Source organism: Peromyscus eremicus, chromosome 19 (genome assembly GCF_949786415.1).
Source record: "Peromyscus eremicus chromosome 19, PerEre_H2_v1, whole genome shotgun sequence".
Lineage (NCBI taxonomy): Eukaryota > Metazoa > Chordata > Mammalia > Rodentia > Cricetidae > Peromyscus > Peromyscus eremicus.
In genome coordinates, this window is record NC_081435.1 from 31,081,323 (window position 1) to 31,369,680 (window position 288,358).

General features: G+C 42.4%; 4 protein-coding genes across 8 annotated transcripts in view; 2 read left to right on the forward strand and 2 right to left on the reverse strand.

The window, feature by feature from the left end:
- Plac8l1 (PLAC8 like 1) overlaps nt 1-11,747 on the reverse strand; it is a 14,615-nt gene extending 2,868 nt beyond the window's left edge. The window contains exons 1-2 of the mRNA XM_059246766.1: nt 11,629-11,747; nt 6,415-6,551 (exon numbers count right to left, since the gene is read on the reverse strand). Of these exons, the coding sequence (XP_059102749.1) occupies nt 6,415-6,551; nt 11,629-11,747 (256 nt within the window). The remainder of the gene's footprint in view (nt 1-6,414; nt 6,552-11,628) is intronic.
- A 7,170-nt stretch (nt 11,748-18,917) lies between these two features.
- Nucleotides 18,918-77,576, reverse strand: Lars1 (leucyl-tRNA synthetase 1). 2 transcript variants are annotated; one of them, XM_059245887.1, is made up of 32 exons: nt 77,354-77,576; nt 74,186-74,310; nt 70,844-70,931; nt 70,214-70,294; nt 65,129-65,266; nt 62,008-62,169; nt 60,995-61,107; nt 59,853-59,916; nt 59,607-59,674; nt 59,144-59,369; nt 56,973-57,060; nt 56,816-56,892; nt 55,374-55,427; nt 54,466-54,606; nt 51,145-51,222; nt 48,442-48,527; nt 48,291-48,356; nt 48,118-48,200; nt 47,176-47,314; nt 46,532-46,744; nt 45,422-45,479; nt 43,738-43,801; nt 39,224-39,407; nt 37,606-37,696; nt 36,306-36,446; nt 35,209-35,349; nt 34,439-34,549; nt 32,614-32,724; nt 30,239-30,343; nt 28,879-28,974; nt 27,089-27,221; nt 18,918-19,285 (listed from the first exon to the last, which is right to left on the reverse strand). In XM_059245887.1, the coding sequence occupies exons 1-32, from the start codon at nt 77,357-77,359 to the stop codon at nt 19,080-19,082; spliced, it is 3,537 nt and encodes a 1,178-aa protein (XP_059101870.1). In that variant the 5' UTR covers nt 77,360-77,576; the 3' UTR covers nt 18,918-19,079. The 2 variants fall into 2 exon arrangements, with proteins under 2 accessions (XP_059101870.1, XP_059101871.1); XM_059245888.1 differs by lacking the exon at nt 77,354-77,576 and adding an exon at nt 77,110-77,267.
- Nucleotides 77,577-90,304: 12,728 nt separating this feature from the next.
- Rbm27 (RNA binding motif protein 27) lies at nt 90,305-158,428 on the forward strand. 4 transcript variants are annotated; one of them, XM_059246003.1, is made up of 21 exons: nt 90,305-90,552; nt 104,623-104,741; nt 109,818-109,942; nt 116,465-116,556; nt 117,204-117,397; nt 117,988-118,248; nt 119,450-119,743; nt 123,559-123,693; nt 131,318-131,482; nt 135,235-135,384; nt 137,326-137,470; nt 137,954-138,107; nt 139,167-139,463; nt 141,798-141,938; nt 144,256-144,375; nt 146,122-146,196; nt 146,324-146,488; nt 149,552-149,656; nt 149,763-149,951; nt 156,353-156,463; nt 157,977-158,428. In XM_059246003.1, the coding sequence occupies exons 1-21, from the start codon at nt 90,494-90,496 to the stop codon at nt 158,058-158,060; spliced, it is 3,180 nt and encodes a 1,059-aa protein (XP_059101986.1). In that variant the 5' UTR covers nt 90,305-90,493; the 3' UTR covers nt 158,061-158,428. The 4 variants fall into 4 exon arrangements, with proteins under 4 accessions (XP_059101986.1, XP_059101987.1, XP_059101988.1 ...); XM_059246004.1 differs by lacking the exon at nt 131,318-131,482; XM_059246005.1 differs by lacking the exon at nt 119,450-119,743.
- Nucleotides 158,429-211,839: 53,411 nt separating this feature from the next.
- Pou4f3 (POU class 4 homeobox 3) lies at nt 211,840-213,169 on the forward strand. Its single transcript, XM_059246007.1, has 2 exons — nt 211,840-211,959; nt 212,273-213,169. The coding sequence occupies exons 1-2, from the start codon at nt 211,840-211,842 to the stop codon at nt 213,167-213,169; spliced, it is 1,017 nt and encodes a 338-aa protein (XP_059101990.1).
- Nucleotides 213,170-288,358: the final 75,189 nt, after the last annotated feature.

A 288,358-nucleotide genomic window follows, 5' to 3' on the forward strand; every position in this document is an offset into this window, starting at 1 on the left:
AGATGTTAGAGGCCACAGAGCCTTTTGGGAATATAATGGCTGTTATCAACTTGCTCCAGAAGGGAAAAGAAAAAAAAAAAAAAAAACGCATATGGGCAGGCAAATTGTGCATTCCTTTTCATGGAGTTCATAGAGTCATTGAAAACTATTAACGGGCCACAAGTTAAGAGCTCCTGGCATGCAGTTAAGATGTTACACCACCTGAAACTGCAAAAAGATGACAACCCTGATGACTTCAAATAATCAGGACTATGAGCCAACAAAAAACGTCATGATAACCAGTCTTTGGAAACATTCTGTCTTATTTAGGGTTGTCATTGCTGTGATGAAACACCATGACCAAAGCAACTTTGGGAGGAAAGAGTTTATTTGGCTTATGTTTCTAAATTTTCTTCCCTGAGGGAAGTCAGAACAGGTACTCAAATAGGGCAGGAACCTGGAGGCAGGAGCTGATGCAGAGGCCATGGTGGGGTGCTTCTTACTGGCTTGCTCCTCGTGGTTTGCTCAGTCTGATTTCTTATAGAACCCAGGACCACCAGCACAGGGATAGAACCATCCACAATGGGCTGGGCCCTCCCACATCAATCACTGATAAGGCCCTACAGGCTTGCCTACAGCCCAATCATATGGAGGCATTTTCTTAATTGAGGTTTCCACCTCTCAAATGATGTTAGCCTCATGTCAAATTAACATAAAAATATAGAGCATACATGCTAAACATTTTAATCAAGGGGAATTTTATACATGAAAATGCACAAAACTTAAATTTCCACTTTGGGTGACATTATAATTGCATTCACCTATATAATAGGAAATCCCACCCTTACCACCCCTACTTCTAGGAGAAACGCAGCCATGACTTCTATCCCTATAAGTAAATTTTGCCCTCTCTCAGCTCAAGAGAATCACATTTACTTTTATAACTGTTTTGTTTTTGTGCAACATCATGACGTTTTTTTAGGTTTACTCATGTTGTTATATGAATCTGTAGTTTTTACTGTTAAACAAGTAGCATTTCATTGTATGAATATTCTATAATCTGTTTGTTCTCCAACTAATCAACATTTTATTGCTCCATTTTTTGATATCAATACCACTATGCATACTCCTATGTAAGACTTTATTTGGACATACCTCCAATTCTGTGGGTGGATATATGCCTTAATTTTATTTGAGTAGTTTCCTGAGAGTGGAACTGCTAGGTCATATGTTTAATCCTACAAATATAGAGAAATAGTTCTCCAAAGAATTTGTACGATTCTGTACCCCCTCTGGCAACATTCAAGACTTCCAATGGATTGACATCATTGCTAGCATTTGCTATTGTCAGAATTTTAATTTTAGCCATGGTAGCATGTGTGAAGTGTTAGTCACCACAGCTTCCAGTGCCCCAGATACAAAGGTATGGTAGGTACCATGTAGCTCAAAGTATAGCCTTAAGTAATTTTGAAACATTTTAACCTGAATTAAAAAAAAAATTCTGACTGGGGATATGGCTCCATGGTAGTGTACTTGCCTAGAATGCACAAGGATCAGTCCCCAGCACTAAAAAATAATTCCCAAGCAGAACAGGAGATTCTACCCAGCATTGACAACTAGTATGAACAATTAGGAAAACAGCAAAAGGTCTAGCAAATTTGGAGCAAGCACAGAGGGCTCCCAGCACCTGCAACCTTGAATTAGGGCAATTTGAAATCAATGGCACGTTCTGTGAAGATTATGAAATACTGTAAATTCCCATAAATAAAGCAATTAATAAAAATTTGCCTAATTATAAGGCTGGCAAATGAAGCACCAGATCAATTCTGTTCACACGTCTCTGAGCTGTACCACACCCTGTAAAGAAGTTGGTTGTGCCTCAGCATTTCCACACCATGCTAGGACCCACATGCCGGGTTTTTTGTTTGTTGGTTGGTCGGTTGATTTTTAATCTTTCTGTCAGATAACCATGCTATGTAAGTGTGCTTTTTAGATACTTGTCTTACTTTTCTACTGAGGTGACAAAACACCAGGATTGCAGCAAATTCTAAAAGGAAGCATTTAATTAGGGGCTCATGGTTCCATGGGGTTAGAGTCCATGCCCATCATGGTGGGGAGCATGACGATAGGCAGGCAGACATGGCGCTAGAGCAGCAGCTGGGAGCTTACATCAGATCCATGGCAAGAGGCAGAGAAAGAGCTAACTGCAAATGATGTGGACTTTTGAAACCTCAAAGCCCATCCCTTAAAAAAAAAAAAAAGTGACACCTCCTCCTACAAGGCTATACCTCCTAATCCTTCCCAAACAGTTCCACCATCTGGGGGCCAAGCATTGAAACATATGAGCTTATGGGGAGCATTCTCATTCAAACCACAATACTCAAATTCAACCACCTTGAACTACAAGTCAGCTGTGGTTTTTTAAAAAAATGTATGAAGCTCAAACTTTTATTTCACAATAGCTAATGTTTATAAAGAGTTCACTATGTGCCAAGCAAGCTCTTGCTGAAAACATTTTGCACATGTTAGTTCCTTTAATCTTTGAAATAATCATATAAACTAGGCAATTTTTCTTTTGTTTTTCTGTGTATTGCTGGCTATCCTGGAACTCGCTCTGTAGACCAGGCTGGCCTCAAACTCAAGAGTTCCACCTGCCTCTGCCTCCTGAGTGCTGGGATTAAAGGTATGTGCCACCACTGCCTGGCACTTTTAAGATCTACATGATAGCCTGCCCCATAACCACAGTACTTGTGGTACTGAGACAGTAGGATCATGAGTTCAAGGACAGCCTGGGATACACAGGAAATTCTAGAAGAGCCTGTGCTTACTAAGACCCTATCTCAGAAACCCAATCAATGCCTAAAATCGGTCCTCTTACTAGCCCCATTTTATAATGATTTCACATACTCTCCATAACTAAGTAATTGTCCCTAAGTTTTTTAATATTATTAGTGAAGGGCAGAGACCAGATTTGAACTCCAGGAGACTAATCCCAAGATCGTAGTACTATACATATGTCCATATGTTCTCATGTTTTACATTTCTTTCCTATCATAATGCAAAAGGGTTTGTGTATTCCAGGACAGTATGCCCATTATATTTATCCCTATGGGATGGTCTGAACTCATGTGAATGTTTTCAGAAGGACCCTCTGAGTCAAGTGTCACTGCTCTGCATGGGGAGGAGTGTGGTTGGAGATGAGAACACTCAGACTAGACCCCAAGAAGGAATGCACAAGAGTAGAAGGATGGGATGCTTTTTCTGAAGGGGGAGGCTTTGCAGTGGTATCAGAGGCCAGGGTAAGCATCTAGTATATGGGAGGCACTCTTATAAATCCATAGATAAAAGAAAACAGAAGAGAAAAAAATGGCACAGGGCATGAGTGGGTAGCTGCTGAAAAGGAAATAACAATGGCCAACAATAATGTCATTAGAAAGGCATATTAATACTATCAGAAGCCACTTGCTACTCATAAGAATGCCTCGTTTTTAATGTATGTTTGGGGACATAAAGTAACAATACATGGATGTGGAAATTGGCCTAACCACATTAGATGAAAACTTTGCTCAATCTATTAAGACTTAAACTACTCTAGGAATGAATAATTTCACTTTTCAGCGCCTAGAGTAGTGCTTATGTAATTGCACAAAAAGACAGCTGCAAGGAGAGTCACTGTAGCACGGTCTAGATGACAAAATCTAACAATGTAAATGTATGTCAGTGGGCTAAAGAACAAACAGAGCACGAGCAGGTGACCACTAAGAACGTGGTAAGAGGACTGGAGAGGTGGTTCAGTGGTTACCAACGCTTGCTGTGCAACCATGGGGACCTGAGTTTGGATCCCAGCACCCACGTGACAAGCCAGCCTACATACCTGAGATGCCAGGACTGCGGAAGACAGAGACAAGAGGAGTGGCGGGGCTTGGAGGCTGCCTTCCTAGCTCTAGGTTCAACGAGAGGCCCAGTCTCCAAGGAGCATAAAATGGAGTCTAATAGAGAAGGATATCAGATGTCCTCCTCTGGCCTCTGCCCGTGCACACTGGTACCCACACCTGCATACACCACACACACACACACACACACACACACACACACACACTTTTTTAAAAGAATGATAAAAGATCAGTTAAGTACCAATATAGCTAAGTTTCTAAGACTAATTTGAATTTAAACAAATCAAATTGCATAAGGGGTACCGTTTAATACCATTTACACTTTGCTTCAAGAGTTACAAAGCAGTAACATACATTGCTAATGGATACACAGGTAAATACAGAGAAAATACCTGGAAGGAAATCTTCCCAACTGATTTTTGTTATTGCTCTTGTTTACAACCCCAAATTGGTATTTACAAAGAGACAAGGATCCTTTTTCTGTAACATCTCATTTTTTATAAGGTGAATGTGCCAACAGCATATTAGTCATGTATTTTCTTCTTTTACAGAGCTCAAGGTCAAGAGGGATTTGTGGCACACATTCAGCCTTTTCCTTTACTTCCATAGCCTACCTAAACCCAGGTCTATTCTCTACCCTTGTGTGTGGAATGCCATTCTTCCAACTCACAGGCAAGTCAAGACAAAGACAAGAAGCCACGATGTGGAGGCCCAGAGAGCAGAAGTAGGCAAGGCGGGTGGAAACTTGAGCACAGCACATTTCAGATCAGTTATTGCAAGGGAGCCGAGCCTTCCAATAATAAGATACTCTAGAGAGGAACAAAGCTCATGCATGCATTGCCAGTGGGAGTGTAAACAAATTTACCTTCCAGAAGGAAAGCCACTCAGCAATGCCTACTGGAATTTAAAGGGGCATGTTCAGTTTGGTCAGCAAGTTTACTCATTAGCAATTACCCAAGACAGATATCCTCACACTATGCAAAAATGGCATCTGAACAAGCATAGTTACACAGCATTAGTTTGAATAAACCACATAAAGGCCCACCAATAGGAGTTTCTGCATAAATAAACTGTGGTACAAAGGGATTCATAAAGCAATTTAAGAAATTAGCACCAGATGTGCTTATGTGGTGTGATCACCTAAATGTGTGTGACATTAAAACCAAGGTGTCTAGCAATGTGCATTTATAATTCTTCCATTTATGTAAATTATGCACACATATAAGTAAGGGATCTGGGGAGCAGGCGTGGGGGAGTGGGGAGCACCAAAACATCCACACCTATAGATACTGTTCTGTCCTTTGGTTGTCTTTTTATATTTTTCTTTTTTATGATCATTAAATGGTGTTTTTAAATTTTAAAGTATATTTTCTTTTAAAATCTTTCCATAGCCACCTAAGTATGTGGACTCTACCTGGACTCTTAATGTAGGAGTAGCTGCCTCCAGGGAGAACAGGGTAGACAGAAAGCAGGACACATACTTGCTTCTCACGGGTTCTTGGATGGTGACACACAGCAGTTGAGATAAACAGAGGCTCAGTGTGCCTTTGCTCTAAGCCAGAGGTCAGTCCTGAAACTAGAACTTGACAACTGAACCAGAGTCAGAAAAGACCTCAGTCAACAAAGGGGGTTTCCTTTCAGATCGTTCTTGTTACAAGAGTAATGCATAATCTTCATGGAGATATTGAAGGGCTAATAAAAAAATGAAATGCATATTGTTAGCCTGCCATCTGGAGACATCTGCTGTAAATAATAGTATTTGTATCCTTCTATATTTTTCTAACTGCTTTCACTTCCTCCAGATGGAACTTGATGAACACAGTTTTGCACTCACTCGGCTTCTTAAAACCAAAACCATATGCAAGCCAGGTGTGGTACCATGCATCTTTAGTTCTAGCACTCAGGAGACAGAGGCAGGTGGATCTCTAAGAGTTCCAGACCAGCCAGGGAAGCACAGCGAGACCCTGTCTCAAAAAATAAATTAATGAATAAAAACAAAACTGTATACAAAAGATCTTTTTACTCATTAAATGTTACTCTACTACATGACTTTTCATAGCTGCATAATAATTCAGTGGATGGATACAATATATATGCTGTTCCAAGCTTTGCTACAGTAACCAATGCTTCAGTGTTAATGTTTATGGTAAATGTTGCACATAATGTATTTCCTCAGACTAAGCTCCTACTAAGAAATGTAGTTATCAGGTAAACAGCTACTGTAAACCTTGCTATTCTCTACCAGCTCACATTGTCCCATCTAGTGGACAAGGGAGGCTATATGTATCTTTGTCAACAATGGATTGTATCATTTAAATTTTAAAAAATCTTTGAAAATAGCAATTGTCCTATGAATGGGTCTACATTGTTGAAAAGCATGATTTTTCCCCCCCAACTCTGGAGTAGGCTTGAGACACCAGACTAGTCCAGTTCAACTGAAATCATTTACTTTCTGACCTTGTGCTGGGGTAGCTTTTCCACTTACTGATACCTCACGGGAGAAAATGGTAAGGAGGAGCGTGAGTGAAAAGGAAACCCGTACAGATTTTCCTATCTCTGCAGGCACTGAAGAGGCCGGTGCTCCAGTCTCCACCAGTCTGAACAATAGCTGTGACCGTGGTCCTGCCACTGGCTCCGCGGATAGGTTGCTTCACCACCGCACGAGCTGGTACTTGGCTCCTGGAGAGTCGAGGATGATGATTAACTTGTTAACAAAGATGCTGAAGAATGATAACCATCGATCAAGACAGAACAATAAAGAAGAGATCAGAGACCCATGGTGCCAAGAGACTGATTCATAATCCAGGCTGACTCCATCAGCCCCCTCTTGCAGCATGCCTTCTCTGACTTTTTAATTTTTTTTGGCCCATTAAGGACCAATCTATCACTCAAGTTCAATGTCCAATCTATCACCTCAATGTTTGCCAGGGTTTCATAATAGCTAAATTCACAAACTTGAAACAAAGAGACATCGGGTCAGATGCCAGCATGTCCCTCCCTGGTGACATGGCCTCAGCTAAGTGGTTTAAGCTCCCTACTTCCTGTCCGTTCAGACGGGAACACTATCTCATGGGGCTTATTGTACCAGCTGAAAGACATATAATTAATTTACTGTCTCCAGAGGGTGCACCACAGGTGAAGTAAGCTATAACCCAAGAGCGGTGAGCATCTGTTAAAGAACGATGGGAAACTGAGAGAGCAGCTAGAGCTGGGACTCAGCTACTGGAGTTGACATCTGGATGGCCCTGATGCAGAATACCCCGCAACTTTAACTTGGAGTTGATTTTCCCTGAAGAGAATGGATACTTCCACTTTCTGCAATTCTAGGTTAGGAAACAAATGCTCAAGGGACTGGGATGCCACAGTGAAATGAGGGGAAAAAACTCCCTTCTCTTTCTGAGGTGGAAAGCCTGGCCTCAATTTCAGTCATGGAAATGGCAACCGTCGTTTCTGTCGATGAAGGTAAGCTGCTTCAAGGTTCATGGGAAAGTTGGGTCAACTTGGAGTCAGTGGGGCCTAGAATGAGTCTGAGCCTGCACCATGTTGTCATTACCTTGTTGTATGACTCTCCTACGGCAAGCTTCATGAAACATTTGTACCTGATCTCTGATGTGCTATGGAAAATTAAGGAAGGGACCTGCCTCACATTCGCAATAAAATAAACACCATTTCCCCAGGAACCACTGTTGCTGTCACCAAGTTCTAGATGCCCTAGAAGTCAAAGTAAAACATGGCTGACCAATCATAAGATTGTATTGCCCTGGGGGTAAACAGCTGGGGAGCCCTCCAGACCTGTTTTGGAGCAATAAAATCAATGAGATGTTATGGTATATGTCTTTTCTATTACACCAATAGTTCATGCTCTTGTTGTTGTTGTGTTGAAGGTCCCCAGCTGGTGGTGTGATTTGGAGAGGTTCTGGAAACTTTAGGTGGTAAGGCCTATTTGGAAGAAGTACTTCATTGGGATCATACCTTTGAAGGTTTTGCCTTGTGAAGGGGGCTGGTCATGCCTTTGAAGGTAGCCTTTAAAGGGGCCAGAGAGGAGCCCCTTCCTCCTTCCCTGCTTCCTGTCTATCCTACACTATCTTCCTTCATATGTTCCCACCACCATGATGAACTCAACATGGGCCCATAGTCCATGGGGCTGAGGAATATGGGTTGAAATCTCTGAAATCATAAGCCAAAATACATAATTCTTTCTTTCAGTTGTTTAGATCATGCATTCTGTCACAGTGACAAGAAAGCTAATAGCTTGCCCAAGCACTAACAAACAGGACAACTTGTTGAAACAAGTTCCAAAGCCTTGCCCCAGACCAACTGCACAGGTCTCTAAAGAAGTCCAGCAGTTCCTACCATAACAGGTTTCCAGGGAATTCTTAAGCAAGCATTCTGCTACCACCTGACACCTGGTGGATTTGGAGGCCACTGGTGACTGCAATAGCTTCCAAGTCTTCACCAGCTAGGCGGCGTCTCTGCAACAGGACAGCAAGGAAAACACAACAGGAGGTAGGCAAGAAGGGAGGATGCTTGAAACACACCTAGTCCAAAGACCCAGTGAGTCATCAAGATCCTAAACAAAGAGCTGGGAATGCTACACAAGAGCTCAGAAGGGAGGCTTGGCTGGAGTCTCTGGGCGCCAGAGCACCCCTCGTCCTTTTATCTGTTAGGCATTACAGATAATACTTAGGATCTAATTACCAATTTAAGATCTTATGTGCTCTTAAGACTTGGAAAAACATGTAAAACAAAATTAATGCTAAATCAAACACTGAAAGTTAACATTATGTCCATTTCACACTCATGAATTCTGTTGTTGTTTGGTGTGTTTTTGTTGTTCCATTTTGAGACAGATTGATGTAGTCCTGGCTGGCTTGGAACTCATAGAGATGAACTTGCCTCTCCCTACTGAGTCCTGGGCTAAAGGTTATGTCACCACACTCAGTCCAACTCACAAGTACTTTATTGTATTTGAAAATACGTTTAAGGTTTTCCTGTTTCTCAAGAGGCATGGTTGCTGAAAAGCAGCAGCCAGTGGCTAATCACTACTTATAACCAGATAATTTCAAAATACGATTGTAAAATACCCTTTCATTTTCCACTCAGATGTATGTAAAGAAAAAGAATTATGGCACATGTACGTGTTGAAGCTTGTTCTGAAGTTAGTTAGGGATTATTTCTGTGGACTGACACATGTTCCCTGAAATCATATTGAGTCCCCAGCCCCCAGTGTGGCTGTATATGGAGATGACTCGTAGGAAGTAAAGTTCAGTGAGTGGGTCAGAGGGATAGAATCCTGAGTTAATGGGACTGATGAAGAGACACCAAGCAAGTACCCCTTGAGCCAGGAGAGGCCTCACAGAACCCAACAGTATTCCCCCAATCTTAGACTCCAACCTCCAGAACTCAGGGAATTAGTTGTTACTAACTCCACCTGGCCTAGGGTCTTCTGTCATAGCCATGTATGAACATTTGAAACTGGTCCTGAAGAATCTGCTTTCATACTGGTCCTATTTCATCCCCTTCCATGTGAGCTCCTTATTGCCAGGAAGCATATACCGTTGTTCCTCTTTGCATGCCCAGCATCCAGCACACTACCCTGAAACTGAGTGAGTACCCGATAAATATTTGCTGATTGGATCAAATAGATTCACTGTCTCTTCTATTGTCCTCAAGTCTTTCTCAAATCCAGCTCCTCTGGGCTAAATTACGCAACTTGAACTGCGTTTCAATTCTGTAGTAGAGGACATAACTCTCGGGTGTGAACTGATGAAATAAAAGCAGAGGGTAGCCTAAGAGCTTTCTGCATCTCTAAACAATCCAAGGCATTTCCTTCACAGCATGATGCCTACCAGTGAGGGCTTCCATCATTATGCTAAGAGCTTCAATCATCTTTGATTTTAGTGAAGGGATTTCTGAGGGCTGAGCACCTGGAAAGATTTTTCCTCCCTGAAATGAACCATTTACAGCTTGCAGCCCTAGACAAGAATTTTCTGCTTCTATCTTAAAATTATGTGCATAACACCTTTTATCACAGCAAGGAAGCCAGTCTTCTGTCTACTCCAAATCAAATAACTGAGAAGCTAACTTTTACTTGTTGGAAACAATTGTGTGTGTGTGTGTGTGTGTGTGTGTATGTGTGTGTGTGTATGTGTGTTTGCTTAATTTTGAACTCAATAAGAACTCTGTTCTAATAGTCTGACTCTTCGGTGATTTTTTTTTTATTAAAATGTTTAGATTTATAGATGCAAAGATGTTTCAGTTCAAGCTTATTGTTCATCTGTCATGATTAAAATAACAATGCCAGCCCTTCCCTTGGCACTTTTTATGTGCCAGGCATTTAGTAGTCCCATTAAAAACAGAAAGATGACGAGGTGTGACATAGCACACCTGTAATCCCAGTACCTGGGAAAACAAGGCAGGAGAATTTGAGACCAGTGAGGCCTGCAGAGCAAAACCCTATCAAAACAGAATGAGAATTAGAGAGAGAGAGAGAGAGAGAGAGAGAGAGAGGTGGGGGGGATGGCCTATCTTAATCTGGGGCTGCTATAGATGAGATGAAGTAGTTACTGTAACTTCTTGGCAGCTTGTCTATATATGACCCCCAAAGGATGCTTATGCCACCATGAAGAATAGGAACAAGCTTGGACATGATGGATACAGCGGATGCCACAGAACTATGCCAAATCAGAGACTCTGACCATTCACAAGCAGAAAGAGCAGATTTATCCACACTGAATTTCAAATCCAGCTCAGCTACATTCTATTCTTCAAGCTTAAGAAAGACCCCATCACTGCCCTCAGCTCTGGTCTCATCTTCCTCCTCCAACTGCGTTTTCAGTACTCTAGCTCTTGGCTGCCATGAGCCTTCAACAATATCATGTACTTGGTGCATGGTAGGCATGCAATTGATGGCAGCTGGTGTTAACATGACTTCAGCATCCACTGTGTGACATGGGCATTCTTCACTTTTCTGAGGAACAAAGAAGGCAGAGACATCTGGTTCAGTTTTTTTTTTAAGCCAATATATGTGCTACCCAAATACCTTGAAATGCAGTCAGGATGACCAACCATCTCAATTTTCCAGGAGAGAGGAAAGAGAACTAGGATCGAGAACTTTTGGTGCTAAAATCGAGATGGTCCTGAGAAAACCAAGGGAGATGCTCATCAAAAGCAGAGGGAAGCTTTAGTGGGAAACGGGGATGACAGCAGCCGAAGTCTCATCGGATTCTCCTACCTAGGAATGCTTCAGATTGGTACAATACACCCTCCCTCTTTCTGGCTTCACTCTCCTAAGAAGCCAGGCACCCTCCTCACCAAATGTTGACTGTTCTCACTTTGAATGCATCAGTCTGGGCAGTTTCTGTTAATTCTTTAATCAAACAGGCAGTGCTAAGAATTTATTGTACCTTCCACTCAGGCCTCTTTGTTTACTTCAAATTCTTAATCGAAGTCAAATCTTTGATATGTTTATGTCAAAGGCATGGAAATCATAGGCAGTCACCAGAAATAAAGTTTCACTTGGCCAGGATAGGACAATTTAAACTAAGAATGAAGAGATTTCCTTTAACTCAAGCGGTCCTTCTTTCACGAGCCAAGCACAGCTGCCCCCTTCCCAAGTACACGTGGGGCTAGGTACCTCCCACCCTCCCCACAAGCCACTGTTCATGCCTGGGCCCCTTTCACAAGGAGACTGGCTGGCTGGCTGGGTATTCCAACTAACAGCAAAACCTGGGAGAAAAGTCACCTGACTTCCTACCTCAAGTCGGAGATGAAATGCTCATCTTCAGACGACATGAGTGAGAAGAGTGACATGTGTGTCCTGAGCAAGGAAGTGTCCTCGTGGCCCCTGGAGAGGGGATGCCCGAGCCAGCTCATCCTGAGAAGTGTCTTCCTGTCCTTTCCCTTGGACGATAAGAAGACTGGTTCTCAGCTTGGGGTCAAACCAAAGTGAAGCGTGCCTTTAAAAGAATGTTGCCTTGATATTCTGGAACCTGAGGTCATAGCAGTCTGACAGAGAGACACTGTATCTTTTTAAAGATGAGCACATGTCTAACAAAGGGAAAGGGCCTCTACCTTTTTCTTTTTCTTTTTTTTTTTTTTTTGGTTTTTCGAGACAGGGTTTCTCTGGTTAGCTTTGCGCCTTTCCTGGAACTCACTTGGTAGCCCAGGCTGGCCTCGAACTCACAGAGATCCGCCTGGCTCTGCCTCCCGAGTGCTGGGATTAAAGGCGTGCGCCACCACGGCCCGGCCTTTTTCTAATCTGAAGGGAGACTAACGGAGATACAATGTAAATACAAAATTTAAAAAAAGGGACTTATCTTCGATAGGAAAATCCTTTGCTTTAAAAGATACCTTTACTAAGTATTTACCTAGTTAAGTGCTATTAAGCACCATGTTGTCACAGAAGCTGCAGTTTTCTACCCTACTAGGCAGCAAGGTGGCTTTATCATCAGGACCAGTGGTCCAATCCTGAAAGATCAAACAATTCCATAATATACTCAAAAGCAGGGACAAAAAGGTCTTCCAGCCTGGAGATTACTTACCAAAAAAAACAAAACAAAACAAAAAAAAGTCTTCAAAGGATCAGAAAACCATTAAGAAAAATGATTGCAGACAGACTATCGCCAATGTATAGAAGTATTGAACCATTATTTCTAATTATCAAAGGGGGAAAAACACATATCATACATGCCTGGAAAAAGCCAAATGTATTAAAAATGTGTCTTTACAATTGAAAGTTCTGAGTGTTGTTAGGAAAAAAGGGAGGTCACCTGCAGTGAAAGCTCCAGAAGTAGTGACTGTGCAGGAAGATATCTCTCAAACAGAACATCCTGGAAGTTGTCATAAAGTACCATTAACAAGGGGAATTCTGGAATTTGTCAAGTCAAATTTGTCAAACTGAGATAATTTATCTTCAAATGGTGCAATGAAAGTCATGTTTAGTCTGAATTTCAACAAACTTCTAGACATGTTGCTAATAGAAATACATTCTGAGCCATTTTAAACTCTGTTAGCCAAGTGAAACAAAAGTAAAAAGAAACAAGTAAACTTAAACTTAATAAATATGAGATAACACCATTTTAGCATTCAATTTTTTTTTTAATTTTATGTGTGGGTGCTGTGTCTGCATGAATGTCTGCACATTGTGAACATGCCTGGTGTCCACAAGGCCAGAAGAGGCCCCTGGGATCAGAATCACAGACAGCTGTGACCTACCATGTGGGTGCTGAGAACAGAACCAGGTTCTCTAGAAGAGCAGCCAGTGCTCTTAACCACTGAGCAACCATTCCAGCCCCTTTAATCCATATTTTAAAAATTATGATTGAAATATCTTACATTCATTTTACATACAAAGACTCTAAGATCTGAAATGTAAACTTCAGTTACAGCACATCGGGAAATGGCCCCAGCTACATTTCAAGTGCTCTGAAGACTCGTGTGGCTAGTGGCAGAGCCCTGAACACACAACTCTGAATTTACCATCACAAGAATGATGAGAGGAACAAATTACTACCTCCTCTTGAAAACTGAAAAAGCAAAAAAAAAAAAAAATCAAAAAGCAGTATTGATAAATTTTTTTCACCCATAGGCCTCTCCACCAACTCAGCAATCCAAATCAGAACGAATCAGACCGAATTAGAAAAAGCCCAGGTTTAATGGGTAAAGCATTCCCAGGTGATTCTCCGCGCCCCCCCCCCCCCCCCCCCCCCCCCCCCAGAGAGGAGACAGGGACAAGAGACTGGAAAGCCAAGTGTCTGTTTTCTGGGATGCAGCTTATATACCCTGTGGGAATGGTCTTGAGCCTCTCTGGGGGAGGAGCTGTGTTTGGCGGGTTTTGAAGGGGCGAGTTAGGGGAAAGGGATGGGGGAGGGGAGTTGAGGCAGATCTTCCACCAGAACAAGTATTTATTACATTCTTTAAGACCTTTAAATGTCGTCTTCTACCCTGGCTTTTGTGTGTGTTTTTCACTTGCAACTAGTTATTCTCTGTGTATAGTCTATCAGTGAACAACTGGAAACTTAATTATAATACTCCAGGTTTGGGGATATTCTTCTAACGCAATGGTTCTCAACCTTTGGGTCATAACCCCTTTGGGGATTGAATGACCTTTTCACAGGAGTTGCATATCAGATATTTACATTACAATTCATAACAGTAGCAAAATTACAGTTATGAAATACAAACAAAAATAATTTTATGGTTGGGGGGGTCACCATAACATGAGGATCTGTATTAAAGGGTCACAGCATTAGGAAGGTTGAGAACCACTGTTCTAACGTAAATGTGAAGTTACATCCAAGACACTAAGAAAAACAGTGAACAAGTGATTAGTGCTAAACCTACACACTTTTTTTAATTTTATAATTAATTTAATTTTACATATCAGCCATGGATTCCCCTTGTCCTCCCTCCTCCTACCCCCCAGCCTTCCCCCCGACCCACACATTCTTAAGAGTGTTAAAGGAAGCCGGGCGGTGGTGGCGCACGCCTTTAATCCCAGCACTCGGGAGGCAGAGCCAGGCGGATCTCTGTGAGTTCGAGGCCGGCCTGGTCTCCCAAGCGAGTTCCAGGAAAGGCGCAAAGCTGCACAGAGAAACCCTGTCTCGAAAAACCAAAAAAAAAAAAAAAAGAGTGTTAAAGGAATGTATTTTCAAGACATATATCGAAATATTAACAAATTAAGCCAGGCATGGTGCTGCACACCTTTAATCCTAGCACTTGGATCTCTGAGTTTGAGGCACCTGGATCTCTGAGTTCAAGGCCAGCCTGAACTACAGAATTCCAGGCCAGCCAGGACTACAGAGAGAAACTCTGTCTTGAAAAACCAAAAAATAATAAAATAAAAATATATAATTTGTTTCAGAAATGTATAGTGACACTCCACTATTAAGTTAAAATACCCAAATTTACCCTGGAATCCAAGAGCTCCTTTAAGAAGATCCCATTTAATTATCTGTTTCCAACTTCCTTCTCATTCCTATTCATAAACATCCTATTCTGAGCATCATCCTCCCAAGCAAGCATGGGTCTACCATAGTTCTTCTCTACAAGTTTCAAGAGCTGGGGGTGAGGCCCTGCGCCTTCAGCTGCCCCTTCAATCCCGTCCTCTACACCACAGCTCATCTGTGAAGTCTTCCTCCCTGCAAGGCATGTAACATCTCCCGCTCTGACCCAACAGTCTGATAACACAGGGGGCAGACCACATTCTGTTCTCCGGAACCAGTCCTGTCTACCTGCCGAGAGTGTGGAAGTGAACACAGAACAGGCGGCGAGTGCTCCAATTCAACCCTCCATGAGTTTGTGGGATTCTGAACACCCACTTCCACCTCCAGACCTGTCTCGTGGGGTCTCCTTGCTGCTCACTGCTTCCAACGGTACCTCCATGCCCCTCTAAGAGCCTTTCTATTTGCTGTTCCCAGGCATGTGCTAACAAAAGTGCATCTGCCCTGGGACCTATAAGCTAGCTCACGTCTACAAATTCATTCTGAATATTCACATTTCCCAAACCATTAGCCACATATTCATAAGGTTCTTCACCAGGTTCTTTTCAGACTTATTACTTTCACATGTATGTGTGTGCCTGTGCCGGTCTCTGTGCACGATGTACAGAGAGGAGCCTGAGTCCAGAAGAGGGTGTCAGATCCCCTGGATATTAGCCATCATGTGGGTGCCAAGATCCAAACCTCAGTCCTCTGCAAGCGCGGGCAAGTGTGGGTAGTTGTTGAAAAATGCACCCCTCCAGCCTTTCCTATACATTCTTTTTTTAATTAATTAAAAATTTTCATTTATTTTACATCCCGATTGCAGTTTCCCCTCCTGCCTCTCCTCCCATCCCCTCCCCCCCATACATTTCTTAACAAAGTCTATAGAATATTACTTGAAAAGAACGTAAGTGTTCCTATGTAAGAGATAACTAGGCAAGGAACCTTCACAGCAGCCTTATGCAGTGGGGTGGAAGAAAGAAGGGCAGGTTCGGGCAGGGGAAGAGAAGTGTGCAAAAGAATTCTCATACAAATTCAGGTTATGCTGTTAACCTTAAAAGTCAAAGTATAAAATAATTTTATATATAATTCTATAGAAAGATATTTATATATCACTCTATAGGAAAAATATTTCCTGGCTAGGGAGATGGCTCAGAGGTTAAGAGCACTGCTGCTCTTCCAGAGTCCTGAGTTCAATTCCAGCAACCACATGGTGGCTCACAACCATCTGTAATGAGATACGGTGCCCTCTTCTGGTATGTAGGCATACAGGCAGACAGAACACTGTGTACATAATAAATAAGTCTTTAAAATATATATATTTCCTCCTACTATATTATAAAAAAAATAATATAAATATAAATAAATTAATTGCCTGCTTTGGAAAGAAACAGAGAAAACATAACCAAGAAATTAAATAATAATAGTTTAGCTATTAAGTGGAAACGTGGTATAAGAATTTTGTGAATGGATATAGTTTTGACTATCAAACCCTACATTTTACTTATTAAAAAAGAAAAAGAAGCAGGCTAGAGAGATAGCTCAGCAGTAAGAACACTTGGTTTTCTTGCAGAGGATCTAAGTTCAATTTCTAGAGCTGGCTCCCAGTGGCCTTTAACTCCCTGCTCCAGGGAATGAAGCCTTCTGGCCTTCACAAGGCACTGCACTCACACTCACGTGCATAAACCCACACTCAACACACACACATACACTTAACTAAAAATAGAACAAAATCTTTTTTAGTTTTTAAAGAAAATCATGAAGCTGGACAGAAAATAACAAATGGTCTGATTAAAACCACATATAGAGCTGGGCATGATGGTGTCCATCTTAATCCCAGCATTTAGGAGGCAGAGGCAGGCAGATCTCTGTGAGTTTGAGGCCAGCCCTGGTCTACAGAGTGAATTCCAGGACAGCCAGGTCTACACAGAGAAATCCTGTCTCAAAACAAAACAAAACAACAACAAAAAAAAAGCATATAAAAAATAATTGGACCAGGTGTGGTGGTGCACACTTTTAATCCCAGCAATGGAAAAGGCAGAGGCAAGTGGATCCGAGCTCCAGGCCAGCCTGGGATACATAGAGAGACCCTGTCTCAAAAAATCCAAACAATAGTTCAAGAAACAAAGATAAAAAAGGATTCAAAAATATACTTGAATATAGCGCTGACTATAGCCAAGAAAGATGTTCTAAAGACATAAAGAAAGAAAAAGAACTAAAGAGTAAAAATCAGTAACTTGGGAGTTCTTCATCAATAATTGTGTTGAACTGATAGCTCTGAAGCAGACAAACCTGAAGGGAAACAGTTGCCATGGTTCCCCTCACACAGAACAAAATAAAAGGTGGCCCCCAAGGACCAACACAAAGGACACAAAGCCTACACCCTCCTATGCAGCACTCATTCACTAGCAGCATCTGGCCAAGGCTTCCTATCTGCCGGACACTGTACATGTAGTTTGCCCAGATCAGCCCAACCAGCTGACAGTAAGGTGGCAAGGCTTACCATCACTTTCATTTTAACTGGAGCTGAGGACTTGCTGAGATACCCAACGTGCAAATGGAAGTGGAATCTAGCCTAGCTAGGTGACTTCAAAGCCACACTGCTGCCACAATACGTGATCTTCACTGGATTCCCCAGCAACAGTCACCTGACCTCAGCCTTCAGGTTCCTTGGGACTGTCCAAAACTGGCCTTTCCCCATACTGATCCCTTCAAAAATGGAAATACTTTTCTCCTCTGCTTGTCAATACCTTACATCTTTTCATTATATGAAGACAGATGAACACATGTAATACTTTTTAATAAAATGAAAAGTTTATAAGTAGTATGACCTTTTAAAGCTAGCTAGGACTAAACTTTGCTAACTCCTTCTATCTAGGAGAAAAAAAAAATACTAAAACTACTAGAGATGAAATAAGTTACAAGCTATTGATAGTGTCCCTGAACCTGGACAGTGACACACACAAGGCAGAACTAGGGGCTAGAGAGGTAACTCCGTGGGTGAGAGCGCTTACTAGCAAGTATAAGGAATGGAATTCAAATTCCCATACAAACATTTAAAAAACCTGGGCATCTGGCCAGCAAGATGACACGGCAGGAGGCCTGAGTTCAATCCCTGAAGCCCATGTGAAGGTGGAAAGAGAATAACAATATACAAAGTTGTCCCCTACTCTCCAAGTTCCCACTGTGGTATAAATACCACCACCACCACCCCACATACCACACATATACACACAATAATTAACAGTAAATTAAAAAGCAAAAATATTTGCTTGGGCTCCATAACTGCCAGTGTAGCTTAGGTTCAGTGGTGGACTATGTATCATGGGAATAAAGCAGAGAATGACAATGCAGAACACCCAATGTCTTCTTCTGTGTGGCACATGAGCATGAGCATAGAGTTCTGCACACATACATGCACATCTACTATACACATGCTCACACCACACTCATAAAAGTAATGGAATGAGCTCACTCACTATTGTCTTTTTCTTTCTTTTCTTTCTCTTCTTTCCTTCCTTCTCTCTCTCTCTCTCTCTCTCTCTCTCTCTCTCTCTCTCTCTCTCTCTCTCTCTCTGTTTCAAGACAGGGTTTCTCCATGTACCCCTGGCTGTCCTGGAACTCACTCTGTAGACCGGGCTGTCCTCGACCTCAGAGATCCACCTGCCTCTTCCTCCCGAGTGCTGGCATTAAAGGCATGCACCATCACTGCCCAGCGTCTAAGCAGTTTAGCTAACTCCTTAAGTGGATATATGATATTATATAGAGCTGTGATGCTCCTTAACCTGCATAAACAGTAAAACTACACTTCATAAAAGGGACACACCGACAACAGGGCACAGTGGGACATGCTTCTAACCCCAGCATTCAGGAGACTGAGTCAAGAGGATCATGAGCTCCAGGGCCAGCCTGGGCTACAGTGAGACCCTGTCTGAAACACGGAAAACAGACCAAAAAGGAAACAGCCTTTGTGTAAAGATTAAAAACTCCTAGGAAACAGAAATTACTTGTTAAAAATAAATAAATAATGTGGCACAAACCATTTCTCTTGGAGGCCCAAAGGTGAAAAAAAATGCAAGTTTATTTAGAAATCAAAGGTGAACTGGTATAACTATGATTACATACAGAATCCAGCAGTTAGAAATGAAGTCTATGTAGATCTAGCTTGAGATTCTCAGGGCAGAAGTACCTTAGAAACCATATTAAATCTCCAATTTGCATGAGCTCAGTGAACCAGATAGACCATTGTGTCGCCAATATCTGTGCGTAGCCCGTTCTCAGTGAGGTGAACTTTCTTGCTCACTAGGTCCACATGGAAAACAGCATTTTCGGAAATGAGTGTCTTCTCACTGTGCTCTCTCCCGAGGACTGGAGTTCGTCGAGGCCCCAGCAGAGGATCATCAAACCTCATCAGTTTCACTTTGGAAAGATCTATAGCAGAAGAGATCACCAACATGAGCATCTGCATACAGTCGTTGATTGACACAATCCAGTTGTAATAGATAACACAAGCACTGTCATCAGATTCTCAGGAGCCAAGCTAGCATCTAGTAAACTCATCCCCTTCCAGCTTTACACCTGATTCCAAATAGTCAGAGAATCTGTGTAACACACCCGGAATGTAACATATCCAGAACACCAAACTAAGGGGGGGGGGGGGGGAATAGTGTTCTTTTTTTTTTTTTTTTAAGTGCCAGCCTATGGTTTAAATCATCTTTACATGCTTCAACAAACCTTTGGTGCTCTTGAATGCACTCAGCTGGTGAAAGGACCTTTTTTGAGCTATTTCTGGAGAATTCACTGTGAGAAACAGTACTACCTATTTCTTCTTTTGCTTAAGAGATAAGAAGTGCTTGCAGCACAAGCTGGTGAGAATCAAGAAGAGAAGGAGGAGCAGAGGGAGGCACAACTTTGAGATGAGCTCCAATCTGACCTGCATCTGGTCTACTATTGTGCAAGCTAGTGAAACGGCTCCTGACCAAAAACAAACAAAAACCAAAACAGCAACCCAAAACCAAACAAGTACCTGCCCTATGAATAAATTTATGATTCAACAATCTGGTCAAAAAATGTTTATTTAACCAATTCTGAGCCTTCTCAACATCAAACAATTTTGTCACAAATGCTTGCTCTAGGTCTATGCCGTTCTGAGCATAGTGTGGCCAGTTATGCTTCACCTGCCCCTCCCCCAAAGACATTTCCCACATTACTTCCAAGCTTTTCTAAAACAGATCACTGGGTGGTCTGTGAGCTACATTCCCTCATGGTGTCTCAAGAGGACAAAGCTGAGCTTTGTAAGGGATAAGAGATCAAAGAAGACATTAATGCAGCTGGCAGCCATACCCAGAGTACAAGTCTTGCAGGCATTCTCTTCTCTCTGGGAAACAAAGACTGAAAGGCTGCAAGTTTAGAGAAGAGCTCTCAGGGCTTACAGAGCAATTACCTGCATCGGCCCTAAAAGCCAACCCTGCCTGGGAGTGTTCAGAGTCTCTGCAGAAACCAACAAAGCACAAGCCCTGAAACCTAACACAGGAGCGAGGCAGCGAGTCTCCCCAAGCTGCATCTTATTTGGGCGAACACAATTCACTGTAACAGCTACTGCAATTTCACCTGTACATCGGCGGCGGCGGCGGTACCAAGTATTTTGCTATAGAAGCAGTAACAAGCTCTGCCAGCAGATTTTATACATTCACTGCAGCTCGCTCTCTAACAGTCTTCCCTCGTCATTTCAACCAATTCTAATTCGAACTATTTCAAAGAAACCTTAACACTCAATCAGCCTTCTAAGTGACAAAACACATTTGCTTTGATGTTTTGCCATGTAGTTCATTACTGCCAATAAATTCATAGGGCTTTCGTAGTGGCCTTCCTATCTATTCTTATCCTAGATCTCTGTCATCACCGAAAATGTTGAAATTTAAGTCTGCAACCACACAAGATTTAAGGCACTTAGAGAAAAGATAAAAGCGATTGAAAGCCCCTGGGGACTGATAACATGAAATGGAGCCTCTCACCTCCAAGTTATTAGCTCATATGTGGCATAGGTGTCAGTGATTTAAAGTCACTATCATCAAGAGTTGCTCAGTGGCCTTTGTGGAGTGAAATGATGGTTTGAGTCCAGTTCCTCCTGGCCCTAGATCATAACCACCCTCAATACAATTGGCGGACAGACTATGAAGTGTGTTATTGAATTGAACTGTTTTTCTATCTTACATACTCAATATGCTCGGCCCCCATACATATCAAAGCAACCCGAAGGCCTACGGAAAGTATCAAGGTTAGATCTCTTCTGTGGATTCTCACGCAAATACCAATTTCAAACTTCGCTAATGCATCTAACCATTTTCCAAACTTAAAACACTGTATGATATTATTCACAGCTTGTATGGGTAGAGAGAGAAAAACTATACCAGAGGCTCCATGAGGAAAGACAACAAATAGAAAGCAATGCCAGCACAATTCTGAGGAACCCAGGCAGTGTTCTGAGGACCTTTAAATGGAAGTTGATTTGACATCTTAAAAAAACCAAATTGCCAGGCAGTGGTGGTGCACACCTTTAATCCCAGCACTCAGGAAGCAGAGGCAGATGAATCTGAATTTAAGGGTAGCCTGCTCTACAGAGCGAGTTCCAGGATGGTCAGAGCTATACAGAGAAACCCTGTCTGGAAACCACCCTCCCACACACACACACACAAATAAATAAAATTTATTTATTTATTTTATGAGTGTGTGTGCACACATGCCATAGCATGCATGTGTAATTCAGAGGACAATTAAGTTTCTCTTCTTCCACAACATCATGTGATGTGGTGGCCCACAGATGCCTCCTAGTGAGACCTTACTCAAGGTCAAAGAATCTGAGCTTGCTTTACCCAGCAGGGCTGCATAATAGGATGATTTGGCCAAGAGCGTGATTACCAGGCGTTTTGAAGGGTCTACACTTGGCTCTAATTGTGCTTTGATCTTGAAAGGGGGAAGTCTTTTGCCTCTCCCCTTGGCATTCTATAAAAAACTCATAAGAATAAAGGATGGAGTGACTGGGTATTGACCCAGGACCCTCCTGAAGCTATCCTGTGTCGCTGTCTTTCTCCTCATTGCTATCTTTCTATCTAAAAGTTCCTCATTCTTCTCTCCTCTACCCAAGAACCCTTAGAAAGGTGGAAGCAGATTGGAGATGGACTCCAGCAGACTCCCACAGTGGGGACCAAGGTCATCAGCTTGGCAACAAGTGCCTTAGCTCACTGAGGCATCTCACTGTCCCCGATTTAACACTTCACAATACAATTTTCTTTTTCTTTTTTTTTTTTTTTTAAGATTTATTTATTATGTATACAGTGTTCTGTTTGCACATATCCCTGCAAGCCAGAAGAGGGCACCAGATCTCATTACAGATGGTTGTGAGCCACCATGTGGTTGCTGAGAATTGAACTCAGGACCTTTGGAAGAGCAAGCAGTGCTCTTAACCTCTGAGCCATCTCTCCAGCCCCCAATACAATTTTCAATGCAGAAACACATCCTCTAGTATACCACAACCTCATAATAAGGTCCCCACAAATATCTGTTTTCTTTAAAAGCCACTCTAATGTCTTTCAGGGCTACAAGTTCTTCCTACTACAAAATCTGCTTAAGACCGAACAAAAGCAATATAAATATGAAGAGGCTTCTTAGATATTCATACTTTCAAATTTTCAAGTCCTGCTTATTTGCTCTAAAGGCATATCTACCATTCTATGCTATTTCACTAAGGAAACATAATAAATGCCTATATGGGCTAGAAAGATGGCTCAGTGGTTAAGAAACTTGCTGCTCTTGCAGAAGACCCAGGTTCAGTTCCTATCACCCAGTTACAGGTGACTCACAACCACCTGTAACTCCAGTTACAGGAGATCTGACACCTCTTTCTGGCCTCCATGGATGCCAGCACTCACATGGTGCACATACATACACTCAGGCATATACATATACACATAAAATAAAAAACAAATCTTTAAGAACATCCATGAATCTGGAAAACAGTGTGTGTGTGTGTGTGTGTGTGTGTGTGTGTGTGTGTGTGTGTGTTTGTGTGTGTGTGCATGTATGTGGGTGCACTCACATGTGCATGCAAAAGCCAGAGGTCAATGCTGGTGTCTTCCTCTGTCACTCTCCACCTTATTATTTATTAAGAACCTGGGGCTTGCTGTTTCAGCTGCATTGGCTGGCTATCTGAACTCCACCTGTCTCCACACATCCCTCAGCTTTGGGGTTACAGACACATGCCACTGCACCTGGCTGGTTTTGTTTTGTTTTGAATACAGGTGCTGGGGACCCAAACTCAGGCCTCCCATCTGCATAGCAAGCACTCTACAGACTGAGCTAGCTCCCCATACCAACCCACGGGAGACATTTTGCTTACGGAAAAAGCTTAACAAGAAAGAAAAAACTACTACTGGGTAAAATGGCGCATGCCTGTAGCTCCAGCTACTCAGGAGGCCAGGCAGGAAAACTGCTTAAGTTAGGTCAGGGCTGGATAACAGAGTGAGGAATCACGTCTTCTAAAGAAAAAAAAAAAAAAAAGCTTACTAATAAAATGTATCTAATCTTTAAAATAAAGTATAGATACATAGATCCTACTTCTGTGAAATAACTAGAATAGGCAGGAAGGTGAACAGCGGTCACAGGGACTAGAAGGGAACAGGAAGAGGCAACAGTTACTAGACACAGGGCTTCGGTTGGGAATATGAAAAATTCTGTACAACATGAATGCACTCAATGACCTGAAAATGACTCCAACAGCCAAGCATGGGGGCCACACTTAAAATCCTAACCCTCTTATATTTGGTTGTGAGCCTAGCCTGTAACGGCTGAGCTATCCCTCCAGCCCGCCTTTAATCCCAGCACTCGGGAGGCAAAGCCAGGTGGATCTCTGTGAGTTCGAGGCCAGCCTGGGCTACAGAGTGATTTCCAGGAAAGGCACAAAGCTACACAGAGAAACCCTGTCTCGAAAAACCAAAAAAAAAATCCTAACCCTCAACAGGTTTGGAAGCCCAAGGCCAGATGAGCTACATAGTGACAGCCTCAAACAAAAACAAAAACAAAAGTACATTTTATGTTTATAACTTACTATAATTACAAACCTTTTTTTGTTTGTTTGTTTTTCGAGACATGGTTTCTCTGTGTAGTTTTGGTGCCTGTCCTGGATCTCGCTCTGTAGCCTATTCTGGCCTCGAACTCACAGAGATCTGCCTGGCTCTGCCTCCCGTGTGCTGGGATTAAAGGTGTGTGCCACTACCACCCAGCTACAACAAACCATTTTCATAAAATAAAATCCCTTACTAGTACACTGTGGCTAACTATACGTGTGGTGAAACACAGTGGGCGCTCTCTTCCTCCTAACACACTTCCCTTGCTCTCACAAGGCCCAACTAGACAGCATTTTCTCCATAATCACCATAGCTGGAGAGCTCACCTCCTCTGTGGCCTGGACTCAATCTTCACTTTTCTTACGGATTCAGTAGTTTCTCCCTCAATTACAGACAAGAGTTTCAATAGCCTAAGTTCCCACCCTTTCACTCCATACAGCTCCTAATCAACAGTGCTCTAAGGAATCCTCAAACCCAGGATCAACAATTGTTCTTACACACACCACAAGGCAGACTCTCAGCAGACATCCAAAGCGCAGGAAACAACCAACCAGAGCAGAAACAAAAACATATGTGAAAGTGAACTCAAGTCTTCTATTTTAATGGGATATGACCACTCAATACAGTTCCCTAAGTCAGGTTACTGTTGGGATTTATAAATACTGTTAACAAATTTTTATGCTGGGCTGGTTAGATGGCACCGTGGGTAAAACTCTTGCTGCCCAACCTGACCACCTGAGCTTGATCCTAAGAATCCATGTAAAAGTGGAAGAAATGCCCTGCCTAATCACAGTAACTGTAAAGAAATTTTTTATACTGATTGAAAGTAGGCTAGTTCTTCTTTTCTGAGACAGGCTCTCACTGTATATCCCAGGTTGGTTTCCAGATTGGCCTCAAACTTTTGATCATCCTACTTCAGCTTCCCAAATGCTGGGGATATAGGTATGTAACACCAAACCCAAACTAACCCATTTTGATTACTATCAAAAAGAAAAGAGAGCCAGCAAGATGGCTCAGCAGGTACAGGTGTTTGCACAAGCCTGATGACTGATGTCTGACAAGCTGGCCTCTGACCTACATGTATGTGCATATACACACATACATAATAAGTAAAAGTCATAAAAAATGAGATATAACTCAATGGGAGACCCCGTGCCTAGCATGTACAAGAACCTGGACTCAAAACCTGGCACTGCAAAGAAACGAGGGGCTGCAGATGGCTCAGAGGTTAAGAACATGGGCTGTTCTTCCAGAGGTCCTGAGTTCAATTCCCAGCAACCACATGGTGGCTGACAACCATCTGTAATGAGATCTGATACCCTCTTCTGGTGTGCAGGCAGAAACACTGTATATACAATAAATAAATCAAAAAAAAAAAAAAAAAGAAAGAAAAAGAAATGAATACATAAAATTAAGTGAGAAAAAGACCAATCCTGGGGGCACACACCTGTAATTCCAGCAGTTAGGAGGCAGAGGCAGAATTGTCACAAGTTCAAAGCCAGCCTGGTCTACATAGCAAGTTTCAAGTCACCTAGGGCTTCATGGAAAGAGCCTGTCTGAAAACACACATACACAGTGAGGGAGAAGAGATGGGAAGAGAGGGAGAGATAGATATCATCTAAAAGACGGACATTGACATTAGTCAGTCTTTACAATCCTGAAGAAAAGTACTAGAGACACACTAACCTGCCTCTCATGTTCACCCCAGGACCTGGCTGGAGTGATGGTTACTCTTCACTAACTTGACTGCACTAAGAATCAAGGAAGCACAGATCTGGATATGTAAGGGCGTTTCCACAGAGGTTTACCTGAGGAGAGACCTACTGCGAATGTGGGTGGCCCCAGCCCATGGACTCGGGTCCAGACTGACTCAGAAGGAGGAAAGAGAGCACAGCTGAGCATCAGTGCTCTCCCACCTGCTTCCTGACAGCAAACGTACTGTGGCCAGCGCTTCAAGACCCTGCGGCAACAGCCGAGGGCTAGTCTCACTGCCAGGCCTCTGCCACCATGCACTACACCCTCAAACTGGGAGTTAGAATCAATCTTTCCTCTCTTAGGTTGCTTCTTGTCAGGTGCTTTTTCATAGCAATAAGAAAACTAAAACACTTGGTACTGAAAGGGGAAGCCACAGCACTCAGGAGGCAGAAGCAGGCACATCTCTGAGTTTCAGGAAATCTGGTCTACATAGCAAGTTTCAGGCCAACCAGGGCTGTGTATATAGTAAGACCTACAGGGGAAGGGAGGGGGTGTTTATATTGAATTTAAATCACAGAACATGGGGCTGGAGAAATGGCTCAGAGGTTAAGAGCACTGGCTGCTCTTCCAGAGGTCCTGAGTTCAATTCCCAGCAACCACATGGTGGCTCACAACCATCTGTAAGAGATCTGGTGCCCTCTTCTGTCATGCAGGCATACATGCAAGCAGAACACTGAATACACAATAAATAAATAAACCTTAAAAAAAAAAAAGTATAAATCACAGAACATGTACTCTAGTCTAGATCAGAAATTGAGATTATTTATGTATTTTGCCTGGAAAAACACTGTTTAAAAGGAAAAAATAGAAACTTTGGAGTCCAACAGTTTGAATTCTAAGCTTGTGATTTCCCAGCTGAAAAAACTTTGCAAGTTACTTTGTGAACTTCCACTTCACTATCGATACAAGGGGAATAACAGTAATACTTACATTGTAATTGTAAAAAGATTAAAAAGCTAATGCATGGAAGACAATCAAAAACTCATTCTATTTTTCCTCTTTCCCTAGGAAGAGACCCAGCTGGATAACTTAGTCTAGAATACTAAGGGTATATGTTTCTAATTTTGAATTACCTCTAAGAAACATAAATCACTTATTGTAATTCTAGAACCACATAGGATACTGGAAAAATATCCAATCCAGAGCACTCATGACATTGAAAGAAAAGAGAACTGGCTTGGCACTTAAACGGCACAAAGTTACCAAACTACCTAACCCCAAACAAGACCAAAAGGATCTAGGTCCCCAGTGTGGGGCCCAATTCTCTTCCCACAGCTGCGTAATACCGTCCCTTCTACTTACAACTCATAAATACACGAGCCTCTGCTAAGTGGGAGTTTCAAGGAAACTACTTTACCTTTGATTCCTCGGTCCATTTTCATTAAGCGTCTGATTATGGACTCACAGCTGTCTCCTTGCCTGACATCGATTTTGGTTGAGAAGTGGCCATTGGATGGCTGGGGATTTACTAGGAAAATTGACACACCAGGCTAGGAGAGTAAAAATATAAGTTATGACACATCAAACTTGAACACTGCCAAAAATAAGGGCAATCTCTACTGTATTTTTTTTTTCTTTTTCTTCTTCCTCTTTTTTTTGTTTTTGTTTTCCAAGACAGGGTTTCTCTGTGTATCACTGGCTGTCCTGGAACTTTCTCTGTAGACCAGGCTGGCTTCGAACTCACAGAGATCCACCTACCTCTGCCTCCTGAGTGCTGGGATTAAAGGCGTGTACCACCATGCCCAGCCCCTCTACTACATTTTCAATACCCACTAAAGACATTTCTAATTTTGCAAAAAATCATGAGCAAGACACATGAAAGAAAAACTGTAAGTTCATGTTTACACCTAGATGTCTTGGTAAAACGGATTACAACTGTATGTATCAATGCTGGTGACAGACTATAACAACAACAGCATTTTCTCTTCTCACTACTACTATCATTTGTTCAACTTCTCTACTACAGGTCAGGCACAGGAAGAAGCACTTTATAGACATGACTTCCATATCCACACAGGGAATATTAAAGCTGTATAAAACACAGGGTTTCATTTATTCACTTCTGCGGCCCAAATAAGTGCACTTCTGCAAGCCACACCATGAGACAATGAAAGTATTATAAAATTCAGGTGTGATAAACTCAGGTCTCCATGAATATGATTACCTTACTCTTTCAAAATAGACCAGTTTTCAATTAAACATGGTCCAAATAACAACATGTCTAAGTCCTCTATTAGGATATTCTATGGAGTCATAATTGTAGTCCAAATCTGAATGGATTCTTGGAGACTAAATAGAATCTGTAAGACCTTTATACTTCTACCAATAATGACCAAAAAATAAGAAGGAGGAGGCAATTCCAGTATTAATTAAGATGATGAGGGGGCTGGAGAGATGGCTCAGTGGTTAAGAGCACTGGCTGCTCTTCCAGAGGTCCTGAGTTCAATTCCCAGCAACCACATGGTGGCTCACAACCATCTGATGCCCTCTTCTGACCTGCAAGCATATATGTAGGCAGAACACTGTACATATAATAAATAAATCTTTAAAAAAAAAAAAAAAAAGATGATGAGCTTGCCTGGTTAATACCAAAAAGCAAAAAGTCTTGCATAACAACAGATAGTCAGAATAAGACATTTGAAAGTTTTGTCACGGTTTAAAAGTCTCACCCACAGCTAGCTTGTTTTTGTTTTTTGGGGTTTTTTTGTTTTTCAGTAAAAACCAGGTTCAAAGCTGGGTGGTGGCAACACATGTCTTTAATCCTAGTGCTCAGGAGGCAGAGGGAGGTGGATCTCTGTGAGTTCGAGGCTAGCCTGGTCTAAAGAGTGAGTTCAAGGACAGCCAGGGCTACACAGAGAAACCCTGCCTCGAAAAACCAAAAATAAATAGTTAGATAGATAGATAGATAGATAGATAGATAGATAGATAGATAGATAAATGGTCCGGAGCCTCTTACTTTGGTTTTTAAAACTAAAAATAATAAATAACACTACCATAAGGCATAACCAGTACTGCACAAGCCAGAGCAACAGAACACCTAAGTGCAGCCCATTTCAACCTTCCTATTCAATTCCTTCCACCTACGAAGGATGATGTTGCTCTTGTCTAGGCCTGGAGCAATGATTCAACACGGCTTCTTCAACTTACTTCTGTTCTGAAAACATTAAGCGGCTTCCCAGGACAACATTCTTCCCTGACTTTATCTTCAGCTTCAGAGGCAAACTTGACTTCTATATGTTCTAGCTAAATAGATAGGGAAACAAAAGTCATTAGCAGCACTTAATATGGCTGAAATCAATCACCACCTCATCTCATTAAGAGCAAACTGGTTTCTCCACTTAATATGAAATGATCTGTACAATTTTATTGTTTTCCTTACAAACATGAAGTGAAATGTACAATGTTATCAACATTCACTCATCTTAGCTGTTTCATGGCGTTGCTCTTTACAGTTGTGTGTGTCACTTTCTATATCAGAATCTGTCATCTACCCGCCACATAAGAAAAGGAAAAGCAGCATGAAAGCCTTCCACCTAAACAACAGAAGCTCCAAAGTTTATCATTTGAGAAGTTACATAAGCAGAATAGTTCAGTAACGTAACACACTGCAGATTCCTGAATCTGACTCAGGTGTGTACCTACTGTCCACGTGAAAAGACTAAAAGGAGTTCCTGACTGACAAAAATGTATACATGAGCATTTAGAGATACACATAAAACATATGTCTGCTAATCTTTGACTTCGTGATCAACAGGCCTAGCAGGCACTAGGCTCTGGGCTCAAACACCAGCGACAAATGCACAGTGACAATGAGTTCTCGTGGAGAACTCTCCTTCAGCTGTGTTCAGGAAACAGTTAGCAGTCGCTCTAAACCCACAAGGTTTTCAGTGTCTTCATTATCATTAGAGCCACATTCTGAGTCTTCTAACAGTATTCTACAGCAAATTAGTTTTCCTTTTGCCTCAGCTAAGGGAAAGCATTTTCAGATTCTGTGTAAGTTGTGCTGAAAATGGACTAGGACCACAGATTATAATTAAGTCAATTCTGTAACTCTGAGGTCTGAAATTGAGACAATTAAAGCCTTCCTATTATGCCACATTCCAAAAGGCATCTAAATACAAAAAAGTGTTGCTCTGGTTTGGGGCTATGGGTTTTGTGTGTGTGTGTGTGTGTGTGTGTGTGTGTGTGTGTGTGTGTGTGTGTGTGTCACATGTGCTTCGGATTCTCCTGATTGCTTTAAAGACAATCTAGGGAGAACCCTTAGCCATATATAGCCCATGTTTTACATATAAGATAACTGATAAATGAATAAGGTGACAGATCATTTTCTTTCTGCAATTTTTATATCCACTCATTTGCTTTCATCTGAAAAAAGTTTACTAATTATTTAGTAAAAGTTCTAAAGACTGAAAATGAAGTTTATGGAAAGTATCCTCACAGGCTGTAGAGCTGGACTGGTTTTATAGGAACCCACAGTAATTAGCTATGCAATCCGCGGCCCTCTTACCTCAAGAGAATTTGTTAGGTAGACTATGTTCTCCATAAGTACTGCCAGCTCATCAAATTCCAATTGTAAATCCAAGACTCGAGGCCCTTTCTTCTCCATATTTTCCTAACAGCCAAATGGTTTTGAAAAACAAAATAATGTTAAAAATATGTTTAAAAGAATCTATTTTTCCTAAGTAATCAATCATTCTCTCAACTGATAAAACTTTTACATTTCAGCATGTAAAGGAAAAGCCTTTGACTCATGGGTTTCCCTTATCTTGCTTGTTAATGAAATTACTTGCTCAGAATAATTGCCATTTAAAATAAGATGAGATTTAAGGAAGAACTGAAAACACTGGAAGGCTTGGGTTTTTCAGGCATTGAAAATAAATGTGGTTTTAAAACTGTGTGTTTAGATGACTTACTGTACAAATGGATTTATGAAAAAAAACTCTTCAGCTAATATTTTTTTAATTTTCCAAGATAACAAATAGTAAAAGTCCCAAAGATATTCCTGCAAAGCTTAAACAAAAACTGACACTATCATACTATATTAGTATTCAAATAATCTTGTGATATTCAAAAAACAATTTCTCATTCTTAATTTTCCTCAACATTAAATATCTGCTACTCCAAACATAATCTCAGTGGTCCTTCTCATTAGGTACACCTACAGCTGTGTAACACAATGCGTTACACTCCTGGGAAAGTGGCCCCGCTTTGTTCCCACTGTGCACAGGCTACCATCTGCAGCTGACTGGCACCTTTCTATAGGGAGCATCAGCTACTGATCCGGGTGTACTGCGGGTGCTCCTCACCCGTCCTTCTCCCGTGGTGACACGGCACGAAGGCCATCAGGCAGGGGCCAATGCTGCTCTTGGCCTCCCAACCTTCAGAGCCACAAGCCAAAGAAACTCCCGTGTTTATACAAACTATCGTCCAGCCTTGGCTAGGGATGCCACATGGTAGGACGCTTGCCTAACATGTGCAGAGCACTACATTTAATTGCCAACAATTCCACAAAAAGAGAAAGAAAAAAATTATCCAGTCTGTGGTACTCTGTTATAGCAGCAGAAAATGGACTAACATATCACCTAATTTCTGTTTCCTTTCCCATAAAGTACTAGAAAGGCAGTTTCTTTAGAAACAGGCTCTCATGTAACCCAGATTGTTTTTCAACTTAATATGTAGCTGAGGAGTGCCTGAAATTCTTATCCCCCTGACTCCACCTCCCAAGTACTGGAATTATAGGTGTGTACCACCACATCTGGTTTAGTGTGGTGCTAGGGATCAAACCCTGAGCTTTGGATACAGTAAGCATGCTCTCTACCACATGAGCCACATACCCAGCCCAAGAAAGCTATTCTCTTATTCTCAGATTCATCGATCATTTTCAACATTTGCAAAACCACTGATTTTTTTGCTTGGCACATCAAGAATACTATTTAAGAATATATTACTGCTGGGCATGGTGACACACATCTTTAATCCCAGCATACAGGTGGCAGAGGCAGAGGCAGGAGGAGCTTTTAATTTGAGGCCAGCCTGGTCTACAGAGCAAGTTCTAGGACAGCAAGGACTACACAGAGAAATCCTGTCTCAGACAAAAAAAAAAAAAAAAAAAAAAACAGGCAGGAGATCTCTGTGAGCTTGAGGCCAGTCTCATCTACATAGAGTTTCAGGCTAGCCAGGACTACATAGTGAGTCCCTGTACCAAAAAATTCATTAATTAAAAAATAAGCAGCCAGGCGCTGGTGGTGCATGCTTTTAATCCTAGCACTTGGGAGGCAGAGGCAGGTGGATCTCTCTGAGTTCGAGACCAGCCTGGTCTACAGAGCGAGATCCAGAACAGGCACCAAAACTATACAGAGAAACCCTGTCTTGAAAAACCAAAAAAAGAAAAGAAAAATTTGATACTGAGATCCTGAAGAACTCAATTCTTTCATAACAAAGAACTTACCAGCCCAAAACATCAACAGCCACTGTTCTATCCACGAATCTAACCACGGTCACTGTAATGCATGCTGCTCAGTTACCCACAGAAATGTGGAAATGTCATTCCAGTTAAAGGATCCACTAACAATACCCTAACATGAGCCAAAGAACGTACTTTCTTCCTCAAAATTGGAAAGGAAGAAAGGCAGAAAGGCAGAGCATGGGAATAAGTCAGTGCAGCAACTCTAAGCCTAATTTTCTTCTGGAATACATATTTTCATATATTCAGCAATTGTGCAAGTAAATTCAAAATCTGACTGTTCATGTCTTACAAGCACTGACTGAAAAGTGCTATTTTAGCATGTCAGGGGGGCAGATTGTGAAGGCTTTTTCTCTTTCCTTCCTCTATCCTAGCTTTTCTTAAGTGGTCATAGCTGTCCAAGGTCCATACTCACTCACCTTAATCATGGCAACAAATGGCATAACTTTCTTCATATATTTCTTCAATTCTGGCAAATTGCCTAGTTCACAAGCAATGACTTTGTTATCAGGCAATTTTCCACCGTTGGCCTAAAAATGGAAGCAGGAGAGGAGTGTAAAGAGAAATATTTAAAAGATGATACGAGACCACAGGTATGCCTGCAGGAACTGTGCAAGATAGAGAGGGTAGCTGCTGGAGAGGGTGTTCAGCCTAGCATCATGAAGTGCAAGTTCAGTGGCTGATGCAGAAAGATCCCTTTCTGAATAGAAGAGGCCTGCTTGTCAGTCCAAATGAGAAACACAAGTGCGGTGCACTGAATATCTGCCTTTCTTAATAAAGGCAGCCCCTCCTGGTAAAAGATTGACGCAGTCTTATAAAGGTCTTCTCCTCAAGTTCAAAGATCTTATCATTTCATTGGTCATGTTAAAAAGAAAAGCAATACATTGCTTATATAAAACTTATATATGACTGCTTTAGGAAGATTTTTTTCCCCCATAATTGTGTGAGTGAGAGTATATGCATGTGTGTGTGTCTGTGTGTGAGTCTGTGTGTGTGTCTGTGTAGCAGGTGCCCACAGAGGTGAGAAGTATCAAATCCCCATGGAGCTAGAGTTGCAGGCAGTTGTGATTTGCCTGATATAGGTGCTGAGAACCAAACTCAGGTCCTCGGCAAGAGCCATCTCTCTAGCCCTGAAATATGATTGCTTTTGAATAGTCTCCTGGGGGTGGGGGGGCGGGTAGGGAGAGAATCCCCTAGTTTCTGATGCTAAAAATAGTGTCATTTCTATCTACTCAAAACAAAACAAAAAAGACAGTTATCACATATCACCAATGGACAGGCATGTAATGGTACACAGACATAAACACATGCAGGTAACATGTACTCAAAATAATATACATATACATACTATAATCATACAGATAAAAAATTTTAAAAAAAAAGAAAAGTTAGGTGTAGCATGAATCTTAAAGAGTTCTTATTAATAAAACAAACCCGGAGCCAAGTATTGGGGTTAAATTCTGGAAGGTCAGAGAACCAGAACAAGCCACAGTTACCTCACCTCACTGGACCCTCAGCTGGTCTTGTTTCCTCAGACTGGATGCTTCTGTGTCCTCATCCCAATGGCTCTCAGCTGAACTGCTGCTTGAAAGCCTGAAGCTAAAATGCTTAACCAGGCCAAATGCTTAACCAGGCCAAATGCTTCTAGTTCCTGGTCCTCACGCCTTATATATCTTTCTGCCTTCTACCATCACTCCCTGAGATTAAAGGCTCACTCCCTAGGATTAAAGGCATGTGTCACCATGCCTGGCTCTTTCTAATGTGGCCTTGAACTCACAGGGATCCAGAGGGATTTCTGTCTCTGGAATGCTAGGATTAAAAGCGTGAGTGCCACCATTTTCTAGCCTCTGTATCTAGTGGCTGTCTATTCTCTGACCCCAGATAAATTTATTAGGGTACACAATATTTTAGGGAACACAATACTACCACAGTTAGGGTCAAGAGTATTGGCACACCTTTAATCTCAATACTCAGGAGGTAGGGGCAGGCAGACCTCTATAAGAGATTGGCTGACCAGGATTAGCCATATGTTGGAGGACTGAGGAAGTCAGATAGAGAGGGACAGGAAGAGAGAAGGGAGGGTGGAGGGGGATTTCTGGGGTTTTTGGATGGGGAGGGTTGGATGTGGAGAGCAGGGTCAGCCAAACACTGATTCCATCCTTGATTCAGGGTGGCTTTCTTGGCACAGCCAATTGACAGTGAGAACAATCCTACCACAACAGTTCTGAGGGGAATCAACATCACCTCAAAGTGGCTTCGCAGGACTGACAGGGTGACGTGCTGCCAGAGAGGGTAGTTCTTTGCCACATAGATGGTGCAGTGAGAGGGCCTCTGTGGTGGTTGCTTGTCAGTCTTCTGCACAGGAGAAGAAAAGAAACACATGGGTCCTGTGCAAACCAAAGATGGGAACACACAGCACCTAGACTACCAACCACCCTTAACAGCTGGAACATACATACTTCAGACATTTAACAGTTAGAACATACATGCTTCAGACTGCTAACAGTTAGCACATACATGCTTCAGACCTTCAACAGTTAGAACATACATGCTCCAGATCCTTAACAGAACATACATGCTTCAGACCCTTAGCAGTTAGAACATATACACTTCAGACCTTTAACTGTTAAAACATACATTCTCCAGACCTTTAACAGTTAGAACATACATGCTCCAGACCTTTAACAGAACATACATGCTTCAGACCTTCAACAGTTAGAACATATATGCTTCAGAGTTGTATCCACAGTACACACAGGACTACCCATTTTAATCACTTAGTTTTCACTAGTTTGTTATGACCACATATCATAAATAATGATCTTTTTAAAAACTGGGCTAAAGAGATGGCTCAGTGGTTAGGCGCACTGGCTGTTCTTCCAGAGGATCTGTCTGTAACTCCAGTTCCAGGAGGTCCAGACATACATGCAGGCAAAAATACCAATGCACATACCATAACATAAATAAATAATTAATTTTAAAAAACAAAAAAAACGTTTGAAAGATAACTTTACCTTCCCTTTAGCAGGCATCATATAATTCTTGAGACGTAATCTAAGGTCATGCGCTACTTCCATGAGATACTGTGAGGAACGGATCAAAGATTCATCCACAGGACCTGCCACAGGCCATGAGGCATTCATAATTGAATCAGGCTTTAAAAAAAAAAACAAAACCACGACTGAGTGAGATTAAGCACTTGCTTTCCAGGCCTTGCTTACAGTTTCACACCACGGCTACCATCTGTAATCATGTGCCCCAAGTTCAAACCTGACTGCACATAGCACACTTCTCCAGTCCCTGATCTAATGTTCCCTAGAACTCAAGCTGTGAAGTCTGACTCTACATTCTTAATTAGCATCCATTTGTACAAGCATATTAATACCCACACACATATGCTCACTTTCAAAGAAAATTATGTAATGCTAATTTGCCTAAATTTAATCATTATTATATAAATTATGCATGCTCTCGGTTTTTATCCTATTAATACATCCAATATTAAAAGTATAGCTATTCAGCATATAGCTCACTAGCACAGTTCCACATGTGCTCATAGACTGGAAAACACAAACACCTGGCTAAGGAGGCTGGAAAGGAACGTGAACCAGGCCAATCTACTGATCTGCAAGCCAAGGAGAGATAATTGAATTTATCTTCATATTATGAATGTGACATAGCATCCTGACATGCAGCCCTATATATGCCACGAGTTTTATATAAAACAAGAACATTTATGTAAATATACTCTTATATCTTTGTTCATAAGTACCTCATTCTGTTAATTATAGCTCTCTAAAATATTGCCACCTTTTTAACCACTGGAAGAACCATATTACACATGCATTCAAATGTACATCTGAACATACGCAAATACAGATGGGAATTAAATAGTAGACAACGTGCACATGATCACATTTCTAACACATACATATGTGTATGTACAAATGCACACATATGATCTGTCTTGTATGGCTCTTTCAATTTGATGATGATGAATCTAGTATTATTCCTGAACTTCTCATGAGTAACAGCATTATCACAACACTTATTTACTAAGGCCAAACCACACTACCCACAATATTTAAAACCCAATGATGTATGTACCTACCTTTCCCAGCAGTGTCCAGATGTGCTCACACAAATGTGGACAGAAGGGAGCAAGAAGGATTGTCTGAACTTCAATAAACCGGAACACAAGCTCTCTGTGCATCCCTTCTGTGGCCAGTTCACGGTATTTATCTTTCGAAGCCTATATAAAATTCCAAAATTATCATTTTCCTCATCGTCTTTAAAATAAAGATGAAATGTTCAGTTTCTTGGTTTTAATGCATTAAGTCTTTTAAAAATTCCGTAAGTTATTATAAAGGTTTCACTTTATTTTTAAAACTCTACAGTATAAAAACAATCTTTTGTCCAGAGAATATTATATCTTCATATTAATGATTCTCAAGAAAGAATGTAGCTGAGTAGCAAGAGTGTATGCCTAGCACATGCAAGGCCCTGGGTTTAAAACAAGCCAGAAAAGTGTTTCAATTTTCTTGACTGCAAGAAAAATAAAGAACAAAAACAAGTCTCAGAATTTTGTCTGTTTGTCTACCTGGTTTGAGGTTTCTGAGACAGGGTTTTTACTATGTATCCTACGCTTGCCCTACCTCTATTTTTATGACAACACTCTTTGATCCAGGCTAACCTCAACTCACAGCAATCCTCCTGCCTTAGTCTGCCAAGTACTGGGATTACAAGCCTGAGACCATGATGGTCAGCTTTTTTTTTTTTTTTTAAGGCATTTTAAGGCATGTTTATGTCGGTGAGGCATAAAGCTAGATCTCTGCACTGTTTTCTAAGGTCAGGCTTTGAGCAGCACCCAGAGCAACACTAACATAAAGGGCTATGAATGCACGATGTCCATGCTCAGCACTTGGCCTTATTTAACCACATCTGAAAACCAAGTTACATAAACCCCAATGTAACATTTACAAAACTGATTGAGTAAAGCTACATGTGGCCCTTGAAATGCTAAACTTGGAAAAATACTGACACCTTGTGGAAAAACTCAGAAAGCATTTGCTTTCATGTTTATGGCAATTAATTATACTTTTGCCTTCATATTTATCAATTTAAAATGCTTTTGTGCAGCAGGACACAGTGGTACATGCCTATGTGGAGGCAGGAGGACCTCTTCTTAACGCTCATGGGTAAAATAAGAGCAGAATTTACTAAGTAGATATCACAGACACAATGTCAAAGAAAACTACTTTAAAATCACAATTTATCAGAAAACTCAGAAACTCACTGAAAAGATTTTCAGTCTATACTTTGGACATGCAATTATTTCATAGCAAGAAGAAAAAGGAGGAAATACACCATATTAATGCTGACATGTTTTAGATACCAAAATAATAGCATACCTGAAACTCAAAAAAACCTGTTTTCAAAGCTTCTTTAAACATCATTTTTTCATAGTTTTGATCTGTTTTTATAATTCCTGCATTCATTTCACTATTGAATAGGGAAAGAAAATCTATTCAGTTTAAAGGCAACTATATATTTTATGTATTTTAAAGTATTATTGTATACTTATATTTATGTTTTATATATTTATATGACATAGAATTGTACTTATGTATTTTATATATATATAAATATATACATAACTAATACATAGATCAATAACCAGCAAAATGAGTATGACACCAAAAACATTACAAACTGCTCAATACAAGGGCCAGGAGGATGGCTCAGTGAGTGAAGGGCTGCCATACAAGCTTGAGGGCTGAGCTCAGATGCTCAGGGCTCAACTAAAGCCAGATGATGTAGTGCCTGTCTGTAATAACAGCGCGCCAAGGTGAGATGGGAGGCTGAGACAGGGGAATGCCATGAGGCCCCCAGGCAAGCTAGCCCGGTGTACACAAGGACCAATGCCTGAGGTTGTTTACACACACACACACTCTTAAATTTTTTGGTCTTAAAAAAAATTGCCCAATATAAAAACTGCCTTGTCCCCCTTAAAACTGTACAGTTTATTTGTCTACCCACTTGTATGCAATGTTGGCTTTCACTATCCAGGGCTCCTATTTATAGTAACAGACTTAACAGTGTTTTTGTTGTTGATTGTTAAGTTTCTTGGTGGAGCTGGGCATGGTGGCCTGTGATCCAGGTACTTGGAAGGTTGAGGCAGGACGATATTAAGCTCCAGGCCAGCCCTAGGTAGTGTGAGACCCTGTCTCCCCAAATACTTCCTCATTGAAATCATTGTTAATGATCCTTAACACACTATGAAAATCACCTAACTAAGGCAGCAGCCAGGATTTACAGATGTTAATAGATACCAGCTATGGGGAAACACATCTCTCACCATCCCAGGTTTAATTTGACCTGAGCTGGCCCTGATCTCTTTCATGTCTTCACTCTCACCTACATACACTGTACTTCAAATACCATACCCTTCCCAGGGATTATTCTGTGTTTTCTCCCCTCCCTTCAAGACTACTGTCTATTTTTCCAAGAAGCCCAGCATTCCCACATCTCCCCGAGTCCTCCTTACTCCTGCTACCGACTTCCCAGGTAGGAGGCACTTTGTCCTTTCAGCAAGTCTGTGTCGTCTCACTCATCTCTCCCAACAAGGCCAACAAGCGTCTTGAATTTTTTTAAAGGTCCTCCTCCTTTCTCTTAACCTGTTTACCTATCACCATTTTATGCTACTGTCATTGGAAACCGTGAGAGAAAGATTATATAGAGGTTTTGGAGGTACAGACAAATTCACATCCCAAGTTTCCTATTACTACATCAAGGCATGTAACAAAATAACAAAATAACTGCTAAGCCTCAGTTTCTTCACCTGCAAAGCTGAGCCAGCTACACTGTTAGCGCACGAGGTGGCTTTGAGGCTAGAGTCAGATAGAAGTGTCTGGCACAGAGAGGCCTCGACAAACAGCAGTTACTGCTATCATTAACTTCTTTTAGAAAAGGAGGAGAAAACCAGGAGCACTCGGCCACTCCCACGGCAGAGCGTTGGCCCAGGGTTACCTGGCAAACACACGATCATTGAACGAGCTGGCAGGTCCACTTCTGAGGCTGTCGCAGTTGGCGAGCATTTCTTTGACCCACTCTACCCATGTGTACAAACGGAGGATACCTGCGTCTGCCATGGCTTCCACAAAATTGGCATCTTCAACAGTGTCACCAGCGTCAGCCAGAGCCAGGCGCATTCCTGAAAGGAAATAAAATCGGTCACTTAAAAACATGGTTACTGACTGGGGGTAGTGGCTCACACCTTTAGTCCCAGCACTCAGGAGGCAGAGGCAGGAGAATCTCTGAGTTTGAGGTCAGTCTGGTCTACAGAGAGAGTTCCAGGACATCCAGGGCTACACAGAGAAACCCCGTCTTGAAAAACCAAATTATATATATGATTATACATGATTACTAAAGGCCAGGCATGGTGGCAAACACCTGTAACCCCAGCACTTGGGAGCTAGAAGCAGAAGTTCAAGGTCATCCTTGGCCACATAGAAATTTGAAGCCAGCCCAAGCTATATGAGATATTGTCTCAAAAAGGACAAAACAAAGCACACACTCACATTCTAGGAAAAAATTATGCATCCATTTGGGTACACTGCAATCCTTACATATAAATTAAGAAATAATAAATGTTATATATGACTGTCCTAGATCAACAGCAAAAATAAGACCCTCAACTATTTACAATACTTTTTGTATCCTTTGTATCATATTTGTCTTCTTTTATACATCTGTATCAGTTAGCACACACTTAGGACAAGGTGTTTCTTCCCCAGGCATGTTGAGATGATAATGGTACTGAGGCATGGTTCTTGTTATACATAGTGAGACAAGCAATTAAGGCTGAGCCTTAGGATTAGGAGTGTCTGTGAAAGGAATCCCAGGTCAGCAGTCTTCATTTATGTGGTATGGGGTGGCATGCCTGCTTGATGAGTGGGGTCTATCACATGAATATGAAGATGCCCTGGAAACAGTTAAAGGTTTAGAGGAAATTTTACAGTCCTTGAGATTAGTGCACATGAGTCGAGATTGTCAAAGGAGCAGCTGAGCCTGCCTGGCCTCTGCTGTGTGTGTAGTTAGAAATGCATCTGAGTCCAAGATGGCAGTCAAACAGGAAGTTGTTTGTATAAAGAAACAATTACAACAGGAAAGGGAGATGTGGCTAGCACCTCTGTGTTAGCCTCTGATTTGGCAAGTAAATTAGACAAATGAGAAAGAAGATGAGATGGAGGTGCTGGCTTGCCGATTTTTTTTTTTTTTTTTTTTTTTTTTTTTTTTTAGATTTTATTTATTTATTTTGTATACAGGGTTTCTGCCTGTATGTATGCCTGCAGGCCAGAAGAGGGCACCAGATCTCATTATAGATGGTTGTGAGGCACCATGTGGTTGCTGGGAATTGAACTCAGGACCTCTGGAAGAGCAGCCAGTGCTCTTAACCTCTGAGCCATCTCTCCAGCTGGCCTTGCTGATTCTTAAGGCTTAGGTGCCAGAAGAAAAAGCAAGTACAAGTCAGATCTATGCTCAAAAGCCCTTCCTTGGATCCAAGAACTTGGAACCCATGGGAAGATTCAGAGAGTGAGGAGGAAGGGGAGAACATGGTAAAAGAGATAAAAGATACCCCTCAAGTCCAACCTTTAATAGAAAAAGCAATAATTCAGTATGCAGGTGGGGGCATTAACAATAGTCCAATGCAAAAAAATTAGTGTGATCAGGAAATATTCAGCATTTGAACTGTGGAACTGGGGAAGATTTTTAAAACAAGCAATGAAAGAGCCTGTCTCATGCTGTATTAGACCTTGCTTATATTTGACTTTACTATCTTCTTGCCATGAGCCTATGGGGTCACTGACACTTGCTGAGAACAGGTGACAACAGACTTTCAGAGTACTTCACCAAGGTTATCTTTTAGCTCCACTATTTGTTATGGAATGGTGGCTCGGGACGTTGCCTTGTCCTGCTCATCCTCTGAAAAGGTTTTGTTATATAGATGACACAATGATAACCTCTAGGGTTTTACAGATTTGGAAAGGCATTAGAAAGACAACCAGGCATAATGGTACTTCTAACTACTTTGCAACCGTACTGAGGCTGGGTTAATTAAAACAAAACAAAACAAAAAATTCCCAAAGGTATCCTACATGGGTGAAAAAGGACACTCCCAAGGGCCAGAAGGTTACTGAATGAAAATTCCAGTACTGAGAGTGGGATACTTTCCTGTGAGTTATTGGCCAGGAAAGCCCCTCAGGTCCCACAAATCATAAAAGCTATCGCTATTTCTGTTGGTTGTATGCCAGGACTAGACTGTAAGATGTTATTGCCAAAGACACTACACGTACATCCTTTGACTGTGGGACATGGAGAAATTAGCCAGGACCGAACTAGAAACTCCCACCCTGCTGGCTGGCTATGATACCTTCAGAGGGCGCTATGTAGGCTGCTGGTGAAGAACTGTCACCAACATTCTTGTTTGGCTATGGACCCACGTGTGCTCAAATATCAATATGCCAGGCAAGATGTGCCTGCTTGTACAATCGTGGCTCAGCTATCATGGATAAGGCCAACAGCCTTCCAATTGAATTTAAGATCTGCTCTAAAAGAGGAATTCACATCTGGTACTGTAAGCCAGGACAAAACCTGTGGCTTGGAAGATCAGAAGCCCCAATGGGGAAGCAACTTCTATAGTTTTACTTGATAGGTGTCATACGCCTGTCAAACTGCCTTCTAAACATGTGCATTAACACCCATAGATCACTGTTATCAGCCTCAACTCATAACCACTGGTGAAGCTTTTGAAAACAAGTGACTGCTACTGTGACGTGTGGCCTATTTCTTAACCATAGGTGGACCGACAACTGTAGTCACCTCCTTCAAGGCTCAGGGATCATTGCAAAAGGGGGCAGAAAGGATGTAAGAACTGGATGAGGCTGTGGAGTATTGTGTAACAGTTTTTTGTGAGATAGAAACATTCTATCCTAGAGAAGCTCTTTACACAGGAAAGCGAACAACTCAAAATACCTTCAAGAAGTCCCTGAAACTAACCAGATTCCACTAGGCCCCTCCCTGCCAGAGAAAACAATAAAAGCTGAGAGTCCAATCAGACAAACTGAAGCTGAGTTGTAAAGAAGATTCTCATAGGAGAAAAGTTGCAAAGATGACTCTGAGACCAGATCAGCTACCTAGATGAGGTTTAGACCAACTGACGCACTTGGAAAGGACATTCTCCAACCTGCTGAGTTGTGCAGGCTGTGTACTGTGCTCCAGGTTCCCAGCTTTGTAAGCTGCCACATATGCTGGGGTGGGCTTTGGTGATAGAGCTGTCTTTGAGTCATTTCTGCTCCTGTAAGTAACACCAATAAAACTCATTGGGTCACCAGAATCTAGTTTCCATATTTTGGAATATGGAAGGTATTCACATCTTGGTCTGTTATGGAATCCCTATCTAGAGTGAGCAGATGTGTGTATGCTGAATCCCCCCAGAAAAAGTTTGGTCACACAGCAGGCTACATTGAGGGACCTTGTCCCAAACAAACAAATATTCTAGGCCAGGGAAGATCCCCCCACGCCACCCCCATTGGTCATCTAATGCCAAGTAGTCAACCCTGAAATCAAATACATAAAGTAACATCACACAGACTAAGCAGGGTATATCTATATATTAAGAAATATGGCCAGGCAGTAGTAGTACACACCTTTAATACCAGCACTTGGGAGTCAGAGGCAGGTGGATCTCTGTGAGTTCAAGGACAGCTTGGTCTACAGAGTGAGTTCCAGGACAGCCAGGGCTGTTACACAGAGAAACCCTGACTTGAAAAACAAAAGAAATATGTATGTAACAACAACTAAAGAAAAGAAAGGTCATGAGTGTGAGACAAAGTAGGGGTGGAGGTGTACAAAGGAAGGGTCAGAGGGAGGAGTGGAAAGGGAAAATGATGTAACTGTATTTTAATTTTAAAAAATAAAAACATTACAAAAAAACTGTAGAGCTGTCAAGATGTTTCCATAGTCTAAATGCTTGTCATGCCTGATGACCCCAAAATCCCCAGAACACACATAAAAAAGCCAAATGTGGTGGCACACATCTGTAATCCAGAATCACTACAGTGAGACGAGAGATGGAAATAGGAGAATCACCCTGAGTTTGTTGGCCAGCTAGTCTGAGCACACAGAGAAACAAGAGACCCTGCCTCAAAGCAAGGGTCTAAATCAGCTCTAAAAAGCTGTCATCTGTTCGTTGGAGACAATGTTGTGGGAAAACAAAGCTGTCATCTGACCTACAGATATGCACGACAGTACGAGCATGCTCACACTCACACATGCATCATACACAGATGTACAAAAAATAAACATCTTTATAAACATTGAGTTTTTTTAATAGATTATATCAGCAATACTCCTGTTTTAACTTATATACTGTGCTGCTTATCCACAAAGAAAACATGGTATTTAAATTTCTGTTAAAAGCAAAAGAACCTATCTTCTGCAGCCCTATCTGCGTAACAGCAAGGATAAAAACATGCACTCACCATCAGCTGAAAATTTGTCAACAGCTTGGCTCAAAGTGAGGAAATTGCCCGTAGATTTTGACATCTGAAGAAGAAAGCAGTGATCAGACATTAATAAGGATATACATAAATAAGCAGGGCAGTGGTGGTGCACGCCTTTAATCCCAGCTCTCAGGAGGCAGGGGCAGATGGATCTCTATGAGTTTGTGGTCAGCCCGGTCTACAGAGTGAGTTCCTAGACAACTGGGTCTACACAGAGAAGCCCTGCCTTGAAAAAAAGAATATACACAAATAAGACAATCCAAATCCAGTTAATCAGACAGGTGGTGAGGAGTCAAAGAGCCAAAGCATCTGAATGAGGACAGGGAGGTGACATGACCGAGAGGCAAGCATTCAAGCTGAGGCCATCAAGGATCTGGGTGGGTTCCCAGTCATCAACACTTAGGACAGGGCCTCCCTGTGACCTCCTTAAGGCTGGGTCACAGAACTGACTTGACTGTACTAGGGGACACTGGCTGCTTACACAGGGGAGAGCCTTGCTGGCCCGGAGTCATTAGAAACAGAATAGGTTCCCTCACGAGGATAGAGTGAGGCTTTCATGACCTTCAGCAGCACTTAGAGAGCAGCATTCACAGCAGACTAAGAAAACATGTATTTCAATAGGGTCTAACCATGTAGCCCTTGCAGGCAGAGCGCATAGAGAGCGCTAAGATGAAAGGTGGGCACCACTATAGCCACCCAAGGAGAAGAACTTCTAACATTCACCTTTCGCTTCTGGGTACTGACTCTATCTGACACCGTACACTGTAATTTATACCATCTGCTGTTTGTTCAAATCTGTATCTAGCGCAAAGCTACACAGAGAAACCCTGTCTCAAAAAACCAAAAAAAAAAAAAAAAAAAAAATCTGTATCTATTTCCATTGTAACATTTCTAAAGATTTGTTTTCATTTGTATTTATTTATGTATATGTGAGGATATGAATGTGTGTGAGCATGCACATGCCCAGAGTCCAGAAGAGAGCATGAGCTCCTTGGAGCTGTAGTGACATGGGTACTAGGAGCTTCGAGGTCTGAGCAGTCCTCCAGTTCCTACTGTAACACTCAGAACAGCAGCCCTGCCTGCCATTACTATTCTATTGGTTACACTAACATTGATTGGTTAGCCAATAAACCTAACTTATTAATTTGGAAGTAAATGCAGTCACTTTTGAAGGGTTTGTGTGTATGTGTGGTTTCTGTTGAGCAGGCATTAGAGGGACAAGTAGGGAGACTGCATAACTGACTTAGTGAGATAAATCCTACACAGCCAACAGAAGGAACAATATTCCTAAGGGTGCTGGGAGAGCAGTGTACGCAGGAACAGCATTACATGATATATAAAAACCCCTAAAGCTCCCAATTCTCTTGTTCCTCAAGAGCAGTAAGTCACAGTATCAAACAAGGAGCAACAGGCATTCTCTGCACTAGGTAAGAAGCAGCTGATGGGTCACAATGCTAAGATCTCTATGCTTCCTGTCCTCCCTCCTTTTCTTCAATGCTCTCCTCCAGTGAGTGCCAATATCATAACAAACCTGTTCTGCTTACTCAAAAGATGAAATCGGAGTTTATGCTATTAGTCCTAAAGCATTGATAACTTCTCTTAACTCTAATTCATATCACTGTTTACTTTTGTCCTCAGCTGGAAGCCTTGCCCAGAGCCTCACCTTCTCTGAGTTGAGCAGCAGGTGTCCATTTGCTCGCACAGCCACAGGCCACTTGTCACTTCACAGGCACACGTTGCAAGACAGAGAACAAAAAGTAAAACAGGATTACAGTTCCCCATGATACCCTGAGGTGAATGTTAACAATGAGCAGACCGTTGAGACAAGGCCAAGGCACTGCAATTGTGGGTGGCTTCTGCTTTGACGTTCTAGGGCTCAAAAACAGGGCTTGGCTCATCTCACAAAGTGCTCCCTGTGCCGTGCTCCTATTGTCAACAGGAAGTAACTAAAATGAACCAAAGGACTAGGCAGGGCGGTGGTGGTGCATGCCTTTAATCCCAGCACTCGGTAAGCAGAGCCAGGCAGATCTCTGTGAGTTCGAGGCCAGCCTGGGTTACAGAGTGAGATCCAGGACAGGCACCAAAACTACACAGAGAAACCCTGTCTCGAAAAACAAACAAACAAAAAAGAACCAAAGGACTAGCTCTGTGAGTTATGAAGACAAAAACAGAGCAACTGTTTTGAAACCATAGGCAAGGCTCAGGTATAAACACAGGAAGATCTTGAAAATATGCTAAGAGACAGAAGAGCACATATACTGTGGTTACCTTTGCATGAATACAAATATATAGCTAATTCCCAGAATATGCATAAACATTTGTTCCAAAAGAAACCAGAAAACAGGCAGGTGATGGTGGCGCACACCTTTGATCCCAGCATTTGGGAGGCAGAGGCAGGAGGATCTCTGTGAGTTCAGGCCAGCCTGGTCTACAGAGTGAGTTCCAGGACAGCCAAGGCTATAGCAGAGTAGAGTAAGTACAAAGGTGGGTGAAAGGGCATGAGCAGCCTTTTATCTTTATACACTGCGTTATGAACTCTCCAACTTGTCTTAAAACTGCTGCATTCCTGCACCAAATAGATCACTATCCCTTGATAACCTGAAATAAAAAACACTCTGTGGGCTGTCAGTCCAGAAAGAAGTACACATTCAACTGAAGGCATACTGTGACAAATCCAGCTAAACCCTCCACAGTCATTCCTTAAGATACTTGAAGTCTTAAGGCACCTTACTGACCATCAAAAAACACACTCCACCCAGACTTGAGCATTCACCTTTGTTCCGGCCACATGGCCACATGGTTGTAAATGTAATACGAAAGATGATTTGGAATCAAATCTTTGCCAGAGGCTCGAAGGTCCACTGGATACCAGAACTCAAACTCCTGCTTCAGCTGATCCAGTTTTTCCTTTGGAATTTGAGTCTTAGGAAATGGAGCATCTTTGAAGAACACATAATCCCAAACTTCCTTAGTCATCTGCTGGGGTCTGCATTGAAATAAAGCAAACAAATGAACGATTATTTTGAAAGAATCAGAATTTTCACCTACTCATGAATTGAAATTTTAATTAGTTACAGTATCAAACAGGGACAAACCACTCCCCTGTGAATCGAGAAGGCATGATCGCACAGGAGAGGCTACTTAACGTCTTTCTCAGTTGCACAGTACAAAAGCGAAACATAACAAAATACTGCTAACTCCCCCCCAAAAAAGACAGGATCGCATCATGTAGCCCTGGCTGTCCACTATGTACACCAAGCTGGCCTCCTGAGTGCTGGGATTAAAAGCAAATGCCTCTTGCTAGCCAAACTGAGAAAAATAAATATGAAAGAATCAACTTCTAAATATGTAAATCAAAATGTCACCACATATGCAACTGACCATGTGCATAGTTCTTTTCCTTAACTATGTACCAACCTGATGCCCAGTGGAGACTCTGCCTGCCCTTGCAGGTCATTGCCCTGCAACAGGTGTGCTACTGTGTAAAATGCCATGTAAATAGTGGAATCTGACAGCGACTCAATCAACCACTGCTCATCCCAAGGCAGACGAGTGCCTGCAACACAGAAAGGAGAGAACAATGTTGGATGAAACGAAGAGATGCCCACCGGGAGGAGGCCCATCTTCAATGCTACTATCTAGGAAGTTCTGCTGCTGCCGCTGTTCCAAGTGTGGGTTATTGCTATTCTGTTTTGTTTGTGGTGGTTGGAATTGTGCCCGGGGCCTACACATAGTAGGTCAGCACTCTACTACTGTGCTACATCCCCAACCCTAAGAAGCAATAATTCTACTTTAATAATTTGTAAAGATAAAACAGATAGAAAATCAAAAATGGGTGAACCTCTGGAGTCCTTTAATAAAAATGCCATCGGGCTAGAGAGAGGGTTCTGTAAGTAAGAACTTACCTGCCCACACATAAAAACCAGAATTTGGATCCCAGCACCACGTAAAATCCTGAATCCCTTGGCCCTGGCACTATGGGGAAACCACTGGGGCTTGCTGCCTGCGAGTCTAGCTCCAGAAAGTGACAGAACGAGATACTAGACATACTCCACCGGCCTCTACCCAGGCATACACGTTCTGCTCACAAATGTGCCTATGCCATATACATACACCATACTCACACACACAAGGTAAGTACATACAACAAGCAGATCATACTATCAAAGGCATGCAGGTTGGAGAGGACACACCTAGCATTAGGTAGATTACAGAGAGCCACATCCTAGTTTTTCTCATCCTCTAACCAAATCCTGCACTTCCAAGGTAGCAACACCAGAAGAGAGGGGGAGGGAAGGTGAAAAGTTCATTCTCTATCTAACAAAACCATCCGAACCCAAGTGCGGGAAGTCTGCTGACCTAAACCGTACGTTCTTGAGCAAGCATGTTCTTGCAGCCAGTCTAAGGAAGCCTCAAAATTCTTCCTGCTCTCCTCGCAGTACCTAAGAAGAACAAAGGCCAAAGTGTGTCTTTTCTTTGATCAGCCTCCACATTTCTCACTCCCACGCCCCTCTCACTTTCTCTCATCTTACGTTTCCATGTTCTTCAAACACTGAAATGTCTCTTTCTTCCAGCTCTCATCTCCATAGTCCAAGTACCTGGGAGTGAACAAATGAAACTTTTCTTACAGTCAGAAATGACCACAGTGACTGACGGAATCTTCTTGTCATAAGAGGGACTAACCACTGGTCACACAGGGCCACGACACATTCATCTGCAGACCTCGACATCACTTGTTTTTCTGGTTCCATGTAGATAAGTGCATCCCCCTAAATGAAGGTAAATAAAGACATGACAGATATTACATCCAATTCACCCCTTATTCTTCAGGGACAGAAGCCTTCCCCTCCCCAGGCTTGACAAGGTCTGCTTTTCTGTGCAATGCCTGCTTCTGAAACACTTCAACAAGTGGACCACTTTATAGGCTGCTCATCACTTCAGCACTTTCTAATCTTATGATTTGATAGGTGGGGCTTCTTATAACGCTTCTTATTTTTGTTATAAAAATACGAGGAAAAGCTCCTTCCTTTCTCTCTCTCTCCCTCCCTCTCTTTCCACAAGGCTGCACGCACCTTCGCTTTCTCTCTTTCCCTCTTTCTCTCTCTCTCCCTCCTTCTCTCTCTTCCCTCTTCCCTCCCCTTTAATAAAAAAACTTTCCATGTGGGAAAAAAAATAAAGAAAAATTTAAAAACTAAATACATTAACACCACTGTTTTTAAGAGAAAAATATATAGATTAAACATGAAAAATCTTATAAGATTTAGAGTCATAAAAAATTCAGTTTCAAATAGAAAACTGAACACAATTTACTTACTTTTGTTTTTTTGAGGCAAGTTTTCTTTTAGCCCAGGCTAGCCTCAAACCTGCTATGTTTCAGAGGATGATCTTGAACTTCTGATTCTCCTGCCTCTACCTATCAAGTACTGAGATAGGTATACACCACCATGTAGGCTCAAATCTTATTTTATTCTTTAACTAGATATAAATATCTCTTAGTATATTGTAGAGCCAAACTCTTTAAGATAGGAATTTTTTTTTTCTTTTGATTTTTTGAAACAGGGTTTGTGTAGCACTGGCTGTTCTGAAACTAGTTCTGTAGACCAGGCTGGTCTCAAACTCAGAGAGATCCACCTGCCTCTGCCTCCCAAGTGCTGAGATTAAAGGCATGCGCCACTACCATCTGGCAAGCTAGGATAATTTTTAAAATTAAAATTCAATATTATCATTCAAAAAAATGACTCACTGCTCTGTACTTACAATGCAGTTCTTCAATCTAAATTAAAAAGCTATGCTTTTAAATATTTTTATTTCATATTCATATTTTTTGGTTTATAAACAGTGGATCAGAAATAAACATTTAACTCCATCTAAAAATTCCAATTTCAACTGACAATAAAAAGATGGAGAGATGGACTGACTCTACAAAGATAAGCAGAGACAGAAACATAGAGGTATGACAGATGAAGATCAATATTAAAATAAGCAACACAGTTGAAAGCTGTCCTCTCCAAAGAGAAATTAAAAAGAATGTGAAAGGACAGAGTAAATGGCTGCTTTCTGTTGTTATTGCGTGCGTGTGTGCACATATGTGTATGTTTGTGTGCATGTAGAATTCAGATATCATTCTTTAGGTGCCATCTATCTTTCCTTTTTCCTTTTGAGACAGGGTCTCTCACTGGCCCGTGCTGTGGGATGGTCTGTATGTCAAGTGTGTTGCTGATTGGTCAGTAAATAAATCACTGATTGGCCAGTGGCTAGGCAGGAAGTATAGGCGGGACAAGGAGGAGAATAAAGCTGGGAAGTGGAAGGCTGAGTCAGAGAGACACTGTCAGCCGCCACGATGAGAAACAGCATGTGAAGATGCCGGTAAGCCACGAGCCACGTGGCAAGGTATAGATTTATAGAAATGGATTAATTTAAGCTATAAGAACAGTTAGCAAGAAGCCTGCCACGGCCATACAGTTTGAAAGCAATGTAAGTCTCTGTGTTTACTTGGTCGGGTCTGAGTGGTTGTGGGACTGGCAGGTGATAGAGATTTTTCCTGACTGTGGGCCAGGCAGGAAAACTCTAGCCACAGGCCTGGAATTCACTAAGCAGGCTAGTGAGAGAACCCCAAGAGTGTGCCTGTTTCCACCTCCCCATTGCTGTACATTGGTATGCACCACCATGCAAGTCTTTCCCAGCCTGTTTCTTTTTGGAGCCAGCATCTAGGCGAATGGCACACTCACGTTTCTCAAGCCTCTGCCTCCTGGTTACGGACATGAATCAACACACTCATCTTTGCTTTTGAAGTCAGCAAACATAGAGACCACTGTCTATACCGTGGGTCAGTATGATTGTCAAAATCAAAACTTTAAAAAGTAGCTAAGCAAAGTTCTATCAAAGGAGGAAGAAGGAAGTGAAGGAAAAAATACAGAGGTAAAAAGCAAAGCAGCACAGAAAAAGGATGCAACCACTGTATGAGGCCACGGTCAGAGACCTCGCCAGAGTCCTCTGGTTGTGCTCAGCACATCAGCTTTGGTTTTGTTTGGGTTTGACTTCTTGTTGTTGTTGTTGTGGGGGAGAGGGTGTGCTTAAGACACGGTCTGCATAGCCCAGGCTAGCCATGAAGTTGAGATCTCCCTGCTTCTACCTCCTAAATGCTGAGATGACAGGCACACACCCACACGTGGCACATGTCAGCCTTAGGGCACAACCTCATCCCTATTACAGGACATGTGAGTTAAATGAACTGCAAACAGGCCTAGTTCCTGCCATAAAACTATGCTATCTTTTTTATACAGTGTTAGGTTCCACTATAAAACTCACTGCTAATAATACTCGTAGGTCTATTAATTAGTTAAGTGCTCCTCTCAAACAGCCCCCAGAGGACAGGCTACCACATACAGAGTCAATCATGTTTTTCTGAATAGTCTTCTTTACGTTTTGGATCTTCTGTCCTTTAAATCCATCCACCAACATTACCTACAAGGATGAGAGAGGAAACATATAGAACAATTAAAATTTGCTTCAAGATTCCCTAGCTAAATATACTTAACAGACCAAACCAAAAACACTTTTAGAGTAACAGTTATCCCATTTATAACTTTTTTAATACAGCTGACACAACTGATATTCATATACTTATTTCTGTAAGTGTAACTGGGTCTAGTACAATTGTCTTTCTGTAGCTGTAGCTAATGTCTAGAAAGATACACTCACTTCCATGCTCAAGCTTCCACATGGAGATGAATCATTTATACCAGTGGTTCTCAACCTGTGGGTTGTGACCCCACAAGGGTCACATATCCGATATTTACATTACAATCCATAACAGTAGCAAAATTACAGTTATGAAGTAGCAACTAAATAATTTTATGGTTGGAGTTCACCATAACACGAACTATATTAAAAGGTCGCAGCTTTGGGAAGGCTAAGAAACACTGTTCTATACTATAATCATTCCTGGTGGTTTTAGAGGTAACCAAGTATATTCCACTCAGGCGTCTCTTTCCAACCCTGCCCATTACAGGGCCTATATCCTGCTATAGGCCTAATGTCCTCCAACTTCTTACTTAGTGGGCAAAGAATTAACTCACCCTTTGTTCCCACAGATGAGGCCACAGGCCTTATAAAGCTGGCTTGGGTAAAAAGGTCAAGTTTTTTTGTATGTCTGACTCTGCGCCATTAACAAGTAGTTCCCATTTTAGGTGGAAAAACACACACCGCTTTTGCTCTTCAAGTTTCTAACATATTGATGCTTCATTCTCTATAACTATGAAGTTAGAGTCATGATCATCACTGTGCAGGACCAGATCATGGAGCAAAGCTGTCAACTCTGAATCCCCATTCTGCCACAAGCTACCTGGCTGGGCTTGAGTAAAACACGTAGCCTCTTTGTGCTTCAATTTCCTTACCTGTTAGTGGAGATGATACTGCCCACTTTGAAGCATGATTTTTTGAATTAAGTTAGTTAATACTGGATCTGGACAGATGGCTCAGCAGGTAAGAGCACTTGTTGCTCTTACAGAGGATCTGGGTTCAGTTCCCAGAACCCACATGGTGGCTCACAGGCATCTGTAACTCCAGTTTCCAGAGATCTGGTCTCCACAGGCACCAGGAGCATATGTGGTGCACATACATGTATACATACAGGCATAACACACACACATATAATAAATAAATATATAAGTAAAATTATTTTTCCTTTTAAGTTAATATATTGAAGTATTGGCTCTTATTATCATTCAAAATACTGTCATGGTTTGACAAAGAATGACCCCCACAGGCTCATATACTTGAATGCTTCAGCATAACTTGAAAAGGACTAGGAAGTGTGGCCTTGTTGGAGGAAATGTGTCACCGGTGGGCTTTGAGGTTTCAATAGCCCAAGCCAAGCCCAATGTCTCTCAGCCAGCAGATCAGGATGTAGGTCTCAGCTACTTCTCCAACACCATGTCTCCCTGCATGCCGCCATGCTCCCCACCATGATGATAACGGACTAAACCTCTGAAACTGTAAGCAAGCCTCATTTAAATCCTTTCTTTTATAAGAGTTGTCTTGGCATTAGGATCAAGGTCCATCCCTGGTGCATCAACTGGCATTTTGGAGCCCACTACCTATGTCAGGGGGAGGAGCTTGGACTTGCCTCTACTAAATGTATGAGGTTCTGCTGACTCCCCATGGTAAGGAGGCCTTACCTTTTTGTAAGAGGGAATGGAGGATGGGTTCAGTGGGGGGGGCGGGGACTGGAGGGGCAGGAGGAGGGAAGAGGGGGATCTGTGATTGATATATAAAATGAATTAAAAAAAATTTCTTAATTAAAAACAAAAAAGAGTTGCCTTGGTCATAGTGTTTCTTCACAGCAATAGAACAGTAACTAAGACAATACACAATTCACTTTAAAAAAAAAGAAAGAGATTAAACTAGGTTTTGTTTATCTAGGAAAGGGGAAATGCAAAATTAAAAGAACACTCTCAATGGTGTCCTTAAAACCATTCACTTCGCCGGGCGGTGGTGGCGCACGCCTTTAATCCCAGCTCTCGGGAGGCAGAGCTAGGTGGATCTCTGTGAGTTTGAGGCCAGCCTGGTCTACAGAGCGAGATACAGCAAAGGCGCAAAGCTACACAGAGAAACCCTGTCTCGGGAAAAAAAAAAACAAAAAAACAAAACATTCACTTCAACCTTAAGTGACTGGGTTTTCTCTTCCTCTAGGTCAGCCTTCCCATGAAAATCTAAGGCATATTAGCACAGGCAGAACTGAGAGAGGAAGCTCAGAACAGCTTTGTTGTTCTCACTTGACACTTAGTAGGCATCAACAAGTAAATTAATAGACTGAATAAAATGGCTTAAGCAGGCTGGAGAGATGGCTCAGCAGTTAAGAGCACTGGCTGTTCTTCCAGAGGTCCTGAGTTCAATTCCCAGCAACCACGTGGTGGCTCACAATCATCTGAAATGAGATCTGGTGCCCTCTTATGGCCTGCAGGCATACATGCAAGCAAAACACTGTATACATAATAAATGAAAAAATGAAACAGCTTAAGCAAAAAATGAACTCTATTATGAAAAGCAAAAAGAGAAAGCATTCTTGCCGGGCGGTGGTGGCACATGCCTTTAATCCCAGCACTTGGAAGGCAGAGCCAGGCATCCATCATCTCTGTGAGTTCGAGGCCAGCCTGGTCTACAAAGGCTACACAGAGAAACCCTGTCTCAAAAAAAAACCAAAAAAAAAAAAAAAGCATTCTTTTTCTAAAATTTTGAAGATGTATTTATTTACTTTATGTGCAGTACCAGCATGCCTTTTGGATCCCCTGGGGTTACACTGGGGTTACAGTCGGTTGTGGGCTACCACGTGGGTGCTGGGAATCAAACCCCTGTTCTCTGTAAAAGCAGTAAGTGCACTTAACTGCCAAGCCATCTCCCCAGCCCTGGAAAAGAAATTCTTGATGCAGCCAACCTTTAAAGGTGTATTGTATAACAAGAACTAATTTTAAATATCTCAAGAAATTCTAAAAGATTCCTAGAGCACACCAAAAAAAATAGATAATTCTAGAAATGTTTCTAGAAATGACATGATAAAAATTGGAAATTTAGAATAAAACGTATTTCTCTTTTTCAAATCAAAAACTACGTTGAACTTTTCTTTTTCTTATTTTTTTAAGTTAAAATTATTAACAGGAACACCAGAGCATAAAGCTACAAATAAAAACAATAAAAATTATGACTTACACCATCATAAAATCCTCTTAAATACAATTTCTCCTTTGCTTCTGCAAGTTTTTCACGGTCATTCTGGCTCTGAATTTTCAGCTCATCACAAAGGGTCACAGCAGGCAGAGTTCCAATCCCTGGGATTTCAAGGACCGGCACCTGCAGAGAACAGTAACACCAGAAATGGATTCACACTGAAAGGCAGACACAAATCAGCCATGTGGACGGACATGGTCCCTTTGCCCGGTAAAGCCACCTTGGCTCTTACTACCACCAGGCAGGGACATACACTCAGTGCTCACAGACCACCAACCTGAAGATGGGAATGTGTGCACTCCCTTACCACAGGAACACCACATGCCACCCCGGCTCTCACCCCCGACACACAGGTCACTGAATAACTAAGGCTGCAAGAAGCAAAGCAATGTCAACTATTGTTATGGATGGTTTCAAGTTTATGTCAAACTTTTGGAGTCTTTTCCCCCAGTGCTAAGGAGCACACCCAGGGCACTGAGCATGCCCACACTCACTCTCCTACACTCTTCATGAGAGTCATTTGCTAGTACTGTTCTGACTTTTCTTCTGCAGGTACTACGTGAAAACAAGGAACATTAAGCAGCACTGTAAGGCTACAAAATAAATATTCCTGAGTTAAGTATGGTACGATGTTGACAAGTTAGTCTAAAACCAAAGAGGATTAAAGGCTGTTCCCAGACTGCAGGTGCCAGGTGGAAAGAAAATGCATATTGTTAATTTTTCTTTTGCTGTTATTTACAACAGTAAATTATCAAATGAAAGTAAGAAAATTATTCCCTCTCTTATTTTTAAGCTCTACCAATTATTTATTTTTGTTATAAGAAAAACATGTAAGTGTCTTTTCGCCTCTGATAAAGATGTGTGAAGCCTGTGAACATTCACATACTCACCGGCTCAAACGGCAGGACCATGTCATCTCTAATTCCATATTTTGCTCGGAATGCCTATGGAAAATTCATAAGCTAACATTAATGCTCAATTTTGTTACTGATACAATCAGTGAGAAAGCAAACTAATTTTTTTTTTTCCTGAGGCAAGGCTTTACTACAGTAGCCTATGCTGGCCTTACCCTTCCTGCCTCAGCCTCCCTCTCCCCTGGCTTCAAACTTTTATTCCATTATTTGTTCTCTTCATACAGAACATTTTTAACATTATCAAATATTTCAATAAGGGATCTGTGATCTTTTAAAACTCAACAGTTTACTTTAATGTGAGTGTCCTTCAGGTATGTCCAATATTTTGCCGTTTTAACAAAATTTGTCATCTATACAGTTCCCAATTAAGAACTATGCAACCAACTTACAAACAAAACCTTGTGTTTTAAAGAAGTTTATGATTTTTCATTGAGCCTCATCCATAGCTATCCTGTGACACATGGAACACACAGGCCACAGGTTGAAAATGTCTGTAGGAACTGCAGTCAAATGCAACAATACACACAGACATCTAGATGTCACCCCAGTTAAGGGTAACATTCTCACCTGTAATGAAATACGAATATAAAAAGTCTTCCTGGTCGGGCGGTGGTGGCGCACGCCTTTAATCCCAGTGCTCGGGAGGCAGAGCCAGGCGGATCTCTGTGAGTTCGAGGCCAGCCTGGGCTACCAAGTGAGTTCCAGGAGAGGCACAAAGCTACACAGAGAAACCCTGTCTCGAAAAACGAAAAAAAAAAAAAAAAAAAAAAGTTTTCCTGGGGCTGGGAGAATGATTCAGTGGGTGAGAGGACTGTCTACACAGCCTGAGGACCGGAGTTCAAATCCCCAGCACCTATGTGAGAAGCCAGGCATACTAAAACCCCAGCACTGCACCAAGTAGAGACAGGAGGATCCCTGGGACTTGTGGCTACCAACCTAGCTCTAAGTCCCATGAGAGACTGTCACAAGAGTGAGGAGGAGAGTGGTAAAGCAGGACACCAAATGTGCTGCTCCATCCTGTGTGGCGGTGCACATACTTAACACACACACAATCTTCTCAAATGTGTCATAGAATTGTATTTAAAATTCCAACCACAGAAACATACAAATACTGAAAACCAGGTTAGAGAGAATAAATAGTTCAGAGACAAACATGTATGCCCTCAGCTTTGTCTCACAGCTGCTCAACAGTATCTACTAACATTATGCTGAATTTAAAACAAGGATATGGGCTAGTAGTGGTAGCACATGGCTTTAAATCCCAGCAGAGGCAGGTGGATCTCTGTGAGTTCAAGGCCAACCTGGTCTACAAAGTGAGTTCCAAGACAGCCAGGGCTACACAGAGAGACCCTGTCTTGGGAAAAAAATAAATAAATAAATAAGAAAGAATAAAACAAGGACATGAAACAGATACTTGCTTGCTTTTTCTTCAAGTCTCTGAGCGCTGCAAGATCATCCGGGGAATCGGAAGGAACGCTCGTGACCACACCAGTACCTTATAGAAGAAAGAATAAAATAATTAACTAATACAACCAGAATGTGGTTAGCAAAGCATTCTAATAGCAAAGTCTGTACCTTTATCCTCCTTAATGGTGAGCATAGGAAGAACGTAGACCACCTTATAGCATGTCAGGGGTGCAGAAAGTGAAGCCCCAAGGATCTCCTGTAAAACAGGAGCAAAAAGGTGAAGAAACACATGTAGCTGCAGTGACAAAAAGTTAAAATAAATATTTAAATTTTAAGGTCAAGAGGCTACTATTGAAAACTATACAGGAATAAACTCCTGAGAGCGATATCTGCACAAGGCAGTTGCTGCAGTTAATGACATGGTGTTACACAGTGGAAAATCACAATGATTTGAAACGGTCTCACATCAGAAATGGGAAATCTGAGGTACTGCTTGTTAATTAGCTTTACTTAGCCATTCTACCATGAATACGTATTTCAAAACATCATGTTGCTCACCATAAATGTGCACAATTTCTCCACCAAGTACACAAAATAAAGTATATAAAAAGTAGCTGGGTGGTGATGGCACACACCTTTAATCCCAGCACTCGGGAGGCAGAGAGCCAGGCGGATCTCTGTGAGTTCAAGATCAGCCTGGTCTACAGAGTGAGATCCAGGACAGGTACCAAAGCTACAGAGAGAAACCCTGTCTCAAAAAAAAAAAAAAAAAAAAAAAAAAACCTGCTTCTAGAATAAAAGACAAACCATTCAGATCATTCAGATTTCTATTAATTATTATAGAGCCAAACAGTAAAAGCTTGTGCAGTTATAACCAAAAAAAGGAAGCTATTTTGGTAGTTACTGCCAAGACACAGTAAGGTAAAACAGAAAGCAAGATACAGCACAATATCCATATGCATTTGCCTACAACTTATGTGTTGTTAAACCATGAAAATATTTTTGGAAGAACACACAGGACACAGACACATTTAACTACTTCTGGAAAGGAAAATGTATCAACATGGATGTCTGCTTCCCCTGTGGTACTGGGGACTAACATCAGGGCCTCACAACACCAGCAAGCTCTCTACTAATTACATCCCTGCCCTAAAGAGCTATCATTTTTATTTTTCTGTGTCTTTTGACTTTCGAATCTTATAAAAGTTCACAAGACATTAGGTGAGCATAGTGGCTATAATCCCAGACTTAGAAGGCTGAAAAGCAGAACTGCCACAAGTTCAAGGCCAGGATAGGCTACAGAGTAAGACATCTTAGAAAAACAAAATGGCTAGAGCTGTAACTCACTTGGTACAGTGCTTGCCCAGCATGTACGAAGCCCTGGGTTCAGTCCCCAACATCATATGTGTCATGACACATGCCTGTAACCCAACACTCAGAAGGCAGAAGCAGGAAGATCAGAAGTTTAAGGTCATCCTTGGCTATGTAACAACCTTAAGGCTAGCCTGGGCTACGTAAGACCCAATCTCAAAAAAAAAAAATTACAACATAAATAATAAATAAAAATTCAACTGAAAGGCAGACAGTAGTCTATCATATTTTTCTTTTACAGCTTATTTATCAAGAAACCAAAGATATTATTTACTAACTGGTAGAAAAGCAGCTCTTATTCCAATCTCAGGAACAAAGGCAATGTTTTCAAAAACACGATTCTCAAAGAGCTATTAACCCAAGGAAGAACTGTGTATTTTTTCAATCAAGTACTTGCTGAGTTGAATCAAAACTTAAAAACACTATTGTAGGGATAATGCAGTGACTACCCCATAGTAAATGAAAACAGGCAACCAGATTGCTTGGGATTGGCTGGACACACAGGACGACATACAGAATGATTCCATTAGGTCAAGTTCAAGAATAGCAATTACTGGGCTGGAGAGATGGCTCGGTGGTTAAAAGAACTAGCTGTTCTTCCAGAGATGCTGAGTTCATTTCCCAGCAACCACATGGTGGCTCACAACCACCTGTAATGAGATCTAATGCCCTCTTTTGGCAAGCAGGCATAACACTCTATACGTAATAAATAAATCTAAAAAAAAAAAAAACCCAGCAATTATCATAGATATGTCAGGGCAGAGGCCCCTTTGAAGGGGTGCGGATTCGGCATGGCAGAGCCTTCAGGAGAACCCTGACAGTTCTGTGCCTTGCAAAACACAGATGCCCTGCATACATTATCCCGTGTGCACTCTAATTGCAAAGTTTTTTGATGCTTTTCCAAGCTCTACTGCTAATACTTTCCTCTAATTTTACAATGAAAATCCAGAGTGTGCTCCCCAACTTACCTCCCCCATTAATTCCTTCACAACAGGTACCACTCCATTGTGCTTGGTGAAGCCTTGGTACGACATATTCCTGGCCGCTCTCTGGGTGCAGATGAATATATCACTATTTGCTGTCTCAAACCCAATGTACTTCATATCAGGCCGAACCCAACAGTTTGTCTGTCCAAACATAGTCTCAGGTCTAAGGGTAGCAGCTACTAGGAAGAGATTTTTCCCTTTCAGGCCACTAAGAAGAAAAAGCACATGTTTATATTAAAAATGTGGCTTCCCTCATAATTACCTGATTGTTCAGAAATGATAAATCAAGCCAGGCATAGTGGCAACTTCAATCTCAGTACCCAGAAGGCAAGTGCAAGAGCACTAGGCTGCAAAGCAAAACCCTGTCTCCAAGAAAAGAAGAAAAAAAAAAGGAAAGAGAAAAAGGAAAAAAGGATAATGAAACAGTAATTTTTAGTAAACCTACCTTAATTTTGATGGGTATGGTTCAAGCACCTTCAGTTTAACTAGGGTATATTCCTGAGGTCCAACACCCTAGACAAATAAACAAGGGGAAAAACATGGATTCACTCTGCTAACCTATGCAGGAATCTGCTTCAAATTTCTGACATGGATTCTTGCACATAGGAATAATTCTTCCTTCCAATGAAGAGAGTGCCATTGGTCATAATAAAGAGTATTACAGTGACTACTCAGTGTTCCAAATACTCACCTCTCCAGTTTGTCTGTCATGATCCATGCAAGGTTGTCCATCTTTTGGAGAATAGATGGTGTACCTAGAGGGGAAAAAAAAAGGGCGATAAGCAGCAAATATTGTTATATTATTCAAGTTACATCATAATGTATCAGCAAGTATCACTAATATATTACAAGTGTGAGTTGTGACAAACATCCTCAACCAAGCCAGTGTCTAAATTACTCATGCTTTGATGAGTAGTTCTGAAAATGTAGTTATTAATATCTCCACCTCCATGAAAGAGAGCACTACTGAAAACTATGGATTAGCCTTAGCTTTGCAGTAATGAAACCTAAGAGTATAAGATAAATTCACAGAGCCAGGCAGTGGTGGAGCATGCCTTCATCCCAGCACTCAGGATGCACAGGCAGGGAGAGCTCTGTGAGTTCAAGACCAGCCTGATCTACAGAGCAAATTCTAGGACAGCCAGGGCTACACAAGAAACCGTGTCTCAAAAAAAAAAAAAAAAAAAACAGGCGGTGGTGGCGCACGCCTTTAATCCCAGCACACGGGAGGCAGAGCCAGGTGGATCTCTGTGAGTTCGAGGCCAGCCTGGGCTACCAAGTGAGTTCCAGGAAAGGTGCAAAGCTACACAGAGAAACCCTGTCTCAAAAAAAAAAAAAAAAAAAAAAAAAAAGATAAATTCACATATGAAGTGTAAGTTGTTTTTACTTGATCTACATAATCAAGAAAGAAACTTAGCAACTTATAGAAGTATAAGCTAAAACACAAATAATTTTGTTAGTGGTTTGCTAGGAATATTGAACAGAATCATCCCATTCTCTCTGGTTCTAGTTGCCAAAAACACAAAACAGCTCAGAGAAGTCAAGACGCTGAGCAGCAAGGAACTGGGAATGCAGCTCCGTGACAACACATTTGTCAAGCAGGTGCAAGCCCAGAGTTCAACACAAAAATGAAAATAGACACAGGCAAGATTAAAGGAAAACAAGAGCTACAACAGAACGAGATGAGAGTGATGAAAAAAGGAAAAAGAGACAGGCAGATGAATGGGTGGATGGACAGATAAGAGAGAATAAGAAAAGACAGGATACAGGTACTGAACTGCAATGCAAGAATCACAATTTTTAGTTTACTATACTGAACAAAAACAAACTCACCGCTTCCCAAATTTTATTTTGTTTCTTTCTCTTAATGTTAAAAACTGCCACCTGACAAAAGAATCATAGTAAGGATTCACATCCGTGGTGATGAATGAACGCCGCCAGTCTACCTATAGAAAGAAAAGGAAAAGATAATTTTTATAGATAAGGATTCCAATGAGTCAACTATTTACCTTTCTACTATTTATTCCAACTTAAAATTAGATCAACTATTAAAGAAAAAATCTCTAGTTCCACACTTTAGATACATATAAATCATTAAAATAATTTGTTTAATTAATAGGTTTAAATTTGTTTAATTAATAGGTTTTAAAATAGACACACTTGCTGAGCAGTAATGGTACACGCCTTTAATCCCAGCACTCAGGAGGCAGAGGCAGGTGGGTCTCTGAATTTGAGTCCAGACTAGTCTACAGAGCGAGTTCCAGGACAGCCAGGGCTACCCAGAAAAACTGTTAAAACAAAAAAACAAAAAAAATACACACTTACATATTAGCTAACATATAAGATTTACAAGAAATTTAAAAGAAATACTTAAGTAATACAGTCAACATACTCGAGTTAAAGACACTTTGGTGTCTTCATATTCTTTAAATAAAACCCCTTTCTTACCAACTGTTAATAAATGTATTCTGATAAGACAAATATTGAAGTTTTCTTCCTCACATTGAGTCCCACTTGTTGCCAGTCGAGTAACATCCAAATTTTTGGTGACATTCAGCCAGAATATACTGCTGTAAATTTAAAAGTTGTTCCCTATATTTTTATTTTATTTTTGTTTTTTTGTTTTTTTTGTTTTTCAAGACAGGGTTTCTCTGTGTAGCTTTACGCCTTTCCTGGAACTCGCTTTGGAGACCAGGCTGGCCTCGAACTCACAGAGATCCGCATGGCTCTGCCTCCTGAGTGCTGGGATTAAAGGTGTGCGCCACCACCACCCGGCCCCTATATTTTTAAAGGATATAAAAATAAATGGCTATCACTTGTCGTTAACACTGACGGCGATGGCATACCTTCAAACCTATTTTCTTCAGATCCTGAACAGCCAGTGGTGGGAAATAATCAAGCCAATGTTCCGCTTCTGAGAACTTCACTATGTCCTCATCAGAAAGCCCAAGGGATTTCATAATGTCCCACTGGTACTTGGAAGATCCTGTTTTGGCAGCAGCTTTACTCTGAAAACAATTAAACACAAACTCCATTAAAGCACAGCCAAAAACTGTTCAGAATCCCAGGACCACAGTAACTAATTCAGTAATCCCACTCGGTAATTCTGTTTCTTTTGGAAACAGGGTCTCACAATGTAGTCCTAACTGGCCTGAAACTCACTATGTAGACAGGCTCTCTCACAAGGGATCTGTGCTCTGCCTCACAGCAACACTGCTGATACACTGCAAGGCCACAGAAGGCAGGGATATTGTTTTGTCAGGATGTCCCCCAGGAAACAGACACTAGGGACAATAAAATGAAGGACCACTAAGGAGCATCATCATGACGGTCTTAGCATTAAAACTCTTTCCTTTCTTCTAATAGCACACATGCCCTTCTTAGGTCAAAATAAAAACTGAAGGACAGTCTATTGAATGGTTTAAATTTTGGCCCCCACTGTAACCATAGGAATCTTAATTCCCCATGTAATAGCGTTAAGAGGTAGAATCTTAATGAGGTTCTGCCCTCAAGACTGGAGTACTGCTGCATCACAGAAGACAAACCCAGGACCTCCTGAACATGTTACTTCCTCTCTCCCTGTCTGTCTCTCTCTTTCCTGTCCTACTACTATTTCTTTGCCCTTCCTTGACAGATAACTAGCACGAAATGCCTCATCAGGTACTGAACTCTCAACATAAGCCTTCCCAGCCTCAAGAACAGTGGGCCAAAAAATTTCCAGTCAGTATAAATCACCCAATCCGTGGTATTATCACTGCAACACAAAAATAGACATGACTTTTTTGACAGTCAATAAATTCTATATCTGAATAACACTCCACGTCAAAAATCATAGAAGACAACAGTGTAGTGTGGATTCTAGATTGAGTCTTTTTCTTTTAAATTTATTCACTTTTACTTTATGTATATTTTGCCTGCATGTATTTATACATAACATGTGTAGGCCTGGTGTCCTCGGAAGTCAGAAGAAGGCATTAGATCCCCTCAAACTCTGAGTTGTAGACGGCTGTGAACTACCACATGTGTGGGTGTTGGGAATCATACCTGGATCCTCTGTAAGAGCAACAAGTACTCTTAACTGCTGAGCCACCTCTCCAGCCCCTGCACCCCCCACTCCCCAACTGGATCTTAAAACAGAGAAAAGCCATTAGGAGAAAGATGGGGGATATCTTTCTGTACACTGTGAATATGTGTTGCTCTGATTTGGTTGATAAAGAAAGCCATTTGGCCTATAGCAAGTCAGGTTATAGCTAGGCGGGAAATTGAAGAGAGAGAGAGGAAGAAGAAGGCAGAGGGAGAGAGACATCAGCCACCGAAGGAACAACATGCCAGCAGACCGGTAAGATTAATAGAAATGGGTTAATTTAAGATATAAGAGCTAGCTAGCGTTGGGGATTTAGCTCAGCAGTAAAGCGCTTGCCTAGCAAGCACAAGGCCCTGGGTTCGGTCCTCAGCTAAAAAAAAAGAAAAATAAAAAAATAATAAAAAAAAAAGAGCTAGCTAGCAAGAAGCTTGAGCCATAGGCCATGGCCATGCAATGTGTAATTGAGATAAGCCTCTGTGTGTTTACTTGGGTCTGAGAAGTTGCAGGACCAGGCGGGGCACAGGAATTTTATAAGTGGCTGTGGGACCTTGGTGCCGGGAGAGACAAGGAAAACTTCAAACTACAGAGAGGTAAAACTTCAAATACAAGGACAGCAAGAGGACTTACTATGGGTCCTATCCTAGATCCTACAGGATGGCAGGAAGAACTTATTCCAGAGCTGTCCTCTGACCTCCATAAGCATGCACCCACTAGTAAGCTTGCCCCCACACACCTCCATAAGCATGCGCCCACTGGTAAGCTTGCCCCTATCCCCCTCCTACATACAATTTCTAATTCAAATAAGGAGACTAGAGAGAAAGCTCAGCAATTAGGAGAGCACACTGCTGTTGCAGAGGACACATATTAGGTTCCCAGCAACCATATCAGGCTGCTCACAACTGCCTGTAACTCCAGTTCCAGGGGATCCAACACCTTTTAGACTCTGTAATTACCTGCACATGACAAACCCATACAAAGACACACACATACACACATAACTAAACATAGAATCTTTTAAAAAGTGAAGTCTTCTTTTAAAAAACTTCAGATGAACTCTATAATTTAGTACACAGCACTGAACTAATGTTAGCTGCTGAGGTAGGAGAACTGTATCACAGTTACAGAAGAGTAACATTAGGGGAGGTAGGCAAAGGCTATGCTGGAATGCTGTACTATCTTGAAACTCCTTTAAATTTAGAATATATCAAAAGTGAAAAAATAACAAGAAAGCCAGACAATATTTTGATTTGATGTATTTTTTTTTATTTTTATGTATATGGGTATTTTGCCTGTATATATGTCTGTGTACCATATGCATGCAGGTACTCAAAGGGGCAAGAAGAGGGCAGCAGATACCCTGGGTCTGGAGTTAGTCAGTAATGAACCTCGATGTAGGTACTGGGAATGGACATGGGTTAACAGTGCTGTTAACTGCTGATCCATCTCTCCAGCTGATCTGATGTATTTTTCATCTTTGTGGGTGTATATATGATGTATGTTTATGTGTGCACGCTCATCAGTAACTATGCTGCACATGTGGAGGTCAGGACAACCTCTGGTAGCATTTCTTGACTTCCAGCTTGTTTGAGACAGAGTCTCTGTTGTTCGACACTGTGGCTCCAGACTAGCTAGCCAACAAGCTTCTAGGGATTTTTCTGTCTCTACCTCCCATCTCATTAATGGAGGGCTGGGATTTAGAGATGTTGTGCTTACCCAGAAAGCTCTTTACCCACTGACCCATCTAAGCAGCCTTGATTTGATAGTTTCTTAAAATTGCCAAGTACCTTTCATGTGCCAGGCACCTGCCAGTGTTGGGTAGGTACAAATAAACCAGAGAGGAGAAAACTTTAGCCAAGAAACTGAAACATAAATAACCACCAGACCTTTTTTCCTTTGGCTTTATCCTTCATTATTATATCTCCAGTCTTAACACTGCTTTCTTCCTCTTCCTCTTCTTCCTCTGGAAACTCAGGAGGGCAGCCATACAGCTCTATTTCTCTTTTCAGCTTGTCAGCACACGCCTACAGCACAACAGGAGAGAGAGCCAAGTTCAGAACTCAAGGAAATAAAGCTGTTTCCAAGGCCAACTAAAATTGACTGCAACGTCTCTACATACATATTCTATACGTGTCACAATAGAAAACCCAAAAGATGCAAATCACACACCTCAAAATCCTATGATATAGTTTGTATTTTACTCAATATCTACAGTACTCAATGTAGCATCCTGATACACTAAACAGCAGAAATGAAAAGATTCATAAAACACAGTATGTCATTTTGGGTAACAATACTAAAGGTTTCTCATTTTGAAGATTATCTTTGTAGTGGAAGGTAAATTCTTACCCTGTTAGTAATCAGCACTTCTGCTAAGCAGACAGGACAAATACTAAATTAGAAAACAGCCGGGCTTTAATCCCAGCACTCGGGAGGCAGAGGCAGGTGGATCTTTGTGAGTTCGAGGCCAGCCTGGGCTACAGAGTGAGATTCAGGAAAGGCGCAAAGCTACACAGAGAGACACTGACATTAAGTGATTTATCCAAGACTATAAGCTACCGAACTGGGCTTTCCACCACAGCTCTTCCCAGCTATACCATGAGTTAAAACATCGAAGAGTTTTAGTTAATAAGTAAGATACAAATAAAGGTACTACTGACACATACAGCTGTTCTGGGGGGTTGAGGCAGGGGGATTACAAGTTCATGATCATCCTGGGCAATATAACAAGACTATCTCAAAGTAAAAATTAAATAAAAATATGGATATAATTCAGGTTTGAGGGACTATTTACATAATAAAGCAAAGCCCTGCCTCAAAGTCCAGTACTGAAAGGGGAGAAAATCCCACCATTTGGTTTGAAGATGTGACCCAGAGTTACAGCACTTGGCTACCTTGTATAAGACCATGAGTTCAATTTCCAACACCACATACACAACACAAAAAAGTCATAATTTTGCAACCACAAATACAGTAATTAAAATAAGCCAGGATTATGATAAGATGTTAAAACCACTAGGCTACTGAATTATAAGCCATTCAGAGGTTCTTAATATAGTCCCCACAGGCTACTTTTTAATTACTAAAGAAGACACCTTAGAATGAGGAACTCTGTCATGTATTAACTTAATGTTACTAAAATGGAACAGGCTGCCATCGTATGCTTTCTGATGTGACACAATGGGAAGTTTATGCCTCATCAATATAGTATTCTTTTCAAAGTATCTAAATCCAAACATTAATTAACATCATGACAAACAACTAAAAGGTCTAAAGGGAACTACATGTGAAGCACAACCCCTAGAAGAAAATGTAAAAATGCAACCAAGAAAGACATCTTGAGACGACCAAGGAACTACAGAGAAGATACAGGTGATAATATCGCATCAACACTCAATCAAGAGGAGAAAATGTGACTACAGTGGTACACAGAATGCCCCTGCTCTCCAGAGATGCACGCTACAAGACAGATGCATGCTACAGAGGAAAGAAAGATGCATGCCACAAAAGAGATGAAGACTACAAGAGAAAGAGACTTACTACAAAGGAGATACACACTATAAAGGAGATGCACTATAGAGAGAGGGGTGTGCACTAAAATCTTCAGGTAGATAGCATAACATCTGCAACTCACTTTCAAAAAGTACACAGAATAACTACAGAAAGGCATGGGTGCCTAGGTGTGAGCTGACAGAGCTAAAGCAAAGGCAACAGACTGCAAGTAGAACATACTAAACATTCCCAGTACCACCCTTTCACCTCTTCTGCAAGTCTGACAGCTGCCAAAACAACAGGCTGCAAAAGACAAGTTCCTGGGCTGGGGTGCAGCTTAGGCATCACAGTGCTCACCTCACCCACATAAAGTCCTGATTCTAGCCCCACACCATACACACCAGGCATGATAGCACAGCCTATATTTTCAGGACTTATGGGGTGGAGGCAGGTCATCCTTGGCTACAGAGCAAGTTCAAGGACAGCCTAGGCTACGTGAGACTTTGTCTTAACAACAACAACAACAAAAATCCTAATTCTATTACTTTTAAAATCTTTTCGGGGCTGGAGAGATGGTTCAGAGGTTAAGAGCACTGACTGCCCTTCCAGAGGTCCTGAGTTCAATTCCCAGCAACCACATGGTGGCTCTCAACCACCTACAATGAGATCTGATGCCCTCTTCTGGCTATTATCCATAACAAATAAATATTTTTAAAAAAAAAACCAGCCGGGCGGTGGTGGCGCACGCCTTTAATCCCAGCACTCGGGAGGCAGAGCCAGGCGGATCTCTGTGAGTTCGAGGCCAGCCTGGACTACCAAGTGAGTTCCAGGAAAGGCGCAAAGCTACACAGAGAAACCCTGTCTCGAAAAACCAAAAAAAAAAAAAAAAACCAAAAAAAAAAAAAACCTCTTAGAATTGAAGATCGATACTGAAGGAAGGAGGTTAATAAAAATGTCATAAATTGTGTTCAAACTAAAGGTAGATGCTGGAGAACTTAACTCTTAAAAAAAAAATCTTTTCAGCAGAGCGATGGTGGCAAATACCTTTAACCTCAGCACTCAGGAGGCAAAGGCAGGTGGAGCTCTGTGAGTTCAGGCCAGCCTAAGGAAAAAAAAATTTCAATTCTTGTTTTCTGATCTATTTTTCATTGAGAATTACTTCTAAAATAAGCTTTTATTTTGTTTTGTTTTTGAGGGAGGGTCTCACTATGTAGATCTGGCTTGCCTAGAACTCTCTATGTAGACCAGTAGACCAGGCTAGCTGCAAACTCAGAGATCTGCTGGCCTCTGCCTCCTAAGTGCTGGGATTGTATTGCTTTTTTGAGATGTGGTCTCACTATGTAGACTTGGTTTGCCTGGAACTCACTATATAGATCGGGCTAGCCTCAAACTCATAGATATCCACCTGCATCTACCACCCAAGTACTGAGATTAAAGTTGTGCATACCATGCATCAGCAAATGAACTTGTAAAAATGATCAAAATATGACATGCATTACTGTATGTCATTCTGTGTGTACAAATAGATATACATTGCTGTACATTTTACTTGTTAGAAATAATTACCCAATTCCAACAGATATGAATATATAAATTATTCAAAACACATTAAAAATGACATAGAAATCACTTGTGCATCAATGTGTGCTTTGTGTTTTTTCTTTTCCCTGAAACAGTCTCATAGTGTAGTTCAGATTAGCCTCAAACCCTCAATCCTCCTGCCTCAGCCTCCGAAGAACTGAGACTATTGCCCTGCCACACCTGGCTAATGTATACTTTTACTTAAGCCCTTCTTCCAATAAATTTGCATGTGCCCATGTATGTGCATACATGTGGAAGTCAGAGGACAGCCTCAGATGTCAGTCCCGGCCTTCCAGCTGGAGAGAGGTCTCTTGTTCACTGCTCCATATGCCTGCCAGGCTAGCTGACCCTGAGCTTCCGGCAACCCTTCTGCTTCCCAAATCCTGGTAGGGGCACACTAAGATTACACATTTGCATGCACTGCTATGTCTGGCTTTCAGGTGGATTCGGGGGCTCTGAATTCAGATCATCAGGCTTACTTGGTGTGATGGTATGAATAAAAATGGCCCGCAAAGGCTCATAGGGAATGGCACTATTAGGAGGTATGACCTTGTTGGAGTAGGTACGCCCATGTTGGAGGAAATGTGTCACTGTGGAAGCAGGTTTTAAGGTCTTACAAGCTCAAGTCTGGCCAGTGTGGCACAGTTTCTTTCTGCTGCCTACAGATCCAGATGTAGAACTCTTAGTTACCTCTCTAGCACCATGTCTGCCTACGTGCCACCATGCTTCCCACCATGATGATGATGGACTAAACCCCTGAACTGTAAGACAGCCCCAATTAAATGTTTTCCTTTGTAAGAGTTGCCATGGTCATGGTGTTCCTCACAGCAATGGAAATCCTAAGACACTTGGCAAGTGCTTTACCCATTAAGCTATCTCTCCAACCCTTCAAACATTTTTAAATTAGCCAGGCAGCAGTGGCGCACTCCTTTAATCCCAGCATTCAGGAGGCAGAACCAGGCGGATCTCTGTGAGTTCGAGGCCAGCCTGGTCTACAGAGTGAGATCCAGGACAGGTACCAAAACTACACAGAGAAACCTTGTCTCGAAAAACCAAAAAGAAAAAAAAAATTAAATTAATTTTCACTATAACAAATTTAACTCATTTCATAGAACACTTTAACATAATATGGTATAAGTTAAATCCAATTCCAAGATCATAAATCAGGTATTGTTGGGTAATATTATTTTAAAGTGTGTTACCTTTGCCTATGTTGCATTTCTTTAACTCTATGAAGCTGTGTTACTGTGCCTGTCCAAAACACCTGATGGTCTAATAAAGAACTGAATGGCCAATGGCAAAGCAGGAGAAAGGATAGGCAGGGCCGGCAGGCAGAGAGTATTTATAGGAGAAAACTGAGAGAAAGGATCTAGTAGCCAGAGAAGGAGGAGGACTCCAGGGGCCAGCCAGCCTCTCATCTACACAGCAAGCCACAGAGTAAGAGTAAGATTTACAGAAGTAAGAGAATGGGAAAAGCCCAGAGGCAAAAGGCAGACAGGATAAGTTAAGAAAAGCTGGCTAGAAACTAAGCCAAGCTAAGACCAGGCATTCATAAGTAAGAATAAGCCTCTGTGTGTGATTTATTTGGGAGCTGCCCCAAGCCAAGAAACAACAACAAGGTATAATTGTTTACTCTAAGCTTAAGAGTACAAACCAAGGGCTGGAGAGATGGCTCAGAGGTTTAAAAGCACTGGCTGCTCTTCCAGAGGTCCTGAGTTCAATTCCCAGCAACCACATGGTAGCTCACAACCATCTATAATAATGGGATCTGATGCCTTTTTCTAGCATGCAGACATACATGCAGATAGAGTACTCATACCTTAAAAAAATACATAAATAAATTTTTAAAAAATTAAGAAAAAGAAAAGAGTGGAAGCCAATCCTCTAAGCAATCTTACCTTAATAGGCATACCGGTACAGTGTAACCCAAAGGGAAACAGACAACTTTTTCCTTTTAATCTCTGGTATCCAACTGCAAACTACAGGGAGAGAATCAAATTTAAATCATAAATATAAATTGCAGATGTACACAAAACGCTAACTTTTGACGGCACTAATTTCCCTCTTCCTAGCTTTGGAACAGACACTTTATCACTGCAAAATTCTTCTCCACTGTCTTTTCTTGTTGGTTTTCACCAACCCAGAAATTTTGAACATACACATGTCCAGAACCCTGAACAAATATGCACATGGCATGGAAACAAAAGTATAAAAATTAAACTATAGCCAGGCGTTGGTGGCGCACGCCTTTAATCCCCGCACTCGGGAGGCAGAGCCAGGCGGATCTCTGTGAGTTTGAGGCCAGCCTGGACTACCAAGTGAGTCCCAGGAAAGGCGCAAAGCTACACAGAGAAACCCTGTCTCGAAAAACCAAAAAAAAAAAAAAAATTAAACTATAAAAATTATCCTTTAAAAGAAAGAATTTGAATTCCCTTAACAGGAAATGAATTTTACACATGCAATTTTATACAAACTGGTATTTACTATAGACCCTCCCTATCCCACCTTAGTAAACACAAGAGCATTACCTCACACTTGGATAAGGAAAACGTGTGTCCCAAATGAAGGCGTCCATTCATGTATGGATATGGGAAGGTGACAAAGTATTTGTCCTTGCTGCAAAATAATCATGTGAAAAAGAAAGTGCGGAAAAGAAGATGTTAAATTTCTTTCACAATAAATGATAGGACAGAAAGGATGCCTGGTCATGCAAGTACTGTTCAAAGTCTAGTTTTTTAAGGAGCTGGAGAGATGACTCAGTGTTAAGAGCACTTGCTGCTAGAATAAGAGGACCCACATGACAGCTCACAATCAATCTGCAACTGTTCTGGGGGCTCAAATGTCTTCTTCTGAACTGTGCAGGCACAGCACTCGTTAGTATACTTACATGCAGGCAAAACAACTCATACACATAATACAAAAATAAAATCTTTTTAAAAACAAAATAAAGTCTAGCTATTTAAAAGGTAGCAAGTTTGGGCTGGACTTGCCTTTAATCTACCACTCAGGAGCTAAAATCAGGTAGATCACACAGCCCGTGCAGTGGAGCACTTTATTGAAAGCTGCTTCATTTCTCAGACGATCTTCCATTTTCATAAGAAGTATTTGTAACATGTATTTATATCACACAGCATAAATGGCATATTTGTAAGTGTTCATTTTTCAGCTAGGATGGAAGGCAGAGGAGGCAGGGGGATCTCTGTGAATTCAAGGTCACTCTGGTCTACATAGTGAGTTCAAGGCCAGCCAGGGCTACATAGTGAGACCCTGTCTCAATAAATAAAACATTCATTTTATTATGCCATGTAACATAACTGAGCACTTACAAATGCACCCTCCAAGTTATAACTCAGTCAAGCCAACCATGTGTGCTCTCTACTCCCGACAAGGGAAAACCAGTAACTTCCACTTGGCTTTGGTCATTCTCTTCCTTTTCCATAGTTTACAAATAGTGTAGCTCACTTGTGAATTTTATTAAAGCACAGTATATTTCACAAAGACTTTTGCAATTTGACCTTCACAACATTAATAAACTTCTTCAACAAATTACATATCTCATACTGGTCATTCTTTTACTGAGCCAAGCATTATTGTGGTTCATTTTTTATTAAATTTATTTAATGTGGACTAAAATTCTAAAACCAAACTACAGAAGCAACAAACTGTAGTTTAAGGTACAACAATAGATACTGTATGCCAGCAATTTCTCTTTCAATTTAAATATATCATACTACATACATTCCACTAGAGTATAGCTAAGTAGTAAGCTAAGACGATAGAATTTTAGAATTAGTAAGCCCTATAAACAGCCTACAGTCACACCTTAAGTTCATCTGCTCTTAAAAACCAAGCTGGTCTTGCCTGGTTAATACTTGGAAGGGCAGAGCCAGGAGTAGTCCTACATGCCTTTAATCCTAGCCCTTGGAAGGTGAAGGCAGGGTGAGTTAGAAGCCAGCCTGGTCTACATAATGAGTTCTAGGACAGCCACAGCTACATAATAGAGAGACCCTTTAAAAAAATTAAAAAACTTAGAAGGACAGAGTTTTAAAAGACTCACATCCTGTGAATTCTTATCAACTTTGAGAAGTTTGCTTAGCCTCTCAGTATGTTTCACCATCTATAAAATGTAGCTTAAAAAAGAAAGAAAGAAAGAAGGAAGGAAGGAAGGAAGGAAGGAAGAAAGAAAGAAAGAAAGAAAGAAAGAAAGAAAGAAAGAAAGAAAGAAAGAAAATTTGTTTACCAGGTTGGGGATAGCTTAGTTAGTTCATTGCCTGCCCAGAATAAACAAAGTGCTGAGTCTGAGCCCCAACACCACATAGATCAAGCATGGTAGCACATGCCTATAACCCTAGCACTTAGGAGGTAGAGGCAGAGGATCAATTCCAATCATTCTCTGCTACATGGCAAGTTTGAGGCTAGCTTGGGATAGTATGAAACCTTGTCTCAAAAAGCAAAAACAAGCATTCAATTTAAAGGTTATTAAGAAGCTAAGCAAGGGATTGGAGATGCTCAGTGGTTAAGAACATCTGCTGCTCTTCCATCAAACCAGAGTTTAGTTCACACACCTACAGAGCAGCTCACAACTGTCTGTAATTCCAGTTCTAAGGGGCCTGACACCCTCTTTGGAGCTTTGTATGCACCAGGTGCCCACAAGATGCACAGACACACATGCAGGCAAAACACCCATTAAAACACCATTTAAAAATAATAATAATAATAATAATAATAATAATAATAATAATAATAATAAAGAAACATAATAAAAATTCTTACAATTCAATGAGAATATGGTATGATTCCTAGCACAGAGTAAGTTCACAGTTAGCCACCACCACACACATTTTTTCTTTTGTTTTTGTGTAGGCCAGGCTAGCCTGGAACTCAAGGATCTGCCTGTCTCTGCCTCCCAAGTGCTAGGATTAAAAGTGTGCACCACCGTGCCCTACTTGAACAAGGTCAACATATCCAAACTAAGGGTTTCACATTAATTTAACATTTTTGGTTTTTTGAGACAGGGTTTCTCTGTGTAGTCCTGGCTGTCCTGGAATTCACTGTAGATCAAGTTGGCCTCAAACTCGGGGATTCACCTGCCCTGGCCTCCTGAGTGCTAGGATTAGAGGCATGGCCACTGTGTCCAGCTACTGCAGCATTCTTTTTGAGGACAATTACTTTGCTTTTGTTTTTCCTCCAATAATCACTGTCTACAATTTGCCTCAAAATTATTATCTTAGGGGCTGGAGAGATGGCTCAGCTGTTAAAGGCTAGGCTCACAACCAAAAATATAAGAGTTCGGTTCCCAGCCCCCACAGCTGTCTCTCCAGCCACCAAAAAAAAAAAAAAAAGGAAAAAAAATATTATCTTAGTATCAAAGCAATACAGTATTTATGAAATAAGATCAACAAAAACAGTACACTTCAAATTTGTATTCTATATTGGAGTAATATCAGTAAGAATTTCCCAAAGAAATAACTTTCCTTTTTATTAGTCAGTAAATACAAAACTTCAAAATACTCTCCCTTATCAAAATGTGAAAAAAATTAGTTTTAAAGATCTGTCTGGCTGGAAAGACAGCTCAGAGACAAAGGGTCAAGGTCAATCCTCAGGACCCATGCGGTAGCCGTCAATTGATTCCTGTAAGTTGTCCTCTGAGTTCCACAGACGTATCATGACAAACTTGCAAATACACACAAATTTAAAAAAAAAAAAAAAATTTTTTTTTTAAAATCTTAATATGAACAAAATCTAACCATAGGAAGCGTCTGACTTGAATACATGGTGGAACTCAGCTCCTTCAGTCCACTGCGTATTACACACACTTTCTCACATTCCTCTTCCTGGGGCAGTTGAACGTGAGGATCTCACCAACTCACCTGGTCCGTTTCTGCTTCTCCAAATGAGATGCATTGAGTTCAAACACTTTCTCGGCTTCCCATTTCTGCTGGACTTCTTTCTCAATCTTCTTCAAGAAGTCGACTTTGGCTGTTCCTTTTCTTTCCTGTTAAATACAAAAGGACACAGAATGGCTTGCTTTAAAAAAATAAGAGCCAGGGACACTACTGCATGCCATAATCCCAGCATCTTCGAGGTGGAAGTTAAGAGGATCAAGACTCACGTTCACCCTCAGCCACAAAGCAAGTTTGAGGCCAGCCTGGGCTACATGAGACCCTGAGTGAAAAACCAAGAGGAAAAAGAAAAAGTCAGGCTCAGAAAGAACTGAGCTGTTCACTGACAGATCAAATTCCTCATGCCTACCTCAAAATATAAATGAACAAGATTAAAAGTTAGTTATTGAACCCAACAGTAATGCCACAGGCCTTTAATCCGAGCACTCAGGAGGCAGAAGCAGGAAGATCTCTGTGAGTTCCAGGACAGTCAGGGCTACACAGAAAAACCCTATCTCAAAAACCCAAAATCATAATCATATACCTGAACTCACAACAACAAACCAGAGGGAAGGACTCAGACTGCTGTCACTATAAAGGAGCTATATTTGAGGAAATAGATATTTCACCCGATCACAACATATGCATGCATTGAAACATATGGTAGGTACCTCATTAATACATATAATTTCTATGAATCAAGTAAAAAAATGTTTTTTTGTAAAAAAAAAAAAAGTTTTAATTGAAGAAAACAAAAAAAAAAAAAAGAAAGAAAGGCAAGAAATAGCATGAAATTGATTCAAATCGTGTTTAGAATCTCCAAACACTTCCGTATCCTCAACCCCCAGAACATATCATATTGCCCAAGATCCTTGGATTGCTTGAATCACCCAGGCCTCTGCCTGATGACTTAACTCACATCGTTTGACAGGGTCTGACCTAGAGGATGCTCACTGAATGGTTGTCGAATACATAAATTGATGAAGAAAGTTCTGCTCATATAGAAAAAGAAAACTAGGCTTATTAGCTATCTACTTCAAATCAATATATAAAATTTTTGAAATATCTTTTTTAAAAATGATACAAACCGGGTATGGTGGCACATACTTGTAATCCCAGCACTCATCAGGAGGCTGAGGCAGGATGATCACCTTGAGTTTGAGGCCTGCCTTAGCTACATGGCATGTTCCAGGACAGCCAGGGTTACAAAGAGAGAGATTATCTCAGACAGATAGACAGACAGACAGACAGACAGAGCATAGATGTAGGTAGATGACAGAACAGTAGAAACAGAGAGTATAGATAGATGACGGGTAGATAGACACAGACAGAGTGACAGATAGATAAAATTAGACACTACAATGTAACACCCTCAACGTACTGCTCCTATTTAATTGGACCACATGAATACTTACAAAAGTGAAGGCAATCCGACACAAAACCATAAATTTGCTTTAAAAGCTAGTATTTTTTTATGTTATTTTTGGTAACTGGCTTGTGCAATTCTTGAGCACAAATTTTGTAGATGATAGAGTCATGTCACAGTATCAGAAGATTGGAAATGCCTGAGACGCTCATTTACTCCAATTTCCACTTTCCCTTGTTTTTTTGCTTATACCCTGGCTCCACCACTACCTAAATACAGCACCAGAAACACAACAGTTATATACTGGTTTTCAGTCTAACAGTTCAGTACCCTCTTGAGGCTCCAGTCTATTTTCGGCACAACAGTCTTTTGTAAACTGCAAGGTGTACTATGAATCAAAGTATACTACTTTTTACTTACAGATATTTAACCTTGCACGATCAGAAACACACGCATCAACAGAATATAACAGAGAAATTAGTTCCTGCCTCTTTTCTTGAGGTTTTTTTCCTAGCTGGCTCTCTCTCTAACACTACTTTTCCCATAACGATGGATATGAATAGCCATGGAGATAATTACTTCAAAAGATATTACTATAACTATAAACAGTCCTTTCAAGGTGGGTATGCAACGTAATGGTAGGCCACTGGCCTAGCACGTGCCAGGCACTGGGCTCAATTTCAAGTAACACTTCCAAAAAAAGGAGGAGGAGGAAAGAAAAACCATGATCTTCTTAAGAGTACAGATGAGTTACTTTTAAGCCAGGCACAATATTGACTGCTGAAATCCAACCCCCTTTAATGAAAGAGGCAGGAAGACTCAGAGTTAAAGCTACCCAGTGAGTTTCAGGGCCACCTGGGTTACATAAGACTAAGTTAAAAAAAATAATAATTTCTAGCTCCAAAAATTCTTCAACCCTAGAGGGACCTTCTACTGATAATGGATTGATTCCCCTTTTCACCAGTGCTTAGCCTGCCAGCCCACACTGCCTCTCTGTGTCCACCTGTGCAATCGCTTCTGGATCCAGTTACTCTTCCGTCACCATGCCTACCTGGAAATATCCTTGCCAGTCATCTCTGCTCCTCCACCTCGGTAGGTGAACGTGGCAGGAGGAAAAACCGCCTGTTCTCAGAAGCCTCAAGGAATACCTCTAATTTCTGAAAGTCAGACGCTCCCTCCTGCTAAGCTATTGAGTCCGTCCCCCTCCCCAGTACTGGCGATTGAATTCAGGACCTTGATCATGCTAGGTAAGAACTCTTATCACTGAGCTATCTCGCCAGCCCTTTTCACTTTTCACTTTGAGACAGCCTTGCTAAGTTATTCGGGTTGGCTTTGAACTCATTCTATAGCCCACGCAAGCCTTTAATTTTCAATCCTCCTGTCTCGGTCTCCAAAGTAGCTGAGATTACTAGACTGTGCCACCGGGTCCAGCTGCTTAATTTTAAATTAAGGTATATATAAAAATCAGTGCCCTCGGAGACCTTAAACACATTCACAGTGAGGTGCCCGATGTTGGTTGTTGAAACGTTTACATACTCTTTTCTACCTCTATTTTTATTTGAAGCACGATGAAATTCCGTATTCGGAATTCAAGTAGTCCGTGTCAAGTGAAGACTAGCGAGAAAAGCAAATGATTCTCCAGGAAATCCGTGCCTCAAGCGAGGGAAAGGCGGCTTTCAGAAAAGGAGTTTTCCCTTCCCGGCGACAGGCAGCATGTGGAGAGTCCAGAATACCCAAACAGCCGGGTTCCAGGGCCCGAACCTGGGGACGCTCTTCCCGCCCAAACTCACCGCCATGGTGCCGCCCAAATGACTCAAGATGCAGCACAGTGGTCCCGGTGATACCCTCGGAGAAGTGGCTCCAACTTTTCCCTCCCACTCGGGGAAGCCTAGCCTCCCAGGACTCTAGAGCACACACTTCACACTTGCTGAGGCAATCTCACAGCTCGGAGACTACAACCAGGGGCATCTCGCGGAAAGCAGGGAGTTGTAGTTCCCACACCGTGAGTACTGAGAGCCAACTGGCATCTGTGAACTACAATTCCCAGAAGACAACGATACCGGAAGTTAGTCGTAGCCATAGGCCCACTCCCAGGTGACACCGGCAGTGATGTCACCCGCACGTTTGAACTACAAGATCCGTGATGCAGTTCAAGACGATGGACAGCCGCAAGTGAGTACTAAAGGAGGTGGAGTTAGGAACGTGAACCTTCTCACCCCGTGGAGCTGTCTGTCAGGATGCCAGGATGCGGAATTGATTGCTATTCAGTGAGTGAGGTGCTAATTATGGCTTGCCACTATACACAGGTATATATTACTACCAGTGGCATTCAACAGCTCAGCATGCAGACATTTAAATGCATTTATCAAACAATCTGCACCTTTAGGAGAGAGATCAAAAACCCACCTGTTTGCTGAAGCTTGGCTCAGACCACGCCCAAGCCACATTTCAAGTACTCATCCGTCTATGGCTACCAAATTGGTTGGTGCATATATGCTAAAATATTTCCATCGGCACAAAAGTATTCTATTGAACAGAGCTGATAATAGATGGCTTTTACTCTCTAGTGCGCAGATTTGTTCATGCATTTATCCATTAATCCAGTAAACACTAAGCGTCTGCAGAGCTCTTTAAGAGAGGCGAACAACTCAAACATGTGCTACCAACAGTACTAAAGAATTTTTTTTCACAAGTAGTTGGAGGTAAAATTTAATGATGGTGTAATACATGCCTGGAGTATGATATGAGCACAATAAAAAAAAATTGTTGGATGAAAGAAAGAAGGAACCTTAGGCTATAAAGAAGAAAGCTCCGGCTTTCCCAAATAAGGGCTGCACACACAAATACACTCCCTCGCTTCCCACACCTTCTTCTTGTAACTAGTAACAATTAGAAATCACTTTTTTTTGGTTGTTATTTGTTGTCTTGTTTTGTTTTGTTTTCAAGACAGGGTCTTACTATATAGCCCCAGCTGTCCTGGAACTCACTCTGTAGACCAGTTTGACCTCGAACTCACAGAGATCCACCAGCCTCTGCCCCCCAGTGCTGTGATTAAAGGCATGCACCACCACTGCCAGGCTAGAAATCTGTTCTTAACACTCCACATCTGGGTTAAATGTCTCTTATATATTCCCTGAAGTGCTTCGTTCTTTCTCTCCCTTAAAAAAAAAAAGAAAGAAAGAAAGGAAGGAAGGAAGGAAGGAAGGAAGGAAGGAAGGAAGGAAGGAAGAAAGAAAGAAAGAAAGAAAGAAAGAAAGAAAGAAAGAAAGAACATCTAACTAAATTTAATTGCCTGTTTATAGCCAGACTTCAAGCTTCGTGATATTAGGACTATGCCTAGCAGTATCTGGCACATGGTAGGTGCTTTATAATATTTTTGAATGAGTGAGAGAATCTCATACTCCACAGCTTTTATAGCTGGTTGTACTTTCCTGTTACAATTGTGACCTGACCTGACCTGTACCGTTTGTCATCACAAACCACACTGGCAATTGAAATCTTTCATGTAGCAAATACTTACTAAGCACTTTGCGTGAACCTGGCATAGAACAAGAATCGGGCAGAGAACAAAACAGACATAGTTGCTGTCTTGTGGGGAGTATCGTTTAATGAGCATGAGACATTAAAGCAAAACGTAAACAAATGATTCCGTGAATACAAACTATGTAAAACCACCTTCGTGCCTCCAAATTTATTATTTCCTATTTAAATGACTAAAATCTATCTTTCTAAAGAGGACTAGGGTTAAGTGCTTGCTTAGCATGTGCACGGTCCAGGTTTGATCCCTAGCTCCACAAAAGAGAGCAACAGCCATTGGGATTCCACTCATTCAGCAACATTCATCTAACATCCTTTAATGTACATGACACGCTCGTGCTGGAGAGACACTTAAACAAGATAGAGTTGTGTCTTTCATGGAGAGTAGAGACTAAAAGAGAAAGGCAGACATCAAACCAGCAGGAGCAATGAGAGCCCACTCAGAGGCTTTAAGAAGGGAAGGACTGTGGTCCTATTTATGTGTTACAAAGATCATTCTGAAGAAGAATGGAAAAAGAGTAATAGTGAAAACAGGAAGCTACTACTGTTGTCCAGAAGTGATGGTGTCTTTGACTATGGAAGCATCAGTTAAGAAGGAGAAAGAAATTAAGAAAATAGTTTGGAGAGTGGAGGAAGCCCTGAGTGAATGAAGTCCTGAAGCGAATGTGTGTTGTTGACATGGGCATGGTCACATTGAGGACTTCAAAGCCTCAGCCCCACAGAAAATGTCAAAGCCTCCCTCCCCCAAGTGTGAGGCTTAAAAACATTGTTAGGATCCTGTACATGCACTGCTTGGGGTCTTGCGTTTTATGTCATCAGGGGGCACTGGCGACTACATGGTCATGCAATCTGCACCTTAAAAAGCTGGACACGGACCCCCACCCTCTCTCTCTCCGTGCTTCCTGCTCTCTGCTCTGCTCCCACCATCTCTCCCTCCCCCCAGGCCTGGCTCTCCTCCCTCCTATCCCCTCCTTCCTTCTAATAAAGCTCTTTGTAACTCTGGTAGTCATGGCCATGACTTTTCCGCTAGTAACCAGCTCTGCCACCAGCGCTGTTTACCTATCAGACATGACAAAGCTTTCCTGTGATCCATGTGCTTAAGACATCCATCATAACTTTCTCCCCTAGACATTTACAGTCTGAAGACTGCTTCCCTGCAGAGACTGTACCTACCAAGATTAGCTAAATCTGCCTCCATGTTTAGCTGTGCATAATAAGCCTGCCTCCTTGTTTATCTATATATAATAAACATGCTGAGCTACCAGGATGCTTCAGAGGAGCCCAGTCCACCCAATCCTGGCTTTTATATATATATATGTGTGTGTCTATGTGTTTATCTTTTCTTCATTCCCTGGCTACCCTCGGTCTAGCCAAGTCCTTGGGAACAAAGTAAAGACTCGCAATAAAAGAATTAGAGAGATGGCACAATGATTAAGAGCACTTCCTACTCTTTTATTTATTTATTTTTGGTTTTGTTTGTTCATTTATTTTTTGGGACAGGGTTCCTCTGTGTAACCCTGGCTGTCCTGGAACTCGTTCTGTAAACCAGGCTGGCCTCGAACTCATAGAGCTCCTCCTGCCTCTACCTCCTGAGTACTGGGATTAAAGGCATGTGCCACCACCACCTGACTTTATTTTTTTATTTTTTTAAAACAGGATTTCACTATGTAGTCCTGGCTCTCCTGGAGCTCAGTATATAGATCAGGCTGGCCTCAGACTCAGAGACCATCCTGCTTCTGTGCTGGAATAAAGGTGTCCCCCACAACCATGAGACTTTGGGGACACAGTTTGAAGAAAGAGCATTTGCTATGCTTGCAGAGCGCCAGGAGCCAGTTCCCAGCACTTACATGATTGCTCACAACTACCTGTAACTCCAGTTCCAGGGAATCTAACACCCTCTTCTGGTCCCCGAGGGCACCAGGCATGCACATGGTACACAGACATATATACAGACAAACACTTATACATATCAAATTTTTAAAAATTAAAGAAAATTGAAATGTTAGTGAGTAGTACTATGACTTTTTGATTGGGAAGTATTGATTAGACCGTGTGGCCTACCCTTTATCAGTAAATGTAATTAGGAAGGTAGCACTGTGGGTAAGAGCTCCAGCTATAATTCCAACAGATCAATGTCATCATTTCCCGAGTGATCTCAGGGAATTCAACGAACTACTCTTTAAAGATAATAATGGCATGTACCTCATCAGATTGCTATGAAGATGAAAGGGGGGATGTGTGTATGGACCCTGTTTCTGTATGCACGTGTGTCTATAAACATTTTTAAATGTTAGCTATGTATGGCATTAGGAAAATTAGTCTAAAGACATTAGCCCGATTTAATGGGGAAAAGCTTTACCTGTGCTCCTAAGAATCTCTCCCCCAGCTTAATTGAGCTTATGATCTCATAATTGTGTGGCATGCCTTTTCCGAGTGCCAAATCATATAATGCTCAGACCTCAAAACTCAGAATAGATCTCAGTTTCTCTCTGTTTTTCCTACCTAAACTTGCCCCATCGCTTAGGTCATTCAATTTAGTACATTTTCTAAAGTAGGATTCATAAGGCTATAATTAATTTTGACTTGTCTTTGAGTCCTTCCGTGTTATTTTTTTTATGCCTATTTACCTAACTTCTCTAGATTGTGAGGAAAAGATTGTAGGCATTATTTTTTTTTTTCGAGACAGGGTTTCTCTGTGTAGCTTTGCACCTTTCCTGGAACTCACTTTGTAGACCAGGCTGGCCTCGAGTGCTGGGATTAAAGGCGTGCGCCACCGCCGCCTGTCAAGACAGCTTTAATTTTTAATTGGTGTTCTTCTCTTAGATTCATGTTCTACCTTTACCTTTACACTTCTCCAATTTTTTTTTTTTTTTTACACTGGCTTCACTAGGCAACCCAGGCCGGCCTCCAGATCACCTCGCAGCCAAGGCTTGCCAAGAAGGCATGATTCTACAGCATCCAACTCCCAGGGGCTGGGATCACAGGTGTGAATCATCACACAAAACTGAACATTTTTTTCCCCCATGATCCAAGCTATAACAAGAAAAATAAAGAGAAGGAAGAATAATCCTTTTAGGACATACAAGCTTAGCTGATGACAACATTGTTCTGTTTGCAACTCCCAACACAGTTCATGAGTCAGCTGAGGTTGGGGGTGTGTACAGTGGTTACTTTTATGGGCTTTGGAATCAGGTGCCAAGGTCTGAATTGAGGTTTGTCTATCTCTGTGGCTTTAGGCAAGCTCCTTCAACCTAGGACCTCTGAGTACTCAATATAAAATGTAGATAATGATCAGACTTACTTCCTCAGGTTGCTGAGAGAATATGAGCTCGTGCCATATACAGGGGAAATATTTACCAGTGTCTGGGACATAGTTAAATGCTCAAGAAATATGGAGGAAGCAAGCAAGCAAGAACAATAAATACTACGGAAAGCAGTGTCATCACTTACAGGAAGCTCTAGACCTGATCACCACAATCTGGGGACAGTCATTAAGTTAATGGAGACTGTGTCTTATTTTAGACAAATGCAACTGAATTAGGGAAATTATCATTCCCAGGTACAAAATGTTTGAAAATCTTGTCTGCATTTCTTTTAAAGCAGTGATATCTGTAACTCCTAGGAACTAGACACCACCAGTCACTTATGCAATGATTCCAGACTCGGCATCCGCAAGGTGAGGCTGCCATCTTAAACATTCCATAGAGCACAGAGAGCTATGTCATGGGCTTATAAGGGCAATGTGACACCTGAGTCACTAAACACTGCTTTTGAGCCAGATGTGGTGGTCCAGCAGGCCTGTCATCTAGTAGGAAAGGCAGGGGCAGGAAATGGAGAGTTCCAGGCCAGTCTCAGCTACAATGCCAAGACTCAGTGTTAAAACAAAGAAAAATCAGTGCCTGGTGACATAGGTTTATAATCTCAACTACTCAGAAAGCCGAGGAAGGAGAATCGCAAATCCAAGGCCTGCCTGGGCTACACATCAAGTTCAGAACAGTCTAGGCAACGTCGTAAGAACTTGACTTAAAATTTAAAGTTTTGAAATGGTGTCAGATGTATTTCATGAGCGGTGAGTCCCTAGTTCTATCTCCAAGACAGGGAAGAAAGAAAAAAAAAAGCCAAAAAACCCCAAACCTCTCGCCACCTAACAAATTACCCTAAACCCTAGTGGTAACAAACCATTCATTATCTCCCAGAGTTCCTGTGGGTCGGGAATTTGTACACCTTGCTAGTTTGAGTGCCTTCATGAGTACACAGTCAGGTGGTGATGAGAAACACAGTTGGAGCAGGAGAGCAGTGGGTTTGTTGTTTGGTTTATTTTTTAGACAGAGTCTTGGTATATAGCTCAGGCTAGCCCAGCACTTTCATTTCTTCTCCCTCAACTTTCAGAGTGCCAGGAACAGGCATTTGCCACCATGCCCCTACCTTACAAGCCATTCTTTAAACCTATTTTTCCCCATTCCAAGCCAGTTTCTCAGGCCAAACACTTTGGTGCCAATCTTGACTCATATATGTCTTTTATACCCAAATTAATCTGTCATCGAAACAAATTGACTTTATTTTCAAAGTACATCCAAAGTCCAACTGCTCACCATTCACCTAGTCTAAACTTCCATTCTCTCCTCTTGCTGGTTTCCCTACCCCAACTTTTGCCCACCTCTCTAGTCTGACAGACATGAAGCAGTCACAGTGACCCCATTTTTAAAAAAGATTTTATCCATGTATTTTGATTGTGATATGTGTGTATATAAGAGTCTTGACTGGCTGAGCCATCTGGATAGCCCAGGATTCCTTTTCAGTTTGGTTGGTTTTTCATTTGTTTGTTAAGATTAAATAATGTTTATTTATTTGTATGTGTGTGTAAGTCTGTGTGCATGTATGCTTCATGTGTGTGTGTGTGTGTGTGTGTGTGTGTGTGTGTGTGTGTGTGAGTGTGTGTGCCCATGGATGCCAGAAGAGGCAGTCTAGTTCCCTGAGCTGGTGTTATAAGCAGTAGTGAGCTGCTCAATGTAGGTGCTGGGAACAGGATCTGAATCTTCTGAAAGAGGGTGTCACATCCCCTGGAGCTGGAGTTATAAGCAATTGTGAACCATCTAATATAGGTGCTGGGAACACAACCTGGGTTCTCTGGAAGAGCAGCAAGCACTCTTAACTACTGAGTCATCTCTCAGATCCATCTTGCCATCCTTATCTACCACTTCAGTCAAGGTAAAAAAAAGGTTGCACTACCAAATGGTTGCACCTCCCATTTAATCTCCACTTTTAAAATCATGTTATTTTCAAATATGAATAGAAACAGAAAGTATATAAATTTTGGAGACAGGATTTCTCTGTGTAACAGGCCTGGCTGTCCTGGAACTATTTTATAGACCAGGCTGGCCTCAAACTCACAGAGATCTGCTTGCCTCTGCCTCCCAAGTGCTGGGATTAAAGGCATGCACCACCACTACCTGGTGACAGTTTTAGTTTTAAAGAGGTGTCTATCTGCTTTTCAGAAAGGCGTTGCCATATTACATCTCCATCAGCAAGGTATGAATGGTCCAATTCTTCTCTGTACCTACTATATCATTCAGTATTATACATTCACATACACAAACATAAATATATATGTATATATATTCTAAAATGTATATATTTTTTAAAATTTTGAACCCCTTAAAACAGAGTTCTCTCAGGGAAACATATCTGTTTTCAGAATAAAGACACTATTCAAGTTGACTCATTATTTGTCTACCAAATCACCTTGCGTTTACACAAGTAAGATTTCAGCCACCCTTATTAAAATGACTTTTTTTTCTGAGTCACATGAGTTGATCCAGGTGACCCAGACTCAGAACAAACTGAAACTTTAATTTTTTTTTAATGAATTGCATATATGAGTTCTGCATTTATATCGTTTCTCCTCCCCTTTCCTTTTTCAACACCCTTCCCATGATGCTTCCCCTCTCTCAAATTCATGGCCACTTTTTATTGTTGTGGTTTTGTTGTTTTTGAGACAGGGTTTTTCTGTGTGGCCTTGGCTGTCCTGGAACTCTCTTTGTAGACCAGGCTGGCCTCTGCCTCCCAAGTGCTGGGATTAAAGGCATGTGCCACCACACCCGGCTCCAATCTTACTGTCTTTACCCAAGAATAGTAGCTAATGGATGGTAGTGTGCTCAATACACAGAATATACAATGTTGAATGAATTTTGAAGTAACCACATAGCTCGGATTATAATGTTTGTTATCAAGATAATTTCATGACAGTTAAAGGTATGAGCTCTGGAGTAAAAGGGGCATAGTTGAGGATGGATCCTTGTGTTCATTATTTTGTAGACTTTCTGGGTTTCAGTTTTCTTGCCTGTGACAAATGCCTATGTATTTAGGGGTGTTTAGGGGTAGTGCGAGAATGAGAGATTATAACAGTGTACTGAAACAGTGTACTTATCACAGGGTGGGTACAGAGTATGGGACTTGCTTCTAGAAGTTCCTATTTGTCACTGTCTCTTCTTCTCTGGTACTGGGGATTGAACCCAGGGCCTTATATATGGGTAACTGTTCTACTGAGCTATGCTGCCCACCTACAAATGTAAGAATGGATATAACTTCAAATTTTCCTTTGTCTCTGGCATGTGGAAAGCAGCACTAATTATGTATCTGCATGTTGAATTAACATACGTATATACTGCAGTCAAGGTAGCCTAGTAACTGCATGCCTGGAGTAAATGCACTATCCATTCATGAATTGCAGGTGAGTCAGTTCTTTATACACAATGCATGCTAGCAAATAAAATCAATGGAAAAATTCTGGCTCATAGCTCCTGAATATATCTAAACCATCTGGCAAATTCAGTGAGCCAAACAAGGAGGTGGAATTGAATACATTGGTTGGACAGACTTACTCTTGTGAAAGCAACTGTTCTTTTTTTAAACAAAAAATAAAAAACATAGAAAAAAAACAATGCAAAACACCCCCTTAAAACCCCATTTATTTATTTACTTATTTGTGTGTGTGTGTGTGTGTGTGTGTGTGTGTGTGTGTGTGTACATGAGCATGCTCCATCGTGTGCAGTGGAGGTCAGAAGAGTCTTGTAGGAGCTGTTTCTCTCCATGTGGATCCCAGGGATTGAACTCAGGTTGTCAGGCTTGGCAGCAAGCACCTTTACCTGCTGATTGAACTCAGGTTGTCAGGCTTGGCAGCAAGCACCTTTACCTGCTGATTGAACTCAGGTTGTCAGGCTTGGCAGCAAGCACCTTTACCTGCTGATTGAACTCAGGTTGTCAGGCTTGGCAGCAAGCACCTTTACCTGCTGATTGAACTCAGGTTGTCAGGCTTGGCAGCAAGCACCTTTACCTGCTGAGCTGCCTCACCAGACCAAACCAACTCTGTTATACATGGTACTTATCCAAGAGACGGTTTGCTATGTTCAAGAAGTGGTCTTAGTGTTTATAAATCTTCACGCACACACATACACACACACACACACACACACACACACACACACACACACACACCAGGTATATATACATGTATCAAATGCCTAAATTAACCAAAGTGATTATGATAACACTGAAGTAGAGAAAAGGAGAAAAGTTAGGCAGAGGCAGGCGGATCTCCTTGAGTTTGAGGCCAGCCTGATCTACAAAGAGAGTTCCAGGACAGCCAGGGCTACAAAGAGAAACCCTGTCTCAAAAAACCAAATAAACAAAGAAATAAATAAAAATTAAGGGCTTGAAGTTTTAAAAAAAAGAAATTAGGTTGTAAATTTGGTCAATAAATACATTAAACATTTTGTTGTTGTTGTTGTTGTTGTTTTCAAAACAGGGTTTCCCCGTGCATCTCTGGCTGTCCTAGAATTCACTCTGTAGACCAGGCTGGCCTCTAACTCACAGAGATCCTCCTGCCTCTGCCATCCAAGTGCTGGGATTAAAGGCATGTATCACCACGCCCAGCTTTTGTGTTTGGTTTTTAGAAAAAGACTGATTCATTTTTATTTTATGTGCATGTGTGCATGCCTGAAACTCTGTATGTGCACCAGAAAACGATGTCACGTCCACTGGAACTGGAGTTGCAGGCAGCTGTGAGCCACCAGCATGGGTGCTAGGAGCGCCCCTTGGTCCTGTGGAAGAGCGGCGAGCACTCTTCCACTCTTAACTGCTGTATACGCTTATGGTTTTTGTGTGGTTGCTTTTTTGCTTTTTTTTTTTTCTTATTTTGAGACAGAATCTCTCTATGAAGTTCTGATTACCCTGGAACTCCCTACATAGACTGGGCTGGCTTCAAATGACAGAGATACACCTGCTTCTGCTTTCCAAGTGCTGGGGTTAAAAGTACGTGTCACTACACATAGTTTGTTGTTTGGTTTTGAGACAGGGTGTTATTATGTAGCCCAACATGGAACTGACCTGAGACTCATCACTATTCCATCTCTGCCTCTAAGTGGTGGGGTTACAAACATGACCTTGGGGTTACAGACATACCTTGCTTATACGGTCAAGACATACAGTTAGAATTAGGCCTGATCAAGTCACTCTTTAAATATTATTTATTTGCTTATTTCTTTTCTTTCTTTCTTTTTTTTTTTTTTTTTGAGGCAAGGTTTCAGGCAGCCCACCCTGGTCACCAATTCACTAGGTAGCTGACACTGGCCTTGAACTGCCAATCCTTCCTCCTCTACCCCACAAGCGTGTGAGAGTGTAAGCGTGAGTGACAACTGCATTAGGATTTGTTCTCTAAAGCTTGTATCATTTTTGGAGGGTAACACTGTCATTGCTGAAGTGAAAGAAAAACATGAGGAAGCATTAAAGGGAGAGAAGGGAAGAGGGAAGAGGGGGCAGTGGGTTTGAGAGGGCTCTGGGCTGCCATCAGAACTTCTGGGGGCTGCTTCTGCACCACGTATAGAGCTGTGAGAAACCAGCTCATCTCTCTGGGCCTTCCCTCTCCTTGGTAAATAGGCCTCCCATTTTGTTTCTCCTTATAAGGGGTATGCAAATGAAGGCCAGGAAGCCAAACACGCCAGCACCTGACTTCTGCACCTGTGCGATTACAGTGCCATTGACATTTTTAAGTGATTGAAAAAAAATGAAAAGAATAATATTTTATGAAATGGAATCAGCCTAGATGTCCATGAACAGGCGAACGGATAATGAAAATGGGCTCCATACTCACGATGGGATTTTATTCAGCTGTAAAGACAAATAAAATTATGAAATTTGCAGGAAAATGGATGGGTCTGTGCATTATTATATTAAGTGAGGTAACCGAGTTCTGAAGGATAAATATTGCATGTTTTCTCTCATTTTCAGAGCCTAGCTTTTAATATTTACATACATGGGCGTGAGTGAGGTCCCAACACCAGAAAGGGGGTCATAAAATGGAGGAAAGCCACACTGAGGAAAGGGTGAGGGTAAACGAACACTTGTGAAACTCGTGTGACATGAGAGACTTACTAGGGGTAGAAGAGTAAAGGGACAGGCTGGGGGGGATGGGGTAGAAGAGAGAAGGTGGAGTAACAAAAACAAACTGAAAATGAAATAATGATAATAACATTGGGTGCATTTTTTTTTTTTCCAGAGGCTGGAGAATAGAGATGAGTCTCAGGCCAGTTCCAAGACCCTGTCTCAAAAGCCAAGAGAATAATACTTTATGATACAAAAACTTGGAATTTGACAGTTGTATTCATTAAGAATTTCAGGCTTCTGGAACACAGCCACGATCACTTGTTTACGTATCATCTATGGCCAGATTCATGCCAAGTCATTTCATGTTGAGTAGTTGCCACATTGACCTCAAAGTTCACATAACCAGAAATGTTTAGCATCATCTGGCTCCCTTTATAGAGAGCAAGCTAGTTCCCTATAGAGGTACCTGTTCTATGTATGGTATATTTAGTACAACTGCTTATTTTGTGTTGATCCACCTCTTTTATGTGAGATATGTGCTCATTAGGTATTTTACAAAATGTTATTATACTACATAACTCCACAAACTGTTCAGTTATCTAGAAGAGGGATTTCCCCTCCAATGGACTCTAATGCTTTAGTGTAAGTACATAACAGGGTCTCCTTATTTGTTACTGAATCAACCTTTCAACACCAGGGACAAGCCACTAATTTAGGAACACCAACAGGAATTTCTCATCTAATAAAAACTCAGTAACCTATTCTTGGCAATTTCCAACTCTCCTTTGCCATTATTTATTTATTTGTTGGTTTGTTTTTTGAGACAGCCCCGCTTTGCTGTTATTTTTAAAATGATGTTTGCCGATCAAAATTCTCCCCGAAAAAAAAAAAAAATCGAGAGAGAGAGAGAGAGAGAGAGAGAGAGAGAGAGAGAGAGAGAGAGAGAGAGAGAGAGAAATTGAGAGAGATTTTTAGCGCCGGGTGTGGTAGTGCACGCTTTAATCCCAGTACTCAGAAGGCAGAGGTAGGTATCTGAGTTAGAGGCCAGTCTGGTCTACAGAGAGTTCCAGGACAGTCAGGGATATACAGAGAAACCCTGTCTCAAAACAAACACACACACACACACACACACACACACACACACACACACACACACAGAGGAGAGGTAGAGAGAGAGAGAGAGAGAGAGAGAGAGAGGGAGGGAGGGAGGGAGGGAGGGAGGGAGGGAGAGAGATTGATTCTGTGTAATTGAAGCTTAGCAGCAGTAAAAAAAAAAAAAAAAAACAACCAAAAAAACAACAACAACAACAACAAAAAAAAAAACAAAAACAGAAACGTGAGCGCCGATCATCAAAATGAGTGTGTAATGAAGAAAAAAAAAAATAGCAAGATCTTGCTTCTTTGCAATGTGTCCAACGTGAACGCATTGCACGTTGTGTTGCAGATTTACTACAGCTGAGTCATTTCGGGACACCGGAGTGAGTTTCCAGGGAAAAAACGAGCGGAAGGAACCAGGAAGAGGGGCTCTCCGGGTTCCCCCAGGCACTCCTAGCCGTAGACACCGGTATTCCGGGCGTGGGTGGCGGCGTGGTGAAAAGAGGCGCCGCGGACCCTTTAAGAGGCACAGCACCTTCTCCAAGATACCATCTTGCACCGGGAGTTCACTGAACTCTCCACCTACCTTGCTAGGTCCCTCCGCCCTCACTGGATACGGCCGGCAGGCGGGGCGGGCGAGCCTTACGATTGGCCCATCGCGCGCGGCCCTCTCTCGCCTATTGGTGAGCGCGCCCGTCACTCCACGTTATCTCCCGCCCCCTCGGAGCCTCCGGGCTAGGTTGAGTGGGGCTCTTGGGTTAGTTCCTGTTAGGCCCCGGCCCAGGGAGTAGGTGAAGTCTCTAAGATGCCCGGTGGGTCAGGGCACCCGGAGCTGTGAGGGAACGTGAGGCGGCGGCGAGCGGAGACCCGCGGCGGGCCTTAGGAGGAGCGGCGGCCGAGCCCGCCTTCCCTGCACCATGCTCATAGAGGATGTGGATGCCCTCAAGTCCTGGCTGGCCAAGTTACTGGAGCCGATGTGAGTGCGCCGGGCCGCGCCGGGCCCGCGGCATGGGCGTTGGGGACCCGCGGGGGCGTGGGGGAGGGGAGGCGGGAGCCCGGGCCGCCCGCCTCGTACTCGTCCAAGGTGGTGTGAGGTGTGTGTGTGTGGGGGGAAAGGGGCCGGGCACGGGCGCCGGGGCTTCCCGAGTACACTGGGAGCCGGCCCGGGCTGCAGGCCGGCGGGAGACTGAAGGACGCCGACCTGGGAGCCGGGGCGGGCGGCGCGGCTGTCGAGGGATTTTTAAATGGTGAAAGCTGAGGTATGGGACGGCGGAGCGGGCTGGAGGACTTTGCAAACAGTGTCCAGGAGCCCGGTGTCGAGGGCCTTCTCGGAAGAGAGGGGCCGAGAAAGGAGAGCGGGGGTCCTGGAGCTTAGTTGTAACTATGGGTGAGCTCCAAGGGGATGAGGATATTGAAGGGTTTGAAAGATGGAGTGCTGAAGTGCATATGGGCGCATGGAAGGGTTTTGATAAATTATCGGGGAGCTCATGAGTATGAGAGCAAGGATACTCAGGGATTTTAAGGTGTTCTTGAGGAGTTGGTGGTAGAATTGATTGTTTTTAGATACCATAAGATGTTGGGGGAAGAGTCGAGATTTGTATGTTTTATTGAGGCTTAAAAGAACTAGTGTATAAGTATGGATGATGAGGTTGAAGCGGGTATAGTTGCAGCATCTTTTTTTTTTTTTTAATTAAAGATACAGGTATTGGACGAATAAACGGGGCACAAGAATAAGGACCTTGTAAACATTGTTGGAAGATGATAGGGCAACTGTAATTGGGGCGTAGGGCGACTGTTGAGGGGCAAGGAGAATGAGAGACCTGCCCTCTTAAGGTGTTTTGAGTAGTGTCAGTTGTGGAAATCTCATTGAGAGGCTTGACAGGGACAGCAGAGGCGTCAACTTCTTGTTTTAAGAAAGTAGAGTGTCTGGAGATACTCGGGTGTAGCTAGTCTCTGGCACAGCCTTGTGGGGAGGAAAGGATGGAAGGCAGGAGAGACGGAGTCTAGCTGACTCTTTGAAGAGAGCATGGGAAACGGAATGGGAGGGAAAGAAGCATTTCCTGCGCTCTCGCTCTCTGTCTCTCTCTGTCTCTGTCTCTCTCTGTCGCTCTGTCTCTCTCTTTGTCTCTGTCTCTATTTCTGTCTCTGTTTATTTGCTTTCTAATTACTCCCCCTCCCCGGATAGTTGGAGGAGAAAGGCCGGCCCTTGATTCATGAAATCAGATTACTCTAGTTAAAAAAGAAAAGAAAAGAAAAAGGTGTTTTTCAGGGGATGGAAATGGGAAGTAGTCCCAGAGGTGTGGAGGTATGATAAAGTTGAGGCTGTTGGGGAGACATTGTCATGCTTGCTTTCCTGTTCATCTATTATCTCCCCCCCCCCATACTTGGTTAACTAACTTTTTGTTTTTGTTTTGCTACTTTGTTTTTGGACGGGTGGGGGATGGGAAGGTACCTCAGGAGGAGGGTCATCTGCGGAGGCAGGATGGTCAAGGAGGCTGTCTGAAGTGATACTTGGATTCTGAGAGTGAATGAGTAGAGCATAGGTATAAATGAATGAATGAGTAAATAAGCGTGCAGTAAGGACTTCTCAGGTTTAGATGAATGGTAGTCCAGTTAGAATGAAAATGACTTCTGGGCATACTTGAAAGTTTGGTAGGTAGAAGAATATTTACATCCTTTTTCTACGTTGGAAAGTTTTAGAGCTCTAAGATGGAAATGATTGTGATGTGCAATTTGGAAATAAGATAGAACAAGGTAAATTTACCATACGTGAGGAGAACTAAAAACAGGGGAAAAGTCTGTATGTTTTTAAAAATCATTTGTATTTTTCTTAACACTGGAAAGAGTCTGTGCTGAACACCTGCTGTCCTGTTGTCTTTTCTTGCATTGTAGAATATTGAACCCAGGGCCAGACCAGTGCTTTACTGAATTACAGTCCCAGCCATCCCCTTTTTTTTCCTCTTCAATTTTCCCTGGTATAAGCTCTCATCCTGTTGGTTAGTAGAGCTCTTTACTATCTTTTAAAATTTAATCTTTCAAAAGTATTAAATGTATGTTCTGTGTATTGGGTAGATAGTAACAACTTTTAGCATTATAATTCCTTTTATTTAGTTTTTTTGAAGCACCTTAAATTGTTTTACTAGATAGTGAAGGTACTAGCTAGTACTTTTCTTTCTTTTTATTTTTTCATTTTTTATTATTTTTTATTTTTCAGGACAGGGTTTCTCTGCATAGCCCTGGCTGTCCTGGAACTCACTCTGTAGACCAGGCTGGTCTCCAATTTACAGAGGTCTGCCTGCCTCTGCCTACTGAGTGCTGGGATTAAAGGCCTGCACTACCACTCACCAGCTCTTTTCTTTTCTCTTAAGGTAAAATCTAGTGTAGGAATGTCATCTTTCTTACTAATAATGTTTTTGTTGGGGTGATTTTTTTTTTTCCTGGACTGACAATTTTAATTATCCTGTAATCTTGAATGAAAATTACATTTTAAAATGAATGTTTGAGAGATGGCTCAGTGGTTAAGAGTATTTGCTAGGCCGGGTGGTAGTGGAGCACATGCCTTTAATCCCAGCACTCTGGAGGCAGAGCCAGGTGGATCTCTGTGAGTTCAAGACCAACCTAGTCTACAGAGAGAGCTCCAGGACAGGCACCAAAACTACACAGAGAAACCCTGTCTCGAAAAACAAAACACACAAACAAAAAAAGAGTATTTGCTGCTCTTCCAAAGGACCTGAGTTTGGTTTCTAGAACTCATGTAAAGTAGTCCAGTCTGTAACTCGGGCTCCAGGGGATTTAACATCTTTGGCATCTGGGGGCACCTGCACTCACATGTACATACCAAAATGCAGACATACACCTACAAATAGTTAAGAACAGAATAAGAATAAATCTTCAAAAAAGTAAATGAATACTTGAAAGCTAGGCATGGCATTGTACACTTGCAGTCCAGCACTCTGGAGGCTGAAGCAAGAGGACTGCCATGATTCCTAGGCCAGCCTGGAATAGCCTAGCTAGCACTATGTAATGAAGACCTTGTATCAAAAGAAGAAAAACAACCAAACAAACAAGATTGCTTGATTTTAGTGTTAAAACTTGTGTTGATTTTCAAGTCAAATTGAAACACACAGTATTCTTTGTTTTTGTTTTGAGACAGTATTTTCCCATGTAGCTTGTAGCTCAGGCTGGCCTGATAGTGCTTTTGTAGCCTACACTGCCCTCAAACTTCTGACAATCCACTTGCCTTGGCCTCCTAAGTGCTGGGATTAAAGTTACTCATTGAAGATTAGAAAAGAAAAAGACTTAAGCTGGTGTTATATGCTAAGCCATATAGCATATACTTCCTAATGTATGCTAAACCCTGAGTTTGGTCTCCAGCATACAAACATAAGCTAAGTAAGAAAAAAGACTTAACATCACTAATTAGACTAATAATGTGTCTTTCCTATGAAAGTTTAATTTTTAACTTATAGTATTGGTTTTAGAAAGAGATGTTGATAAAAAGCAGTAAGTGCAAATGTCATATAGATCTTCATTCCTGGTACACTGTCATGGCAGATTACTTTTTGTTTAGATATTCTAAAAACATAGTAAGTATATGCTAATGTGGGTTGTGTTTGTAAATTTATTTATTTCATATTCTAGATTCAAGAACACTTTTCATGGCAGATTGACATGTTATTACAACATAGCATTTCAGAGCAGTTCTCAGGCTTTGAGATAATGTAGTTGCAGTGGTTAGGTTGGAATCAAGCTATGGCTGAGCACATGAGTTCTATTGTACTTTTTTTAAAAGGTTTTATTTTTATTTTATTGTATGGGTGTTTTGCCTCCATGCGTATCTGTGCACTTTGTGCTTATGCCCATATATGCCAGAGAGGTATTAGGTCTCCTAGAATTGGAGATAGAGATGGTTGTGAGCCATTTAGGGTCCGGTAGAAGAGCAGCCAGTGTTCTTAACCGGTGAGCCATCTTTCCAGCCCTGGAAGGAATTTAACCCTTTACTTCCCTTAGCTTTCTGGGAAAGACCATTACCACCGTTTTTGATGGCAGTACACTAAAAGGGGAGGAAACTAGGTAAAGAATTAAAGACAGACTAGACCAACAAATCTCGGATCCTTATGTTTCTTAAAAAGAATCATAGACATCCTTGTCAGAGATATCATATAGGCATTATGTATAAATTATGATGTTTTGGCATCATTTTATCAGAAATCACTATTCATTTTAAGAAATTAATTTGTGTGTGTGTGTGTGTGTGTGTGTGTGTGTGTGTGTGTTTCTACATGTGGAATTCAGAGGACAACTTGTAGGAGTCCATTCTCTCCTACCATGTGGATTCCAAGGATCCAGTTCAGGTTATCATGTCTGTTGGTGGGTGTCTTTATCTGCTGACCTATCTCTCTGGGGCCAAGACAAGCATTTTTATTTAACAGACCTGCATTTCTACCAAAATAAATAAGATTTAACTTTTTTTCTTTTACAATACTAAGATTTGAACTCGGGACCTAGTGCATTCACGGCAAGTACTCTACCACTGAGCTCTCTGAAGGGAAATTTTAAACATTTGTTACTTCTTGTTTGGCTTATTGTAAAAGTTTGTCTTAGTATGTTTCCCTCCTTCCCTCCCCCCCTTGTTGCTGTGTTTTTTTTTTTTTTTTTTGGACAGATCTTCCTATATAGCACATATTGGCCTGGATTTCACTGGTGTCCAGAGTGGCCTTCAATTCACTCACAATCCTGCCGAATTCTAAGTGTTTTGGTTACAGGTTGTGTGCCATTGGTGTGTGTTTTTAAAAGACTGGTGAGGTTTGTAAACTTCTTAGACAGTTGCTTCTGTCTGTGTATTATAGTGGAACACTGTGTGAATCAGGGCAGTGAATTTCTACTTCTATATCTGTCTGATTCAGTTTGATATTGCAGAAATTATCTTTCTCCTCTTAAATATTAACGTTTTACCTACCTTACAAATATAGTGTGGTAATAATGCAGACTCTCAGAAGTGTTCTTCATGCATTAGGTACCATACATTTTATTTTATTTTATTTTTTGAAATAGGAAGATACACTAAGCTTTGTAGATATTTTGCTTATTAATGTTGGGTACCGCTACCATCTTTAACAAATGTTCATTTGTCTTGTGTATAACACAGCCAGTGACTCATTGCCATCCTATAAGTAAGAATAGGGGTTACAGGGCTGGAGAGATGGCTCAGAGGTTAAGAGCACTGGCTGCTCTTCTAGAGATCATGAGTTCAATTCCCAGCAACCACATGGTGGCTCACAACCATCTATAATGAGATCTGGTGCCCTTTCTATATGCATTCAGGCATATATGCAGGCAGAACACTGTATACCTAATAAATAAATCGTAAAGAAAAAAAAGAGTAGGAGTTGCTAGTGAAAGTCATGGACTTGGCATGTAGTTTCTGTGAGTTCTGACCATTTCAGAATCTTTCAAACTATAATAGGAAATACGTTATTTTGGAGTACGATAGAAAGGACAGCAAAAGCTTCAAGAGTAGGATTGTTTTATTGGTTCAATAGTCATGGCAGGTATGGTTCACATCCTGGAGTAGGCTGGCAATTCTTAGGACATTAAACTCTGGCTAGTTATCATTATAGTTGCTCAAATGGGAGGAAACATGAGCTATTGGTCACTAGGCCTGATCTTCTGGTAAATAAACTAGTAGGGTGTAATGAGTATTTGGGACTCTATTTTTTTTTTTTTTCTTTGTTTATTGAGACAGGGTTTCTCTGTGTAGCTTTGGTGCCTGTCCTGGATCTCGCTCTGTAGACCAGGCTGGCCTCGAACTCACAGAGATCCTCCTGGCTCTGCCTCCTGAGTGCTGGGATTAAAGGCATGCGCCACCAACGCCCAGCTTTGGGACTCTATTCTTAAGATGGAGAAATATTCCGAATTTTCTAAAGTGCACTAGTGGCTTGGCAGAATCCTTGTACCTAAAGCACGGCATGAGACTTGTTTAAGGTGACATTCACAGGCTTATAGGACAGGGGTTATTTTGCCAGATGACTTGTTGACGTATTTTGGTGTACTAAGTTAAGAGCATACTTGTTCTTATGTTCTTGTTTTGCTTCCTAAATATGTCTGACTTCATTCTTGCTTGCCTAATAGCTATAGACTAGAAGCCAGAGTTGCTTTTATAGCCCTGCATTTCCTATCACTGTGCTCTCTCATTCTCTTACAGTGTTTTTGCTTTTGTAGTTAATCCATGTCTTTTTGTACCATATGTGATTTTGTTCTGTAATTTTTTTCATAGTCATCTCCTAGTCATGTGAATTGAAGAACAAGGCCTGTTTTACTAAAAGTAATCCAAGTCATCAAACAAGAGACTTGGCACTAAGCCAAGTGGTGGTGGCGGCACATGCCTTTAATACCAGCATTTGGTAGGCAGAGGCAAGTGGGTCTCTAAATTCCAGGCCAGTCTGGTCAACAGAGCGAGGTCCAGGACAGCCGGGGCTACACAGAGAAAACCTGTCTTGAAAAATCAAAAAAAGAAAGACTTGGTACTTAATTTCAGTAAATGTTGAAATGAATAAACAGCCTCATGTGTATATTTTGATTGCTAGACAATTAGAAAATTAAGCTCAGACTGGGAGTGCAGCTTAGTGATAGAGTAATGCAGAGGGCCTTGGGTTTGAGTCGCAGCATAAAAAAGATTTGTTTTTTGCTAATTTAACTTTGTGTATATATTTAACTGGTAGTAGCTGTTCTAGGATCCACAGTTCAGATATCAAAGTGGCATTTGGAGCTGACAGATGGATGTGTATGTCATGCATATCATCCAAAGCAAAACTAAAAACAAACCGGGAGGTATCTCTTCCATATATATTTTAATTAAGAGTATTAATTAACCCCTAATTAAGAGTAAGATTGGGGGGAAAAGAGTAAAATGAAGCCACATGTGGAGGCACATGCCTTTAACCCCACCATTTGGGAGGCACAGGCAGGGGGATCTCTTGTGAGTTCCAGGACAGCCAGAGTTACATAGTGAAACCTGTCTCAAAAACAAACAAACAAAACAAAACAACAACAGCAACAAAAAAAACAACCAACAAAGAATAAGATGAGCTAGGTGTTGTGCACTCCTTTAATCCCAGCACTTGGGAGTTTGAAGTCAGCATGTTCTACATGCTAGCGATGGCCATGTAGTGAAACATCTCAAAGAGTGGGGTGGGTAAGAGGAAAGTGCTGCAGTCTTGATGTTAATGTCACCCAATATTCATGTGTTGAAACTTAATCCCCAACATGAGGGTATTAAGAGGTGAAGCCTTTATTATGCACTATAGAAAATAAAATTATCAGTGTTTATTTTCAGTTTCTCCTTTATGTAGGAACTTTGTATAAGAACCCACTGTGAAATTTTCTAGCTTGATTTGTAGTTGATATTATGTCAGAAAAGCATTTTCATATTTGTGTGTTACTTATATAGCCAGCACTGTGCATGCCTAATATTTCCTATATCGTGGTTTCCCTATTATTATTATTTGGTTAGAAGTAATGCTATCTTTCTATAATAAACATATATATATATATATTTTTTTTAGTGTCTGAGTGTTTTCAGTGTTAACCTTTGTTTCTTCTGTCTAGTTTTTAGTAAATATGGATATTGGTGGCTGTTAATACACATTAGGAGTAGGAGACCTTTACCCTATGATTTGTTAGCACACTTATTAGTGGCCTTATCTCTGAAACAGATCATACTAAGAAGTTAAAATCAGGCTCAAGTTAAGAAAAATGTAGATTTTGCTTGAAGTGGAAGGAGGTCTAGTAGACTCTGTCTTCTTCCTGAAGCAGAAGACTGTAATGGCTTTTTAGTGGTATCAAAGGTAGGCCCTTGACTTTTCATCTGGGATTAGTATATGTCTGAAATCGGAAGCTGGCGTGTTAGCTGTGCAGATAGTAACGTCTGCAAATGGGGAATTTATCAAAAGAGAAAAAATTAAAAGTTGAGGGCTTTGTACATGTTTGTAGGTCAGTATTTCTGTTAGCTTTTCCTAATAAAAATTCTGATTTTTCTCTTTCTCTCTTTCCTTTTCTTTTTTGATACTGGGGATTGAACTTCGGTCATCACACATGCTAGGCAAGCACTCCATCACTGAGCTGTATCTCCATTTTTTTAGTTTTACTTTGAGATAAGGTTTTGCTAAATTGCCTAGGCTGTTAGTTCACTGTATTCCAGAAAGGCCTTAAAATTATAATCCTCTGCCTCAGCTTCTCAAGTAGGTGGGACTTCAGGTCTGCTGTGTAAATGATCTTGTTTTTTAAGATGACTTAAAGATCATTAAACCGTATTATACAGGATGTGAGTTTTAATGAGTCCTTGTATTGGTAACACACTGTTTTATTTCTTTTGTTATTATTTCAACTAAAGGTAACTACTGGTTGAGGCTTATAACACATTAATTTATCTTGCAGATATATGTTAGAAAAGTATATGTGATGTGAAATACATTTTACTTGCATGGAGTTACAGCCTAGTTTTACTTCCAAAGGAGGTAAACATTTTTAAATTTTATTTTATTTGTGTATGTGTGCCTGTGCATGTATGTGTGCATTCTATGTGTATGTGTGTTGTTTGTATGGACATTGTACTCAGCTCCTCAGACTTGGCAGCAAAGGCCGTTAACCCACTGAGCTATCTCACTAGCCCTTCTCTTGAGTGTAGTGCAATTTTAGTGTTAGTTTTTTATTTTATTTTATTTTATTTTATTTTATTTTATTTTTTCAAAGATTTACTTATTTATTTATTATGTATACAGTGCTCTGCCTGCATGCCAGAAGAGGGCGCCAGATCTCATTACAGATGGTTGTGAGCCACCATGTGGTTGCTGGGAATTGAACTCAGGACCCCTGGAAGAACAGCTAGATGCTGAGCCATCTCTCCAGCCCTATTTTTATTTTTAATCTGTCTGCCTGCCTGCCTATCTATCTGTCTGTCTGTCTATCTATCTATCTATCTATCTATCTGGTTTGTTGTTTTTAGACTTTAATCTGCCTGTCTGTCTGCCTGCCTGTCTGTCTGCCTGCCTGCCCACCTATCTCCTATCTATCTATCTATCTATCTATCTATCTATCTATCTATCTATCTATCTATCTATCTATTATCTATCTGCTTATCTGGTTTGTTGTTTTTAGACAAGGTCTTACTATGTAACCCTGGCTGGCCTGGAACTCACTATGTAGGCCAGTCTGACTTCTAACTCAGAGATCTACCTCTCAGCCCCTCTTACCCACTTCCACTCCTCCTCTGCCTCTCCTCACTTCCTCTCCTCCTCTGCCTCTCCTCACTTCCTCTCCTCCTCTGCCTCCTCCATTTCACTTTCCTCTGCCTCTCCACCTCTCCTCCCTCCTCTTTTTCTTCTCCTCTCTCTGCCTCTCCACCTCCCCCCACTTCCTCTGCCGCTTCACCTCCTCTTTCTCTGCTTCTCTCCTTCTCCTCTGCTTCTCCATCTTTCTGCTTCTCCATCTTTCTGCCTCTGGAATGCTGGCTGTTTTGTTTTTTGAAACAGTGTTTCCTATAGCTGAACTGAACTTGACCTTTGATATTGTATACTGATCTGCCTCCACCTCGTGAGCGCTGGAGCATGGGCCACCTTTCCCAGTCCGATGGAATAATTGAAGATAGATGTTAGGAACTTTTATAACCTTTTTAACAGAAACCCATTTTTGCTGGGAAATTTATGTGTCTAGTGTAGCTATGGACATAATAATTTTAAATTTTCTTTCTAAACTATGCTGTATCAGTCAGTACTCAAGCAGAATCTTTGAGCTTGGTTCCGTAAAAGTAGCTGAAGGCTTTGTGTACTGTTGTTGCATACTACTCCTGGGTACAGGAAGGGAAAAATCATTTTGATAGGACAAGGATGGTTTTGTATATCAAGGGTCTTAGGCTGTTTCTGTGATAGTTCTGGAAATCCTGTTGAGCTACTATTAGTGTAAGTATCAGTACCATGCTACTGTGTAATAATTGTGAACTTTTAAAGATTATGTAGTAGGAGCTGGTGTGTAGAAAGGATAAGTAAAACTTCAGAAAGGTCTAAACAGTTTCAGCACAAGACTCCCAGATGTCTTTGTTTCATCTTTCACTTAGTGTGACTTGGTGTTTCAGACTGATGGTTTCCTTGATAGCCCACTTCATTGGCACATATTGGGAGATGACAGATTTAAATGCTCTTATTTCTATGGATGTAACATGCATTTGTGTTCAGTGTAAAATTTTACCAGGTAGTAGCAGTCATTCATTTATTTCCATTAAACAAATGCTTAAACTGTGATCACCTTTCCTACAGTCTTTTTACTCTTTTATCTTAACTATTCATCTTTTAACATTATTACACCAAAGTGTGTTTCATTAGATTTAGAAGGGGTATTGTGGTACATGCCTAAGAGCCTAGCACTAAAGTGGGTGCAGCAGGAAGGAGCACAGCCACAAGTGTGAGGCCAGCGTGGGCTACATTGAGATCCAGGCTAGTGTGCGCTGCATATTGATAACTTGTTTCAGTACCCTAAAATGTGTTTCATCAAAAACAGCTCAAGTCTGTATTTGTCTTTTAGTCCGAATACTCAATTATGTAAAAGGTACCTGGGTTTGTGTAACTCAGTAACTAGATATTTTGCCTGTGTCTAACTAGAAGCTTCATTTTTTTTTTTTTTTGGATTTGTTTGTTTTGTTTTTTGAGCAGGGTCTCTAAATAGCTCTGGCTGTCCTAGAACCCCTGTGTAGACCAGGCTGGTGCTGAACTCACAGACATCCACCTGCCTCTGGATTAAAGGTGTAAACCACACTGGGCTTCATATTCTAACTTCGGAATTATGCTTGTCAGGTCATGAGACTAAAGATTTTGATAACAGCAAAAAAAAAAAAAAATAACGTTGCCATTTGTTGCCACATTTATTCAAATATTTTATGTGTATGAGTGTTTTGCCTGTACATATATATGTGTATCTTGTGTTACCTAAGGAGACTTGAATAGGAGTTGAATACTCTGGAACTATAGTTGCAGGTGGGTGTTGGGAATCAAACCCAGGTCCTCTCTGCAAGACCTTAGCCACTTAACCATTTCTCTGGTCCCTTATTTATTTTTCTGTATCCTTTTTTATCTATGTTAGAGACTATCCTTATCCGGGGCTGGTAAGATGGCTTAGCAGGTAAAGGTGCTTGCCACCAAGCCTCTTGACCTGAGTTAAGTTCCTAGAGCCCACGTGTTGGAGGGAGAGAACCAGTTCCCACAGGCTGTTCTCTGATCCCCACCGGTGTGCATGTACATGTACACACACACACACACACACACACACACACACACACACACGTAAATGCTTAAACAAGAAGAGTATACTGTCTGGTTTTATGTCATCTTGACACAAACTGGAGTCATCAGAGAGGAAGGAGCCTCAGTTGAGGAAATGCTTCCATGAGATCCAGCCTGCCTCTGTGACAGCTCCTACCTCCAGGATCCTGCCCTGTTTGAGTTCCTACCCTGACTTCCTTCAATAATGAACAGCAATATGGAAGTGTAAGCCAAATAAACCCTTTGCTCCCCAACTTGCTTTTTGGTCATGGTGTTTCATTGCAGCAATAGAAACCCTAACAAAGATCTGAGTTTTCTTTCTTTCCTTCTTTTTTTAAAGGATTTATTTATTATGTATAGTGTTCTGCCTGCATGTATGCCTGAATGCCAGAAGAGGGCATCAGATCTCGTTACAGATGGTTGTGAGCCACCATGTGGTTGCTGGGAATTGAACTCATGACCTCTAGAAGAGCAGCCAGTGCTCTTAACTTCTGAGCCATCTCTCTAGCTCCCTTCCTTCCTTTCTTTTGTTTTTTGAGATACAGTTTCTCTCTGAAGCCCTGGCTCTCCTGGAACTAGCTCTGTAGACCAGGCTGGCCTTGAACTCAGGTCCACCTGCCTTTGCTTCCCAAGTGCTGGGATTAAAGCCGTGTACCACCACTGCTCAGCTGACTTTCTTTTTAAATTGTGTATTATTGTAGTATGCAAATAATAATACATATTCATTCCTAGCACACTTTGACCATTCCTTCAGATTTTGTAAATTAGCTCTGTGTTTTATAAAATTGACAATGAATATATTTTTTCTTTTTTAGAATTAGGTGCATAGTCTGTCTTTGTCTCTAGTATTAGGTGCATGGTCTCTTTCTGAGCATGTGTATGTGGAAGCCAGAGGTCAACATCAGGTGTTCTTCTTATATCTCTCTCTACCTCCATCTCTTACTGAAACTTGCTGATTGGTTACATTGGTTAACCATCAAGCTCTGGGGATCTAACTGTCTCTGCCCCACTAATGCTAGGATTACAAACACACGACCATAACTCTTTTTGTTTGTGCTAGGGATCCGAAGTCAGTCCTCATGCCTGTCCTCCAGGTGTATAGGCTTTAGAGAATCCCCCTCCTTAAGACAGTATTGGCGCTGGGCGTTGGTGGCGCACACCTTTAATCCCAGCACTTGGGAGGCAGAGCCAGGTGGATCTCTGTGAGTTCGAGGCCGGCCTGGGCTACCAAGTGAGTTCCAGGAAAGGCGCAAAGCTTCACAGAGAAACCCTGTCTCGAAAAACCAAAAAAAAAAAAAAAAAAAAAAAAAAAAGACAGTATTGGCAAGGAAGGAAAGTTTTGCTCTTTTACTAATGTGTAGGTTTTTGTTTAGGCTTATTTGTTTTAAGATAGTTTCCTTGACCAGTGTGTCCCTAAACTCAGTGCCCTGGTCTCCCGAATCCTGGAATTTTAGGTTTGAGCCATCATTTCTGAAGTAGAGGTATTAGTTTTTCTTTTGTTGGAAAATGTGATTGACAGTCATAAGTTTAAATGTCTTAGGCTTTCTCTTTGACAGAGGAGGCCTAAGAATTATCGAATAAGATTATATTGAACGCCGGGCGGTGGTGGCGCACGCCTTTAATCCCAGCACTCGGGAGGCAGAGCCAGGCGGATCTCTGTGAGTTCGAGGCCAGCCTGGTCTCCAAAGTGAGTTCCAGGAAAGGCACAAAGTTACACAGAGAAACAAAACAAAACAAAAGATTATATTGAGTAGCACTTTATAAAGATTTGATCACTTTGCTTACCCGATGATTTAATTTATTATCATCCTGAATGTTCATTTTACCTTGATAAGAACAAGGCGTAGCACAACAAGGTAGCACACACCTCCAGTTCCAGTAGGCAAAGGCAGGAGGATTTAAGGCCACACAAAATTCTAGATGAGTGAGACCCTGTCTCAGAGATAAAACAGAACAAAAAACCCAAATAACTCTGAGGCCACATGGGGTTATGTGCTACTTAAACATGCATGTATTGGGAAATATAGTCTATTTTAAAAATACATAATATGTACATACAACGTGTAAACTTTTAGTGTGATATGACAGATTAAACATTAGGTTTGACAGATTGGTCAGGAGTCAGCAGCCAGAATCATATGATCTCTGGCATAGGTGTTTTGAGTATCAAGCAAAAGAGGGTTCTTTCTGCCACCTTTCAAGCACTTGTAGACTTGTTTTTAGCTCTTGGTGCTTTCTTTTGCTTTCAGTGGTGAAGCAAGCTAACCAGTAATGACTAAAGAACAGGGTGAGGTTAGTAGGTTGAGTAGCCAATTTTGGATGTTGGTCCCTGTGGCTTCAGGGAAGGGTACTCTGAGAAAAGGAATAATCTGTCCATCACTTTCCCTTCCTTGCTTTTTCTCACTGGTCACATGAAACACACAGATCCTGGGGTTATTAGTGGTGCCAGCACTGTAGGGGCTACCCTTTCCCTGTTGCTTCTGAGAAAGCAAGTAAATGTCCTGGTTCAGTGTTCTTGGTGTTACTAGAACCTTGGAAATCGGAGGCAAATTATTAAAACAAACTGAAAAGGAAAATCTCACTTGGAGTACATATATGCTACTTGTTATGATAGCTGCCTATGTTTGAAGTCACTTTAAATCTTGATCTTTGATTTTCTAAAATAGGGGTAATTTTATTAATAATGTCACTGTTTACAAACAATGTTTACGATTTTAATTTTCTCTTTGTCTAACTAGATGCGATGCTGACCCTTCAGCCCTAGCCAACTATGTTGTAGCACTGGTCAAGAAGGACAAACCTGAGAAGGAATTGAAAGCCTTTTGTGCTGATCAACTTGATGTCTTTTTACAAAAAGGTAATTAATTGGGGCCTTCAAGTATTTTAGGTAAATATTTGTAATTTAAAACTTCCTGAAAACAGCCAGGAGCAGCAACACAACCAAACTTCATGAAGGTATAATCTTGAGGGGGGTGGGGGCAGGGGACTTTGGAATTTGTGCGTAATCCGTCCTTGCATAGTACCATGTTAATCTCTGTATCGTTCCAATTCTGCTGTATGCACCGATGAAGTGAGACACTTCACAGTAAAGTAGTCACAGTCCTTTGAATCCCTCAGTATGCCTATTCATGTGTGTGTTTAGGAAGGACAGATTTTCCCGTCCTTTGCTTCTTTCCTGTATTGAGACAGTGGCTCTAATACTTGCTAGATTCTTTGCAGCTTTGGCAGTACTTGGCTGATGGTTGAGGGATAACTATTTAAGGCAACTGAAGTTGCTTTCTAGTGCTTTGTGTGTGTGTGTGTGTGTGTGTGTGTGTGTGTGTATGTGTGTGTGTGCACCTATGCATATATATTTATGATATTCATGTATGTGCAGGTGCACGTAAGTATTTGTGGTGAAAGTAGGTCAACTCTGGTGTCATTTCTCAGGAACCTTCCGTCTTATGTTTCTTGTCTCATTGGTCTGGAACTTGCAAAGTAGGCTAGGCTGGCCAGCAAACCCCAGAGATCTTCCTTCTCCAGTGCTGTGATTACAAACACTTGCCACCATGGCACGGATTCTGGGTTCAAATTCAGGTTCTTACACTTGTGTAGCAAGCACTTCACTTGAGCTGTCTCCCCAGCCCTGAAGCTGCATACTCTTTTTTTTTTTTTTTAGATTTATTTATTTATTATGTATACAGTGTTCTGCTTGCATGTGTCCCTGCAGGCCAGAAGAGGGCACCAGATCTTATTACAGATGGTTGTGAGCCACCATGTGGTTGCTGGGAATTGAACTCAGGACCTCTGGTAGAGCAGTCAGTGCTCTTAACCTCTGAGCCATTTCTCCAGCCCGAAGCTACATACTCTTGCTGTTAATACAGAGAACAAATGTTCTTTTTCTTTCTTGTCTGGGGCATTTGAGATCCAAGAAGAATGGGTATGATTCTCCTCTCTCTGTACCTTTAACTTCTCATCTCCAACTGGACATGAGGTGCTTGCCTGTGATTCAGCACTTGGGAATTGGAAGCAGGAGGATCAGAAGATTGGTTGTCCTTTGCTACATAGCCTAGGCTGCATGAGACTGTCTCCGATTTCCTTTACCAACATCCTCCAACCATACAGAGCTTGCAGGAAGTTTTTCTTGCTGTTTTCTTGATAGTTCCTGTCCCATCCCACCTCTACCCAGTCCTCTAAGCCACACTGCCCACCTCCCTGTCTTTGTCATTGAGTGTGTCCTTTCTTAGAGCCTGTGGACGTGTTCTATGTTTGCCTGGAGGAGTCTTTCTCATGTCCTCTGGATCTCTTGAGATGTCCTCTTGCACAGTTCTCCCAGTGTAGTTTGTAGAATATTCCACGCCCCGGTTACCCTTTTCTTTCCTCCTCTCAGCTCTGCTTTATTCCTTTTTTCTTTTCTTTTCTTTTTCTTTTTCTTTTCTTTTTTTTTTTTTTTTTTTTTTTTTGGAGCTGAGGATCGAACCCAGGGCCTTGTGCTTGCTAGGCAAGCACTCTACCACTGAGCTAAATCCCCAACCCCACCCTTCCCCCCCCCCCAAGGTTTCTCTGTTTAATATTCTTGGCTGTCCTGGATCTCACTTTGTAGACCAGGCTGGCCTCAAACTCACTGAGATCCACCTGCCTGTGCCTCCCACATGCTGGGATTAAAGGCGTGCGCCACTACCACCCAGCCTTTTTTTTCCCCCCCATTTTTATTTATTTATTTATTTTTCTATTAACAGCTTGATCCAGTACAAATTCTTATCCTAATAGTAAAATGTTTCATTGAGGCTTGCCCAGTAATTGAGTAAAACCAAAACTTATTATGAGCCACAGTCATCCTAGGGTCCCCCTTGCTATATAACCTCCCTGGTTCTGTGGTATGCAGTCTGATTGTTCTTTGCTTTATATCTAGTATCCACTTATGAGTAAGTACATACCATGTTTGTCCTTCTGGGTTTGGGTTACCTCACTCAGGATGATATTTTCTAGTTCCATCCATTTGCCTGCAAATTTCATGCTGTCATTGTTTTTCTCTGCTGAGTAGTACTCCATTGTGTATGTGTACCACATTTTCTTAATCCATTCTTCAGTTGGTGGGCATCTAGGTTGTTTCCAGGTTCTGGCTATTACAAATAGTGCTGCTATGAACATAGCTGACCATGTATCTTTGTGGTATGATTGAGCATTCCTTGGGTATATGCCCAAGAGTGGTATGGCTGGGTCTTGAGGTAGCTCGATTCCCAATTTTCTGAGAAACCACCATACTGATTTCCGCAGTGGTTGTACAAATTTGCACCCCCACCAACAGTGGAGGAGTGTTCCCTTTGCTCCACATCCTCTCCAACATTGACTGTCATTAGTGTTTTTGATCATAGCCATTCTGACAGGTGTAAGGTGGTATCTCAGAGTCGTTTTGATTTGCATTTCTCTGATGACTAAGGATGATGAACATTTCTTTAAATGTCTTTCAGCCATCTGAGATTTTTCTTTTGAGAATTCTCTGTTTTTAATTGGATTGTTCAGTATTTTTTTTTTTTTTTTTTGTTTTTTGTTTTTTGTTTTTTGTTTTTTGAGACAGGGTTTCTCTGTGTAGCTTCTTTGCGCCTTTCCTGGAACTCACTTGGTAGCCCAGGCTGGCCTCGAACTCACAGAGATCCGCCTGGCTCTGCCTCCCGATTGCTGGGATTAAAGGCGTGCGCCACCACCGCCTGGCGGATTGTTCACTATTTTAAAGAAAAGGTCTCACTGTGTATCCTTGGCAGGCTTTGAACTTATGACATCTGCTTGCCTTGTGTCTCCTAAGTACTGGGATTAAAGGCAGGTACCACTATACCCGAGTGCCTTATTCTTTTCATGGTGCTTGTAACTTTGCTGTATATTTGCCAGGTTATCTGCCTTTTCCTTGTTTGTTTTTCCTTTTCTTGAAAGCAGAGACTTGGAACCAACAGTATTTGGTATATAGACTCTGAAAAAGTACATTTATTTATTTATTTTGTGTGTGTGCGTGTGCCACAGCATGCATTTGGAGGTCAGAGGACAACTTTCGGAGTGGGTTCTCTCCTGCAATGTGGGTCATGGAGAGTGGAGTCGGGTCAGCAGGGTTTGTGGTAAGGGCCTTTACTCATTGAGCCTTCTCATTAGCCTTGTTTTTGTTTTTATTTATTTATCTCTCTGTTTATTTTTTTTAATGAACTGTCTTTCAAATTACAAAATTGATACCTGTGAAAATACAATAGAACATGAAGAAAGTTGTTTATAAAAGGTTTCGAAGAGTCTAATCTATTACCTTAAAGTTATATGTAACAGTCAGCAAGAGTTAATAGTTTTATTTATTCTTATATGTTTTTCTTTTTTGTTGATAGGGACTCGTATAGCACAGGGTATATTTGAACCTGTCATGTATTGGAGGATAACCTTAGACTTCTGTGAACTTCTGGTTTTCTTGCCTCTGTCTCTGAAGTATTGGGATTGTAGGCATAAACCACTAAGCCTAGCTTACTATTGATTAAACCCAGGATTTTCTACATACTGGGCAAACACTCACCTACATCTCCAAGTCTATTTTTAATTTTTTGAAAGTAATTTTTATTTTTGGATGTATGAATGTTTTGCCTGCATGTTATGCCAGTGTACTGTGTGCATGCCTGGTGCCTGTAGAGGCCACTAGAGGGCGCCAGATCCCTTGGAACTCAGTTATGGATGATTGTGAGCTGCCAAGGGGTTTCTAGAACCAAATCTGGGTCCTCTATAAGAGCACCAAGCAAGCTCCCTTAACTGCTGAGCCATCTCTCTAGCCCCTGTGTCGTGTTATTTATTTATTTGTTTGTTTGTTTATTTATTTATTTATCTATCTATCTATCCATCCATCCATCCATCCATCCATCCATCCATCCATCCATCCTTTGGTGGGAGTATCACTCTAGTACAGACTGCCCTGGAACTCACTAAGTAGTCTAGGTTGGTGATCCTTTCACCCCGCCTCCTGATTACAGTATTATAGCTATGAACCACCATGTTCCACTGCAGCTAACAGTCATATACCATTTTGAAAAAAAAAAAGTTTACTTATAAAATTAGTAGTGTAAAGGAGTTTGTCTGAAGATGCTTTTCTGAGGTAAAAGTAGTTGGCATTTTAGAAATGTAAAATATGTAATAATTGTAGCATCAGCAATGCTCATGTAATGCCTTCGAAATACTCAGCCCTCCCATATGTTGGGGATTGAACCATCAGGGCAAGCCCACTGCCACTGAATAGTACCCCTTTAGGTGTTCCCTAGGACAAGACCAATGAAAGTTACTTAAATTTAACTAGAGTAAAACTAGAAATATTTTGATATTTGTGTTTTTCAGCAAAACTACCTGTTTCTCTTTCTGTTTGTCTGAGGAAGTTTCAGATAGGCTAGAACATGGATTTGAGTCAAACACAGATATTGATTTCAACCCATTCAAACATATCTAATTCAGTCTTTGAGTGGGTAGTGCATTCTATCCAACACGTAAGATTATACTGTGGGATTACTTCTTCCTCTTCTACATATGCTTCTTTCCCACCCATAGTACAGTTTGTCATTTTAGTTTCTTTGAACAGATAAACACATTAAGTATTAGTTTATGTCTTTACAGCTGATATTCTTAGTAGGTCAAGAGAAATTTTGTAATCTCTTATTTGATAGTTTGTTAGTCTCTTGCTGATAGGAACTTTGTTTCTAATCTGTTGTTCTTAACTTAAGCAACAAAATCTTACATTTATATCATTTGCACACATGCAATTATGTTTGAAAGATTTAAAAAGAAACAAAACTTCTAGAAGTGATGTTTCTTCCTTTAAGGTAAGTCTTGGTTTTGAAAACCTGACAGCAGTGTTAAAGATCCCTTGTTTTTCTAAAGCATTGGCAACAGTGTTTAAACTTTCCATTTTTGTTTGTATAACATTTAAATATTTTTTTCTCTTTAGAGACTTCAGGTTTTGTGGACAAGCTCTTTGAAAGTCTTTATACTAAAAACTACCTTCCACCATTGGAACCAGTTAAACCTGAGCCAAAACCACTAGTTCAAGAAAAAGAAGAAATTAAAGAAGAGGTAATACACTTCTTAGATTCTGTTACCAGGATTCTTGATTGCAAGTTGAAATTATTTTTGTTTCTTTGTGGGTTTTTTTTTTTTTTTTGTTTTTTTGTTTTTTTTTGAGACAGGGTCTTACTGTGTAACCATCACTGGCCTTGAACTTAAGAGATCCATCTGTCTTTGCTTTCCATGCTGTGGTTAAAGGTGTTGTCACCATGTCCCCTCTCTTTTTTGTTGTTTGTTTGTTTGTTTTAAGGCAGGGTTTCTCCCTACACCTAGAGTTGGATTTTCTTAGCTAGGCTACAAACCAGCCCCGGCAAGTAATCCTTTGCTTCCCAGAGTTGGGTTACAGAAGGGAATAGAATGCCCCATTAATGTGGATGACAGCATTTGAACCCAGGTCCTTGTGAGCAGACAGCAAGCACTGTTAGCTGTAGAGCTATTTCTTCATCCTTCAGAGGAAAAATTTGGTTACATACAGAGGCTTGAATGAAAGTAAAGTATTAATGAAACTTCAAGAGACATCATTAGGCAACATACTGTCACATAGACAGAGAAATGATTTACTCCGTTAACCACACTGTCAACATAGGAAAAATAAACAGAAATATTGTTAAAGTATAAAGACATGATTAAAGATACCATGCTAAGGAGCTAGAAAGTTGGCTCTGTAGTTAAAAGGTTAAGAGCGCATACTGCTCTTGCAGAGGTCTTGAGTTTGGTTCCCAGCACATACATCTGGTGGCTTATAACCATGTGTAACTCCAGCCCCAGGGGATGAAATGCCTTTGATGTCTTTGGACACCTGCACTCATGTGTATGTATACACTCCCACAATATAATTTTAAGAAGATTTCCAACCTAATTGCTTGCTTGAACCAATAAAGGAACAATACAGCTTTCATTTATAATTTCTTTTCTATATAAATCAAGCAATATTTGATAAGAATGTGGAAAAGAGGTTTTTTGGTTTTCTTTGGTTTTTCAAGACAGGGTTTCTCTGTGTAGCCCTGGCTATTCTGGAACTTGCTCTGTAGACCAGACTAGCCTTGAACTCAGTGATCCAGCCTTGATATTAAAGGCATGCACCACCACCACCACCACCACCTGGCTATGGGATGAGTTTAAAAGAGATGGGGTCTCATATATCCCAGGCTGGTCTCAAACTCACTATGTGGCCAAGGATAACCTTGAAAACCTGCTACTTCTGCCTCCACCTCCAGAGTGCTGATGTCATCGACATGTGTCACCACACTTAGTGTGGGATCTGCCTTGTGTATGTCAGGCAAGTGCACTCTGAGCTACACTCCTAGCACACAGATCACTATTTAAATTAAACTTTTAGTCTTCTGTGTTGAAGGAGAACTCATAGAGGTCCTCCTGCCTCTACCTCTGGAGTGCTAGGATTAAAGGCATCCATTGCCACCCCCCAGTTGGAAAAGAGATTTTTATGTACACATATAGGTAGTCTTTAATCCAGTACCAGGAACAGCTTTTTATTTTCCAGCTTTTTAAAGAAATATTTGTTTTTATTTTATCAGCTGTTGAGTTGGCTTAGTGGTTAAGAGTGCTTGTTCTTGTAAAGGATCTGGATTTGATTCCTAACAAAAACATAGCAGTTCACAATCATCTATAACTCCATTTCCATGATGTACATGGTACACAGACATACATGCAAGCAAAAAATTCATACATATAAAGTAAATACATCTAAAAAATGACTTATTTTTATTTTGTGTATGTGAGTATCTGCCTGCATGTATGTCTGTGCACCATGTGCATGCCTGGTGACTATGGAAGCCAGAAGAGGATGTTGGATCCTGTGCTGGCTAGTTTACTGTCAACAGGCTAGAGTCACTGGAGAGGTGGGAACCTCAATTGAAAAATGCCTCCATAAAATCCAGCTGTGGGCAAGCCTCTAGTGCATTTTCTTAATTAGCAATGGTGGGGGAGGACCCAGCCAATTGTGGGGTGGTGCCATCCCTGGTGGGTGGTTCTAAGTTCTATAAGAAAGCAGGCTGAGAAATCCATGATGCACAAGCTAGTAAGCAGCACTCTTCCATAGCATCTGCATCAGCTCCTGCCTCTAGGTTCCTGCCCTGACTTCCTTCATTGATATCCATGATGTGGAAGTGTAAGCCAATAAACCTTTTCCTTCCTAAGTTGCTTTTGGTCGTGGTGTTTCATTATAGCAATACTACTCCTCACTAAGACGGATCCCCTGGAACTAGAGTTATAGACAGTTGTGAACTGCCATATGAGTTCTGGGAACTGAACCTGGGTTCTCTGCAAGAGCAGCAAATGCTCTTAATTGCTGAACTATCTCTCTAACTCCCATTTTCCAACTTCTAAAAATTTACTTAATTCTACAGACAAAATGACTTAAAAATCTTTTATTTAGCAGTAATTGTAAATTTCGATCAGAATTATCCAGGTAGCACCCATAGCACTCAAGATGCCTACCTAGATGTGTTATTGAGGATTTGCCTCACTTAGTTTCATTATATATGTCTGCGCCTTAATTTTTTTTTTTTGAGTCATTGCTCTCATAAACCATGGCCCTTCATCTTTTTTCATTTTCTAAGAATAAGAATATTTTTTGGGGAGCTGGAGATTGAGCTCAGTCTGTAGAGTGCTGGCCAAACACCTACAAAGCCTCAGGTTTGAGCACTAGTACCATATTAATCAGGTGTGATGGTGCACATGTCTGTAATCCCAGCAATTGCATGGCAAGGGCAGAGGAATCAGAAGTTCATGGCTATATAGTGAATTCAAGGCAATAAATAGGATATGTGAAATGTGGGATACATGAAATCCTGTCTCAATAAAAAGCTGGAGAGATTGTTCAGTTGGTAAAGTGCTTGCTCCACAAACATGAGGGCCAGAGTTGGATTCTGCACCCCCAGAACCCTTCTACAAAACCCTAGTCCTTGTGCCTATAGTACCAGTACTGAGAGGATGCCTGGGGCTTGCTGGGTACCAGTCTGGTCGTACCAGTGAGCTCCAGGTTTAGAGAGAGAACCTGTCTCAAAGAATAAGGTGGGGAGTGAGAGGAAGACACCACACACACACACACACACACACACTTTAGGATAGTTATAGCACCATTATCAGTTTCAGTATAGTTAACTTTCATACCATGTACTGTCTATTTCAGTTTTATTAATTTACCCAGCAGTGTTCCTTACTTATAGTCTATTCATTTCCTTTTGTATGGATTCATTCTGAGATTTGTGTGTTGTTTAGTTGTCATTTCTGACTCACTTTAAACATTTTTTTAGATTTATTTTTATTTTGTGTATGGGTATTTTGCCTCCATGTGTGTCTGTGTACCATGAAGAGAGCGTTGGGTCCCTTGAAACTTGAGTTAAAGACAACTGTTAGCCATCATGTGGGTGCTGAGAATTGAACTCAAGTCCTCTGGAAGAACAGTCAGTGCTTTTAACCAATTATTATTATTATTATTATTATTATTATTATTATTATTATTTTAAACACTCATTTATTTTGGGTAGATGTATGGTACTGAGGGGTTTGAACCTGTAGCCTTGTGCATGCAAGGCAAGTGCTCTGCCACTGAGCTGTAACTCGAGCCACTTAACCAAATATTATATAATTAAACTGATCTAACAAACTGTGACTGTTTTAAATTAAGATCAGCTGACACCATTATCACTTACTTTTTTTTTTTTTTTTTAAAGTTTTTGAGACAGGGTTTCTCTGTGTAGCCTTGGCTGTCCTGGAACTCACTCTGTAAACCAGGCTGGCGTTGAACACACAGAGATCCACCTGCCTCTGCTTCCTGAGTGCTGGGATTAAAGATGTGCACCACTGCTGCCTGATTTTTCTTTGTTCTTATATAATTTATTTTTATTTATGTTTGTACTTACTATTTTTTTTAAAGTATTTCTTTTATTTTATGTGTTTGGGTGTTTTGCCTACGTGTGTGTCTGTACACCATGTGAATATAGTGCCCTCAGAGGCAAGAAGAGGGTGTTGGATCCCCTGGGACTGGGAGTTACAGGCAGTTTGAGTTGCCATGTGGGTGCTGGGAATTGAACCCAAGTTCTTTGCAAGAATAACCAGTGCTTTTAACTACTGAGCCATCTCATCCCCAATTTACAGTTTTTGAGGCAGGGTCTCATGTAGCCCAAAGTGGCCTTGAACTCTTGATCCATCTGCCTTCCCTTCCCAAATGCTAGGCTTCAGTGTGTATACTGACCCCTGAGCCTGGCTCATAAAGTCTTTAAAAAGTAGAATAGTGAGGTTTTTGCTATGTCTTTTCAAGTAGGGAAAATGGAGACCTTCCTTGCATACAGTTGAGAAATTTTTCTTCGGTGCTTTATGGTGTATAATCTATGTATTTGATATAGGTTAAATATTTTATAACCTATTTTTTAATGACAGGTAGCCCTTTTCTGTAGTTATAGCAGGTACTCACTGACTTCTGAGAATCTAACAACAATTGATGTATTAACAAAAGTGATACTGGAGCTGAAGGGACGATGGCTCAGTGGATAGGTGTGGTATTGTGTTTTCCAAAATACTGTGTACCTTAATAAACTTATCTGGGGTCAGAGAACAGAAAAGCCACTAGTTAGGCAGTGATAGCACACGCCTTTAATCCTAGCATTCCAGAGGCAGAAATCCATGAGTTCAAGGATACAGACAGGCATGGTGACTGATCACGCCTTTAATCCCAGAAAGCAAGCCTTTTATCCCAGGGAGTGGTGGTAGAAGGCAGAAAGGTATATAAGGCGTGAGGACCAGGAACTAGAAGCATTTGGCTGGTTAAGCATTTGGCTGGTTAAGCTTTCAGGCTTTCTAGCAGCAGTTGAGCTGAGATTCATTCTGGATGAGGACTCAGAGGCTTCCAGTCTGAGGAAACAGAACAAGCCGAGAAGTTGACCAGGTGAGGTTAGCTGTGGCTTGTTCTGTCTCTCTGACCTTCCAGTGTTCACCCCATTACCTGGCTCAGGTTTGATTTTATTAATAAGACTCTCTAAGATTCCTGCTACAGATAGGCATTGCCATTGCTCATGAGCTTCCCAGCTCCTGCGTGAGAGGGTACAAACACCTGCAGCTCCAGCTCCAGGTGATCTTCTAGCCTCTCCAAGACACCATCCCCTCACATGGGACATACTCATAGATGCAGAACTCACACAAAAATCAATTGTTTTTAAAAAACTGTTATCTTGTTTGAAAAGAACAGTTTAAAAAATCATTACAGGGTCCCATTTGTAGTATCTTTGTTATAAAGTCTAATTTTGAAAACTGAAAAATGGATAATGTGAGCTTAGCTCTAGAGCTCTCCTGATTAACAGTTGTCTGGCATTTCTTGTTCCTAAGATTTTATGTTTGAGTTCATTGTGATTACTGGTATAAATAGTGGTTCATACAGTCACACATAGTGGTTTAATTCCTGACCTGCTCAGTTGCTGCTTTGCAGCTCGAAGCTCGTTCTGAAACAAATCTCAGGACTAGCCGTCTTGACTTCTTGAGCCTCAGCTGCATTGCACTGTCAGTTGTTTTTATAATTAGATTATTGGCCACAGGGGAAACAGGCAGGAGAATTTGGACCATTGACGCAGCTCTTCTGGTGTTGAAAAACAATAGAAGATGTGTGCTGAAGTTTATGTTGCACACATTTGTTCCTTTTTACCAAAACTTTCCCAAGATTTTGTTTTGTGAAGAAACACTGTTCTGTGGGGGTTTTTATTGTCTAGATTCAGCTTGTTGCTTCTTGGTGGATTAATGCATCATTTGTGTTCCTTGTAAATTGCTGGAGGAAACGGACTTTTGAATCCAGTTGGATGAGTGTGTTCTCCGCTGTCATATGCCTGCCATATTGTGGTTGCCATTATTATACTGTCTGCATTTTATTAAATTGTTACCTTCTGGTCCATTTCCTGATTCTGATATTAATAAGTAAGGAGCTTCTCCATTATTTGGAAATTTGTTTAGTTCTTACAAATTTGATTCATTTTTATGTGGTACTAAGAATCAAACCCAAGACATTATACTTGCTGTGCAGGCATTCTACTATTGAGCTAGGCCCTGAGCTCCGCAATCTTTTTTTTTTTTTAATTTTGAGGGTCTCATGATATCCAAGGTTGCCTTGAATTCATGATCCTTCTGTTTTAGTCTCCAAAATTCTCAATAGGATTGCTTTTGCATGTTACCATACCAGGCCCAAACTAACCTATTTATTTATTATGATTTTGAGACAGGGTCTTGCTATGTAGACTGGGTTGGTGTCAAACTCACAGAGCTCTGTCTGGCTCTACCTCCTGAGTGCTGAGGTTAAAGGCTTGCACAGCCACACCAACCCAAACTTAATTAATTTTTATTATTTTATTTTATTTTTTTGAGGCAGGGGCTCTTTGTAGTCCTGGCTGTCCTGGATCTTGCTCTGTAGACCAGGCTGGCCTCAAACACAGAGGTCCACCTACCTCTGCCTCCTGAGTGCTGAGATTAAAGGCGGTGTGCCACCACCACCACCTGAGGAATTAATCTTATTTCTAACAAATCTCACAGGTATTTCAAGAGCCAGCAGAAGAAGAGCGAGATGGTAGAAAGAAGAAATATCCTAGTCCCCAAAAGAATCGTTCAGAATCCAGTGAACGAAGGTTTGTATTTGTCTCTGAATAGTAAGTTACTGAAAGCTACTTTAGCTTGCAAAGTTAGTTGCATAGCATTTATGGTCTGTGTCCCAATGCCCTCTCTAAAGCTCCGAGGGTGAGAGTGTTTGCCTTCTTTCCATTCTGTCTTTTGCTGTTGTCTCAGCTTCTGTGTCTAAAAAACAGTCATTATTTGCTTTCCCCAAGAGCACAGGGGTGGGAGCAGTCTCCTCAGAGAATTATAGTGAAATGTTCCATTTGTTTAGGGGTGCTCTGTATTAAAATTATCCATGCTAGCATATGCCAAAAGGGGTACAGTTTGGCAGATGTTCACCTTTGATCACAAAGTGCTCTTTGTTTAGGAAGACTTGTTTTGAGCCTTTCCCACTTTCTCCTTCTGATTTCTGTCTTCTCCCCCACTTTCCCTCATACTTTGGGTTCACCTCTTCTTTTTCATTTCTTCCTACCTTGTGTACTTGAAGTGGAAAACCCTTCCCTCTTTTAATAATGGTTAGAAGAATTAGTGGTAGTCTTGAGACATTCTAAAATAGACATTATGAATTGTGGTGACTTAAAGAGAGGTTTTTATTCTCTGGACTTGTGCACAGATCTCATTTCTCGAGTCTCCGTATGGCTTTTATATCTGTGTATTATAGGACACGTGAGAAGAAAAGAGAAGATGGCAAGTGGAGAGATTATGAGCGGTACTACGAGCGGAACGAGCTGTATCGTGAGAAGTATGACTGGCGAAGGGGCAGGAGCAAGAGCCGGAGTAAGAGCCGAGGCTTGAGTCGGAGTAGGAGCCGAAGCAGGGGCCGCAGCAAAGACCGAGATCCAAACAGGAACGCTGGTGTGTAGGCGACAGCCCCGGCTGGGAGAAATGGGAAAACTGGAATTGTCTCCCAAAGCTGGATATTGCTCTTTTTACAAAGACAGTGCTAATCTTGTATACCCTTGGAATTAAGGCAGTTTTTATAGAAGTTATTCTAAGTTATTATAGCGTATATCAAGATTTAAATTGTTTTTATAATTGATACAAATTTTTTTTAATTAGTGACAACAGCACTTGAGTAAAAAGGTTGCCTTCTTTTGTTTTTGTTTTGTTTTGTTTTGTTTTCCCTGGAAGTAATTGAATTGACTTGCTATGAGGTTGCCCAATGTTCATAAAAAGAAAAATTCTAAAATGCCAGTGGAAAACCTGACTGAAATTCTGTCAGTGTACTTGTTGATAGTGTAAAATTGTTTTTCACAAGTCTGTTGAGATATGGCGAGGTGTTAATGTTGCTGCTTTTAGAATATACTGCTAGTGAATGTGTTTAAGCTGTAGATCTCTCAGTAAGCGTAAGCTACTGTTCTCAGCATTGCTGTTCTGAGACAAGAAGTGTAGCTTAAGCATGTAAATATGTGACGACCTCTCTTGTTTCTTTGTCTCTAAAACAGAGCACAGGGAAAGATCAAAGTTTAAGAGTGAAAGAAACGACCTGGAGAGCTCCTATGTGCCCGTGTCTGCTCCACCTCCAAACTCTTGTGAGCAGTACTCCTCTGGGGCACAGTCTATTCCCAGCACTGTCACTGTGATTGCACCTGCTCACCATTCTGAAAACACCACCGAGAGCTGGTCTAATTACTATAACAATCATAGCTCTTCCAACTCTTTTGGTCGAAATCCACCACCAAAGAGGCGCTGCAGAGATTATGATGGTAAAGACTGCCTTCTCTTTTGTCTGTGCTGTTCCCAGCTAGGAAAGCAGGTGTTGCAGATGCTACATGGGTGCTCCCCAGCAACCTGCCTTACTTTTTTATGTGAATACTAGTGTTTTCTTTTTCTTCATACACCATGTAATGTTTTTTCACTTACAGTTTCCTGAAAATACCTCCATACTGACATGTAAAGAACCTCAATTGTTTTTTGAGGCTCTTACTTAGTATTCTATATGTTTGAAAATATGTTTAACCCATTTATCATAAATATGCACTTAGTCCTTTCTGGTATTTTCAGTTATAAGCACTTCTACAATAAATAGCCTTGTCTTGTATACCTTGCCTACTGGAAATTTAATGTTAAAATATTGTTTAAATTGATGCATACTATTCATACTTATAGCATATAGCACGATTTTAGTACATGTATACTGTGTGTAGTAATCAAATCAGGGTAACTAGCATGTTTATAACCTCAAACCTATTTTTTGGTGTTGGGAACGTTCATGATCTTTTCTACCAACTATTTTAAAACAATTGTCAACTATAGTTATTTTATTGTATTCTAGAACATTACCTATCTTCTATCTACTTGAGTATTTTAAATTTAAACCATATATAGCAAGAATGGTTGCTTTAAAAAATATTATGAAATAGATTATTGAAATGAAATTATTAGTTCAAGGCTTATTCTTTCCTATCAAACCTTTGATAAATGGATATTTGGTAAAATATCTAGTTTTTATTATTTAAAAAAAAAACTTTCTTTTTTTAAATGAGTCTTATTATGTAGCCCAGGCTTGCCTCAAATGTGCATGTAACTCAGGCTGGCCTCAAACTTGAAATCCTCCTGCCTCAGCCTCGAGAGTGCTAGGATTACAGGAGTCACCACCACACCTGTTTCTTATAAAAATTTAGCAACTTGGTTAATCTAATAGTAGCTACTTAGTATCCTGTTTGACCCTGCTGTTGTAAAATTTCAATACGTCATATTCTCGTAGAGAATAGAGAATATGCTTGCCTCTACCTCAAGGTTATGTGGTTACTAACAGGCGAGCCCTAAGGAGATTTTCCACTTCTTAGAAAAAAACTTCAATGTAAAATAGGATGTTGAGTTTTCTGGAATTTGTTTTATTCTTTTAACTCTAAGTAGATCGTAATAAGGTTTTTGTTTTTGTTTCTTTAATTTTAATTCTTACAGAAAGAGGATTTTGTGTACTTGGTGACCTTTGTCAGTTTGATCATGGAAATGATCCTCTAGTTGTTGATGAAGTTGCTCTGCCAAGTATGATTCCTTTCCCACCCCCTCCTCCTGGGCTTCCTCCTCCACCACCTCCCGGAATGTTAATGCCTCCAATGCCAGGCCCAGGCCCAGGCCCTGGTCCTGGCCCTGGTCCTGGTCCCGGCCCAGGCCCAGGCCCTGGCCATAGTATGAGACTTCCTGTTCCTCAAGGACATGGTCAGCCTCCACCTTCTGTTGTGCTTCCCATACCAAGTAAGTATGTGTCGGTTGAATCTTGTTTTGTTGATGAGTTGTATTTAGAAGAACCTCATCCCCTTTGCTAACTTTAAAATGTTTGAAAAACAGTAATGGAATTTAAAGTAGTCTTTCATAGTTAAGATGTTCTTACTTTCTGCCATTCTTTACTATACCTGCAGTGTGCCTTTTGTCTGTAGTAGCCTACCTTGTATTGATCTGGAGACGAAACCTTGTTAGTATCTTAAGATGTTAGCAAAGAAACATGCTGGGAGGTTTGTGGATTTTCTTAGTACTTAAGGAAAATCTCTTCAAGAATATTAAAATAACTTGAGATTTTTTAAATTATAGACTCTTTAGAGGATGAATACTAACTTAGGCAGTATTTGTCTAATTGGGCTAGTGATTATCTATTCAGTCAACTTTGATTTAACTCTGTCCTCATAGTGTTTTGGGTTGATTTGTTTTTGTGGGAGTAAATTCTAAATACCATGTCATTCTAACTGTGTATTTCCATGTGGATTTCTTTACTGAAAAAGAGTTTTTATGTGTGTGTGTGTGTGTGTGTGTGTGTGTGTGTGTGTGTGTGTTAAATTGCATTTATTGTATCCACCCCAATCAAGAGTAAGATAAGTTTAAAAATGGCCATTTAAGGGCCTGAGGATGTGGCTCAGTCAGTAAGAGAGCTTGCTATGCAAACTTAAGGATCTGAGTTCAAATCCCTGGTGTTGACATTAAAAGCTAGACATGGCTGTGTGCCTATAGCCCATCTCTGAGGGGTAGGGTAGAGACAGGAGGATTGCTGGGGCTGTTGTCTGCCAATCTAGCTGTGGGTTCAGTGAGAGTCTAGAGGGAATAAGGTGGCGAGTAATAGAGCAGGACATTTGACATCCTTCTCTGACCTCTGTACACATGATGAGTGTGTGCCTTAATACCTCCCACACAAACTTAAGACGTATTAGTGGTTTCTGGCTGGCTATGGTGACACACTCCTGTTATGCAGCACTCTGGAGGCTGAGCAGACAGTCGAGGTAAGGTTTTGAGTATAGCAAGAACAGAGATAAGACTAAATTTTTAAAATTCAATTGGAAAAGCTTACAGAATAAATTATTAACATACATGTAATGGTCTAAGAAAATATCTACTGACATTTAACATTGCATTATTAAAGAATAGCAAATTGTTATCTTAAAAATTATTGCAATTTAAGCAATATTTCTCTGTTCCTGATACTAGGGATAGAACTTAGGGCTTCACTCGTGCCTAAGCAAGTACTCCCCACTCAGGTTTACTCTCAGCCCCTTTTGATTTATTTTGCATCAGGGTCTCAACTAAGCTGCCCAGACTGGCTTTGAACTAACTATAGTTCAGGCAGGCTTTGAACTTGACATCTTCTTGCTCAGTGTAGCCTCTTGTGTAGCAGGGGTTACAGGCCTGCATCATCTGGTTCTCTCTGTCTTTTTCTTCTCCCAGTTCTGGGGATTGAACCCTGTTCTTCATGCATTTTGGGCAAACTGTCAACCTCTGGGCTATATCCCCAGCACTGTTTTTCTTTTTTTTCTTTTTTTTTCTTTTTTTGGTTTTTCGAGACAGGGTTTCTCTGTGTAGCTTTGCGCCTTTCCTGGGACTCACTTGGTAGCCCAGGCTGGCCTCGAACTCACAGAGATCCACCTGGCTCTGCCTCCCGAGTGCTGGGATTAAAGGTGTGCGCCACCACCGCCCGGCTGTTTTTCTTTTTTTTAAAGCACTTTATTTTAGGGCAGTGGAATAGCTCAGAACTACAATGCTTGACTGTGTGACTTATGTGTCCCTGATTTTTGTCCCAAGTGCCAAAACTATAACCAAAACAGTTAGGAAAAATAATGTAGCACAATCCTAACTGTGTACCCATTGTTGAGCTTCCCTGTAGTGAAGTCTGCAACACATTAAAGTTGGTAACAAAGGGCTTGTGGGATGACTCAGCAGGGAAAGGTGCTTGCTGTGGAAGCCCGGATGTCCAAGTTCAGGAGAGAACTGACTCCATAGATTTGTCTTCTGACTGCCACATGCACACTATGGCTAACCTCCCCTCCACTAAGAGTAATAGTAATAACACTAATCATAAAATGTGCCATGAGATGGCTCAGCAGATCAAGGAGCTTGCCACCTAGCCCAAAGACCTGAGTTTGATCCTTGGTATCCATATGGCAGAAGGAGAGAACCAACTCCCTCAGCATGTCCCCTGACCTCTACATGTATTCTGTAGCATGTGAGCTTACAAAATACATTTTTAAAAGTTGGTAATAATACACAAGGATTTAATATATAGATTTTTTTTTCAACTTTGCTTTGTGGGATTGATGGTGTTGGGGATCGCACCTCGCAGGGCTCTGCGTATGGTTTCTGTCCTAGTTTTCCTTGTGCTGCTAGACAAAATAGTGACTGAACCTGGGGTTTGTTTCACTGTGGAACTTAAAATCAGTCCATCAGTGAGGGCAGCCAAGGCAGAACTGAAGCAGAGACAAAGGAGGAATGCTCAGTACTGGCTTGTTCAGCTACAATTCTTATACAGCCCAAGACCCAGAGTGGGCTGAGCATCCTGCTCAGTTAACAGTCAAGAAACTCTCCCATAGACATGCCTGCAGACCAGTCTTCATTTGAGGTTCTCTCTTCCCAGAGGATTAGTTTGTGTTAAGTTGACAGAAATTAACCAGTATACTAGGCAAGCACTTTACCATTTAGCAACATCTCCAGCCCTTAACTTAGCAACTGTGAATATTAAATATTGATTGAAGGGGGGGGGGTCAAGAGATAGCTTAGCAGTTAAGATCAGCTGTTGCTCTTCCAGAGGACCTGGGTTCAGTTCCCAGCACCCACATGGTGGCTCACAACCATTTATAACTAGTTCCAAGGGATCTGACACCCTCTCCAGCCTTTACAAGCACCAAGAACAATTTTATGTGATGTACATACATGTGGGCAAAAATATTCATACATGCAAGTTAAATAAATGTTAAAAAGTAATAAAAAAATATAGCATATAACTCAAGCTTAGGAAGAAAACACATTACTTCTACAATATAAGTTGAAGTGATTTTATTCTCTTAAGCTTCTCTTTATTTACCTATTTTAAATTTAATTTGTTATTGGGGTACGGACAGTTGAACTCAGGGTCTTGCAAATGCCAGGCAAACACTAGATGAGACCACTGAGCTCCAATCCTTACCACCCTTATTCCCCTATTTATTTATTTAGAAACAGGGGATCTTTAATTTCTTATCCTTCTGTCTCCACTTTCCAAGGGCTGCAATTGCAGACAAGTGCCATCATGCTGGGGATCCAGATCAAAGTTTTGTGCATGCTAAACAAGCACTCCACCAGCCGAACTACATCTCAAGCCTAGCTCTCCACTTTTTTTTTTTTTGGTGACAAAATTCTCTCTGTATAATCCTGGCTGGCCTAGAATTCCTATGTAGACCGGACAGCCTTGAACTCACAGAGATCTGCATGCCTCTCCACTCAAGTGCTGGGGTTAAAGTCACAAGCCACCATGGCCCAGCCTCACCATATCTTTGATACTTTGCATTTGTCCTCACAACCACAGATTAATAAGTATGTTTATTGCCCACTTATGCTTAAGCCATCTACTGTACCTCAAGTCCCTTCCTGCCATTCTTGTGTCTGCCTGCAGAGGCACCCAGCCCTGCCTCCCTTCGTTTGTGATAAGCTTTGCCTCTTGGAGAACTAGGACTGTCATCAGGATTGTTAAGTCCGAATAAATTAGTATTAGTATCATGCTCTTACTACTAATTATTATTAATCCTGTACTTCTCACTCTTTTTTTGATTCTCTAGGACCTCCCATTTCACAGTCAAGCTTAATAAACAGCCGTGACCAGCCTGGGACAAGTGCAGTGCCCAATCTTGCACCAGTGGGAGCAAGACTACCTCCTCCTTTACCCCAGAACCTCCTTTATACAGTGTCAGAAAGTAAGTAAATGTCACTTCAAGAAATTCTTAGATTTTTACTTTTTTAATTCAACAGATCAGTTTTTCATACACAGGACAGATGATGGACCGTAAGTGGAGTGCCACCTGCAATTATGGCTTTTGGGCCTTGTGGGACAGGGGACAGGATGTCTTTCTATGTTCTGACGAAGACCCTGTGTGTAGCTTCTGGGGATGCATCCTGTAAAGGATGGCAGTCCAGATTGGGTGGTGTACAGTTCCAGACCCTTAGTGTGAGCTGCTTTGAGTGTAACTTCCAGTCCAGTCATACAGTTCTGGTCCAAGGCTAGGGTCTTGGATTTTGGGCTGCAGCTCTATGGTGTCATTTCTGCCTGGCCTGGTGTCAGCATGATGTTGTCTAGGACAGTCTGGGGATTTGAAGGGAGACAGACTAACCCAAAATGTGTTTTTGATGGGTTGGTTGTCAAGATATGGTGGAGTGGATAAAGGCAGTTGCCACCAAACCTTAGGACCTGAGTTTGATCCCTGGTTCCACATGGTGGAAGGAAATTTGCAAATTGTCTCTGATCTTCACACATGCATTGTGACACTGTGTGACACCAAAAATGCTATTATTGCTGGCCATGGTGGTGCACACCTTTAATCCCAGCACTTGGGAGGCAGAGGCAGGCAGATCTCTATGGGTTCGAAGCTAGCCTGGCCTACAAAGTTCCAGGACAGCAGGGCTCTTACACAGAGGAATCCCTGTTGGGGGGATGGGGGAGGAGGAGAAAGCTTATTCTTTTTTTTTTTTTTTTTTTTTTTTTTTTTTTTTTTTTTGGGTTTTTCGAGACAGGGTTTCTCTGTGTAGCTTTGCGCCTGTCCTGGATCTCTTTCTGTAGACCAGGCTGGCCTCGAATTCACAGAGATCCGCCTGCCTCTGCCTCCTGAGTGCTGGGATTAAAGGCGTGCGCCACCACCGCCCGGCATAGAAAGCTTATTCTATTGGGATGCATAACTGTACAATTGTATTCATATTCACAAAGCAACTGTGTCATATGGCTGTATTTTAATTTTGTGTGCTGGGTGGGGAGAAGCAAGGAGCCCTCTGCTGCTGTACAGTGGCAGTGTAGAGTCTTTATAGTGACTGCTGCAGTCACAACATTAAGCTTTTGCTAAAGGAATCTCTAAAACGTGTGGCCTGTCTTCTAAGAAGTATACAAGAATCAGGTAAAATATGTCTTAATAGTTGAAGTGAAGATAGAAAACATGTGAAGTGCAGTGTTTTAGTGCATTTTAAATATTCATGTTTTAAGTATTTCCTTTGATTTATACCTTTCTAAAAACGAAATGCCTGGTTGATTTTGTTTTTGTTTTTTGAGACAAGATTTCTCTGTGTAGCGCTGGCTGTTCTGGAACTTGCCCTATGGACCAGGCTGGCCTCGAACTCAGAGATCCCTGCCCCTGCTTCCTGAGTGCTGGGATTAAAGGCATGTGCCAGCCTGGCTTGATTTTATACATACATACATACATACATACATGCATGCATACATACATACGTGTGTGTGTATATATACATATATATGTATATTAAGTTATTTTTCAGAAATATGTTTTAAAAGTTAATTAAGCCAGGCATGATGGCATACTCCTGTAAATCCCAGTGCTGGGGAGGTAGAGGCAGGAGGATCAAGAGTTCATGGCCAGTCTCAGCCACATAGCAAGTATGAGACTGCCTTGGGCAACTCGAGCCACTCTCTCAGAAAACCAAAAACATTCAAAAAAGTGGCTGTTTTACAGTGTCAGACTGTGAGCTCTTCCTTTACAGAAATGATGGCATGTTCACTTTTTTGTATATCTGTTCTTATAAATTTGCTTTGCTTCGGAAACGTGTCCTCATCTCTTCCATGTCGCAGAGGCAAGCAAGTAAAGTAGTCGGGCCTCGTTTAAGATCCTGGTGCTTCACCTATTCTTTCTCATCTAGGCCAAGTTAATTAACTTCTCTGTTCCTCAGTTTCCTTTTCATTACTATTCCTCTGAAGAGAAATGAATTTGTTTGTATTCCTGTAAGGCATCTAACATGTTTTTGGCATCTAGTAATCTGTAAAGGATTAGTTACATTCTATGTAGTTTCTATTTTCTAGTCATATTTTAACCTCTGAGAATAATGCCTATTCTTAAATCTCTGCCTCTGCCCTTGTCCTTGTCAATGGGTTCAAGATCCATCTACTTATATGGACATCATCGTATGAGTGACACATTGTTGCGGCGCCACCCCTACCCCCCAATGATGGTGGGCTTCAACATGGGCCTCTAGCATGCAAAACAAGCTCAACCTTGCTTTGCTTTTTAAAAAAACTTAGTTCATCCAAGTCCTTTTTCCTTTGAAGATTCTCTTTTGCTATATTTCCACCAGAACCTCTCCTTTTATTCACATTTGCCTCACTGCACATTTGGATCGATGGACACTATTATGCTTGTTTAAGCCCCTTCAAGGTGTGGCACATAATATTGGTTGAGTGAATAGCTATCCCTCAGGCTTTTGTCATAAAAACTCTTCTTAGTGAATCATCAGAGACTCCTATCTCAGGCTCTGACTCTGGCTGTGGTTTACTTCTTTCCTAATCCTTTTTCACTGCTTCCCAACTTGTATAGTGCCTGTTCTCCTGCTGTGGCTCAACTTGCCTTTTCTTCTTTCCTGCTTTATAATATACTTTCTCTCCTGCTTTAGGGACCAAGTCTAAAAACTTGAGAAACATTCATCTTCTGTTTCAGATTCCTACATAACATACAAGCATTTGTGTCATAACAGTGCATACTTACATATATAGTCTGTTTGATTTTCCATTTATGAATATAAATCAGAAATCTCTGACATTTTCTCTTGTCTCATGGTCTTCTGATTAGTATCTTGACAGTGCAGGTTTGTTTTATTGTTGCTATCAGTGTTTTTACTTATGAGAAATATCAAATAGACATAAAAATGAGGAGACTATTATAATGACCTGAGGTATGCGCAGTATAACAAAGATCCTTGTACCTGTTATCCAGCTTTAGTAGTGACCAGCGTCCCGGTTAACTCTTTTATCTTTTCTATATTAGTCAGCTGTTAACAGTTAAAAGTGGCTTTTGTACTTATAAATATGAAAACCTGGATCTATTGCAGTCTATGGCAAATGGCATAACTTTATATTGTTAAATTTAGTGTTGAGTCATAGTAAAAATTCTGCTTCTTTTAAAAAAAAATCTGGCAGTTGTCCATTTGTTTTTATACCAAATTGTACATTGTGACACTATAAATACTCTGCTTGGTGTTATTGAGACAGAGTTTTTCTACATGTCCCTGGCTGTCCTGGAACATACTATGTAGACCAAACTGGCCTTGAATTCAGAGATCTACCTGCTTTTACCTCCTGAGTTGTGGAATTAGAGCTGTATGCCACCACACTCAGATGGTGTTAATTTTTAAAAATTTGGCAGTTGCCAGTAATCCCAATGACATAGCTTAATATTCATAAAATATTTGTTCAGTGCTTACCATGTACTAGGCATGTGGTAGATGCTAGAGAGTGAGATGTGTAAGATCATAGATCTCAGGTAACGTTTCGCTCGTGTCTTTAAAAGAAAGAGGGTAATGTTTTAAAACAGAAATCCCAAACATTTGTTTTCCAGAGGCTGGTAACAGACCTAACACTATTAGGACAAATACAATTATCAACTTCTTTGTCAGAACAGAGGACTGCATAGGAAAATATCTAGTATCATTTTCATCTTAAAAATACATTTTATGCCAGGCAGTGGTGGTGTACTCTTTTTTAATCCCAGCACTTAGGAGGCAGAGGCAGGAGGTTCTCTGAATCTCAGGCCAGCTTGGTCTACAGAGAGAGTTCCAAGATAGCCAGGGATATACAGAGAAACACTGTCTCAAAAAACAAAACAAAACAAAAGCCCCCAAATTTAATACACAAAAGATAAAATCTTAGAATAAAAGCAATCCTTTTAATAATTACCATTTTTATCCCCAAACCAGTAAATGTGATAATTTCCCATTGGTATTTGTGTTTTACTACTTTATAGTCTTAGATATTATATCAGTATTTATAAAGAGAATTAATTTGTTGGCAAATAGAATATTAATATTGGATAAGTCGCCGGGCGGTGGTGGCGCACGCCTTTAATCCCAGCACTCGGGAGGCAGAGCCAGGCAGATCTCTGTGAGTTCGAGGCCAGCCTGGGCTACCAAGTGAGTTCCAGGAGAGGCGCAAAGCTACACAGAGAAACCCTGTCTCGAAAACAACAACAACAACAACAACAACAACAACAAAAATATTGGATAAATCACAGTTGTGTCATTAAAGCGACTTTGTGAATTTCCTTCTTTCTTAAAAGCCTATAATTTGATTCTAAATATATAGGAGGAGCAGGGGATGGTTCAGTAAAGTGCTTGCTGTGCAACCCGAGGCTCTGGGTAAGAGTCAGGGCGGGAGTGAGTGCTTGTGGCTCTAGTGCTGCAGGGGAGGAGACAGAGGTTCCTGGAGCACATGACAGGTTCAGAGAAAGACTGTGTCTCAGAAATAAGAGACAGGATAGGGATGTAGCTCAGTTGGTAGAGTGCGTCTACATTGAGTGAAGCCCTGGGTTCCAGGATCAGTACCACATAAAACCAGAGATGATTGCACATGCCTGTAATCTCTGCACTTATGAGGTAAAGGCAGGAGAATCAGGAAGTCAAGGCCATCCTTGTTTACATAGTACATTTGTGGCCAACTAGACATACATGAGACCCTGTATCATTTTTGAAAAGGAAAAAGGTAGAAAGCAAAGCAATATAGAAAGACATTGATGTCAGCATTGATGAAGACATGCTTGTGCCCACATAAACATGTACATATACTATACTATATACATAGTTTATAGAAAAAAATTAAATGGTATCTGGTAGCCATCTAAGCATTTAAAATACAATTTCAGGGGCCTGATGAGATGGTTCAGTATGACCTAAGTTTGATTCTCAAGACCCATACATGCAGTGGGAAGAGAAAGCTAGTGTAAGTTGTCCTCTGATCTACATATATTTGCATGTACACACACACACACACACACACACACACAAAATAAATGTTATACATTCTGTGATCATTGTCAGTACATTGGTCTGCAGTGGAAATCACATGTGTAAAAAAAAAAAATTGAAGGGGCTGGAGAAATGGCTTAGTGGTTAAGAGCACTGGCTGTTCTTCCAGAGGACCTGAGTTCAATTCCCAGCACCCACATGGCAGCTCACAACTGTCTGTAACTCCAGTTCCAGAGGATCTGGCACCGTCATATAGGTATACATGCAGGCAAAACACCAGTGCACATTAAATAAAAATAAATACAATTTAAAAAAAAATTGAAAATTGGAGATACATGGGGAGGTGGCTCAAATGGATAAAGTACTCACTGTACAGCTATGAAAACTGGAATTCAGATTCCCCAAACGGTTAAAGCCAGATGTGGTAGCACAATTCAGGTGGTGTATGCTCCTACAGTAAGAAGACAGGCAATTCACTGGACTCTTGAGGAACAGTTGGAGCACAGCATGAGACCCTGTACTAAACAAGGCGAGAAAGCAAAGACTGATACCCAAGGTTGTCCTCTGAGGCCCCCCCCCACATATACACCCAGTGGCACACAGTGCATTGACAAGAATACATAAACACAAAATATACACATAAAAAACCTTGAAGAATATAATAGTTTCAGTAACAGATTTTCAATATCTTTTTATTTAGTTGATTTTAATGTTTTTTTTTCATTCTAAATACTGTCTTTGAGACATAAGTTGAGCCCTTAAAATTGTTCAAGTTTTCATTTGTAAATAATATAATTGGTAATTCTAAAGAGTATAATTTGGTTTGTTCAAATAAAGTAAAGCGCTTTATGTATATTTTTAGTGTATTGGGAAATTTGAGGGGTTGGAGAGTGCTCCTTGATTAAGAGCACTGATATTCTTTGAGCACCCACATGGCAGCTTACAACTGTCCATGACTCCAGGGTATGCGACACCCTCTTCTGCCCTCCATAGATACCAGGCATGTGTCTAACCAACTCACAGCCACCTTTCTTAACGTTTGAATTGCATGTTGTCTGTGGTTTTAAAAGTACACATTGTATAAGCTTGTCCTTTAGTCTAGTTATTGGTTACGTATACTAGGCAGATTTGTGCTGCATCGTCAATTTAAAGTCATCATACAGATTGGCATTACTTTCTTTTGTTTTCTCTTGAGCATTGTGCCTCTTTGTTATTTTTCACAGAGAATTCTCTGTTGTAGGACATGATTAGGACTATTTTCAAATGATTGAGAATATATTGCTGTTGCAGTGTACTGATTGACTCTTTTAAAACAAATTTTGAAAGGATTGGTGTTAAATATGTAGTTATATCATCTGCTTAGTAGTGAGGTTTGTTTTCTCTTTTTCTCCATACACGTGGACAGAGAAGATTGGAGATTTTAGCCTATTTCTTCTTACTATTATGAAATCAAGTGATTACTTTGTGGCCTGTCTTATCTGTGTGTGTTACAAATCTAAATTGTACAACTTGTAAAGACATTTAGTCACATATTAAAAATTTTCTAACTTTGCTTTATTATGTCTTAAGGCCTTGTGGTATAAAATGTTAACTAAATCTTACAAATTTAAGTTTCGTATGTTGTCAGGGAATGGTACTAAATAGAAACCAAAGGATGGTTTTATTCTGTGATACTTTGTAATTTTCTGATCCCATTGTTTAGAATTTGTGTTTGTATATATACATACGTGTGTGTGTGCATGCATGTGTGTTTGTGTTCCTCAATGTACTTTATTTTAAAACATGGCACCTAAAATCCAGAATCATTTCCTATATCTAGTATTGATCTGTTTGCATTTTTTCTTCATTTTTTTTTTCTTATCACCCTCTCTGTGGTGATAATAAATTTCAACTACCTTTTGAATTTTCTTCTTGTGAACATTTCTTATTCTTTGTGAGGCTATGGGTATGGTAGTTTGTTTTGTATTTCTTACTTTTCCCCCCCTGCTTTTAGATATGCCAGTATATTTTGTGCAGAGTTGATATTTTGTTTGTGATTAGAGTTGCATGTGCAGGACAACCTTCATATCTGCACAGCTCGTCAAGTATCAGATTCTTTGTGAACTATAGCTCAGGGTGCCTTTCTGTGACTTGATTGGTTCATTGTTCAGCTTTAGATAAAATTAGCATACATTTACTCCATTTAAGATTCAAAAAATAGAAAGCCAGGTGTGGTGTTGCATACCTGCAATCCCAACCTTGGGCCATGGAGGCAATAGGATCAGGAGTTCAATGTTAGCCTCAGCTATGCACTGATTTTGAGGCAGGCATATACTACACAGAACCCTTTCTCAAGAGACAGAGAGAGAGAGAGAAAACATTCTAAAAGGCAGATTATGCAATGCTAATTTCTTTGTACCTTGATGCATCCTAACCAGTTGCATGTCTGTGCTTTCTTGAGTTAGACTCTCAATAATGTCTTTCTCTGCTACTTGTTCCTGTTGTTGTAATTTCTCTGTTCTTGGCTCACAGTCTCAGGAAGTACACCATTGCCTCAGAGAAGCAAGCTTGTGACTCTCAATCCCAGCTGCCCTCCTATTCTTTCCTCTGTAGGACAGCCCATGTATTCTCGTGAACATGGTGCTGCTGCATCTGAGCGACTTCAGTTGGGGACACCGCCTCCTCTGTTGGCAGCTCGTTTGGTGCCACCTCGAAACCTCATGGGATCCTCCATTGGGTATCATACCTCAGTCTCCAGCCCCACCCCTCTGGTCCCAGGTAAGCTTTGCTTCAGATGGCCATCCACCTCACTGACCTTTTATACCTTAAACTGGTCAGCCTAACAGATGACCTGGCACTCTGACCTGTCCAAAGTTCCCATTAAAACTCTTAGGTAGAGTTTTTCTGTTTCTCTGCTTCTATGGTTTGTCCCTAGTGGTTGTTGATGATTAGGCCCTCTGTGTGTGTCCGTCATCTCTGTTGTCCTGTATATTTACATTCAGTGCCTTGGCAACAGTCACATCTTCCTTGAGATAGATAGGAAGATGGTATTTGCTTGAGTATTTTCTAGTTAATTACTTATATATTATGATAAAAACTAGGATAATTTTTCTTTGAAATAAAACTGCATTTATGGTTTCTTGCTGGTGGTAGATAAACATAGTTTCTCCCTTCTACTCCCTGTTGTATGGACAGATTGCTCATAATGAATGTAGTGTTTTTGAAAGTTATTTCACCCTATTGACATATGTTTTGAAGATTTGTGCTATGCTTTGTTGGTATCTTGTTAGTCTCTTTATTTAAACTGATGTTTTCCTCACTTTGCCTTTAGATTCTAGTTTATAACCAAAGGACTTTTTAAAAAGCAAAAAAGGGTCACTACATAGCCCAAGTTAGCCTTGAACTTGGAATCAAGATTACTAGGTTTGCAGGTGTGTGCCACTATGCCTGGCCTGACTGCAAAACCATGACATTTATTGGGGCTCTGTGTACCTAGGGGTTATAGAACAAGATCATTTGATTGTGTAAATTCCGAACCTTTTTGTGGCCTCAACTGTAGGAGAGTTTCTGTTGCTACTAGGCAATAATTGAAAACTTTGGACCATACTTTGTTGATTTGCTTAAAAGTTGAAGAAGTGTTTATTTTGTTAATTTTTAGAGTTGGCATGTGTCTTAGGTAGGGTTACTGTTGCTGTGATGAAACACCGTGACCAAAGAAACTTGGGGAGGAAAGAGTTTATTTGGCTTATTCCACATCACAGTCATATCATCAAAGGAAGTCAGGACAGGAACTTAAGCAGGGCAGGAACCTGGAGGCAGGAGCTGATGCAGAGGCCATGGAGGGGTGCTGTTTACTGGTTTGCTCCTCATGGCTTGCTCAGCCTGCTTTCTTATAGAACCAGAATTAGCCGAAGGATGGTACTGCCCACAATGGTCTGGGTCCTCCCCCATCAACCACTAATTAAGAAAATGTGTTATAGCTGGATCTTATGGAGGCATTTTATCAATTGAGGTTCCCTTCTTTCAGCTAACTCTAGCTTGTTGACATAAAACTAGCCAGGACAGCATAACTATGGAATTTGGTATTTTACATATCATCCTCAAACTATTGCTCAGATACTTAACAGACTTAAATTTAATAAATAGAAAAGATTTGTTTTTAAGCTATACTCCACTAGTGCACATGTTTCTCTTGATAAGTAATAATTCTGTCTAGTTGTCTTAAACAAGCAAAAAATTAAGGGCATGGATCATTCAGCATAACGCTTGCCCCCAAATCGTGAGGAGCTAAGTCTGAATCCCCAGCACCCACATAAACAAGTGGGTATGGTGACATATACCTATCATTCTGACACTAGAGAGGGAACTCCTGGGTTTGCTGGCCAGCCACTGTAGCTGAACATTCAATGAGAGACGACTTTATCTCAGGAAGTAAGATGTAAGGGATTGAGAAGAACACGGAGCATTGACCTCTGTCTTCCACATGCGTGTGCACACATGTACTAGTCTGTACACAGAGAAACAAAAAGTTGTGAGGAAGAACTTAGAGCAGGAGCTGATGAGATTCAGTATGACATCCAAGAATGCTCTGGCAGATTAACTATATGGGTAGTGAACTGAGATGGAGTTTGGTTGTATTAAGGCATTATCAGAAAGCTTTAGGCTGAATATAAGCCTTGAGAATGAATGTAAACTCTGTAATAGGAGCATCAGTGTTATAGTAATTTATTAATTTTCCTCAGCCATTCTCTGATGAGAGACCACAGACCATAATGGTGACTAATTTTCAAGATCATTTATCGTTTTATTATAGGGAATAGTTTCTAATGTACTGATGTTCTGTACCACACCATGAACTGTTTTCAAAAGTGGAAGGAAAGAAAATGAGGGGATATGTGGGTGAGAAGAAGCATTGGCCAGCAGTTGTAGTTCTGATGCCATATGTCTCAATCGGTTGCCTCTTAGTAGCATTTAATTGTTCTAAACTTGGAGTTGGTGTTTTGTACAGGGAGAGAATTTGCTCGTGGAACCTGAAGTTGGGGGGGAAATATAGTATTCAGGGCAAGGTTTAATCTAAGTAGACAGAGGCTGCAGAGTCATGCTTTTAGAATTCAGGAAGTTCCTAAGGGGGATTGTTCATTTTAAGAATTTATTTTATTTTATTTGAGACAGAGTCTCACTATATCACTCTTGTTGGCCTGGAACTTAACCATGTAGATCAGGCTGGCCTCAGACTTACAAAGATCCACTTGGTCCTACCTCCCAAGTGCTGATATTAAATGTGTGTACTCCCACACCTGGCTTATTTTATTATTTTTTAATTGTGTGTGTATATGTCTGGGTGTGAGTATATGCAAGTGAGTACAGGTGCCCACCCCACCCAGAAGAGGGTGTTGGATCCTTTGGAGATGGAGTTGTTCACATGTGGTTATGAACCAATCCGTGTATGTGCTGAGAACCCAATTTGGGTCTTCTGCAAGAATAGCCTGCTCTCTTATCCACTGAGCTATTTCTAGCAAGTGGATCATTTATGAGCTTATCCTCTGTATCATATAAGTGGCAACCATTAGTAAAGATCTGAATGAACCTGATCGTGTAGCTTGAACTTTATATGAATCATTAAACACATTTTCCATTAAGAACAAAAGGGAAGAAACACAAGAACTTCTGAATCATAACTATGAAAAACAGTGTCTTCAATCTGTCTTACTCTGATTTGATGTAGAGTGAAGGGGTTATGTGCCATTTGGGTTATCTGTCATTTCTTTCAGAATTGCTTTTAACACTAATAAAATAGTTACTTAGGGTTAGAATTTTGTAAATGATTTTTTGTTTTAGAAAAAAGTATAAGAAATATGATAAAAGTACATCGGTGAATAATAGGGTGGTAATAAGATAATTATGAATACCTGCTTTTTTTTTTTGTTGTTGTTTTGTTTTTTTGAGACAGGGTTTCTCTGTGTAGTTTTGGTGCCTGTCCTGGATCTCACTATGTAGACCAGGCTGTCCTCGAACTCACAGAGATCCGCCTGCCTCTGCCTCCCGAGTGCTGGGATTAAAGGCGTGAGCCACCACTGCCCGACTACCTACCTCTTTTATTTGAAATATGCTTTGGATAGGAAACCAGCTATTCTTTTTTCATCTTAAAAAATAAATTTATTTGTTGATTACAGAAATACCTAGAAATTGAGACACAAAACTCAGTAATCTTTGAACAGCGTGTTCATGTATGTGAAAATTGGTGATGAAAATATGTATTGTTATTAGACTAAGTGATTGGTATACAGGGTGGACATGACTGAGTGGATTGAGAAGTAAACTTCACTGTTTGAATTTGAATGCTTGTATGTTTGTGATAGTAGTACTGTTTCCTTTTACTCGTGAAAGGAGTGTCTGGTAGAGCTCAAAGAGAAGTGTATATGGTTTGATGTCATGTTTTTTTGAAGAACACATAACTTGAACAGCTCTTTATTTTTAGTGGCAAAGGAATAGTTTGAGCACTCTCTGATTTTCTAAGTGTTTTTCTTCAGATACATATGAACCAGATGGTTATAACCCTGAAGCTCCTAGTATCACCAGTTCTGGCAGATCACAGTACAGACAGTTCTTTTCAAGAGCACAGACACAGCGCCCCAACCTGATTGGCCTCACATCTGGAGATATGGATGCAAATCCAAGAGGTGAGAATGCCCTTTTCTGATGATAAACGCCATGCAGCAGTTCATCAATAGCTAATACCTTTGTGTTTCTGCTCTCACTTGAGGAAATTAGACTACTTAAACTTTTTAAAGATATTTTATAATTATCTCAATAGTTTTATAATAACTTCACTTCTAAATTTTATTTTAATGGTATAGTTAGAATATATTTTTTTTTTAGACACAAAAAACAGTATACTTTTTAATTGCTTTTTTGGATAGGATTTCAGAGCATTTTAGCTGTGTGTTGGGCACAGTGCTAGAGTTTAGATACAAGAAGGTGAGATGATTGGTCCCTTTCCTTCAAGAACTGATCAAAGGTGTATTCTGTATTTTGAGATCTGTAGCTTCAAACCAATAATGTTACAAGCCTAAACACTGCAAGTAAATTAGCATTTTATCAATTTACTCCTTAAGATTACAGCCATATACTCCAGCCCAGTGGCACATATTTTTTATCTGTGTGGAGGCAGGAGGACCATGACCGAAGATTATCTTTATATAGCAGGTTCAAAGCCAGCCTGGGCCACATGGACCCTGTCCAAAAACAGAAAATAAGCAAACAAAAACCCCCAAAATAACATCTATGAGGATCTGCTTCAAAGTTTTTAAGTCACAAACCTTAAAAAGTCAGGCCATGACAGTTGTAGTGGTACATACTTTTAATCCCAACACTCAGGAGGCAGAGACAGGTAGATAGATCTCTGTGAATTGTAGGCCAGCCTAGTTATATAGTAAGTTACAGGCCAACCAGGGCTATAAAGTCAGATCCTGTCTCAAGCTGCCCCACAAATCAAGCTAAGATTCAATAGAAGCATATACCTTTAATGTGAGTTCATTCCTCTCCTCGCTAATATGTTAATTTGTATTTAAGGTAGGGTCCCATATAAACACATAGCTAGGTGTTATCTGACACCTGTAATCCCAGTCAGTGCTCAGCAGGCTGAGGCAGAGGATTGTTTGAGATCCAGACTAGTGTGGGCTGCACAATGAGACCCAATCTCAAAATAAAGAAAACAAGAACTCTAGAGATGGCTCTGAAGTTAAGAACACTGGCTACTCTTCCAGAGGACCTGAGTTCAATTTCCAGCATTCACATGGCAGCTCACAAGAGTCTATAAATCCAGTTCCAGGGGATCCAGTACCCTCACACAGACATACCATGTAGGCAAAACATTAATGCACATAAAATAAAAAAATTGTTAAAAAAATGACAACAAAATAATATGGTAATATTGCATATAAGAAAAATCAAGATTGTTTATGATGTGGTGAACGTTTTGTTGGACCATGACAGGGAGTAGATAATATCTCTAACACTGATCCCTTATCAAAGACAGTAATTGTTATATATTTATATTGTTAAGTAGGTAAATTTATGGTACCATCTGTAAGATAAATGTCTTACTCTTCAGACATCTTTTTCCAATAACTTTCTTGTATTCATTGATGATCTGTGTTTGAGTTAATTGTCACATTGGATTGCCTTTGAGGTTTTTTTCTTTCTTTTTTTGAGGAATGGTATTGGAGCTACTTTATTTAAAGAATTGTTATAACACATTTAGTTTATCAGACTGCAAAATTTCAAAATCTGACACCTGCAGAACTGTGATTTGTGTTTTCAGAGCCTTTGAGGTTTTAAGCTTGCATTTGAATTTTTTGAATTTAAAGAACAGGGACATTTGTAGGTTTTCTTGCTGATAGACATTTCTAAGAACGAAGTGATCAGCTAGACACAGTTGTGCATTTCCCAGCCCTTGGGAAAATGACCCAGGAGGTCAGTGATCTTGTCTTTAAGTGAAACAAAAATAGAAAATGGTAGTAGATGAATGCTGTCCACAGGACTTTTTAGCTCTAAACTAAATAATCCAGTCATTTGATGTTTTCCCAAAATATAGTAATGGGAATTTTTGTTTTCAACAGCTGCTAATATTGTCATCCAGACTGAACCACCAGTTCCTGTTTCAATTAATAGCAACATCACCAGAGTAGTCCTGGAACCAGAGAGCCGAAAGAGAGCTATTAGTGGTTTGGAAGGGCCACTTACAAAGAAGCCTTGGCTGGGAAAGTAAGATGATTTTGCTTATTAAAAATATGTAATTGATGCTTGTGTTGTTTCATTTGTGTTAATAAAATAGTTTAAATTATCATTAACCTTGCTGGGAGTGATGGTGCACACCTTTAATCCCAGAACTTGAGAGGTAGCGGCAGGTGAATCTCAGGGTTTGGGGGCCAGCCTGGTCTACAGAGTGAGTTCTGGGGTAGCCAGGGCTACACAGAGAAACCCTGTCTCAAAAAAAAAAAAAAAGAAAAGCTGGGCAGTGGTGGCGCACACCTTTAATCCCAGCACTCGGGAGGCAGACCCAGGCGGATCTCTGTGAGTTCGAGGCCAGCCTGGGCTACAGAGTGAGTTCCAGGACAGGCTCCAAAGCTACACAGAGAAACCCTGTCTCGAAAAACCAAACAAAAACAAAAACAAACAAACAAAAAAAACAAGGGGGAAAAAAAACAGATGGGAGAATTAACCAAGATTCATCAATGTTTGTTTCAGGCAAGGGAGCAACAATCAAAGTAAACCAGGGTTCTTGCGGAAGAATCAGTATACAAACACAAAATTAGAAGTGAAAAAAATCCCCCAGGAATTGAACAACATTACCAAGCTCAACGAACACTTCAGCAAATTTGGAACCATAGTTAATATCCAGGTAAATTAGTTTTATCAGTGACAGAATGCATGTGTGCTGTGAGTCTTGAAAAGTATTCCTGTCAGTTCTTGATTAGAGTCAGTGGTAATCTGACATCTTTGCAAGAGTTATAAGTTCTATTATATATCCAGTGTGCATGTGTGTGTAATGGAATTATTTAGTTGAATTTGTTCTTGAGAATTCATTTGATTCTTTTCTATAGTCCCTTCCTGAAAACACTGGACTAGTTCCTGTTGATTTTTATTGTTGTTTTCAGAGGTCTTGATCTGAACAAATGAACTCCCTCCCCCCATTATAATGTTAGTCTCTAAGAAGCTGAGATTTTTGGCATATTATCCAACACTAAATCAATTGTAGTGACAGTATAAGTTTTGATATCCACTTGTTAGTAGTTTGAATTTATAAATTTGTTGTTAGAAGTGAGGATTTAATTGAGTATATTTACATGCTAGTTTAAAGTTTCATGTCCTTAAATTTGTGTCCTTTTTCTCTTAAAAGTTTTCTGTCATTATTCTTTATGGCATTTAGAAAAAGAACTGGATGGCTTATTATACATAAGTAAAAAGTTTTCTCAGATGCCTATGTTTAATACCACAGGCTGAATAAACGTACAATAGAAATTTGTTCTATTGTAGGAGATAGTTTGGCAATTAAGAGCATGAAGTGCTCTTCCAGAGGACCTGAGCCACATTGGGTGGCTCACAGCTGCCTGTAACTCCAGCTCCAGGGATCTAATGCTGCTTGTACTTGTTTGCTTCAGAGTAATTCCTTCTTAGCTTGTAGATACCTGGTTTCTCACTGTCTTCATATGGCAGAGAGGGAGGTGGAGAGAAAGGGAGGGAGTCCTAGGAGACCCTTTCTTCTTCTCATAAGGCTACCCTAACTTAAATAGTTATGGTCACAAATTTAGTACTTCATGTAACCTGAATTTTTCCCTAATCCTGTTCTCCATTGAGGGATAGGGTTTCAACATACGGATTTGGAGGCACATAATTTAGTTCATAGTATAAGACTACGCTACTGTCCAAGTTTAAATTGTTCTCATTATTTTCTTTAAAGGTTGCTTTTAAGGGTGATCCAGAAGCAGCACTCATCCAATACCTTACCAATGAGGAGGCTAGGAAAGCCATTTCTAGCACAGAAGCAGTTTTGAACAATCGGTTCATTCGAGTCCTGTGGCATAGAGAGAACAATGAGCAACCAGCACTCCAGTCCCCGGCACAGCTCCTCCTGCAACAGCAGCACACCCTGAGTCACCTTTCACAGCAGCACCATAGCCTACCACAGCATCTTCATCCGCAGCAGGTGATGGTAACCCAGTCTTCCCCCGCATCGGTCCATGGAGGTATCCAGAAGGTAATTATGTTTACTAACACTCTAGTCTCACTTCCCAGCCAGTATTTTCTGACTCACAGCCCTGACCCCTTCCACATTAGAGTTGTTCATGGTTTGATGTATAAACCAGCATCATCTGCTCTCCTGAGACCTCATTATTTTAGAAGTACAGATTCTTAGACCTCACCCTCTTTACTTTAATTAACTAAGTAAGTATTTGGTGTGGGTACGGGTGGGTGATGTGGGTGAATATAGGCCCAAACTTGACCTTGTATGTCTTTGTAGATCCTCTCTACTTCATTATTGAGGTAGGGACTCACTGAATCCCAAGCTTGCCAGTTCTGACCAGCTTCCTAAGGATCCTCTGTTTCTTCTTCCTAAGTACTGGGATTGGGTGGCTTTTGTGTGGCTGTGGGCATCTAAGCCTGTCTGTTTGGCTTTTTATGTGGCTGTGGGGATCTAAACTCTAGTTCAGCTTTTATCCAGCCCCCTTACCTTCTGAATCAATTCCTCAGGAAATGCCCAGGAATCTGCTTTAGAAAGCTTTGTAGTGTCCTAAAGTCGAGACAGCTGTTCTATAGCAGGGTGGCTCACCTAGGTGTGACTTGTTGGACTTTACCTGTAGGACAGAGTTGTTCTCTAGATAGGAGCTTTTAAAATCTGATGTTTAAAAAGTATCTGTAGCGAGGCACATGTACTATCTACCACTAAATTCTGAATCTTGAGTTATTTCATATCCACCCATGTGTCCTACCCTTTCTCACGCAGATAGTTTTACTCATTTAAAAACTGAAATGGAGGCTAGGTGGTAGTGATGGCACACAACTTTAATCCCAGCGCTCAAGAGACAGAAGCAGGCATATATATCTCTGTGAGTTCAAGGCCAGCCTGGCCTACATAGTGAGTTCCAGGACAGCCATGGCTACACAGAGAAACCCTGTCTGGAAAAAACAAAAACAAACAAATAAAAAAACCAAACAAACAAAAAGTAAGAGTCTGTTTTTATATATATATATATATAATTTATTTATTTATTTTTTAAAGATTTATTTGTTTATTATGTATACAGCATGTTTTGCCTACAGGCCAGAAGAGGCCACCAGATCTCATTATAGATGGTTGAGAGCCACCATTGGGTTGCTGGGAATTGAACTCAGGACCTCTGGAAGAGCAGCCAGTGCTCTTAACCTCTGAGCCATCTCTCCAGCCCTGTTTTTTGTTTTTGAGAGGAGGACTCAGTTTGTAGCTTAGGTTGGCCTCGATATGGTCCTCCACCCTGGCCTCAGAAGCACTGGATGTATAGTTACTTTGTCATGTCTAGCCAAGAATTAGGGTTTTGAGTCTTGCATTTATTTTGTCCTCAGTGCCTAAAAAATAAGTAATGCCTAGTATATACATATTTCTTAGAGCATTTGGATGAATAAGTAAAGGAAGGAAAGAGCTAACCACTGGCCATTAGAGCAGTTCAGATATTGACAGTAACAATTAACCATCCTTAGGGTAAATGTGTTCTGGTGAAAAAACAAAAACAAGCAAACAGAGCATTGAGGCGAAGGCTGTCAAGTTTGAGGCCAGCCTATGCTACATAGCAAGTTTCCGTTTCAAAACACTGAAAAATATGTGCATGTATATATTCCTTACACTATATAGTCTCAGTTCCGTTAACTGTTCCTGCTCATTAGCATCTAAACCATACATTTTTGTTTGTGTTCTGTTTGGTATTTGGACCCAAATGTGACTACTTGTCCTAGATGTTGGACGAACGGTGAAAGAATGTAGCCAAAGACTGTCTTTTCATCTCACTTCTATTTATACTGTTAAAAACCTGTCTTTGAGCCGGGCGGTGGTGGCGCACGCCTTTAATCCCAGCACTCGGGAGGCAGAGCCAGGCGGGTCTTTGTGAGTTCGAGGCCAGCCTGAGCTATAGAGTGAGTCCCAGGAAAGGTGCAGAGCTACACAGAGAAACCCTGTCTTGAAAAACCAGCCAACCAACCAACCAACCAAACAAACAAACAAAAACCTGTCTTCAAAACATTGTGTACTGGAGAGAAGATTTTTAAGTTCCCAGCAGTTTGCCTGTGTGTGGGTATGTGTGTTACTGTGAAATATGTATTTTTGGAGCTAAGGATTGAACCAAGGGGCTTGTGCACACTCAGCACATGCTATACTACTGAGCTCCTCCCAGCTATTATGATGTGTTAGACATCCAAAACAATGTGGATAATAAAATATCTGTATATACAGGTAACTGAAGCACCCCCTCATTTCAACTTTAAATTCTGTCTTAAATTTGTGTCATTCTTGGGTGTGTTTTTTTAAACTTATATCACATAGATGTTTATTTTGTATTTGCAGATGATGGGCAAACCACAGACCTCTGGTGCCTACGTTCTTAACAAAGTTCCTGTTAAACACCGTCTTGGACATGCAAGTACTAACCAGAGTGATACACCTCACTTGCTAAATCAGTCTGGTGGTTCTGGAGAGGATTGCCCGGTATGTATTTCTGTGACTTCATGTTTATTTAGAGTCATTCATTCAATGACATAAAAATTCATTACCATTAAAATTTGTAGTCTCTTTCTCAACAAGACAAGCATGACATTTGACCTAAGTATACTTCCCTTTCATAGCTCAGTCAGGAATTTGCTGGTCAATTTGTTTTTATTTAGAGCTATCTAAGAATTAGAGAATTTTAGCTTTTAGCTGTTTATTTATAGGTAGGGGTCCTTATTAGTCGACCCTCTCTCCCATTATTACCACCACCCAATTTTTGAGACAAGGTCTGACTATGTACCCCAGGCTGGATTCTGCTCATGATCCTGCTGTTTCAGCCTCCCAAATGCTGATTAAAGACATGTATTACCACATCTGGCTCTCATTTTTCCTTTTAGGTATAATTAAGAACCTAATGAAGGCTAGGGAGATGGCTTTTAAAGGTGACCTGAGTTTGGTTCCTAGCACCTACACTTAGCAGATGACAATTATAACTTGCTCTCAGGGATCTGATACCCTCTTCTGGCCTCTTTGGGCACTGCATGCACATGTACAGACTCACACACAGACACACATTAAATTAAAAATAAATCTTAAAAAAACAGTGAAGATAATTCTGCCATAAAATCAAGTGTTGAGTGTCTTTCTTTTGCTTTTAGGAATATATCTGTGCAATAACTCTAGTGTAGTGGTTCTTATAGACAGCCAGAGGAACTCTGGAAAAAAAAATAGTGATAGGGGATAGTCTGAAAATACTATAAGGTCTGTTACTAAAACAGTTTGATGGTGGCACAGGAATTAATAAACAAGTGAAACAGAACAGAAAATCTAAAATAGACTTCATTGCAAAAGAAATTCATTATTGACTAGCTAGTATCAGATCAGTGAAGAAAATAATGGGTGTTTTGATAAGTCCTATTAGTATAAGTGGATAGCCATATGGAAAAGATAAAATGACGTTTTTTTTTTAAATTGCACCATTAAATTCCAAGTGGACTTGAGACTTAAATGCTGATGGAAATACTAGATTTAAACCTCATGAAATGAAATTTGGCAATGTTTGGCAAAAATTATATGTGTAATATACTACTCCTTTTCTGATAATGTGTACCAGAGATCTAGTGTCTAAAATGTAAAGTACATATGTATAAGCTACTATAATTATAATCTCTTTATAATTATGAAAATCCCCTAAATAGTAGTGTATCCATACAGTAAAATGCATTTAACTTTACAAAGGACTGAGGAATACATTTTTTATGTACCATGAAGTATGTTTTAGGGTATAATAAATTGAACAAAATGAAATTTAAAAGTATATAGCTGGCACCCAGGAGGCTAGGGCAGGAGAATTGTAAGTTCACTGCCAGCCTGGGATTCTTAGTTAAGACCTTGTCTGAAAAAAAAAAAAAAAAGTAAGTAATTTACTAACAAGAAAAGTGAAATGATGGCGTGGTGATTATGTTGGGAAAAAGGAATCCATGTCTTTTAGAGATAGAACTAAAATTAGTGAAATAATAAAATGTTTGTGGTAATAGTTGGGAATATAAATAAAATAAGATTATTTTTTGTTTTTAATGTATTTTTATTAAGTTTTGAGAGGGAACAATCATTAGTGTTTGTGGAGAGATGTTTAATAATTTTATGGTTTGGAAAGTGTTGACATTTTTGTCTGTGTTCTCATGATTATGGAATAATCTTGATTCTGTCTTGATTCATTGTAGTCATAACAGTAACCTTGTCTGATGTTGGTAGTTTATGATATTGTACTTAATAGAAGGACACTAAGGTCTTGGTTAGAAGCAGGCCATCTCCTATGGGTGAAGCCTGCTATTATTTTTCTCATAATTAAAATGTAAAAGGAAGGAAACATGGCATCATATTGAGAAACAGAATATTGATATTAAAAATATATTTTTATCTTTGAGGTACAATTGAATTTATAAAGAACTAGATTTTATGTATGAAATGTGTTTGTTCATTTGTTTGGGACAAGGTAAGTAACTCAATATAGACCAGACTGACCTAGAAGACACAGAGAGGTTAAAGGCACCATACCCAGCCAATGAAGTTCTTAAATATATAAAACTTTTGTTTAAGCCAGGCAATGGTGGTACACACCTTTTTAATCCCAGCACTTGGGAGGCAGAAGCAGGCTTGGTCTACAAAGCAAGTGCCAGGACAGCCTGGGCTACAAAGAGCAACCCTGTCTCAACTCCCCTCACCCCACCCTCAAGTTTGTCTCTTGAATAGAAGCAGCTATTCTAAAACTGGTCTTAAACATTTTAGGTTTTCACTTTTTTTTTTTTTTTTTAAGGTATTTTCTACTCCAGGTCATCCAAAACCAATTTACAGCTCCTCAAACTTAAAGGCACCTTCAAAACTTTGTTCAGGGTCTAAATCTCATGATGTTCAAGAAGTTCTTAAGAAGAAACAGGTAATGGTCTCCATTCTTCTGCCTGTTGTTAGATCTTTAGTGCCTGTGCTAACATCTTTACATTCATGTTGCTCTAGAGCTGTAAGACATGCTGACTTTCTCCTCATTTAATACGCGTAAAATAATGAACAAACTGAAAAGTGCTAGACAGTTACCTTCAGTAGCCACATTAAATACAAAGAATAGATTGGTTTGTTTGTTTGTTTGTGAGGATTAGACCAAGGGCCTTAAGCACACTGAGCTATAACCACTAATATTTTTTATATGCAGGAGGTGGGGTTTCTTGTGTGGTCCAGGCTACCCTGGAATTTGCTTTGTAGGTCAGGCTGGTCTCTAAACTCAAGAGATCCTCCTGTACCACCAAGCTTAGCTAACCTTTTGTTTTTCATTCAAAGAACAGACAGTTTTCTTTCTCTTTTTGAGGAATGGAAACCCTAGGGCCTGCTACATGCTGGATAAGTATTCTGCCACTTAGCTACACCCCCAGCTCAAAGTATTTTCTTTTTCAATTTCTTTTTTTTTTTTTTTTTTAAGATTTATTATTTATTTTTATGTATACAGTGCTCTGCCTGCATGCCAGAAGAGGGCACCAGATTGCATTAGAGATGGTTGTGAGCCACCATGTGGTTTTTGGGAATTGAACTCAGGACCTCTGGAAGGGCAGCCAGTGCTCTTATCCTCTGAGCCATCTCTTCAGCCCTCCAATTCCTTTTTTAAAGTCAAATAATGTTTCACCTAAGTATAACATGCTTATGACTCATCATATGACTCAGCTTTGAGTAACATTACCATTTTAGATGTAAGCTGTTTACATAGGGATTTTCAGCCAAAAACATTTATTTATTTATTTATTTATTTATTTATTTATTTATTTATTTATTTGCTTATTTATTTGCTTATTTACTTACTTACTTTTTGGTTTTTCAAGACAGGGTTTCTCTGTGTAGTCCTGGCTGTCCTGGAATTCACTCTGTAGACCAGGCTGGCCTTGAACTCACAGAGTTCTGCCTCTGCCTCCCACTGCTGGGATTAAAGGCGTGTGCCACCACCATCCCCTGGCAAAAACATAGTTATATGTATTGTCTCCATAAAAAGATTTAATTTCTAGGAGTGTAGAAACAACATTTTGCCGGCGGTGGTGGCGCATGCCTTTAATCCCAGCACTCGGGAGGCAGAGCCAGGTGGATCTCTGTGAATTCGAGGCCAGCCTGGACTACCAAGTGAGTTTCAGGAAAGGCGCAAAGCTACACAGAGAAACCCTGTCTCAAAAAACCGGAAAAAAAAAAAAAAAAAAAAAGAAACAACATTTTCCAGGCCAAAAAAAAATTTTTTTTTGAATTTTTATTCCTAACTTAGAGCTGTATCTCATGTTTTAAAACTTGAAGCTTCAGAAATAAGGATTTGGCCTATTACACTGGAAAGTGAAAGCAGTTTGCTTTTATTTAAAGATACACAGTATAGATATAAATTACACAATTATACTGGAATTGTTGGGAAAATATAGTCAAAGTCTTCATTTCTGATTTTGGGTTTTTTGGTTTTTAGACAGGTTCTTGTATATCCCAGGCTTTTGAGTCCTGGGCTTATAGACTTATACTAGCCACATCCCATCCCCCAGCTGCTGCTTTCATCTGTTTTCTATTTAGGAGGGAAAATCCATTTCAAAAAAGAAAGGAATTGGGAATATAGCATTAGCAGATTTTTTTTTTTAAATTCATTACTGACTTCCTTCTTTACCTTATTCAGGAAGCAATGAAGTTACAGCAAGACATGAGGAAAAAGAGGCAAGAAATGTTGGAAAAGCAAATAGAATGCCAAAAGGTAAAGTAAGAACTCATCCTTTGCATTCTGGAATATCATGTAGAATTTGTTTACAAAGTTATAATGGTAAGGCTTTAGGGCTTAAATTTACTTAGTATAGACTTACTTTTTTCTGATTATTTTGTAGATGCTAATTTCCAAGCTAGAAAAAAACAAAAACATGAAGCCAGAAGAAAGAGCAAATATAATGAAGACCTTGAAAGAACTCGGAGAGAAGATCTCACAATTGAAAGATGAATTAAAAACGTCTTCTGCAGTCTCCACACCATCCAAAGTAAAGACAAAGACGGAGGTATCCAATTGCATTTCTCCTTTAGCATGCTTACAGAACATCTGTGATGTGCTTGGCATGTTGAAGTGCAGTACAATCCATGGGCAGCCCCTAAACTAGCTGGTAAAGTTACTACTAGACTAGTGGGAGCGAAGCAGGCCGTTAGAGAATAATGCTGTAAGTTTAAAATCTTGTTTGGACAGATGCTGGTGCTTGGTAGACCTCTGGCCAAGTGCGTTTTAAACAGGTGTTGTACCAGTGAGTATACATATACACCAGCCCTAATGAGCTGTCAGTTTTGCCTTTCTCATTCTTAGAGGCCTAAAACTTTATTTAGTTTTCAGGGAAGCTGTGGTTGTTTTTTGTTCTGGGGAGATGTCTTTGTTTATATGTGTGGTTTGTTTGAAACAGAGTTTTACTATATAGCCTAGGCTGGCCTTGAATTTGTTATCTTCCCTGCTTTATAGCCTGATTGTGGTCATTACAGACATGTGCTACTGTAATGTTTTTTTGTTTTGTTTCACTTTTTTTCCACCTGAAACAGTTTCTCTGTGTAGCCTGGCTGTACTGGAACTTTGTAGACTTGCCTGCCTCTGCCTTCTCAGTGCTGATATTAAAGGCATGCACCACCACTGTCTGGCTGTGGGACAGATTAAAAACAAAAATTATTATTATTATTATTATTATTATTATTATTATTATTATTATTTTGAGATAGGGTCTCATTTACCCCAGGCTGATTTCAAACTCACTATGTGGCCAAGGATAACCTTGAACATCTGCTCCTTGTGCCTCCGCTTCAGCATCATTGACATGTGTCACCGCACCCAGTGTGGGACCTGAACTAGGGCCTTGTGTAAGTCAGGCAAGTGCACTCTGAGCTACACTCCCAGCACACAGATCTCTATTTAAATGGAATTTGTATTCCTTTGTGTTGAAGGAGAAATTGATAAAATATAAGAAGGAAAAAACTATTTCCTATTTTCAGCTATGCTATGATCTCTTACTAATTGAATGTAGCCATTGATTTTGCAAGAGTAAAGATTTAACACACTAATTAAAAGAATAATCAGGTCTATTTCCTGGGAACGCTGGAATGGACCTGGCCAGAGTCCATCAACATGGCCAGTATTTAATTAAAGCTTGCTTCAAATTTGGCTTTAAAAACAAAAAAAGAATCAGAAATTCTGGATCCAGCTAAACCTATTTTTATTAACCTGTCCATTTTCTTACCCTAGAGAGCACTTGCTTTGCACAGAGGTTTCATTGTATCATAGCTCTGTATTAGGATTGTTTCAGGTTACTTTCAGCCCTTGAAGAAATGGGAATAAACTTATTACGTATATCTGTATACTTTTATATAAAAACATATACAGTATATTTGAAATTATACTTCTTTTATTAATTTAAGAATAAATTACTGGGGCTGGGCGGCAGTGGCTCAAGCCTTTAATCCCAGCACTCAGGAGGCAGAGCCAGGTGGATCTCTGTGAGTTTGAGGCCAGCTTGATCTACAGAGTGAGATCTAGGACAGGCACCAAAACTACACAGAGAAACCCTGTCTCGAAAACCCAAAAACCAAAAGAAAAAAGAAAAAAGAAAAAATTCCTGGGCTGCTGAGATGGTTCAATGTTTGTTGCAGAGCCTGAGGACCTAATTTCATTCACAGGCCCACAAGGTGGAAGGAGAATACTGAGTCCCACAAGTTGTACTTTTCACTTCCACATGTTCACTGTGTCACATGCACACACTAAATATGGGGGTTTATGTGTTCGTTTTTGTTTGGAAAGGCTAAATCTTAAATCAGGATTTCTTTTTAAAGCTGGATATAGAGCAACACTGTACTTCTAGTACTGGGAGCAGAAGCAAGAAGAGATGTTCACAGCCAGTCTCAGCTGTGTAGTGAATTCCAGGCCAGCTTGTATTACATAGACTCTGTCTTTAAAAAAAGACTCCTTTTTAAAAGCCAGACATGATGACACGTATTTCTTAAAATGGGGAAAGGGACATTGAAAAATATAGTCCAGGGGCTGGAAAGGTGGCTCATTGGTTAAGAGCACTTGCTGCTCTTGAGGACCCAGCTTTGGTTCTCAGTACCCACATGATGGCTTACAACCATCTGCAATTCTAGTTACAAGGGATCTCTCTCTCTCTCTCTCTCTCTCTCTCTCTCTCTCTCTCTTTCCCCCGCTTCTCCTCTCTCCTCCTCTTTCCCTCTCCCTTCTCTCCCCTCTCTTCCCCTCCCTCTCCTTATAAGGGTGCCTGCCTGCCTACACCTCCCCCGCCTTTCTGTGAAAGAAGGTCTTTGGATGTTACTCAGGTTGGTCTCAAACTTGTAGGCTTTAGTGATCCTTTCGACCCAGCCTTCTGATTATTTTAAATGGGACTGTAGGCGTGTGTTACCATATCCAGCCAGATGTGCCCTTTGCACATTACAAGGGGCTAGAGAAACAGCTCAGTGGTTAAGAATGAATACTGTTCTTCCAGAGGACCCAAGTTTGGTTCCCAGCAGCCATATTGAGTGGCTTTCAGCTGCCTCTTCCAGGGAATCTGATACTTTCTTCTGGCCTCCTCGAGCACTGTGCAAACCACACACAGATATGCACACAGATATACACAATAAAAAATAAAGAGCATGTGAGGGGCAAATCTTCCGTAGCTACCTGAAGACCTCTACAATTTTATTTTATCTAATTAATTTGTTTTAAGACAGGGTTCCACTCTGTAACCTGGGATGGCTCTGATTTGAGGCAGGCTTGCCTTAACTTCTGATTCCTGGGATTACAGGTGTGAGCCACACTCCTGGTCCTGTGTAAAGCTGATAAATACGTGCTCTATCTGGTCTCTGATCAGTTGTGTTTCATTATGGTGCTTGGGTAGCCCTTACACTTGCTTTCCAGCAGAGTCATTATGCTGCCTGTGTTTGCAGAGTTATGTCTGGGAAGGTTCACTTCCTCAGAGCACCCATGTCTTTTCTGTCTTGTTTTTTCAGAGAAGCATGCTATTGTGTAGCTGTAATGCTCTGAATAAGATCTTAGTGTTTATAAACCTGAAGTCTCTCTCTTCACTGTTAACTTTTCCCAGGCCCAGAAGGAGCTACTAGACACTGAACTGGACCTCCACAAGAGGCTGTCTTCAGGGGAAGACACAACAGAATTACGCAAAAAGCTCAGTCAGTTACAAGTTGAGGTGAGATTTAACCTATGTAACACCTCAAAAAAGAGATTTTTCTCTTTATTTACTTATGAAGGGATAATCTAACAATGTGCATTACCTTCTGTTTCTTGTTATTTAGGCTGCAAGATTAGGTATTTTACCTGTGGGGCGAGGAAAGGCTATGTCCTCTCAAGGTCGAGGAAGAGGACGAGGTCGAGGAAGAGGGAGGGGCTCACTAAATCACATGGTGGTGGACCACCGCCCCAAAGCACTCACAGTTGGAGGATTCATTGAGGAGGAAAAGGACGAATTGCTTCAGCATTTCTCAGTAAGTTTTTCGTGGAACTCATGTTCACTCTAAAAACAATGCACTCAGCACTTTGTTTGCTATAATCTATAAATATCAAATGATTTCTAGGATAGAAATCTTAGTTGTTAAAACTTGGACCTTACCAAATTTTTATTAATGTACTTTTAAAGGTCAGGAGGTAGGTTTGCTCTGAAATTCCCTAATAATCTATGAAAACACATTTGTATGTTCAAAAGCCAGATTTGATTTTAGGATTATTTCAGTTTACCAGGTATTTCTAGGCAACAAATTAATCTGGAATGGAGACAAAGCTCAAATTACTGGGGTAGTAAGCATGTTTACTCTATATACAGTGTTGAGACAGATGTTGCTACAGGCAAATAAACATGCACAGTATATTCTCTTTCCAGCCATTCATTAACTCATTTGGTAGACATTTCTGAATTAGAGTTTCATAAATGGGTTTATGTAATGTTAAATTACTATAAGTATAAAAAACAAGTGAAATATATAGTAAAGTCTTTTTTAAAGTTTTAGGCAGGGTCTCAAGTACTCCAGGTTGTCCTCAGACCTCTGTGTGTAAGCAAGGATAACCTTGAATTTCTGATCCTCTTGCTTACATCTTGCAAATGCTTATTTAAATTACAGGCATGTATACACCACCGCGCCTGGTTATAGGTAGTACCAGGGAGGAGTGCTTCCTAGGCAAGCACTGTCCAGGTTGAGCCTCATCCCCAGTCTCCTGTGAAATTCTTTTCTTCAGATGAAAAGTCAAATCTTAAACTGATCACACAGGTGACAAGTACCAGAGCCAAGATAACCAGGTTCCCCAGTCCTAGGCAACTTAATCACATTATTTATTTATTTATTTATTTATTTGGGAGTGTGGGTGATTGTACCACAACAAGCATGTGGAGATCAGAGAACAACTTTTGGGAGTTTCTCTCTTCTATCTTGTGGGTCCTAGGAATCAGACTGGGGTTATCAGGCCTCCTGAGCCATTTCACTGATCCCCCCTACCCCCACCAGAGCCAGACATCTTATTTGAGAAAAATATTTCCAGCCCTATTCTGTGTTAAAGATGGTGAGGCAGATCATGATGAGGAAGGCCTCACTCAAATGAAAATGTACATAGGTGGTGCTGAGGAGATAGTTCAGTTGGTAGAAAACATAAAGAACCGAGTCTAGATCCCCATCAGACATGTAAATCTAGGCCAGCATCTTAGACCTATAATTCCAGTGCTGGGGCAGCAGAGACAAGCCCTGAGGCTTGCTGACTAGTCAGGATAGCCTGTTGTTGAACTCAGGATACAGTGAGGCTCCTGTCTCAAAAAAGTAGGAAAACGTATCAGGAAAGATACCAGTGTCAGCCTCAGTCCTCCACAAGCAAATTCACATCTGAACACATACAGAACCACCAAAACTAAACATACCATATATAATATACAGTCTGGGTTATCTGTAACAACATAGGGACATAGAACATTATAGTATGTATCAAAAGTGGGCAGACTTTGGGCCGAGAGATGGCTCAGCAATTAAGAGCATTTCCTGCCTCCCTGCTGGGATGGTGGTTAAGACAAGTTCTCTCTACATAGCTCAGGTTATCCTAGAACTCACTGTGTAGACCAGGCTGGCCTCAAACACAGAAATCCACCCTCCTCTTCCTCCCAAGTGCTGGAATTAAGTGTGTGACACCACTGCTGGCGGAAAGGCTTGTTTTTGAAGAGGGCTCAAGTTCAGTTTCCAGCACCTGTGTCGAGTAGCTCACAACTCGTAAGTCCAGTGCCAAAGAATCTTCTTCTGCCCCCCTCAGGCACCTGTAGACACAAGGCATACACTCACAGACCCCCACACACATACATATGAATAAAAAAATCTTTTTTAAAGGTAGGTAGACTTTTTCTGTAAACAGTCAAGTTGTGAAATATTACAGGGTTTTGTGGCCTCCAAATGGTCTCTGTCATGTTTTCTTTTCTCCTTTCTCTTTCCTGTACTTTCTTTTCCTTTCTTCTGGTTCTCTTCTGTTCCCCTCCTCTCCCTTTTGGTCATTTTGCTTTTCCTGTGTATTTAACATGCTTTCTTGCCTTGTAGCCCTTGCAGTTTATTGAGAGCATCTTCGGTCCAGACTAGCCTCTCAAAGCTTTCTGTGTAGCCAAGACTTACCTAGATCTCCTGTTCATCCTGCCTCCTAGTGCTAGGCTTATGGATGTACAACACCAAACTGGCTTTGTTTGATTTTTGAGACTGGGTTCCACTCTATAGCTCATGCTAGCCTAGAACTCACAATATCGCTTAAGCTTGTTTCAAACTCATGAAATCAGCCTCAGCCTCCTAAATGATGAAACCTGTACCTGGTCTCCTTTTTGTCCTTTTAATAACCATTTTAATAAAGTACAAACTATTTTTAGTTCATAGGCCATCAGAAGTAGAGTGCTGAGTGAGATACAGTGGTGTGTCCTATTGTCCTCGCATTTAGGAGCTAAGGCAAAAGGATCATTTGAGTCCAAGATGTGAGGTCTAGAAAACAGAATCCCATCTCTTAAGAAACAAAATCAGTGGTGGTGGTGCACACCTTTAATCCCAGCACTCGGGAGGCAGAGGCAGGCAGATTAAGTTCAAGGCCAATCTAGTCTACAGAGCAAGATCCAGGACAGCCAGGGCTGTTGCACAGAGAAAAACTGTCCCGAAAAACCAAAAATAAAAACAAGAAAACAAAATCAGGCTTCTCTGTTACATGTGGTTTGAGAACTGTAGTTTGCAGAGCTCTGGCATATGTTATTTTATTACTTTAAATATTAAGTTTAAGACATTTGTCCTTAAGTATGAAATATTGTCATATATGAATAGAACTTTATACATTTTAAGAATCAAAATCAATGAGTTCAGGAAAAGCTTTTTAAAAAGAATATATTCTTTATGTCACAGAGATCTGAGGACAGTAAAGATCTGTTTTTGTTGGTGCTGCTTCTTTTGTAAAGATTTATGTGTGTAATTGTATACGTGTGTGTGTGTGTGCATGAATGTACATGTATGCAGATGCCCAACAAGGCCAGAAGAGGGTATTACATCCTCTGGAGCTGTAGTTACAAATGGCTGTGAAGATGCTGGGAACTGAAAGGGATCCTCTAGAAGAGCAGCAAGTGCTTTTAACCTCTGAGCAGTCTCTCTTGCCCTTTGGGTTTTTTGTTGTTGTTGTTGTTGTTTTTGAGATGGAGTCCTATATAATTCTAGGTGGCTTCAAGCTTACTATATCACCAAGGCCTGCCTTGAATTAATGATCCTCTTGTCTCTATTGACTAAGTGCTGGGATTCTAGAATGTGCCACCATGATTGGCTGATGCTAAAGAGGTTTCTGAAGAATTCTCATTAAGGATTTAAAGTTTAATCCTTAAGCTGGTAATTTTTAAGTCCTAGAGTCTTGTTTAAAGGGCACAAACAGGACAGGTACTTTTACACTCTCCTTCATCCCTTCTTGAAGAGATTTGGTGAGTGCATTATGGAAAATGGTTTTTCTAAGTGTTGGACTGCACAGAGGAATTTTTCAAGGAGTGGACACTACTAAGTTGTCCGTTGTTATTTTGAGGCAGGCTCTCACTCTATTGCTTTGGCTAGCCTGGCATACAATATGTAGATTAGGCTGGCCTCAAATTCAGAGCTCTGTCTGCTTCCGTCTTCCAAGAGCTGGGATCATAGATGTGTACCACCATTCCTGGCTCTAACCATAAAATTTTTAATTGTATAGTGTGGTTTATTTGTTGTACTCAGTGATGGAGGGTGTGGTACTTGGATTTTTTTCTCCTTTCTTGATTACAAAATAACATATACTTGCCTGAAGATGCATCTGGCTGCCAAGTAACATACTTTGAAAATGTAAACTATCTTTGAGTATGAGATGTATATGTATATGTATATTACTGTATTTGCACATGTGTGTACATGCCTGTGGAAGCTAGAGGTTGACATTAACTGTTCTTTTCTCTGTCACTTTCCATTTTACTTTTTGAGACATGGTTTCTCATTGAAATTTGGAGCTTATTGTTGTAGCTAGACTGGCTGGCCAGCATGCCCCAGGGATCTGCCTATCTCTGCCCTTGCTTTCCTCCCCAGCACTGGGGTTGCAGATGCTCTCTGCTGCTCCTTGTTTTTAATGTAGCTGCTAGGGATATGAACTTGGGTCACCATGATTGGTGACATGGCAAGAACTTTAACCACCAAGCCATTTCCTCAGCCTCTATTTTCCTCCCTCTTACCTTCTCAAAAGTTTACATTTAGTTGTCTTGTGTATGTGATGTGTGTGGGCACACATGCTACTGTGCATGTGTGGAGCTTAGAGGAAGGCTTTCGGGAGTTGGTTCTCCTTCTAGCATGTGGACTGAACTCACATTGTCATACTTGGCAGTAAGCACCTTTACCTGCTGAGCCATCTTGCCCACCCTCTATTTTCTTTCCATTTAAGAATCTTTAGAGAGATTTTAGCATCACTTGAACACACAAGCTCCTACTCTATTTCTCTTCTACTTTCCTGCTATGTTGAGTGGTAGCTATCTTTTCCTTAGGCTGCCAGAATGTCTGCAACAACACAAACACCACAGCTTCCAACAAGAATGTCCAGAGGCAAAAAGGAGGGTGTGTTTCTTATGCCAGTTTTTAAAATGCCATCATCTTCCCAACAAACTTTCTTAACTCTCCCATCCTGACTCACACCCAGTGGTGTGCTTTCATGTCTTAGCCATAAGTATCTCTCTCTCTCTCTCTCTCTCTCTCTCTCTCTCTCATAAGTATCTCTCTCTCTCTCTCTCTCTCTCTCTCTCTCTCTCTCTCTCTCTCTCTCTCTCACACACACACACACACACACACACACACACACACATCTGAATTGATCTTTTCTGAGGGGAACCAGTTACTGTGATTAACTTAAACTACTCTTGAGTTGCCCTCTGAGCAGAATTGCCCTCAGATTCTGTTAACATGGAGAAAAGTTAAAGTTGTTGATTATGGAGCAGTATCTTTCATGGTGTTCACTGAATAAAACTTAGATATCTGAAATATAGAAGGAAGTAAACAGCACCAACCTCAGATACCTTAGAATCTTGTATGTGGGGTGGGGGGTGGGGGGCTGCTTATGCCACAACACACCCATGTACTAGGAGGTCAACAGATAAACTGTGGGAACTGGTTCTCAGGGATCAAAGAGGTTATCAAGCTTGTGGGATGAACGCTTTAACTCATTAAGCCATCCCACTGGTCCACCTTAGACTTTTGTTATTAATTTAACTTTGTTTTCCTAAAACATATATATGTATATTATTTAAGTCTAGAAATGGTCGGGCAGTGGTGGCACATGCCTTTAATCCCAGCACTCGGGAGGCAGAGCCAGGCGGATCTCTGTGAGTTTGAGGCCAACCTGGTCTGCAGTGTGAGTTCCAGGGAAGGAGCAAAACTACACAGAGAAACCCTGTCTCGAAAAACAAAAACAAAACAAAACGAAATAAGTCTAGAAATGTAGTTTAGTGGCACAGTGCTTGCATATAGTGGTACATAGCATGCACAAAACCTGGGTTCATTCTTTTCTCTATATAAAGAAATAAGTAAATAAATAAAATGTCTTCATGGACATTTGCTGAGAAGTAGTTAGAAAGTAGTCCTGAGGAAAACACTTAGGGGTTAGGGATATAACTCTGTGGTGGACCCTTGCATATTGTGTGCAAGACCCTGGGTTCAACCCACAATGATACCCGAAAAAGAGAAAAGAAAGAAAGAGAAGTTTTACCATGAGTTGAGACTATGTGACTTTTTCTTTTTTTTTTTTTTTTGACCAGATCTCTTTCTGTAGTTCAGACCCTTTCTGGAACTCAGAATGTAGCCAGGCTGAACTTGAAGTAATCCTTTCTCAGCCTCCATGGTGCTGGGATTATAAGTATTAGACACCAAGCCCAGCTCTAATTAACATTTGTTGAATATAAAGCTAGGCAGTTCTGAGCATTTGAGAAAAGAGAGTGAGCATCATGGCACACATCTGTAATACGAGTACTTGGGAAGCTGTGGCAGGAGTTTGAGTTCCAAATCAACCTGGGCTCTGTCAAGGCCCCATCTCTGGAAAAGAAGGTTGGGGGGTGGTGTGTGTGTGTGTGTGTGGCTCAGAAGAGCTTTATCAGGCTTTATGTATAAATATCAAAGTCAGGAGGTCAGTCATTGAAGAAAGTATTTGCTACCCTCATCCTGCCTTGCACAGTAGAGTGACTGTAACACAGCAGGGTTAAGGAAGGCACCAAACCTAGCAGTGCCTTGATCGATGGGCCCCGCCTTAACAGATCATGTTCCCTCAGACCATTACACTTTTTCAGTAGTACAGTGTTTGAAGAAATCCTTAGGAAATAGGAGTGCATACTTACGTGTTCTTTTAAAATACACTTTAGGCTGCAAACCAAGGGTCAAAATTCAAAGACCGTCGGCTACAGATATCATGGCACAAGCCCAAGGTACCGTCTTTATCTGCTGAGACTGAGGAAGAAGAAGTCAAAGAAGAGGTACATTCAACCGTTAAAATAAGATTTGAATTCCTGTACTTCCTCTCTATTTTTCCTTATATCAAATACTGTACATTTAAAAATAGACACTTACTTTTCTTTTATTCAGTTAGTTAAAACCAGTCTAGAAGTAGTAGCCTCTTAAAATATCAGAAGTAATTTTGCATTTTTGTATTCTAATTAGTTTATTATAGAGAACATTGAGCCCACAATGTAAATTACTACTGATTCTATAATCTTGCTTTTTATTTTTTTATTTTATTTTATTTTTAATAATTTGTTTTTATTTTATGTTCATTGGTGTTTCACCTGCATGTATGTCTGTGTAAGGGTGTCAGAAGGCCTGGAACTGTAGTTACAGACAGTTGTGAGCTGCCATGTGGGTGCTGGGAATTGAACCCCGGGTCTTCTGGAAGAGCAGTCACTGCTTTCAACCACTGAGCCATCTTTCCAGCCCCCTAATCTTGCTTTTTAAAAGAATCAAGTTTTTCTAGTTAATGATGTATGTTCTGACTATATGGACAAGTTTATATAACAAAAACAGGAGTGTTCCCAGGTTAGGAAGAAAGTAAGTCTTCCATGTTGGTGATGTTTGTAGATATTTGCATTTTGTGTCAGATTTTAGATTTTTATATAAGATGTGGAATGTCATGTCATGGAGAGAAAGCTAGCATATCTACTCACAAATCAATGATAGATAGCCCAGGAAAAACTGGAAAAGTTGCTGATTTTCCTCATTTTTGTTAATGGAGTAAATCAGTTTTAATTATTTTTTATAATTGACAGTGTGTGTGTGTGTGTGTGTGTGTGTGTGTGTGTGTGTGTATACAACACACATATATTGACTAACTTTCTAAATATCCACTTAATAGTTTGTTTTGTTCTTTTGCTTTTTGAGACAGGATTTTACCCTGTGCCCAGGCTACCTTCAAACTTACAAAATGCTGCCTCAGTCTCCTGAGTGCTATTATAGGCGTGTACTGAGATGGCTGACTTCCACATAGCATTTTATTTTCTTAGTGTTATTGGAATGGAAATCTCCTATTAATGTTTTCAATATAAACAGAGGATAAATAGTAATATCCATTTTTAAGGTGTATTCTGGGATATGGGGAGGAGAAATGGGTTAGAAGGTACAAAATCACAGACAGATAGGAAACAAAAGCTCTAGTATTCTGTTAGAGAATTAGCCACATTATATTGACAGATCTTCGTATTGTGTTGCATAATTCAAGGTCACTATTAAGAATGTTGAATGTTTCCATTACAAAGAAACAAAGTCTTTGTTGTATCTGAGTTGATCAGTTGTTTAAATGTGGTAAGATACCACACTATTCTCCATATTAAAAGACTGGGGTTGTTGGTTGGTTGGTAGTTTTGTTTGTGCCCTGAAAATAAACTACTTGTATATTTTTGTCAATCTGACCTGCATTTTTAAGCTAGTCTGCTTATCAGATGGCTGTTTGACTTTGCGTTTGTGCACGGCTAAGTGGTTGTACTCTTCTTTCTTTAGGAAACAGAAACCTCAGATTTGTTTTTGCATGACGATGATGATGAAGACGAAGATGAATATGAGTCTCGTTCGTGGCGAAGATGAAATTTGATGCGAGCTGTGTAATTTTTAGAAATATTGTTTAGAAGAACAACTTTTTAAAATTATTTAAAGAAGTCAATGAGCCAAAAATTTTTTTTATTTTTCTCTTCAACACAGTAGGTTTAAGGACAGCAAGTTGCTATTCCAACACATCTCATAATTGTCTGAGATATCAGATCACCAAAGGCCATGACTTTGTGCAGTTGTGAAGATCCGCAGGAGTGACCGGATTCTCTAGAACCTTACTTTCCACACCATCTGTTTCTGCTCTTGGTGCTGGATTACAATGTAAAGACAGGGTGTTCAGAAAGTTTATTTTGGATTATAAATCTGCTGATAAAAATTTCATTAAATGTCAAAATCGCCTGGAATCTCTTAACTCTTAGCTATTATGGATGGGTCGTCAGACAGTAGAAGATATTCATAATTTAAATACCCCTTTCTTTCAAGGATGAGCTTGGAAGAAAAGTAAATTTTTTTTTTTAACTATGGAAGAGCCCACTTTACAATAGTCTTTGGGAGTTGATGTGCAGCAGTACCTCAGTGAAACTACCATCTCCGTCTTTACAATAGTCTTTGGGAGTTGATGTGCAGCGGTACCTCAGTGAAACTACCATCTCCGTCTTTACAATAGTCTTTGGGAGTTGATGTGCAGCGGTACCTCAGTGAAACTACCATCTCCGTCACAGATGCCGCAGAGCGCTGTAGCTGCCTCTGTGGTCCCTGCCTCTCCTCACACTCGCTCTGGGGCTTCTGCACTCATCCTTCCTTGCTTTGATAAGTGGTGAGCATCGCTTCAGTTGGTCCTCTCTCTTTTTTTTTTAAAATAATTCTCAGTTTGCCTTTTACCCCTTCATTCATTCCCCTTATCTTCCTCATCCCTTTTGATTAATAGGCCTAACTTTTTAAATAAGTGATTGAGTTGGGCAATCAAGAATCAGTCATCAGAAAAAGGTTTAAACCAGCACCTTTATAAGTAAGTTACCTTTTGATAAAAATAAAGGCAGAATTTTAGGGGGAAGAGTTACTCGTTCCCTCCCTTTTTAAAGCTTCAGCGTAGTTCTAGTTACACAAACGGGTTAAAGATATCTGAAGTTCTTTTCCTAAATTGTAACCATGATGGTGAGGTGCTGAGGTGGGGGTTAGGAGTCTGCATATGCTAGTAATAAATGAGATTCTAACTTGACATTGATCAGATGACCTTATATTTTCATAATTTTATAGATGTTGCTGTCCATGAACATACGCATACTTTAGTAGGCAGTTTCCTTGTTTCCTTTACTGTGTGCATTTTTACTGTACACTGTACAGAGTATCTGTTAGGTAAAATATACGTGTAAATTTATGTCCTTGTGTTCTGAATGTTAGATGGAAAAGCAGAGGAGCAACACTACGCTGTACTGACTACTGGGGAAATGAAATGATTACTGTACATAGGATGTCACTTTTTCAAGGAGATACACATCTGTGTTTTTATAATATGTGTGGTGTGAAATTTGAAACTTCCTGTTGGCTGCAGAAGGTTCTTGGTGATCACTAACTGTGTCAGGGTTTTGTTCCCTGAGGTAAAGACTGTTTCTTAAAATAGAAATAGTTCACTCAGAAACCTAAAACCATTAGGACTCTAGATTTACATAGTGACAAGAAGTTAGATCCCACCTTCTGATCATCTTTTTTCTCTTCATATTGTCTTGGAATGACGTGTCAAACATCAGGATCCTTTTTAAGTTCTTGTAGTTTTCCCTTTGTAGTGGGACTTCCTCTCCAGGTTATTTTTTTCTGCTAACACCGGGGCTGAAGTGAGCCCACAAAGAAGGAACACGTTAGAACAGGGAACCTACAGTAAGCATCTTGCTCCTTACTTCTCCATCATCTCTAATGAAATTTTCTTGATGTCTGTGGCTCAGTCAGTATATATTTGGAAAGATTCATTGTGGTGAATATTTTGAGTCCTGACCATTTAAACGTGATAGAGGGAACAAAGGATTTATATATTTTTTGTACAAAGTTTTTTCTTAAACTGTATAATTTTGTAAATAATTTGTTTGGGTTTTTTTCTTTTGTGTACTAAAACTACCAGCGTATAGATTTCAATAAGAATTGTTGTATTTTTGTATTTGGAAACTGAAAATAACAGTAAATTAGTGAAGCCGTAAGAAAGTCTCCATAGACTGACATTCAGCAGAATGAGATTCCTTTTCATATGATTTTTTTTTTTCAACCTTAAAATTGACATCTTTATACACTCACTAGAGAGAGTTGAGGATTTGTTTGGCTTTTTACTTATTGGGGGCAGAGGATGAAAGAGAAAGGTGCTAATGTGAAGAATAGATCATTTTTCAGTAAGGTTTTTGGTCCTTAGTACAGAACTTGGGTTTTCAGTATTCCTAAATAACTAAAATTCTTTTCCAATGTGTTTCATTCAAAAATGAATTATAAAATAGAGATTAATTATACTAAGGTTAGCATAAATTAGCTGAATATGTGTATGTGTATATCTCTCCCCTTTACCCCCATCCACCAATCTCCAACTGTTAGAATTCCACACCATGACCTGTTTTCTTGGCATCTTTGTTTATAGAGATAACATTTAGCATTTGAGGCAAATTCTGCTGTTCCTAGTATGTGCTCCATGTAGCCAGTGACTAGGTCAGTCAGATTTACTAGATTTCTGCCCAAACCTAAAAAGGTAACCCCAAGGAATACGAAATTCTTCTCTGTTTCTTCTTGAAGCATTGGGAAAATGTCACCAGCTGAGACATTGGAAAACAGTCCTTTTATAGTGAAAAAGATCTGTGGTGATGGATGATTATTTCAAAAAGAAAAAAATCATGTGAAAAGGAATAGTGTTTCCTCTTGATGTATAGTATGCCTGTATTATAGTTTTTACAAGATTGTGAACTTGTGTAATAGTATATAGGAGATATTGTTGGATTTCTAACTGTTTATACATTTAAATTCATATATGTAATGTTTGTTTTATCGATTACAATCTGAATTTCTAAGAAGCATGTTGACTTTTGCAATAAAGATGCAATATGGAATGGTTCAAAATTGGGGGGAAAAAAGAAAAAAAGATGAAAATATTACAAATTTAAAAGAATCTGGAAAATTTATGAACCATTCCAAAAATTATAACAATCACTAAAAGAGCTGTAATTCTGGCTTGTTCTGGAAAGAAAGAAATGTGAGTGTGAGCTTGCTTGTGAGCCTGAATGAGTAGTGGATATTTGTGGATGCTTTATGTACATGAGAGACTGTTGCTTAATATGAAGTTGGATTCAGATCCACTGGTTTAAATGTTGAAAAGAATTATTCCTTCAGCAAGGTAGTCTGGACCACAGAGGAGCATGGCAGCATATACCTGGTGTCCCTGCATGGGAGTCTCACCAGAGTCCCAAAGTGAGGTCCTAGTTCAGAAAAAGAGAGAGGGAGGAAGACTGGGAGAAAAATACTCAAGTTCAGCTAATAAGTAACTTAAAAAAAAGAAAGATTGACTGATTTTATTTTATGTGTGTGGGTGTTCTGTCTGTAAGTATGTCTGTGTACCACATGTGTTTATTACCTACAGAGGTCAGCAGGGGGTGTCGGAGCCCCTGGAACTGGAGGATAATTGTGAGCTGCCATGTGGGTGTTGAGGGTCCTCTGGAAGATCAGCCAATGCTCTTAACTACTGTACCATCTCTCCAGCCCCCTGATTAACCTTTCATAATCATGTTTTGGGGTTGTGAATAAGTTTATATCTTGAAACAAAGCACAAGCAATTTAACAAAGACATTTATTTTAGTACTAAAGACATTCAATATGCCTACCAACAGTAGGAAGGATATTTAGACTAGGAGAATGAAAAGGGCCCTTCAGAGAAGATGGATCACAGACGTATCAGGGAGCACCAGGATTCCATGGTGAGAAAGAGTACAGGAAGTATGTTACTTGGACACCTGTTAATTTGTAAGTTGATATTATAAAATACCCCTCCAAGTGGCTATGCCTTCTCTAAGAATGTTTTTTTTTTCTTCAAGAAAATACTGAAAAGTGGTCAATTCTATTCTCATCCTTTTCAGAAAATTAGAAGAGTGTCTATATAATTTGACTGGCGAAGGAGGTACCTGTTAACATTTGTTTTGATTAGATCGTAGATGATCCCATGCATATTGATTGCTTCTGGAACTCTGTGGGGGCAAACATTCTGAACATCGCTGTATGTGTCCAAAAGGAACACCGTTTTTTGCTAAAGTGGAGCTCTGGTTAGCAAAAATTACTGGTTTTATTGACGTTTTTAGTTGTTTATTCCTGATTGTGATGTAAATTATACTAAGGCAAAAAAAAAAAAAAAAAAAAAAAAAGGACCAGTTTTAGGTTATGAGCCCCAGATAAGACCTAGTCAGAATTTAGTTATAGTAGACATGATCCTGGTGTGTGTGTTCAGGTTGGTTTACAGTAGAGCACATTGGATCACATTAATTTCAGGGCAGACCTGCACATTTTATATTTTCTAACTTTAGGAACTAACCATCACTGACTCAGACTAACACTGCTATTATATGTGTTAAAAATCACTTTCACCTCTGATAAATTGATATAACTAAGAGTTGGTGTTTCAAAGGATCATCTGCCATACGGCCTCTTACCTGCTTACCTGCCTTGGGTTAACCAAACCTTCCCAGCAGTCTGAGACAGGTGACTTGATACAGTCACAGTTAAGGTCAAAATAGTGGTTATTTTTAAGATTTTTTTGTCATGGAAGTTGTTTGGTAGTCTAAGATAAACATTGCTTTTATGTTTATGTCAGATCCTGTGTGGGTGTTTTTTACTCAAAAAAATTTTTTTTTTAGCAATTTTAGCTTTGCTAATATCTCATAAAACATTGTGACTTCTTCATTCACCCCCAGACTGCTGCTGAGAGATGCCGATAACATTTCAGTTTTCAGTTAAATAATAGCAAGGGCTAATCTGGACCGTGCCATATTAGTTTGTTCCTCAAGGAGGAATGAGGCTGTTCATATAGGCTGTTTTGAGTTCGTAGGCCACATGCTGTCCATCTGTAAACGTGTATCTGAGTAAAGTTAGATTTCAGTCTCTGAACTACCTACCCACCCTCCAACTAGAGTTCTTGCCGTGGGATTTGGTTATTAGAACCTGCAGGGGGCTCCAAAGGGCAAAACTTAGGCGTGAAACGGTGGCGGCCTTCACAGCAACCCAGACCCGTGTTCTCCAATGTGAGCTTCTCTTAGTGCACATCAAACAGAAGTTCACAAGTACTTACTGTGCAGAGCGCACGTGCTTTTATATTAGACAAAACTTTATGTCTGAACTCCCCTTGGGCTCTCCAATGGTAGTTTGGAAAACGAGTGTATTGGGTTACAGGATGAACTGCATCTCTAAATACCTTCTCACTGTGACACCATCAGTACCATTTTAAATACTACATGTTGTATTTATTTCCCTTGGAAAAAAATTCTAGGGTCCAAAGCTGACCTTCAGCCTAAAAGGTAAAAGGGGTCGGTTGCATAAGCTTCTTGGTGCTGTTACCTGAAAGGTATTTTTTAATCCTGGGTTTTAAAGGCAGGCTCTTCTGTGAGCCAAAACAAACCTGCCCCCCTCACCCCGAAGAAGCACCTTGTAAGGACCTCTGGGCCATTACTGTCTTTTTGTTTGCACCCTTCTCTTGAGAGGCATTACAGTCCACTGTACTTGGCACTGCTGCTTAGGTAGTTGAAGTCACTGCAGGAGTTATTTACATATATCATATGTATATGTATGTGCATATGAGAGCTGCTCGACACGACTGTGTGTTTAAATATGATAAATAATAAATTATTTTTCTTTGGATTTAATTTCGTACTTAGAGTTTATCTTAGCCGTCAACGAGTTTTTATATTTGTGATAAAATTATACACATTCTGACACTGTGCAGTGGGATTCTACTTCAAACAGTTGCTTTTAAGTGTAAGAATTACAATAGATAAACTGATACATTAAAAATAACCATTCTTTTTTTCCCCCTCACTTTTAACATCTGAGTATTTACTCCTCTTTGTTTCTCACTTGAATTCTTTTTTGCCTATTAAAACTTAATTTTTCCCATTAATTATCCGATAATACTGTTCAGGATCATGAGAGGAGGTGACATTTCAGTTCATGCACAGAGTATACTCGGTGAATGGGGTCCATTGGGTCTGTCTGGTAGACTCAGCACTAATGGTATTACAAGCTTCTTGCACAACTCTTGTTTATAAACCTCTTGTCCATGTGCCAGTCATACTCCGTAGGCAATCAGGTCACACTTCCTTATGCTGCCATGGTACCGTGGCAATAATTTTTTGCTACTTTAAAACTTTTTGGAGCTGGGTGGCAATGGTGCACGCCTCTAATCCCAGCACTTGGGAGGCAGAGCCCGGCGGATCTCTGAGTTTGAGGCCAGCCTGGTCTACAGACAGGCACCAAAACTACACAGAGAAACCCTGTCTCGAAAATTTTTTTGGATGACTAGTTTTGAATGCAGATTGTGACTCAGGGCAGAGCAGTTGCCTGCTTTCTATGCCCACAACTGTTGGGGAAGATACGGAACGCTTATGTCCTTGCTTTTAGTCTTGAAAATTCAGTTTGGGAAAGGGATAAGAGGCTTCCCCAAGGCCACACAGCCCGGAACACAGGGACCAGGATTTGAACACAGGTCTGTCTCCAGAGCTTATGGCCTTGACTTTTGCACTCTGCTGCTTCGAACACAGTGGGATGCTGCAAGTCTGTGGGATGTCACTGATCTTTATTACTGTCAAATACTGTCATCTTACCTCCCGTCTCATATGCCTCAGACTGGAACCAAGCTTCCCCGGGGGACACCACCATACTTTTAGATAGCATATTTGGAACCAGGGAAAGCAGCGTTTATTCATGCTAATTTGTGGAGAAACGGTTTAAAGTAATCAGTTTCTGTGACCTTTGCAGTGTACAGCCAGCCAATTTGATACATTTTGCAATAATTTGGCTATATCATAACCTGTTTATTTTATTTCCAATCTTATCTTAATATTTTTCCTGTGGCAAACTGAGTTATGATAATCTCACAGTATTTCTCTATTGCTTCTCTGTGTTTTTCAATATTTCTGGTGCCTTCGTTTAACCTTGGCATTTAGAAAATCATGTTGCGCATAAATGAGTTGACATGCTTTATTGTTGTTTTCATATAGTATACTGAATTTTCTGGACAGAAAGTGCTGAGAATAGCAGTGTTCATTTGTAGTTATGTTTATACCTTTTTTTTTTTTTTAAAGAACAATCTTACTGAATTAAAAGCAATAGTCACATCGTGGTTCTGTTTATAACTATTTGCCTTTATATGCTCAGCTTTATTTTAGAACTACTATTTTAAAACCTTGAGGATTTCTACTTTTCACTATTCTGGCCACTAAACAATGTTTACTGAGTAGTAATTTTTATGGTATAATTGTCAACTGAAAGAAAAAAAGAAAGTGAAATCAGCTGTGAGGGGGAGAAGACTTTTAGTTTTTGATAGCACTTGAGAAAACTAGACCTGACCTAACTGGCCCAATGAAAAGTATTTTTCTTCAGATGTGTGTGTGTGTGTGTGTTGATGTGTGTGCACATGTGCTTGTGAGTGCATGCACATGTGTGTGCTCGCGTGTGGCTGCCAGAAGTAGATGGCAGGCGTTGTTTTGTATTCCATCCCTTCCATTTTTGATGGCAAGTGTCTCCCTGTATTGCATCCCATCTCATTTTTCAAGACAGGATCTTTCATCAAAACTGGAGCTCACCGATTTGGCAAGACCAACTACCAACAAGCTCCAGGGATACCCCTGCCTTCGCCTACCTGGTGCTGGGATTATAGGTAGGGCCTTTAAGGAATGTACCAGGGATCCAAACTCAGGTCCTTGGCTCAAGTATGCTACCGACTGAGCCCCTGTTGGTAAATTTTGTGGGCACAGGGAATGTTTCCAGCATGACACTGTTAAAAGACATCGCTGAGACAAAGGAGACTTGACTGTAACTTCCCTACTGCTAATATAGCACTTGCTTTCACAATGGGAATTCTTCCTAAAAATACAATCGATTATGTCATGTTTTAGAAAATACTTCTATTGTTAAGTGCTAAAAGCACGAGCCGATTGCTACAGAGCTGTCCACACAGCTCTGCTGTGACGTGGTAGGACAGACCACACAGACTTACTTTCTTAGTTGTAATATTTTGACTTAAAATTTTTCTACCAGTGACTTTGAAACACTTCTGACTCTGCAATTTACTTAAGTCCTAATAAATTATACATTTCTGTAGTTTAGCCATTCATGTGAAAATTATTTGGACTCACTCAGAATGGTGTGTGGTCTCTTGTGTGTCAAAGAAGTTTAATTCACTCTGTTTTACACTTTCAAGTAAATACTACTGGTAAGTCAGATGAAGCTGAAGAAAAAAATCTTTAAACGTTGAAGTAAGTCATTAAAATTTACTTAAGACTTATATAAGGACCTTTTTTAGGGAAAATTTTTGTCTTTCTGGTACTTTGGGAAGGCTTTTTGGGAGTCATAAACTCAGAAGTGGCTGCATCTAAAGAGACAAAGGAATCTGGGATGTTCAGATGTGCATGGGAAACTGAGCTGTGGAGAAACCGTTGCACATCTGCTCGGTCTTGTGTTTTATAACCAAGAGGAGTGTTCACCTTTGAGGTCTTCTTGCCATCACTGGTATCAGATTCAGGATTTATAGACTCAAGGTGGCAGGAACGGTTACAGTAAGTTTGGTGGTTTTTCTCTTCACCTGCACACACTCCTGAGAATCCAAAGGAAACCTGTGTGTTTAAGGAGAAAGCGTAACTAGCTGTGAGTGTGTTCAACTTTGTAGGGTTATCATCCTGTACCATTCATGTCAGGCAGCGTGGGGAGAAGGGGTGGAGGAGTGCGATGTGTGTCATAAATAAAATTAAAACAGATGAGAACTCGAAGCATTTTGAACACTCCCTTCGGAAATTGTTCAGTAAATGACTCAATGAAGACCCAGGAGCTAATAAAGAGCAACCTATCCATCTCTCCCTTTTCTTCAGTTCATTCCAATCTCATTCCGACAGTCAACGTTAATGACTCTAAGAGTAAGTTATTGTAAAAGCTATATTATTTTATCATGAAACTTTATTGATTTTTGTTTCTTTAAGTATTTGCCATTTTATGTGGTAATTTTAATGTCAGTATTCTCTCTATAAATGAGGTAGCAAGCAGCACTCTGAGAGCCCACAGACCAGGGCCAGGCAGCTCATCGCCCACAACTTAGGGCTCTTCCTGGCTGTACTGTTGTCAAAATCTCCCCAGCCTAATGGTCAAAGTATTGTTTATCATTACATAACTAATGTGACGCACTCTGCTGAACGCTTCCAAAACATCATTTAATGTCAGCAACTCCGTGAGACATACTATTCCTTATATCTTAGTTTTTTGTACAAGGGAAAACTAAGCCCTAGAGAGGTTAGTTATGCTTGATGTCAAAGTAGGACTTGTGGCTATTGCCTCTTTTTTTTTTCCTTGAAGATTTATTTATGTATATAGTATTCTGTCTGCATGTATGCCTGCCCACCAGAAGAGGGCATCAGATCTCATAGATGGTTGTGAGCCACCATGTGGTTGCTGGGAATTGAACTCAGGACCTGTGGAAGAGCAGCCAGTAGTACTCTTAGCTGCTGAGCCATCTCTTCAGCCCAAAATTAATTAATTAATTAATTAATTAAATGTGCATTGGTGTTTTGACATGGGTGTCGGGTCCCCTGGAACTGGAATTATAGACAGTTGTGAGTGGCCATGTGGGTGCTGGGAATTAAACCCAGGTCCTTTGGAAGAACACTGAGCCATCTCTCTAGCCTGCCTCTGTTTACTTAGGCAATCTTTCCAGCCCGATTTTTTTTTTCTTTTTTCTTTTTCTTTTTTTCTTTTTCGAGACAGGGTTTCTCTGTGTAGCTTTGGTGCCTGTCCTGGATCTTGCTTTGTAGACCAGGCTGGTCTCAAACTCACAGAGATCCACCTGCCTCTGCCTCCCAAGTGCTGGGATTAAAGGTGTGTGCCACCACCACCTGGCTTTTTTTTTTCTTTCTTCTTTTTCTTTTTTTTTTTTATATACTTTTTAAAAATTGAAATGGGGGCTGGAAAGATGGCTCAGAGGTTAAGAGCACTGGCTGCCCTTCCACAGGTCCTGAGTTCAATTCCCAGCAACCACATGGTGGCTCACAACCATCTGTAATGAGGTTTGGTGCTCTCTTCTGGTATGTATGCTTACATGCCAGAACACTGTACACAGAATAAATAAATCTTTAAATAAAAAAAATAAATAAATACTGAAATAGAATTATATCACTCCCCACCCCCTTTCCTCCCTCCATCCCTTTCCAGCTACCCTCCCTCAAATTCCTCTGATGTCCCCCCTTTCTTGAGCTGACAGCCTCTTTTTGATTATTTTTGTTACACACACACACACACACACACACACACACACACACACGTGTATATGCACAAATATGTATCAATACAGTCTGCTGAGTCTGTTGGTGTTTGTTTCAAGGCTGACCACTACACTGGACAACCAACAAGGGGGTTTCATCCCTGGGAGAGGGTAGTTCTCCCAGCAGGCATTAGTTGCCTGTGGTTCTTTGTCTAGGGATGGGAGCCTGTAGAATTATTTATCCCCCTTCCATGTTAGTATGTCTGTCGATACTGCCATCGTCCCAGTCATGTTTATGGAGCCGTCTCGAGGGGAGGCTGTTTCACAGCAGACTTCCTGGTGTTCTGGCTCTTTCAGTCTTTCAGTCCTCCATGATGTTCCCTGAGCCACGGACGTCAGAGCTGAGATGTGGAGGTGGCCATTGAGGCTGAGCTCCCATGTTGATCTCTGCATCTAATCCGGTTGTGGCTCCCTTTGATGGTCTCCACTTGCTGTAAAGAGGCTTCTTTGATGAAGGGTGGTAGCTACCCTTATCTAGAATAGTGTAGGGAATTTCACCGATCTAGCAAAGTGGTGATAATAGACTATTTTCTAAGATCCATGACTACTATACTAGCCCCCAGGAAGCTGACTGGGTTCCCAGTTAAAGCATGATTTCCCTCCTGTGGAGTGGTCCTTAAGTCCAATCAGACAGCTGTTGGTTGCCCCCGATATGTGAGTGCCACTTAACTGCACCTTTATGCATATTTTGCATGCTGGTAATCACTCTGGTTCATATGTGTTGTGGCTGGGTAGGACTGTTTAATAGCTTCCCATCCTTGGCAGCTTGCATAGTATTTTCTGGAACCATGGAAGCTGGACAGCAGGAAAGACGCTTTCAGGTGAGATCTAGCTCGAATCATCTGTGCACTGTACCCTGTATGTTGTGACAAGTATTTTCATATTAGCAGCCCTTAAGTGTCCACAGGATATCAGTGAGCATTGAAGAAGTTAATATCACTTGAAAATACCTGAGAAATGACATTGCTGTTAGCAGAGCCGAGTTTCATCATGTTGTCCAAATGGAACTATTTTCGACTATAATTGAATTTCCTACCTCAACTGTTAAACCATGTGGCATCAGCTGTGAGTGTTAGTGACCCTGGAGAAAGACAAGACTTCATGTCTGAGCTTGCAATTCTGTAAGGCTTCAGGGGAGTTAATAGACCTCCAGGGATGAGCTCCCTTATTGGTTGTCTAATTTTCAGCTAGACCTCAGCCATTGGAAGTGCACATTACCTGTGGCCACAAAGTAAGGCAAATCCAGCGTGTTTTGATGGAGGGGGCTTCCTCTCCTCATTACAGTCCCCTTTTGCCAGTTTTCCTTATGCTTCCTAACAGATTCATAAATATCTCCCATCCCGAGCCCTGATCGGAGACTTGTACAGGCTTCTCTGCTGTGTGTCCCCAGGACCTGCTCCTGATAAATCCTTCAGTCAATCATTTAGTTATGTAGAATATGTTTTTCCCTTGCCTCTTTGTTTTGGTGCCCAGGACTGAATCTAGGCTAGGGCTCTACCTCTGAGCTCTGTTCCTAGGCTCTCGCCTGAGCCATTCTATGAGGTATATATATTTGCATGTAAAAAGAAGCCAGTGAGTCTGGTAGTGGAGGCAGAGGCAGGCAGATCTCTTGAGTTCAAGGCCAGCCTGGTCTACAGAGTGAGTTCCAGGGCAGCCAGGGCTACACAGAGAAACCCTGTCTTGAAAAATAAATAAATAAATAAACAAACAAACAAATAAATAAAAAAATAAAAATAAATAAAAAAAATAAGCCAGTGAATTGTGCTTTTGTGTGTGACCAGAGGAAGACCACTGAAATTGAAAAGTTTATTAAACTATTTTCATAGGAAGTAGATCTGTTTGGGGGACAATAGATAAGCTACTGGACATACAAAGTCTATGAAATAGTGCCACAACTCACCCATGGACTGTGTTTCTGAGTAAAATGCAGATAAATAGGAAAAAGCAAGCTAGGAGGAACTGCTGGGGAGATGGCCTGGAGGTAAAGTGCTTGCAGTATAAAGAGGAGGACTTAGAACTCAGATCCCTAGCACACACACAGAAGTCTGGCCAAGTGAGGCCTCAGTCTATAGCCCCAGCACTGGGAGAGCCAGGGGAGGCAGGGAGAGGCAGAGCTCTCATCCCAGAGGCTTCCTAGCTGCCAGGCTAGCCTAAACATCAACGTCCAGGCACAGTGAGAAACCTCTCTCAAAAATAAGGTGGAGAGGACGCAGGGGACGATACTCAGTTGACCTCTGACCTCTGCATGTGTGTGCACGGGCACACTTATGTGCACACATACACCACACACTCAAAGCAATTGAGAGGCTTCGCTTAAGAGCACTGGCTACTCTGCTAGAGGACCCCCATTCATGTCCTAGTTGCACACTTCCAAGGGGGATCCAATGCCGCTTCCATGCCCCACTCCCAGGGCACCAGGTGCACATGTGTTGCACATATACACATTCAGGCAAGACACACATAAAAATAAATGAAGAAAATTTAAAAAGCAAATTGCTATTTCTGACATTTCACAACTTTTTAGAAAATTACCCATGATTCTGTGCAAAGTAATCAAGTTAATAAAAGTATGGAGGATTCAGGTATAGCTCAATTGAGAAAGTGCTTGCCTTGTAAACATGGGGGCTGGGTGCTGAGTTCGAGCCCAAGAACCTATATAAAAGAGCTGGGTGTGGTGGTTGTGTGCATATAGTCTCAGCTCTGGGGACAGAGACAGGTGAAGCCCTGGGTCTCACTGACCAGATACCTTAGCCTACTTAGCTTAGCCAGGTCCCGACCTTGTCTCAAAAAACAAAACAAACAAACAAACAAAAACAAAACAAAAAAAAACCCCAAGGCCTAAGGAACCACACTGTGATGCCCACACATATTCATACACATGTGCCCATGCACCTAATGTCCATGTATAGTTTATACTTACATGCACCTGAACGTGCACTATGCACACATGCAACTTATGTTAATGAAACAAGTGGTTTTTTTTTCCATTGGGTTTAAACAAGTGATTTATTGAACATTCTATAATATGGAACATATTTTACATGTTTCAGTGGGAGATATGCTACAAGTTCTGTCCTGAAATGAGACTTTACCTTGCTTCCCTCTCTCGTCACTACTGATGTATCACACAGTGGCAGTGACTAAAGGCAGATGTTTGCTTCCATGATATTGATGTTTTGATCTCTGTATGTCCTTAAGACATCACCTCTGCATTCAACTGTAAGTGTTTCTTTCTTTCTTTTTTTTTTTTTTTAAAAAACAAAACACATTTCCCGTAGCAAAGGATTTTTTTTAGGAAGAAAAGGAGGTTGTGACAACATGATTCCCTCAGGGTACCATGCTTAATTCACTGGACAATCCTCTGTTTTCCGTTTTATCTTTCTCTCTGTTGGGGTGATTAACTTCACAGACTACCCAGGAGCCAGGGGCAGAAGCTGTGTTTCGAATTTAAAATCAAAACGGAATAGCAGGTGTGAAATTTTGGGTAACTATCAGGACTAGATCTGGACTACAAGAAGGGCCTCATCCCACCAATAATGAGCAGTAATGTGTGGTCTCCATGTAAAGCAAACAGCTCACACCTGTAGAAAAGGACGATCCGGCCCTGAAACTGACAAGTGCTTTCCCAAGCTACAGACTTCGTGACCGTGGGATCATCCAGGCTTTCAAGTTGCTACAGTATTTTCTGTTGTGGGGTCACACATCGCTTGAGAGTTTGGAGCTCTCTCCAAGTAGGAAATGATAATTTGGCGTTACCACGCTATGCCTCGTAGTACTATGAAAAAGCATTGCCCAGTTTATGAAGAGCTTACCGCTACTGCGGCGTGTCGGGAACAACTGCGCCTTCCATTTGTTTCAGGACTGTGTTAAATCCCATGACAAGCACGGAGGATAGACACGGCCTTGCCCTCCCCCTCCCCATCCCCCCCCCCCCGTACGTGTTGATTTTAAATAATCTCAGCTGCTCACATTTTTATGAGCATCATCTCCTTCCGAGCAATCAGAAGTTGGCAAGGCTGAGAAACGAAGAATTCTGGAATAGCTGTTTAATTTTCTCCCTTTCTCCCACGATCTGGTTTAATATTTTAAGACTCTCTGCAGATATTTCAGTAATGGATGTAATTCTAGATGTTGCTTTTTAGAGGTGATAATATCTGTCTCAGAGTAAAAATGCCAGAGCAGAAATGTATGAGGATCAATGGGGTAAAAAGTAGTCTGGAAATCGTGATTTTTGAACATGTTGCATAGGCAAGCTAGAACACTGCTGTGGTGTGACCCTGGCCCACAGATGACGTCACCATCTTTGGTGGTGGTAATCAAAACATCTCTTGACGGTTACCACTGTGTTGTTAGTGGCTTATAAAAGGCAAAGGTATGTGTTCTTACAGGTGGTGTGGGTACTAAGCATTTCCTGGAAGTAGAAATGTAACCCACACGGGAGGAAGGAACTGGACACAGTGTTGCCCTGTAGCTGAGCATCTCCAAAGTTGGTCGGTCTGTGCAGAGGAAATGGTTGGTACCATTGCATGGCCTTCCTGGCTAATAGTAAAGCAGCAGGGACACCAAGTTCTGCCCATTCTGGCTGCTGCTTTGCTGGCACAACTAAGGGTGGCTTGGCTTTCCTCAGCCCTTGGGTGTTTTCTCCGGAGTTTGGACACCTGAACTAATGGCTGTCTGGTTTTAGGGAGCAGACTCTTTTCTTCATGGCATCCCTATTTTAATTTCACAGCCTAGCAGCTGCTTCGGGGCTCATTCGTGCCAAAGGCTTTGCATACACGGTAGATGGAAAGCAGAGGGGCGCGGGATACTAAAGGAATCTACTGTGCTTGCTCTGTTTTGTTTATATCACCTCTCAGAGTGCCTTTGAGTCCTCAGCTGAAGCTGATTCTGGAAGGGAGGGAGGGTGGGCTCCTGCTGGGGACGGTCCTGGATGGACAGAAGGCAGTACTACCCACAGGAGAACTTGCTGGAAGCCTGTGGGAGACAGCAAGGTTGTGCCTGCCCTACTCAGTGTGGCTGGCGTAACCGTGCGAGCTGCCCACCGCCATGACCAGTTCCTGAGACTTTTTTTTTCAGGTTAGCAGAGGCATATTTCAAGATCTCTCTTAAAGAGCGCTCGGATGGCACTCACTCACTCCAGAATCCTGAGCCAGCACACAGGGTGATGCCCCAGCCACATGGCTTCCTCTCACTCCCTGCAAGAAAGCATTAGAAAGTACAAGCAGAGAGCAACTTCTCTGGGGGGGGGGGGGGGTAGCCTCAGATCTACCCTCATGTGTGGCAGCGGGTTGTTCATTAACGACATTCCTTAGATCAAATGTGCTGTGACACAGGATGCAGACTCGCTGCCTTTGATCGGAAGCTCCTGGAGCAAACTGTACAACAAAGGGGCCTGGAGAGCATCAGAAGCGCTAACTGCCACCCCAGCACTGAAGAGTCTCAGGCAGTTGTCCTGGGTGAGGTCTCCTCTCCTCTCCTCTCCTCTCCTCTCCTCTCCTCTCCTCCCCCTTCTCTCTCTCCTCTCCTCTTCTCTCTCTCTCTCTCTCTCTCTCTCTCTCTCTCTCTCTCTCTCTCTCTCCCTATCCCCCTCCCCCTCTTCCTCCTCCCCTACTCTGCCTTTCTCTCCCTCCATCCCTCCCCTTCTCCATGGATATAGATGGACATACATACTGGAACTGTCCATAGTATGGAAGGTATGTCCTAGGATCATGTCATGTATTGATGACATGTCATTCTGTAGGCAGGATACAGGTGGTATTCCCATCGAAGGATAAGCACACATTTATTGTGACATTCTTACATATAAGTTCTGACTGCCTACAGCCATACTGCCCTGAATACGCATGATCTAAGCAGCTAAGCAGGGTCAGACCTGATTAGTACTTTGGTGGGGGAATCTTAAGATCTTAGTGCTAAAGGTGCCATGGAAGGATCTAATTCCCAGTCTTCAATGAGGGTTGGGAGCAAAAACCTGGGAAAAGGAAAAGGTTAGAACCCATGGACCCCAGTCTGGTCTCCATGCTGATAATGAATTATCCTACAAATCTTCCTGGAACGTGAAAGGTCATTGTGCTCCACTCAGGACTGTGACAAGCACTGTGACCGGAAGTGTGAGTTAGGAGGAAAGGTGGGGTCTCTCACTGTCATTCCATCATGAAAACAACACAGGCGAGAGCCTGTGTCAAATACCCAGTACGGTTGTGACCACCTGACCACAGAAACACTGGTTCATAACATGCTAAGTCCTTGCCCTGCTTGGGCCCCTGAACTAAGGGTACTGAGCTAATGAAGGAATGACTGACACACAGACACATGGACAGAAAAGCTGGGATCAGGTAGCCTGGGCTCTCTATCGGAGATGCTGCAGCACTCTGGAAACTCAGTGTGTTTATTACATACAGTTGAATAAGGAGACAGTGTTATTAGACACAGCTGAACAAGACCCAGACTTAGCTAATCGTGGTAGAAGCAGTCTTTATAGGGGAGCAGACCTCAAGATGGAAGCATGGGAAAAATCCACAGTGGACATTTTCTGCACATACTGTCAACATTCACACTTGGACCTGAAGAAGGCGGTGCCATGTGCATGATCTTTACCCGGGCAAGGCTTTGCTGCTCCCGTGGAGCTGATGCACTGGGGTCCTTGACATGGCTGACCTCTGCCAACAACACACATTCACTCAGGATTTCACTCACTCCCTTCAACAGTAAATCACAAAACATTAGGCCTATCATTGGGATACTCAAAGAACTCATTTTGTAATGCTTTGAGGTGGATGCTCCTATGAGCCCATACTGCCAATGAAATTGAGTGGCTTCAATAGAGTTAGCAAGCAGCAAGGAGACAAACCCAGGGAGCTTTCTAAGAAATGGCAGCCCCTTCTCCTGCATGAACAAGTCACGGAACTACAGGGACTGACTTGAGCCATCTTCAAAACTCAAAACTCAAAACTCAAAAAAAAAAAAAAAAAAAGCCAACCAAATTTATGAAGGCAAAAGTGAAGGTTTAGATCATTTTGGATTTGTATGTGTATGAAATTATTTTAAAACCTTCAAACTTATCATATGTTTAACACCTGTGAAGGAGGGTGCTGTCAGATGCTTACTGAAGTTGGATGCTTTCTAAATGTTGTCAAAAAGAAGAGCCTAATTCTTCTCATCTCTTACCGTTAGTTTTAGCATCCATAAACTCTATTCCTAATTTTATTGATTTATACATGTACAGATTACTGAAGCAGGCTATTTATTTCATTAACCTGGTGTGTGTCTGTGTTTGGGTACACACGTGGAGTTCGGAGGATAATTCAATTTTCTTCTACCTTGTGGGTTTGAGGGGTCAACTCAGGTCATCAGATTCAGCCACAAGCACCTTTAGCTGATGAGCGAGCTCGCCAGCCTTTGAGACAGGGTTTTGCTTCGTAGCTCGGGTTGGCCTTGAACCTGAAATCCTCCTATCTCAGTCTCTTAAGTGCTGATATTATAGGAGTGTGTTACCAACCCCGCCTTAATATAATATTTTAAATACTGAAAACCATGAGAACTATTTGTGCCTTACAGTTTAAAGAGATACTGTCCTGCATGCAGTGAAGCATTCACTGGTGTTTCCTGTCATTGCTATATATACACACACGTTTTTCCTGTTTGTGCCTCTTTTATTCCCATTCTATTCTTTATGAAGACACATCTGCTTAGCTTTGGTGATTAGTGGAAACATTAGCAGACCTACTGTTTTAGAGCGTAAATAATTAATGGCTGCTCCTGATTAATTTCTTCGGAAGCTGACTCTTGTTAGACTGGAGTTAGATATATTTCTTGAATTAAGAGGAGATAGAAAGATAGGGACTCCGCTTACTTAGAAAATAGGCCATTGACTTTTGGGGGGAAATCGGGGCATCTGAGTCTATTAGCGGCAAGAAGAGCAAACCTGTGTCACGGAGCAGCAGCACATGACTTTGGTCTTCTGCGGTCCCTGTACCACAAGGCATCTCTTTGACAATCCGTTTCTCAGTGTTTTTTAAAGTTTAATTTCTTTTTCTTTTCCTTTCCTTTCTTTCTTTCTTTCTTCCTTCCTTCCTTTCCTTCTTTCTTTCTTTCTTTCTTTCTTTCTTTCTTTCTTTCTTTCTTTCTTTCTTTCTTTCTCCCCTTTTCTTTTTCTTTTGTTGTTTTTGAGACAGTTTCTTTAAGTGTCCTGGGCTGTCCTGGAACTTGCTCTGTAAACCAAGGTGGCCTCCACTTCAGAGATTCTACTGCCTCTGCCTTGAGTACTGAGATTAAAGGCGTGTGTCACCACTGCCTGGCTATTTTTTATTTTACTTTTGAGACAGGGTCTTGCTACACAGCCCAGGTGATCCTCCTGTCCTAGTTTTCTGAGGACTAGGGTTACAGCCACCACACTCAGCTTGCAAGTCTTCCTGTTAATCAAACATCCAAAACTCAAAGATCCCTCCTAGCCCTGTGCCTGTCCTCTCTGCTCCGTAAATCTCCCCCTTGCCATTGCCTGCCCAAGGCCTCCTTTGAGATGACCCTCACACAGCAGAGCCCTTGCCTGTTTACTTTTTAGTCCTTCCATTTGTTAATATGCGTCTCATACAAATAAGCTATTTCAATTAATGAGCAGGTAATAAAAACACGGGTCTGGGGCAAACAGCCTAGTGAGATACTAATGCCCCGAGGCATTAGCCTGATGAATAGACTTCTTCCTGGGATAAGAAGTGTATATCAGCATTTGCTTTCTTCTTATACCCTCAACAAACAAATCACACACACACACACACACACACACACACACACACACACACACACACCAGCCACAACATGGCTTTTCGGTCTTTCAAGGACCCTGGGAAACTTTAGCCTCACCCTAAGCTGGGCCGTGCTTTACCCCCTGAGAGTAAACTGTGGCAGATTTAAAAACAAACCCCCAAGTTAGTAGGTTTATTCTGCAGAAACTGGTCCTTCAATGTAGCCTAGAGTGCGAGTCCCAGGGAGATTGTGCTGAAATTCTGAGTAATGAAACTTTTACAGTAGAGAGAGGCTGAATTTCAGGGATGGGGGTGGGGTTCATGCTATCATTCTGGCTTCTAGAGTTTTCTCCCAAGCCAATAATGCCAAGTGCTAGTGAGGAATGTTAGTGTCCACCAGAAAGTCCAGGCCAGCAAGAGCAGATCCATTTAAGAGGTTCTAGAACAGGCTGGGGTGTGCCTTGGTGTTGGAGCATTTGTTCAGCATTGCAAAGCCGTGCAGTCGATCCCTAACCACCCACACAAAGTATAACATGGTACACAACCGCATAGGACCCCACTTGTCATAACCATATTGTTGTCACCCAAACAGCTGTTCGAGACATGTTGAGCACAGTGCCAGTGTTAAGTGATGGTTCTAAAGAATGCTTTTAAGAAAAATATGCCAGGCTGGAGAGATGGCTCAGCAGTTAAGAGCACTGGCTGTTCTTCCAGAGGTCCTGAGTTCAATTCCCAGCAACCATGTGGTGGCTCATAACCGTCTGTAATGGGATCTGATGCCCTCTTCTGGTATAAATGAAAATAAAGCATTCATATACATAAAATAAATAAATATTAAAAAAGAAAAATATGCCATTTAGTTTTATAGTAATCCTTAAGGTACATGTTGTTAGATCCGCTTTAAAGATAACCTATTCTGATGAAGAGCACAGAGATGAAATAACTCAGGGAAGAAATGACTAACCAAGGGCATGGATGCAGACAATATGAATTTTTGATTTATAACTTTTATTACATTTTAATTTAGTTGGTTATATGTATATGCACACCTACATGAGTGCATGTGCCATTGTGTGTGCCACAGCAGGTGTGTGGAGGTCAGAGGACAACTTTTAGAGGCGGTTTTCACCTTCTACCAGCAGAGTCCCAGAGATCAAGCTCAGGTCCTCAGGCCTGAAAGCAAGTGATGTCACTGAGCTGTCTCATCTCCTTTGAAAGGAGAAAACGACTTTATAAAACTCATTTCCAGGAAACTCTCATTTTAATTAAAAAAAATATATATTTATTTATTCATATTTTGTGCCTGGCTAAGGAGAATTTTTTTCTCTTCTTTCACTCATAATCACATATCAATAGCATCTTTGTATTTTTATGACTAGGAAAAAAACTCACTTTCGTATTTGATATAAAAAACGTATTTGTTATGTTTAAAATAAAATATATTAGCAGGCACCAGAGAGATGGCTCAGCTGTTAAGAGCACTGGCTGCTCTTCCAGAGGACCCAGGTTCAATTCTCAGCAACCACATGGCAGCTCTCAACTGTCTGCAACTCCTATTCCAGGGGAATCTGCCACCCTCACACAGATCTACATGCAGGCAAAACCACAATGCACATAAAATACAAATAAATAAATGATAAACAAGATATATTAGCTATTTATAGAACTACTACAATGTCTCTTCCTTGTCTGCTTTGTGATGTCCTGTTGATGTTCTTCTGACATTGCTACCTAAGCTCAACACAGCAGCACCTTGTGGAGACGCTATTTTTAAAAAGAATAATGCTTGCTCCCCTTTTCTGTTAGGTTTCTTTCTACCATGGTTTAGAATTGATGTATGAAGAAAACTAGGCTATCACTTACGTCTAACCAACTTATGCCCTTCGGGCTGTGGCTGGGCGTCTGCACACCAGGAGCTAGGCAAAGTATACAGCTGAACGGAGTTCACCAGAACACTCACAACTCAGTCTTAATATCGGCCTCTTTAATAAATGGAGCCATAAAGCTGTATTGAAGTGAGTATACATTATTAGTATCGCTTACCGTGTTTATGATCAGCTCCACATCAAAGTGACATAAAAGGCAGAGCCAGTACCAATTAATACCCAATTGCTCATCAAACTTTAATTTGTGTTTGCTTTCCCCTGATTGATACATCTTTTATAACTGAAAGGCTCCATCTCTTCATAACATAAGCTATCATTCAGGGCCACTTGTTTTAATCACTCTGCAAACCAGCGTGAAATTGTCTAATAATTCACCCAGGTTTTGTCACAAGGGCCTGAAGTTACAGCAGCGATCCTTGAAATGCTTGGAATTATTAAAATAGTACGTCGGAGTCCTGGCTAGGAAGCAGTCATGTCTGATTGATGACTAAAATGATGACTCTTCAGAGGCATGAAGTGTTGTCTCTGTTTTCACCCCAGCCTTGGATTTGGGTAGTGTAGTCATGGAAGAGGATTAATAGATGTATGACTGTTGGTGTGGGCGGGGGGAGGGGGGAGTGGTACCTGTGAACGTGGTTTCTGCAAGAGCAGTTCTAAGTCATTATTGATTCGATTTGGACATACTACAGAATGACAAAACCACATCTATTTATGTGGCGTTTATTAGTCCTTCTGCAGATATAGAATTGTGGGGCACCCAGGAGTCTTTATTTTGTTTGGCTGTTGCATTCTACAGGGTATCAGAGGGATTTGTAGTATCTAGGGAAGGTTCCAGGACCCTAGGAAGGGCTCTCTCTCTCTCTCTCTCTTCTCTCTCTCTCTCTCTCTCTCTCTCTCTCTCTCTCTCTCTCTCTCTCTCTCTCTCTCTCTCTCTCCCTCTCATTCACACAAGGCTTCTCACAGGTTCAGGCTATTCCTAAAATATTGTAAAATAAAACATCAAAATGCAACTAAGAAATTTTGTATTTTAACCCTCACATTGACTCACACAAATGCTTCTCAGTATTTTAAAACAGAAAGAGGCCTGGAGAGATGGCTCAGTGGTTAAGAGCGCTGGCTGCTTATCCAGAGGACCCTGGGGTTCAATTCCTAACCGTGGTAACATCCCCCACACCTAATTTCAGGGGATCTGACACCCTCCTCTGGCTTCCGTGGGCACTGCACGGACAGGATGAACAGACACATGTGCTGGCAAAACATCCACACCCATACAATAACAATAAATATTTTAAACAAAAAGAAGAGGAAGGAAAGGGAAAGGAGGGAAGGGGGAAGAGAAGAATGGCAATGATTTTAGACACAGCCTCATTTGGAGAGAGAAAATCTTGACCTAAAGGCACTGCTCCAAAGAACTTGGGCTGAACTCTGACAGAGGTTGTGAACCCTGGCCATCCTTTCCCAAGGGGATACAGGTGGTGAATACTTCCTTTATGGGGGGTGAAGGTAGATATGGGATGTGTCTGGTTGTCTGAATTATCTCAGTCAGACAAAATGACCTTCAACTGTTTTCTGGACTACGCTGGAGATTATGAGCCCGGAGCTTCCAGAGTTGTCGGTTAAACGAGGCAAACGAGGTGCCCACAGCAAGCTGGAGGCATCATCCCTGCTCCCAAGGAGGCATCATCCCTGCTCCCAAGGATGAAGCAACAGTAGCTGTCAAGAACACACATTTTGGGGCTACATTTGCCAATCCTGGCTCTGCATCTTCTAGTCGTGGGATGCTGGCCACACTGTCCAGTTTCTGAGCCTGTTTGCTAACCATAAATGCAGGGTAAGAGTGGCACCCCCCTCCTGCAGGACTGTTAGGAGGATTCGAGACTCTGAAGCCCTGGGCACAGTGCCTGGCGTAGTATAAGGTTCAATAAATACAACTAGCTATTATTATAAAACTATTGCTTGCTGCTCTTCAGAGCCAAGAGGCCAGGAAGGTGCAGACGTGGGGTGCTTCGCTCCACTGTCTCCCAGGACAGCAAATGTGGTTGCAAGCAGCATCGTGTTATCCAGGGAAACACAAAGGATAGCATCTGTTTTATTTTATTTTTTTTAAACTATAGAATATTTAAACTTCGTATAGAGTTCAGCAAAGAACATGACAGTCACCAGAACACTCATAATTCAACTTAAGAAGTATGACACCGTGGACAATGAAGTGCTACATCGCCAGCCATCAAAATGAATCAAGTAGAATCCTGTGCGGAGACATCTCAAAAACAGAGCAAAACGGCGACAGGATGGAACCATATGAGGCCATTTATGTCAAATTCATAAACTTGCAGGAGGATGGCCCGTGTGAACTTCTGAGGGACGTAGGCATAGTAGTAAAAAAGTATCAAGGTATGCAGGGGAACATAAGCAATGCTTTGAAGGATGGGGCCCCTTTAATTCTCAGATGCTCTCTCTGTCTTTGTTCTCAGCAGGGCCCAGGCCAAGGCTTCCCCTCCCGGTTGTCTTTACACAGAGAACTCCAGGCAAGCAGTGTTAAATACACTGAAAGCAAAACTCTTCTTTTGAGTAGATTCAGCTCCCATTAAAGTCCAGGGGCGCTCTCTCTGCAGGCTCCGGTCTCTTTTTGACTTGGTGATGCCTCCTACCCATCATGACATGGCATACTCGGCCTGCATTCTGAAGGTTGGATGTAACATGAAAGCGGGCAGCCAACAGCATAAATGTATATGAAATGAAATCAATAGTGAGTGTGTTTTCCCCTCCACTGAAGGTAGTCCTGGGAGGGGACATCACAGGAGGTAGGGCAGGGCTAAGGGGGTAGGAATGAGAAGAACAGAGAGGGGAGAGGGAGGGTGAGCACAGGGTGTTGGGGGCAGGCAGTGCTAGGTAGCAGTCACTGTGTGAGCCGGAGTTAAAGAGAAATGGCCTTCATCACTTAAAAAAAAATCAGTTATCCATCCTTACATGATAGAATAGGAACTCTGTGTTGTTCATTACACTTTATCCTAAGAGATCATTGTAATAAAGAATTTTTCCTAAGAGTACGTGAATTTTTGTTATAAAAGGTTGATAAAAGATACATATGTATAAGATTATATTCTGGGGCTGAGAAAATGGCTTAGTGGTTAAGAACCCTTGCTGCTCTTCGAGAACCCAAATTTGGCTAACAACAGCTTGTAACTCCAGCTCCAAGAGATCCATCACCCTCCTCTGGCTTCTGCAGGCACCTGCACACAGGTGACACACATATGCATAAGACATATGTAAATAAATTATAGCGCCGGGTGGTGGTGGCGCATGCGTTTAATCCCAGCACTCAGGAGGCAGAGCCAGACGCATCTCGGTGAGTTCGAGGCCAGCCTGGGCTACAGAGCGAGATCCAGGACAGGCACCAAAGCTACACGGAGAAACCCTGTCTCGAAAAAAAACAAAATAAATAAATAAATAAATAAATAAATAAATAAATAAATAAATAAATAATAGCAAAAATGAGTCTTGAAAACTAAGATTGTGGTTTATGATAGGATTAAAAACTCAGGCTGGGTGTGGTAGCACACACTTTTAATGTGAGCACTCGGTAGGAGGCAGGTGTATCTCTGAGTTCCAGGCCAGTCGGGGCTACATAGTGAGATTTTGTTTGAAAAAAGCAAAGTTGAAAAACAAAATAGAAGATTAAAAACTGAAATCAGGCAGAGAAAGAGAAATAGATTAATACATTATTCCCCTGCAGAAACTGTGGAGAAGAGGGATGTCATACCTCAGTGGCGGCTCAGCACTTCTTGGAGAGCACTTCATGGTAGTGATTTTCCATAAGGTGGGACTGTGGGGATATGTGAGAGCGAAGGTACACCCTTAGCCAAGATTGAAGTCAGGGAGCCTGACACTAGAATCTACACCTGTCCTCTGTAATGTGTCTACCACACGGCATGCTGTGAATGCTGTGAATTAATGCTGTGCTCACTAACCAGCTTATACCCAGACTTAAATTTTACATCATGTTCTATAGCCACCAAGGCTTTGGGAACTGTTCCATCCTTCTCTGTCCCAAAGATTATACTACATAGTCTAATACTGGAGCCTTAGCCTGAAACTGAGGCCTCTTCTCTAGCACCCCCTCATTCTAAATTTACTTTGCTACATCTATACAGTATACATCTGTCTGATATTTCTCTTGTAACTGTCCCCCACTTTCCCCCAAAGAGCCGGCCTTTTTACATTGCATGCCCATCTGCAGCCTCAGGTGACTGACCCATGGGGAATGTCTGGCTTTGAGAAATCATCCAGACATGGTGCATTTTCCAGAAGTTCAGCATTTGTCTGTTTGATATTGGTTTTGTTTTGAGACAGGCTGCTGTAGTGAAGGCTGACCTGGAAATCTCTATGTGGGTGACAGTGACCTTGAACTCCAGATCTTGCAACTCAACCTCCTGGTGCAGGAATGATGGATTATTTGATTGAATGCTTCAGAACGCCTTTTGTTTTCAGCAGGAGGTAGTGTTCCCTTCACAGCCCAACACACAATGCATATGTTGATTTGCATTCATTTTATTTTCAGGGAACAATGGAGATTTTCAGAGCTCTGGTCACCAGACTCCAGGCACACATTTTCCATGAGAGTGTAGTGTTGGACATCTTGTGACTTTGCAAAGACTCAGAGGATGTGAAATGGTCCACTTGGTGATTGGGATTTTTGGTGCGTTGATTGTGAGCAACAGAGACCAATCCTGACCAAGAAGAATTTAGGAGCGATGTGGAGTAACTCACAGAACTGAGAGGCTGCAAAGCTTATGGAATGAGAGGAAACAGATTAGAGGGCCTAGAAACAAAGCACTTTACTGAAGGAGGCTGTCTGAACACCCATTGTTTCTTCTTTTCTTTTCTTTTTTAATGGTTTTTCAAGACAGGGTTTCTCTGTGTAGCCCTGGTTGTCCTGAAAATCACTCTGTAGGCCAGGCTGGCCTTGAACTCTGAGATGCACCTGCCTCTGTCTCCTCTGCCTTTGCCTCTGGGATTCAAGGTGTGCACCACCACCTGGCTATTTGCTTCCTTATTTTCTAAAGTAGCAACTCAATATATAGCACCTTGGAGTCTTATGGAAGCCAGGGGACTCAGGCCACAGCACACTTGCCTATACATGCTAAGGACAAGCCCGTCGATCACCCTCCTTCTCTGTAATCAGCTCTCTGATTGGAACTCAGATCTATACCATCTGGAGGAAAAGAGAACCTGACCTGTGACACAGTTAGAGATAGTTTCTAACTTTGAAAGTCAATAACCAGTCCCAGTCAAGTCCCCAAATATGTCTCCTACTTGTCAGGAAATGCCAGCTCCCTTTGATTTACCCCCTTCTTTCCAGTGAAAACAAATATTTCATATTACTCAATTTTGGATGCTGTCCATATAGATATAATAGCTTCCCGGCTGACTATTTAGATTCACAAAGATCATTGTCTTCTGAAATATTCATCACTTACTTTAAAATAATTTTTAGCACTCAAGTAATTTATGTTTATTGAAGAAAAATCAGAAAACAGAGATAGAAGAGAAAGAAAGAAGAAAAGGAAGAGAGAACGAGAGCTGGAGAGATGGCTCAGTGGTTAAGGGCACTTGTTGCCCAAGACCTGGGTTCAATTCCCAGCACCCACCCAGAGGCTCACCATCCGCTCAGGGACCAAGCATGTATGTGGTGCACAGAAGCACATGCAGGAGAAACACTCATACACACAAAGTAATAGAAATAAATCTAAAACACAATTTTAAAAAGCAGAATGAAAGAAAGGGAAGAAAAAAGCCCATAGACAACTACCTCATCATTTTGTGTATGTGTACCACCTGCTTCTTTTCTATGTGTAAGGTATTATATACGTGTGCTCACAATTTCAAAAAAAAAATCTCTCCCACATTGTTTTTGCACTTCCAATGAGCATCAGGATTTTGTTTCACTTTAGACAAAGTCTCCCTCTGTAGATCAGGCTGCCCTGGAACTCACTTCAACCTGGCCTTGAACCCATCGTGAATTCTTCTGCCTGAGCCTCCCAAATGCTAGGATTCCAGGTAGGAACCACCACACCTGTCTGCGCATCAGATCTTAATATCATTTTTGCTTACTTGTTCATTCTGGAGAGAAAGCAAAAAACATGTACTGCTTTTCTCCTTTGGAGACTTCATTGATCTGTTGGGTGACAACCAAAGTAAAACTAAATGTTCACTCTGTCCTCTTGGGATTGCATTTGACTTCTCAAGAGTAGGACAGAAAAGGCCTTTCTAAGAAGAGCCAAACCAGGCATGATTCTCTGGGTTTTTGTTTGTTTTGTTTTTTGGTTTTGGTTTGGTTTTTGGTTTTTCTAGACAGGGTTTCTCTGTGTAGTCCTGGCTGTCCTGGAACTCACTCTGTAGACCAGGCTGGCCTCAAACTCAGAGATCCACCTGCCTCTGCCTCCTGAGTGTTGGGATTAAAGGTGTATCCCCTCACCCTCCACCCCTCATGGCTGATTTGTCTCTATGGAACCAGTGAATATAGATTTCTTTTGATGGTAAGTGACCTAACAAAAGCCCTGACACAATAGTGGTTTTCAAAAGTCTTAACTGATCAGGGCAACAGGCTTTCCCTTATGGATACCTAGGTTTGCTAAAGAGCCCCAAATCCTTGGGGGGTATTCTTTATAAGGAAGAGCTAACACTGTTGTCTGCATCTTAGTGCTAAGAAAAGGAGACAGACAGTACCAAGGCCATCAGAGAAGTCAGTGGTGGAGCCCAAAAGAGAAACTGAAGTTCTAATGGCCCAGTCCTCTGATGAAACCACAAAGCCACAAGGCTTCCCTTTCCGCCATTTCAGGGCCGGGCTCCCACTGCGGCCTGAATGGCGACTTGCCATTCACAATCCTGGTTGCTCAGTCAAGAGAGCTGACTCCCCAGCTCTCAATTGTGGGTGAAGCATCTTATCATGCACAAGACCCATTGATCGGTTTCAACAGCGACTCCTGAGTTATATGGCCCCTAAATGTTTGCTGAGAGAGAGATCTATACTGTGGATGCAGAGATGAGTACTTACGGGAACTCTTGTTTGATGTATGAGTTCTGCTGTTTTGTCTCAATGAAATATCCCCGTGCACTTGGAGACTGCCTTCTTCCAACCTCTTTGCCTTGTCTCTGTTATGCCAGAAAATAGTGAAATCACATGCCTTTCTTATATCATACTCTTGAAAACACACACTCTGAGAGGGTAAAATCTCTGCCCCCCCCCCCCCACACACACCTTGCCTCTGTTTTCTGAGATAGAATCTCACTGTGCCGTCTGGAATTCCCTATATAGCCCAGGCTGGCCTCCAACTTCCATCAGTTGCTCTGCCTCTCAAGTGCTGTGATTACAGATGTGCACCTCCACACTGGGCCCAGCAGTAGCTTTTTGATAATGATTTTTCAATTCATAAGCAAGAGCAAGCAAGCTTTTAAAATGTTCATACCCGTTGGCTGAGAAATTATGAGTGAGTAATTTATGAAAATCAAATGATGCTGAGGAGCTCAGGGGCTGCATTTTCTCTTCAGTATTTTTTGTTTGTTTGTTTTTTTGAGACAGGGGTTCTCTGTGTAGATTTGGTTGTCCTGGAACTCGCTCTGTAGACTAGGCTGGCCTCAAACTCACATAGATCCACCTGCCTCTGTCTCCTGAGTGCTGGGACTAAAGGTGTGCACCGCCACCGCCTGGGTTCTATTCAGTATTTTTCACTATGATGAAGGCACCCAGAGCAAGAAGAGAGGAGGCTGCCCGGACTATATACACTGGGCTATTGCATAGTGTTGTATGCATCCATTAAAACTAACGTCGCTAGAGCCGGTGACCCCAAGAGAAATTATTTATGATATAATGTTAAGTTTTTAGAAGTCACCCATGACCTTGATTTTGATGCCTGTTTTATGAAAATAGTGCACACTCAGAACCCCTGCCTTCCCTGGTATCTCAATCTCAGCTGTTCTTACCCTTTATTCTGATGATAACCCCGTTCCCCATCACTGGCCAACAAGTGGTGGAAATCCTCTCTACCTGAACTATCTTCTATACACACCCTTTAGATATCAGCCCGAGCGTTCCATCCAAGGGAAAGCTTTCCTTAACCCTTAAATAGGGTTTGGATCCTTTCTCTGTTCCGAGTCACCAATCAGACAGACATTTTTATATACAGTGTTATCAAAGTCTCAAGCACAATAAGATATGATCATGTCTCAGACTGTCACAGTGGTAAAAACTATTGGCTCTGTTTTCAAGTTTTATGGATATCTTGTTAGTTTAAAAAAAAGACAAAACAGAAATTAAATAACAATGTGAAATTATTGATAAGTATTTGTACGTGGTAAGTTTTGAGATTGTTTGACAAGCCTTTATCTTTGGAGAGAGGTGCATTCTGAAATAATTATGGAAGTAATCGAATGGATATTTACTTGAAAATAGCACAGGAGGCATGGAGAGACAGTGCTGACAACATGGTGCTCTTGCAGAAGACCCAGGCTGGGATCCAAGCACTTGTATGGTGGCTGACAATTGTCCACAACTCCAGTTCCAGAAGATCTATTGCCTTCTTGTGGCTTCTTCAGGCACTGCATGCACATGGTGCATACAGGCAAAACACACACATGCACATAAAATAACAAACAAGCAAGCAAACAAACTAACAGAAGAGACACATTTTGGGTCTTTACGGCCAGAACTGCGACTGTGTTCTGCATATAACTGGAATACCTAGTACTGGGTCTATGAGCCTCATTGTACTCTGTAGACTTCTGAGTGTGGTTGAAACTCTTTTCAATTCAAAAGCACAAAGTAGAATTTGGCAAGGACTGACTTCTCCCTCCCTTTCCTCTCCTAGCGCAGGCATACTACATACTGGGGAAGGGATGAGGACTCTGTAGTTTGGGAGACTTCAAGTGCAAGTAGCCGTCCCGTCTCCAGTACCCTACAGAACCTCCCAAGCAAGGACAGAAGAGGCAGGGCAAGTTCTGTGATACAGAGACTGACACATGGTGACACGCCTCTCAGGTCTCCAGGGCTCAGTACCTTGATACCCTTGACTATCCAGAGGATGATTCCTGGACTAGGGCAGGTTGGTGTGCCTAGAAGCCATATCCAATCTTCCTTATTCTTGTGTTTAATGTCACTTGGCTGACACTTGTTCTGCAATAACCTGCCCTAGGATTTTTTTTCCTTCCCAGGCACCCATACATACATATGTCCCCCCCCCACCCCGTACACACAGAATTAAAGCAAAAAACAAACCTAAACAAAGAGAGATATATTCACAATGGAATATGGGAGGCTACTAAAAGAGTAAGGAGGAACCTCTACTGAGATGGCAAGATGCCCATGATGGCCCCTGTCATCACTACAGGGGTGGCAGCTATCACTAACACCTTGCAGACATCCATCCACTTTGCACCCCCAAACAACCTTATGATTTGCTACTAAGTATTGTACCACAAACGCAGAGAAACCGGTCTTTGTAACTCAGCTTGAGCTGACTTGGACACTGGACACCTGTGCTCTGCCCGGCTCTACTGTCCACCTGTAAGTCCCCACAGTCACTTCGTGGGCAAGGTGGACAGCTTAAGAAAGGAAGTTGCAAATGGAGAATGCAGATGAACACGTCCACTCAGGAAGCAGAAGCGGGGGCATCAGAAGTTCAAGGTCATCCTCAGCTACACAACAAATTCAAAGCCAGTCTGGACCACAAGAGGCCCCACTCCTCCCCCCAAAAAAGTCAAGTTACGATGTGATATTTTGAAACCATGGATGTAATGGGGCTGTCAATTCAACAATTTCCCCCTCAGTGTTCTATGGCAGAAGAGTTCCTTTTGGTGGTCTAGACAAGTCCAAGCCTTTGCTCTAATTATAGACTTCAGCTGGTTCTTGAGAAGCATATGATGGGAACTTCTTTAAATTAATGTTATTTACCTGCTAGGGTATAAATGCTAAAAGGATGTGGTCTGCATTATAGACGAGGGCTCTGTAAAATGTGATATTAGAAAATGGAAATTTTATGAGTTCTGGGAAGAGAAATAGGTGATGAGAGTGAAGTGGGAGAAAGTTCTTATTTTGGCTGCTTTGTTGGAACTTAGTGATTCAAAAATATATGTATTGTTTAAATTGAGAATAACAGAACTACAGCGTTCCAAGGTAATCTGTACTCAATCTGGCCCCATCAAGGTCTGTGCTTCTTCAAAGTAACCTGCTTAACATAATAGTCCTTCCCGTTGGAACTGAGGAATTAAGTCACAGAATTCCAAGTCACAGAGGCACTGGATGCTGTCACATCCTTGCTAGAAGGGGTGTGAACCAATCTTTCTTGGGTGGATCGCTCACCTCACTTGGGGACCTTGAGGAGCGTGGTAGTAGAGCTCATGGAGGCCTTGATGGGCCTGGCTCTTGGGTAGTCCTCATAAGCACTGAAACTGTGACCTCTTAAGACTTGGTTCTAGTCATCTCTAAAATGAAGGCAATAATAGTTCCTACAGGACTATTGGAGGGGACAAAGAGAACATCAATGAAGTTTGTGGTACTTTTGTCATTGTTAGCATCATTAGCATCACAGACAAGTATAGCCATAAGAGAAACATATATATCCAGGCGGTGGTGGCATATGCTTTAATCCCCGCACTTGGGAGGCAGAGACAGATGGATCTCTGTGACTTCTAGGCCAGCCTGGTCTACAAATCAAGCTCCAGGACAGCCAGAGCTTTTACACAAAAAACCCTGTCTCAAAAAAACAGCACACACACACACACACACACACACACACACACACACACACACACACAGAGAGAGAGAGAGAGAGAGAGAGAGAGAGAGAGAGAGAGAGAGAGAGAGAGAGAGAGAGAGACTAAAGCATTTATTTAGAAGGACAGGGTGTATTTATACCATGCCCCATGTGGAGGTCAGAGGACAGATCTCAGGAATCAGTTTTCTCCTTCCACCATGTGGGCTCCTGATCATCAGGCCATCAGGCTTGGTGGCAGGCCCCTGTGCCTGCTGAGCGATCTCTCCAGCCCCCATAGTCACCTTTAACAGAACAAAGTCAGTGTGTCTGTGGATCTGTCAGCTTGCCATCTTTTCACCACCCTAGAGAAAGAAAATGCATAAAGCCACTCACCGATTCTTTAACTAGAACAGACATCGCTAATCAATTACATTTTTTTTTTTTTTTTGGTGCTACTTAAGTGCATGTTCAGGATCAAGCCCTTTTACACTGCCCCAGGTGCTCTTTACCAACTGGACACAGGTTGCACAGGAGTTACAGTAACTTACTGGCCATTTGGGGACAAGACTGTTTAGCCTTCCACGTGATCTTGCCAGCTAGTTAACTTGGCACATCAAAACTACTGAGGAAGAATCTTTTCCTTAGAAATATTATGCCAGGTGCTATTTCCAGTTGGCTCCGTGGTCTACATTAATTGTGTGCTTCTCCAGGGAAAAATCCTGGTCCTTTTCATACTCTATAACCTAGAACAGAACCTGACACAGACAGATACTGAGCCATATTTTGATGGATGGATAGGTGGGTAGATCGGTGGACAGACGGATGGATGGAGTTAGCAACTGAATAGGCCCATAGAAAAGGCCTCCACTTCAGCTGATGGCTTGACGCCTTTCTGTCTCCTAGGAGTGGGCTGTCAATCTAGAAAGCACGGTCTGCCTTCCAAACGCCATTTATCTCCATTTATCAGAGAATATTATTAGACATTGTGATGCTGAGGTAGCAAGTTAGTTAGGGCTTTTAGTTCTGGGTCTGTGATAAGGATTTAGGGAAACCAGTTCTGCTGGAGAGGGAGATACATGGTCTCTCTATTGCTCTGGGCTGAGGACAGCGGCACCCTGCTGAGGGATCAATACCTGGCTGCCAGTCCAGTTCCTCCTCACTGGCTATTTTAAGGACCTCCACAGAGACCTCCTGGACTCAAGAGAAAACATTCTGAAACAATGGAGCCCATTGAGTCTCTTCTGTAATAGTGTATAGCTTTAGCTTTGCCTCTGAGCTTGGGCATGCAGGTCAATCCAGAGTTCTCCTGGAGGGTATTATCAAGCCACTTTTGAGGGCGCAAATACTAGCCACCTCCCTGAACTTCGAGGACACTCAGACTTTGGCATTGCTGGTGAGAATTTGAGGTTCCAGACAATCTGCCTTGCTTAGATTGCTTTTTTCCCGAGTTGTCTCTTTCCTAAGATAAAAAGACAAAGGGACCAGGGGATGCTTTTAATTCACAATCTTTAATGCACTTGGGGTTGATTTGTCCTGCATGTGATAGGTTTGTACAATCCCATTTCCTTACTCTTTGAGGAGAGGTATTAGCATCCCTTTTATGGTAATAATGACTAGTAGAAAATAATCACTACAGATTTCGTTGTTATTTGAGACAGGGTCTCTCTACATAGCCCTGGCTGACCTGGAACTCACTCTGTAGACCAGGCTGTCCTCAAAATCACAGAGATCCTCCTGCCTCTGCCTCTGGAGTGCTGGGATTAAAGGCATGTGCCACCACCACCCGGCACTATAGATTTTTAAAAAGTAAAATATCTTCAATATATACAAGATGAAGACTAAATCCATTAATCTATCCCTAATTTAGAAATAAAACAGGGCTGGGCATACTGGCACACGCCTTTAATCCCAACACGAGGGAGGCAGAGCCAGGCAGATCTCTGTGAGTTCGAAGCCAGCCTGGTCTACAGAGCGAGATCCAGGACAGGCACCAAAACTACACAGAGAAACCCTGTCTTGAAAAACCAAAATGAATAAATGAATAAACAAACAAACAAACACAGGTATTTGTGATGTGATTCCTGCTTCTATTCTGGTCCTTGGTCCTATTCATGCCGTCCTTTGCTCCTTGGTTCTTCCACCTTTAAACTTCCTCTTTCGTGTACGCACTCTGTCCCCTCAGTGTGAAACACCCCTCATCACGTGTGCCTCTTGAGCTCCCTCTCATCCCTTCAGGATCATCTGAAATGGCATCTCCCCTAACAAGACACCTCCACTTGTAACCATGCCAGGCAGGTCATGGGGCATGTCCTCTGTACTCCCTGAACACCACCAACTAGCTCTGGTGTTTTATACATTCATTTCATGATGGAGATTTAGTATGCTCCTACTATCAGTCAGGCCTCGCTCTTTATTCCAGGTTTACAGAGACGAGTGAGATAAGGTCATGTCATTTGCAAACATGACAAGAAGTTGGAGAAGGAAACAGATGGGGTGATGTGACGGGGACTGGTCAGTGTTCTTTAGGAAGGTAATTGAGAATGATGTATCTAAGGGGCTATTTGAGATGGAGAACTAAAGGAATACAGATAAGTCAGTTCTATGATGGGAGGGTGGCAGGATTTTCCACAACGCACATCCCATGCCCACTACCTCGCCCTGGAAACTGTATGTAATTTATTTTATTCTCCATACCTGATGGAGTGCACAGCATCTAGTGTGGGCCCGGTAATTGATCATCAAAATGCTTCATAAGTAAATGAGTGAAAGAGCCAAATTGTGTCAGCTCAGAGCAGACCCGAGCAATCAAACTTCCAACAGCCTTACCTCGAACGCACTAATCACGTCACCCCAAATCAGGCCTTCTCCAGTGCCAATAGATATGGAAAGAAAGGAATTCCACTGGCCACCCAGACTCCGATATTGAGGTGCGGAGAGAAGGGCATTTACCTCACGTCGGAGTGTGCCTCATGTTGAAATTTGCACACTTGCATTATGGTTGACCCCTGCAGATGCTCAGCTCCTAGTTTGGTGCTATCTAGCCCTTCAGTCACTACTTGTCATTGACACACACACTGTTAGCATGTGGCCTGCATAGGCATGGTCGCATTGAAACCTTGGAACACTGTTATTATTTCCGTCTCACACGTGAGAACTGGGAGACACCTGGAGGCCAGATAGCTAGGAAAGGTGAAGCTAGGGCTCAAACCTGGGTCTGTCTCCTGGGAAAGCCTGTGTTCCCCCAGACCCAGAACCAATGGCAGCAGAAGGCACGAGACTGAACAGGCTGTGCATCTGTGTTTAGAAGGGTACCGCACTTGGTTAATGTTCTGATTTCACTACCTGGAGATTCTCACGACATTTTGACAAGATGATCCACATTTTCCAAGCCACTTCTACCCAATGCTGTGTTAAATGCTGCGTTCACCACTGCTTAAAACACAAACTCCCTTTCTCAAGACTTCATGCAAAAATCAAAATATACACACAGCTTCCCCCTACCCCCATGATAAAAGGAACACAGGCAGCAGAGTTGGTGGAGATTCCAGACGTGCCTGTAATCCAAGCACTCAGAAGGCTTAGGTAGGTGATCTCTCTAAATTCAAGCCAGCCTGGTGACATAGTGAGTTCTAGGCCAGCCTGGGCTACAGAGTGAGATATTGTCTCAAAACAATATAATACAAACACAGTAAAACATTGAAGGTGGTAGTTGAGAGGACTGTACACAGTTTTACATATTGCAGAGCAAGTTTTATGAGGAGAAAATTAGGCTGGCACACAATGCACTGTGTCCTCTAGGTGAACTTCCAGATCCTATTCACAGATTTCCTTTATAGTAATTTTTAGACTTAGCCTCATATAGATGCCCAAAAAGTAAATCCATAAATCTGTGTTTCCCAGTAAAATCTTAATACTTGTACATGGCTTTTGTTCAATTACATGTCCCATAAGCATCTTTGACATTTATTAAAAATATCTTGTGAAATACCTCTTGATAGACACCTACCTTGTTAAGAAAGGGTGGCTTGGTTGAGACTAGGGATTTAGGTCAATGGCAGAGCACTTTCTTAGCATACATATGGCTCCGGGCTTGATCCCCGATACTAGTGTGAAAATTTCAAAGGTGACTTAGCTTATATCTTGTACATTCCTTCTGTTCTCCACAGTCCACCCGACCCACACCCACTTCCTTTTCTTTGCCAAGGCTGAAATGAGCCCCCAGTGTGGTTGACCACTTGATCTCCCAGGCTGGTGATCCCCGGGCCCTCTGTTACCATGAAAGGACTCACATTGTGGAAGCCTGCCGTGCTGAAGCTGGTCAGGTAACTTCGGTTACTTAGCAACTTCCTCCAGCTTTGTTAAGTTGGGCTGTTCAATCTCCTTAATGAATAAGAGCATCAAGCCAGGTAATTGATGCCTGGACGTTTAGCTCATGAATAATTGACTGTCTGGGTAATCCTAGATGCATTTCCTCGATCAGATTGTACAATGGAACAGTCATGTCATAGCCAGTGTCGAGTTTTTAATTTTTCCCCCCTCTTTATCTTAATCAGTTTTATGATGTCAGAAATCTGCTTTCTTGACCCAGACGCTCAGGTGAACAATGAGGGTGGCCATGCTCCCGGACCCAGACACATTCCCTCTTTCGTCCACAAGAGCTCAGCATTTCCCCTTTGGTTTGGGTTTAGGAAACTTGCAGCCCTTCTGTGTTATCTTTCCCTACATACATCAGGAAGACAGTGTGGTCTAACAGGGAGGAGGGGAGTGGGAATTGGGTTTCCTGGGCAATGCCAATCACTCACTCTGCAGTTCCAGGCCAATCCTAGTTTATCTGACTCATTTAACCCTTTGTTTTTAAGTCAATTTAAATCTATTTTCTGTTACTATGTGTATGAGCATGATGTATAGGACAGGTGGGGGATGGGGGCTACAGCACACATGCGGAGGTCAGAGGACAGCTCTGTGGAGTCAGTTCTCTCTTTCCACATGTTGACTCCGAATCTTGCTGGTTGTTTCTGCTGCAGTGTGTGTCCCAGGCTACCTAGCCTTAGAGCCTTTTCTGGCCCTGCCCACCCGTCTCGTTGTAGGAGGGCTGTGATTACAGATGTGTGTCACCATAGCTATCTGTTTTTATATTTATTTATTATTTATTGGGTTTGTTTGCTTGTTTGTTTTGAGACAGGGTTTCTTTGCATAGCCCTGACTGTCACAGAACTTGCTCTGTAGACTAGGCTTGCTTCAAACTCAGAGATCCACTTGCCTCTGTCTCCCAAGTGCTGGAATTAAAGGTGTGTACCAGGCTGGAGAGGTGGCTCAGAGGTTAAGAGCACTGCCTGTTTTTCCAGAGGTCCTGAGTTCAATTCCCAGCAACAACATGGTGGCTCATAACCATCTATAATGAGAGATCTGATGCCTTCTTCTGGTGAGCAGGCATACATGCAGATAGAATATACATAATAAATGAATGAATAGATAAATAAATAAATACTAAAAAACAATAAAGGTGTGTGCCACTATGCCTGGCCATAGCTGGGTTTGTTTGTTTGTTTGTTTGTTGTTTTAACAAAAAATAATACAGGTTCCAGGAGTTGAGCTCAGGGCATCAGACTTGTGCGGTAGGTACCTTTAGCTGATGAGCCATTTCATTGGCTCTATTTTTTCATTTGTTCATTCAGGTCACATATTGAGCACCTCTTATGTATCAGGCATGAAAGATTCCAGAACAAAAAGTGTTGGCCTATTCTTTCTGTCTGTATGAGGTTTATATACTATATACTATACAAAGGCATATAAGTAAACCAGGAAAGGAATTAAATTAGCTTAAAGCAAAGTAAGTTACTTTTCCTTCAGGTAGTTGAAAAATACTCAGGGGATTGTGGGATAAACATGACCGAGGAGGAGATGGGCTCGCTGTGGCTTCAGGCTGGTCTTGAACCTGTGATCTTCCTGTCAGTGTCCTCCAAGTCCTGAGACTGCAGGAGTGTTCCTCCAAGCCTGCCTTAGGGTTTATATTGGAAGGGTCGGAAAGAGTATCATGGACCCTGAGTAGTACACCAGGAACCATGGTGTGAGTTGATTTTAATGCACACGTTGGATGTCTACTTTTGATACCGTTTATGAACACAAGAATCTGTCAGGCATGGGGAGTTAGGGATGGTGAACTGTGGATGGGACTAAACTTTTCAAAATTCATGCTTCACTAGCAGTACCGGCAATGATCCTCTGAATACGTGAGAATTGCTTGTTGTCAGATTTCAGGGAAGGGGCTGGGGAGGTAGCTCATTGTGGAGAGCACCTCTGTAGGATGCCAGAACCTTCGGTTCAGTCTCCAGCACTGCATAAAATGGCATGTTGGTAAATGCTGGTCATTTTGGCACTCAGGTGGAGGCGGAAGAATCCAAATTTCAAGAATTACCCTCAGCTAGAAAGCTTGAGGCCAGCCTTGTCTACATGAGACCCTGTCTCAAACAAAACATTGTAGCCCAGGTTCATCCACTTACTCGGTACATATTCACGGAGTCCTAGTGTTAGTGGCAGAAGGCATGCAGAACCCACTAACGTTAGTGCCCCGGCCTCACCGGGTTTACATTTTATTAGGAAGATAGACAATGGCCCAATATGCAAGAGAAGTGGAGCTATGGGGCATTTCACATGGTAACAATGAGGAGAAGAGCAACCAGGCAAGGGCCTTCAGAAGAGCTCTGTGGGAAAGGTGGGTGCAGTTTACACGGGGTGGTCACAGGGAGCCATCAGTGAGGAAGTGACATTCAGTGGATAAGTGAGCATTATGGCTAGCTGGGGGCACTTTTTAGACAGAGGGAACAGCAAGAGAGCCTTTTTCCTTCCCTGTCACCTGCTTGATTCCGGGTTTTACGCCCCTCTGAGAGACCACCAAAATGCTTATCTCAGTAATGTTTAGAATAAAACGTACATTCCTTGCCCTGGCTTGCAAGTCTATTAAGTCTCTCTGCCTCTCTCTGTGCCTTTTCTGAAACCCCGTGTTCCATCGGCTATGGTTGTAGCAAACTTCTTCCTGGTCCTTGGCGATGCAGACCCATTCTTCTCTGGGCCTCAGCACTCACTAGTCTCTCTGGCCAGAGATTATCCTTTGCTAAAACTCCTTCTTCTCGTAAAGGTCAACTGCGAGAAGGCCAAAGAGACTCACTGAAATTCTTTGGCCACTCTCCACCACAGAGTTCCCCCCACCCCATTGTTATCATCAAAGTGTCTCTGATTAGGACCACTTACCACTTACAAATGATACAGTCATTTCCTTCTGCAATGAAATTGGCCAGTTATGTGTAATGTGCTCTTTGGAGAAAATGAGGTTATAAATATGAAATGTAACAGAGTACCCACTATCATATTGGGGAACTTACAGCCCATTAGAATGTGGCGTCCCTTTCCAGGTCCTTCTATTTGCCACCAGATCTGGGTTTGAATTTTGAACCATTCCATTGCGATGACTGACAATCATGGTATCTATTTCAAAATAGTAAAGGGTTTTGAATATTCCCAATATAAAGAAATGATAGCAAATGCGCCAATTACCATCGTATATATGTACACATTACATATGAATATATGCATGTGTGTACATATTATACAGATGTGTTGAAAAACCCTGCTCCCCATAACATGTGTATCTAGTGTGGGTCAGTTAAAAAATAGTTTTGAAAGACTCTTGGAAATGCGCTCGGAGGTTTCTGTTGCTCAGAAAGTGAGATCCAAGAGCTGGAGAAATGAACGAACTGCCATCCTCACAGAAGGAAAAATTGTAGAGACACTGGTGTTTCTCCTCAGGAAAGGCCTGCCTGTACTTGGTGCCCCAGGAAGAGAGAGGATTGTGATTAGCTGGAGGGAATTCTCTGAGTCTTATATCCTGGCAGGCCAGGCTGCTCAGTTGGACCAGCGCTGGAGGAACCCAATGAGGGAAGAGGGGGAAGGTATCTCTTCATCTCTTTCTCCAACCCAGCTTGTGAACACATCTTCCTCCCATTACCAAGGTTTAACCACGAATGAATTACCATTGGTATTTCCAATTTGGTGCATCTTTTGCTTTTCAAACTCAGGAGTTCCATCAATTATTGAGGCCTGAGTGCTGCTCTCAGGCAACGACACCTCGGTCAGTCTGTGTGGCTTTCTGAAGGGAAACCACCTGGCCCCCCTCACCCGTTCATCCTGGCTTTCTCTCCGAGCTCCTAAGGTGTGGCGACCAAGAACAGCGCCAAAACCATCAATATTTCACAGCGGTAATTAAAGTAAGGAGAGAGAGTTGAGTGTGGGCCTCTTGTAACTGGCTCACTTTTCCAAAACAAGCGCCAGGCATCTTAGGGGAGGGGGTGAGGGGGATAAGGCCGGAAATAGGCTTCTGGTGAAAGGTGGGATGGGGGCGGGCTCTAGGATTTCATTTAACAGGGCCTTGGGGAGTTAGAAAGGCCCTGGAGTCTTCTGGTTCGAGTCCAGGACCCTCTTTTGGAGATTCCTTCAAGGGATTAGAAATTAGGCGGTGGCGGGAGCTGCAGACTGGCTGCACCCACTCCTCTAACATCTAACCATAAATGAACCTAGGGGTTTAACAAAGGCTTGCCTTTGTTGGGGTTAGGGGGTGAGGAGTGCAAGGTGAGCTGCCCGTGAGGATCTCTAGCTCCAGTTCCCCCTTCTTGCGCGCACAGTCCCCAAGTGCAAGGCACCAGGCATCCTGGTGGGCGGGAGAGACGGGAGCCCCGCGTTTCTACATCTATTAATTACCTCCAGCATGGAAGAACTGCCTATAAATACAGTGGCACTTTAGATAAAACTTTCATGCAGCTATTTAGAGCCTTTAAAATATAAATGATTTCCTCTAAATTTTTTATCATAAATCAGGGCATGGAGCTAGGCGACGAGACGCCGACTTCCCCCCTGATGGGAGCAAGGCCTTCTCTTGTTTTCTTTTTCTCTCCCTTTTCTACCCCTCTTTTTCTTTTATGCTTTTTCTTTTTTTTTTTCCTTTTAATTTAGGAAGAGTGCTTAATAGAACCTTTTACTGAGTCCAGGACTTAAAAGGAAGGGAACAAATTTCACCACGCCCCACCAAGCTGCCTTGGTGGGGTGCAGCTGTGGTGGAGGTAGCTGAGGTGTAGGGTCATCCTAACCTGAGTTCAAGTCCCATCTCTACCACTAATCTCTGTGTGACCTTGAGTAACGCATTTCACTTCTCTGATTCCCAGTTCTTGCCTCTACACACACACACACACACACACACACACACACATACACACACACACACACACACACACACACACACACACACACACACGCATGCACACACACAAGTTTAACTGACATTGCAAAGCCCGGCTCCAAGTGAGAGCTCTTGCCCAGGTAGACAAGTTGCTCCATCTCTCTAAGCTTATACATAGAGCAAGGGGGAGGTGATGCTGCTTGTTGCCAGGGAGCACCGGGAAAGCTGAACGGATAGCAGAAGGGCTCTAAGCTTTATAACTGTAGGTGAGGGGTGTCCCCCGCCCAACATGTGCTGGGCACAGTGGTCCTGTCAGTATGCATTTGTGACTATACCAAACATGGAGTTCTCAGGCAGAGAACCCAGATCTCAATTCCGATTTATGTGATAGACTTGGCCTCTACCCTCTTTCTGAGCTCACATTTTGAACCTTGACCTGCTGGAAAAGCCTATCTCCCCAGGCCCCTAGCAATGATTAGAAAACAGGCCCTGACCCTGAAAGTTACTGGTCCAAGGTCATGTAGTCAGTCAGTCATTTGTGCACACTGGAATCCACACTTTCTGGGCCCTGTCACCTACCCCTGACTGCCTCTGCATGTCCAAGCTGCCTGGATACAATAAATGGCTTAAGTCTTTGGCGTAAAAAAGAAGATCGGTCCCAAGGAGAAGAATTTTAGGAAATTGAACTCTTAAGAAGCCTGTGGCCGGGCAGTGGTGGCGCACACCTTTAGTCCCAGCACTCAGGAGGCAGAGGCAGGCGGATCTCTGTGAGTTCGAGGACAGTCTGGTCTACAGAGCTAGTTCCAGGACAACTGGGGCTGTTACACAGAGAAACCCTGTCTTGAAAAACAAAAACAAACAGGAAAAAAAAAAAAAAAAAAGAGGCCTGTGAACTAGAGGAGAAGAAAGGGAACCCAGACGCTGTAAGCCAGAGCTGGTCATGCTGCTGCTCACAGCTATTCTTAAAATCTGGAGAGGGCAGAATTAAAAAAAAAAAAAAGATAAAGAAGGAAAACAAAACCTAGTCGCTGGATGTAGGGAGAGATCGGAAAAGTCTCCCAGGTAATATATATCAGATACCAACTACTGACTCGGATTCTCTGAGAAGCAGTAGACAGATGAAACCAGGGAACCTGGGGACTGTTCTCTCTCCTCAGCCGAGTGCTGCACAGACGCGGGGTAGGTTACCTGGGAGCAGACCTCAGCTCCCAAGAGCATCCTGCTTGAAATCCACCCTCACAGGCCTCCCACTCTCCTCAGAATACTCTCCTTCCAGGACCTAGCTTTTAGCCAGGCTCACTGCTCACCGAGTCACTACCCTCCAGCCACCCAGGTCCCCTGGCTCGTCAGGCTTGGTGTCCCCTCCGGCCCTTTCTGAAGTGTTCACTTCTCATTGTATCCATCCCTCGGGCCTTACTTAGCTCATAGGCCACTCCTTCCTTTTCCGCCTGTGTGTTCTCTACACCGTGACCAGTTTCTCTGCAGCAGTCATGTATCTTTTTAAAAACTTTACCTTCTGCGGCAGCCTCGGTCCTCCAGGGCTTGGAGGTTAATGCAGGTGAAGGGCTGTCTGACTTGTCTGCCCGGAAGGTCCTATCTACACTCATAGAGACACGAGTAGTAGGTACTCAACAATGGGTTTTCTGTTCATTTAACAGAGAAGTGCTCTTAGAGACCCCTTGGCTCAGTCCACTCACAGGCCTTTTTCCTTTTGTTTTCATGAGACATCTGTCTATGTGGCCCTAGCTAGCCTCGAACTCTTGATTCTCTTGCTTCGGGCTTCCCAACAGCACGCGCGGGGTGGGGGTGGGAGGGATATTTCCAGGCATCTGAGATCATGGGCCTTCCCCCCCTATCTGAGGTGGAAACGAGGGCCTCCCACATTTCAGGTAAACTCTACCATGAGCTCCGACTGGCTTTCCAAATGGAGAAACTGAGGCTGGTACGCCGGCACGGGGGAGGGGGCCTCGCTCACAGCGCGTGCCTCACAGTTGGGATGCTTGGCCTCTGGCTTCCCGGTCCCTCTGGGCATCTCGGATCCTCGGGAGCCTGGCAGACAATGAGAGGCAGCGGCCGACAGGCGAGTCCCGCAGCAGCTGCGCAGGCGGCGGGTACACGTGAGAAGTTTGTGAAAGAAGCCGAGAGAAAGGGAGAGGAAGGCTCGCGGCAGGCGGCTGTGGACACCTGGCACGGGCGGCCTCGCCAGCTGCCTGCTGCCTGCGATGGCATCTTGAGTCCCGGCTGGTCCTATCGAAGCCATCTTGCCTGGCATCCTCCCTGCCCCCTCTCCAGTGTGCCGAGGTTAGGCTGCGCTGATGTGAAGGTGGCTGGGATTAGCTGTGGCTCCAACCAACTGACCCTGTGCCAGAAGAGGAAGCCGGTTTCGTTCAGAGCCTAGCACACCACTCTGTAAGGGGGCCGTGTCTTCACCTTCACGTTTAGCATCCCTCTGGCCAGAGTTTAGGAGAGGATTTATTCATACATCCATTCATCCAACACTAATTGCGTAAACTTACAGACTATTTGGCCTGGAGACGCAAGCACAGATAAGACTCACCCTCTAAAAAAAGTCCTAGAGTCTTTCAAGGAGCCCCATTGTCACATTCTTCTTAAGAAATAGCAGAACAGAGCTGGAGCAGTGACCCAGCGGTTAAGAGCACTTCCAAGGAACTAGTTAGATTCCCAGTCATCTGTAATTCCTGTCCCGGGGGATCTGATGCCTTCTGGCTAGCGCCCACACCAGACATAAATGTGGTACACAAACATGTACATACATTTTTTAAAAAAAACCGTGTATATGTGTTTGCCTACATGCATGTTTGTGTGCACCAAGTACACTCCAGGTGCTTGCAGAGGCTAGAAGAAGATGTTGGAATTAGAGAGCTGTGAATCACCATGTAGGTGCTGGAAATTGTACCAGTGTCCTCTGGAAGAGCAGCAAGGGCTCTTAACCACTGAGCCATCTCTCCAGCTTCTCACATACATTTTTTTGTTTGTTTGTTTGTTTTTTGTTTTTTCGAGACAGGGTTTCTCTGTGTAGCTTTCCAGGCTGGCCTCGAACTCACAGAGATCCGCCTGGCTCTGCCTCCCGAGTGCTGGGATTAAAGGCGTGCGTTTTTTAAGAGTCATTTGTTGTACAGGCTGTGGGGGAGGTTGAGGCAGGAAGGTCTTAAGGCCAAGGCCAGGCTTAGTTATGTAGAGAGAACTTGTTTCAAAATAAGAGTGAAGGGGCTGGAGAGATGATAAAAGCACCGTTGTTCTCACAGAGGACCTGGGTTCTATTCCCAGCATCCACATGGAGGCTCACAACCATCTATAACCCCAATTCCAAGGCACCCAAGACCCTTCTCTGTCCTCTGAGGGCACCAGACGCTCATGTGGTAGACATACATACATACATACGGGCAAAATATCTATAATCTGAAAAAAAATCAATAAACAAGTGGAGGGGGACTATAACTCAGTAGTAGAGCCCTTGCCTTGAACGCACTAGGCCCTAGGTTCGGTTCATCGTATGGGGTGAGTGCATGAAGTAGTTCACATTGTGTCAGACAAGAAGCGGAAAGAAAGGGGGTGCTGATGCTGCCCTGGCTTCCTTCTCTCCTCCATCTTATTCCTTTGTGTATACCAGCCCTTGGGATGGTGGCCCTTGCATTCAGGATGGATCGTCTCTCCTCAGTCAATCCTTTCAAGAAACATCCTCACAGACATATCCAAAGCTGTGCTTCCTACATGATTCTAATGAGGATTAACCACCACAATCCACTCTTTGTCTGCTTAACACTCAGATACATCTCTCTAAACTACAACCTCCCATTCTGGGCCCCAAATGCTCACGCATATCATATCTCATAACGCAAAACATTCTATCCAACTTCAAGGGTTCCCGTAGTCTTAAAAGTTCCAACATTATTCAAAAGTCCAAGTTCAAAACAGTCTCTGGGTCTCAAAGTCAATCCTTAGCTGTGAGCTCTGGTAAAAATCAGGAAACAATTTGCATCCAGTATACAATGACATCAAGTGAACATCACATTCCAAAAGAGAGGAAGTCACAGGACAGAGGGATGGGACCAAATCAAGACTAAAACCCAGCAGGGCACATTAAACCCCGCAGCTCCATTTCCAGCATCAAGGGCACATCATATTCTAAAGTGAAGTCAAGCTGGCTTGGGTAACCCTGTCTTCTGGCTTTGCTGTTGATGGTCCACGTGCCCTCTTTCGGGGGCTGGCTCTAGATTTTGCCCGTATCTTCCTGGCACATCTACTGTCACCCTCATGCACCTGAAAGAGTTGCTAGGCAGGAAGTCAGGAATCAGAAACAATGGTTAGCTCCTTTGTTACACAGTTCCTTTGTTATTTTATATACAGTAAGACAGATGGCTCACCCTCTCATCCAACCAGAAAGGAAAGAGGTGGGGCCCTCTGGCACTATGTCATGGATCTTTAATACTATTGTCAACTACAAAGCCTGGTCATGAGTAGCTCTAGAACCCACATCAGATAATCACAATGTGACTTTTCCACTGTGGCGCTCAACCAGGAAGGGAAAACTCAAGGGGAATGACCCTACTGCACACGTCTCACAACTTCGAATCTGTGATTCACATGTACCCGAGGTGTGATGAAGTAACTTATATGACCTGATCATCTGTCTTCTCTGGAGACAGAGTCTCCTGTATGTAGCTTGGGCTGGTCTTGATCTTGCTATATAGTCAAAGATGACCATTAACTTCTGATTCTCCCAAATTTAACTCCCTAATGTTGAGATTATAGCTATGCATCACCACAGTCTATAATTTAATTATCTTTTTTAATGAGCATTGGTGTTCTGCCTGCATTTTATGTCTGTATGAGGGTGTCAAATCACTTGGAACTCGATTACAGTTATGAGCTGCCATGTGGGTGCACCACCACAGCCTTTAATTTAATTATCTTAAGAGGTAGAAGTAGTCTCGTGATCCCCCACAAACTTTCTCCTATCAATACCTTCAAGCCTATCAAAAGTGTGACCCTATTCCTGGGGCCCCTCATTTTGCCCCTAAGTGTGTATACTTTTGCTTTCTCAAATACTTTCTTATTTTTGTCTTGTTCAGTCAGGGTCTCCACTAGTCCAAGTTGGCCTTGAACTTTCCATGTAACTAAAGATGACCTTGAACTCCTGATCCTCCTGCTTCCACTACCCAAGTGGTATGATTATAGGTATGTACCACAATGAACTCAAATACATCCATTATCAACAAATCTATAAATTATTTTATGGAGGATAACACTAATTTTGGATAGTCTGACCTTCCTAGTCAATCTTTTCTACAGCCTATCACCTTCCCCCAGGAAACCAACCTCACCATACATTACTAGGTTTCTTAAAACTTCCCTCCAAATCTGGATGGAATCTTCCACAACACTGTAACTCTTATATTTTGCCTGCAAAATCATCACCGTATGGATGACACTAAGTTCTGCCGCCAGCTTGAGAAGTATCTGGTCCTTTTTTGTGGTACTTTGAATGTAGTTGGCTCCCATAATCTCATAGGGAGTGGCACTATTACGAGGTGTGGCGTTGTTGGAGGAAGTGTGTCACTGTGGAGGTGGGCGTTGATAAGGTCTTCTTTGCTCAAGCTACTCAGTGTGACACAGTTCACTTACTGCTACCTGCGGATCAAGATGTAGGACTCTCAGCTCCTTCTCCAGCACCATATCTGTCTGCATGCTGATAACAGACTAAACTTGTGAAACTATAAGCCACTCCAATTAAAGGTTTCCCTTTATAAGAGTTGCCATGGTCATGGTGCCTCTTCACAGCAATAGAAACCCTAACTAAGACACCTTTGGACCTTAGCTTCAGTGACTTCTTAGTGTCTGGGCAGCCAAACTCAGAGTTCCCTAGTAAATGTCTCTTCTTCCTGGAAAGTTCTTCAAATGAGTTTACAATTTTATATTGAAGCCTGTAATGGATGATTTCTAGACAATTTTTCATTGTCCCAGTGGAAAGTGGTCGGCTATTTTCTTTTTCTAAATTTTGATTTGTTTGTTTTTTATGTATGTGTGTTTTTCCTGAACTTATGGGTGCCATGTGTATGTCTTGTGCTTTAGGAGGCCAGAAAAGGACATTAGATCCCCCTGAAACTGGAGTTACAGATGGTTAACTGCCATGTGGGTCCTGGGTTCTCTGGAAGAGCATTGGCTAATTATGAAAAATATTTTTTTGTGTGTGAATTAATTTACTTATCTTGTGGGTGGGGCAGGACATGCGTGTGCCACAGCATGAATGTGCAGGTCAGAGGACAACTTGTGGAAGTCACTTCTATGTGTTAGGTCTAGGAAACCAACTCAGGAACTCAGGTCCTCAGGCTTAGTGTCAGGCATCTCTGTAGTAGAATATCATTTTAAGGTGTGTTACTTTTGTTTATGTTGCATTTGTTTAACTCTGTGAAGCTGTGTTACTGTGCCTGTCTAAAACATCTGATGGTCTAATAAAGAACTGAATGGTCAATAGCAAGGCAGGAGAAAGGAAAGGTGGGGCTGGCAGGCAGAGAAAATATATAAAAGGAGAAATCTGGGAGGAGGAGATTTAGGAGACAGAGAAGGAGAAGGACATCAGTGGCCAACTACACAGCTACACAGCAAGCCACAGAGTAAGAGTAAGATTTACAGAAGTAAGAAAATGGTAAAAGCCCAGAGGCAAAAGATAGATGGTGTAAGTTAAGGAAAGCTGGCTAGAAACAAGCCAAGCTAGGGCCAGGCATTCATAAGTAAGAATAAGCCTCTATGTGTGATTTATTTGGGAGCTGTGTGGCAGGCCCCCAAAAAAGAGTAAAAAACAAATAACAACACATCTCTTCTACCTGAGCCATCTCACTTGCCTTGGCTTTTTAAACAGGTGCTAATCACTTTAATAATAGCTACCTTCTTTTCCACAGTTTTAAACTCAATCATTCTTCTGGCCGTGTTATATGGTTTTCAAATTCTTTTGCTGTCTTGAGTCTCACTATAAACCTGACTAAAAAGAGTAACCATGCCACAGCCCAAATTCTATGCTGTCTTGGAATTTCCTCAACCAAATGAGTCTGTCACCTTTAAACTACACCCCTCCCCCCACCACCACACACAAAGTTTATGGACACAGACAAAATCCTTTGCTAGAATGGAATTCAAATGGTCTTTAGTCAAGTTCCCAATAGAGACGTCACTTCCATTAAAACCCTCAGGAGACCAATCTTTTCCTCCTGTACCCCTAGTCTACTGAATTCTGGATCCAATTCCCCACTAAGCTCAGCTCACTGCATTCTAGGGCTTCTCTAGTCTGTCTCTCCAAAGGGGTAAAAACTACATGGTTAGGTTTAACCACAGCAAGAATGGAACTTCTGGGTCCTAGCTTTCTGCATTAGATACCCTTCTTGTCACTGGTCAAATACTGACAGAAACAACTTAAGAGAGTCGAGACAAGTGTGGAAGAGTCAGAACACAGCCCTTCATGCTGTGCTGGGTCAGGAAGTGGAGAAATGAGAACGCTGGTCCCTGTTGACTTTTTCCCTTTCACCTCTTTATTCCACCTGGGCCCACAGCCCATGGGGATGGCACCACCTACATTCAGGATGGGTCTCTTTCTCCCTCGGTTAGTCTTCACACTCACAAGTTGACTTCCACGGTCTTCGGGGTCATTCTAAATATAGTCAAGTTGACAATGAGGATAAATTACCACAGCCCTTGTTTTCAGATCTCTAAGTCTGAGTTTGGGATGCTCTGTTTGAAGAAGCCGGAGTGGTTTCTCATTCACACTAATGTTGAAAGACACTAGCCCACAGGAAGATGTCTTTTGCAGCTACCTTGTATCTCTCTGGAGAACTGGGTGCTCTGAGTCCTGACTTGGAGTTATATGCGGCAACACCATGTCCTTGCCAAACTCTAAGATCTTGTTTTGTTTGTTTAATTGTTTGTTTGTTGACACAGGGTTCACTATTTAGCTGTATTGAAACTCACTAAGTAGACCAGGTTGGCCTCAAACTCACAGAGATCTACCCGCTTAGGCCTCCCAAGTGCTGGGACTAATGGCGTGTGCCACTATACCTGCCTTAAACCCTAAGGTCTTGAAACAGTGTGCTCTATACCTACAGAACATGCCATGAAACCCAGCAAACAGAGGATATTTCAAAGTACTTAAAGATTGAAAAATGTGATGACACCTTTGCTGCCACTTACATAAATGCTCGTGTGGCCCTTGGCTGGACCCTGAGACAGATTGTCTTAAACCCTGTGTGTATGGTTTTTGTTTATTTATTTGATGGTTGTTTTAGGCAGGGTCCCTATTATGTAACTTCAACAGGCCTGGAACTTACCATGTAGACCAGACTGGCCTCAAACTCACAGAGATCCACCTGCCTTTTTATGTGTGTTTTGATTACAATTGAATGCCATGGTGTAAGCATATGTTCTGGTTTAGTTTTGTGCAGGCCAGTCTCCCTTGCATGTGCCAACTACAGATACTGGTTGGTTGAGTTATCAGATTTTCATCTAATTGACTTTAAGTTTGTAAGTCCTGGAAAGTATGTTCTAAGGCTCATCTGGTACTTGCATTCTTTTTTTTTTTTTTTTAAATTTTGTTTTGTTTTTCAAAACAGCATTTCTCTATGTAGATCTCTGGCTGTCCTAGAACTCACTCTATAGACCAGGCTGACCTTGAACTCACAGAGATCCACTTGCCTCTGCCTCCTGAGTGCTGGGATCAAAGGCGTGTGCCACCACTGCCTGGTCTAAAAATTATTCCATTTTATATGTATAGATGTTTTGTATGAAAATATATTTGTGTACCACATTTGTGCAGTGCCCCTGGAGGTCAGGAAAAGTCATCAGATCTCCCAGGAGTGGAGTTAACAAATAGTTGTGAGTGCCGTGTGGGTGCTGGGAATTGAACTTGGGTCCTCTGGAAGAGCAGCTAGAGCTCTTAACCTCCAAGTCATGGCTACAGCCCCAATATTTGCATTCTTTATGATCTGTTTCCCCCTGCCGTCCCCAGTCTGTTATCTAAAGGCCTTCTTGAAAAGGCTGTTATTATAATGTGACAAGAAAACATTTGATAAAGAGGCTCACACCACAAAGCTCCTTTAGAAAGCTAAGTAAGTACATGTATGAACACAATTAATAAGTACACGTATGACTGCAATTAATCAGTTTTTAAAATTTCAGCCTCTTTCCATAGCTGAGTGTCTCTGCATGTAGTTTCACTCTGTCTTCATAAATAGGTTTATGTTTAAGTTAAGGCCATGATCCGTTTCTCTAAGCATCATCTCCAGTGATAAGATTAGTTTTGTTGTTGTTTTGTTTTGTTTGAGATAGGATCTCATGTAAACCAAGCTGGCCTGTGTCGTCTATGTGAGTCTTGAACTCCTAATTCTCCTCCATCCACGTCCCAAGTGCTGAGGTTACAGATGTGCACAACCACATCCATCTTACAGGTTTTCAATGGTTTAATGGCCTTTCTGACGCTATAGAATAAAGAAAAATGCATTACTGCCAGCTAAAGAAAGAAATTGTTCCCTTGCAATTTACATTTGTTATCTTTCAGACTAATAGATGGTTGAGTTCTAACATGTTCACTATGGTACTGGGTAAAAGATTAATTTAAAAATGTGACACAAAAATAAATATTCAAAATGGCACACACACACACACACACACACACACACAGAGGCTGATTTTTACAGCTAGGTATTAGCTTACTGCCAGTTGGGGACCATTGCTAGTAGAGTGTAAGGGAGGAGAGGACTGGAGGATGTTTCCTACGGGCTATGAGGGGAGTGGTGGTATTGTCCTGATCAGTATTTTCCAAGCCCATGAGGGATAAAAGCAGTGAAGGATGGGTGTGGCTGAGTTTCCCTAAGTATTAATTTTCACAGACAACTAGGGCATTACGTAGAGAGAAGAGGGTCTTGGGGCTCCGTGGGGCCAGGTAAAATAAAGATTCCCCTTCTTTTTGGATGTCACACTGGAAGTCGTGTTTGGAAACATGTCTGATGAGACTTAAAAGCTAATGGGAGATAGAATAATACGTGTTTGACTGCTGGGGACTGGAGGAATCCTGGCCAGAAACTTAAGGCTTGCTTAAAATGTGTTACAAATAAACCAGCATGCTGGCCTTTTGTTAAAACTGGAAGTACTTAGCAATCATATAGTTTGTTCTCTCATTTTGGTAAACTGAGGCCTAGCCATGTTCACATCAACCCAGTGTCAGAAATCATCCCTCTGAAGTCCCAATGTTTTGATGTATAGTCTACATTTCAAAAATCCTAGTTGCTGTTGGATATAATGTTCACACCTGTAGTCCCAGTACCTAGGGGGTGGAGGCAGGTGATCTCTGTGTGAGATTGAAACTAGCCTGGTCCACATAGTGAGTTCCAGGACAGCCAGAGCTATAAACAGTGAGATTGGGGGTGGAGGGCAGGCACCTTGCCCTGAGCTATGTGCCTGATCTGTGTTCCCTCTGCTAGTTAGTAGTCTGGTGACGCATTAGAGGCTGGATGGAGTATCATTCACAACTGTCCCAGCCCCTGATGTTGTGGCATAAACCCAGTACGGAAGAGGGAGAGGAAACAGTTCACATCTGCAGAGAGACCACCACACTCATGGAGAGTCTGCAGGCCACTCCTCCAGTTAAAGAAGAGGTACCAACATTTGTTCCATCATCTCAACTTCCAAGTGCTTACCACCAAATAATCCTCACAACGGTGGGGGAACTTGCCTCCTGTGTACAGATGGGCTCTGCAGTACTGAGGCTTCAAGATGACTTGTCTGTAGAGGCCGAGGAGAGCTTTGAATCTGATGGCAGCATGCACTGGGGTGGGAGGAAGTGTCCTGAGTACTCAATACTTTCTTTACTGCTTTAAATCATCATCATCATCATCATCATCACCACCACCACCACCACCACCACCACCACCACCACCACCACCACCCCACCACCATCATCCAGAACCCAAGAAAGCTATGTGAGCACCATTATGCTTGGCCCCCTTCACAGGGATTGATTTGTTCTTTTTCAACCACCACAAGGCAGGACCCAGAAGGTGCCTTGGGGTGTAGAGAAGGGGTTGACTGATAGTCCCTAGGAGAGAGGGGAGCCACGTCTAGGGCTTGGTGTCCTCTTAGGCCAAATTCATCCCTAGGCTCTAGACTTTCCACACTCAGTCCTCACCGTGTTACGATTCTGGGAACTCCAGCAGGCAGTTGGGCTTGGAGACACACGGCTGTGACAGGGCTGGGCATGAGGAGTTTCTATTTCCAACCCGAAGGCGGCTCTCCAGCAGCCACAGTCCCAGGATTCCCCATCCATTATTTATGATGTTTATTAGCTCCCGGGACCGGAGAGGAAAGAAGGGGAGAGAAAAAGAAGACAGTTGGGGACACAGAGGGTGGGACAGAACCAAATTTAGGACCCTGAAGTTGAGGAACTTCTGGAAAGAAGAAGAGGGGGCTAAGAGAACAAGAGCACAAAGTCAGACGTGCTGTCTGCGCCAAACCAGTGAGTGAATGACTCTGCTCGAAGCTAGGAGGTCTTGGGCTAGCTCCTTTGGTTCTTGTTTTCTTCGCTGGTCTAGTGGGGTAGCAGTAGCCACTTTCGTATTGCCGGCAAAACTTCGGTCCTATAAACTAACTCTGAATTGCCTTGCACAAATTGGTAGCTGAAATGATAGCTGCTGTTACAGGTATTGTTGCTGGTAAGTGGTGGTCCTTCAGAAGTGTGCTGAGGGATTGCTCAGGCTAGGCGGATTGTCCTCTATTGTTATTATTGTGAAGACGACTTAGCAAGCTTCCTTGGGCCCTCTAGGCTGGGAAAAGGGGGATGGACTAAGTCTTCTTTTTCAAATGAAAATGAAAAAGGCAGCGATTGGGAAGAAGCCACAGGCTTGTGGATCAGGAAGGCAGTTACTGTCCTTGCCTCCACCCAAGCCCACAGTAGTGGGGAGTGTCACCCGAGGTTCATTTTGGTAGCCTCTGGTCCTAGCCCAGGCTGGTCTCTGAACTTGGAAGCACCTCTTCCCTATGCATAGGGGTGCAGGACTTTGGTGGAGGCTCCAGCTTGGGTTCCAGAGAACCTTGGAAAGGGCCAGTTTGGCGACAGTCGGACTGACTCTGTGTGTGTGTGTGTGTGTGTGTGTGTGTGTGTGTGTGTGTGTGTGTGTTGGGAGGTCTGGATGAGGTAGGATTCCTGCCCCTCGCTCAACCTGAGTCTGCCCTTCTGTCTAGGCAGTTCGAGCTGGGACAGGACAGAGGTTTAGGACTTTGTGCAAAAAAGTCCAGGAGGAAGGAGGAAGAATCCGTAAAGTCTAGCAGGCTGGAGCCAGGCGGGGCGGGGCGGACAGGAAGAGGCCCTGCCAGGCCGGGGTATAAATGCAGTGGAGGGGGCGGCCGCATTAGGCTCCGAGTGGCGCGCCGAGACCTGCGGTCCCGCCTTGCCTCCCGGGCCGCCCCTGCGAGGCCCGGGCGCGTGTGCACGCCTGCGCGTGCTCGGGCCCTTCCTGGCAGGCTGCTTGTAAGATGAGTGAAGAAGCAGGTGGGGGAGAGGGGAGGCAGCAAGCGAGAGGGCGAGGGGAGCGCGGGCGCTGAGCGGCGCTCACTTGGAGCTCGGAGAGCCAGCAAGACGAGCCTGATTCCATGTCCCCCGCTGCCTCCCTGCCAGACTTCCGAAGATGATGGCCATGAACGCCAAGCAGCCTTTCGGCATGCACCCCGTACTGCAAGAACCCAAATTCTCCAGCCTGCACTCCGGCTCTGAGGCCATGCGCCGAGTTTGTCTCCCAGCCCCGCAGGTACGTAGCGGAGCATAATTACCGCTCTAAGGCACATTTTTTGACAGGCACTAGCTTCATGTTTTTTTCATGTCGCCCAGAACAATCGCCGCTGTCTGAACCCCTCGCCTTGTCTCCCCCGCGCTCTCTCGCGGCGCTCTCTCTCTCATTCATGTCTCTGATCCACACGTCTGTTCCAACAGAGAGGCTGCCTCCGTATTAATTTTTATGACCTGGGCTTTGAGGAGAGGCATCTCGGTTGCTTGAAAATGTGTTTTAATCCTGAGTTGACAGTATTCCCCACTGACCGTGCTGTGCGCCTTCTCGCTTGCAGCTGCAGGGTAATATATTTGGAAGCTTTGATGAGAGCCTGCTGGCACGCGCAGAAGCTCTGGCGGCGGTGGATATCGTCTCCCACGGCAAGAACCATCCGTTCAAGCCCGACGCCACCTACCATACCATGAGCAGCGTGCCCTGCACGTCCACCTCGCCCACGGTGCCCATCTCCCACCCGGCTGCACTCACCTCGCACCCGCACCACGCGGTGCACCAGGGCCTCGAGGGCGACTTATTGGAGCACATCTCGCCCACGCTGAGCGTGAGCGGCCTGGGGGCCCCGGAGCACTCGGTGATGCCTGCGCAGATCCACCCGCATCATCTAGGCGCCATGGGCCACTTGCACCAGGCCATGGGCATGAGTCACCCGCATGCCGTAGCGCCTCACAGTGCCATGCCTGCGTGTCTCAGCGACGTGGAGTCAGACCCTCGAGAGCTGGAAGCCTTCGCCGAGCGCTTCAAGCAGAGGCGCATCAAGTTGGGGGTAACCCAGGCGGACGTGGGCGCGGCTTTAGCCAATCTCAAGATCCCTGGCGTGGGTTCACTCAGCCAGAGCACCATCTGCAGGTTCGAATCTCTCACCCTGTCGCACAACAACATGATAGCGCTCAAGCCGGTCCTCCAGGCCTGGCTGGAGGAGGCGGAGGCTGCCTACCGAGAGAAGAATAGCAAGCCGGAGCTCTTCAACGGCAGTGAGCGTAAGCGCAAACGCACGTCCATCGCGGCTCCAGAGAAGCGCTCACTCGAAGCCTATTTTGCTATCCAGCCACGTCCTTCATCCGAGAAGATCGCGGCCATCGCTGAGAAACTGGACCTTAAAAAGAATGTGGTGAGGGTCTGGTTCTGTAACCAGAGACAGAAACAGAAACGAATGAAGTACTCGGCTGTCCACTGACTACTGCGGGTGCGGCATCCGGAGGAGCCGGGAGAGCCTAGTGGCATCGCCCCCTTCTGATGGGAGGGACCTTTACGGGACACTCCAGGGTGTTTCCTGGCAGGTCAGGCTCTCTCCCCCGAGTCACAGACTTTTCCCCTTTGTCCCGCCTAATTGCCTCCTGACCGTCTCTTCCTCCCTTTCCTCTCTATTCCCACCAAAAAAAGTTCTGGCGCTAGGGGAAAAAAAAAAAAAAAAAAAAATTCAAGGGATGGCCTGGAGGAACTTTGTGCTGTCCGCGGTGCTGAAACTCACCCTTGAGCGTGCGACAGCTCAGGACCTGAGATCTGTAGCCCCAGGCTGACTGGCTAGTGGATTGACCCCGCAGTCAGACTCCAAGGTGAAAGTACCACTTCTTTGCTAAGCGTCATTAGGCAAGGGCAAAGGTAAGGAAAAGAGTGATAGATAACAATATAAAGTCTAGGATATTTAAGCAGGACACAAACATGGAGATTAATTTATTAGAGTATATAAAACACATGTATGTTTCCAAAGGATAGCCTTATAATAACTCCCTTCTGCTCCTAAATTATACACATAATATCCGTTGGCTTACCGTACATTCTCATTAAGTAGCATGGGTTAATGTGTGGGGAGATGGGAGTTCTGGGCTATTGGTGGTCAGTAGGATTCCAGGCAAGGTGGGCCCAACCCAGCGACTGAAAAATACTTGAGATGTCTTGACTGTTGGTGAGCAGAGGTCAGTGCTAACTCGGGCTATCATCCTCAACCTCCTGGAGTTTGAAGAGCAATTGCCTTTTGGAGGGGCAGGGTTGGTTGGTGGTTCCAGACCAGACCAACTGAAGACTCCCCGTCTATGCTCACAGTGACGGTAACTTCTGGAATCATATGCAAATCCTTCCAACACATCTAACCTAACTGTTGCACTTTTATTACTGTGGCTGTTGGCAACATTAGTTCTTGTTACTTATTTGACTCCACATTTCCTGCCCCTTTTGTGTGTCTCTCTGTGGAAGTTCACTTATAGTTTTAAGCCAGCAAAAGAGCAGGACCACAGACAGAACTGGACCCTTCTCACTGCAGCCACGGCTTTCTCAGAGTTTATTTTTCGTTGCTTCCTGTAGTTTGGGTGTTGCTGTGTGACCTTTGGCTTCATTTCTGGAATAGATACAAATAAAACATTGTGTTTCTTCTCTTTATCCCTTATATTAACTTCTAAAATAAATGCTTTATTTTTCAACCTGAATTGCTGTAGTTTTCCTTCTCCGGCACTAAAGACTTGGAAAGGATGTAAAAATGAAAACCCGTAAGGATTGAACCATCTCTCCTACCCAGTCCCTTCCCAAGCAACCTCACACTCTTACTTCAAACACAGTCCACCGGGCTTTGGCTTCTCCCTGACTCTCAGATGCCTTCAAAGACATTTTCCTCCATGCTCCTTGATACCAAACTGTCAGGCTATTCTCTTAACTTGGAGACTTGGAAGCCTGGCTGATTGGGAGTTCAAACTCCACTGCTGTCACTCAGAGGCTAACCCACCTTGGGGCTAGATTCCTAACTTTTCCCTATCTTCTGGTCCAGCTTGTTGGTCTACAGAATGAATGCCTATTCCCCATCTCACGCTGTGATGCTCAAGACTGCTTAAGACTATCCATTGAAGGCATCTGGTAGGTGGTGCTTGGCACTTTATAAGAAGCAAAATATTATTTTAAAGGATTCAAACACCGGCAGAGATGACAGCATAGAGGCAAAGGATGGGGGAGGGGGGAGAAAAACAATTTCTCGGGCAGAATATTGGAGCCTTTTCCAAATTTCTTCAATTCATTGGAAATCGTCGCCCGAAGATTATCACAGGATAGTGTGTCTTGGCTGTTCTGCGGAGGGACTAAGATACCTGTTGCAAAAAACGGTTATCAGTGCTTTGCACCCAGTAGATGCTAACGAATGCCTGTATCCTTCTTTCTTTCCACTCCATGTGAGCGGAAACTTTTTGAGTGCGTGTGAGCCTTAGAAACACGTTTGTGGTTTAAAAATTAATGTTACAGGACCAAGAGTCATCTGCACATTTCCCGGGCGGGTCTTCAAGGAGCTTTGGGTCCTTTGCCTCTAGCCCGAAATTCAGAGCAAAGCAGGCTTCGGTTCCACGTTGTGCTCCAGCGCCGCTGCATCGCCTTCCCCCCCCCCCCCACCTCTGTAAAAGCAAACGTGTGGATAGCCCCCAGTTCCTCAGGCCTCAGCCCCTCGCACCCGCCTTGCAGAACCACCCCAGCAATTCCTCCACCTCCCTCTCCATCGGCGTCCTTTAATAATAAATGCCCTTATGCCATTACATTATATTGTGGGTTTTGAAAATTTAAAATACGGCTGATGCAATATTAATTGCCTATAGTGGTATAAAACACAGGGCCGGAGCCCAGCCGGGCTGCAGACGAGGCGGCCCGAGAACGTCCCGCGCCGAGGCGAAGCGCTCCAGAAGGACGCGCCTTTGCCGGCTGCTGGGTTTCCTGCAGGTAAGAGCCTTGAAAAAAAGAAAAGAAAGAAAGAAAAAAAAATTCTTTTGTTTTTGTTTTTGACCCAAGAAAGACCCTGATATTCACCTGTATCAACTTTTCGAAAAGTTCCCCGCTGTTATTTACTTAACTTTAAAAATATTGACCGCCGCAAAAGTTGGCGAGATTTTTGGAGAGGCGGAGAGAAGCTGCCTGTCTGAAGTGCTCTGGGTTAAGAGTTCGAGCCGTGCTTCGGCTCCTCTTGGCGTTGCGGCGCCGGCCTTGGTTGAAGGATTTTGACCAGCTCGACTGCCGGCGGGAGTTGAGGCCCGGTCTGCAAACCGCCCCACCCTCTCCCTCTCGCTGAGTGCGCCCGGCAGGCGCCGCTGGCTCTCCCCTTTGGCTTTTTCAGGAAGCCAGGGGAGATGTGGTTTCCCCAGGATAGTGCAGCGGCCTCTGGCACTGTCCGGTGGAGGTACAGACCTTGAGGGGAGGGGGTGGCAGCAGATTCGGGGTTCTCCCTGGCCTAGTTTGCATCGTCAGTGGGTCATTTCCTAACACTGTGACCCTGGGCAAGTCGCATTACTACTTAGCCTTTGCTGGTGATGACTTCTAATTCGAAAACTAATCTGAGCGTGCATTTCCAGAGCGTCTGGAACAGGTTTTAATGTTTTACATCCCACCAGCAGCTTGCAACATTCACCATTTAAGACCTAGCTGGAGTTCTTTGGTCGTATCAAGAGAAAGTGAGGCCAACGCGCCAGGCTGTTTGTGTTGAGGGATGCTGTGGGCCTCTGCAGGGGGTGGGGCTTTGCGTGTCCCCTAGGGATCGAGGCAAAAGGCGTCTAGGGACCTTAAGTGGAATGAGTCAGGCCAACACTGACTGACTGGCAGAACTGGAAGGCATGAGTGCTGGGTTCCTTCGCTGTGTGGTCTCTGGCTAATGTTTTGGTTTTTTTTTTTTTTTTCTATGTGCCAGAGAGTGTCTATTTTGCTCAGTATTTCTTACCCAATGCCCAGCTCTGATTATGACCTAGAGTGGTTGATAGACATCTGTTGAATGAATGCAATTTTGACTTTGTCAAGTGAAAACATTTCAGGTTAAAACGGAGTCAACAGTGAGACAGACTCCTGGGCACTCGGTCCAAGGTAAAGGCTGTTGTGCTGTATCTACTCAAAAGTGGCCAGGTTCCGTCCTCCTGAAATGGAAGAGGTTGTGCCTTGCCCAGTGGTGATCATGACTTCAACAGAGTGTGCCTGAGACAGACACAGAGCCCTGGAATGGTGAGGAGTCACGAAGAAGGGCCAGAGAATGACATCTGCCTTGCCCGGTGTGCCTGGCCAGCCGTTGGCTTGCACTTCAGCTCGGCTGCCTGGTTTCCTTGCTCTGGGCAAATCAAGGGCAGAGTATCTGGTCCTCCCTTTACTAAAGAGATCTCACTTCTCAGACCCTCTGTGCGTTTGTCCGACAAACGGAAAGACAGAACATAAGAAAAGAAAAACTATCTCCCGGGGTGGCTCTGATGATTAAATGGGATCGCATTACACAAAGCAGGGTCAGGACTCTTGGCAGGCATTGAGGAAGAGTCTCTCCTTAAAACAGAAAAGTCAGAGTGTTGTGGGGCAAGTTCAAGGCTTAAACTGAACCAGACTGACCTGCTCAACACTTCCCCTTTGAGAGCCAGAGCCTGGTCCTGCATAAAAATGAGGGGAGTTGTGCCTGTGAACTCACTGTGTGGCAACGCGGAACGTGTAGATTAACTTGCTTTGCACCCAGTGGCGTCGATGCTGCAGAGAGGATGACTTTACTCTCTGGGAATCTCCTGGGAATATATCTGGTTCCCACAGGAGAAACCTGGTCCCAGTCCCTTGAACCCAGGACTTCCATCAGGTGTCCGCAGTCCAGACTTTGAACTTTCCGGAAAAAGAAGATGAGGAATGGGGTTTCAGAGTTGCTGACTCCTCGTACTGCTTCCATATTTTGCCCCCGAACCAGAATGCAGGAGCCTAGGATACAGCTCCTCGAATCCCCTCCTTATTTTTATTTTTGAAGGTCTTGGTTTGGTACCTTCTCTTATTGGCTTTTTTTTTTTTTTTTTTTTGGATAGGGTCTAATATATCCCCAGGGTGCTCTTGAACTCTGTTAGCTAGTCTGCTACTCCACACACAACCTCCCTCCCTGCTGGTGCCCTTCATACTCCCTGAGAGCACCTCTTTTGTTTACACAGTAGTAAATGCGCTCCTGGAGAGCTAGCCTCTTGGTGGTGGGTTTTACCTCTGTTTCCCAAGAATGCACAGCAAGCCTCCCACACAGCCAGCCTCTCTCATGGCGAGCCTCTCTTACCAATGCTTCTTAGACCACTGAACAATTATATCTAAAATGTATGGAGGGTTTCCTGTATACCTGGCTGGGTTATACACTTTTCCAGCATTCATTTTCTAGTTCCTACACACGGTGAGGAGAACTGATGGATGGATGGGCTGATGAACATACTGGGGATGGAGCCCTGAGTGACTTGTTAGGCAAGTGCTCCTCTCATTTATCTATCTATCTATCTATCTATCTATCTATCTATCTATCTATCTATCTATTATTTTCGACAAGGGTTTTCTCTGTGTAACAGTCCTACCTGTCCTGGAACTCGCTTTGTAGACCAGGCTGACCTTGAACTCACAGAGATCCTCTTGCCTCTGCCTCCCAAGTGCTGGGATTAAAGGCGTGCACCACCACCGCCCCTCCCCTTTTAAAGCAGGGTCTCCCTGTAGGCCCGGGGCTTCGAACTCTTCTCCGGCTTCAGCCTCCCAATAATAGGTGTAGTCGTCAGTATAATTTTAAATTCCATTTTACAGATAAGAACACAGAGGCACAGAGGGTCCCGTGACAAAGTGAACACAGCAGTTTGGCGGAGAGATCTGGCTACATGTCTTTGCTCTTTCTGTCCCCTGTGCGGGCCCCAAGGGGCTGGAGCGGGGAAGGAGGGCAGCCTGGGATGCAGGCAGCGCGGCGAGGCGGTGAGAATGGAGACTGGCAGTGGTCGGTGGTCTTCGCTTCGCAGCGCCGCCCTAGGTCGCCAACTCTCAGCTCCGACAGACGGTCGATGGTCCCTGTGCAGTCCTCCTGCATCCCCGCTGTCCCTCCCCCACCCCGCAGGCACCAGCCGGCGACTGCCCAAGGCCAGATCCCCCGGGCGCCGCGGAGCACCCGCCCGGGCGGCAGTCGGAGCCCACAAGGGCCCCGCGGGCGAATTAGCCTCCGGTTCGATCGCTACTTTCCGATCACGTCAGGTTTCCCTCCGCCCTGGACGCTGCTTCTCCGGCAGCCCGGCTCCCGGGGCTCCCCCACCGGGGTCGAGGGTCACGGGCGCCTCCGGAGGGGCTTCCCCTCGGCCGCACGGAGCCCCAGGGCTTCGGACCCAGAGAGGCCTCCGCCCTCCAGTAGAGACCCCGCAGCAGCTCGGTCCTGGAAGCAGCCCCCGGCCTCAGCTCAGCTGCCTTCTAGTCTGTGTAGGAAAAAGTAGACGAACATCTCGCTGGGTTTTCGTTTTGTCTCCTTTCTCCCAACTGTCATTTCATATTGCAAAGATTTTTTTTTATCTCTAGGATTTTAATCATAAGAATTCCAACCGTTCACCCCTGGGTAACCCAGGTTTCTGTTGGTCTTCTTTGGCTTTATCGTTGTTTTATTTTGAATTGCTAGCAGGAGGCACCGCCCCGCTATAGTTCTACTGTCTGGTGGAATCCCACCCGGAATCTCACCTTCTCGCTCCCTTCCTCTTCAGTCCAGCTCCAAATCCCTACCTCTCTCCATGCCAGAGGCTTTGCCAGGCCGCCCAGCTCTCGGCAGATCAAGTTGGTGTCCAACTCTCATAAATCAGAACCATAAAAAGCTTACTTTCGTATGCACTCAATTTCTACCAAACCTAAACTAATTGCATAAATTCCTTTAGGCCACTCAGAGCTGCTCTCTGGGCTGGGATCTGATCAATTAGTCATTAGGTACTCCATTAGCTGGGGTTTAAGCTGCCTCATATAAATGTCTCCTGTCAATGTGCTTGTAATTGAATGAATAAAAAAGGGTACAATTATTAGCGCAGAAGATCAGAGTGAGGAGAGGTCAGTTTTATTCAAATATGCTAAAAATGTCTCGATCTAATAATAATAATTAATAATAACAATATCAAAACAACAATAGCAGTTAGCAGATGTTTAGACAGAAGTCAACCCAAGAATTCCTGTCTACTGAAGAAAAAGCCCTGGCCTGAGACAGCAAGACACCTTAGTGGGAGGCTGTACTCTGTCCTACCTTTGATTTGAGTTTCCTCACCTACAAAATGAGATTGGTAGACTTGACCCTTTCCTCCCTCTCCCTCTCCTTTCTCTTCCCCTCTGCTTCTTCTCTCTGCTCACTTTCCCTCCTCGCCTCCCTTTCTTCATTCCCCACCCCCACGTAGCCCTGGCCTCCAACTTGGTAAATAGCTGAGGCTGACCTTGAACTTCTGATCTCCCTACCTCCACTTCCCAGATGCTGGGGCTACAGGTATTGGCCACCACACAGAATTCAATTATTAAAGCTCTATTTTTTTTAACCTCCTTCAAGTGAGTCCATTTCTCCAGTAAGATGATGAATTTTTCCTTGATGTACACAACTATTGTAGGTCTGGGAAAGACGCTGAGCACCATGCTGGAGAAAATGCTGCTGAGCACACACACAGGCATGGAGAAATGGAAGGGGACGCTCAGGTGGTGGTCTTGATTTTCTGCTGGGGGATCTTCAGAGTACCCTTTGGGTTTTGTTCCTCATTGCAATGGCAAAGACTAATCTAACTTTGGAAAAGTAACCTAAAGAAGAAAAGATTTGTCCAACTCTTGGTTGCAAAGGTTTGTCCAGTTATTGGTTGGCCAAAACCCCAAAGAGCCCCTTGAATATCTCCTAGCAGAATTAAATGACAGAAACGGAATCATCCCTAGTGAACACACCACACTACACCACTGGTGTAGTGAGAAAGAACCTGGGCTATTCCCAGAGATCTGAGGTCCAGACTTGTTCTCTTCAGTTTGACCTGGACAAGTCTACTGAGGTCCCAAGGCCTCAGTTTCCCCGGCGGCTTTAACTTGAAGAAATTGAACTAGATAATAGTTTGATTTTTGTGAAAATCCACAAGACCCCTTAAGACAGTGAGGAAAATGCTTTCTCCTCCAGATTTTTAGAAGACACCTTTGCAACTCCAATACTTTGCCAGTCTCTTGAAGTTGTTCAACCAGGGACCTCCAGGATTCCTGTGTCCCAAGTGTTAAGTCCCAAACCCTGGGACAAAGGGCTGAAGTGCCTACTTAACATATCAAAGAGGATGAGGCCGCCAAATTCTCCCTGCGTCCTTCAGATCCTACCTGTTAGGGTATGGCTGGCATACCCTGCCCCACTTTAAATTTCTCTAGTCCAGCGACTCGACTCGGCTGCCCTTCCATACATAACCCAACCATTTTGGTTACCTGATCTCTTTTGGTCTACCTTTTTCCTTCCTAGACCCCTGGTCTGGCCCTCCTCATACGGTTCAGGGTCCGTCCTGTTCATTTTCGATTCTCCCAGTTGTCCCTGCCTCTGGCTATGCGCTCCCTTTTATCTACAATAAAGTTTCTAGTTTCTCCCCCACCATACCTAGGAGCAGTCATGTCCTTTCCTTTTTTTTTTTTTTTTTTTCATTCACTAGGGTAGAACCTTAGACTAGTGAGTTATAACTCCTTGTATGTGACTATGTAAATACCTTAAACACTGAAATCAGTTTAGCAAATTGGGAAGAGGCTCACAGAAGGCAAAAGGAGGGGCTAGCTGGACACAGAGTGAATTGCCAGCAAACTCCAAATGCAAAATGAGTTTTCAGGGCAGAAGTTAGCCTTCTCAGCCACAGAAGTGGGAAAGGCCTGATGATCTGGCATTGTCAGCAGCTGGAGAGGAGATTTCAAATTGGCAATGTCCTTGCTCTGGCCCCTCCTAAAACCAGAGGGCTGGACGGTGGTTGGGGTGTCTCTGAAGCAGCCAGCATGCCACTGTGCTCTGTGTGTATGGTTTGGTATATTTGATTTTTGGTATGTATTTTGGCTTCTTTTTCTTTTCTGTCTTTCTTTCTTTTCTCTTTTTTCTTTTCATTTTTCCACCCTTGGGGCATAGCAATGTAATCAAAATTAGGCTGGTGGGCTTTTAATTCCATTACTTGAGAGGGTGAGGCAGGAGGACGATTTTAGCCCAAGAATTGAATCCCACCTTTAAAATAAAAATTAAAAACATATTTTAAAAACTATTTATTTTTTGTGTGTAGTGTGTGTGTATGTGTAGGTAGCCATGTGAATGTGAGTGCAGAGATATTGAATCCCCTGGGAACTGGAGTTATAGGCAATTGTGAGTGCTGGGAACTGAACTTAGGTCCTCTGGAAGACCAACAAGAACTCTGAAGCACTGAGCCATCTCTGTAGCCTGTCTCTAGTCACATTCTTTATATTTTTTCCTTTTTATCAAAAGTATTTTTTTCTCATATAATGTATCCTGATTATGGTTTCCCCTCCCTCTACTTCTTTCAGCTTCCCCCTCCTTCCCATCATCCAGATCCACTGCCTTTCTGTCTCTCATTAGAAAACAAACAGACTTTTATGGGATGATAGTAAAATAAATATAATAAGATAAAACAAAAACTAACACATCAGAATTGAACAAACCAAGCAAACGGAAGAAAAAGAGCCTGAGAGAAGGCACGAGAAACAGAGATCCACTTGTTCGCGCATTCGGGAATCCCATAAAAACACTAAACTGGAAGCCATAAGTAAAAAGAGAGAAGAAAAAAATATAAATAAAAATTTAAAAAAGGTAAAATTAAAGGGGGGGGGAAGAAAGGCCCTGACATGACATTATGAGACAGAAGACCTCCAAAGATGCCATTGAGTTCCCTTTCTGTAGGTTATCTACCACTGGGCATGCAGCCTACCCTTAAGAGTAGTTTGTTTCCCCAGTGAGATTCCCTTGGAGGAAACCAAATTTTCATTTGCAAGTGGTCAGACCGCATTCTTAAAAAAACAAAGCGATCTGAAAGAAAGGGCTACCAAGTGTGTCATACCCTGGGTCTCTAGTTCTCAGACTTCTGGGACCATGTGACAGAGACATGACCTACTCACTCACCTCTCCCCCCAACCGCCTTCCCTGGATGCTGAGTGTACATATATGTGCCACATGTGTGTGCAAGTGTCCTTAGAGGCCAGAAGGGGGCGTTGGATCCTCTGGAGTTACAGATGGTTGTGAGCCACACAATGTGAGTGTTAGGCACCAAATCTAAGTCTCCTCAAGAGCAGCAAGTGCTCTTAACCTCTGGCTATCTCTCCAGCCCTCATTTGTCTCATTTTATACAAAGTGCTAATATCATTCTTGTCCTAATTACCTCCTTGAGGCCCACCTACAGCTGCCATTGCGTTGGGGATTAAAGCTTCAAGCTTAAAAGTTGAGGTGGGTACAATACTCAGCTCATAGCTTATAACCTCCAGTGTGTCAATAAAGTGAGCTGATATGACATACTATGCACTGATATTTGGCTCACAAGAACAAAATATTAACTAGTGTAACCTTTTTGTTTTAGGGCAAAAATTAGATCCAAACACACATTAGTTAATATCATCCTCTCAGGAGCAGCAGGGAACGGATTCCAGGCACCTTGATGACACTAAAATTTGCAGGTAGTCATGTCACTTATTTAAAATCAAAGAGTGTTTGCACGAATCTGCACACCTCATCCCTTGTACCTTATGTTATGTCTAGATTACATATAATCCATAGTGCAGTGTAAATACTGTGCAAATAGTTATTGTGTTGTGTCCTAGTTATGTGACTGTGATTTAAAAAAAAAAATACCATGTCCTGAAACTACTTGGGGAGGAAAGGGTTTATTCCAGCTTATACTTCCAAGTAGCACATGGAGGAAAATCAGGGCAGGAGCTCAAGGCAGGAACCTGGAGGCAGGAACCTGGAGGCAGGAACCGAAGCAGAGCCCACAGAGGAATGCTGCTTACTGGCTTGCTCTCCATGGCCCATATTCTACCAGCTTTATTATCTAGACCAGATTCACCTGTCTGGGCATGGTGCCTCCCACAGTGTGCTGAGCCCTACTACACCAATCATCAATGAACATATTTTCCCACAGACTGAGCCATAAGCCAATCTAGCCTGGGGAATCCCACAATTGAGACTTTCCTTTTGCCAGGTCACTCTTGTTTTGTGTCAGTTTTCCATACAAACTCACCAGACCAATTATGTTCTTCTTCTTTTTTTTTTAATCATGTATTATTTGTAGTGCATGTGTGTGTGTTCAAGTGTGAGAATGCACTTGAGATTGACTTTGGACATCTTCTTCCATCACTTTCCCCTTTATTCATTCACACATGGTGTCCTGCTAAACCTGGAGCTTGCTCATTCATCTAGTCTAGCTCACCATCTCGCCCAGGGATCCCTTGTCTCTGCCTCCTGAGCACTGGAATTACAGAGGAACTGCCACACCCACTGGCTTTTATGTGGGTGCTGGGGATCCAAACTCTGGTCCTCATGATTGCATGGTAAGTGCTCTATCCACGGAGCCATTTCCCCGGCCTGTATTCTTTGGAGAAAAATGAAAGGACAGGGTATGTCCAGTTCAAACATACCATTTTCTTGGTTATATTTGTGGATTTAAGCCCCATAGATAAGGAAGACCTATTGCTTGTGTTAAAACCAAAATCAAAACCAAAAAAACCCCAAAAAAGACAAAAACAAAAAACCCACAAGAACAACAACAATAAAAACAACCTCTTAGTGATCACTTTGGAAGACTAGATATTTAACACGTATGTGAAACCAAGTCAGTGAGTGAGCTAGCTGTTCTCTCTTCCTGTGGTTTTCTGGGCTCCCCACTGTGCTAGGTTCGCTGCTGTGGGAGAAAATTGAGGATGCTTTCACAGGTGAGACCAGAAGGGTTTTCATGGGAAAGAAGGCTTGTTCATGTTCAGTGAGGGTCCCATGGGGCGCAACTAGACAGGCAGTGGAAGTCACACGGAGAAAAGATTTTAACTGCAGCCATGGGAGAAAGTCCTGAGGGTCATCAAAGTTAAGCTAAGCTATGACCTCATCAGAGCAGAGCACTGCAGCAGAGAGTCCAGTGAGTTCTGGGAATGTGTCGGGGAGATGCTAGTGTTTGATGTACGGCTGGACGAGACCGCATCTCTTGACCTGAGAGCTGAGGCCGCAGTATTTTCAACAGGTCATTCCCAGCTTCTCCTAATGACAGTGTAAAGGTGTGGTTGAGTCAGACGTGTGTACAACTTCCTGGGGGGTATTAAGGAACATAAATATTAGTTAAGTATTGTTTTGTTTGTTTGTTTGTTTTGGTTTTTCGAGACAGGATTTCTCTGTGTAGCTTTGCGCCTTTCCTGGAACTCACTCTGTAGATCAGGCTGGCCTCGAACTCACAGAGATTGGCCTGCCTCTGCCTCCCGAGTGCTGGGATTAAAGGCATGTGCCACCACCGCCTGGCTAGTTAAGTATTGTTAATCTTTGCATTTGCTTTTGGAATATCAAAGTACTATTGATTAGGCATTAGGCTCGGTTCTCTAGTAATTTAGTGGATTAGGAAACTCCAGAATACTTGCCTGTTTGTAGCGTTAGTACAGGAAGCCATGGAGTTGTTTTTTGTGAAGAGGGGACTGGATTGGGTGCCTCTCTTACCGTTGCTTATTGGTATGATAGTTTCTTCTCTTCTGTTTTTTTTTTTTTTTTTCTCTTTCTTTCTTTTCTCCTTTAGGGGAAAAGAAAAAAAAAAAAAGAAACAGGCTTGGTGGCTCAGGTCTATAATCCAACCATGTGGGGACCTAAGGCAGGAGGATCAAAAGTTCAAGGCCTCTCTGGCCTGGAGTGTGATCTCAAGGACAGCCTGGAGGACTTACTGAGCTCTCGTCTCTAAATAAATTGTAAATACAAAAGCTGGAAGGTAGCTGAGTGGTTGAGCATTTGTCTAGCATGGGAAGGGCCTTGGGTGCAGTCCCAGGTACTTCCTCCACCCCAGTTTTGAAGGTCTTCCTACTGTCTCCTTAGTTCTTTCCATCTATTTATTTATCTATCTATCTATCTATCTATCTATCTATCTATCTATCTATCTATCTATCTATCTATTTATTTATCTGTTTGTTTGTTTGTTTGTTTGCTTGCTTTTGAGATGGTCTCACTGTGTAGTCCCGGCTGACCTGGAATTTGCTGTGTAGACCAGGCTGGACTCCAGAGATCCACCTGCCTCTGCTTCCCTAGTGCTGAGATTAAAGGTGTGCACCATGGTGTCCAGCATTCTCTTCTTTTTCCTGATCAGATTTGATGCTTGGGAAGGTTGGTGGTATCTGTTGCATTTTCATTTGAGCCTGGGAGCGTTCTAGAGGCAGTGGGTCGCGAGGAAAGCTCTAAGTAAATAAAGACACAAAAATTAAGTTAAATTAAGCCAACCAATGCACAGCTTGGGATTCATACTACTTATTTTATGTCTACTCAAACAGGGATTTTTCAGAAGCCTCAGATGCTGAATCCCTTGGGCTACCCTTTCCAGCGAGGTCTTGAATGGTGAATGTTGCCAGCTGGTGGGCTCTAAACCCCTGCTGCAGATACTAGACACTGAGGGTTACTCTTCAAAATAAAAGCTATCAGTAAAGCTGTAGAGAGGTGATGTGACTTGCCCAGGGTCACAGTGTCAGGAAATGGCCCACTGATGATACAAATGAGGCCAGTGAGAATCCCAGATCCGAATCTGCTGTCACCCCCTCCCCTCAAGGTTGAGGCCACTGCACTATCCTGAGGAAACCACATCTCCCTGGCTTCCTGAATGTTGTCTATCAACCCCTTTATTGAGTGTACTCCATGACCATTTAAAGATTTTTTTTAAAAAGAAAATCTTTTTTTTTTTTGCTCGTTATATTAAAGAAGGAAATTTGTGGGGCTGGAGAGATGGCTCAGCAGTTAAGAGCACATATTCTTACAGAGGACCCAGTATTACAAAGCAGCTCACAATTTGTAATTCCAGTTCTAGGGCATCTGATGCCGTCTTCTGACCCCCGTAGGCACAGGTGTCCATGCAGTGCATAGACATTCATACAAGCAAAACACTCATGCTCATAAAATAAAATAAAAAAAAAAAATCTAAAAATAATTAAAAAAAAAGAAATGTGCTGGGCAGTGGTGGCGCACGCCTTTGATCCCAGCACTTGGGAGGCAGAGCCAGGCGAATCTTTGTGAGTTCAAGGCCAGCCTGGTCTAGAAAGCGAGATCCAGGAAAGGCGAAAAGCTACACAGAGAAACCCTGTCTTGAAAAACCAAAAAAAAAAAAAAGAAAAAAGAAGAAAAAAAAGAAATGTAGAAACGTGCTGGGGAAAAGTTACAGTGAAATAACAGGAGGAAGAAAGAGACTGGAGCTGGAGTGTTGGCTCAGTGATTAAGAGCACTTGCTCTTGCAAAGGACCTGGGTTTGATTCCCAGCACCCACATGGAAGCTCACAACCTCCTCAGGAACCAGGCATGCATGTGGTGCACAGCCATACATGTCGGCAAAACACTCATGTGCACAAAATGATAAAATACATCTTCAAAAATATTTTCAAATGTTAAAAGAAAGAAAGAGGCCATGTGTCATAGTGCTTTTAATCTTTGCATTTAGGAAGCAGAAGCAGGTGGATCTCTATGAGTTCAAGGCCAGCCTGGTTTCTATAGCTTCATAGCAAGTTCCAGGGCAACCAGGCCTACACAGTGAGAACTGTCTCAACAACACCTATTTATCTTACATGGATGCTATCCTTTCAGTTATACAATCTAAGATTATTACCCACAACTTCTTTCAAATGTCTTTTCTCATCTCTACCCCTGTATTAACAACCATTGAACTAACAGGAAAAATGTTTGTTGTTACTAGGCATGGGGGCACACGTCAGTAATCCCAGAATGTGGGAAGCAGAGGTAGAAGGATTGGGAATTTGAGTTTAGCCTCAGCTACACAGGAAAGCCCTTTCTGAAAGGAGAGTTCTTGGTTTGTGCTTCCTTTTCTTTGTTTTTCTGCTAGCACTGGTTCTCAACCTTCCTAATGCTGTGACCTTTTAATACAGTTCCTCAGGTTGTGGTGACCCCCAACTATGAAATTGTTTTTGTTGTTAATTCATAACTAATTTTGCTGCTGTTACGAATCATAATTTTTGGAGATAGAGGTTTTCCCAAAGGGGTTGTGACTTACAGGTTGAGAACCACTTTACTATTTCCTTGATTCTCTAAGGTACTGACTTTCATTTTTGGATAGGCTAGATTAGCAGAGAAGACTCACAGTTTCCTTCCTAGAGGGTTTATGTCTCACTGTTCACGTTCAAGTTGCTGAACAAATGAAGAGGCGTGGAATTGTCAGCATTTGCAATTTACAGTTTTATTAATTTCTTCGTTTTCTAGATAATTTCTTTTTTTCTTTTTCTTTCTTTTTTTGAGACAGGGTTTCTCTGTGTAGCTCTGGCTGTCCTGCTGGAACTCACTCTGTAGACCAGGCTGGCCTCGAACTCACAGAGATCCACCTGGCTCTGCCTCCTGAGTGTTGGGATTAAAGGTGTGTGCTACCACCGCCCGGCATTCTAGATGATTTCTTGCCTGTATAAGTTCCTTTCCTCATCACTGTGACAAAATACTTGAAAAGAAGGCAAAGTTGACTTTGGTTTAGTTTGAGGGTACAGTCCATAATGGCCTGGGAAGGAGACAGGTAACAGGAACAGGAGGAAACTAGCTGGTTTCATCAAGTCAGAAGTCAGGAAGCAGAGAGAGATAAGCCTGGTACCCAGCTCACTTTCTCCTTTTTCTTCAGTCTGGGACCTCGACCCATGGAATGGTGGGTCTTCCTTCCTTCGTCAATCCTGTCTACAAACTCCTTCACAGACATTCGTCTCCCAGGTGACTGTTAATACACAACATCACACTCTCCGTAACTATAGTTGGTGTCTCAATCATAGATGTCGATTTTCCGGTAAATAAATGCCTAGCATTCTGGCAGTTTGGTGAAAGGCAGTGGCCCACTGGGTGGAGCGGGAGGAGTGAGCTGGGGAGGCAAAGGACATGAGTAAGCCTTTCTGAAAAACACTCTCAACCAATCCCATAGAGCCTGTGCCTAATTCCCTGTTCTAGGCACCTGTTCCTCAGCATCTTCTCAAGGCTATAAGGGAATTCGCTGTGCATTTCAGGGTACTTACGTGTCACCTGTAAGTATATGCTTTATATATTGCTAATGCTTATTTCGAGCTTAGGTTTGGGAGACGGCAGAGTTGTGTTCAGCCTGACACTGCAGCTGTAAATTTCCAGAGAGAGAGAGAGAGAGAGAGAGAGAGAGAGAGAGAGAGAGAGAGAGAGAGAGAGCGAGCTGAGGACTCCTGGGAGGGTCAGGGAGGCACACTAGACGTTCTTTGTATCCCTTGAAACTGTGTGGATAGTCATGTTCTGTTGCATTCTCACCCTTGCTAAGTCTACAGCTTGTATCAAGTTCTCGGTGGCCTCCATAGCTGCCTCCACTTCTGAGTGCCATTTCTCAAGAGGCTGTATGGACTGCAGCTTGTGAATACATGAAGGTGCTGGCGACAGGGTTAAAATTGGCCTTGGTAACACAGTCAGTCGTAGTAATTTCACCAGAGTCCATAGCTCTTCCCTAGGTTCAAAGAAATTTTGGTTTCTTTAAGGACAGAACACATGCATGTTGAAATTTGAGGTGGAAATTAACTGATGAAACTTTTAACAGATTCATAGTAACACACTCAGTCACCAGAGGCCATGTCAATGAGAAAAGTCGGGGTTGTACCTTAAATCAGAGAGCAGTGCATGCCTGGCTTAAAGGAGACAGGTTTCCCAGCATCCATCTACCGCCATTGCTGTGTGTGGATGGAAGCAGGGTAAGCAGATCTTCTCATTTCCCCAGAAAAGACAGAAATCTAGATTTCCAAAATATGATATCTTCTCTTGTCTCCTACCATAAAATAAATCAAAATTTAAAACCATCTGGGATAAACCAAACATATCTATAAGCCAGACTTAGGTCACAAATTACTAGTAGGTGATAAGTGACATACGCCCATCTTTTCCTTTGGCATATTAGAACCCTGCATCCCAGAATGAAGATGCTCCAAATGCTGTCCTTGCCCAGTATAGAAAGTTCTAGGCTAGCTTTTGGGTCTCTGGATCTTTATTAGTTTTTTTTGTGTGTGTATATATGTATGTGTGTGTGTGTGTGTGTGTGTGTGTGTGTGTGTGTGAAAGAGAGAGAGAGAGAGAGAGAGAGAGAGAGAAGCCAGGCAAGAAGTATAGGCAGAATTAGCAGACAAGGAGAATTCTGGGAAGGAAAAACAGAACTGAGTCAAGAGACAACAGTCTGCCGTCCAGGGAGCAGCATGTAATGACACACAGGTAAAGCCACAGAACATGTGGCAACATGTAGATGAACAGAAATGGGCTGAATTTAAGTGTAAGAGCTAGTCAGTAGTTAGCCTGAGCTAATGGCCAAGCAGTTTTAATTAATATAAGCCTGTGTGTGTTTACTTGGGTCTGAGTGGCTGCAGACTGGGTGAGACACAGGAAAACATTTAGCTACAAGAGAGTTTTTAGTGTGTAGTAGATTCTAATGACATCAAATGAAAAAAGTACTGGCTTGAGTCCTCCTAGCTGTACACTCAGAATTTTCTGTGAGAGTTATAAAAAAAAATACGATAGAGTAGAAAATGAGGAGCAACAATGTTAAACAGATAGATTTAAGGGATTCTAGAAAGGCCTAGCATTGCCACCTAAGATATTCTGAGATTATAGAAATCTTTTGTTTCCCCAGAATGTTCTCACTGTGTAGCCCAGGCTATCTCAGCACCCTGAGTGCCAGGATTACAGGATGCAGAAAAGTCCTGTATTGTCACTGTTCTAACATGGCACCCACATCCACATGTGGCGATTGAGTGTTTACAATGAGGCCAGTGCAACCAAGAACCTAATTTTTGGTTGCATTTCATTTAATTTAAATTTAAAAGCCACATACCAGGGAGCTACCGTGTTGGGAAGTGTAGAGTGTGTCTCCCCACCCTACACCCCAGGAGGTATGTGAGAGTGTAGCAGAATAATAGAACAACCAGTCTATTCTGCAGCTACATCCAGAGGTCTATACCAGTGCACATGTTTTCTCTGTTTTCCATGATCTCTCTGAGGCAGCTGCTTGAGAGCGAGCGGATAGGTTTGTTTGTTTAGGAAGAGTCTGCTGTAGCCCAGGCTAGCCTTGAATTCACTATGTAACTGAGACTGGCCTTGAACTTTTGTCCTTCTGCCTGCACCTCCCCTGTGCTGGGGTTATAGTGGGGAGCCACCCTACCTGGCTGAGAACATATTTGCAAAGGGAGTGTGTTGAAAGAAACATTCTCACTAAACATTTTTAGTAAATACATTCCATAAATAGTGTGTGGATGGTATATGCATATAGCCAACAAAATGGTCACAAAATGACTGTCATTTGGGGGACTATCAGCTATATAGATGGTGATCAAATTATGGTCACCACAGCACTGGTGGCTCAGCTACCAGTGTGCCACAGACAGATAAGGTCAGAAAACTTCCAAGGCAGTTCCATTAGTGTTGCTGTTTGCTTCGATGCCAGAACTTGGAACTTTTTAGTCTTTTACAAATTAGAACAAGAAAGAAATATGAAATGTAGCACTCTTCAGACCCTTGTGACCAAAGCATGACCCTTTCCCTACTTTCTCTTAGTGGCTGCCATTGTTTGGAGCAATCTGGTGTTTTTCAGGGCCCAGCTGCTCAGAGCCCAGTAGCAAAGGTTTCAATACAGATCTCATCTGTGGTGAGACAGGTGCCTGCCCACAGCAGCTACAGGCAGAGCAGAAACACTGGCATACAGTGTGCCTGCCTGGAATCCTCATTCTGTGAAAGTGGGCAGCTGGAGATCGTGGGCCCATGGGCCATAGTTTGCTGACCTATAGTGTAGAAGTCTTCCACCAGTCACCCCCATCCTTTTCTGGGTTATTTGGATCCCGGATATCTCTGTCTTAGGTGGTTCATGACTCTTCTGAGAACCTAGAAGCTTCCTTGAGGGCTTTTTGCCTGCTGCTCTCCAAGCGGTATCTACACACACGGGGGACTTTGGGCAGGACCTCAGTCCCAGCCAATGAGGGTGTCGATTTTATTCCTTGTTATTCTGTAGCTTCACCTTAAAGAATAACACTGGTAACACCCGCACCCCTCACGTGGAACAAAGCACATGAGACCAGAAGAAAAACCTCCCAACCATAAAACCATGCTGTGGCCCACAGAGCCTGCCTCTGGCAAGCTATGTGCTTCTGACTGTAGAAAGCCCCTCAAAACACAGCGTCTGCTTACCCTTAAGATTGGGGTAGAATCTGGCAAAGTTCTAGGTGATGGAGAAATCTGCTTCATAGCCCAGTCAACACAACGTGTGAAAAGCTGAAAAACTGAGTCAAAATTTACAAAAATCCCTGCCAGCCTCAGCCGAGAGGGGAGCAGAGCTGTGCCTGTGACACTTTGCTTGTGAGAAGCTGCCCTTTGACAGCATGGTGCCTCAGTGGGACCCAGCCTGAAGCCACTATGGGGAGCAGTGGAAACTCCAGGTAGCTACAGGAGCCTGGAAAATAGAGGTGACCCTAGTCTCGAGGACTGATGACTTGGTTAGAAACAGCTGAGAAAAGTCTCTCCCCAGCTACCTTGGACTACCACAAAGGGTAGGATAGGGCAGGAGGGTGTAGAGACACAAAGGGACGCCTGGTTTGTTCTCATGACAACTTGAGTTTTCTTTTTTTTTGCGGGGGGAGGTTTGAGACAGGGTTTCTCTGTGAAGCTTTGCGCCTTTCCTGGATCCTGCTCTGTAGACCAGGCTGGCCTCGAACTCACGGAGATCCGCCTGCCTCTGCCTCCCAAGTGCTGGGATTAAAGGTGTGCGCCACCACTGCCTGGCCTCATGACAACTTGAAAGTGGAGATGAGCAAAGAGTGGCTTGGGGTAAGAATGTCAGTTGGACCACTTGCCAGTGAGGTGACCTTGGGCCTCACCATAGCTGTCTGGGAAATGGGGCGATAGTGAGTTATAGTCACTGAGACTCCTCTGTCTGGCACACAAGCAGATTTGACTCTAGACATTCAAGGTGCCTGTCCCCAGGCTTACATTTTAATTGGGGCAGGTAGACACTAGACAGCAACTACTAGGGCTGACGGGAGGTTCGGCTGTGTAACAGGAAGACAGTGGAGGGTGGGATGTGAGAAACAACGGCCAGGATTGGGAGTGACCATTTTACTTAGGTTAGAAAGGAACAGGCTGTCTGTGGAAGAGGTGTTTTAGTGGATGCATGAAGGACTGAAGGGACCAGCCTTTACTGAGTCCTTATGAGCAAGCCAGACAACTACCTTTAACTGCAGGACCTCATCTGAGGCCAGCACTAATGTTAGAGGGCTGTGACAGAGAGTTAAGTATGTTACCCAAGGACACATAGGTTGGGAGGGGTCAAGTAGGATTTTAGACAGGATAAAACACCAAATTCCTAGCTCCTTAAATATAAGGTATATCATTATATGTTTGTTATTATTTCTATTAGTTTTTTAAATTAATATTTATTTTATGTGTATGGGTATTTTTTTTTTCAAGACAGGGTTTCTCTGTGTAACAGTCCTAGCTCTCCTGAAACTTTGTAGATCAGGCTGGCCTCGAACTCACAGAGATCCGCCTGCCTCTGCCTCCCAAGTGCTGGGATCAAAGGCGTGCGCCACCATGGCCGGCTTGTGTATGGGTATTTTGCTTGTAGGTATGTCAGTGAAAGGTTTTTGCACTCCAATAGGCCTCTCTGCTGATGCAGCAATCCAAATCAGACCAAATCAGACCAAATTAGAAAGAGCCCAGGTTTAATGGTTAAAGCATTCCAGGGTGATTCTCCAGCCCTCACAGAGAGAAGACAGAGACTAGAGAGACCAGAAAACCAAAGCCTGTTTTCTGGGATGCAGCTTAAATACCCTGTGGGAATGGTCTTGAGCCTCTCTGCGGGAGGAGCTGTGTTTGGGGAAAGAGGGGGAGAGGGGAGTTGAGGTGGCTCTTCCACCAAGCAGAACATTCCAGACTCTTTGGGTATATGGACGCCAGGGTGCCAGGGGTTGAGGTGGAGCTTCCGGCAGAACAGTCAGTGTACCATTTGTTTGGTTGTTGCCCTTGGAGGCTAGAAGAGAGTATCAGATCCCCTGGAACTGGAGCTATGACATGGACGTTCTGAGCTGCACCCCCCCCCCCCCCCCCGTGTGGGTGCTGGGCATTGCATCCAGGTCCTCTGAAAGAGCAGCCAGTGCTCTTAAACACTGAGACACCTCTCCAGCCCATCTATTAGTTTTTGTTGTTGTTTGTTTTCGTGTGATTTATTTATCTATCTATCTATCTATTTATTTATTTAAGGTGTATGTGCTGTGTGTGTGGGTCCCGAGAACGACTTTGTGGAGTCAAGCGATCTCAGTCCACTTTCATGTGGGTCTATGGCTCCGATCTGCACCAAGTGCTTTCCTTTATTGGCTGGGCCATCTCACAGCTGGCTCTGGCTTCCTCCTTACACTTACACTCAGCTGACCTCATAGGCCGTACTGAACCCTAAATAAGAATCCCTGTGCCAACCGAGCCCACCCACAACAGGAACTTAGTAAGCGCAGGGGTCAGCCTTGTCCTCCGTCATGCTCCCCAGTAACTGACCCTTCCGGGGTGACTTCCCTAGAAACCCCTGTGTAAGGCCCTACAGAGCATTCCGCGGGATCCTGGATCCTGCAGCATCCTGGAGTGTAAGGAGCTCAAATATATGCAGGGGAAGAAACCCTTCAGCGATGACCCCACCCCTTCCTCCATCACAGCCAGCAAGTGGGCGTGGAAATAGGGATCGGCAGTGACAAAGAGGACCTTAATGCCAGCCTGGACTTCCAGGAGAGCTCAGCAGGGACCAAAAGCTATCCTAGCGGCGGCGGTGGCGAGGTCTCTCAGGCTGGTGTTTGACCCCCGCAGGCCCCTTCACCACTCCTTCCCCTTCTGGCACGCTCCCCAGGATCCTGCCGGCTTCTCCCCAGAACCGGTTCCTTGGAGATGAAAGCCAAGAAAACGCAACAAGCCATCGGCGGCGCTCACTCGATTGATTTTTACACAAAATTTGCCTTCATGCACGAAGGATGGAAAAATGATCCCATAAATAATGGATAACAAAAACAAATGCAGGGAAGAAATCAATAGTCACACACTTGATACTGCAGGGAGCTGGGAGAGGGAAATAAGGAGCCTGTTCCAGCCGAACGGCACCTCAGGGAACCCCTGCTAGCACGTCCTACTGGGGAGGGAGAGGCCCGGCTTGCCCTGGGGACCTCTGGAGGAGCCAGAGTGGGAGGTCCCAGAGGGGAGGAGACAGACAGCTCAAGTCCACAGATGTTTGGGCTTCCGAGGGCCTTAGGGAGGTCTCTCTCTCTTTTTTTTTTCCAGGATTCTTGATCCGCCTAAGGTCAACGGAACCATCTGTCCCTTCAGGGATGCCCTCATTTTCAGCCCGTGTTCCCTCTCCGGGCTGTCTCTGACCTCAGTAACAGCTTTCCAGAGATGCCAAAATAACTTCCATGCTCTTCTGTGGTTCTCTTTCTAAGGAAGCTCAGCAGTCTGCCCCACACTCACTCTGTGCTACAGCGACCCGTCCGTTGTGGCCCTGAGACAGGAGTTAGAACCCTGGTTCTCAGTCACTCTACTTTCTGTCAGATGGGCAAGCGCTGAGCCTGCTGGGGAGAGATCGATGGCCGGGTGTGTATGAAATTCTGGCCATTTAATACAGCAAATAGTCAAAACGAAGTAGGTAAAAATTACCCACAAATGACACCAGAACCCACACTTTCTCTGCCTGCCGTCACTTCCAGACTGGACACATGCAGTAGCCTCCTCCTCAGTCTTTATGCGACTCTTGCTTCTCTCTTTATGCTTGATGTTCTCTCTCTCTCTCTCTCTCTTTCTCTCTCTCTCTCTCTCTCTCTCTCTCTCTCTCTCTCTCTCTCTTTCTCATCATGTATCTTGATCCCATTCATTTCCCCATCCCTTCGCATCTGCCCTCCACCCCTGCACCCCCGCAAAATAAAACAAAATTTAGGAGAAAAAATGAATAAAATGAAAAAAAGGAAAAAATTTTAAAATCTCGTTATGGAAGCTGCAGTGTGACACAGTGAGTCACACTGTGAACTCCTTTGTCCGTATATCTTTACTTGCAAATGTTTATTGCAAAGAGTCATTGCTCTGGTTCGAGACCTCTGGTTTCTGCTACACTATGGATGCTGGCCCTCACTGGGACTCTTCCTGGGTATCCTGTTGTTGCCCTGTGTTGTGGAGATCCTGCAGCTTTGGGTCTGCAGGTCAGGTCCCAGCAGATCATAGATAGGGTGCTTATCCGGCAGGCCAAGTCATAACCCTGGGTCTGGGCCTGGCCAGATGAGAAATGGGGACAGTTCTCTCATGCTCACAGTTTCCAATCTGGCTCACCCACACCTGCACTAACAGGTTAGTTCTGTTGTGCTGTCCTGGAGAAGTGCAGGGCCTGCTCTCCTGAGTGTTGCAGCTGGTGGGCTTGCTGTTCTCTAGAGTGCCCACTTTACTAGAAAACATACCCAGTTACGTCCTGTGCATACAGTGATAGGCAGCCAGAGTCCTTCCTTCTATCCCCATCAGCCCAAATACCCTCCTGAAGACATTTTATTGATAAGCATGTATGTTTGTTTATATACATGTATGTACATAAATACATCTATACTTGTATATCTTCATGTGTCCTTTTCTAGATTTGACAGTGAATTGTATATTATACTATATTTTTATTATCATACATAAGATCTAAGTATGATATATCTTGATATTTAGTCCCTGTCTGCGTGTCTTTTTTTGTTTTTTGCTCTCCTGGAACTAGTTCTGTAGTCCAGGCTGGCCTAGAATTCACAAAGATCCACCTGCCTCTGTCTCCTGAGTGCTGGATTTAAAGGCTGGGCGCCACCACCACCAGGCATTTCTTTTTTATTCCCCTCTATGAATGCACTATAATTTATTTAACCAATCCCTATTGATGGCATTGAGTATTTTTCCTAGTCTTTTTCCTTTGAAGATGATGCTGGAATCAGAAACCTCATGCATTAGACAATTTTTCAGCAAGTCAACAGTATAAGTTCCTACACGTGTAGTTTTCAGGATCAAGGGGACACACATTTTTATTATTTATTTATTTATTTTTTGTTTTTTGAGGCAGGGTTTCTCTGTGTAGCTTTGGAGCCTGTCCTGGATCTTGTTCTATAGACCAGGCTGGCCTCGAACTCACAGAGATCTGCCTGGCTCTGCCTCCTGAGTGCTGGGATTAGAGGCGTGAGCCACTGTGCTTGGCTGTCGCACTTGTATTTTTTTGATAAATGTCGCCAGCTTGTGCTTCATCAGGAGTGTCCGCACCCGTCCCGTGGGAGAGCACGTGTTCTCCCCCACTCCTGAAACCCACTTAGGAAGTCTTCAGTGGGCCTCGCTCAGCTCACCAGCCTCACTCCTCTCCTCAGCAGGGGCTCTGCTCCAAGTACTGACGAGTGTCATCATTTCCCCATCCCTCGCCTGTTGTTGGAATTCACATGCTCTGCCTCTGCCTGCAGAAGGCCATCCGTCCTCCAGAAAGCCCTTGCTCAAATGCCACCGTGTCTGTGACACTTCCCAGTGCTCTCCAAGTAGAGTCAGTCTATAGATCCTCTCTCTGTGCCCCGCCCCCCAGCATTGTGTACTGTTGCCATAGTGCTTACCACAATTGTCATATTGTTTACAGGCTTCTACCCTGTTCACTGTCTCCTCAGAGAGAATTATAAGCACTGAATTAATATCTACTGGACAGATGTGCAAGGTTCTATGCTAAACACTGTTGGGAGAGCAATACTGTAGAAGGCTGGCTCCCAGCCCTCAAAGAACTTACATAACTTTTTTTTGGAACTCTGGCTCTCTAAACGAAGACTCATATTAATAATTTCTGTGACTGTCATATGAGACTGAACATACATTGTACACAGAGGTGGGAGAATGCATTTGTATTTGAGAAATGGAAGGTTTATTTATCAACCCCCCCCCCCCCGTGTGTGTGTGTTTGAGGAGAATGTGTGTGTGTGTGGGGTGGATCTAGGTTGGTATCCAGAAAGCCCCATACACCCCCTGTCTCTAAACCTCACAGTGCTGGCCTTAGAGATGTCTTGGTGTGCTGCCACATCTGGCTTTTTAAATGTGAGTGCTGGGATCTCAACTCAGGATCTTCTGCTTGCACATCAAATGCTCTTGCTTGCTGAACCATCTCTCTAGACCCTATCTTACCCCAATTCTCTTCTTAAACCACTTCTCTTTCTTCTGTGGTGCTGGGGATTATAAATCACGAGCCTTAGCCACACTAAGCTAGTACTCTACCTTGAGTCACACATCCCAAACCTATCCTTCCCCCCACCTTCCATCCCCCAGTCTCTCCTTTTCTCCTACTCTCCCTTCCTTTTCGGAACAGATGTGGAAAATCGGCTTTGCTAGAGTCAGTAGGAAACGCTGAACTATGAAATGCGTGACAAGAACCTGTGCAGCTCTGCTTCTCAGGGGACACACTGCACCCTAAGTCTGAGTCCGACGGTCAGAGGCCAGGAAGCAGTAATGAGAAGTTCAGGCTACAGTTCAAGAGGTCACACAATGTAAAGCTATAGGAAGCAGAAAAGACCGAATAGAGCAGGAAACAAATGCTGAAAAGTTAAGTGTGTGCAGGGCAGGACCAATCGCTTAACCGAAGACAGTGTCAGTTTCCCATCCTCTCGACAACCTGATTTGAAACCCCAAACCTATCAGAAAGCTTGATCCTTAATGTGGATTATTGTTTTATAAATTATTAAGGAGAGCAATATCTCTCCATTTACTGAATGTCATAACAAAAGAGATAGGAGGGAAACCAAGACATTGTCTACCCAAAGAGCCCAGCATTTGGACAGTGTAAAGTCACTAAATAATTCAGCAGCTATTTGAAAGTATAGTGTTTTGTAATTTCGGCAGAACCATCTTTGTCTGGCTCTATGTAGTGCAGAATTTTAAAAAGATGCTCGCCTCCATGAAGACCTATTTCTAAGAGAAATGGGAGTTGGGAGAAATGCTGGTCGGGAGGAAGAGGGCTGTCTAATTAGAGAGGCTTGTGTTTGCTTTGGTTTTAAATTTTCATGAGACTGTAAGGTCTAACCATTTTTAAGTCATATCTTTGATTTCTTTCTCTGTGCCCACATGTCTACTGTCGGAGAATACCTATCCATGCCTTCTTTTCTCATTCTTCCTTCTGTGAACACCCACAGAAGGGGACCCACATGGGTGAGGTGACTCCAACATGCCATCCAGGAGAAGGACGAGACAGTAAACGCAGCGACCGCAAACCGTTGTGGTGAAGCTGATCGTGTCCTGCCCTGGCTTACTCCATGGAGTCAGAAGCATCTGCTTAATGTTACCTAGAAGAGAGCGTGAGTCAAAACCAAGGAGGACTGACCTGAAAGGAAGCCATCATTCATCATTTTTGGTTTGCTTATTTCTAGCTGATCTTACTAGAGAGGATTTATGTAGCTGACCGCAGTACATAAAACTAAAATAAAACACTCTGAGTATTACTGGAAGCCAGTAGAACAGTGGTTCTCAACCTTCCTAATGCTGTGACCCTTTAATACATTCCTCATGTTGTGGTGACCCCCTCAACCATAAAATTATTTTTGTTGCTACTTCATAACTGTAATTTTGCTACTGTTATGAATCCTAATGTAAATATCTATGTTTTCTGATGATCCTAGGTGACCTCTGTGAAAGGGTCATTTGACCCCCAAAGTGGTCACGACCCACAGGTTGAGGACCACTGCAGTGGAGTATTATAGACAGGAGAACACACAGGATTGTATCTAGGCCCTACCGATCACTGCTGTGTGAACTGGGGCAGATAACAATCGGTGTGCTTCAGTGTCCTGATCTTTACGAGGTGCATAATAATCATGCTTACCTACAGAGTCGTCATGACGGTTATACCAGAAGGAAGACAAGGTAAAAATAACAGAATGCTTCCTGTCACATGTTCAATATGTATCAGCAACTTCTATTTCTATCCCCTCAGATCCTTTGATCTGAAGACTTAGGGTAGGTAGGTAGCTAATTCCAGAAATGAGAGTTCTGCATTGAATGTGGCTATTGAGAGAGAGAGAGAGAGAGAGAGAGAGAGAGAGAGAGAGAGAGAGAGAAAGAGAGAGAGAGCGAGCCTCTGCAAGTACTTATTGGCAAGACAAACTCCTGTGGATGAGTTATGTGCTTGGCATCCCAGAGGTCCCGGCATGGATGCAAACCAATTAAGTTAAGCACTTACCGCAATCACAAGTGCAACTCAGGGGTTGAAAAGTGGGATGAGAGCACATGTGAACTTGGCTTTGCTTTGTCAGATGGATTAGAAATGTAGTCCATGAATTCTTCCCTCTAGTTCTTTTCAATTCTGGAGCACTTTTTGACTAACAAAGCATAGAATCTTATAAGCTGTGTAACCCTTACTTAGGTTCTTTACAACTCTCATTTCTTCATGTGTAAAAAAAGAAAATAGTTTCAGTGCTGGAAACAGAAGCCACTCCAGTAACTTTGAAGCACAAGGGGATTATTTAACATTAGGAATTGGGTACCCCTAAAATTACTGGAAAGGTTGAGGTGTGGGCTTTTGATTAGGCATTTGGAATAATTCATGAAGTACTGTAAAAACTCAGGGAAGCAACTGCCTTTGCCATGGCAGAGATGGTAAGGGAGTAGCAACTTGCAACTGGAGCAACTGAGGGCTAGAACATATCATTTTGGCTACCATTTGTACTTCAGAATTCCTCCATTGCTTCTTAAGTTGTCTGGTTATAAGACTACTGAGACCTCAAGCCACAAGCAGTATCTTTGAAAGCTGCAGATGAAATACTAGTCTCTACACTTACTCTTGGCAGATGAAAATAGAAAACTACACTTCTGTTCATTTCTGCCTCCGAGATTTGCCAGGGTATTTCTACTTCATAGAATTTGCTGATTGCACATGTAGACCTTAGCTGCAAGGGAGTCCTGGAATGAATTACCTTTCTCATCTCTGGAAAAAAAAGAAAGGTTCCTAAAAGAAAGGTATGTACCAACGTACAATACAGAAAGTCAAGGCCATGATTACCTTGTATAGATACTGTGGGAGGTTAAATAAAATAATGAACTTTTTTGAACACTAGCAAAAAGTGTATGAACAATAAATTCATTATTTTTGTCACTATAAATATAATGTGATTCAATGTTTTTGCTTCTAAGAATATCCAAGGAGAATAATTTTTCAGTTGATAGCTAACTTTGCTGCTAAATGTGGGAGAATTCTCTGCCTGCCTCAGTGTCCCCAAGGGCCTCAGTGGCTCCTGTCTTTACCCAAGATAATGCCATAGGTACCTATTTAAAAGACTTTAGTCTTTTGCAGGTCATGTTTCTTCCTTTGTATGTGAAAGCTCCTGCCCTTCATCCTGGACTCTACCATTCTCACCCTGTTCCTTTAGGTCAAATGTCAGAGTCTACTTGCCTTCTTCATACTGATAGCTGAGAAGAAACAAATTGCTTGGCTGGATCCCAGTTTCATATCTATTCTGTTTCCACCTGGCCTGGGGACTCTACACTAGAAATGGAGGCTAAGATTTGTAGGGTAAGAATTCAGCAAGGAAACTATAAATTATTAGAAGCTGGAAGAAAGGCCTGGGAATGAACAGATCAAGTTAGTCTGAAGCAAGTACATAGAGAAAATTTACCCCCCCCCCCCAGATGCTTCTTGCTATTTCCTATTCAAGTTTTTTGGTTGTTGTACTTGCTTGTTTGTTTGAGACAGAATCTCATGCAGCCTAGTGTGGCCTCAAACTTATATGCCTGAGAGTGACCTTAAGTTTCTTATCCTCCTGCTTCCTCTCCCTCATGCTGGAATTACAGGAGTTTACCACCATGCCTACTGTTCTGTTTGTGTATTAAACTTTAGAATTGTCTTTTCATTCAAACATTCACAGCTAAGTTTACTTATCCCATACTTCAATTTTTTTGTGTGGGTCTTATAAAGCGATCAGTTTAGGTTCTGAAGGCTACCTGAGCCTCAGTTCAGTACAGCAGAAATTGAATCAGCATTTCAAGGGCATAGCTGAAGTTCAGGTGGCAGAAAGTTGAAGAAGCTGCCCAGGAGGAATAATGATAGTTGCAGCTAGTACTGAGAAGCGTGGGGTGAAGGAACCTGAGAACATAAGGAGGGCTGGCGTGTCCGTGGAAACAAATACCTTAAGGAACCCCACCAGGATGGGTGACTTTCTTTCACAAGGACTATGTACAGTTAATACATGGCTCAAAAGAATGAATGCTGGATGGCATGCTTCTCAAGGCCTCAAGGTAGTGTAAAGCAATTGGTAAAGCCTTGACATCAGGGGGACATGTTAATATCCCATGGATTATAGCAAACAAATGACTTTCCTACTTCTTCAGAAAACCAGTCCTGGGAGTTAATATCCAACTATTCTCCCTTCTTTCCCTCCCTCCCTCCCTCCCTCCCTCCCTCCCTCCCTCCCTCCCTCCCTCCCTCCCTCCTTTCTTCCTTCCCTTTCCTTTTTAAACAAACAAACAAACAACCCCCCTCAGGATCTTATGTAGCCTAGGCTAACTCCAAACTAAATATATAGCTGAGGACAGCTTTTAACCCCTATTCCTTTTGCCTCTATCTTCCAAATGCTGAGATTATATTCATGGGAACCATACCTGGTGGTAGGATTGAACCCAGGGCATTGTGTATGCTAGGCAAGCACTCTAAACAAATAAGCTACATTCCCAACACCTTGATATTTAATTGTTAGTAAAAATAGTTTAATCAAAATAAGTTTGTATTTTATTCTCTATTTTATGTAATTCTGGGCAAATTACTGAATCTCTCACAGTTCCCATTTCTTTATTTATTTAATAAGAAAAATAATAGTAGCTAGCTTAGAGATTATATTATGAAAATTACATACAAAGGATTTTTTTTTACATTTAATGCAAAAAACAAGTTTGTTATTGAATTACCCTGAATTCATTGGCACAGTATTTAAAAGCCAGTAGAAAATAAGGTGATGTCAGTAAATAAATAAATGAGATGTTCTGGAGTCTGTGATCAATAGAAGGAATAAAAAGTATATCCCTTAGTTAGGCGTTGTGGCACATACCTTTAATCCCAGCACTCAGGAGGCAGAGGCAGGTGGATCTCTGAGTTCTGGGTCAGCCTGGTCTACAGAGCAAGTTCCAGGACAGCCAGAGCTACACAGAGAAACTTTGTCTTAAAAAATTAAGAAGAAAAAAAGGCACCTCTTCAGAAGCCCCTGGAGTACTACTCAACATGGAATAAACTTGAAGGAAATCTCCAACAAAGATAGCAAGTCTAGGGGTACATATGAGGTTTGTACAGCCCCGCTAAACTGTGCTGTTTGTAATTTGCCCAGTTATTGGAACAAGTGACTTGTCTGGAGTTATTTGCCTCATCCCCTTTCACCTGAAACAGATTGCCAAGGTTTATCACATGACTAACAGCAGCACAGGAAAGAGGGATGAAGAGGAACCTTAGATGTCTTAAGTACTCAAAGTCCACCACGGTAGGAATGACCATCTTAAACACTCGGAAACAGGTCACAAGTAACCATATGAAAATACCACATGTGTTGTGTTGCATTTGATCACTGATGTAACCAGCCATGGTTATTACTATGAGACAGGCTCTGCTAGTGTTAGGAGGACAAAGCAGAGAGGGACCCTAGGGAGACTGACAGATAAAGATAATTAGTGAACAATACTTTTGAAATAATGGGGGCTGGGGAAATGGCTCAGCAGGTAAGAGCACTGGCTGCTCTTCCAGAGGACCTGGGTTCAATTCCCAGCACCCAGATAACAGCTCACAACTGTCTGTAGCTCCAGTTCTAGTGGATCGGACACCTTCACACAGACATATATGCAGGCAAAACACCAATGCATGTAAAATAAAAATAAATAAGTCATTAAAAAAAGAAAATAATGGTCTTCATATAATTTTGTAACATTGAAGAGATAAGGAGGCATTGAATGGTATAACAGTATAACTCTCTTGATGTTAGAGTATGCTCCACAGGGGCTGGAGAGAATGCTCAGCAAGGACATGTTGCTCTTGCAAAGGACCTGAGTTTGAGTCCCAGTACCATATGGCAGCTCACAACCATCCATAATTTCCATCCCAGGAAATCCAATGCCCACTTCTAACCTCCTTGGGCAGGAGACACACACGTGGTACACAGACATACATGCAAAAAAAAAAAAAAAACCCACTCATATACATAAAATAACATTTAAATATCTGAAAAAAAGTTCAAGAAATATTGAAACTATAGCATGGAAAACTGCCATCTAGTATTTTTTTATTAAAGTAGTAGGGTTATAATTGTTATAATTACGTGTCTCTCTTCAGCTATTTCCCAAGCTTTCTATATTTTCTATGTTTCATTTTCCTAGTGAGAGTTTAAGTGTGATGTAGTTTTGAAAGCAACACTTACCTATAGAGATGCAGTGAAATCAAATCAACAGTTATCTTCCTATCTCTTGCTGCCTGCAGTTGGATATCCATGGTGACTGAGACACAAGCTTGAGTGCAGATATTTTCCTTGGGAAGTTACAGTAAAGAAGAGAGATACAGGGAGGAAGTGCCACCAGGGGGTGGGGAGCATTCTTGAGCAGTCACCACAGGTGCTGCTGGCACTTAGCCTCCCTGGGGCCTCTCTGGAGACCGTTTCTTGGCTGGATTTTCCTTTGGGAAGCTGGGCATTTATCCACTGACTTCTATGTCCATCGGGCAATTGCTGCTATTGGGAGCTTTAACCCCTACCCAGGGTTTTTGAAGGAAGGGGAGGAGAGAAGAGCAGATAGGGGGCTGGAAGCCCTAGAGTGGACTGCTGACCTTGGGCACAGAGCTGTCCATATGCTGACATCAGGTGGGACAGAAGGTATGGACAAGCACACCAAGTCCTACAGTGTCCACACGTGCCTGTTTAAGGGCTCTGTCCTCATTACTCCTGTTCAGGGTTTGTCAACAACTCAGAAAACTGAAAGGCAGGCTTCTCATGTTTGAGAACAGGACAGAGTTGAGAACGAAAGTAAATTCAATGAGTACCAGCTTCTGAAAGGTCAGCTAGAAATAAGCAAACCAAAAATGACCAATGATGACTTCCTCTCGGGTCAGTCCTCCTAGGTTTTAAGTAAAGAGACATGCAAATTAAACATTTATACATAGTTCCTAACAATGGCACATGGCTTACTGAAAGAAAAATTTATGCAACAAAATAAATGTGGGGTTGAGTTCCTGTTTCCAATAGAAATTTTGGCTAGTCTCATGCTGCAATTTCTGCATGGGACAGAGGGCTAAAAGAACATTTAGTAAGTGCTTAAAAAATGACAGCTAAGAACTTATAAAGAAGAGGAATTTTTCAGAAAAAAAAAAGAAAAGAAATTCAAGTTGGTGTCTATGGCCATAGTTTTAAACGCAAGCCTAGAAGCAAATGACTTAAGTTTAATCTACAGAGTGCCTCTGGCACCCTCAAAGTGGTCCAGAATTGATATACTACCTTTGGGAGAGTGAGATCCGTGACACTGGCCACCGTCAGACGGCCTTTGGCTGAACCCTTGGAGGAGATGGCTCAAGAGCACTCTCAGTCTTCTACACTGGGGTGTTCACTGCGCCTTTGCTGACCCCTGTGCTCATCTTAGAGTCATCAGTGGTGAGGTTGCCATGGGGACCATGAAAGGTTCAGAATTCTATGTCTAAACCCCGAATCCCAGAGGGAAGAGGCAGGCACCAAGGCAGCCTCCCTAGTAATGGTACACATTTTAAACTGTCTAATTAAATATTAACCCCAGAGACAGAGCATGAACGGGCCTCCTGTGTAAACTTTGTGTGTCTCATAAACACATGCCAAGGACATGAAGTCTCTCCGTACACCTCTCTGCTCTGGGATGACTGACAGGTGGCACAGAGAGCTGCTCGGAGGTCACCACCCTCCTTTTAGCTCCCTGGTTGCTCAGAACGGCCCTTCCACTGGCATTTGTGGTGAGGGTGGGCAGGAGTGTTACAAAGGAGGGCCCAAGGCAAATGGCATCTTCTTCTACCCTTTGCTATTCTTCTCGAGTCTTTTTCCCATCCCTGGAATCCCCAAGTGGCTCTCTGCAGTGGATGTCAGCAAGAGACAGAAGAAAACACAGCGAGGTGGTTTCAAGGTTAGAGAATAAACAGGACCCTTACCAGAACCCCTAGTCAGGAGATGCGGGGTTTTGTCATTTTAGATGTGTTCAGTGATGCCTGTGGGCCCAGGTTCACCTTCTGGGAGAAGAAAAAGAGAATGTGAACTACAGTTCATTGATTTCCTAACAAAAAATTTTAAGGATCTCCTACCCAGGTTACAGGGGTGAATAAAGCCTGGTCCCTGCTTTGGTGGGACCCTGAGGATCTTAACCTGGGTTCCATGCATCTCTCAGCAGCCAAGAAGTGGCCTTTCTGGAATGCATGAAGCCATTGTAACTTTGGAAAACCCTCTACTTGCACTAAGGTCTTATTCTTAAAGCTCCAAGACTCCAACAATTGAGATTCCTGGTCCTCTTGCAGCTCTTCCCAAATCCCATGTCAATTGTGTACCTTTTATCTGTGTCCCTGGTACAGAATTTAATTATAATGTTCTCTTTAAAATAGATTGGATGCATGATCATAGCTACTTTTATAATTTTATATACATGAAATTATGGGTTTGGTGATATATAATACAGATACATCATGTATGCTTTAAAATAATTCAGGTCCTAGGGTTTTTTTTTTTTTTCAATAAAAAAGTCCAGGGGTGGCAATATAGCTCAAGTTGATAGAGTATTTGTGCAGCATGCATGAAGAAGCCCTGAGTTCTCCAGCACGGCATAAATTGGTTGTGGTGGTATACATCTGTAATCCAGGATCATCAAAAGTTCAAGTTCACCCTTAGCTATAAACTAGTTTGAGGGCAACCTGAGATACATGATATCCTGTCTCAAAAATTAAAATTAGTTTAAATAAAAACAAACAATTTCTTCTTAATATAGAACAGCCAATATTCTCTACTCCCACCCAAACCACACACCGCACCGGTGCATAGCTTGGGAAACATGTCTCATGGCTCATAAAATCCATGCCAGCTACAGGGACACATACAGGAAACTTCTACCCTCCTTCCATCTACCCCCTCCTCCATTTCTCTATCGCTGGTCTTAAAGGGCAGATATCACCATCTCGTCTTTTCGCCTTGTTTGACTTTGTGATCAGACATTGTGTGAGGCCACTGTCACACCCCAGTGCTGTCTCAGTACCCAGGCTGGCAGTGGAGGACCGTGTGCACCTTGAGCATCCCTTCCCTGCTGCGGAGGCCGTGCTGCTGGCCTTGCCGCCCGCCTGGCAGACTTTGGCGTGAGTGACAGGGGCTGGCAGAAGGTTGGCAGTGAGTGGAAGCAGTCCTGACACTCGAGCCGTGTGCCGCGCGCTAATTACACTGATGTGGGGTCTGGGCCGCGTGGTCCATTGCTCAGAGGAAGGATGCGAGGCAGGCGCGGGGAGCGAGCGGCACTACAGAGGAAACGTGGGAACAGCCGCACCTACGCGCATCCATAATTTATAAAATGCCAGCAGCAACAAAGGCAAACAGGGACCAGAAGCAGGAGAACAGAATGGCATAAAGCTTTTTAATGGTCGTTTTCTATTAATGTCAGATGGGCGACCGTTTTTCAAGTGGATGGAAGGGTTCCAAGGCCCCCACGGTTCAGTCACAAAAGCTAAATGCTGCCATTTACCCCTCCTCCCGGAGCTTTGGGGAAGAGCTTTGCTGTCCTACAAGCCAAATGTAATCTTTGAGGTTCAGATGGGCATCTGATCCTTCTAGCTGTTTGCTCTTTTAAAGGGGTTTCTAGCTGTAGAGCTGAAATCGCTCTTTTCTTTCTCGGCGACAGTAGCACTGGCAGTTTAGAATGTCGTGCACAGAGAAAGGCAGTGCGGTGCAGATTTTAAGATTACAGGCTCTGCAGCCGGGCGGGCGGATCCGGCAGTGAGAACTTGGTCCCTGACTAAACAGTGCTGTTTCCTCTTGGAAATGGCGGTTAATAGACGACCCACATTTTGATAGTATTCTGACGCTTTGGTGATAATGTCCACGGATTTTCTAACAGTGTCAGGTCACCGTTAGAAACTAGGACATCAGACCCACTGTTAGATAACGTAGGCCTTTACCTACAGTCGTCTCAAAGCCCTTCACTCTCCCAGGGCTTCCAAAGTCGCTTCTACTTTTTCTGCGGTGTATCATCCCCAGAAGTAACCATTACTGTGAAATCATATGTATTTTATCCATGTACATTAATTTTTTTTCAGTATGAATATTGTCAAATAAATCCATGCTTTGGAAATTTGTGCATGCTACCATACTTGGCTTCGGCTCATTGATGAGCTTGATGGTGTAGACTCCCAAGCCTGACCTTTCTATTTTCCAAATGTTGATGAGGCTTTCCTGCATCGGTTCCCGCTCTCATGTTCCACTCCGTTGTCGCTTTCCTCTTCTCTTTCCTCGGTGGATTTTTCCACTTGGTTTTCAAATACAGCTGTTACATCATGGCTCAGAAGTGTCTTGCTCAGCGGAACGTTTTAGGTGTTTGAAGTAGGAAAAGGAGTCCTTGGCCAATGTTTTTCTTCCACTGGACTTTCTGCTAGTGAGTTTCTCCCGGTGGTGACTGCTCCAACACAGAGGCGCCTCAGAATCAAGTCTATTAATTATGGGATATCACTTTCACTTTGTGCTTTCTCTCTCCTAGAACAAGCCCCCCTAAAGTGGAAATATCATCTCCCTGTATCGAGGTGTGGGGGTGACCACTGTAAGGTATATTGAAGAACAGTGGGTCTCAAACTGACTGTAAATGGTTTAAGATGAAAGAAAACATGAGGGGTCAGTATATAGAATTAAGGAGAAAACCAGCAACCAAGTACTCAAGCAAACAAGCTCGAAGAAGTCACTCACCATGACGAACACTGGGGAAATGGTGTCCAACACATCTGAGTTGGGATACCCGCTGACTTCTCTTCATTTGGGGGCCATGAGGAATCACTGCAACGCGGATTAATCAGTTTGCTAGGGCTGCTGTAACAATGTACCACAGAGTGGGTGTCCCCAACAACAGAAACTGACTGTTTCATCGTTCCAGAGTCCACAAGTCCCACATCATTATGTCAGTAGCAGTGGTTCCTTCTGAAGAAAAACCTGCCACAGGCCTCTCTCCAGAGTCCTGATGAAATCTGGCGTTCCTGAGTGTGGAGTGCACCACACCAGTTTCTGCTCTCGCCTCTGCACACTCCTGGTAGTGCATGCCTCCATGTTCTATCTTTCTCCTTTTTTAAAAAAAAAAAAAAATCTTTTTTTATTTTAAAGTATTTTTTAAGGAATGAGTGCTCTGTCTTCATGTATGCCTGTACACCCAGAAGAGGACATCAGATCCCATTATAGATGATTATGAGCCACCATGTGGTTGCTGGGAATTGAATTAGGACCTCTGGAAGAGCAGCTAGTGCTCTTAACCACTGAGCCATCTCTCCTTTTAGTAAGGATGCACAATCCTCTTAGCCTGATCATTTACAGCAACCTTATTTATCACTAAGGTCATATTTACAGGGGATAGAATTAGGACCATCTTTGTCAGAGACATAAAATAGTGTGAAGTGTGGGCTTAAAAAAATACTTCCTGGGGTTGGGGATTTAGCTCAGTGGTAGAGCGCTTGCTTAGCAAATGCAAGGCCCTGGGTTCGGTTCTCAGCTCTGGAAAAAAAAAAATACTTCCCACAATGCCCAATCCAAACTCCTCGCCAGTCTCTAGAAGAGGTTAGAAGGCCCCTCCAGTCAAGGACTTAACCATCTAAATGTCACTGACATAACTAGCCATGCCTTGAATAAGACAATCTGACTTCTGAATCATTGCCTATATCCACAAAACCCAAGAAACAACCTACAATTCAGCAGAAGGGAAATGGATAAATATGCTACCTGACTCTGCATAAGCAAACACATTTGAGCTAGGCACAGCAAGCAAGTGTGTCTCTTAGTGCATTATACTAAACTCACTCATACAGCGGAAATAACTTCTTAACTTGCATTAAGTGGTTACCTTGGATGTCTGGAAGGAAGTGGGACATAGGCTATGTCACTACAATATTATGGTCTGGGTAGGGAAAATATCTTAAAATATTGATTGTTTTTTATTTTTGTGTGTTAGGTCCTTGGTTTTATTATACTTATATGCTTTTTTACTCTGCTTGAAATATATTAATACATTTTAAACTGTTTTATGGAACACACATTTTTAAAAGCTTTTACTTTTCAAAAGGGTTCAACATGTTTACATGACAAGATAAGCATGAATGTTTATAACAGTATCACCCATAATAGCCAATAAGTGGAATCTGCCAAAACATACGTCCAATCAGCCAGATGATCAAACACATTGGATTGGATCCATAAATCGGAAAATCATTCATTCACAAAAAGGAATGAAGTACTGGTATATTCTATAAAGTAGATGAGCATAAGAAACACCAACACGCTAAAGGCAATAAGATGGGCACAAAAGACCACATATCACATGCTTTCATTTATCTGTGTTGTTCATAGTAGACACATCCACACAGACAGAGAGTAGATTAGTGGTGGCAGGCTGTGGAGAGTAAGGAATGGCAAGTGGCCACTAGTGAGTGTGCGGTTTGTTTTAGGGATGATGAAACTGTTCTGGAAAGAGATAGTGGTGATTTCTTTAACAACATCGTGACTATTGTCAGCTCTTTCTACCCAAGGGCTCTGAATCCATAGGTTTAACTAACTGCAGAACCAATGTCTTTAAGAATCACTTGCGGGCTGGAGAGATGGCTCAGAGGTTAAGAGCACTGAATGCTCTTTCAGAGGTCCCGAGTTCAATTCCCAGCATCCACATGGTGGCTCACAACCATCTGCAATGAGATCTGGCGCCCTCTTCTGTATACATAATAAATAAATAAATCTTAAAAAAAAAAATCACTTGCAGCTATCTGGCACACAGGTGGACGTTTTTCTGACCGTGTATTCTGTAGGCAAATTAGTATCAACCACTGTTAACATTGAACATCTATTGTATTGAGGCACTGTACTGTAAGTAATCTGTAGATCAAAGAATACCAGGCCCCCAATTTGAAGTGGTTCGAGTCAGGATTTTTCCACTTTATGATAGTATGAAAATGACATATACTCAGCAGAAATCCCATGTGGAATTTCATTCTTTCTCCAGGCTAGTCATGTTTGGTGTGATTTCTGTCTTGTGATGCTGGGTAGCAAGAAGTAACCTGGACAGTCAATCAGCCACAGCACCAGGGAACAGCAGTTTCCTCTGGGCTTAAAACATTTCATTTTGGAGGGAAACATCTTGATACACAGGATATAAAAAAGGAGGCGAAATAATAGGATGTTCTAGGGCTGGAGAGATGGCTCAGAGGTTAAGAGCACTGACTGCTCTTCCAGAGGTCCTGAGTTCAATTCCCAGCAACCACATGGTGGCTCGCAACCATCTGTAATGAGATCTGGCGCCCTCTTCTGGCGGGCAGGGGTACATGCAAACAGAACACTGTATACATAATAAATAAATACATCTTTAAAAAAAAATAGGATGTTCTAAAGGGAGGTAAAACATTTTGTCTTCAGGCAAAACTCTGGAAGGTAAACGTCTCAAAGGCCCCAGGAAGTCCCTGAAATGGACCAGATTTACTAGGTCTCTCCCTCACCAAGCATATTTAAGTGGTGATGACTCCTGAAGACACTCTCAGACCAGCAGAATGGCCTCGAAGACTCTCAGACCAGAGGAGCAGCATGGAAGAAACAGAGATCAGCTCAGCTGCGTAGAAGAGAGAAATACCAGCCTAGCTGCCTGGAGGAGGCTCAGACCAACTGAGCCGCCCGCAAAGGACCTGTTGAGCTCCCTCCATTGTGTGGTCTGTGCTTCCGGTCTCCAGCTTTTGTGAGCTGTCACCTGTGCTGGGGTGGGCTTTGGTGATGCAGCTCTCTGTGAGTCATTAATCCCCTCACCCATATTCCTGTAAGTAACCGCCACCCCCAAAACTCTCATTGGCTCACCAAGTTGGACTTCAGTGGTATCTGTAGTTTAGTCTGTCTCCAGTTGTCTCTTTTTTTTGAGGGGGGCGGTGGATAACTAGATGTTTGTTCATGTATCCCAGGAATAGTGTCACACAGTAACTTCACAGTGCGCTAGGCTGCTCAGCTGCAGTGTTCGGCAGGTTAGGCTAGTGAAGCCTTTGAGGATATGAATATTTATAACCTACCATGGATTTATTGGTATGCCACCTCATGAGAAGTTCTTATAGTGGTTTGGAGTGTCTGCCATGGGCTCATGTTTTAAATGCCTGATCCTGAGCTTGGGCACAACATTGAAGGCCATGGAGTTTTAGGAGGTAGGGACTGGCTGGCCAAAGTCGATCACTAGGGGTACTTCTCCTTCTGGCTTATTCTATGCTATGTGAGTAGGGCTCGTCACATATTCCTGCTGCCACTGATGAGGCTGTGCCCTGATGCATTCCCTATGTGACTTTCAGAGTCTTTTGATCACAGCAATGAGAAAACCAGTCAATACAGTTTAAGAGTATCCGTGTTCAAGATACTGTGCATAGGTTATATGTGAGCACTGTGCCATTTTATACAAGAGACCAGTAACTACGAATCTTAGCATTTGTGAGAGTTCATGAAACCACTTCTCATCCAATGCTACTTACTAAAAACCCCTGAATTATGCATTTTACTTATTTTAGTTTCACATGTGAGTGTTCTGTGTGTCTGGTGCCCAAGGAGGGCAGAAGAGGATGTCATGTCCCCTAGAAATGGATTTATAGATGGTTGTGAGCTACCATATGGGTGCTGGGAACTGACTCGGGCCCTCGGCAAGAGTGTTAAATGCTCTTAACCACTGCATCATCTCTCTAGCCCCCTTTAATAATACTTTTTCAATATTTTCAAGTTACTAATTCTGTAATATAGATGGGGGTACAGAGACTTAGAAATCTAGAAGTAATAACAGCTACTAAAATTTATTGACTGTTTAGCTTCTGCTAAGCCAGATGCTTGCTAAGATATTAGCCATCTTTTATAAAGATGGAAAATAGGTTTCTGAAACACTAGGCAGCGTGTGCAAGGGAATAAAGCTAGAGAAAAATTTGGAACTGGATTTGAATTCAGGCTGGCTACCTAAGAAGTCAGCAAACTTTGCTGACACATTATTGTACTTATAAAGACTAAAGCTTAGGCAGAAGTGATGGCATTCTTACAAGCCCATGGGAAATGAATACAAATTAACTCAACAACAACAACAACAACAACCTCTAAATCATTTGCTCATGTCTTTCCATAAACATACCTGTTTTGTAAAGCGAGACATGCCTGTTTAAAAAGACTCTAATTTACCTACAAATTTTCCAGTGGTTTCTCCATAATTGAGTTAAAAAGAGAAAGGTCTCGACATTTCTTTTCGCATACAATTTAATATTGGCTGAGATGCATAAAGGACAAGTCCAGGCTGGGACAGCAGTGAAAGTTTGTGAAGTTATTTAACCATCAAGGCATTAAAGGTTCTCGGCTGCCTGCATGTGCCTAGTGCAAAGAAGAGTGGGTATTTGGTTGCTCTCCAGTTCCTCTGTCTGGGGACTCAGCCAAATGGAACCATTAGATTCAGAACATACTCAGGGGTCTGAATTTTCCATTCCAGCTGCCTCTAACAGTCAAATGAGGCAGGTAAGAGAGGTACCCATTGTAGATGCTCCATCCATCAATGTCCCAGAATGAGTTCTGGGATTTGAACTTTAATTCAGAGTGAGGAGGGAGATTGGCCAGGGAAATGACAACAACATGCTCTTCCCTAGTCGTGAAGATTTGCCTCCTGTTTCTGCTCAGGGAAGAGATGGCGAATGAAGACACAGGTACAAAAGAGCCATAGAAGCCGGTGGTGGTGGTGCACGCCTTTAATCCCAGCACTCAGGAGACAGAGGCAGGCGGATCTCTATGAGTTCGAGGCCAGCCTGGTCTACAGAGTGAGTTCCAGGACAGGCACCAAAACTACACAGAGAAACCCTGTCTTGGGGGGGGGAAAGAAAGAAAGAAAGAAAGAAAAGAGCCATAGGAGGAATGTCAACGACAGAAAGAGCACACTGGGGAAAAATTGAGTTTCGTTCAGGGCTCGGCATGAGGCCTTGCATGCAGCTAGACAAATACTTACTCTTGAGAACTAGTTCTTAACCCCATTACTTGAATCCCCTATGGGCTATGGTGTATGTCCAGCCTGCTTCCCTCTGAGGCATCCAACTTATGCCTTGGTGGAAATCTACTCCACCCATCATGGTATCGACAATTAAGACACCTTCCTTCTCCTGGCCAAAGCTTAGCTTGTGGCCACCCGCAGGCTAGACCAGTAGCCACATCTTCAAGAGATTGTGTCACCATTTCCTGCCATGAAGATGCCCAAACTGTTCCGGTTTCTGCCCTTCTGTGTTTCTGTTTGTGTGTGCTCTCCTTTTTTGGGGAGGAGTCATTTTCTTTGTTTAGCGAGTCAGTTTCTGTCACTTAGTTGATGGGTCCCTACTGTATTTCGTGTTGCTAGGTTTCTATTTCATGATGCTTCAGAGATTAAAGAGAAACTCCAAGAATCTGGAAACCATTCTGAGGACAGTCACAAAAATAATTAGAGGGTGATAGGTTTGCCAAGCCTCACTATAGAGAGATAATTTTGTTTCAAGAAAGGAAATTTGAGAGGAGTTAGAAGACCTGTCATCGGCTGAGTCTGTACTCTCAAACAGGATGAGAGTGGAAGTCATTATCTTGAAAACGCGTGTGAAAATGGACCAGTGTGTCACCTAGGAGATTATTTATGTGATGACAGACTCTCAATCTCCCCTTGACCTGCCTTCACATGTAGGTATAATGAACTTCCTGAAATTGTTTACATTCACTTTCTGAAAATGCTCAACTCCGGTTCACTCCTTCCTTCACTGTGGTCTGGACCTGAGCCTCACAGTCGCTGTGCTCGGATCTCGTGCATCCCCACAGACCTCCTGTCATTAGACCTTTGGCAACAGTGGACACTGCTGACCACCCTCCTATTGAGCTTCAGTCACTAAATTCGCCTGACTTTCTGCTCCAACCTCTCTGGTTGGTCTCAGCTACTGGAAGCCCCTCCGAGCTCCGACCTGCCTTTACAGGCTGCTGTTCCTCAAAGCTCTGACTTAGCTTCCTTTCTTCATACTCCACACAGCTGGTGGTTTGTTTAATCCATCCCTATAGCTTCTATTACCATCTATTTACAGATGCTTGTTAAGTGTGTCCTCCTTGTCTCTGAGCACCAGATTCTATGTATAACTGCCTTCTGGAATATTCCTCTGGATCTGACGTAGCACTTTGGATCCAATATTCCCCCTCAAAGATGCCTCTGATGACATCCCTCTTGCTACCTACCTTTCCTTGACTCTTTCAAGCCAGTAAACCACAAAGGCTTATCCATTCAACTACTCCCAACTATCTCTGAGACCATCCACTTATTTCTGCTGCCAATGATTAGTTTAGGACACTATTGTCTCACCCCAGTGACTGCACCAACCTTTTAGCTCATTTTTCAACCCCCCTCCCCAAAGTGAGAAATCCACAGAGTTTGCTTAAAGGGCAAAGGGATTTATTAAGAAAGGAAAACTCACAAGACAGAACAGAGGTTCTGTTGCAGGGTTCTGGAAAGATGGTCCCATGCTGTTCTTCTGCCTGAGACTGTCTCAGCATACAAGTCCCTCGAGGGATCGAAGATAGAGGCCTACACGAGTCTCAGGTCTTAAGGGTAGCCCTGGGCCGTGTCCCAGGGGCAGGTACTTCAATGTCATAGGTAGGTGGGATGGTTACTTGCTGCATCTCTAGGGGTGGTGTTTCAAGGCCATAGACAGAACAGCTATCCACTACACCAGCGCTGCCCCCACACCCAGTGTGTCGCCTTCTTCCGACTCTTTACCCACACTAGGCAGCCAGAGTGAACCTTGCAAGGCACAAACTGATGGGGCCAGTGCCCTTGGAGTGAAACTTGCATTCTTAGACTGACTGAACCTTCCTAGTGACCTTACTGGTCTTCGCAGTTCCACGTGGTTCTCTGTCTCCTGTGCTCCAAATAATGACTTTCTCTCACACCTTACTCTCTCTCTCTCTCTCTCTCTCTCTCTCTCTCTCTCTCTCTCTCTCTCTCTCTCTCTCTCTCTCTCTCAGGCTTTCGCACTGCCAGGAACACTTTTGTCCCCCACTTTTTTTTTTTTTTACCAAACACCCCCCTCATCTTCTATCTCTTCTCTTTTTGAAATTGTCCATGCGCTTTCCTTTTCCTCACTCATGTGAGAGCCCCCTTCTATGTTCACATGAGATTCAAGCACAGCCTTTATCATAACACATTGAAATCATACATATGTGGCCACATGCCTGTAAAAGAAGGGAGAAAAAAGAACATGCTTGCTCACTGTTGTATATCTGCCAGTGAAGTATATTTACTGGATTCATATTAGTCAGTAACATGAAGGAATATTAAAAACTTGGCAAGTCATTCTTTGTTCCTATCAAAAATGGGAAGAGGAAATATTCAAATAGGAGCATGGGAAATTTAATTAAGCTATTTGTGAAACATTTTTTTTGGTTAATAAATATTAGGAAGCCTTTTTTTGGAGAGTCATGACATCTCTTGGAGACTTAAAATGTGAGACTCTTAACGTGTGAGGAAAGTAGGCAGAAAAAAGAGACGGGGAGAAGTCTGTAGACCTATGTTGGTCCTATGAATCCATGCACTTTGCCGAGTTGGCAATGTGGCTGACTCAGCAGCGTGCTTTTGATTCCCTTGTGCATGAGTACATCTGGATGGCAAAAATGCACATTATGAAAAGATGAGTGACCAGTTTGGACACCAGTTATAACCATCCCTTTGCATATGTGTTCAAATACTTGGTTCTTCTTTTTTGTCACACTCCAGGAACACAAGGGCTGTGGTTCAGCTTAACCTCACTCACCCTGAGCTGGCTGGGCCCATGCAGCTGAGAGTGCAGGGCAAACTCTCACACCCACACTGGCAGGTCTCATTTGAAAAGGATGACTGGAATGCCAGTGGTCCCTTATGCTGCCAGGCAATCATAGTGTCTATCTTTAAAATTTTCTAAGAATTTATGTGTATGAGTGTTTTACCTGAGTATATGTATGTGTATCATGTGTGTACTTAGTGCCTAGGAGGTAAGAAGAGGGCATGAGAGCCCTAGAAATGGAGTTGATTGTGAGCTAACATGTGAGTGCTGGGAACTGAACCCAGGTCCTTTTCAAGAGCTGAGCCATCTTTCTAGCCCCATGCTTGTTTTTTCCTTTGAGACATGGTCTTATTATGTAGTCCTAGAGGGTCTATAACTCAGTCTGTAGAGCAGGCTGGCCTTGAACTCACAGAGATCTGCCCACCTCTGCCTCCCAGGTATTGGGATTAAAGGTGTGGGCCACCTATCCCAGCCCCCAGTTTACATGTGCTGGTATATTTTTTTTTTCCTCTCCTATGGCACCGAGTCTTCCTTCTCTGTCTCCTGCTGGTTCTTCCCTTTCTTTCCAAGGTGTGCCTAGTGCAGCATCCAGGACTTGCCCTTTGCTCCCCCCTCCTGCTACCTGTTGGTCATCTCAACACTTCTCTCCTCAGTACTGTTGACTCACACACCTTCACAGCAGACTTCTCTCTCCTGAACTCAGGGTGTGTATAGCTGACTGCTGACACCACAACTCCATTCAGAGTTCTAACAGACACAACTTAGGTCAAAGGCTCAAGTCCTGCTCTTTCGCACTAAAGCCACCTTGGATCAGCCATCCTCTCCATCTTGATATCTTATAAGATCGATCACTCTAGCTGCTCAGATCCAGAACTCTAACATCAGACTTTAGTCATCACAAACCCTGTTAGGTTTTTCCCTTCAAACATGTCTACCCACTTCTCACCACCCCTGTTAGGGTCTCCTGGTTCTGCCTTGCCCCTCTTCGGCCTGCTCTCAGCAAAGCAGCTAAAACTGTGTAAGTCAGCTTGTGCCACATGTATGCTCAAAATAGTACTTGAAAGGTAAACACTAAAGTTTTTTTTTTCTTGCAGAGATAGTGTCTCCCCCATGTGTCTCAGATTGTCCCGAAACTTAGAATCCTTCTGCCTGCCAAGTGCTGAGATTACAGGCATGTAGGGACACACGTAGCTTTAGAAACTGAAGTCTTTCCTGTAGCCCATCTGATCCCACATGATCTAGATGGCTGCTTGCTCTCTGTTTCCATCCTTCTCTGTCCTGGCTCACCCATCGTGTACTCGGGCCTCCTTGCTCTTTTGGGACGCTTCCAGCCTGTTCTGCTGTAGAGTCTCGGCTGCTGCTGTTCTCCCTGCTTGAGCTGTTCTTCCCTCAGATATCCATTTGCCTTCTTTTCTCATTCACCTCAGATCTTCGCTCAGATCTTTCCCACTCACCTCTGGCCATCCTCTCTAATACTCTCCATGACCAGTTTTTTTTTTTTTCTTTTTACGTTACTCAACTTTGCCAGTTAAAAGAAGAGCATCTACTACTGTCTAGTCCACTCATTATTGTCACAGTCTACCTTTGATTTCTTATAACGTTTCTATTCTACAACAGCTGGGGTGTTTGTGTATTTGGAATGCAATTTCTCTAAACATCTAGAATAGGCTTTCTCATCTTTGGCCCTAATGACCTCTGGGCTGTATAATTCTTTATGGTGGAGTCTGATCTGTGTGCATTGTAGGATGTTTGGTGTCATCCAGAACCAAAAGAGTCGTTTTCAGTGACATCCCTTTATTACGAGAAATCCATAGAGTCAGCTTAATGGGCAAAGGAATTTATTAGGAAGGAAGACTCACTACAGTACAGGAGATTTATTGTAAGGTCCTGGAAGGCCGAGGTACAGTCCCACACTGTTCTTCCACCTAAGTCCGTCTCTGTATCCCACAAGGGAGAGAAGAGAGAGGCATACCTACCTCTCAGGTCTTAAGGGTGTCCCCGAGACCACACCCTAGGGGCAGGTACTTCAAGGTCATAGGTAAGTAGGACAGTTTCCTGTTACATCTCTAGGGGCGGTGCTTCAAGGTCAAGGGTAGAACAGATATCCACTACATCCTTTAGTTGTGATGGCAAAAAAAAAAAAGTTTTTAGACTTTGTTCAATGTCCCCTGTGAATGCAAGTCGTTCTCAGTTGAAAATAACTGTTCTAGAAGAGTGCTTGACACAAGCAGACACTTAATAACCATGTCTTGGAAGAAAGAAAATAGAATGAGCAAGTCATAGGTACACTTACGTCTTATGTAATTCCCCCAGCATTCATAATTCACCACAGTCACCACTAGGAACACCTTTCAACCTAGAAAAGGACTAAATCACAGGCATTCAGGGGATGCCCAGGCTTTCTCTGTGGATGACAGCGTATGGCAAGAAAGGCGTGAAATTAAGGGCAGCAAAATGAAGTCAGGCAACAGGATAAAGCCTCACTCAGAGGCTAACTAGAGAGGCCTCTCTTCTAAGAATTGTGCGAATTTGCTCAACAGTACTTTTAGGGTCTGACAACAACTACTTCGGAGTGAGTGTACCCCCTGTATAAATGAGCTTTCATGGCATGAACACAGACATGTTGAGAAGTTCAGTGCCTCAGATTCATGGGAACAGCAATGCCTCCCTCAAGGTAGGCTCAGGGGAAGCCAAAGCCTTTCCCTGGTCACAGTTTGGATACTGACAAACAATGGCATTTAGCTAAAGAACAGTACATGGAAAAAGTACCAATCACAGCTTCCTTGTCAGAGGTGACTTCAACATTTCATGCGAGTGCACAGCGAACCTGATCCTTGCTTCATGTTACTTATGTCTGTCTTTCTTAATCTCTCCTTGCTCCAAGTCAGGTTTCCAGGATCCAGGTGCACTGGTTGTGGCACGGCTGTTCTTTTTTATTTTAATTTATTTATTTGGATTTTATGTACATTGGTGTTTTGCCTGCATGTATGTCTGTGTGAGGGTGTCAAATCCCCTGGAATAGGAGCTACAGACAGTTGTGAGCTGTCATGTAGGTGCTGGGAATTGAACCCGGGTCCTCTGGAAGAGGAGCCAGTGCTCTTAACTGCTGAGCCATCTCTCCAGCCTCACAACCATTCTTCCAAACTACTTCCATTCCGTCTTTCCCCCCTCAGTGTACATGTGAGTCAGGTTGAGTGTTCAGTACTCGGTTCTCTCTAAGGACAGTAATAACAGAAATAACATTTAAGTAAAAATAGTTTTTCTTACACTGTTGATTAAGTAATTTGTCTTAAGCAGTAAAGATGGAAAAATGTGTAAGGCAGCAGAGCTAGAATGGAGAGTGTGCACAAATGATACGCCCATAAGTATAGTACGCCTAGTCTCACCTATATATAATGGCTATCACATAAACAATATAGTAACTGTCACAAAGTCTGTGCAAAAACCAGTCTTGGCCGGGCGGTGGTGGCACACGCCTTTAATCCCAGCACTCAGGAGGCAGAGCCAGGCGGATCTCTGTGAGTTTGAGGCCAGCCTGGGCTACCAAGTGAGTTCCAGGAAAGGCGCAAAGCTACACAGAGAAACCCTGTCTCGGAAAAAAAAAAAAAAAGTCTTGTTAATTGGAAGCAGTGTACACCATCTGAAGCCATCAAGCTTCTATTAGCACAACCAGAAAATACCTAACGAATCGAATCATATAGAATAGCAATTAAGATGAGGATTGTAGCTTAGTAGTAGAGCATGTCCTTAGCACCTGTGAGGTCCTGGGTTCAGTCTCCAGCACCCTACCTCACTCAATAGTTAAACAGTGTTCCGTAGGAAAGAACATGACTGTTATCGATCCTCTGGGAGGATTTTGGAGGCTTCAGCATGATTTGAGGGTAAGGAGAGGCCATCCTCAGTGAGGAGTCATTTTCCCAAAGAAGGTGCACCAGGGGCCAGAGATTCCTTTGAGCTAAGAAATACAAATACCTGTCAAAGGTAAGGCATGCACACGGCACAGAGGGCAGGAGAAACTCACTGTTCTACTGTGAAAAGCAAGTCAGCTGCGCTCTCCTGTCTACCAGCTGTCTGGTGTTTCTTCCTGGAAGCAAGACTGCCTCCCACTCCATGAGTCCTTCCCATCTCGTGTGGAAAGGAGAACACAGAGAGGGGCTGGGGAGACGGCTCAGTGGGTAAAGTGCTTGCCATGCAAGCATGCTGATTTGTGTTCGATCCCTAGAGCTCACATAAAAAAGCTGGATATGATGGTTCTGGGGATAGTCAGATCCCTAGGGCTCACTGACCACCTAACCTTGTGAAATTGGCAAGTCCCAGGTCCCAGTGAGAAACCCTGTCTCAAAAAACAAGGCAGATGGCATCTGAGGAATGGTGTTCACTGAGGGGGAAAGACAGAATAGGAGTAGCTTGGAAGAATAGTTGTGGGGCTGGAGAGATGGCTCAGTAGCTAAGAGCACTGGCTGCTCTTCCAGAGGACCTGGGTTCAATTCCCAGCACCCACATGTGTGTTGACCTCTGGTCTCCATGTGTGCATACTCTCACATAAATGCTCTACACAAACACACACACAGCCTCACACATATACATCCATACAAACACACACACACACACACACACACACACACACACACACACACACACAGACGCAGTAAATTTGGGACGTTGGCTGTTGAGGCCCTGCCTGTTTCCAGAGCACACCCACATGCCTCTTCCCTTCTGATTCTCATGGCAAAACTCTGAAACTGCATGAGAGAAATTTGTCGATCAGCTCTACACTTGTCCACTTTCCATCACTCATCCTGGGTCCCTAGACATTTAATGAGTCCTGGCATTTTGCCCACAACTTGCTGCTTCCCTCTACCCTTTTGGAAAAATCGGAACACAGAGTGTCCTGTGGGCATTTAGTAATAAAGCCCAAATAAAATGGACAACACTTGCGGAGGGGGTCTTCTTCTTCGTCTCCTTTTAAAAAAGTACTGGTCCTTGAATTTCCCTCATGTGCACACCTCTCCCTTCTTCCCTGGGCTCAGATGCCAGATGTATGTTGCCATGGTCCGAAGAAGGACCTGTGGGTCTCCCCTGGCAGATGCTGCCACTGTTTTAGCCTGAGGGCCCTGCAGGCAGCCCCTGGCAACATTTTAAATTCCACATCAAACTTCAGCTTGAAATTTTAAAAAGAGGGGAAAAATGACAAGATGTCAATGTCTCCGAACTCAGCAAGTGGGGTTTGGAAATGTACAGTCTGGGGTTCTTTGAGCTGGGGAAGTTTCTTGTCCTTTAGTGGCCTCTGGGAATGACTGTGACCCATCAAAGAGACCCTAAAGGATGTTGTGAAAGGTATTGGGGGATGCGGCATCTCAAAAGGAGACCTCCAGGCCCAGCCAGAGAGTATTTTAACAAAAAACAAGGGAAGGTGGAAAGCTGGCCTATGAAGATTTTTAACTCTGAAAGGTAGGCTCTAAAATACTTTATTTAAAAACAACACCGGGGACAAGGAATGTGTGTTCAAATGAACATCAAATAATTTGGAAGGCCCCAAATTTTATCTTTCTTCATTGTCTGAATTTTTTTGTAAGGACTATACATATTACCTTTATAACTGGAAAAGAGTATGTATACAAAACTTGAAAATAGAAAAGGTAACTGGGAGGTTGGGACACACTTTTAGTCCTAGCACTCGGGAGGCAGAGGCAGGCAGATCTGAGTTCCAGGCCAGTCTAGTCTACAGAGTGAGTTCCAGGTCAGCCAGGGCTGCACAGAGAAACCCTGTCTCTAACAGCAGCAGCAGCAGCAACAACTACAACAATAATAATAATAATGGTCACAAAGCTGACCTCCTATTCCCTCAATACCCACTGAATCCTACAACAGAGAACAGCAAATCCTGGCCTGCCCAGGATGCTCTGCTTAGGGCTCAGATCTCCAGCTGAAGCTCAGAGGCTCATTCACCCAGCAAAAACGTTTGACTCAAAGTGGGCATCGTCTCAGCAGCTCATAACTTCCAGAAGAATAACCTTGTAGTTCACCACTGTGCTCCTCATTTTGTCCTCCACAGCATCTCTGGAAAGTTTAGGGAGTTGTTTTTATTCTCAGTTTACATGTAAAGAAACAGGCTCAGAGAAACTGAAGTCGAGAGTTTGGACAGTAACCTTGTCTTCAGACTTGGAAGCCCACAGCCTGCTGCATGGAGACATGCGCTTGTGTGCATGCACAGCTTGGGGGGGGGGGTGTCTCATGAATTCCTGATAAACATTGCTTGTGTGGGGTACGGGGGCGGGGTAAGTTTTGCTGAGTAAAGGGCTCTCTGCTCACTACGTTGTGCTGTGCCACTTGTCTTGCAACAAAGATTTTGCAGGATCTTAAAGGACCTCTCTATTGTTTACCCACTGATCTCTGGATCCTAGTGTGGTATCCAGTGAGATGGGGTTCTCTTTTGACGGTAAGGGAATGAGAGTTTGGGTTGGAACTCAGAGGAGGAAGGGCCTTCTTTCTCTTTCATAAGCTCCCTGGTTCTCCCCAGGGTTCGACTCCCAAACCCTCAGCTTCTCGTCTCCCCTGAGACTGACAGCTTGTCTCCTCTGCTGATCAGAACTGTGACGTGGAAGAGAGTGAAGTGGAGAGTAGAGGGAGGGAACATCGGGAGTGTAGAAAAGAGATACACCAAGAAGAGGGTGGGAGGTAGAAAAACCCAAGATGTAAAAAAAAATCTCTTTACCCCCTCATCCCCTAGGAAAAGGATACACTTTCCCCTCTATCCTAGCAGCTCTGAGACTAGCTATAAAAATAAAAAACGAGAAACAGAGTCGGTTGCTGTCATTTCAAATACAAATGGGCACGTACATCCAGCCTTTATGGCTGGGTAACTTCCCCTACAGTGCTCAGTATTTATTGGTCTTGACTTATTGATAGAACATTCTGGGGCCTGATGTCCTCCTTCCCACGGAGCTAAGACACCATCAGCAATTGCTCTCTCCTCTCAACCATGAATAATAACGTGGAGGATGGTGACGGTGTTATTATTATCATTTGGTATTTAGCCAACGTCTTTCCCCGAAGTACTTAAAGCACTTTCTAGGCATTGCCTGATTATTCCTCATAATACTTCCCCAGAGAGAGGGCCCAGAACAGAGATCTGGTTTTCAGTTCACTGGGAGGGGATGCTGAGACCCAGGGCAGTTAAAGAGCTGCCTCAAGGTCACCTGGAGAAACTGGGCTGAGGTCAGGACAAGAACCAAGAGCTGGTAATGGCTGTTTAAGGGCGCCTTCCCACTGGCCCCCAGGGAGAATGAGTCATTAGCTCATTCACTGAGTTCTGAGTCTAACAGGACATTAAAAGGGGGAATTTTGGCAGACACATGCTCTAACAGGAGGCGCTAGAGTAAAGTGCCAACACTTTTAGAGTGGATGGCTGAGAAACCCCTCACTTACCTCCAGAGTATTTTAGAAGAGCCATGGGTTGGAAATCAAAGGGGTTTTTGAAGAGGATTTCTTCACACCAAAGGGAAGCATGCAGGCTGCAGTTTATCTCAATCCTAAGCAAAATGATTCCACGGAGATCCCTCAAAGAGCTGCAAATGGGTCTGTGTAAGTGGCACACCACAAACATTGTGAGCTATTTCTGTACAGCAAAGGAGTGAGAGCCTAGCTGGAGAGGCCTCTGGTCCCTGGAAGGGAGCTGGGACTTGGGAAATGATTGCTACCCTGGAGTTTACCAGAACAAACATTGCAGGAGAGTGTCTCATGGCTAGATGTGGTCCACATGCAAGAGCAAGGCAGTGTGGGCTGACTGAGAAGTTGCCCTGTGGGACCACCCTAAAGCAAGAGGACCCCACTGGAAGGAAACTAGAAGTGGGGTCTAAGATGCACGGGAGGCTGTGGGCAGAGCCGAGTGCAGTCAGCTGGAATTGGAATGCACCTAACCTGCGACAGGGAAACTGAAGCCAGCACCCTATGCTGTGACTGTCTCCAAGGAACCCATGAGAGTCAAAGAAAAAGAACCATCTTTGTGTTTATGCCCAGTCCAGAGTGCTGGTCACTATCACGGGAAGTAAGAACGTTGCTGCTGCCCCTGAGACTTGCCTTCCTCTGAAGAGTTAAGGATTTGCCTGAAGAATGAGCACTATTTAAGGCAGTGTAGACATCCCACTCTTTAGCTCCAGGTCTAAAGGCAGAGAAGAGAGAATGAACATTTTGTCACAGCACCCCCCTCCCAAGCCCTGAGACCTTAATAGGCATCTAGACCTTAGCACAACTGGTGCCATGATGGAAGTGCCATCCGGGCCTTGAAACTCTGCACATAGACTGCAACACCTCCCAAAAGCGAGAACAAGGAGACTTCATTCACTAAATCCACAGTTCTGGGAAAGTCCTTATGTGTATTTGTACTTGTTTTCTTCTTTTTTTTTTTTTTAAATTTTTTGGGGCCCACGACCCAGCTCCCAAATAAATACATGGAGACTTATTCTTACTTATGAATGCCTGGCCTTAGCTTGGCTTGTTACTAGCCAGCTTTTCTAACTTAAATTATCCTGTTTCTCTTTAGCTATGTTTTGCCTCTGGGCTTTTACCTTTCTCTATTTCTGTAGATCTTTTCTTTCCATCTTACTCCATGGCTGGCTGTGTGGTTGAGTAGCTGGCCCCTTCTTTTCTCTCTCCTTCATCTTCCTTTCTCCCAGACTTCTCCTCCTATTTATTCTCTCTGCCTGCCAGCCCCACCTATCCTTTCTCCTGCCTAGCTATTGGCCATTAGCTCTTTGTGTTTTAGGCAGACAAAGTAACACAGCTTTACAGAGTTAAACAAATGCAACATAAAAAATGCAACACATCTTTTCATCATTAAACAAATATTCTGTAGCATAAACAAATGTAATACATCTTAAACTAATCTTCCACACTATGTATTAACCTTTCTTTATGACTTCTCTAGTTCTGCTTCTGGCTCTGTTCTTGCTAAACTGAGGTGTATCAACCAGGTATGTGTTTTTTTGCACTTAAGAGCTCACCCTGAGAAAGGCTCGAGACTACACAGAGGTCCTGGACACCCAATATAGTCACTACCATGCTAATAAAAACTTTCTATTGGCTTGAGCCTGTGTCTGAGTGGTATTCTCTGGTGGATACCTTACAACATTTCCAGTAATAGCAGATAGATTTTTTTTTTTAATTACATGGTGATCGAGCATCTTAGTTCCCAAACTGAGGTGATGTTGTATGAGTTTAGATGAATAAAAATTACCTAACATTAAACAGAGAAGTCATGTAGCCTATATTCCCCCAGTAGCAAAAGAATGCTTCCCATAAGAAAATGAAATGGAGAGAGGGTGGGCTGGGAATGTAGCTCAGTTGGTAAAGGGTTTGCTCTGGAGGCATGAAACCCTGTGTTCCCTCTTCAGAACCATATCAACTAGTACATGTCTGTAATTCTAAGGCGAGTCTGGGCTACATAAGATCCTGTCTCAAAAACAATGGATAGAGGAGGTAGAAATTAAACTGTACATTTCCTAAGAAAAGATATACCTATTCAACAAAATGGTTGATGATGGTTTTTTTTGTGTTTTTTTTTTTTTTTTTTTTTTTTTTGGATCAAGAGTTATGAAAACCAGCATGGGTATACCTGATACCTAGCATGTAGACCCAACTGTATTTGTATCATAATAGGAGCTACGGTTGGTTGTTAAATTAATTTTATTTCTTTAAAGGAGAAGTGTTTTATTGACATGGTCACTCCTTGTTAAACTGGCAGGGTAAAGCTTTGACTCTACAAAGAAGGAAAAAAGTCTCTTCCAAACTAGTTGAATGTAGAGGCGCAGGTCAGTGCCGGCAAAGGAGGGCTGACTGCTCAGTCTGTTTTCAGCTGAACCATCGGGAGACAATCTGGAAAACTAGTACAGCTCTTCCACATCAGTTGAGATGCACAAAAAAATAAAACTCGGATTTTAAGAAAGCATTATCCAAGGACAAGACAAGAGAGGACTTTCAGCTTACCAAGGGCAATGGTCAAAAGCCGTGGGCAGATGGCTTTCTCCAGAGAGCTGTACACAGTCATCAGTAGCTGCCATAGACCCAGAAGGCTACTGGCAGGCTAGAGAGATTGCTCCGTGCTTGAAAGCACTTACTGCTCTTCCAGAGGAGCCAAGTTGGTTCCCAGCACACACATAGGGTGGCTCAAATCACCTTACCTTTAGCTCTGGGGGATCCATCGCCTCTGTCTTCTCTGGGCACCTGCACTCACATGCACACACCACCCCACATGCACATGATAAAAATAATAAAAATGAATTCTGAGAAAGCTACTGGCTTTGAGGCACAGCGGACGGGCCCAGCACTTGTCCTCGTCAGGAACTCAGTATTCCATTTCTGCATTCTTTTTCTAGGTTTGTTTGTTTTCGAGACAGGGTTTCTCTATGTAACAGCTCTGGGTGTCCTGAAACTTGCTTTGTGGACCAGGCTGGCCTTGAACTCACAGAGATCTGCCTGCCTCTGCCTCTCAAGGGCTGGGATTATAGGTGTGTGCCACCACCACCTGGCTCATTTCTGCATTCTTACAGCTGGATCCTCTCATCTCTTCACTGAAGGCAGTGTCTTAAAAGTCATCTGTTCAGGGCAGTTTTTCTTGAAGACCTAACTTAGAATAGATGCCTCTTTTCTTATCAGCTCACCTCCTGTACAGCACTCTATTTCCTTCAAAGCAATGACCATAACCTGGAATTATTTTGTGTTCATTCGTTTACATGCCTACTCATCACTTAGACCCTAAACTCAACAAAGACCAGTTTAATAGTGAAGATCTATTGAAGGAAAAAGAGAGGAAAGGAGATGGGGAGGCTGCTATGGGATCTCTCTCGCCTGGATAGAGCTGCCTAATCACTCACTCCATCACAAAGTATGACTTCAGATCCCACCCCGTAGCTGCTGTAGATGTTGATGGCTTACTAACTCTCATATATTGTTCCTTTCTTGAAAGGATTTGTCTTTGGTTGAAGGAAGCTTCTTGGCGAATGATGCCTGGGAAGTCATCCCATGAACAATATGTGGCACCAGGTTGATGTCAGAGGACATAATCCCAGCTCCATTACCTGGGCTGGACAATCTCTGAGATACAGTAAGCCTGTAGAGTTCCCGGTAGGCCTAGGCCTGGGTGATACTTTTCCTAAACCCTGTCTTTAGTCTTTGTCCAGATCCATCCCCTTTCCTATTCTATTTCCTTCTCTGCCTCCATCTCCAATCCTCAATATAGGTCTCCTCAGAGGGCTTTTCTTTCATCAATCCCATGCCCACGAATCCATATCTCAGCTTCTGAGACTGGGAAACCAAGCCTGTTGGTGAAAACCCATGGTTTTTGGAATTGGAGGAGGGGAGAGGGAGAGGGAACGGATTGAAGCTGATGAGGGACTACTACCGTGCTGGCTTCCTCTTTCCATCCATTCCATCCTGGTTGGTGGTACAGATGCCGTAACTGCGGCACGCAGAACCTCATCAATTATTGAAGAGACCCCGAAAGAAAGAAACGTGAATGAAGATGAAAGAACCCAATGGAAGAGAGACAGGTCCTACAGCTTGGGGAGGACCGAAGCGATCATGATGGGGAAAAGCGTTTTTTTTTTTTGTTTCCTGATGAGTGTTGGAAGCTGAAGAAGCTGCTCTGGCAAAGGCGGAAAGTGGTGGGCTGGGCTGGTGCTCTGAATCATAACCCTGCTTTTGCTGATCAGAGGCAGGCGCTGTGAGTCTGGCAGCAGCCCAGAGAAGCGAGCAACTCGCTTTTGCAAATCTCCCCTGCTGGTGGATGGATTGTGTGTGTGTGTGTGTGTGTGTGTGTGTGTGTGTGTGTGTGTGTGTTGTGGTACACAGGTGTGTTCATGTTCCTGTGTATGTGCACATGTGCATGCTTGCATGTAGAGGCCAGAGGTCACACTGAACAGCTTCCTCAGTTGCTATTTTAGTTTTTGAGACAATCTTTCCCTGAACCTGGGGCTCATCCATTTGTCTAGGCTGGCTGGACAGAGAGCTTTGGCAATTCACCTGTTTCTGCTTCTCCGGTGTTGGGATTATAGACATTGCCATGCTTGGCTATTGGTGAAATTATTAAGGCCACTCCATGTAGTTAAAAGGGAGGTTTATTTAGTGGCGTAACTTACAAATGAAGGGATAGGTAGGTTGTAGGGTCTGGGAAAGGTGTAGCACAGTTGGGCGGTGTTCTCTGGAGAACTCTGCTCAGTCTACCTCCAGCGTTCAGGCTCCAGGAACCAAGAGAGGGCGGCACATCCAGATTTTGGGTCTTCAGGGTCCTCTCTTGGCCCCGCCTTGTAGGCGTGACAGTTACCGAAACCTCAATGGGGGTTGGAACTTCCAGATCAAAGCTGGAATGGCTACCCACTACACTTGTCTTTTTTACATGGGTGCTGGGGATCTGAACTTGGGTCTTTATGTTTGTGTGGCAAGCGCTCTACCAACTGAGCCGTTTTCCCCAGAGTCTCTGTCCAGCTTTTATTTGTTTATTTATTTATTTATTTTTTGTAGCACAGGCTGGCCTAGAACTGACCATCTTTCTGCCTCTTGAATGCTAGGATTATAGGTGTGTACCCCTGTGCCTGACTCCTAAGGCAGGAAAGAGTGGAAACTGGGACTCCATCTGGGCTGCCACAGAAGTGGCAGCCTCCAGAAGTGGGAGCAGATGATAAGAGTCTCTCCCTAGTTCTTGGTCCAAGGTTTAAAAAAAAGGATAGAATGTTGTGTGCAGTGTGAAATGGCAGGCTCTCCTGAACCAGCTTCAGAATTGTATCTGGCACTTGCATGAATGAAGGAGGGCAAATTCAGGTCAAACCAGAACCTTTTTTTTTTTTTTCTTGTTTGTTTGGCCTGGTACTAGGAATCAAACTCAGGGCCTTGAGCATGCCAGGCAAGTACTCAAGTACTCTTCCACTGGACTATATCACCAGTCCACTTTTCCCATGTTTTATTTTGAGACAGGGTCTCGCTAAGTCATGCAGGCTGGCCTGGATGTCGTTGTAGCACAGCCGGACTTTAAACTTTTGATTCTTCTATCTCAGTCTTCCAGGTAGCTGGGGTTATAGTCTGCTATACCAAGCCAGGCTTTATCTGGAAAACTGTTTTTTAGTTAATGTATGTGCGTGTGTGTGTGTGTGTGTGTGTGTGTGTGTGTGTGTGTGTGTGTGTAGAAGTGCACATGTGTCCTAACGGGATGCGTGTGTGTGTGTGTGTGTGTGTGTGTGTGTGTGTGTGTAGAAGTGCACATGTGTCCTAATGGCATGCGTGTGGAGATCAGAGAACAACTCCCGACTTCTTGACTGTGGGTTCTGGGATAAAATGTAGGTTGTCAGGCTTGTTTGGCAAACTCTTTTACCCTCAGAGCCATCTCTTGCCCCTGGGACACCTTTAAAAGGGAGGTGCAAATGAGGTGTTATTATTCATCCAAAGCAACTTCACCTTTCCTCTTATGGAGACCTAAATGGAAAACAAAAAAAAAAAAAACAGAGAACCCAGCAAAACAAAACAGTCAACCAACAAACAACAACTGACAAGTATGTATTAAGGACGAAAAACAATCCAGTTACCATACTAGTCCATGAAATAAAGCCCAACCTAAAGCCAAGAACTGCTCATGCTAGTGTCAAACTAGCGAGGGGACTTAGGCATGCCCACATGCCCACACCCTCCCGTGCCAATCACTGGACGGCCAAGTTTGTCAGTTAGGACTGAGAGGGAGGCTGAGCAGACTGCAAGCTTCCTGGGAGCAGCGGCTTTGCCTGCCTGCTGCTCCCCATCTCTCCAGTGTTTAGAGCAGTGTCTGTACCCTACAAGGGGCGTGGTGTGTGTTTGTGGGTTGGAGGAAGGTTAAGTGTGGTTACGGTTAACCTGCATGTTCAGCTGATGATGGAGTTCCCTTTCTTTTTCATCAAGCGTTCCCGGACTTTCTGCGTTTGTTTCCTCCTATGTAAACTAAGAGGACAATGACCTCTGGCCTCTCTGTCCTGAGTCTGTACGTGGAGCAGAGCATACATGACAAAGGATGGTGGCTGCTGTTTGCCCTTCTCAGTTCCTTGTGCCAAACAATAAAAATAGAATTTTACCAGAGCGAAAACTGAATTCCAAGGTTGTTGAACAAATTACAATTAAACAGACGATGAAATCCCAATTTTCCTGATGAAAGATCAAAAAAGAACCAAGAAAGAAAAAACAAAGCCATTTTTGGCTGTTGAGAAATCTAAAATGGCCATTTTGTAATGGAGCAGGCAGTAATGTGCTGTGAAATCCAACATGTCTATCTATATCTGTTTCAAAAGACTCAAAATTAAATGATCATATAAAGATCTGTAAGAAATACCACTAAGGGAAGAAAGCAAGTTATCTAATTATGTATTTGTGAATTACATTATTCATAAATATATTCATTTATAATAAAAACTGAATGATGATTTAAGAGCATCTCATTCAGCTTTGATTTTAGAGTGAAATACTTAGGCCGGCACACAGATTTGATGTGATGTATCTAAGAGAGCCTATGAATATTCATAACCAGCATCCAGACTACATGTCCACATCCATATAATACACTTCTTACTCAAGCTGAAAGAGGCACCCTTTCTCCTCTGGAAAGAAAATAATCAGAATGTGATTGAAAAGGTAAAAATCAGAAACAATCCCTTAAATAAAAGTCACAGTGTCCAGAGGGGCTGGGAATCTAACAGATTGTCTGTTTAACTTGCCTGCCACAATGAGGCTGACAAGCCAACATGAAGCTTAAAGGGAAATCTGCCAAGGTGGCCAGTGTGCCTGGGGTGTGGGCTGCCTCGGGCGCCTCCATCAGCAATGATGAAAGTCTCAGAAGTCCCAATGTACTCCGCTGGAAGCAAAGACAAAATCCACTGACCGATGTCAGTCAGAGATCTTGCTGGGCCTCTTTCAACCACAGGCAGCCCTGATCTTGGAGCCCAGGAGATTCTTCTAGACTTCATCCTGCATCTGCCCACGCCATCTCTCAAAGACCTGCCCTGCGGGGGATATCTCAGATTAGAGTGTGGATTTCTAAGCAAGGGTGTGTGTGCACACACACAGGTACACTTTGGTGAGTTTTTAGTCTCCTCTCTCTCTCTCTCTCTCTCTCTCTCTCTCTCTCTCTCTCTCTCTCTCTCTCTCTCTGTGTGTGTGTGTGTGTATGTATTTGCCCATGTGTGTGCAGGTGCACATACATATGTGTTATATGTGCCGATGTTATGGAAGCGAAAAGTCAATGTTGGTTGGGTCTCCTTAAAATTGCTAGTCATTTTATTTTCGAGATAGAGTCTCTCACTGAACTTGGAGTACACTGTTCTCCTAGACTGTCTGGCCAGCGAGCCCAAGCAAGGAGTACCCCTATCTCTGCCTCCCCAGGCCTGAGATTGTGGGTGCTCAGATTTTTATACAGATGTTGACATCTGGATTTAGGTCCTCAGGCTTGCTCAGCAAGCAATTTACCCACTGAACCATCTCCCCAGACCTAGTTGTAATTTTCCAAGTATTTTCCAAGTTGATTACTGTTTTCCACACATAGGAGAATGTGAAAGGGTTCTATAACAAATCCTTTTAAAATAAGGCATGCTGGGGATGCTGTTTTTCCTTCTACAACTATCAAGTAGAACCTAGTATGGCCACAGCCAGCAATCAACAAATACCGGGGAATGGCTTAGCCATGAAGTGCATGGCCTTTGGAGCCACACATCTTACATTTGAGTTTGTATCCTACCACTAGTTGAGTACGCTTACAGAGCGTCTTAGTAGAAGAGTCTTCATTTCAACAATGGGAGTGATAATATTTGCCCTGGAAAGGAGCTGAGGGCATGAAAGAAGCTTGGCTTAATATTGCAAGAAACACTCCCTGAGTACCAGCCCCCAGCATGGCTGATGCTTCCGAATGCTTGAGACATCCCCATGGAACCCTGCTGAGTCAAGGTGATGAATACAGTCCTGAAGAATATGGAGAACCTCCAGGAGACCTGGGTACTCTTTCCTGCTCCATTGCCTCTCATTGAACCTTCCCGCTCTCCGGCTTGTCAGAGCACTTACCTTCCCACACAGACTGAAGTTTCCTGAGGAGCTTATTGCATGTGGTATCACTTGGGTCCAGCAAGGTGCCTGATACACACTCTGTGGAGCTGAATTGCAGCTTCACATATGTGCAGGTGCGACTGTAAATGTCAAGAAAAGGGAAGACTCTGTATGCAAAAATGCTTTACTTGAAAATACAGCAAGTCCAACTTGCCTGGGCTTCAACACAGGTGAGAGCCAGGAGTGGGGCTGCCTGAGACAATTCTAAGACCCCATTCGTCTCCTGTGGCCTACCACAATCACCTCTGATTGCACCCTTTCAAAAAAGCTCTTCGCCTTTAGCTGGCAAAATTATCACAGGGTTCCAGACCCAGTGCCTTCCCACTTTCCATTTTAGATATTAAAAAAAAATGCTAGATATGATCATGTTCTCATTTCCCAACTCCTCATACAATATCTCTGTTAGAATTATTACGATCTGCTTGGCAGCTTGGTTTGTTTGTTGCCTGAGTGTTTTTGTTTGTTTGTTGGGTTGGTTGGTTTTTTTTTTGTTTTTTGTTTTTTTGTAAAGTGACTTGCCTGAGGACTCACAGTCAGTGAGTGGCCGGCAGGGCCGAAACCAAGGCTGGTTGTTGCCCCTCCTTTCTTGTTTCCAAATTGTGGGGCCCCCTCCCCCACCAACCAATGATATACAAGCCGCTCGTGTTAAGAAACCTGTTCTCTTTAAAGCCCCCTGAAACACTGGTTCTGTCAAGGGCAAAGTTCCACTTCTACTTGATCTTTTCTTTTATGTCTCAGCTCTGGGGAGTGGACTCAGGGCCTTTCCCGTAGCAGGCAAGAGCACTACTACTAGCCTACATCTTTCATCCACCAGTGGTAATTTGTAACAGTTTTCCCTGCTAATGTTGGTCCCTCTTTCTGTTTTTAAAAACCAAGAAAGCACAGGTCTCAAGCTCAGGACCCATGGCAGGCATAAGTCAAGGGCTAGAATCGAGTATAATTCTTTTTATTCATTTATGACAAGCATATTGGTGGTCCATTTATGTTCCAATGTTGTCCCTTTTGAATTAAATTTATTTGTTGAAGTTTAAAAAATGTTGATTTCAAACAAATGCTAAGGCTAGAAATATAGTTCATAGGCAGAGCACTTCCTTCTATGTGCAAGGCTATTGGCTTGACCCCTAACCCTGCAACAAAACCAAACCAACAAACAATACCCTCTCCACACATGCACATCAAATCCTAACTCATTGATATTGTAGGTGACTTGTGGGTATGCACAAATTGTGAAAAATGGTACCCACAGCAGTCTGGAAACAACTCATTGACCCGCAGGAATAGAAGCCGGGAAGGGAACATGTAGGAATGTTCTTACTTCTTTTTTGTCTAGGGAAGAAGAGAATTGGCTGAGACCCTGTCTGGACAGACATAGTCACTTGAAGACTCTGGTCTTCAAGTAAGGGTCCAGGGATTCCTGCCATACCACTTGATGTTTCCCAATCCTGTGTGAAAAGGAAGAATATAGAGTATGCAAGGCTGCCAACCATCCTTCCTTAGGTAAGGCTATTCCCTATTACATAATTATATTTTCATGTTTTTGTTGTTTTGTGTGAGTTCGTGTATGTTACAGAGACTTCAGTGACTCGTTGATGGCAATAGATGACTGTCATCTATTTGGCAAACCTAAAAGCCAGCGACCTTGTCTTCCCAATGCCCTCTTCTGTGCTTTATTCCATCTATCACTGAACCTCTGTTCCAGGAGACTTCAATTGCAGGAAACAGCTCACATTCTATTGCTAGAGGAAAGAGATATTGATAGAGCCCACATTAGAATTGTGGTCACTAACAATGCAAAGCAGCAAGCCATAAATCCTCATGAGCTCAGGCAGTGCTGTTTACCATTAAAGGGATCCTTCTTCCTCTCCAGTGTAACTAAATAGATGGGAGATCAGTGAAACAAGATAGCTGTTAAATTAAAGAGGAAAACCGTTCAAGTTACAGAGAGGCCGCTACGAGAACAAACACCAACCTGCAACCCTCAGACTCCTACAGCAGTGATGTGGCTTTCAATGACTTTGCAGCCTATCTTTTGGAGCTAAGGGAGCTGATAACAGCTCATCAGAATGACAGCTCCACTCCTCCTCTTATACTCTACCCACTGAACACTGGAATAAATGATAGTTATAAGGATGCCAATTAGGAATGCCACTAAGTATGCAGGAAAGCTAGATATAGCTGAAACATCCAACACCAAGGGATTGGCTATGCAAACTGTGGGTAACCTTTTCATGCAAGACATCAAGTCTAGCCAGGTGGTAGTGGTGCATGCCTTGAATCCCAGCACCTGGGAGGCAGAGGCAGGAGGGTCTCTGAGTTCAAGGATAGCCCGGTCTATAGAATAAGTTCCAGGACCGTCAGGGCTACACAGAGAAACCCTGTCTGGAAAAACCAGAGAAAGAGAGAGAAAAAGATAGACAGAGAGAGAAAAAGAGAGAGGGAGAGAGGGAGGGAGAGAGAGAAAAAACATAAATGTGTTGTAGAAAAATACTTAATATTACCAAATCTGTAAAAATATATTGTTAAAAGGGAGGGGGAATTATGTAATTATAACCAAAAGTTATATATAAAAGAGTCAATGGGGTGCATCTTGTTCATTGAGTTTTTCATTAAATGCCAAAATTTTTGTGAGTCTCCCATTAAGATGTTGTGAAAGTAACCAAATAAAATATTCCTTATCTAGAAAAAAATGTATTGCTAAAGTCAGCAGGCTGGCTCATCTGGTAGCCATTTATTTATTATCAAAACCAGCTTCAAGCCAGGCGGTGGTGGTGCACGCCTTTAATGCCAGCACTCAGGAGGCAGAGCCAGGTAGATCTCTGTGAGTTTGAGGCCAGCCTGGTCTACAGAGCGAGATCCAGGACAGGTACCAAAACTACACAGAGAAACCCTGTCTCAAGAAATAACAAACAACAAACAACAACAACAACAACGACAAAACCAGCTTCAGCAGGGATTTTTCCAGACAAACCTGAGCAAACTCCCACCCAATCTTTAAGCTTCCATTTAGACGTCACTTTCTCCACGTAAGCCTGACTGTTCACCAGTCTATGCAGATCTGTCTCCAAGACCTGGGATTTGAGGACCTTAAAGAATGGGGCCAACTATGGTCTAACGCTGTAAACCACTTTACATCAGTCACAGTGTACCTTCATACATGAATAAAACAAAGAAAGCAGTGACCCAAAAGAGGTTTATTTAGCTCAGAAGAATATGTAAATAAATGTCAGTAAGCACACACGAAATATGAACAGGGCATCCCTTTCTCAGAACTTTCTCGGGACAGACCAGTTTTAACACAATGACCTGGTACATACTATAGATCCTACCCCAGAAAGCATGAAAATGAAACAAAGCAGAAGGCCATGTCCAGATTTGGGGTACACGGAGGACAGCACTCAGCATATCCTTTCACCGGGTTGGGTTCTATAGCTACGTTCTGACATCCAACAGGAATAAACGTGTCCTGTAAATTGAATGTAAACGTTTAACTTGGGGGCATGAAAGCATGTCTAAGAACAATCCAAGAGACAAAATGCACCTCAGGTAAGAGGCCCTCTGCCTTTTCTCTGGAGTCTCTCTCACAGTTCCTCAAGGCTTGGTTTATCGTGTGTCATTCTTCTGACTGTACCACGACACTGACGGACTTGAGTTCACTCCCTGTCACTCACAGTAGTCAGAGAACTGAGTTCTGAAAGTTGTCCCTTGATCTCTACAGGCAGGTTGTGACACACATACACACACACACACACACACACACACACACACACACACACCCCACACACCATAGGTGAAATAAAAATAAAAAAGAGAGTGTATTGTTAAGTGAGAAAAGCACAGAAAAGCCAGAGAAAGAAACAAGTATAAATACTCAACATAGTGTGACTTGATTTTTATTTAAAAGACGATACAGTATGCAATAGAACTTGGTGCTAGATGAAGGGTGAGTTCTGTTTTCTTCTTTTCTTGCAAGGGTGTTTTCTAAAATGTCTATGCTGAAAGTGTACACTTTTACTTTAAGAAGAAAGCGATGCCTTGAAATCGGCCCCATTTAACCTGTTTAAACGGGTCAGCAACCCTCCTCGTCACCTTAAAAGTGTGCTTGTGGCCTTGCATTTTGCAGTGCTGACGTGCTTCCCCTAGAACCGAAGGGAGACACGAAACCTCCCTGCAAACTCTTTGTAGATTCCCATCTGTGACTTGATGAATATTTGATACCGTGGCCAGTCAACATCCCTGCATTAGTGAAACTTCTGCCCAGGAGCAACTGCACACAGCTCTCAGCAATGAGACCGGAGTAAGTTAAAAAGAGTGGATTCATTAACTACTTCAAAGGCTTGGGCTTTTTTTTTTTTTTTTCTTTCCACTGGCAATTTTGTGGACTGGATTATTGGCCCTGCTGTCTATACTGTGAGGACTACAACCACTACTGTACGGAGGAGCTTGCCTTTCCCTGTAGCTGCATTTTTTTCTTTGTGTTCATAGCCTAGGAGCAAATGCAGCATGACAGTTCCCCCCTCTCCCATCTTCCCCATGGTTAATCAGCTATGGATATTTGTTATAAAGTGAGTTAGGACCTGCATGGTAAATCTGCAGTCTGGTTCTCCTATCTGATACAGGTTTTGGACAACCGAATGGACCATGGTTCGCTCTCTGTCTCTATGGACATGGTTGACGCTATAAAAATCCACACGTTTGTTCCTAAATACTTAGCTGATGGACAAATGGAGTGAGTGAATGAAAGGCAGCTGAAGCTGGTTTTAATCCTAAATGCAGGGGCTTTTGTTTTTTTTTTCCAGGTGAACCTGAGCAAACTCCCACACAATCTGTAAGCCTCCACCTAGATGTCACTTCTTCCTGGAAGCCCCCCATGCCATGGCTAAACCCCCACCCACCCCACCCCTCACATCTCCCGTGAGAGTCTGCAGACTGTGTTAGATTCAAATAACTGAGAAAGTTGAGTCAAACCACATACGAACAAGGCAGATCCTCAGTGAATTGGGGAAGAAATGAATCCAAGTTCTCTGTCATCTTCACGCCTTCCCTCATCTTGCCGCTTCTTAGCTCCCTTCTCATGGTGTTCTTTTCCTGCTCTTAGCTGAGGGTCACAGGGCAGATTAAGGCTCCACCTTTCAAACCACAGGTCCAGGTATTGTGACAAAGTTGTTGTATTCCACGACAAGGACCAAGACTCTGCTGGAGCATCACTTTTGTTTTAAAACTGACGCTTCCATATTAAGAATATAGAGCGTGGAACAAATTTTTATGTCCATGGAGCAAATTTTTACGTCTGATTTTTAGGAGACCCAAGACGTAAACTGATCAGGGTCTCTGGCGTTAGCCCTCTGACTCCTGAAGGTTGAGAGTTTCCTCCTGGTCTGATGGGTTACTTTAGAGGTAGAAATGTTGAGAAGTATGCTGGCTTGATATTGACATCTTCTTTTAGCCACGTGTGTGCATACACACAGGTGCAGGTGTATGTGTGTATGTGTGTGTGTGTGTGTGTGTGTGTGTGTGTGTGTGTGTGCGTGCACTAAAATAGTGTCTTGCTGTATAGCCTAAGCTGGTCTGGAACTTGCTATACAGCCCTAGCCTGGAATTCAGCATCCTCCTGCCTCAGCCTCATGAGTGTTGTGATTAGAGGTGTGAGCCATCATAGTACATGTACCTTGTGTGTGTACTTCTATTTCAATGGTTTGTTTTTTAGAGGCTAGGAGGGCTTTGAAGCCAAAGACACTAATGTGAAATTGTGGAACTGGGGCAGGTTAGGTTGGAGTAGATGGATGTGTCTGACCAGAAGAGACACCCTGCATTTATGAAGCTCACTCCCTGTCCTGTTAGTCCTTCACACATAGTCCCCATTCAGGGTAAATTATTATTCATTTGATGCAACACTGACCATGTTTAGGAAAGTAACTTAATCCTTCTATGCCTTAGTTTCTCCAGGTACAAGAATATTGATCCCATGGCTGTGCTATGAGAAGTGTTACCAGACATGCTGTAAGCTGCTGTCTAAAAATTACCTGATTCAGCCAGGCGGTGGTGGCTCATGCTTTTAATCCCAGCACACAGGAGGTAGAGGCAGGTGGATCTCTGTGAGTTCGAGGCCAGCCTGGTCTACAAAGTGAGTTCCAGGGCAGCCAGAACTGTCACACAGAGAAACCCTGTCTTGAAAAAAAAACAAACAAAACCAAAAAGTGAAACAAAACAAAAAAGAACCTGACTTACAGCCTAGCCAGTTATTGGCACTTAAATATCACTTATTAACACTAGTTATAAAAACTAGTGCGTGCAAAGCTGTAAGTCTAATGCAAATATATGAACAAGGAACTTAATGTCAAAATAATCAAGAGTTATAAATAAGCAAAAAACTATTAAATGTTATAAGATACATTCCACCCTCCTACTTGTAAAGTAAACTTAAGAACAATTAACTGGTTTTGTTTTTTTATTTTTCATTTATATTTTTATTTTTTTTTCCATTTTGAGGGCATGATTCTCTTATAGCCTCAGCTGATCTTGAGCTCTTCCTGAGTGCCAGGATTTCCAGACATGCGCCACCACACCCAGCAGGGACAGATTTGTTTTTACTTGTTTTTTTTGAGACTTAGTTTCACTGTGTATTCCTGGCTGGCCAGGAACTCGGAGATCCACCTGTCTCTGCCTCCCAAAGACATGTATCACCATGGCTGGCAGTGCAAACAGATTGTGAATGACTGAACATTAGCAAATTTTTAAAAACTTTCTTTCTTCCTTCCTTCCTTTCTTTGTTGTGTATGTGTTTGCCATCACATGGGTAGGGGGAAGGGAGTGCTTACCATGGTCCTATGTGGAGGTCAGAGGACAGCTTTCAGATATATTGGGCTTCTCCTTCCATCATGTGGGTCCTGGGGGTCCAGTTCAGGTCATCACGGGTGGAGGCAGGCACCTCTATCCCTTGAGGCATCTCTCTGCTCCCTCCTAGCAACTTTTAAAGTGGATTGGTCTTCAGTGTCTTACACCCTTAATAAAGTTCTGTAGTTGGGCTGAGTAGTGACAAAGGCTTTCAGAATTTCATACACTGTAATACTGCTTATACATTTGTTTCATTACAATTACTTTTCAGGTCAATTTTAACAAAACCACCATTTATGTTCTCCTCAAGAGTTTCACACAAATAATTTTTAAGGAAGGGATGCCAAATTAGACAACCTTGCCTAGGTCAGTGTACTCTTATTTTAAAATTAAATTCAATGTGGAGAAAACCTGATTTCCAGTCAAAAGCAACCGTGATTGTTGGGGCAGTTACTTCGGCAGAGTTTACATTCAGTAATCAACCACAGGTTTCACAAATCGCAGTCACTAGTGAGGTGGTTTGAAATAAAATGGCCCCCAAAGGGAGTGGCGCTATGAGGAGGTGTGGCTTTGTTGGAGTGGGTGTGGCCTTGTTGGAGGAAGTGTGTCTTTGAGGTCTCCTTTGCTCAAGCTATGCTCAATGTGGTACACAGTTCACTTCCAGCTGCCTTCAAATCAAGATGTAGTATTTTCAGCTTCTTCTCCAGCACCATGTCTGCCTCTGTGCTGGCATGCATTTCTACATAATAATAATGGACTAAACTTCTGAACTTTAAGCTAGCTCCATGTTTTTCTTTATAAGAGTTGGCATGGTCATGGTGTTTCTTCACAGCAATAGAAACCCTAAGACAAATAATATGGTGAGTTTGGGCAGAATATTATCATAAAAGTACTATCATAATTTCATCATACAAATCTCTCACATTGCAATTTTCATCTTCTTTAAGGGAATATATATTTCCAATAAAAATTAAGTTCTTTTAACAATCTTCAAGGCTGGGTTTTTATTGAAAAAAATCAAACCAGAAAACTATTAATATGTTTCATATTGATCCAAATACCTCTTATTGGAGTTTGTTCTTTGATCTACAACAATTATTTGGTGGAAGAGAAAAGTAGTACACCCACTATAGAAAATAACATGGGATTTCCTCAGAAAATCAATAGTAGAGCTATCATATCATTCCCAATCCTAGGTATGTATCCAAAGGAAATCAAATCAGCATGTTCAAAGGGATTTCTTCACTTCCATGTCTGTTTTAACACTATCACAGCACCCAAGAAGTGGAAATAACCTAAGTATCTGCAATGGATGGATGGATAAAGAAAATGTACATATATATGTACATATACAATAATCCAATACTATTCTGCCCTAAAAAGAATGAAATCCTGTCATTTTTAACAACATGGGAGAAACTCAGAATGTGACATTAAGTGAAATAAGTCAGACATACAAAGATGAGTTGTGTATGAACTTGGAATCTTAAAAAAAAAAAATAGCTGGGCAGTGGTAGCACACACCATTAATCCTAGCACTTGGGAGGCAGAAGCAGGCAGATCTCTGAGTTTGAGGCCAGCCTGGTCTGCAGAGTGAGTCCCAAGATATCCAGGGTTACACAGAGAAACCAGAAACCAAAAAAAAAAAAAAAAAAATTGGTCTCACAGACATGGACAAGAATGTCAGTTACCAGAGGTGAAGGATAATAAGTAAGGGTGGGTGGTAACTATGGTCCCATGAGTATTATGTTGCAATTGGATATGAATGAGAAGCTGAGGGAGGGGCTAGGGAGATGGCTCAACAGTTAAGAGCAGTGGCTCCTCTTCTAGGGGACCCCAGTTCATTTCCCAACACTCCCATGGCAACTCTCATCCATCAGTGACTCCAGTTCCAGGGGATCTGATGCCCCTCATCTGGTCTCTGCAGACACCAAGCACACACATGATGCACGGACACGTATGCATGAAAAACACTCACATATATAAAAATAATCCTTTTTACAAAGCAGCATCGGTAACATGCAGCTGCACAGGAGGGTGACTCTAGGTAGAAGAATGGAGAGTTCGAGGCCAGCCTGGACTACATAGTGAGTTCCAGAACAGCCAGAGCTTCACAGGGAAACCCTGTCTTGAAAAACAAAATAAGACAAAACAAACAAACAAAAAGCTAGAAGAATAGATTCTGAATGTTTCTGTCATAAAGGAATGATACATTTTTGAAGAGATATGTGTGTTTAATCTGTTGGCACAAGATATACATGTATAAAATACTCCTCAGTACTTCATTAAATTATAATTAGCGTGTTATGTATCCAGTAAATTAATAAATAATTTTTAAAAGTTTCTTAAGGAAGACAATTGTTATTTTTATTAGAGGGATGTGGGTTCAGTTCTCAGCACCCACACCCACACTGGCAGCTCACAACCAGCTGTAACTCCAGCTGCAGGGCACCCACACACATATGCACACACATACACACACACAATTAAAAATAAAACCTTTAAACTATTATTTTCTACATTAGTTTTTATGATTCTTTCTTTTTTTTTGAGACAAGGTTTCTCTGTGTAGCTCTGGCTGTTCTGGATCTCGCTCTGTAGACCAGGCTGGCCTCGAACTCACAGAGATCCGCCTGGCTCTGCCTCCCAAGTGCTGTGTATTAAAGGTGTGCGCCACCACCGCCTGGCAAGTTTTGATGACTCTCGCATGCTTCTACATTTTGGCATGAAGTTTGTGTTAATTTTTTTTTTTTTTTTTTTTTTTTTGCTAAGAAACTAGATAATTTTCATTGTCTTCTGTGAATATTGTGCTGTTGGTATCACACAAAGCTGGGCTAAATGTGGATAGCCTAATGCTGTTTCTGTAGGGCTGTTATTGCCGGGCAGAAATGCCCATCTCTGCATTCGTTTCCTTGTTGAATGCCGCTGATTGTTTGCTGTTATTTCAGACTTCTTTTCAGTCCTAGTATTTGTCCCTCACCTCTTTTTAGTGCAACTAACATTTTCTGATCTTTTAATTCAAACCCTGAGTGTTTCTGGCTATGAACACCATCTGTGCGGGAAAATGATTGTGAAGGTAGATGGAGGCTTGTGTAGCAATAGCAACACGTGCTTTATCTTCCCATTTTAGATGATAAGAAAGTTTCTACGATTTCTCCTTTTGAAAATATTTCACCATGATGTGCAATGCTAAACTTTTTTTTTTTTTTTTTTTTTTTTTTTTTTGCCAGTTCATACAATGAAAAATCAGTAATCAATGACTTGAATCAGCTTGTTCCCCTGTAAAGGTGCTCCTGAGTTCGGAAGGCTTGAGCAAGCATGTTTCCAGGTTCTCCTCAGAAGGCTTGAGCATGCTTCTCCAGGCTTTCCTTACAAGGAGAATTTATAAAGATTGAGAGCCTTTCTCTTCCTCTCCATATTCACCAGTTTTCCTGCACTTTATCTTCAGGAAGTGGATCCACCTCGAATCTGCTCCTTCTGAGTTGTGAGTTAGATCTGAAAAAATAACCTTTTTATTATCTTGTTTGGATCGGGAAGAAAAACATTCATAAGTAAAGAATATAAGGTGAAGGGGGATTCATCTGGCCTATGGATTTGCTCTTATTTTAATTACTTCACTTAGTGACTGAATCTTCACTAAATTGTAAGGCTTCCTTGTGAGTTTTACTTAGACTGCGCTCGCGAGAAGGTGACTTTCTGTTACGGTCTCCAATATAAAAGCAGGAAATAACTTTCTGAGCATGCTCAGTTTTCTTCTTCTCTGCCCCGATTCTTCTGAGCTCCACTTTCTGGTTTTGCAATTCTGTCCCAGTCTCACTTTGCTTCCATTCTCAATGACACAAAGAAATAAAAGAGGGACGTGGGGGGAGACGGCTGAGTGGGTGATAGTGCTGGTCACAAAAGCCTGAAGACCTCAGCTTAAATCCCAGCAAATACACAAAAAGTTGGGTGTGAGCGTGCATGAGTCTATAACCCAGAACTGTGCAAGGTGGAGACAGAGGAATCCTTGGGGCTTGTGGCCAAGTTCCAGACTCAGCAAGAGACCTTGTCTCAAGGGAATAAGGAGAGTGATAGAGCGGGATACCTAACATCTTCCTCGGGCTTCTAAGCATGCATGGTGTATGCAACCACACACACACACACACACACACACACACACACACACACACACATACACATATGCACATACCCACACACACACAATTAAAATATCACACTCACGGGGCTTCAAGCCTGAGTATACCACACCAAAAATGTATTTGAAGTAGATATTGAAATATCAGAAAATTGAAAGTATTTTCATACCTTAGAACCTCAACCTTATTTTTCCTCTAAATCATCTAAAATTATCAATTAGTACATAGTAGCAACATAAAAATTGTAATTAATGAATGTTTACACAAATTAAAATTTTTAAATAAAATAATTATTTACTTCTAAATAAACTTTTACTAAATGTTTTTATAAATATAAATTATTTACAATTGTTATGTTCAAAACACATCAGTTGCAAATAAGAAAAGGTCATGTCATTGCCCTTGTTAGTTTTTTTGTCAACTTGACAGAAGACAGTGTCATTTGGAAAGAGGGAACCTCAGCTGAGAAAATGCCCACTTCTCATTTCTGTATTAGTTACTTTTCCATTGCTGTGCTAAGATATCATGACCAAGACAACTTAAAGAACAGTGGTTCTCAACTTGTGGGTTGTAACCCCTTTAGGGTTGCATATCAGATATCCTGCATATCAGATATTTACATGATGATTCATAGCAGTAGCAAAATTATAGTTATGACATAGCAACAAAATGATTTTGTGGTTGGGGGGGGGGGTCACCACAACTTGAGGAACTGTATTAAAGGGCCACAACATTCGGAAGGTTGAGAACCACTGTTATAGAAGGAAGAGTTTATTGGGACTTACAATTTCAGAGGGTGAATCCATGACCATCAATGGTGGGGAGCATGGCACCAGGCAGGCATGGAGCTGGAGATGTAGCTGAGAGCTTAATTCTTGAGACATCACCACAAGAGGTAAAGAGAGGGAAAGACAGAGATAGAGACAGAGACAGAGAGACAGAGAAATAGAGACAAAGAGACAGGGAGAAACAGACAGAGAGACAGAGACAAAGAGAGACACACAGAGAGAACACTAACTGGAAATGGTGTGACTTTTGAAACCTCAGATCCTACCCCCACCAGTGACTCACTTCCCTCCAAGGCTACACTTCCTAATTCTTCCCAAACAGTCTGCCATCTGTAGAATAGGAATTCAAGTATATGAGTGTATGGGAGCCATTATTACTCAAACGACCGCATGCCTCTACCAGGTTGGCCAGTAGGCAACCCTGTGGGGCATTTTATTGGTTAATGGTTTATATGGGAGGACCCAGGCCACTGTGGGCAGTGCCATCTCTGGGGAGGTGGTCCTGGGTGGTATAAGAAAGCAGGCTGAGCCATCTGTGAAGAGCAAGCCAATAAGCATCATTCCTCCATGTCCTCTGCTTCAGTTTCTGCCTTCAGGTTCCTGCCTTGAGTTCCTGCCCTGACTTCCCTTCTCAATGGACTATAAATTATAAGGCGAAATAAACTCTGTCCTCCCCCAAGTTGCTTTGGTCATAGTGTTTATCACAGCAATAGAAAGCAAACTAAGACAGTTTTGCTTCACGCTTTCAGCATTCTATGTCTATACGGTTTGTAAAAACTAAGAATAAATGTTATTTAATATTGCAAGTGTTCTTTGGCCTCCATGGACAGCTGTTGCAGACACTGCACTAATCTGTGAGTACTTAGAGGCCTACAAATTGGAAGCAAGAAAGTGGATGTTCATTACCCCTGGGAAACAATACTTTATTATGCAGGAATCTATAGCATTCATGACATCTGAGAGGAAGGATTTGACAGGTTAATTAATTTGTCTTTTCTCTTGCCTAAATGCTGCCACAGCTCAAATTCTCCTACTTAGGTCTGTCCTTCCATGGTATTGGCAGAAGCACAAGCCACAGTCTTCATGACATTTGGAGAAAGTCACCTTCTGCTTCCAGGACAGAAGGCAAGAAACAAAAAGGAAGAAGGCAAGAGTAGCATTTGAGGTGGTGCATGTTGAGGGCCATGGCTGCACCATGCAGTGGGCACCACGTGCTCTTTAGCAAACTTGCCTTCCATTGTAAGTTTGTGATGCGGGACTCTAAGTAGAACATTTGGGGTGGAGCCTCTTGTCCAGGTCTAAAGGATGTCCCAAGCTCAGTACAAAATCCAAGGCAACCACCATATGGGGAGTAGAAAGATGCTCAACCCACAAGTATTAAAATGAATTATGATATAAACATTTTAATGTTTGTTTTTCTAGAAAAAATACTAACATGAATATATTTTTTTTTACGTATTTTTTGTTTCGATGATGATGATTTAGCTTTTGCAAGGCAGGCTTTCTCTGTGTAACCCTGGCTGTCTTGGAACTTGCTTTGTAGACCAAACTAGCAGCAAATTCAGAATTCCACCTGCCTCTGCCTCCTGAGTGCTGGGATTAAATGCATGCATCACCACACTGGGATTTATGTATCTTTTTAAATAGACAAGGAAGATTACCAAATAAAGGCTTTGACAAGCTTCTTTCCCAGGTAATACATTTTGTGACACTTTCGATGTTGTTATTAAAATTTTGTTGACTTTCTATCCATAAGATTGCAATCATTTCTTCTTGGTTGACATTTTTATTCAAGTTTGTCATTGTAAAACTCATATAAAAACATTCTGTGCAACTGACTTAATCTCTGTGTTTAAACTCATAGCTGCTTTGGTCGATGATTACTAATTTATAAATATTAGAAATTAACTAAATATATTTGCTGTAAAATTGCTTAGTTCTTACTCATGGTTTCATCTTCTGAAAAATTTTCTGAATAATTAAGTTATAGATAAAAACTGTACATTAGGGTGGTCTCTCTGATAACCAAGGCAGGTGAATATATAAATGTATTAATTTTAACTGGCAACATATTTATAAATTCAGATTGATAAGAAATGTTACATGGAAACTCAAATATATATTTACATATGTAAACATTTTATGCATGTTATACATTATTAGACATAGACAAATATCTTATGATATATACATATATGCTTACACATGTAATCCATATAAACATAATTAAACATTATGTTTATTATGGATATAGCCAGGCATTCAAGGCCATCCTGGTCTACAAAGAGGGTTCCAGGACAGCCAAGGCTGTTATACAGTGAAACCCTGTCTCAAAAACACCAACAAAAAAAGATAGGGTATATATATGTACACACACACACACATATACATACACACATATATATATAATTTATATTTGTATTTGTATTTATATTTATTTATACATGTTGCTGCTTTGTGGCTTTGGAACTAGAAAGTCAATCCAGGATGAACATTCAGGATTGGCTGACCCCAGTGCCGTAGTCCTGGCCCTATACCATACAGTGTAGTGAGAATAGAACTCACTGAAGGCCTCAAGGGTCCTTTGAATATAGGAACAAATTTGTAAATACATTTTAAAAAATCATGCAGTCCCACTTAAAGGGTAGAAAGGGGTTAAAGAAAAGATAATGGGAGTTTTATACATTCTGTATTTCTTAACTTATTTAAATACTAAAAATGGATTCATGTTATACTTGTTAAATCTTTTTGTTTGTTTGTTTGTTTTGTTTTTTCAAGACAGGGTTTCTCTGTGTAGTTTTGGTGCCTGTCCTGGATCTCGCTCTGTAGACCAGGCTGGCCTTGAACTCACAGAGATCTGCCTGGCTCTGTCTCCTATACTTGTTAAATCTTAAAGATTAATAAAAATAATCTTTTATGTAGTTGGAGTATGAAATGCCATGGCCTCTGTGGAAACAGCTTATGGAGTTAAGCAAACATTTAACACATGAGCCGACAAATCATTCCTAGATGTTTACTGAAGGAAGAAAAATGAATATTTATGCCTTTGGAAAAATCTGTACATAGATGTTCATCACAGATTTATTCACAATCTCTAAAGTCTGGAAGCAATCCATATGCCCCCTTACAGGTGACCACATGCATAAGTTGTGGTACAATCTTGCAGGGAGACAATGCAGTGGCACCAAAACAAAACAGTAACAACCTATATATGTTACAACGTGGCTGAGTCTCTAATGCTGGATGGAAGAAGCCTGATACAAATGGTTACTGTGTTACATGATTCTGTCTATGCAATAGTGAGGAAAAAGGAAGTGACATGGTTAGAAAATAGATGAGTGGTTGTTGGAGGTGGGGAGGAACATTGACTAGAAAATGCCACAGGAATCTTTTTGCAATGATGGAAATTTTCTACATATTGGTTATGTTGGTGAGTATACAGCTGTATATATTTGCTCAAACTCTTTAATGCTATACCTAAAAAAAACTCATTATCAACCAAGTCATAAGTTGTAGCTTGTATTGTGGCTATATTTTAACCTATAGTTGGTGTGGGATCGTTGTGAACTATGTGAAAACG

Coding starts and splice junctions, on each gene's coding strand:
- Lars1 (XM_059245887.1), bottom strand. Junction 59,675..59,852: donor ATGACAGACAAACTGGAGAG/GTGAGTATTTGG, acceptor TTATTTGTCTAG/GGTGTTGGACCTCAGGAATA. Junction 39,408..43,737: donor TGACAAATTTTCAGCTGATG/GTGAGTGCATGT, acceptor ATTTCCTTTCAG/GAATGCGCCTGGCTCTGGCT.
- Rbm27 (XM_059246003.1), top strand. CDS start 90,494: ATGCTCATAGAGGATGTGGATGCCCTCAAGTCCTGGCTGGCCAAGTTA. Junction 118,249..119,449: donor GCGCTGCAGAGATTATGATG/GTAAAGACTGCC, acceptor TAATTCTTACAG/AAAGAGGATTTTGTGTACTT. Junction 137,471..137,953: donor AAGAAGCCTTGGCTGGGAAA/GTAAGATGATTT, acceptor TGTTTGTTTCAG/GCAAGGGAGCAACAATCAAA.
- Pou4f3 (XM_059246007.1), top strand. CDS start 211,840: ATGATGGCCATGAACGCCAAGCAGCCTTTCGGCATGCACCCCGTACTG. Junction 211,960..212,272: donor TTTGTCTCCCAGCCCCGCAG/GTACGTAGCGGA, acceptor TCTCGCTTGCAG/CTGCAGGGTAATATATTTGG.